This window comes from Ahaetulla prasina, chromosome 3 (genome assembly GCF_028640845.1).
Source record: "Ahaetulla prasina isolate Xishuangbanna chromosome 3, ASM2864084v1, whole genome shotgun sequence".
In the NCBI taxonomy this organism is placed as follows: Eukaryota; Metazoa; Chordata; class Lepidosauria; order Squamata; family Colubridae; genus Ahaetulla; species Ahaetulla prasina.
Genome location: NC_080541.1, coordinates 114826731 through 115095342, shown reverse-complemented (window position 1 = coordinate 115095342; position 268612 = coordinate 114826731). Strand labels below are relative to the sequence as shown.

At 41.5% G+C, this 268612-nt stretch overlaps 4 protein-coding genes and 1 long non-coding RNA gene across 9 annotated transcripts; 3 read left to right on the top strand and 2 right to left on the bottom strand.

Annotated features, from left to right (window-relative positions):
• Window positions 1-25732: 25732 nt before the first annotated feature.
• LOC131196386 (4-trimethylaminobutyraldehyde dehydrogenase-like) lies at window positions 25733-38260 on the bottom strand. Its single transcript, XM_058179162.1, has 4 exons — window positions 37672-38260; window positions 36024-36164; window positions 34535-34723; window positions 25733-25915 (listed from the first exon to the last, which is right to left on the bottom strand). The coding sequence occupies exons 1-4, from the start codon at window positions 37906-37908 to the stop codon at window positions 25748-25750; spliced, it is 735 nt and encodes a 244-aa protein (XP_058035145.1). The 5' UTR covers window positions 37909-38260; the 3' UTR covers window positions 25733-25747.
• Window positions 38261-44870: 6610 nt separating this feature from the next.
• On the bottom strand, window positions 44871-48579 carry LOC131196388 (uncharacterized). The gene is made up of 2 exons (XR_009154708.1): window positions 48369-48579; window positions 44871-45211 (listed from the first exon to the last, which is right to left on the bottom strand). It is a non-coding gene; the product is annotated as an uncharacterized LOC131196388 (long non-coding RNA).
• Window positions 48580-71799: 23220 nt separating this feature from the next.
• PLPP6 (phospholipid phosphatase 6) lies at window positions 71800-79606 on the top strand. Of its 3 annotated transcripts, none has more exons than XM_058179155.1 (3): window positions 71800-71900; window positions 75284-75722; window positions 79078-79606. In XM_058179155.1, the coding sequence occupies exons 2-3, from the start codon at window positions 75305-75307 to the stop codon at window positions 79443-79445; spliced, it is 786 nt and encodes a 261-aa protein (XP_058035138.1). In that variant the 5' UTR covers window positions 71800-71900; window positions 75284-75304; the 3' UTR covers window positions 79446-79606. The 3 variants fall into 3 exon arrangements, with proteins under 3 accessions (XP_058035138.1, XP_058035139.1, XP_058035137.1); XM_058179156.1 differs by having other exon boundaries at window positions 71899-71989; XM_058179154.1 differs by lacking the exon at window positions 71800-71900 and adding an exon at window positions 71909-72458.
• Window positions 79607-123017: 43411 nt separating this feature from the next.
• LOC131196387 (flavin-containing monooxygenase 5-like) lies at window positions 123018-182097 on the top strand. Its single transcript, XM_058179163.1, has 5 exons — window positions 123018-124391; window positions 129537-129671; window positions 130640-130828; window positions 146743-146905; window positions 181075-182097. Exons 1-5 carry the CDS (start codon window positions 124293-124295, stop codon window positions 181080-181082), a joined length of 594 nt encoding a protein of 197 aa, XP_058035146.1. The 5' UTR covers window positions 123018-124292; the 3' UTR covers window positions 181083-182097.
• Window positions 182098-186927: 4830 nt separating this feature from the next.
• Window positions 186928-256178, top strand: LOC131196385 (5'-AMP-activated protein kinase subunit beta-2). 3 transcript variants are annotated; one of them, XM_058179158.1, is made up of 9 exons: window positions 186967-187076; window positions 189291-189395; window positions 200885-201039; window positions 201312-201478; window positions 206156-206249; window positions 220684-220804; window positions 220885-221018; window positions 254894-254962; window positions 255403-256174. In XM_058179158.1, the coding sequence occupies exons 3-9, from the start codon at window positions 200887-200889 to the stop codon at window positions 255484-255486; spliced, it is 822 nt and encodes a 273-aa protein (XP_058035141.1). In that variant the 5' UTR covers window positions 186967-187076; window positions 189291-189395; window positions 200885-200886; the 3' UTR covers window positions 255487-256174. The 3 variants fall into 3 exon arrangements, with proteins under 3 accessions (XP_058035144.1, XP_058035140.1, XP_058035141.1); XM_058179157.1 differs by lacking the exon at window positions 189291-189395 and having other exon boundaries at window positions 186929-187076; window positions 255403-256169; XM_058179161.1 differs by lacking the exons at window positions 189291-189395; window positions 254894-254962 and having other exon boundaries at window positions 186928-187076; window positions 255403-256178.
• Window positions 256179-268612: the final 12434 nt, after the last annotated feature.

The window sequence follows — 268612 nt, the reverse complement described above, 5'->3', positions numbered from 1 at the left end:
TGGGAATGTTTGGTGAGCAATTCACAAGATTTATAAATGGCATTAACTGATTATGTTGGGAAAATAACCTATCATGTTCCTCCAGATCCAAGGTTAACTCTGCTAAATCAGCAGCATATTTCAATGCACTCTATTATTTCTGCCTCACCTCTCGTGTCTGCTTTAACAGTCTTTACAGACGGAGGGAAAAAGTGGGGTGCAGTTGCATTGGAAGAAAAAGGACTATGGAACACAAAAATTACCCCTCCTCAAACATCAGCTCAAAGGGCAGAACTAGCTGCAGTGATTTTGGCTCTTCAGTTATTTTCCACACAACCTCTTAACATTATATCAGATAGTTTATATGTGACAAATGTAGTAAAAAATATTCCTGGAACATATCTTTCACCAGGGATAGAAGAAAACTTATTATCTTTATTTCTTATTCTTAAAATAGCACTTGAGAATCGTAAAGATGAAATTTACATAGGGCACATCCATAGTCATCAGCCATTTCCTGGTGTTCTTTCAGAAGGAAATGCTGTAGCGGATGCAGTTGCATCTGATATGCATCTATTCTTTACTTCTCCATGGGAAAGTCATTCATATCATCATCAAAATGCAAAAGCTCTTGTTAAACAATTTAAAATAACAATGCAGGAAGCTAAAGCTATCATTCAGCAATGTATGGATTGTGCACAACAAACTGCTAATCCATCAATGGGGGTTAACCCCTGAGGTCTTCATGCCAATGAAATCTGGCAAATGGATGTCACACAATATTCGGCCTTTTCCCCTTGGAAATATTTGCATGTTACTGTAGATACTTTTTCTGCATACATTTTTGTTACACCACAAAGAGTGGAGCAGACAAAACATGTCATTAATTATTGTATTCGAACTTTTGCAATAATGGGTAAACCTCAAGTTATAAAAACTGACAATGGGCCTGCTTATTGCAGTAAGGAGTTTAATGTTTTTTGTACCAAATGGGACATCACTCATAAATTTGGTATTCCTTATAATACCAAAGGACAAGCAATTGTTGAACGAGCTAATCGAACATTTAAAACTGTCCTTGCTAAACAAAAAAATAAAAAAGGAGGACATAGTAGCCCTCCTAATCTGGCATTGATACAGGAACAAGTTAATTTGACCTTATTCACATTAAATCATTTAAATCTATCTTCAAATTTGACTTCTGCTCTTGAAAGACATTTTGGTACATCAGTAGATGTAGAAAAACCAATGGTAATTTATAAACAATTGCCTGACCTTAATTGGAAAGGTCCCGTTCCTTTAATAACATGGGGACGAGGATATGCTGCTGTGCTTACACCTACAGGTCCTTTGTGGGTCCCTGGACGGCTGGTAAAACCCTATCATGGAAAAATGGCATCGAGGTCTGAGGGATCCAATTCCAAATTTCAATCAACATTTTCATCTGCAGCCCGATCCAATGAAGGACAGGAGGAAGGTTCCTCAGCAACATCATCGAGTAACTTGGGGTCAAATTAAAGCTTTATCCTCCAAGCTCAGCAGTTGATTGAGAAACAAGACCAAGAACCGACAGCAGAAAATGTATGTGTTGCAATTGTTGCTGTTTTAACAGCTAATTCCATGATGGTTATTTGTTGATGTTTGTTGTTTATTTCTCCTGGACTTGGCAACCCGATTGGAGGACATAACCATGTTTGGGAACAAAGACTAAAAGAAAACATTTGGATTCGTTTAGCAAATATAACTGAGACAAGTTCCTTTTGTTTATCTGAAGAATATGATACGTCTGGAGTACTATCATCATGCCTTGTTCCAGTTTGTACTCCTGTAAAGATTATACAAAATTTAACTGGACTGAAAGATATTGAGTTTGGAAAAAACTTTTCTTTGGGGTCTTACTTCTAAAATCCTTCCTGTTGATGCTATGGAATTACATATACCAGTAGTAGCAGTTCCAGAAAATGTCTCATGCGTAACAATCATGAACTGCTCTCAGACACCAACTAATCATTGTAAGCAAATATTCAAAGGACAATTAAATTGTTCTACAATGGAAGAACAAAGCTATGCATGGAGTCATACCCAATTACCTAAAGAATGGTTTTTTACTTGTGAGAGTGAAACATTTAATTATATTCCAGCTAATATGAGTAAAGCCACTTGTTGTCTAAGTAGATTAGTTCCAGTATTACCTAGTAAACAATTGTTTAATATAACTCATCAGAATAAGCGTGCTATGGTATTAGATGAAACATGTGAGTCAGATCGAACACTTGTAAATTCTGCAGAATATCATTCTCTTGCTGTTTCCTTGGTTGGAGTTCCTGCTTTAGCTCTTAGAGCACATATAAATATTAATTCCGTAGCTTGTAATTTAGCAAAAACTATCAATGCTACATCTGCTGCCCTTAATGCTCTTAATCATGAAGTTTCCACTTTACGCACTGCTATTTTACAAAACTGAGCTGCCATTGATTATTTACTGTTACATCAATACTTAGGTTGTGAGTCTTTTGAAGGTTTATGTTGTTTTAATATATCTGATGACTCAAAAACAGTTCAACAACAAATTGATCGTCTGCACCAATTAGCTTCTCAATTAAAAATAGATTCTGTGAACTTTTGGTAGGATTGGCTGTGGTCCTGGTTACCTGATTTAAGCTGGGTTCATCAATTGATTGTAACAGGATTATTATCCTGTTAATTGGGCTTTACTGCTGTATACAGTGCCTGCCTGGACTTCTTTCCTTGTGTAGACAAGTATCACTGCCAAAACGACAGGACGTTATGTAAAATTAATAAAAAAGGAGGAGATGTAGAGATTATACGTGCAGGTTGTTTAGTTGGCAGACCAATAGTTGGAGACCACTAGCAGCTGAACCATGTGAACTTTAGTCTCCTGCCTCTGACTCATTCTCAGGGAATCTCTGCTCTTGGGAGGAACCTGACACACACTGTTACAAGTAGCAGATGAAAACAGAGAAATCATTTTAGGTATCTACCGCAGCTTAGCACTCACTGAATAGGCAGCACCTCAGCCAATCGTATATGTTTTATTGTATAAGCATGCATCTTCACTGACCTATTGTGATGTTACAAGTATGTATCCCCTTGCATGAATTATAATAAAAGGGAGCTTTGGATTTGACTCTGGGCTCTCATCCCGAGGAAGAACACGTGTTTGACTCTTACATCATGAGAGACCACCACATTCTGGTGACTCAAGTACATTTTGGGACCTTACATTTCTGGCACCCCAGATGAGACTTGAAGGCACAGTTTTCCTTCAAGGTGGCTGCTTTCAGCTTCCCACAAGCTGAGCCACTTTGAGGCTCAGTGGCCTTCACTAAAGGCAGATGGAAGAAACCAGCTGAGACCAGTAGCGAAGTCAAGAGCGCTCCTGGAAAAATTTATCCAGTGACCTGGACCTGGTCATTTGCTGGCAGGCTCCGATTCTGCCTGCCCTGAATGCCTAACCAAAGAGGCTTGCACTGTGCGGGGTAATGGAACTGAGCTCTTCTGGATGAGTAGAATTTTTTTTCTTGGGAAGGGGAGTGTTGCCTTGTGTGTGAGTGACTGAGATGTGGGAAATACCTAATAGACTGTTGGAATAAGAATTTGAAGTTCAGGGGCGGGTTCTGACCAAACTTCGGACCAGCAGGGGAGGTCTGGGAAATCCATTAGGGAAAAGGGAGGGTTTGGTTAGACTTTGAACCGAAAGGGCTGGGAAATCCCCTCAGGTGAAAGAGAAAGTCTAGTCAGGCTTCGAGCTGATGGAAAGAAATCCCCTGGGGAAAAAATGGGCAACATACTGGTAGCCTGTTTGGAACAAATAACCTAGTAAAAAGAATAGGGCTGTGCTCTCCATTCAGCTGTGTGTTAGCCCATTGGAACACGTTAAAAACATCTTGGGGGGAAAAGGGGGGAAGTGTAAATAAAAATAAAAATAAATAAATGTTGTGGGAGTAAAAGTTGCTTTAAAAAATGTCCTTTAAAAAAGAAAAATGAATAAAAATTTGAAGGGACAAAACCTCCACAGGTCTGGAAATGTTTGATGGTATGAGTGTGTATGAGTATGTATGTGTGTAATCATTCCAAACCTGCAGGAAGGATAAGACCCTCTAATAATAATACACAAAAAGTTATTTAGAAAATGGACCTCATTGGCTTGTGAAAAAGCTCCCTGAAATAACTATAATGGTTGGTTTGCATGGTGAAAGCATTACATGAAATTTTTGTATGTGAAATTGGTTTATACAAAAAGTCTGATTGCAGTACAAATGTGAATGTATGTGTGAGATGCCCTGAGGCTCATAAGGAGTGATAAGGCAAAGTGATCCTGAGACCTGTGAATGCCTGTGTGTTGAACCCCACCCCCCAGAGAGATTCCCTTTCGTATAAAGAAACAATACATTGCAAAGTTTTGTTGTTGTTGTTGTGAAATAAGTAAAGATCCCAGGGAGGATGTGGGAGAGAAATTTGTGGAAAATGTCTGTGAGTTGTTGAGGCTAGAGAGAAATGCAGAGAGGGTTGTTTTGTTGAAAGGACGCTGAAAGGAGGTGAGAATTCTGTGTAGTTTAAACATTTTTCCTCCCTGTATTCCCCCCCCCTCCACTTTCTGGGTCATTCTTTTACACAAGGATTTTTATTTTTATTTTGCTTTGGAGGAGCAAGGGGGCGGGATGAGAGTTTTTGTTCTTTTCACCATTTTTTCTCTCTCTGCTGAGCCAGCCTGAGAAAGGTGGGGTAAAGGGTGACATCTGATACCTGCCTTTGCAGTTGCACTGTTTCTGGCTCTCTTTTTTTATAAAAAGTTTTTTATTTTATAAACAATCAAACATTTAGTACATCAGTCATTTCTTCCGTGTGACATCTCAGTGTTTTCTTTATAGCTCCATCTTTTTGTTGTTCTTCTTTCTTCACTTCAATTTAAATGATTACCATTTTTTTTACAAATATAATATTTTAATTATACCATTTTCTTAATCCGCATTCTTGTTGATTTAGTTCTGGTGTTGTGCCACAATAAAGAAAAATTTCAAAATAGCAAAAAGAAAAAAAAAGAAAAAAAGCAACAAGAGGGGGGAAAAGAGGAAAAAGAACACCAAATATAAACTCAAATATTTTTGTTTATCCTCCAGTTACGTTCAAAAAATCAAAGCCAAGTTCTTCAAAGTGTTCACAAATAGCTTACTAAAAAGCCAATCACAAAAACAAGATAGTGAGAGAGTGTGAACCAGAAACAAAATTCAACTTTCAGTCTTCTCTTTTGCACATATATTGTTTTTATCACTTAGCCAAATGTCAAGGTCGAATTGTAGTTAAAGTCTTTTCAATGTTAAAAACACTTTTTCTTCTGCCACTAGATGGCACTATTAGCTAACTTTCAGCAATACACAGTGCTTTCAGTTTCTCTTGCTATAATTAGTTTACAAAGTATCCTTTATCAATTACCACTATTCCATCTCATTTATATAGAATAGGGCTCAGTCTTCTCCAGTTTATAGTCAATAAGTCCAAATTACTTTTATTTTATAAGGGATTTTCCAATTTTCCCTTTGTATTTCAGAAAGAATAAAGGAGTGGCTTTTTTTTCAGGCTTTCTTTGCCGCCAAGTTACTGGGTGTGAGAGCGAATACACACCTGCTCTCACCTCTCACTCTCAGCCTTTCTTTTCCACTTTATTTAATTTGCAGCTGGGTTTGAAGCAGAAAGTTTCTTCTTTTTTTAAAAAAAGTCAAAATCTCTCACCTCGATGTTACACGCTGTCTCTCTTCTTCCTCTTCTGTTGAGGCTGCCCCAGCTTTTTAGCGACTCCTATGGTCGCTTTCTTCACTGCCCAGTTTGAGGAGCTTCTGTTCTGACTAGGGATTTTGCGGTCTCCCTAAGCCGGACAGTCCGTGCTCCTCGTTTGTCATTCCTACAGGATGACTTAGGTCACTTGGGACCCCCGGGCAGCGGAGATATTGACGGGTCTTTGGAAGACCTTGTCTTGTTGCCATGGCGCTGGTTACGCTTCCTCTCACTGTTTTTGGCTCTGAATAAAATTTTGATTTTCTTCCTGGAAATTTTTGAGGTTTCAAATGCTTAATTACCCAAATATATTTCAGAGTATTGACTCAAAATACCACATTTAAATTGTTTGTTTTATTTTCGAAGCTGTTTTTCTTACTCTTTTAATATTTAGCAGACAATGTGCTCCATTCTATGGCATGGTTGTTTGTTTGTTTTGTTTGTTTATTTGTTTGCAGCACGAGTTGTTGCCCTTTTAGGGATTGTTACAGAGATGAGTTAGAAATTACAATATGCAGAAAGAGAGATAAAATACTTAGGACATTTGATTAATGGAAGAAGTAGAAAAATAGCACCTGAAGGAATTGAGGAAATTTCTAGGATTGACTGGATATTGTAGGCTGTGAATAGATAATGGTGTTATTTTGAATAAAGACTGGTATGCAAAGACCCTAGAGTTACATGGATAAGGGAATGGCTTTGAGGGTTTTAACCCAGAAATGGGGAGGAAAGAGAAAGTCAGCGGTATTTTTGTCTAAAATGTTAGATCCTGTCTGTTAAGGATTGCCAGATTGTGTTCAAGCAGTGGCAGCTATGGTAGTGTTAGTGAGGGAAAGCAAAAAGTTGACTTTTGGAGGAGCCCTAGTGCCCCTCATCAAGTGACGGTGATCTTGATGAGAGTACACTTATGTTCATTTGAATCCAGCTCAGTTTTAAGAGCAGATTTAGAACGATGATCGGATATTGGTGCTGAGAAGGGGTTAATTTGTTTATAGATGGGAAGAGAAAGTGGTAGAAGGTAAGAGAAGAAATTTTGGTACAAAGTAGAAAGTTAAGTTGGTCTGCACAGACTTGTGAATTGTATGCCTTAAATCAAGCTTTTATTTTTTTTTTAATTTTTTTTTATTACAATTTTTTTTCATAGCAATTGTACATATTCAACAGAGCTGTGACATTATTGTATATTTCAGATCTACCTTCCATATAATTTCTATATACATTACATACATCTAATCATCAATATATTTTGTTTTCTATTTCTATTGTTTGTCCATGTGTACCAGTTTTCCCAGACCGCATAGTATTCTGAATCTTCTTTTTCTTGTAGTTCTATGGTAAGCCTGTCCATTTCTGCACAGTCATATACTTTTTGGATAATCAGACTCTCTAGTGGTATGTTACTAAGTTTCCAATATTGCACAAACGCAATCCTTGCCGCTGTTAGAATGTGCAAAATCAAGTATCTTGGTTTGTTATCTAATTTTGTCTTAAACATTCCCAAAAGAAATGTTTCTGGATTCAGTTCAATTTGGCATTTTGTTATATCCTGTAACCATCCCTGAATCCAGTACTTTTTCACTTCGGGGCACGTCCACCAGGCATGAAAGAAGATACCTTGATGTTGATTACATTTCCAGCACTTTGGACTTAGGTTCGGGTACATTTTAGCCAACCTATCTGGCACTAGGTGCCAGCAGTAAAGCATTTTATATTGATTTTCTTTATAAGTAGATTTGATTAATTTTAAATTTTTATTCCAGATTAATTTCCAATTATCTAAATCTATATTGTGCCCTATATTCTTTGCCCATGCAATCATCGGTTCTTTCACCACCCCTTCCATTCTATCAAATTCTAGTAAGTATTTGTATAATTTAGATATTAATTTTCCTTCTGGGCCTATCAATAATTTGTCTAGTTGATTTGGTTCCAAATCAATTCCAAATTCTTCCATGTCTTTCTTATATCTGGATTGCAATTGTAAATATGGCCACCAATCTATCGATATTCCCTATTCCTTTAATGTCTGAATGTTCTGCAACCCAACAAGAAAAACACAGACTTCAGAGGATAATTAGAACTGCAGAAAAAATAATTGCTACCAACTTGCCTTCCATTGAGGACCTGTATACTGCACGAATCAAGAAGAGGGCCGTGAAAATATTTGCAGATCCCTCGCATCCTGGACATAAACTGTTTCAACTCCTACCCTCAAAACGACGCTATAGAGCACTGCACACCAGAACAACTAGACACAAGAACAGTTTTTTCCCGAAGGCCATCACTCTGCTAAACAAATAATTCCCTCAACACTGTCAGACTATTTACTGAATCTGCACTACTATTAATCGTTTCATAGTTCCCATCACCAATCTCTTTCCACTTATGACTGTATGACTATAACTTGTTGCTGGCAATCCTTATGATTTATATTGATATATTGATCATCAATTGTGTTGTAAATGTTATACCTTGATGAACGTATCTTTTCTTTTATGTACACTGAGAGCATATGCACCAAGACAAATTCCTTGTGTGTCCAATCACACTTGGCCAATAAAATTCTATTCTATTCTATGTTTTTAAGTTTTCCCTGTTTGTCTAATATTTCCGAATATCTTGACATCTTACTTATGTCTAGTGTATTGGGATGGATCATCACCTCCATAGTGGATAACCAGCCAGGAATTTTCATATAGTGTTTTTTCCTTATGTCTTGCCAATTCTGTACCAATGCGTCTCTTATTCTATGTCTGTAAAAATATGGATGTGTCTTACTTCCTTTATCCCACAATGAAGGCGTGCCACCCCTTTTGTAAATCATGGCCTTCCAATGCTATGATTCTTCTGTTATTTAAATTGACCCATTCCCTTATCCAAACCAAAGATGCCACCTTGTGGTAAAGTTCCCCATGCTGGAAGTCCAAAGCCACCCCTATCTCTACTATCTTGAAGAGTGGATGTCAGGAAATTGTTATTTGCCTAACTAGTTGGCCAGGCAATATATAAACTAACTATGTATGTTTGTAGAAAGGCGTGATATTGCTTTAAGGCTGTGCTGCATCATGCAAGCATCCTGATTGATTGAGCTCTGTAGCCAATGTATAAAAGGACTACTAAATTATAGCTTGTTTGGGAATCTACAGATACGCTACAGCATTGTAAGCTGATGACATGCTGCAACTGTACATTTGAACTTTATGATCGTTGCTTGATCATGGCTAGTTATTGATTCCTCAATATACTGACTGTTGTAAATTGAACTGTGTTTTGCTGGAAGAAGACATTGTTTGTTTTACAAGTCTACATTGGTAAGAAGACTGACTGGCTTTATATGTGTATGACCTGGAATTGTTTTTGGACTATGACTTTGCCTTTTTCCCTAAAAGTAAAGGAATATCAAACCCCAGTTTGTCTGCAAGTGACTGTTATTGTATACAACCAGTCTCAGTCGTTTTCATGCATAGGGTACTCTGCTCAACAGTCCACAACCTTGGTTGTGAACCCAGATCACCCTTAACAATGGATAATTGAATTCTTACCTTCTTTCCTGCCCAGACAAATTTCGTGGTAATTTTATTAAGTTCTCCAAAGAATTTTCTGTCTAATAATAAGGGGACTGTCTGGAATAAGTATAGCAATTTAGAGGGGCTTCCGGTGGTTTCGTTTTCCCCGGAGGACGTCTGGAATGGCGTCCCGAACTGAGATTCTGTAAAAGCTGGTGAAACAGTGGAGAACAACTGTTAGCCAGCTTCAAAGCTTTTCTCTGGGTGAAAGAGATTAGCAAGAGCGGCTGGATAGCAGAAGATTGCCCCAGGGGCTCTGCTTTCTTATGCAGAGTCTCGGAGGGGTGCCTGCCTAACCCAACTCTACTCCAGACTCGGCTCGATCCTGCTAATTAGGCAGGACAAGAGGAAGACGCCCACTTCTGCTCAATTGATTCCGTTTTGAATAACTAAAAGCAGACGGGACAAATACAAGTGATCGATTACTGGGGAAGCAAGAAGAGAGCTGACTTCTACTTCTTTTTAAAAAAGGGGAAAACTTTTTCTCACTTGAACTTAGTGAAGGAAGAAATGGCGTCTGAGAGGAAGTGGATTGGAGGCTGATTGTGAGAGAAAGGAAGTTTGTTTTTGTGGATTTTGGCTGAATAGAAGCTCTCCATAGGAGGCAAGGTGAAAGTTTTTATTTTACAATTTTAATTTGAGACTTTTTGAGACGTTGAGATTTACAATTCTAATTAGAGACTTTACTTAAAATAAAATGGCTTCTAAGCCACCAAAAGCTCCCATGACGAGAAGGGGGTCTGAAACTAACTTAGAAGATATGTTAAAGGAACAGAACAGAGTTTCTGAAGAGCGATTTAAAGAAATTATGAATAATATTCATGGTGTGAAGGATCAACTTAGGGAAGAAATTAAAGAGACTAATAAAAAATTAGAAGATTTATTGATGGTTTTTCAAGGTTTGGCAAAAAATTTGGAAGTAATGGAGGATAAAGTGGAAGTAATTAGTCAAGCAAATCAGTATTTGGATAATAAAGTTGGAGAGCTCCAAAATAAAGTGGATAAAAATGAGGATCATGTGGTGGTATTGCAATATAGAGCGTTGGAGAAGGCTTTGAGAATTAGGGGTCTTCAAGACCGGAAGGAAGAAGATCTTTAAAAAGTTATATCAGAAGCCTTAGCTGAAATGCTAGGAATGGACCCTCGAAGTTGATTTTCAAATTGATAAGGCATATAGGGTTAATTCTTGGGTAGCGAGGCAGAAAAAGCTCCCAAGAGATATTGTAATTTATTTTTTAACTTCTACAATAAGAAATCAGATTTTGCAAGCTACATACCAAAAGAAATTGCAAATAGCAGAACAGGAGGTGTTGGTTTTGAAAGAGATCCCTGCTAAAATGTTAAAGGATAGAAGGATTTTAGGTTTTTACACAAGAGCTTAAGAAGCATCAGATTCAATATAGATGGGAGGTTCCAATTGGCTTAACAGTATTTTTTCAAGGCAGGAGATATCGAATTGATACTGAATTGAAAGCAAAAGATTTTCTTTTTAATGTATTGAAAGTGGATGTAGAAACAGTGGATAAAAGTCTTCAAGAGAAACAGAGTGGGGAAGCTGAAACTGCACCTGTGATATCAGTACCTCAAGAACAATCTCAAGAACAAAGAGTGACAAGGGGAGCTATTAGGCGTAAGGAGATGGAGGAACGACTTCAAAGACAGGAACGGGATTCTACTACTGAAGCTGTGGGAGGAGCCAAGCCGAAGAGTGAGGGTCTTCAGCTAATTGCTCAGAAGCTTCAAGAGGCCAGTGATGGCAAATAAATTTTTGACATGGAATGTTAATGGTTTAAATTCAGCACAGAAAAGAAGAAAAATATTCCATTATTTGAAACAATTTAAAAATGATGTGATATGTTTGCAAGAGACACATATAAAATTATCAGATCAGAAATATTTGATTAATTCGAAATTAGGTAAACATTTTGTTTCTTCTGCTCCGAATAAGAAAAATGGTATAGTTATATATTTGAAGAAAAATATATCAGCTAAATTAATTGAAACGGACATTCAAGGAAGATATATTGCTATTGAATTGATTTTAGAAGGAAAAAAGACACTTGTGATTGGCATATATGCACCTAATCAACAACAAGAAAAATTTTATAAACTGTTACATGAAAAATTGACTCTTTGGGACTATAAAACATTTATTATATTAGGGGATTGGAATGGTGTAATGGATATTAGAAAAGATAAAAGAACTCTTTCTAAGAAAATTCCTATGCATGCAAAATTGCCTAAATCTTTTTTTGATTTGATGGAAGATTTTGAGTTGAAAGATATATGGAGAAGGCAGAATTTTGATGATAGAGATTATACTTATTTTTTGGATAGGCATCAATCTTTTTCACGTATTGATTTTATATTAATTACCAATGACTTGCTTTCTAGGGTTAGGAAAACAAAGATATTTCCAAGGTGTTTAACTGATCATAGTCCGGTATGGATGGAGTTGCAAGATGAAGGTGGAAGAAGATCATGGAGAATAAATGAAAATTTGTTTAGATATGAGGATAATGTAAATCAATGTAAAAAACAAATGAAAGAATTTTTTGATTATAATTTGGAAAGGGAACTTCGATAGAAATGGTGTGGGACGCTAGCAAGGCCTTTATGAGAGGAAATTTGATATATATTAATAGTAGACAGAGGAGAAAATTACAAAAACAGCGTAGGGATTTAGAAGAGGAAATTCAGAGGAAACAACAATTATTGGTATATAATCCACATGATTTAAAAACTACTGAGGCGATAAAGATATTACAGAGTCAATTTAATATGTTAATGGCAGATCAGGTGGCAACCAATATACAATATGCTAAACATAATACTTTTTGTAATGCCAATAAATCAGGGAGGTGGTTGGCTTATATGTTAAGGAAAAGACAGAAAGCACGTACTATTGAAAGAATTGAATACAAGGGTAAAGTGCGATTTCAACAGGATAAAATTAAAAAAGCTTTCTTGGAATATTATACAAATTTATATGCCAGAGATACAATATTGAATATGGATATTGATAAATATTTGAAAGAATATAAGGTTAAAGGTTTAACTAATGAACAAAGGGAAGAGTTGAATCGGCCTATAACTTCTGAGGAAATTATTTGGGTAATAAAGCAATTAAAAATAGGGAAATCCCTGGGCACAGATGGACTTACAGCAATATATTATAAAAAGTTACAGGATGAGATAGTTGGTCCACTTATGGAGTTATTTAATCAGATACTGATGGGAGGAGGAGTGCCACCATCATGGAGGACTACTTTTATTTCATTGATACCAAAAGAGGATCAGGATTGTACTAAGCCTGGGAATTATAGACCGATTTCACTCTTGAATAATGATTATAAGATTTTGCAAAATAATGGCAAATAGGTTAATGGAAATTGTACAACAAAGGATTCACACTGACCAGTCTGGTTTTATAAAAGGGAGACAAATGAGGAATAACGTTAGGCAGATAGTGAATTTATTGGAATATTTGGAAAAGAAAAATCAGATTCCGGCAGCGTTTATATTCTTGGATGCAGAGAAAGCTTTTGATCGTTTGCATTGGGAATTTTTATTTAAATTAACAGACAAAATGCAATTTGGAAATGGTTTTATATGAATACTTAGGGCAATTTATGGAGAGCAAACAGCTCAGATAATAATTAATGGTAGTTTGACAGATAGTTTTAAAATTGCGAAAGGAACAAGGCAGGGGTGTCCTTTATCACCTTTATTGTTTATTTTATCTTTGGAACCTTTATTGGATAAGATAAGAGAGTTAAGGAGATAGAGGTATTAGAATTAGAAGACATGAATATAAAGTCAGAGCATTTGCAGATGATTTGGTTGTTATGTTGACTCAGCCTATAAATTCAAGTGTATATTTGTTGGAAGTAATTAATCAATATGGAAGGGTCTCAGGGTTTAAAGTGAATCAAAATAAAACAAAAGTGTTAACCAAAAATATGATTAAGAACCAGAAAGAAAAACTAGAGGAAATAACAGGATTTGAAATTGTAAAAAAGGTTAAATATTTAGGAGTCTTTCTTACTTCATCAAATGTAAAATTGTATAAGAATAATTATGATGTGTTATGGAAAAAAATTCAGAAGGAAATGAATACTTGGAAAAAATTACAATTATCTTTGTTGGGGAGAATAGCAGCTATAAAAATGAATGTTTTGCCTAAATTCTTGTTCTTGTTTCAGATGATACCAATAATTAAGAAAGATAAAAATTTGGATGAATGGCAGATTGGAATTAATAAATTTATATGGGAAGGGAAAAAAGTGAGAGTCAAAATGAAAATAATGCAAGATACACGGGAAAGAGGAGGATTAAAAATGCCTAATTTAAAACTGTATTATGAAGCAGTTGTTCTTTCGGTAATAAGTGATTGGTTTAATTTGACAGAGGAAAGGATTTTGAATATAGAAGGTTATGATTTATTATATGGTTGGCATGCATATTTATTGTATGATAAGAAAGTAGATAAAGCTTTTAAGAATCATGTGTTGAGAATTTCTCTTCATGTGTCTGGAAAAAATATTATTATAAGTTAAATTATAAAATTCCTATATGGGCAAGTCCTCGGCACGCAGTAGAGAATATAAATATAGAACAGGAACAAGAAATGATTACTTATAAAGATCTTTTATACAATGAGAGGGGAAATTTACAACTAAAATCTTTGGATATATTAAAAGAAGAAGGGAGGAATTATACTTGGTTTCAATATGGACAGTTAAAGGCTAGATGGAAAGAAGATCAGAAAATTGGTATCATTCAAAATGAAGAAAATCTGGTTAAACAAATTAGAAATCAAACTCAGGGGCATATAAAGAGATTGTATACTGTGTTGATAGAAATAGATTCTGAAAGAGATTTAATAAAGGATTGTATGATAAAATGGGCACAGAATATTCAAGAACCAATAATGTTGGAAACATGGGAAAAAATTTGGGTTAGAAATGTTAAATTTCATAGCGCAGAATTTAAGGGAAAATTTTTATAAGATGTTTTATAGATGGCATTTAGATCCTAAGAAATTATCATGTATGTATCCAGATATGCAAGCGAAATGTTGGAGATGTAATTGTGATGATGCTACATATTTTCATGTATGGTAGACTTGTAAGAAAATTAAGTCTTTCTGGATAAGAATCTGGTGGATTATGCAGAATGTTCTGAAGAAGATAAAGTTCCTACCACAATTTTTTCTTTTGGGAATAACAACGGACTGTACAGTGATTGAGACTAAGTTGATTTTGAACTTAATAACAGCAGCAAGACTGTTGATTGGACAATATTGGAAGAAAAAAGAATTACCCACAATAGAAGAATGGATATTGAAAGTTTCCAATTTGGCTGAGATGGCTAAAATCTCAGCCTTCTTGAAAGACAGTACTCAAGAAAAATATTTAAATGAATGGAAGAACTGGATTGACTATATTCAAAATAGATATCAGATTAAGAAATTTCGGATTGCCTTTGAATGAAGGATGTTGTTTTTGATTTTAATGGAAGAAGTCAGGTTATGTGAGAGAGAAGGATTATAATTGTGTTAGATTTTAAAAATTTAATGTATGACTGTTTTGTTTAATGAACTATACCTTGTGTTTGCTCCGGGAAGTCCGGGGGGGAGGGGGGTTTTGGAGGGAGGGGGGAGGGGGGGAAAATTTAATTGTTGTTGTAAAACTTTTTCAATTAAAAAAAAAAAGTATAGCAATTTAGATAGGACATTCATCTTAATAACTGCTATCCTACCTAAAAGTGATAGTTGTAACCTCCCCCATCTTTCCAAATCGATCTTTAATTTTTGAGCTAATGCCATATAGTTGTCCTCCTTAAGTGATGAACATTTTGCTGTTAGCCATATCCCTAAATATTTGATTTTTTTTACAATTTGTAAACCCATTTCCTTTTCCAATTCTTCCTTCTGTTTGGTTATTAAACTTTTAACTATCATTTTAGTTTTCCCTTTATTGATTTTAAGTCCAGACACTTCCCCATATCTTTCTATTTCTTGTATTTGGGTGGGACTGGATTCCAAAGGCTCTTCAATGATGAATACCATATCATCCGCAAAGGCCTGTACTATAAACTCTTCTCCTTTAACTTTTGTTCCTTTAATTCCTCGATTTGCTCTTATGCTATTTAGAAACACTTCTAATGTTAGGATAAAAAGAAGTGGCGACAGTGGACATCCTTGGCGTACACCTTTGGTTATTTGGAAGGTGTTGGTGATACCTCCATTTACTATTACTTTTGCCTTTTGTGTTGAATAAATTGCCCTTATCATATTTTTGAATTTAGTTCCCATTTTCATATTTCTAATTTGCCTTATCATAAATTGCCAATTGAGGTTATCAAAGGCCTTTTGGGCATCCAGAAAAACAAGGGCCATTTGTTTCCCTGGATGCGCTTCGTAATATTCCAGTATGTCTATTATTATTCTTATATTATCCTTTATTTGTCTATCTGGTAAGAAGCCATTTTGGTCGGAGTGTATAATCTCGTTCAACACTCTCTTCATCCTTTCTGCAATTATATTCATAAATATTTTGTAATCAGCGTTTAGTAAGGATATAGGTCTATAATTATTAATTTGATTTTTATCTGTACCTTCTTTTTCAATTAAGGTGATGTGTGCCTCCCTCCATGATTCTGGTAGTTTTGCTTCTTGCAGAGCTTCATTACACATTTCTAATAGGACTGGTTCTATAATCTCATTCAATTTTTTATAGACCTCCCCTGGGAGACCATCCGGTCCTGGTGTCTTATTGTTTTTAGGTGGTAAAATTGCCCCCCTCAATTCTTCTAGTGTTATTTCTTTATTTAACATTGCCCTTTTTTCCTTCTTCTAGTGGCATAAGCCCTTCTTCCAATAGGTAATTATCAAAGCAAGAAAATTAAAATTCTCTAAACAGAATTTCTTTGAACACACTAATAAAACTGGACAGTGGTTGACTTACAAGTTGAAGAAGGAGAAAGAGGAAAGAATTATCCAACAACTATACGATAGGAGGGGGACTCCACAAAATAATGAAGAAGAGAAAAAGAGAATAGTACAAGACTATTATATGAACCTTTACAAACAAAAGGAAACAGCAAACTTAAATCAAGCTTTTAATTCCTTTGAAGCTTGAGGCACTACTTGGAAGCAGACAGAAGGAACTGAATGTTTAATTGTAGGTGAAAAGAATGAATTAAAGAAAATGTGAGCAGTAGAAAGTGGGGAGGTAAGTGGATAGTACCTGATGGTATGCAAATGTTGATTTTGGACATCAGGATAGTCATGGGGGGTAGGGTAAGGTATGATGTGATTTGGTGTTGTTGTTTTTTTGGAAGTTTCTGGATGCTGTGGATTGTGACAAATATGTAAAAATAGTATGTAAAACAGTTAGTAAACAAGTTCTACACATAAAGAAAAGGGAGAGCAACTTTCGCATGAGACCATTTCAATGCATTCAAGTTGCTTTTATTAAACTACCTTTAGTGGGGAGACTTAGATATTTATTAGTGATAGTGGGTCACTTGACTGGATGGGTTGAGGCTTATCCAGTCATGAGAGCCACTTAGCAGTAATCACCAAATATATATTGGAATAGATAATACCTAAATGTGGGATAGTAGAAGCTATAGACAGCAACCAAGAGACTCATTTTACTGCAAAAGTACTTCAATTAATCATGGAGGCAGTGGGAATATCATGTTCCGTGGAATGCAAAATCGTCTATACCATAAACCAAATCTTTACCCTTGGCCTTGCCTTCTGAAATGATGTTTGGATTACCACACTTGGATAGAATGGGGGAAATGCCACAATATGAAACTAAAGATATGTCTGTAAAAAACTGTATACTTGGCCTCTCCTCTTCTTTATCTTACCTCAGAAACAAAGGACTACTAGCTCAAACCATCACCCATCACCCAAAACATCCAATCCCCCATCACCTAAAGTGTCCAACCATCCAACGTACAGAACTTTCAACCAACCATCATCCAAAACTAGGTACGCACGCCCCTAATTTCCTCTACACCAACCACTGCAGAACTTAAATGCAAACTAATAAATGCAAGAAGCATTGTAAACAAAATACCTGAATTTCTCCTCTTGTTAAATACTGGTACATTCAACATTATATTTGTATGTGAAACATGGCTGAACTCATTCCTCTCTGACTCCATTATTTCAGACAGAGAATATCATGTTTTCAGGTCCGATTACGAAATCCACAGAGGAGGTGGAGTGGCTATCTTTTACAAAAAATCACTGAATCTAAAAAAATATTCAAGTTGTACATAAACTTGCTCTTCCTGAAACTATTCTATGTGAACTGTCCTTTAACATCACACTTTGCTTCTTGCTATGTTACAGAGCCCCCGACTACGACATCGCACATGCGAACATATTAACCGCACTACTAACATGGGCTGCCTCTTGCCCTTATCCTCTCATCTTCCTGGTGACCTAAACCTATCTCTTATTAACTGGATAACAAATGAATGTACAACCGAACCTGTTAAGTTCGGGCAATGATGAGGCAGGAGACGATACAAGTGACAACAGCTCTTTGGTTTATTGTGATCCCAGCAAAAACCAACAGGCAAAACCCCTCTTTAAATAGTATTTTGGCTGACGCATCAGCCAATCAGCAACGTGCAATTTCCCGCCCAAATTTCCCTCCTGAAATTCAAATACATTACACTCTTCCCCTCCCAGAACACATTGTACCATATTTACATAGTTTTTTGCATAACATTTGCATGTTATTTTTCCAAGTAGTCACGCAGGTAGACAGGGCGTCTCCTAACTCTTTCTGACCTGCGCAATTCATTCCCTGGGAGTGAGTCGAGCTGGTCAGAGGGACTGTTTGTTTCTCCCAGCTCCTCCTCTGGGCCATCTGGCCCTGGATTATTGGCAGAGTCGTCCCTGCTGTCCTCTGAAGGAGCCGGTTGGCATCGCTGGACTTCTTCAGACTCAGCTAAGTCCTCCGATCGCCTTGGGGTTGAGTTAGCTGTTGGTTCAAATATTGGGTAGTCAGGGTCTGGCTGTTTGTTTCTGGATTGTTTTGTATTCTTTTTCGTAATTGATCTATGTGGCGTCTCCACACTCGGCCATCCCCCATGTCCACTATGTATGACTTTGGGCCCGTCACTCCTACAATTGTTCCCTTTAGCCACGCTGGGCCCTCACTATAGTTATGTGCCCATACCGGGTCACCTGTTGTCATTGTTCTGGTTTTTCCCTTTGTGTTTTGGTACCCATCAGGGGAGTATGTTGGGTTTAACCGATCTAGGGGGCACCGGAGTCTTCTACCCATTAGTAACTCCGATGGGCTGCAGCCGGTGGTCACACAGGGAGTTCTATGTTGGACTGCCAGGAAGGTATCAATTTTGGATTGCCAATCTCCTGGGCTAATTCTAGATAGCACTTCCTTGGCACTGCCTACGGAACGTTCTGCAAGTCCGTTCGTCGCCGGGTGGAAAGGCGCCGAGAGGACATGTTGGATGCCCTCTTCTGCCAAGTACCCCTCAAACTGGGTGGCCGTGAATTGTGGGCCATTATCGGACACTAGAGTGTCGGGCAACCCGTGTGTCACAAATAGATGCCTCAATACTGTGATTACAGCTTCCGCTGTTGTGGTTTTCATGAGTAAAATTTCTAACCACTTCGAGTAAGCATCTACCACAATTAAAAAGGTCTGCCCATGGAACGGCCCGGCAAAATCTATATGGATCCTGGACCAAGGACCCTGGGTTTCTCCCAATCCCTTATGGGGGCTGTTGGGGGTAGTGGCTTTGATTCTTGACATGCTTGGCATTTCCCTACCCGGTCGCTAATGTCTTTATCCATTTGTGGCCACCACATGTAACTTCTCGCTAGGCTCTTCATCCTCACAATCCCCAGGTGGCCCACATGCAATAGCTCCAACACATGCCCTCGTAATTTCTCCGGGATAACCACCCTATCCCCCCATAACAGACAACCCCCTTGTACCGACAGTTCCGAACGCTTTTTTGTAAATTCTTTGAAACGATCCCCCGGTGCAGTGGGCCATCCCCTCTGCACCCAACCAATCACAGTTCTTATGACAATGTCTTTGTAAGATGCCCTAGTCACTTCCATAGATGTGACCGGGCCAGAGTCCAAAGAGTCAATTAATAAGACGGGTGTCCCTGGGGTCGAGTCTTCGATAGGCTCTGGCAACAGGCATCTACTTAAAGCGTCCGCATGTCCCAAATCTTTGCCCGGTCGGTGAGACAGTTTGTACGAATATGCTGCCAGGAAAATAGTCCAACGGGTCAGTCTGGGTGATAATGCAACCGGTGTTGGACGGTCCCCCGCCAAGAGTCCCAGCAAAGGTCTGTGGTCTGTGACTATTTCAAATTGCCGCCCAAACAGGTACTCGTGGAATTTTTTAACCCCAGAAACTATAGCCAGGGCTTCCCGGTCTAGTTGGCTATAGTTCCTTTCCGCTGGGGACATCGTGCGGGAAAAATATGCGATAGGGGCTTCTGACCCGTTCAGTAACCTGTGGCTGAGGACAGCCCCTACCTCGTAGGGTGATGCATCACAAACTAGTACTAATGGCAACGTCCCATTGTACTGAATTAGAAGACTATCGCTAGATAAGAGATTCTTAACGCCTTCAAATGCCTTAGCCTCAACCCTGCCCCAAGTCCAAACAGATTTTTTCGCTAGCAGTTTATGTAGCGGTTTGGCTACCGTTGCCTTATTTTTTAAAAATACCGCATAGAAGTTTACAAGCCCCAAAAATGCTTGTAATTCAGTTTTGTTTTTTGGGGTTGGGGCCTTTCTAATGGCTTGCACTTTGCTCTCAGTTGGGTGGATGCCTTCCTTATCTATCCGGTAACCCAAGAATTCTACAGATTCAACTCCTATCTGGCATTTGTTGAGTTTAACCTTAAGCCCCGCAGACCTGAAAATGCCCAAAACCTTCCGTAATTTGACCCCTAATTCTTCCAAGTTTTCTGCTGATACCAGTACATTGTCGAAATATGGAACTACTCCCGGTAGATCTTGTAGGAGTCATTCCATTAGGTTTTGGAATAACCCGGGGGCTACACTAACTCCGAACTGAAGTCAAGTGCATTTAAAAGCGCCCCGATTTATGACAATCGTCTGCGCTTCGGCCGTTTCGCCCTCAACTAGTAATTGTTGGTAGGCTTGGGCCAGATCGAGTTTGGCAAAAACCTGTCCCTGTCCTAACGAGTGCAACAGATGTTGCACTACGGAAACGGGGCAAGCACTCTTTTGCAATGCTTTGTTAAGCGTTGCCTTATAGTCAGCGCAAATCTGGACTGATCCATCCTGTTTGACTGGGGTCACTATTGGTGTCTCCCATTTTGCATGGTCGACGGGGACTAGTATTCCCTGGCTTACTAATTTGTCTAGTTCCCCACAGTCTTGGGTTTAAGGGCGAATGGGACCCTCCTAGCTTTTAATCTAATGGGAGCCACCTGGGGGTCCAAATTGAATGAAATGGGAGTCCCCACGTACTTGCCCAGGCAGCCTTGGAAAACGTCCTCAAACTCTCTCAACAATTCGTCCTTTAGGTTGACTCCGCTTCTGTGAACCCCGGTTACTTCCATGCCCAAGGCTCTGAACCAGTCCAGACCTAGCAAACTGGGCAGGTTCCCATCTACAATGGTGATCGGCAGGGTTTTCTTGAATTGTCCATATTTCACTCTGACGGACGTGACCCCTCGAACAGGGATTTGGTTCCCCTGGTAGTCTTGCACTCTCAGCTTTTGGGGTTGCAGCTGGCGTTTCGCGACGTCTGGTAGGTCCCTTGCGATTGTGTCCCAAGACATAATCGTGATTGATGAGCCGGTATCCACCTCCATTTTACACTGCACTCCTTCAATGTGTGTCTTGGTGAATATTTTCTTCTCTAGCTGTGTCGATGCGTGGCCCACTCTCACAGTGGTCTGATTCAACTTCGCGCCCTTTTTGAACTGACCAATCCTTGGCTGCTTCATGGATCCGGCGCCCTGTTGATTGGGCGGTTTGAATTTTGGGCGGGAAGGTTGAGAGGCTCGGCAGGCCTGAGCTATGTGTCCTTTCTTTTCACATCGCCAACAAATTGCGTCTTTGAACCTGAAATTCTGTCATTGGTGTTGGCCTCCGCAACTCATGCACTCGTCCCGGTCGCCTCTTTCCATCCTCCCGGTGTGGAAGACCTCTTCCTCTTCTTCACCGTCCGATTCAGCCTGGATTTCTTCACTGTGGACTGGCGTTGCTTTTGCCGCGGCATTTGGCTTGTTCGGCTTTTGTAAGGTTTCCGCCGCTTTGGTGGACATCTCGTGTGCCCTGGCCTCATCCAGGGCTATCGCCAGGGTTAGGCTGCTTTTCGACAGAAGCCGCCTCTGTAGTCGGATGTCCCTGACCCCACAAATGAGTTGTTCTAATAAAGAGTCCTCCAAGTCTCTATACTCACAGTGGTTTGTGGCTTTCCTTAATGCAGCCATGTACACGCTTATCGATTCGCCCTCTCGCTGAACTCTTTGCCTCAACTCGAACCGTTGTACAAACTTCGATGGCACTGGCGCATAGTGTGCTCGTAGCGTCGTCTGTAGCGTTTGCCATGGCACCGACTGTACCGGCGTTGGTTCCAACAGCGATTCAGCGGTATCAAAGACTTCTGGCCCACAGTGGCTCAGGAAGTAGGCTCGCTTCCGATTATCCGATACTCCTTGCAGTTCGTTAGCTTCGAGGAAACACTCGAAACGAGCCATGTACGACCCCTATTTCTCCTTGGCTGGGTCGAATGGCGCTGGCGGCGTATAGCTAGACATCGCTATGTATCTGCCCTTGATACTGGCTGGGTTTGAAGTTACGTTGCTCCTTCAGCTCTTTTCCTAGTCTCACTGCCTTCAAAATCCCATCCTCATCGCCAATGTTAAGTTCGGGCAATGATGAGGCAGGAGACAATACAAGTGACAACAGCTCTTTGGTTTATTGTGATCCCAGCAAAAACCAACAGGCAAAACCCCTCTTTAAATAGTATTTTGGCTGAGGCATCAGCCAATCAGCAACGTGCAATTTTCCGCCCAAATTTCCCTCCTGAAATTCAAATACATTACAGAACCGATCCATACTACCCTGTACAATGCTGTTACAAATCTAGGTCTTGATCAACTAATAACTAACAATACAAGACTCAACAGCTGCCTTGACCTCATCTTCTGCAACAACTCAAACTCAATTTATGGACTACAAATAAAAGAACCCTTTTCCAACAGTGACCACAGCATGATTGTTCTGTTTCCCTCCCCCAATACTCCCAACAAAGAGTCAGTCAAAGGCCTTCTTTTCTACTTTATTTACATAGATAAATGTCCTGGCCACGTCTACCCACGGGCCTGCCAAGTTTCTGGAGATAACGAGGAAATTATAGATAAGGCCAGAATTACTCACAAATATATTCTTCCCTCCATTGATACAGTTTGCCCGCGCAAATTCATTGCTTTGTCCAAGACAAAAAACCAGGAAGTCCCACCTCCTATTTATAGTCTCTGCAGATGTCACTGCATGACCATCATTCCTTGGCTTTATCCTAACGCTTCCTCTGCTGCGTGCGCCGGTCACATCTGCGCAGTCTTGCATCACTCCAAAACTGTTCTTGGGGCGTTGCCAAATCAGAAGAAGGCTCGAGAGAATCAGGCCTTGCCGGCCCCTCCTCCTCCCTTTGAGTGGGTGCCAGGGAGGGAGAGGGCCCAAGAGAAGCAGGGCTTGCCAGGTCTTCTCCCTCACTTTCTGAATCATCCGAGTCCAGGAGTCCGGGTCCAGGAACCTGGGTCACAACAATGATAGACTTTTGTCTCAATATAAGCCCTTACATATATACGCCCTTATCTCTACAATAATGGCATTCCAAAATATAATTTCAAAAAAGCCAGCTATGATCTTATAAATACCGACCTCTCATCTCTTGACTGGCAACATCTATTCTCTAACTGCACCACTGCTGAAGACCACTATAGAGTTTTCCTACTTGAAATCAATAGAGTTATTAAACTATACATACCACAAACCACCACCAAAATCAGAAAAAATCCCTCTGGTGAAAAAACAAAACTGGCCATTCAGCCAACTTCAGAAACTGCTAAAAAAATATATGCAGCCAAATAAAGATTAAATGCACCAATTACCACATCTAACAAGAAGACCTTCTGCACACAAAATCCAATCGAGCTTTCTATAATATTGTGAACAATAAACTTAAAGACTCGAGATCCATCCCACCCCTAAAAGAATCAAACGGTAAAGAATGTAACGATGAAACAGTTAAAGCAAACCTCTTTAACACATTCTTCGGCTCAGTCTTTGTTAACAGTAATGGCTCATACCCAAAATTAGAAGTGCAAAACAGAATTATTTTGAAGATGCCAATAAAAAAATTATCTGATTATACATGTAATTACAGCAGCAAGAATAGTTTTTGTGCAAAACTGGAAAGCAGAGAAAACACCCCTGGAAGGAGAAATTATTAGAAAAATTTTAGATTGTGCAGAAATGAATAGATTAACTTTGATGATTAAAGAAAGAGAGGATGCAGAATATTTTAAGATATGGGATAAATTTTACTATTGGTTAAAAGAAAGGTACAGATAAGTAATGAATAATTATGTAAGAAAATGATAATAATGTATTTGTGGAAAAATGATAGTAATTCAAATTGAAGTGAAGAAAGAAGAAATAAGGGAGCCAGGAAGAAAACACAGACGTCACACGGAAGGAATTGTTGATGTTTTAAATGTATGTTTGTCTATAAAATAAAAAACTTTATTAAAAAAAATTAACTGACACTGAAAGAAGATGGGCAATTTTGCTGTCCAATGGGCCCTATTAACCTGGAAACATTTCCTCGAAGGGGCAAAGCCCCTTTTGAGGTGTGGACAGACCATAAGAACCTAGAGGCCCTAAAAACACTCCGGAAGTTGTCTTGGAAAACTTGGAAAACTTAAAAGGTGCAAATTAGAAAATTTTAAGGACTATAAATTTAGGGGATTTTGAGCAACAGTTCCAGGATTGTGTAAATTTTATTAATACTGGTGGGTTTGGTGTTTCTGAACAATTGGTATATTGAAATTTTAGTGGAATATTGAGCAATGATTAATGTAGCATCTCAGCACAAAATGTCTCAGCAGGAGAAAACAAATGCAGTCTATAAAGAAATAATGTTGATGTTTCAATGCATTAAGGAAGACATAACAAGGAATCATAAGAAGACAATGGAATTGATGCAAGATATGTTGAGATTAGGAAAATCCCAGTAAATGACAATAAAAAATGAACAAAAAAATCAGAAAATAGAACAGAAACCAGAAACAGCTGAGGAGATAATAGAGATAATTCCAAAAATGATACAAGCAGACAAAAAGATAGCAATAATCTCTAAGACGGAACAAATAGAATATTTTTTAAAAATTCAAAAGAGAAAAGAGAATTAAGAGAAAGATCTCCTAAAAATGTGGGAACTGCGGATGGGTGCTCTAGAGATTCAACAGCAAGAGAGAAATGTTGTGGCAGAGGAAATATTTAGATTAAATAAACATGATAAAAGGAGTTACACGATACCAGAGAAGCAGGAAAGATGCGCCAAAAAGTTAATAAGAGTTGAAATTCTAAAAAGGGCAAGAGATGATGGATAGATATAGAATATTTTTTAACATGGTGGTTATTTTATTAAGTGTTAGAAAAAAGAAGTAGAAAATAGAAATTGGGAAAATAGTATTATGTATACAAATATAATAGAACATATTATAATTACTATATATACACAAATGTTAGAAGTTGAAAAATTACACTTATGTATACTTAAATGGTAATATTATTATCAGAATTGTATGTAAAGTATATTGACCCAGATAATACACTCTTTTCCAAGCACTTATGGATGTTCCAATTTTATGCGGGAGAAAACCCGAATAACCAAAGACAGACAGACAGACAGAAAGACAGACAGATACATACATACATACATACATACATACATACATACATACATACATATATATATATATATATATATATATGTTTTCTGAGGTTTTCGCGGGTATGTATGTAGGTCTTTGGTTATTCGAGTTTTCTCCCGCGTAAAATTGGAAGTGTCTTGGCGACGTTTCGACGAAGTCTCTTTCGCTTCTGGGAGCAGAATGAGCAGAATGAGCAGAAGCACGAAGCTGAAGCCTGAAGATGACGAATGAGACTTTGTCGAAACGTCGCCAAGACACTTCCAATTTTACGCGGGAGAAAACCCGAATAACCAAAGACCTACATACAAACACCCGCGAAAACCTCAGAAAACAAATATATATATATATATATATGAATAAAACTTTTTAACACCATGTTATTATCTTGTCTTCACCCTACCCCTTTAGTCTAGTCTAGTAAAATCAAAGTTTTGCCTATGGTTAAAAAGTAGTGCCAATGGCATTAATAATATAATATCCATACCTAAGACACAAGGAGACATATAAAAGCCATTTTTCAGACCGGGATCATCTGGCACAAATGCATCCCCTCCACACAGGACTTCTGCACCCTAAAAAGTAAAACAGAAGATAATGGCAGAAAACCACAATGCATTTTACATATAATTAGCAAAACTTTGCCAACCTATGCAGGAAGGTACCAAAGCTTGAGTGTATATAATAAAACACTAGACTGGACAGAAGGTTCTTTCTCTTGGTGCAATATCACTCTTGGCAATAGAAATGAATCTTCTCCTATCACATAATGTCCTATAAGTGTTTGAAACCCAAATAGATTGGATTGACATTTCACCAATGGAAGAAACATGTGACTGACATGTTTCATTTTCTCATGTTTACTAAAATAGAATAAGCTACTTCAAAATATTTATGATCAGGATACTCAGCAGATTGCCTTCTATATTAATCTAAGTCAGTGCTTTTCAACCTTAACAAACAGTGGGCTTCAACTCCCAGAATTCCCTAGCCAGCATGCTGTTTTGTACAGTGCCCAGAGCATGCTGGTTGGGGAGTTCTGGGAGTTCACCCGTCTTAAACTTACTAAAGTTTAGAGTTAAACTTGCATCCTCTTGCCAGCTGGGACCTATATAATTCCAATTGTTGCTTGCTCTTGTTTTCCTTATTGGCTATTGATAAGAGTCAACACTCTGAAGGGAAGCAATGGCTGATAGGTACCGTATATACTCGAGTATAAGCCGATCCGAATATAAGCCGAGGCACCTAATTTTACCACAAAAACTGGGAAAAACTATTGACTCGAGTATAAGCCGAGGGTGGGAAATGAGGCAGCTACTGGTCAATGTAAAAAATAAAGATAGAGCCAAGTAAAATAACATGAATATTTATTTGAACGAAAAACAATAAAAGTGCAAAAGGGGGAAGGAGGATTCCCAGCTTTAGAAAATTTAGAACTACGCCGCCTTTGGTATGACCTGAGCATAGCTCATAAAATTATCTGCTACAATGTACTTCCTATCAATGACTACTTCAGCTTCAACCACAACAATACACGAGAACACAATAGATTCAAACTTAAAAGTGAACCTCTCCAATCTAGATTGCAGAAAATGTGACTTCAGTAACAGAGTTGTTAATGCCTGAATGTGCTACCTGACTCTGTGGTCTCTTCCCAAAATCCCCAAAGCCTTAACCAAAGACTATCTAGTATTGACCTCACCCCATTCCTAAGAGGTCTGTAAGGGCGTGCATAAGAGCACCAGCGTGCCTACCGTCCCTGTCCTAATGTTCCCTTTAGTTGTATTCCTTTATGTATTCAATTCATGCTTATATTTATATAATTATTTAATATGTATTTGACAAAATAAAATGAATGAATGAATGAATGAATAGAATAGAATAGAATAGAATTTTTATTGGCTAAGTGTGATTGGACACACAAGGAATGAATGAATGAATGAATGAGTGAGTGAGTTACTTCAACAACATTGTCTCACAGAAATTGACAATACAACTGCAAGCATGAAAATGAGTCCTCCTTTAGCTTCCAAGGGACCAGGGTGCCTCTGAAGGTCAGTGCTCTAAGCACTAAGAACCCAGCACAAATCTAAGCCTGTATGCACACCAATAGTGAAAATACCCTGCACAGTGTCTCTTGGCAGAGAAGGTTAATTTTCATAGGCGTTGGGGTGGCTCTTTTTTTTTTTTGGCAGGGCAATAAGGGTCTCTAATATCATTAAACCCAAGTGTGAGGAAAAGACAGCAGCTAAAATGTTAAGGCCAGTTGTGTGACCTTCTCCAATACAGTTGGCCTGGCTGTTTGCCAAAACTTAAAACACCCTCCCATCCCCTCCTGCTAAAGCTTCTTTCTTAAAACAATTGTGGTCTTTGCCTTTCATTGTGCCAATCGACTTTAGAAGTCTGTGTGTGTGTGTGTGTGTGTGTGTGTGTGTGAGAGAGAGAGAGAGAGAGAGAGGGAGGAGGAGGAGGAGTGCAAAGGGGAAGGAGGATTCCCAGCTCTAAACAAAGGGGAAATCCCGGAATGCCAGCGAAAGGTGGTGCTCACGTTCCTCCTCCCTTGCTCAAAAGCCCCAACATGATATTGGAATTGGATGCCATTATATACCTGCTGAGGGGATAATTTGAATAACTTGAAAGATATAAAAGCTCTAAACATATTTGTTTAAAAATCTAAAATCTATACTTAAAATAAATGAATATAAAGTAATAAAGTTCTTTAAAGTTGTAATTCACTTTGCTGCTGAAAAGAAAAGAAGCTTAACACCTTAAATGGTATTTATTAACTGAAATATCATCAAATCAAATATATAATGAGGTATATTATAATGACCTTTGTTTTCAGAAAGAAGCATGATGGAAGTTTTTCAATAAAGGGGAAATATAGAAAAACTTAGTGTCATGCTCATATATCATCTTTACAGATGTTGTTAACACTATACTATGGCAGCATATGATGGTACAATGTTTCAATCAATTTCAGGATGAAAACTCATCAATGAGGAGGAGGAGTATAATTTATTAACCTTGTATGATATCAGTTTCTCAAGGACTCTAGAAGGACCCGAGGAAGAAATCTCTGCCCCTCCCACTTTCCCTTTCCAACCCAGCCTTCCAAGGGGACCTTGAGGAGAAATCTCTGCCCCTCCCACTTTCCCTTTCCAAGGCAGCCTTCCAAGAGGACCTCTCGAAAAGAGCGAAAGCTTTCTCCTGGCCGTTTACCACCACCACACCCTCCACGCCGCCATCCTAGGAGGGGAAGTTCAAGGACCACATCGATGGCACGAGCTCAGATTGCCGGCTGGGGATGATGGGCGCTGCAGTGCGATCTCGGAGAGACTAGGGGAAGAAAGAATGACTGTTTCCCACACCCTAGGATTGGGGAAAACATTGACCCCCTTAGTTGCGGGAGAAGGTTGCGCTTCAAAGCGGTCGCCTCCATCCATCAATCCATCCTTCCTTCCTTACTTCCATCCATCCATCCATCCTTTTTTTCCCAGCGAGCGGTGCGTGTGTGTGACATGCAAGCAAGACGCCTCACGGGCGTGTGTGTGTGTGTTTGTGGTGGGGTCTCGTCCCAGCCACCCACCCACTCGCTCCCTTTCCCTCTTGGGCGTGGGCTGTTCCCGTTCGCCTGGCCTCCGTCCTCCGATCTCCTGCGCTGGGAGCGGCGAGCCAGCGAACGGCCGGGCACCGCGGACTTTGGCAAGGAGGAAGGTGGGAGGGCGGAGCTGCCGGCTGTGGGGGTTGAGGCGTGCAAGAGGAGCGTGCGTGGAAAGGCCTTTTTGTGTGTGTGTGTGTGCGTGTGTGTGCGCGCCTGTGTGCCCTAGGGAGGGAAGCGGAGCTGCCGGCTGTGTGGGGGTTGAGGCGTGCAAGAGCGCCTCCCCCTCTTCCTCCCCCCCCGCTCCTCTTCCCCGCCCCTCAACCCCACCATCCCCCACCCTCTCCGCGCGTGAAGGTCACCTCCTCCCTCTTCCAGGTGGCGGCGGCGGCGGTGGCTCCGGCTCCGGCTCCGAGCGGAGCGCCACAGCCGGCAGCTCCGCTTCCCTCCCCCCGGTCCCAGTCCAGCGAGCGGTGGCGACATGCGGCGCGCTCGCTTTCACCGTTCGGCTGGATTGGGCTGCTTCAGGTCAGCGGCGGGCGGGAGCCGCCAGCCTTCTCGGCCGACGCCACCGTTGGAAACCCTCCTCCTCAGCCGAGAAGGCTGGCGGCTCCCGCCCGCGCGCGGACAGCCAAGCCGGTCCCAATCCAGCCGAACGGTGAAAGCGGAGCGGCGCCGGCATGTCGCCACCGCTCGCTGACTGGGACCGTGGGAGAAGCGAGCTGCCGGCTGTGGCGCCCGCCGAGCCGAGCCGCCGCCGCCTGGAAGAGGAGGAGGTGACCTTCACGCTGAGAGGGTGGGGATGGTGGGGTTGAGGCGTGCAAGAGGAGCGTGGAGGAAGAGGAGGAGGCGCGCCTCTGCACGCCTCAACCCCCACACAGCCGCAGCTCCGCCTCCCTAGGGCACACAGGCGCACACACACGCACACACACAAAAAGGCCTTTCCACGCCACTCCTCTTGCACGCCTCAACCCCCACAGCCGGCAGCTCCGCTTCCTCCCACCTTCCTCCTGCCAAAGTCCGCGGTGCCCGGTTGCTCGCTGGCTCGCCGCCGCCTCCCAGCGCAGGAGATCGGAGGACGGAGGCCAGGCGAACGGGAACACTGCACCACCAGGGCTTCCCGCCAATGCACAGCCCGCCAAGTTTGCGCCGTCCGCCCACCAGACACGGGAATGGGGCCGGCCTGGGGCGACAAATCCCGCGAGACCTCGGCGGGCCCGCTCCCGTCCCTCCCATGGAGCCCGTTCGGTACCCCCTCCTGTGCGGGGTTCCCGAAGACGTAGACTCGAGTATAAGCCGAGGGGACGTTTTTCAGCACAAAAAACGTGCTGAAAAACTCGGCTTATACTCGAGTATATACGGTAAGTTGTATTGCTTACACACTTAGAAAGGGAGATAGCAATAGAAATAGATAGTTATATACAGAGGTGGCCTTCAGCCAGTTCGGACTGGTTCGAGTGAATCTGTTGTTAAATTTTTACACAGTTCAGAGAACTGGCTAATCACACCACTGGCTGCCCCCCTCCCCTCCCCTTCCCATTACTCCTTATCTCACTTCATCTGCCTTGGCCACGGCATAGCAGCTGCTGTTCTGTGGCTCCCTTACTTGCTAGCTCGCTTGCCACGATCATGTGGCCCCCGTAGCCCAGCCCACTTGCCTGCCTTTGCCCTGGCCTCCCCCACGGCCCAGCTACCTACTGAGCCTTCACCATTCTCCATTGCCTCCCATGTGGCCCAGCTACCTGCCTGCCAGGTGAGCCTTCCTTTGCTTCTTTGCCAGCATGAACGGCCTGTTACAGGCCAAAATGGAGGGTCCCTGGGCCCGATCTGCCCTCCCGCGCCTCTTCCAGGCCTTCCTAGGGCTCTCCTGGCCTCTTACAGGCTGAAATAGAGGGTCACTGGGCCCAATCCACCCTCCCCAACCCCATTTCCCATGGCTTTACTGTACTTACTTTTCAAAGAGCTACAAAAGAGGGTGAGCCACCTGGCAGAGAAGCCAAAGTCTTTTATTCAGAAACCGGTGAAGCTGTAAGAATGTGAGATGTAAGGAAAACAGCTTTCCCCATCTGAATAAAAGACTTCAGCTTCTCTGCCATGAGGGCCTGCAGATTTAGTTTTTATCCAGTCTGTGTTCTGACCTAGGCTCCCTTAACAAGCAGGAGGCAGGAATTACTGGCAAAACCTCATTCACAGTCAGCAAGGTTTTTTCAAACAATTTTTCAAAGGACTATTTCTCAACACACTTTTTCTCGTTTGGCAAGCTGCCATGTAAATTTGCAGTACAAGGCAAAACTTGGAACAGAGTCTCTCAGAGTCATGGAATGAACAAATTGTTTCCTGCAAAAGCCCACTCCCTGTTTTTTCCTCTTTTATTTCCTATGGGGGGGGCAATTATTTCCAAGATGTGGCCTTACTCCCAAGTCGACCATGTTTTCTTAATTGTTCTTGTCTTGTCTGGCAGCTCTGTGCATGCACATAGTAGGAATGGGCTCCAGCTGCTCCACTGCCTCGCTGCTGTCTATCTCCCTCTCTGCCTCCGATGCAGAGCCCTTGTCCAAGCTTTCCCCAGCCCCCAGGATTGTCCCAAGTTCCTCCCCAACCTCCTCACTTTCAGACTCTGCTGCCAGCTCTGCTGGCAGGCCACAATAGTCTGGACAAGCTTAGCTTGGGCCCAGTCTGCTGGCTGCTGACTGGCTAGTTCAAATGAGCAGCTTCAGGGATTGAGGTGTGGCAGTCAATCAGCAAGGGCCTTGCCAGTTCAGCCCGATGAGACAAAGGAAGCAACCTCCCCTTTGATTGGCTGCTGTTGCTGCTGCCTCAAGCAGGAGGCTGCTATGGCCCAGTCCAGGCCTAGGCCTGCTGGCCAAATGCCCCAGCCGAAGTCTTTTGCTCAGAAGCTGGTGAAAATGTTTTTGTTAGCTTTCACGTTCTTACAGCTTCACCATCATCTGAATAGAACACTTTGACTTCTCTGAAAGTGGGTCAGCCTCTTTTGGACCTCTGGAAAAGTAAGATCTTCAAAAAGTAAGTAATAAAATAAATGGCATGATTAACATTTCCATTATTTTCAGTGGGAAGTAAAGGTAATTTAAGTTAGCATGAATGTAACCTATTAAGATTATGTTTAAAAATATAAAAGAACTATATGTTAAAAATTTCTCTGATCTGCAACTAAATGTATCATTTTAGCAATTTTTGACATAAGATTGCCAGATTTAAAAATTCTGAGTATTTAAACATTTCACGGAAAAGTCTTTTTATAATGCTACTATCAAGCATTGTACATTAGGCTTGTCAATTTTTTTGTTTCTGATCAGATTGCATTTCACAATGCTTCAAGTGTATAAAGGCTTATTTAGTTATATTAACAGAATAGATACCAGTAAAAATTATACATTTACAGCAAAAAAAAAAGTAAGTAATCCATGGGAAATGGCGTGGGGAGGAGTAAGTGGAATCTGAGATGCTAGCAAAGCAGGGCCAGTCTGTGGAGACCCAGGGGAGCAGGATGGGGTGGGTGAAACAATTGTGGGGACTCCAGGGGAGCATGAGGTATCTCAGTGGATTGGGAGAGGCCTTGGATGGTCTGCTCCAGCACTAGCTGGAGCACATGCTGTTCCCCAGCCTGAGATACCTTGTGTGAATTTAAAGACCTGCACATTTGATTAACATTGGTGAAAGCAGGGAGTGATTACGTTCATTTAACGTGATTCAATCAAATGAATCCCCAGGTTACAAATCTAATTGGCAGGCTCTATTACATTTGTAACTGGAGGATTACTTGTATAATGAGAGTGAGGGAGGTCTCAGGGAAGTCCTGCCTTAGCACCACATGAGTCCTGTGTCATGCCCACCCAGTTACATGCCCACCCAGCCACACCTACCCAGCCGGTCATTAGGGCAGAGAACTGGTTGTTAAATTATTTGAATCCAACCACTGGTTATATACAAGCCATTGTGGCACAGTGGTTAGGGTGCAGTACTGCAGGCTACTTCTGCTGACCTGGCTGCCTGCAATTTGGCAGTTCAAATCTCACCAGGCTCAAGGTTGACTCAGCCCTCCATCCTTCCGAGATGGGTAAACTGAGGACCCAAATTGTTGGGGGCAACATGCTGCCTCTAAACTGCTTAGAGAGAGCTGTAAAGCACTGTGAAGCAGTATATAAGTCCAAGTGCTATTGCTATATATGAATATGGAATGGGAATGAACATTAAAATGAAAACAGGTCTAATAAATGTTCTTTTATATATTTATTAGAACAGAAGTAAAATCCCTGGCTAGTTTTGATTATGAGGGCCCAATAAATGAGGACATAGGGTTTTTTATTATTGTAAGCTCCTAGAGTTACCCAGATAAGATAGGCAGACAATAAATTTTATAAATAAATATATTTATAAAACTAATAGACCAGACCCCTTCCCTATTGAGTTTAAGTACACACACATTCACATATTATACCTATTTATTCCTTATCTATTTATTTATACTATAGGGGATTAGGCATTTTGTCAAGCTGCCTCTGATTATATCTAGGAAAGAATACACCTTGACTTCATTTGCAAACAAAGAAAAGTACTTTTACTAGATACATCTTGATTGCAGCAGTATAAAGTTGAATCTGAGACAAAATATGGCTAACATTCCAAACCCCCGCTGTTACTCCCTCCTCTTCCCAAGAGGTCATCAGGTCTGGTCCAATGCCAGCTCCTTCTCGGGGCCCCGTGGTAATCTTCTTCCGCAGGTCTCTTGCTGTCAATCAAATCAGGAATGCAATGTCCGTTGAGAGTTCGCTCAAACATTCCTGTTGAATTCAAAGCATTAATCTCCCCTCCCCCCTTAATTATGTCAGACCGACACTCTTAAAGGGCCCTCTCTCCTTACCCTGAATCCAAGAGCTATTTACATTACAAATAAAACCCCATGCTATCTAACAACTGAATATAAAGAGTACAAAAGATGTGAAGATTGGAGTGGAGGCTGACACATTTATTTATTTATTTATTTAGCAGTATTGAATGAGAATAAAAAGAGTTGAGACATATTTTGCCCCTTAAAATCATCTAAAGCCAAAAAAGGTTCCACTGCTCATTCAGGTAATAGCACGACTCTACCAGCCACATGAGTTGAGTCCTACAGTCAAAACAGCTTAAGTAAACGTGCATGTTTATTTAACATTACTGACTTAAATTTGGTGAATATAGGTTGATGAGAGGTACACCACCTGACTATAAAAAAAATTCTCTATGGTAAATGCTGCTCAAATCTGACTTCTTCCACAATAAGAGATAAAAACACTAAGATCTACCATTAAGCATGACAAATTTTATTCCAGATGTGGTTTGTGCTCATTGTTTTTAGTAACCCAATTATAGTTGGTTAAACAGATGTGCCCAGATCAGATAGCTTTTCACTGGATAGTCATAAACTTTTCAGACACAGAAAAGCACCTTTGTTCTATCTTGAATACTTAGTTTTGCATATAATACATAATATGATGCCTGTATGATGTTCTAGCACCTCATGTGGCAGATGAGTGAAGTGTTTTCAGTAGCCCAATCCCTCAGGATAAAGCTCAGTAAAGATAATGCTCACCTGCTCCTTTGCTTGTTTAACAAAACTCAAGACTTTCTCCAGGTGTGCTTTGTTGATAAGTGCTCCCATCCTTGTATCTTGCAACAGGGGGTCACCAATTTTGATGTTCTGAGTCTGTTTCACAACTTCTTTGATGAAGGCTTCCAGGACTGCTCGTTGTACAAATACCCGGGTACCATTGCAGCAAACCTGAGGCACAGAGACAGGCTTAAGAAAGGGCCCATTTTCAGAATTGACAGGCTCAGAACTAACCTATAACTACCAACTTACAGATAGTTCTCCACTTATGACCACCATTGGATCCAGAATCTCAGTCACTGAGTAAAGTTTTTAAGTGACCCACACAGATTGTTAAACAGAATGCCAGGGAGAAGGCCTGGGCCATACAGGTGTGGTGGGGCAGGGAGAGGGCACAGGTCTTCCACCACACTCAGGCCCTACCCCTGCCCCTGCCCCACCAGGGAGAATACCCACAAAAACAATGGCGTTTGCTATAGTTTTCACTAGATCTGAGGCCTGTTTCTCCAGTGGGCTGAGACTTTTCACTTCTTAGAGGGGGAATCCTTTAGCATTCTGGAAGAACAGATCTCAAATCTAGTGAAAATGCTAGCAAATACCACTGTAAGGCTCAGAATGCTGGTGTTCACTAATGTTTTTGCCTCTGAAGATGTGGGGTGGGGTGGGGTGGGAATGCTGGCATTTGAAATCTGGTAAAATTCTCACTGTACAGAGGAGAAATCCCTCAGCATGCTGGAGGAACAGGCCTCAAATCCAACATTCCCTCCACTTGCAATCTTCCCTGACGGCTTCTCCAATGTTTTTCTGGGGAAGCTGCCAAAGAAGATTTCAAATAGTGATCATAGGATACTTCACAACTGGTCATAAATGTGAACAAATTGCCAAGCACTTGAAATACGGTCATATGATGCCAGCAGTTGTGATGCAACATTTTACAATGGTCAAGTGCATACAATGGTCAGAAGTACAAAGCACCCATTCAAAATTTGTCATGCTTGCAAACAATCATTAAATAACCGATTATAAATTGAGGATTATCTGTACTGACGTTTCTGCATTGATTTAATATCTCTTTGGAACAGCAATCAGTAATAAATATCAGTAAGTCAAATCAAATCAAATAATTATACATAAAGTCTGTGAGGAGTGAATAGAGAAGCAGAGCCTCTTCTTGAACAACAAACATTACAAGATAATACCAGTCCTGAAAAGCAATGAACACTGAAAAATTTGGATCTTAGAACACAGCACAAGTTTAGGCATTTCTCCTCACCCAGAATGAAATAAGGAAAAGGTTTGTGGAATGGTAAGGCGCCAATTTTTTTCTTAGAGATTCTGATAAACATTTCTGCATTACAATATTTTACAAGATATAGCAGATTTCTTCTCCAGGTATGGAACTTAACTGGACTTCTTAAAATGATGTAGTCAGATCCACAGCTTCTTCCCTGTTAGATAAAAAAATGCATACCTCACCCTGGGTAAGGAAATTAGCCATGAGGGCTCCTTTCACAGCATTATCCAATACACAGTCAGAGAAGATAATGAGGGGAGACTTTCCTCCTAACTCTAAAGTAACAGGTTTGATCCCTTTGGCTGCAATTTCCATAATCTATTGGGGAAAAAAAACAGAACAAGATGTAGCAGCTAACACAGGCAATTATATTATCTTTCTTGGTAAGTGCAGAGCCTCAACTAGAATTTATTGAATAAAGATTCACCTCAAATACAAAATTACTGCTCTTTTTCAGTGAATTAATCAGGACATAGGTAGTGCCTGGTGAACATTTCCAAGCAGTTATCTCACATAAACAGTGGTGGGATTCAGCCAGTTCGCATCACTTCGGGAGAACCGGTTGTTAATTTTCTGAGCAGTTTGGCGAACTGGTTGTTGGAAGAAACCATTAGGGCAGAGAACCGGTTGTTAAATTATTTGAATCCCACCACTGCACATAAATATGCTATTTTTGCTATAAACACCCAAAGCTATGCTATTAAAGTAGAAATGGGCCTTTATTCAAGCTTTTTTGATATGAATATTAAGAATGTTTTTTCTTCTAATTATAATGAATATGTTTTATTTGAACTGTATTTTTATTGCTATTTTGACTATAAAATGCTGCCAGATGCTTCAGCACAGAAAAAATAACTTATAAATACATTGAGTAAGAATTACTGGATAATTTTTTACAGGGATGAAATGTAAAATTTGTTACTACTGCTTCTGTGGGCATGGCTTGGGGGGTGGGTGGGTAATGTGACTGGGTGGGCGTGGCCAACTTTTTTTTTAACTTTTAAAAGCATTTTTAAAAAATGCTTTTAAAAGCCTCTGATGATCAGGCAACTCAGCTGGGATCGCCAGAGGAGCCTTTTAAAAGCATTTTTTCTACAACCTCTTCAGCTGAAGAAGTTGTAGAAAAAATGCTTTTAAAGGGTTCTGACGATCCAGCTGACTTGCCAGATCACCAGAACCCTTTAAAAGCATTTTTTCTAAAACATCTTCGGCCAAACAGGTTGAGAAAAAATACTTTTAAAAGGTTCAGATGATCCCAGCTTCATCAGAAGCTTTTTTTTTTACTTTTAAAAGCATTTTTTCACCGAAGAAAAAATGCTTTTAAAAGTAAAAAAAAAACAACCTCTGATGATCACGCGGCTCAGCTGGGCATGTGGGGGAGGGCAGGGATTTTTGCTACCGGTTCTCCGAACTCCCCACCGCCATTGCTACCGGATCTGGCAATCCAGGAGCATTTCACCACTGATTTTTTTACCAACATGCAATTCAAAAGTAGAATCTGGAATAAGAAGTGATCTTCACATTTCCAAAGAAGACCTTGTAATTTCAATGGAATACATGTAGACCTGGCAACTGGCAAATATGTAAACTGCAGAATGAACAGGTCTACCAGCCTTTCAAACGGGCAAAGCAACTCTTCTAACTGAACTTTGCATAGTTGCATGTGTGTCAATAAATTGCCAAGTCATGGGAGAAGGGACAAATTGCATCAGGACTGCTTCAGAAATCAAACATTTTTAAAAACTTTATTATTCAATAGTGACAGCACTTTATATGTATGTATGTATGTATGTATGTATGTATGTATGTATGTATGTATACATACCTTAATACCTGTGGGCACACTCCCCGTGAATGAGACTTTGGCCACATCTGGGTGCTGGCACAGGAATTGGCCTGTGGCAGCTCCACCCTGCACCACATTGAAAAGTCCCTTAGGGACACCAGCCTTATTGTAGATCTCTGCCAGTAGCACAATAGAGATGGGGGTGAAGGGAGAAGGCTTGAAGACCATGGCATTACCTGGGTAGTCCAATTCACAAAAATAAGAATGGAGACACATTTTCTGTCTAAAAAAGATCTACATCTACAATAAAATGAAAGAGCAATACTGAAGAAAAAATGTTTCAGTCCAGCTAAGACAAAGTCATACAGACTTTCATTATATCCATCCCACATATGTTTTGAAGCTAAATCAATGCCCTATCACCCAAAACCATTGGTCATACAGAACTTTCAACCAGCCATTATCCAAAATTAGGTACGCACGCCCCTTATTTCCTCTATACCAACCACTACAGAACTTAAATGCAAACTGATAAATGCAAGAAGCATTGTAAACAAAATGCCTGAATTTCTCCTCTTGTTAAATACTGGTACATGCGACATTATATTTGTATGCGAAACATAGCTGAACTCATCCCTCCCAGACTTCATCATTTCAGACAGAGAATATCATGTTTTCCGGTCCGATCGCGAAACCCACAGAGGAGGTGGAGTGGCTATCTTTTACAAAAAGTCACTGAATTTAAAAAATATTCAAGTTGCACATAAACTTGCTCTTCCAGAAACTATTGTCTGTGAACTGTCCCTTAACATCACACTTTGCTTCTTGCTATGCTACAGAGCCCCCGACTACGACATCGCACATGCGAACATGTTAACCACACTACTAACATGGGCTGTCTCTTGCCATTATCCTCTCATCTTCTTGGGAGACCTCAACCTACCTCTTATTAATTGGATAACAAACGAATGTACAACTGAACCCATCCATACTACCCTTTACAATGCTGTTACAAATCTAGGACTTGATCAACTAGTAACTAACAATACAAGACTCAACAACTGCCTTGACCTCATCTTCTGCAACAACTCAAACTCAATTTATGGACTACAAATAAAAGAACCCTTTTCCAACAGTGACCACAGCATGATAGACTTTTGTCTCAATACACACCCTTACAATAATCTCCATAATAATGGTATACCAAATTACAATTTCAAAAAAGCCAACTATGATCTTATAGACACCTATTTCTCATCTCTTGACTGGCAAACTCTATTCTCTAACTGTACCACTGCTGAAGACCACTATAGCGTTTTCCTACTTGAAGTCAACCACACCACAAACCACCACCAAAATCAGGAAAAACAAATTACCCATTTCAATAAAAAAGCTCCAATCCAAAAAAAATTCCCCTCTGGCAAAAAAACAAAACTGGCTATGTAGCCAACTTTAAAAACCGCTACAAAAATATATGCCACCAAAGAAAGACTGAATGCACCAATTACTACATCAAACAAGAAGAAGACCTTCTGCACACAAAATCCAATTGCACTTTCTATAATTTTGTAAACAACAAACTTAAAGACTCGAGATCCATCCCACCCCTAAAAAGACCGAACGGTAAAGAATGTAATGATGAAACAGTTAAAGCAAACCTCTTTAACACATTCTTCGGCTCAGTCTTTGTTAACAGTAATGGCTCATACCCAAAATTCCCCAGTCGTACCAACAATGATTACAGTGATCTAACACAAATAGATTTCACAGAAGATAATGTTGAAAAAGCCCTTCGCAGACTGAAACCATCTCTATCTATTGGACCTGATGGTCTATGTGCATTCTTCATAAAAAAGCTTTTCACTATTATAGCAAAACCCCTAAGCATAATCTTTGAAAACTCTTTAAGGACCAGCTCCCTTCCCAAACTATGGTCACTAGCCACGGTCATCCCTATCTTCAAAAAAGGAGACCCCAGCCTAGTTGAAAATTACAATTTCTTTATGCTACATCACCTGCAAAGTAATGGAATCAATCATCAACAAATCCATCACCCTCCAAACAACCTACTCTCTAATAAACAATTTGGTTTTCAGAAAAAAATTATCCTGTCATTTACAACTTCTTCACTGCAAAAATATATGGACTACAAATCTTGACCAGGGCAATGAAATAGATGCAATTTACATAGACTTCTGTAAAGCTTTTGACTCAGTGGTACATGACAAACTTCTTTTAAAACTTAAATCCTACGGCATCTCCGGATCCTCCATAATTGGATAACAGCATTCCTGTCAAACAGACAACAAGTGGACAAAATAGGCAGTGCCCTATCAAATCCCGCTCCTGTCAATAGCGCAGTGTCCCCCAAGGCAGCGTTCTAGGACCAACACTCTTCATATTATACATTAACGACCTCTGTGACCATATTATAAGTAATTGTGTTCTCTTCGCCGATGATGTTAAACTATTTAACACTACCAACAATACGGCTACCCTTCAAAAAGACCTTGACTTTGTGTCGGAATGGTCAAAAATATGGCAACTCCAAATCTCAACCAACAAATGCTCTGTCTTACACATTGGAAAAAAGAATCAGAACACTAAATACAAGCTTGATGGACATTACCTTGTAGATGACCCTCACCCCGTTAAAGACCTTGGAGTTTTCATATCAAATGATCTAAGTGCCAAAGCCCACTGCAACTACATCGCCAAAAAGGTTCTAAGAGTTTTAAACTTAATCTTGCGTAGCTTCTTCTCCAGAAATATTACACTACTAACCAGAGCATACAAAACATTTGCAAGACCAATTCTTGAATACAGCTCGCCTGTCTGGAACCCACACCTCATTTCGGACATTAATACAATTGAGCGTGTCCAGAAATATTTTACAAGAAGAATTCTCCACTCCTCTGAATACAACAAAATACCTTATGCCACCAGACTTGAAATTCTGGGCTTAGAAAATTTAGAACTCCGCCTCCTTCAGCATGACCTGAGCTTAACTCATAGAATCATCTGTTACAATGTCCTTCCTGTTGAAGACTATTTCAGCTTCAGCCACAACAATACCCGAACACACAATAGATTTAAGCTTAATGTGAACCGCTCCAATCTTGATTGCAGAAAATATGACTTCAGTAACAGAGTTGTTAATGCCTGGAATGCACTGCCTGACTCTGTGGTCTCTTCCCAAAATCCCCAAAGCTTTAACCAAAGACTATCTACTATTGACCTCACCCCATTCCTAAGAGGTCTGTAAGGGGCGTGCATAAGAGCACCAACATGCCTACTCTTCCTGTCCTAATGTTCCCCTTGATTGTATCCAACTCGTATAATTATTTCATGCTTATACTTATATATATGCTTATATGTCGTATAGTTATTTCATGCTTATTTTGTTGTGACAAAATAAATAAATAAATAAATAAAATAAATAAAAACCGTACCTCTTGATTTTGCTGTTCATAAGTTCCAGCCTGGTGATTGGGTCCTGATAAAACCTGACGTGAGGAAAAACTTAGCTAAGCCTGGGACAAGTCCTACCAAGTTCTGCTGATCACTGAAACAGCAGTCCATACTAAAGGCCACTACACCCGTGTAAAAGGACCAGTAGAAGAACTTAGAGTGGCAAGTGATTCCTGGAGAAGACCCACTGAGAATAAACATTTCCAAAAACTGATGTGGTCATTGTGGTATGAATGGGTTTTGTTTGTGATTTTTCTCATTGCAGGAGTAGCAACTTTGTGGTCTTTTGGGCCTGAGTGGTGGCCTATGTTATTCAATCTGAAGATCCCAAAAGAAGCTGTGCAACTTCACACTCTCCAGATTGTGTTGGTTCTATGATTGTAACTGTATCACTGTATTATTGTTGTGATTGTGAACTAATATACTCCTGTGTCATTGATGGGTTTCAAATTCTTTTACTACTGGTGGGAATAGCTTGGTGGGTGTGGCATGGCTTGGTAGGCGTGGCAGGGGAAGGATACTGTAAAATTTCCATTCCCACCCCACTCTAGGGGTGGGAATAATGGGTCCTTGAGTGGCTCAGACAGCTAAGACAGTCTGTTATTAACAGCAGCTGCTTGCAATTACTGCAGGTTCAAGTCCCACCAGGCCCAAGGTTGACTCAGCCTTCCATCCTTTATAAGGTAGGTAAAATGAGGACTCAGATTGTTGGGGGCAATAAATTGACTTTGTATATAATATACAAATGGATGAAGACTATTGCTTGACATAGTGTAAGCCACCCTGAGTCTTCGGAGAAGGGCGGGATATAAATGCAAAAAAAAAAAAAACCTCCAGGGGAAGGATATTGTAAAATCTCCATTCCCTCCCCAATCCAGGGGAACGTTACTGCAAAATCCCCATTTGCTCCCAGTCAGCTGGGACTTGGGAGGCAAAGAATAGATGGGGGTGGGGCCAGTCAGAATTTTTATTATCAATTCTCTGAACTACTCAAAATTTCCGCTACCAGAACTGGTCAGAACCTGCTGAAACCCACTTCTGGCCTGTGGGGAATAATGGGACATTTGATTGTGGAAATGTGCAAGGGATTGCTCCCCATATTCACATTTATATATATATATATATATATATACTATACCAGAGAATTGGGGCATTGAATCAGATCAACTTTTTTAAAAAAATTTGTATTTATATCCCGCCCTTCTCCGAAAACTCAGGGCGGCTTACACTATGTTAAGCAATAGTCTTCATCCATTTGTATATTATATACAAAGTCAACTTATTGCCCCCAACAATCTGGGTCCTCATTTTACCTACCTTATAAAGGATGGAAGGCTGAGTCAACCTTGGGCCTGGTGGGACTTGGCAGTAATTGCAAGCAGCTGTGTTAATAACAGATTGTCTTAGCAGTCTGAGCCACCAGAGGCCCTGAACACAGTAGTCCTAGGACATATTTATAGAAATATGAAAATATTTACAGATCCCTCACATCCTGAACATAAACTGTTTCAACTCCTACCCTCAAAACGACACTATAGACACTGCACACCAGAACAACTAGACACAAGAACAGTTTTTTCCCGAAGGCCATCACTCTGCTAAACAAATAATTCCCTCAACACTGTCAAACTATTTACTAAATCTGCATTACTATTAATCTTCTCATCGTTCCCATCACCAATCTTTTTCCACTTATGATTGTATGACTATAACTTGTTGCTGGCAATCCTTATGATTTATATTGATATATTGACCATCAATTGTGTTGTAAATGTTGTACCTTGATGAAGGTATCTTTTCTTTTATGTACACTGAGAGCATATGCACCAAGACAAATTCCTTGTGTGTCCAATCACACTTGGCCAATAAAAAATTGTATTCTATTCTAGTGATATCATAATCCCTGAAGATATAGAATGGATTGATTTAATGCAATGGTTCAATATTTGGGATTAATTTTCTTATGCATAGGACTAATACGATGAGATTATGATAAGTGTGAAAAATCATATTACACGCAAGGATGTTTTCTTCACTTACTGTCACTTTTCAGTCTGGAATTAATCTGACACAACTAGTAACCTTATTTGAAAATATAACTAGACTGAGTGGGTTATGGATGGATGTGGTAACTCTTAATTGGCATGCTCCAGATGGCTTATATTGGATAAATGGAAAATTTGCCTATGTGTAATTGCCTATGGTACCAATGGTACGAAGCATGTATATTAGGAGCTGTGAAACCTATTTTTCTTCCTTTTTCTACTGCCCATACAACAAGGTGACCAACTGGGTGTACCTGTTTATGAGGAAGTAGGCCACAGAAAGATGACTGGCCTCCAGAAAGAATAATTCACGTATATGAACCAGCCACCTGGGCAGAAGATGGTATAGAACTGCTGAATAGAATTATAAGGTTACAGCCAATGATTGCAATAATAACTAATGCAACTGTTAGTGCTCTAAATTTCTTGGTTAAACAGCATACTCTGTTTAAAACAGCAATATCTCAGAATAGATTTGCTTTACACTATTTGTTAGCAAAGATAATAGGTGTGTGTGTGTAAAATTTAATCTCACAAACTGTTGTTTGCAAATAGATGACCAAGGACAAGCTTTAGAATAGAATAGAATAGAATAGAATAGAAAAGAAAAGAATAGAATAGAATAGAATAGAATAGAATTTTATTGGCCAAGTGTGATTGGACACACAAGGAATTTGTCTTGGTGCATATGCTCTCAGTGTACATAAAAGAAAAGATACGTTCATCAAGGTACAACATTTACAACACAATTGATGATCAATATATCAATATAAATCATAAGGATTGCCAGCAACAAGTTATAGTCATACAGTCATAAGTGGAAAGAGATTGGTGATGGGAACTATGAAACGATTAATAGTAGTGCAGATTCAGTAAATAGTCTGACAGTGTTGAGGGAATTATTTGTTTAGCAGAGTGATGGCCTTCGGGAAAAAACTGTTCTTGTGTCTAGTTGTTCTGGTGTGCAGTGCTCTATAGCGTCGTTTTGAGGGTAGGAGTTGAAACAGTTTATGTCCAGGATGTGAGGGATCTGCAAATATTTTCACGGCCCTCTTCTTGATTCGTGCAGTATACAGGTCCTCAGTGGAAGGCAAGTTGGTAGCAATTATTTTTTCTGCAGTTCTAATTATCCTCTGAAGTCTGTGTTTTTCTTTTTTTTTTTTTTATAAAAAAGTTTTATTTTTACAATCTTATCAAATAATTCATCCAATGTACAGTTATATACAATTAGTCGGGCCTGCCCAGTCACCACCCCCCTTTTTAACCTTCTTCCCTCTTCTACCTTCTTTTACTTTCCAAACCTTCCTCTCCTTCTCTTATCTACCTCCTCTCCTCCCTCCACCCTACACTCTTCTCCCTCTTCTACCCCTCTTCCTTCCTCTTCTCCTCTTTCCTACCTCCTACTCTCTCTTTTTTCCCTCCCCACCGTTCTAAAATGGCAACTGGTCAGACCCGACCCTACATTAATTATATTTATACATCTTCAATAATCCCTGTACATTAACCATCACTCCATCACTAACCTCAACCCCCAATTCCTTCCCTTTACCCCCACCCCACCCCGACTTCCCAGAACAAAATGCAGGGTATCAAAACTAACAATCATAATCTAAGATAATTCCTAAATTATAATCTCTAGTCTCTCCACGCTTATTCACACTCAATTCCCCTCTCCTTCAAAAATATATCTAATACAAATTATTTCCTAAATTTACTCATATGCTATTTGATATTTTTTTATCTGATACTTATTTTGAATATAATCAATCCACATTTTCCATTCTAAAATATATTTTTCTTGTGTATAGTCTTTCAAGTAAGCAGAAATTTTTGCCATTTCTGCCAGATTTGATACTTTAAGAGTCCATTCTTCAATTGTAGGTAATTCTTCTTTCTTCCAATATTGAGCAATCAAAAGTCTTGCGGCTGTTATTAAGTTCAGAATCAATTTAGTCTCTATAGCTGTACAATCCATAATTATTCCTAGTAAAAAGAACTGCGGGGTAAACTTAATCTTCTTTTCAAAATATTCTGCATGATCCACCATACTTTAATCCAAAATGCTTTAACTTTTTTGCAAGTCCACCATATATGATAATAAGTAGCATCTTCACAATCACATCTCCAGCATTTAGCCTGTACATTAGGATACATACATGACAATTTTGGGGGGTCTAAATGCCATCTATAAAACATCTTATAAAATTTTCTCTCATATTTTGCGCTTGTGTAAATTTAACATTCCTCACCCAAATTCTTTCCCAAGTTTCCAACATTATTGGTTGCTGAAAATTTTGTGCCCACTTAATCATACAATCCTTAACCAAATCAGTCTCTGAATCTATTTCTACTAATACATTATACAACCTCTTAATATGCTGTTGACCTTGATCTCTCAATTGTTTTAACAAATTATCCTCAATTTGCTTAACACCTATTTTTGATCTAATTTCCATCTAGCTTGTAGTTGTCCATATTGGAACCATGTATAATTTTTCCTTCTTCCCCATCTTTTCTCTAGATTTTAATTGTAACTCCCCTTTTCCATACAAAGAAGTTCTTTATAAGTAACTACCTCCATCTTTTGATATATATTTATATTTTCTATCATGTGTCTCGGTTTGCCCATATTGGAATCTTTCCTCTAATTTGTATTGATATTGCCTCCTAACCCTCAATAATGCATTTCTAATTATATTATTTTTAAATATTTTATCAACTTTCTTATCATATAATAAATAGGCATGCCACCCATATAACAAACCATAACCTTCTATATTCAGAACTCTTTCCTCAGTTAAATTAATCCAATCAGTAATTAATGATAAAACAACTGCTTCATAATACAATTTTAAATTAGGCATTTTAAGACCCCCTTTCCTTATATCCTGCATTACTTTTAATTTTATTCTTGGTTTTTGCCCATCCATACAAATTTACTAATCCTTTTGCCATTCCTGTAATTTAATATTCTTAAACACCGGTATCATTTGAAACAAAACAAAAACCTGGGCAAAACATTCATTTTATAGCCGCTATTCTTCCCAGCAAAGATAGTTGTAACTTCTTCCAACTCTCCATTTCTTTCCATACCTTCTGCCACAATACCTCATAATTATTTTTGTATAATTTAACATTTGAAGCTGTAATATATATTCCTAAATATTTAACCTTTTAACGATTTCAAAACCTGAAGTTCTTTCTAACTCTTCTTTTGTTGTATATTCATATTTTTAGTTATCATCTTTGTCTTTTGCTGATTCACCTTAAATCCAGATACTTTACCATACTGACCAATTATATCTTTTAAACCAGTTACTGAGTATATTGGTTGAGATACAGTAACAACCAGGTCATCTGCAAAAGCTCTTAATCTATAATCTTGATGTTTAACTCTAATTCCCTTTATTCGATCGGAACCACGTATGTTATTCAGAAGAATTTCTAAAGTTAAAATAAAAAGTAATGGGGACAAGGGACATCCCTGTCTCATCCCTTTCTCAATTTTAAAAGTTTCTGTTAACCCACCATTTACTATTATTTGTGCTGTTTGCTTCTGATATATTGCTTTAATTGCACGAATAAAATAATCCCCAAATTGCATTTTTCTATTACTTTAAACAAAACTGCCAATCCAATCTATCAAAAGCTTTTCAGCATCCAAAAAGGAATGCCGCTGATACTTGGTTGTTTCGTTCCAAATATTCAAGTAAATTTACGATTTGCCTCACATTATATCTCATCTGCCTACCCTTAATAAATCCTGACTGATCATTATGAATTATTTGATTCATCACTGGCATTAATCTATTAGCCAATATCTTGGTAAATATCTTGTAATCAGTATTTAAAAGTGATATAGGCCTATAATTCTCTGCTTTAATACCATCTCGATCTTCCTTCGGTATTAACGAAATAAAGGCTGTCCTCCATGAAGGGGGAACATCTCCTCCCATTTGAATTTTATTAAATAACTCTTTAAGTGGTTCAACCATCTCATTTTGTAAATTTTTATAATAAACAGCTGTTAAACCATCTGTTCCTGGTGCTTTACCGATTTTAAGTTGTTTGATTGCTAAGAAAATTTCCTCTGAAGTAATTAATTGATTCAATTCTTCTCTTTGATTTTCTGTAAGCTCACAAATATTTTGTTGTTGTAAATATCTTTCTATCTCTGTATCATCAACCATATCCCTAGAATATAACTTACTATAATACTCTAAAATGCTTTTTAATCAAGTTCTTTTGATAAACTTCCTTACCCTATATTCTATTTTATCAATCGTTCGTGATTTCTGTTTTTTGCTTATTAAATAGGCAAGCCATCTTCCTGGCTTATTGGCATTATTAAACGTATTATGTTTTACATATTATAAATTAATTGCTACTTGATCTGCCATCAACATATTAAACTGAGCTCTCAATATATTTATTGATTCTTTTATTTTACTATTTCCTGGGCTATTTATCAATAATTGTACTTTCTTTCTAATTTCCTCTTCCAGTTCCTTTTCTTTTCTGCAATTTATTTTTGTATTTAATATTCATTTGTATAAGATTTCCTCTCATATAAGCCTTACTGGAGTCCCAAATCATCTCTATAGATGTCTCTTTTTTCATATTCATAATAAAAAATTCTTTCATTTGTTTTTACATTCATTTACATTTTGTTCATATTTAAACAAATTCTCATTCAACCTCCATGATCTCCTAGCCTCCTTTTCCCGATCAAATTCAATCCAAACTGGACTATGATCAGATAAAGTTCTTGAACAAATCTTCGTCTTCTTCACTCTAGAATACAAGTCATTAGTAATCAAAATAAAATCAATCCTCGAAAATGATTGGTGCCTATCAGAAAAGAAGGTAAAATCCCTCTCTTCTGTATTATGTTCTCTCCAAATATCTCTTAATTCCAAGTCCTCCAGCATATCAAAAAGCCTTTGGTAATTTCGCCGCTTGATATCTTCCTTAAGCTTTTTGTCTTTTGAGTATCCAACACACCATTCCAATCACCCATTAATATATATGATTTATAATCCCAAAATACTATTCTTTTATGTAAAACTTGAAAAATTTTCTTGTTGTTGATTTGGAGCATAAACTCCTATTAATAATGTCTTCTTTCCTCCAACAAGAGTTCAATAGCAATGTATCTTCCTTGCTTATCCACCTCAATTAATTTTGCTGATATATCCTTCTTTATATATATAACTAAACCATTTTTTCTCCAAAGAGGAGGCAACAAAATGTACTCCCAGTTTTGAATTTATCAAATATTTCTGGTCTAAAGATCTAATATGTGTTTCTTGTAAACAAGTAATGTCATTTTTAAATTGTTTCAAATAATGAAATACTTTCCTTCTCTTCTGCGGTGAATTCAAACCATTAACATTCCAAGATAATAGTTTAATTGCCATTATCGGCCAAAGGAAACTTTTGGAACACCAGCCGAGATCACATTTACTTTAGGCCTTGCCCCTCCCACTGTTTCCGTTGTAGTAGTTGCCAGTTGTTGTTGTGCCTTCATCTCTTGTTCCTTGCGTTTAGCAGCAGCTCTTGTCAGCCTTTGTTCTTTTGAATCTGGACCCGTCATAGGTATTTCCAACACTTGTAATAAATCTTCTTCCATCGCAATCTGTTCTTGAACCTGCTTCACTTCTCTTTCCTTCACTTCAGTCTCCTTTCTTCTAGCATCCAGTGGAGAAAGACTTCCAACTTTAATGCCTCAACATAAAATTCTCTTGCTTTTCCAACTGTATTGAGACGATGTACTTTCCTGCATAATATACTATTATACCAGTTGGAATATCCCATCTATATTCAATCTGACGTTTTTAAGTTCATTCACCAGGAAGGCAAATTCCTTTCTAGCTCTTAACATTTTGGTGGAATTTCCTTTAATATTAAAATATCCTGACCAGCAATCTGAATCTTCTCCCCCTTATATGAGGCTTGCAAAATCTGATTTCTCACTGTTCTATTTGTAAAATAAATAACAACATCCCTTGGCAACTTTTTTTGCCTTGCTATCCAAGAATTCACACGATATATTTTATCAATTTGATAAGCCACATCTGCTGGACAAGCTGCTAATATCTCAGCAAATACTTCAGAAAAAATTTCCCTTAAATCCTCTTCTTTATTCTCTTTCAGACCACGAATTCTTAGAGCAAATTCCATATTTCTGTATTGTATCAAAACTATTTCATCCTCTGTCTTTTCCATTTTACTTTGAAATTCAGCCATTTTATTTTCTAATTTTAAATTACATTGCTTAATTACTTCAACCTCCTCTTCTAATAAAATCACATTCGTTGCCAAACTTTGTACTGCCATTACAAATCCTTCTTTAACTTCTTTATTTCCCACTTGAATTTCTGATATCTGCTCTTTCATTTCAGACATCTCATCAGTTATAACTTTAAATTTTCTTCTATAAAGCCTTTTAAGTTCTCTTGTAACGCCTCTAAATTCAATGTTCTAGTCTCTGCTGTATGAGCTGGAGAGGCACCAGCTGATAAAGTTCCAAAGCTCTTTGTTACAGTAGACTTTAATTGTTTGGCTGCCATCTTCTATAAAATTATTTATTTATTTATTTCCAACTTAATATTCACTTTAAATCTTCTTAACTTCTGAAAAACACAGTCTTTTAAAGCAGTATTTTAAAATCTCCTAGATTCTATCAGCAGGCAGCAAAGAGTTAAAGCAGCAAGTAACATGCAAATTACCAACTGCAGAGGCACACGCTGAAAGTATCACTTTCGCTTTCCACTCGTTAACTTGTTAACAATTCGCCTCCATTTTCTTGCTGTTTTCAAGCTTTTTACAAAGTATCGGGGAATCGGCTTGGCTACTTGCTTAAAGTTCTCCCACTTTCGTTCTGTCCGGTATAATCCTTTATTGTCCAAAATAAATCTCGGCGTTTGGTCGTGGTGATTGGTTCCGCCAAAGCAGAAGAATCCTCGGATCTGGAGCACTTCGGGTTACTGGAGGGAACTTAACCCTTCAAACCCCTTTTTTCTCAGGGGCTTTAGGGAAATTCAACCTCTGCCCTCAGCTCACCCCTTCTCCTTCTCCCGAAGAGGGGGTTTTCCGAACCGCTGGACAGCAGATTTAAGCTGTCCTAGCGATTCCACATAATCCAGAGGTTGGTGATCGTAAAGATCACCGCCATCACCTACGGTGCCAAACCGGTTTGAAGTCTGTGTTTTTCTTGTTGGGTTGCAGAATCGAACCAGACAGTTATAGAGGTGCAAATGACAGACTCAATAATTCCTCTGTAGAATTGGATCAGCAGCTCCTTTAGAGTAGAAAGCTGCCAAAGTAAAGGTTGCACATGTTCCAGTGCACACTTGGACTGGGCAGTTGACTTCACCTGGTTTGGCAGTCCCTTCTCTTACTGGAAAAGGATTGGATTTCTAGTGTTGTTAACCTTTGGAGGTCTTCTCCTCCTCCTCTGTTTCATCCCTTTAATCCAGCGTGTAATGTATCTTTAAGAGTTGTGGAGGGAAAACTGAGCGGGAAAAAGCACGTTGCTGATTGGATGAAGCCTCTGGCTAAACTGTATATAAAGAGAGGGTTTTCCCAGCCCGGGTTGCTGCGTTCACCATATAGTAAAGAGCTGTTGTCATGATCCTGGTCTCCTGCCTCGTTATTGCCCGAATCTAACACTGGCGACGAGGATGGGATCTTGAGGCTAAGAGCGCCAGGAAAAAGCTGAAGTCACCAGGAAGACGCGAACCCAGCAAACAAGGGGCGGAAAGCAGCGATGTCCAGCTACACACCGCCAGCGCCATTCGACCCAGCTAAGGAAAAATGGGGGTCATACATGGCTCGTTTCGAGTGTTTCCTCGAAGCAAACGAACTCCAAGGAGTCTCAGACAACAGGAAGCGAGCGTATTTCCTGAGCCACTGCGGTCCAGAGGTTTTCGACACCGCAGAATCGTTGGCGGAGCCAACGCCGGTACAATCGGTGCCGTGGCAGACTCTACAAACCGTATTGAAAGCCCATTATGCACCAACGCCGTCCAAGTACGTGCAACGGTACGAATTCAGGGAGCGTAGGCAGCAAGAGGGCGAGTCTATCAGCGTATACATGGCAGCCCTGAGGAAAGCCACGAACCATTGCGAGTTCCGAGACTTGGAAGAGGCATTGCTGGAGCAACTCATTCGTGGGGTCAGGGACATCCGTTTGCGACGGCGGCTGCTGGCCAAAAGCAATTTGACGCTGGCAAACGCCTTGGATGAAGCCAGGGCTAATGAGATGTCTACCCAAGCGGCGGAAACCCTACAAAAGCAGGTCGCACCAATGGCTGGTGCGAAATCAACCCCGGTCCACAATGAAGAGGTCCAGGCCGAGTCGGACGGTGAGGAGGAGGAAGGAGTCTTCCACACCGGGAGGCCGGAGAAAGAAGACCGGGGTGACTGCGCGAGTTGTGGAGGGCGACACCAACGACAACAATGCAAATTTAAGGATGCGACTTGTCGGCGGTGCGAAAGGAAGGGGCACCTAGCACAGGTCTGTCGAGCACCCCAACCTTCCCGCCAAAAATTCAAACTGACCAATCAGAGCGCGGGAACGGCGAAGCAGCCCGTGATTGGTCAATTCAAAAAAGGCGCGAAGTTGAATCAGACTGTCGTGAGAGTGGGTCACGCAACAACACGCCTAGAGAAAAAAATCTTTACGAAAGCAAAGATTGAGGGGGTGCCGTGCCGATTGGAGGTGGACACCGGCTCAGCGATCATGATCATGTCCTGGGACACTCTCGTGAAAGCCGTACCCGCCATCGCAAAGCGCAAGCTGAAACCACAGAAATTAAAGGTACAAGACTACCAAGGGAATCGCATCCCTGTTTGAGGGGTAACGTCCGTCCACGTCGAGTATGGACAATACAAGAAAACTCTGCCCATCACCATAGTCGATGGGACCCTGCCAAGCTTGTTGGGACTGGACTGGTTCCGAGCATTGGGCATGGGAGTGACTGGAATCTTCAGAAACGAAGTCAACCTCAAAGACGCACTCATGGAAGAATTTGGGGACGTTTTCAGAGACTGCCTGGGCAAGTACACGGGGACCCCTATTTCTTTTAACTTAGATCCACAAGTTGCCCCTATCCGTCTAAAGGCTAGGAGGGTCCCGTTCGCCCTAAAGCCCAGGATTGACCGGGAACTGGACAAGCTAGTAAACCAGGGAATTCTAGTGCCAGTTGACCATGCCAAGTGGGAGAACCCTATAGTCACCCCAGTCAAACCGGACGGGTCGGTCTGGATTTGCACTGACTATAAGGCAACGCTTAACAAAGCGTTGCAAAAGAGTGCTTACCCCGTCCCGGTGGTACAACACCTACTGCACTCAATGGGGCAAGGGCAAGTTTTTGCCAAGCTAGACTTGGCCCAAACCTATCAACAGCTGCCCGTAGATAGCAGCACAGCCGAAGCGCAGACAATTGTGACTCACAGAGGGGCTTTTAAGTGTACCCGGTTACAGTTTGGGGTTAGTGTGGCTCCAGGGTTATTTCAGAACCTAATGGAGCGGCTATTGCAGGGACTACCAGGGGTGGTACCATACTTTGACGATGTACTGGTATCCGCTGAGAATCTAGAGGAATTAGGGGTAAGGCTGCGAAAAGTTTTGGGCATTTTCCGGTCTGCCGGTCTCACAGTTAAACTGAACAAATGCCAGATCGGGGTTGAATCAGTGGAATTCCTAGGCTACCGGATAGACAGAAAAGGGATTCACCCCACTGAAAGCAAGGTACGGGCCATCAGGAAGGCCCCGGTTCCAAAGAACAAAACGGAGTTGCAGGCATTCTTAGGTCTGGTCAATTTCTACGCGGTATTCTTAAGGAATAAGGCAACAGTAGCCGAGCCGCTTCATAAACTACTAGCAAAGACGGCTGCATGGTCTTGGGGAAAGGCGGAAGCTAGGGCATTCGAAGGGGTAAAGAATCTCCTATCGAGTGATAGCCTCCTTATCCAATACAATGGCACGCTGCCATTAGTGTTAAGCTGCGATGCATCTCCCTATGGGGTGGGGGCTGTGCTCAGCCACAGGTTGCCAAATGGCACAGAAGCCCCTATTGCATACTACTCCCGAACCATGTCATCAACTGAAAGGAATTATAGCCAGCTTGATAAGGAAGCCTTGGCTATAGTCTCAGGAGTCAAGAAATTCCATGAATATGTATTTGGTCGTGATTTCGAAATCATCACGGACCATAGACCTTTGCTAGGCCTGTTGGCAGGCGATCACCAACGCCTGTGGCACTTTCGCCCAGACTGACCAGATGGACTATCTTTCTAGCGCGATTCTTACAAACTACTACACCGGCCAGGAAGGAATTAGGGCATGCAGACGCCTGAGCAGATGCCCGTTACCAGAGACTATCAAGACCCCACTCCGGGGACACCAGTTCTGCTAATTGACTCTTTGGACTCTGGCCCAGTCACATCCAAAGAGGTGGCTCGGCTTCGTACAAGGACATTACAATAAGGACTGTAATTGGTTGGGTACAAGAGTTTTGCCGCGGCGAGCGTTTTAAAGAATTTGTGAAAAAACGTGGGGAACTCTCAGCTCAAGGGGGGTGCCTGCTATGGGGGGATCGAGTGGTGATCCCGGAAAAATTGAGGAAAAAGGTATTGGAGCTCCTTCACGAAGGCCACCCAGGGATCGTGAGAATGAAGGGTCTAGCGAGAAGCTATGTGTGGTGGCCCTTAATGGACACGGAAATTGCTGAAAGGGTAGGGAAATGCCAGGCCTGCCAGGAGGCCAGACCGCTACCCCCAACGGCCCCGATTCGGGAATGGGAAAGACCCCAGGGCCCTTGGTCTAGGATCCATATCGATTTTGCCGGCCCCTTCCACGGCCAAACCTTTCTGGTAGTAGTCGATGCCTACTCCAAATGGCTGGAAATCATTCTCATGAGATCCATGACAGCCGAGGCCGTGATTTCAGTCCTACGGCACCTATTTGTAACCCACGGGTTGCCCGACACTTTAATCTCCGATAATGGCCCGCAATTCACAGCAACCCAGTTTGAGGGGTACTTGGCAGAGGAGGGCATCCGACATGTCCTCTCGGCGCCTTTCCACCCTGCGACGAACGGCCTTGCAGAACGTTTCGTTCGGAGCGCAAAGGAAGCATTGTCCAGAATCAGACCAGGCGATTGGCAAACAAAAATCGATACATTCCTAGCAGTCCAACACAGAACCCCCTGTGTAACAACTGGCCGCAGCCCGGCAGAGCTATTAATGGGTCGGAAGCTTAGGTGCCCACTAGACCGTTTAAACCCAAACTACACACCAGACGGTTACAAAGGGGCACACGGTAAAACAAGAGGGATGGCAATAGGCGACCTAGTGTGGGCACACAACTACAGCGAGGGCCCGACCTGGTTAGCAGGAAAAATCCTAGAGACAACAGGACCAAAATCATATCTGGTAGAGATAAAGGATGGCCGGGTATGGAAGCGCCACATAGACCAAATAAGGAAACGCATAACCGGGAAATCAGAATCAGATGAAACAGGCCTTGACTATCAAACGTTTGAATCCACAGCTGACTCAAACCCGGGGCAAACGCGGGACTTATCTGAGTTCCAGGAGGTCCAGCGACGCCAACCGGTTCCTCCTGAAAACAGCAGGGACGACTCTGCAAATAATCCAGGGCCGGATGGCCTAGAGGAGGAGCTGAGAGGAACAAACAGTCCCTCCGGTCAGCTCGACTCACTCCCAGAAAATGAATTGCGCAGGTCCGAAAGAGTCAGGAGACGCCCAGTCTACTTGCGTGATTACGTTGAAAAATAAGATGTTAATTCTATGTAAATATTGGTAAAGTGCTTTCTGGGAGGGAAGGAGTGTAATGTATCTTTAAGAGTTGTGGAGGGAAAACTGAGCGGGAAAAAGCACGTTGCTGATTGGATGAAGCCTCTGGCTAAACTGTATATAAAGAGAGGGTTTTCCCAGCCCGGGTTGCTGGGTTCACCATAAAGTAAAGAGCTGTTGTCACGATCCTGGTCTCCTGCCTCGTTATTGCCCGAATCTAACACAGCGCATAATATCTTCTACCCTTCCTGATAAACAGGCAAATATCATGGTCCTGAAGACCATCCAAATTATACTCCCCTAATCTAACACCGACAAGATGCATCCTGTCCTAACAGAAAAGGGAAGAATGAAGGGACATAATAATAATGGAACAGGTAGAATTAGTGGGACATAATAGTAGAGTCAGTAGAATTGGTTTGACTTGCTCTATTGCTTCTGTAAGAATTGCTTTGCTAATAATTAGAATTGCCTCTGCCATGTGTTTCTATCAGTGATCTCACCTCTGTGTTATCTTGTTTTTCTGTACCACTCCATGCCTGGTGGATATCTCAAGAAGCAGGGTTGCTAAACACTCAGCCCCTCTATTGCTAGGCTCTCAGCCTCCCCTGCCCCTGCTCCTTGCTGCACAGACAATTCAGGGCTCCAAGGAAGGCATGGGCCAGGAGGCCAGAATTGGGTATTAAACTAATGCCTCTGAAGGTGTAAAAGGACGCCATACCTTCCCCAAGGTATGGCCTTTCACTGCATGCTCTTTGTCTGTATGTAGTGGTATGGTCTACCCAGCTCTTCTTTGTACAAATTAAAGCTGACATTTTTCCAAGCCTCTTTGGCATTCTGGTGACTCAAGTACATTTTGGGACCTTACAGCTGGTAGCCTAATTTTTGGTAAATTGCTCTGACCTCATAATCTTATTTCTTGTGTTATGTCATTCTTTCTACTTATATTTTGTTATATCAATGAAATAAATTATCTAAACTGTTTGAAAGTGATTTGTTTCTTGGAGCAAACTATAATCTTGTGGTTCTATAAAATTAGAGAACATGGATTAAATTCCTGTGCCTTAATCTGGATTCAGATTGATTGCATTTAAACCTTAATTCCTTGTGAGTATGGTTAAAATATCAATTTAAAGAATGTTAAACATCTGGGTGAAATATTAGAAACAAAGCTGGGGTTTATTTGTATCAGTGCTAGTGTAGAAATAAAATGAGAGGCTTCTTGAAATTCAAATAGAAAATGGCATCCATATCTTATTCATCTACTATTAATTCTTAATAGAATAAAATAGAGATGGAACAGAAATGGAAATAGAAATATTTCCTAATGTCAAATTTGCTGGAACACCTACAGACTAATTCACATTATAATTGCAAAGGAAAATATGAAACTGTTTTTCATTCCTGAATGTAATTAAGTTAATGGCATTTTAATTATTTTGCAGAAAAATCAATATCAGAATATGGCAGATAATACAATAGTCTCAAACATTTTATTATTCAAGTTTTTCAAAATCTAAATATGATTTTGGTGAATAGTTAAAACATATAGAGACATAGAAAATATGGAAATCATGTACCTATAAAGTATCTCTATATAAACATTGAAGGTGCATTAAGAATATGGCAGCATTGATGGAGAACTCTGGAGATTTAATCTGACAGGTGAGGTGCAGACATTTCATTTCAGATTTTGGAGGTGGGTTGCATGAAGGGTAGGGTATCTTAGAAATATCTAAAGGCAATCCCTGGTATAGATAGCATTTACACGCATCTTTTAAAATATTTTTTAAAAATATTAGGGCAAAGAAGCACTCTCGAGTTGGCAACGCCCACCCAGTCACATGCCCACCTAGCCACGCTCACCCAGTCACGACCGCCTAGCCCTGCCCACCCAGTCACATGACTGCCTAGCCCTGCCCACCCAGTCACATGACCACTTAGCCATGCCCACCTAGCCGTACCCACAGAACCAATAGTAAAAAAATTTGAATTCCAGCACTGGTTGCCACCCTATCTGTGTGCTCCAATAGGACAAGAGTAGGGACTAGTCTTTTTTCCCTGTCACTGCAAGCAGGTATAGTGTTTCATATCTGAACTAGAGAGGACTCAGCTTATCCAGCTCTTTCTGATTTCAAGAAACTTGAAATTTTTGGGAAGGGGAATGGCCAGCATCGCAGTGGGACAGCGGATCCCGGTGCTCTGGAGAAAATGCCAATATCCCAGCTGTTTGGGGTCCTCTATGGATCATAGCTTTCTTGTACAGGTGAATCTCAAAAAATTAGAATATCGTGCAAAAGTTCATTTATTTCAATAATGCAACTTAAAAGGTGAAATTAATATATGAGATAGACTCATTACATGCAAAGCGAGATAGTTCACACCTTGATTTGTCATAATTTTGATGATTATGGCTGACAGCTCATGAAAACCCCAAATTTACAATCTCAGAAAATTAGAATATTACATGAAATCAATAAAACAAGGATTGTACATAGAACAGTATCGGACCTCTGAAAAGTATTAGCATGCATATGTACTCAGTATTTGGTTTGGGCCTCTTTTGCATCAATTACTGCCTCAATGTGGCGTGGCATGGATGTTATCAGCCTGTGGCACTGCAGAGGTGTTATGGAAGACCATGATGCTTCAATAGCGGCCTTCAGCTCTTCTGTATTGTTCGGTCTCGTGTCTCTCATCTTTCTCTTGGCAATGCCCCATAGATTCTTTATGGGGTTCAGGTCAGGCAAGTTTGCTGGCCAATCAAGCACAGTAATCCCATGGGCACTGAACCAGGTTTTGGTACTTTTGGCAGTGTGGGCAGGTGCCAAGTCCTGCTGGTAAATGAAGTCAGCATCCCCATAAAGCTCATCTGCAGAAGGAAACATGAAGTGCTCCAAAATCTCCTGGTAGATGGCTGTGTTGATCCTGGACTTAATGAAGCACAGTGGACCAGCACCAGCAGATGACATGGCTCCCCAAATCAACACAGACTGTGGGAACTTCATACTGGACTTCAAGCATCTTGCAGTGTGTTCCTCTCCATTCTTCCTCCAGACTCTGGGTCTTTGGGTTCCAAATGAGATGCAAAAGTTGCTTTCATCAGAAAAGAGGACTTTGGACCACTGAGCAACAGACCAGTTCTTTTTTTGTTTAGCCCAGGTAAGAGGCTTCTGACGTTGTTTGTTGTTCAGGAGTGGCTTGACAACAGGAATACGACTTTTGAAGCCCATGTCCAAGATCTGTCTGTGTGTGGTGGCTCTTGATGCACTGACTCCAGTCTCAGTCCACTCATTGTGAAAGTCCCCAACACTTTTGAATGGCCTTTTCCTGACGATCCTCTCCAGGCTGCGGTCATCCCTGCTGCTTGTGCACCTTTTTCTTCCACACTTTTCCCTTCCACATGACTTTCTATTAATGTGTTTTAGAATAGAATAGAATAGAATTTTTATTGGCCAAGTGTGATTGGACACACAAGGAATTTGTCTTGGTGCATATGCTCTCAGTGTACATAAAAGAAAAGATACGTTCATCAAGGTACAACATTTACAACACAATTGATGGTCAATATATCAATATAAATCATAAGGATTGCCAGCAACAAGTTATAGTCATACAGTCATAAATGGAAAGAGATTGGTGATGGGAACTATGAGAAAATTAATAGTAGTGCAGATTCAGTAAATAGTTTGACAGTGTTGATGGAATTATTTGTTTAGCAGAGTGATGGCCTTCGGGAAAAAACTGTTCTTGTGTCTAGTTGTTCTGGTGTGCAGTGCTCTATAGCGTCGTTTTGAGGGTAGTAGTTGAAACAGTTTATGTCCAGGATGCGAGGGGTCTGTAAATATTTTCACGGCCCTCTTCTTGATTCGTGCAATATACAGGTCCTCAATGGAAGGCAGGTTGGTAGCAATTATTTTTTCTGCAGTTCTAATTATCCTCTGAAGTCTGTGTTTTTCTTGTTGGGTTGCAGAACCGAACCAGACAGTTATAGAGGTGCAAATGACAGACTCAATAATTCCTCTATAGAACTGAATCAACAGCTCCTTGGGCAGTTTGAGCTTACTGAGTTGGCGCAGAAAGAACATTCTTTGTTGTCCTTTTTTAATGATGTTTTTGATGTTAGCTGTCCATTTGAGATCTTGCGATATGATAGAACCTAGAAATTTGAAGGTTTCTACTGTTGATACTGTGTTGTCTAGTATTGTGAGAGGTGGAAGTATGGAACGGTTTCTCCTAAAGTCTACCACCATTTCTACAGTTTTGAGTGTGTTCAGTTCCAGATTGTTTTGGTTGCACCACAAGGCTAGTCGTTCGACCTCTTGTCTATATGCGGATTCATTGTCTCGAATGAGACCAATCACTGTTGTGTCATCTGCGAACTTCAGTAGCTTAACAGATGGATCATTGGAGATGCAGTCATTGGTATACAGAGAGAAGAGAAGTGGGGAGAGCACACAGCCTTGGGGGGCCCCTGTGCTAATTGAACAGGTATTTGATGTGATGTTGCTTAGCTTCACCTGCTGCTTCCTGTTTGTTAGGAAGCTTGTGATCCACTTACAAGTCTGTTCCGGTACCTGTAGCTGGTTTAGCTTAGTTAGAAGAATGTCTGGAATGATGGTATTGAATGCTGAACTAAAGTCTACAAAAAGGACCCTTGCATAGGTCTTTGGAGACTCAAGATGCTGTAGGATGTAGTGCAGAGCCATATTAACAGCATCATCTGTTGATCTGTTTGCTCGGTATGTAAATTGCAAGGGGTCTAACAGCGGATCCGTGATGGTTTTCAAGTAGGAAAGCACTAGCCTTTCAAAGGTTTTCATGACTACAGATGTTAGAGCAACTGGTCTGTAGTCATTCAGTTCCTTGATGGTGGGCTTCTTCGGCACTGGGATGATGGTAGAGTGTTTGAAGCAAGAAGGAACATAACACATCTCTAGTGATTTATTGAAAATATGGGTGAAGATGGGGGCCAATTGGTTAGCACAGACTTTTAAGCAAGAAGGAGTTATCTTGTCTGGGCCTGGAGCTTTTCCTGGCTTTTGTCTGTGAAATAGGTCCTGCACTTCTTTTTCTGTGATCACTAGGGGTTGTGAACCCAATGAAATGGGGTCAGTTGTAGGAGGCTTGGCTGTTGTTGGTGTGTCTGAGATGGGGGTTGTGGAGATAGGTGGCTGTAGTTTCCTTTCAAACCTGCAGTAAAACTCATTCAGGTCATCTGCCAGTTGTTGATTACCTTCAGCCTGGGAAGGAGGTTTTCCATAGCCGGTGATATTTTTAAGAGTTTTCCACATGTTTGCTGGTTCATTTGCTGAAAACTGATTCTTTAGCTTTTCAGAGTAGCTTCTTTTTGCTGCTCTGATCTCCCTTGTTAGTGCATTTCTGGCCTGATTGTACAGCATTTTATCACCTTTTCTGTAGGCCTCCTCTTTGGAATGTCGTAGCTGCTTAAGTTTAGGTGTGAACCAAGGTTTGTTGTTACTGTATATTCGCAAGCTCCTTGTAGGTACATATAGGTCTTCACAGAAGCTGACATATGATGTTACAGTATCTGTGAGTTCATCCAGGTCTGCAGAGGTATCTTTAAAAATATTCCAATCAGTGCAGTCAAAGCATGCCTGCAGCTTTAATTTTGCCTCCTCCATCCAGGTCTTCACTGATTTCATTATTGGTTTTGTGGCTTTAAGTCTTTGCCTGTAAGCAGGTACAAGGTAAATCATGCAATGATCAGAGTGTCCTACAGCTGCACGTGGTAAAGACCGATAAGCATCTTTTAGTGTTGTGTAGCAATGGTCTAGAGTATTCTTGCCTCTGGTGGGACAATTGACATGCTGAAAGTATTTTGGTAGCTCTTTCCTTAAGTTTGCCTTGTTTAGATCTCCCAAAACAATGGCCAGTGAATCAAGATGTTTGGCTTCAGCCTCCATGATTTGGTCAGCTAGAGCTCGTAATGCCTTGTTTACACTGGCTTGTGGTGGGACATAAACAGCAATTAGAAGAAATGAGGAAAATTCACGAGGCGAATAGTAAGGTTTGCAGTTAATAATTACAGTCTCTAAATTGTTGTCACAGAATTTGTAAATTATATTAAAATCTTGACACCAGTTTCTATTAATATATAGACATAAGCCTCCTCCTTTCTTTTTACCAGATGTTTCTGGAATCCTGTCTGATCGTTCAATCTGAAACTCTGGAATGTTCAGGCTGCTATTTTCAATTGATTCATTTAACCAGGTTTCAGAGAAGCATAGGACTGCTGAATTGCAAAAATCAGAATAGTATTTGTTTAAGAGGAGTATTTCATCCATCTTATTTGCAAGTGAGCGTATATTTGTTAGGAAAATTGAAGGCAGAGGAGTTTTAATGCGACTTCTTAATCTTAATCTTAATCTTAATTTTGATACAGCACTTTGGGAACATCCAACTTCTTTTGCAATTACCTTTTGAGGCTTTCCCTCCTTATGGAGGGTGTCAGTGATGGTTTTCTGCACAACTGTCAGGTCAGCAGTCTTTTCCATGATTGTGATTCCTACTGAACCAGACTGGGAGACCATTTAAAGGCTCAGGAACCCTTTGCAGGTGTTATGGCTTAATTAGCTGATTAGAGTGGGACTGTCAGCCTCCACTTACAACAACAACAACAACAACAACAACAACAACAACAACAACAACAACAATAATATATTTGCCCAGAAAGGTAGGTGGCAGAGGACTTTTGCAAGTGAAGCAGATAGTCGAAGAAGAGAAAAATGCTCTGGCAGATTATGTGAAAGACAGTGTTGAACCAGCTTTGATGGAGGTCAACAAGAGGAAGCTGCTAAAAGTATAGCAAACCAAGTATCAATATAGGAAAACAGCGATGCAAGCTCGAGCTGACAGCTGGTATAACAAAGCATGGACAGTTCCTTGAAAAGATCCAAGTAAAAGCAGATAAGGAGAAGACCTGGTTATGGCTGACCAATGGAACATTGAAGAAAGAAACAGAAGGCCTAATTCTTGCAGCCCAAGAACAAGCCATTAGAACAAATGTAATCAAAGCCAGAATAGAAAAATCTGCTGATGATCCTCTGGTGGCTCAACGGACTAAGTCTGTCTGTTATTAACACAGCTGCTTGCAATTACTGCAAGTTCAAGTCCCACCAGGCCCAAGGTTGACTCAGCCTTCCATCCTTTATAAGGTAGGTAAAATGAGGACCCAGATTGTTGGGGGCAATTAAGTTTGACTTTGTATATAATATACAAATGGATGAAGACTATTGCTTAACACATTGTAAGCCGCCCTGAGTCTTCGGAGAAGGGCAGGATATAAATTCAAATTAAAAAAAAGTTTCCGTAATGGCAACAATATCATATCTGACCTCATTTACTTGAATTTCTAATTCACCCTGCTTTGGTGTATAGACATTTGAGTCCATTTGGATTGACCTTGTGTTTACTGTCTACATAACCTGTGTTGTACCTGACTGCCCCTACTTTCTTGCCACCTGTTTGATTAGTGCACATGGTATGGCACTCACTATTAAATGCTCGGTTTTGCTTGATAGCAGGGTTGATAATCTTCTCTACACAGACATCTGTGTTACATGCACTGATAACCCTATTAATTTTGGATTGCTGGGGACAGAAATTTTCTGTATCAATTAATTCTCTGTCCCCACTGTTCAGTTTAACTGTTTCTCCAGAAAATCTGTGAATTTATTGCTAAGTAACTCAGACCCTTTCTTTGATGGATGCAATCCATCTCTTTTGTATAGTTTTTCTTTTACTTTATTTTTTCTATTACTTTAAGTGTTTATTTACTTAGTAGAGTGTTTAACTGTTTTATCACTTTGTTAAATGTTTTATTGCTGTTTGTTTTTATTTTATGTTATGTTGTTGTTTCTCCACTGCAAAAACATATGGACTTCAAATCTCGATCAAGGCAAATCAATAGATGCAATCTACATAGACTTCTGCAAAGCTTTTAACTCAGTAGTACACGATAAACTTCTCCTAAAACTAACATCCTATGGCATCTCAGGACCCCTCCACAAATGGATATCTGCTTTTCTGTCTAACAGACAGCAAGTGGTCAAAGTTGGCAATGCTTTATCAAATCCTGTTCCTGTCAAGAGTGGCGTTCCTCAAGGCAGCGTCCTTTGACCAACACTCTTTATACTATACATTAATGATTTCTGTGACCACATCTCAAGTAATTGTGTTCTCTTTGCTGATGATGTCAAACTATTTAACACCACAGACAATACTTCTATCATTCAAAACGACCTTGATCATCTATCCGCTTGGTCTAAAAATTGGCAGCTCCAAATTTCAACCAGCAAATGCTCAGTCTTACATATTGGAAAAAAGAACCCAAAAACTAAATACATACTAGATGGACATTACCTTACAGACGACCCCCATCCCATTAAAGACCTTGGAGTTTTCATGTCAAATAATCTAAGTGCCAAAGCCCACTGCAACTACATAGCAAAAAAAGCTCTAAGAGTTGTAAACCTAATTTTGCGTAGCTTCTTTTCCAAAAACACCACACTACTAACCAGAGCATATAAAACATTTGCTAGACCAATTCTAGAATACAGCTCGCCTGTTTGGAACCCTCACCACATCTCTGACATCAATACAATTGAACGTGTCCAGAAATATTTTACAAGAAGAGTTCTCCATTCCTCTGAAAACAATAAAATACCCTATCCCACCAGACTTGAAATCCTAGGCTTAGAAAACTTGGAACTCCATCGCCTTCGACAAGACCTAAGCTTAACTCACAGAATCATCTATTGTAATGTCCTTCCTGTTAAAGACTACTTCAGCTTTAATTGCAATAATACTAGAGCAACTAATAGATTTAAACTTAATGTCAACCGCTTTAATCTAGATTGCAGAAAATATGACTTCTGTAACAGAATCATCAATGCTGGAATATTTTACCTGACTCTGTGGTCTCTTCCCATAATCCTAAAAGTTTTATCCAAAAACTTTCTACTATTGACCTCACCACATTCCTAAGAGGACCATAAGGGGGGTGCCTAAGTGCACAAACGTGCCTACCGTTCCTGTCCTATTGTTTTTTTTCTTTTCTTCTTCCTATATATTGCTTATACCGCCTTATATTTACTCATATATGTGTTTATATACTATATAATCTTTTTGTATGATACCCACATATATTGTTGTGACAAAATAAAATAAATAAAATAAAATAAATGTGTGATTAATGCGGTGATGGCCCCTTTAAGCGTTCCGGTTGCCATATCAGATAAGGAGGGAAGAAGGATTCAAACAGACAGACGTGCGCAGCTTTAACGAGCACTGCATACCAGGCATACCAACCAGATGATAGACAGAGGAATAACATTGGAAGTGAAGTACCACGTGGCCGAAGAGGAGAAGGACAATGGACTAGAACTCTTTGACCTTTGGAGGGAGGAGGGCTGAATAAGGGGAAATGTATCTGTAAGTCATATCTATTTCCAGTTTTAGCTTTGCTTATCTTGCAATCTGATATGCTCAGTAAAAGTTACCTTTCTCTTTAATCAAATGGAGTCAGGGTCATCCTTTCTTGAGTATTGATCGGAGGCAAGCTGACATTGACACCTTGAGCCTAGAATGTTAAACCTTGTCACAATATTCTAATTTTCTGAGATTGTGAATTTGGGGTTTTCATGAGCTGTCAGCCATAATCATCAAAATTATGACAAATCAAGGCGTGAACTATCTCGCTTTGCATGTAATGAGTCTATCTCATATATTAGTTTCACCTTTTAAATTGTATTACTGAAATGAATGAACTTTTGGACGATACTCTAATTTTTTGAGTTTCACCTGTAGAGATAGTGAAGAAAAGAGGCACAGACTGATGCAAACAGGGAAGTTACAAATTCCCTGGAGCGCCGGCATTAGCCTCTGACCCAATGGCACGCGAAGACAGCCATTAGGAGCTGTCAAAAGCTGGGGTGGCCACACAAAAAAACTTAAGCAGGAGCAGTGATTGAATGGAGTATTGTTACCAAATGAGTGATTGGCCAACTCACAGGTAAGAAGAAAATTTTTCAAAGCTTAAAAGGAGTTTCAACTTGCAATTAGCAGCTAATTGGCACACGGAAATATAAAGCAAAGGAAACAAAAAGCAAAGCAGAATTCTGAGATTAAAGCCCTAAAAGGAAAATGTTTCATCTGGATTGAAAATTGGGCTTGGAAGAAATTAAAAATAATAAAAGGAAAAGAAAACTGAAGGAAAAATCTTTTGCTAACAAAAGGATTGAGGAACAGGAAGTAATTATCTTTGTGGATTTACAAGTGACATTTTGTTGCCGGGGAACTTCTGAATTGGAGAGAGACATCTGCTGGAGGAAAGAAAGTATCGCATCATTTAAACTAACGTGGGAAAATCAGAAGGAGGATTTCTTTAAACAGCTGCAGTGTGATTTTTTAAAAAAGGGAGTGGAAACAACAAAGACTTCAATTGGAACAGTTTAAAGGAACATCTGAATTGAATATTTTCTGGAAATAAAAAAGAAAAGAAAAAAGGGATACTACAAAGACTTGAATTTGAACTACATATAAGTTAAAATAATAAATTTGAAACTCTTTTCTCCTTAAATTGAGAACATGGAGAGCTGGGAGGATGAGTATGAGGAACTAAGGGAAATGCTGCAAATGGTACGAGAATCTTTTAAGGGAAACAAGAAAGCAGAAGAGTGGTTAAAATGTAAAAAATTAACTATTAGGGAGAAGCAAGAGGAACAAGAATACAATGCTGAAAGAAAATAATTGAAGACAATTATATAGATGAAGACAGAAACAGACGATTACATACTACAATTATATAGATGAAGACAGAAACAGATGAATTGACAGTGAAAAAAATGGATATGGGAAAGTATATTTTAAAAAAGAAAATGCAATGGGCAAAGATTGAGGGGGGAAATTAAGAGAGTGGAAAAAATAAATGATTACACTGGGATTAACAGTGACAGAGTTAAATTAGATAGGGGAGAATATCTCTCAAGGCAGAAGAGAAGAGGAGGAAATGGGGAAAGATTGAGAGGAAAATCAAAAGATTAAAAAGTAGAGAAAGGGTGTGGAAAAGAAGATATAAGAAAGAGAAGAAAAAGAAGATAAGAGAATGGGAGAAAGGAAAGAAAATATTAAAAAATGGAAGTTTGGAGAGTCTGAAGGAAAATGGTTAAAGGGGGAAGAAAAATGAATAGTAATAAAGAAATTAAAATAGATGTAGAAAGTGTATGTAAGAAGTAAATTAGAAGAAATATATAGATTATTGTAAAGGAAGTAGATGAAATGTGAAAGATACAAAGGAATATATGTTTTATTGTTTGAGGATGCATGGAATTGGAGAGAATTATAGTGGATGATAAAGAAATATATTTTAAATATAGAAAAAAACAAAGAAATTAATTGAAATCAAGATATAAAATTGAAAAGAAATAAAAAAGGAAGAAATATACTGTTTAAGAAAAATAGTCCAGCAGATGAAATGTGAAAGATAGAATGGTTTATAGGTGAAAATAATTGAAAATGAGATGTAAAATGGAATAAAATTGAAATATTAGTAAATGATGTATCTTAATGAAAGAGAAAAATAATTATTGTTGAACTGGAAATAAGAATTTAAAGAAAATAAGAGATGGAAGGTTGTACTTATTAAAGGGTTGTAAAGCAAAAATAGAATAAAATGAAAATGTTAATAACTAAAATATATGAGGGGAATTGTGAGAAATATACACAATAATCAATACAATCAGCTGTACGCTGATGATACTCAGCTGTACTTTTCCACACCGGGCCACCCCAACGAAGCTATCGAGGTGCTGTCCCGGTGTCTGGAAGCCGTACGGGTCTGGATGGGGAGAAACAGGCTCAAGCTCAATCCCTCCAAGACAGAGTGGCTGTGGATGCCGGCATCCTGGTACAGTCAGCTGCGACCGCGGCTGACTGTTGGGGGCGAGTCATTGGCCCCGATGGAGAGGATGCGCAACTTGGGCGTCCTCCTGGATGAACGGCTGTCTTTTGAAGACCATTTGACGGCCGTCTCCAGGAGAGCTTTCTACCAGGTTTGCCTGATTCGCCAGTTGCGCCCCTTTCTAGACCGGGATGCCCTATGCACGGTCACTCACGCTCTCGTGACGTCCCGTCTGGACTACTGCAATGCTCTCTATATGGGGCTCCCCTTGAGGAGCACCCGGAGGCTCCAGTTAGTTCAGAATGTGGCTGCGCGGGTGATAGAGGGAGCCCCTCGTGGCTCCCATGTGACACCCCTCCTGCGCAGACTGCACTGGCTACCTGTGGCCTTCCGGGTGCGCTTCAAGGTTTTGGTAACTATCTTCAAAGCGCTCCATGGCATAGGGCCGGGTTATTTACGGGACCGCCTGCTGCTACCAAATACCTCTCACCGACCTGTGCGCCCTCATAGAGAGGGACTCCTCAGGGTGCCGTTGGCTAGGCAGTGCCGGCTGGCGATGCCCAGGGGAAAGGCCTTCTCTGTGGGGACTTCCACGCTCTGGAACGAACTTCCCCCAGGACTTCGTCAGCTTCCTGACCTCCGAACCTTCCGCCGCGAGCTTAAAACACATCTATTTATCTGCGCAGGACTGGATTAGATTTTAAAATTTAAGTGGTTTTAAATGGGTTTTATTATGTATATTGTGATTTTAATTATTCGGCCATTTCTAATAAGTTTTTTAACTGATGTTTTATTTTGTATTTATATGTATATTTTTATTTTGGCTGTGAACCGCCCTGAGTCCCTAGGGAGATAGGGCGGTATAAAAATACGAAAAATAAATAAATAAATAAATAAATAAATAAATAAATAAATAAATAAATAAATAAATAAATAAATAAATAAATAAATGGGAAAACCAGGGTTGTCTGAACACCATATCGGAAAATATTGAAATCAAAATGAATATAGCAATAGAGAGAGATAAGAAGGAGAGAGGTGGAAGAAAGGGAGAAGGAGAGAGAGAGAGAGAAAGAAGAAAGGGAGAGGAGAGGAGAGGAAGAAAGGGAGGGGAAATAAGAGTAGGAGAGAATGTTAGAGTGGTAGGAAGAATGGAGGAGGGGGAAAGGAAGGGGATGTAGAGAAGGAGTAGGAGAGGAGAGAAGAAAGTAGGAAGGTAAAAAGAAGGAAGAGAGAGGATAAGAAAGGGAAGGAAGATTGCTGTAAAATAGAAAAGATGAAATGGAAGAAAGACAAACCCGAAAACATTTGAATACGTCAGGATAAAAATTGAATTAGCTAAAAAACAATAAATATATGAGAATATATGTTAGTAAAAATGCAGAAATTTGAACTTGAAGGCGAAAGAAGATGTAGTTTATATAAATGAGCATAGAAGCATTAAGACTTTGATTAAAATATGGTAAAAGAATATTTTTGCAGAAATTGTAACTGAGTAAAATGTATTTGGATATGTTGTTAAGATGTGTAAGATATGGTATGGCCAATACACTGTTCATAAACAATGTGTGTGTTTGGGGGGGATCAAAAACAAATGATTTTAAAAAAAGTTTTTGAACAAATTATACTACATTTGCAGTTAGACACAGATCGGATTTGGCAAGACAGACCAAATTCTTGAGACAACATGCAGTGGAAGGCATAGAGTATCACAGACCAAAGAGGAAAAAAGCGTATCTGTGATTTACAGTAGCCCCAAAGCCACACATTACTCTTACTAACTGCTCTACCATAGTAATCAACATGCATGACCCATATGTTGGAAGAAATATCCATCTGGTTCAGTTCCAAGCCAGGAGAAAGTCACTGGAGACAGAATGGAGGCTGGGGGCTGATTGGTGAGGGGATCCATTTATTTGATGAAGCAGAATCACCAAGCACGTGTGATTCTGAGCAGCTGACCACATGGAATTGAGAGTGAGGAGTTTTTATACCTTCTCTTGGGCTTTGCACTTGAGCTTCCTGTTCCTGTGCAAGAACATGTATTCTATTGGCTGTTGTCAGACTCCCATGGGGCCATGTAGGGGTTATGTAGAGGTCATAGCTGGCTCTGTAGGTTGTCTGAGCTAAGTTTGGTTGAAGTTTCCTGAGGGTGATGCAATGTCCTTAGGAGATTGTGCAATTTAGTGAGCTCTGTGTCTTAGTGCGTTAAATCCTATTATGTTCTGAAGGGACATATCTCAATCCCTTCACCCTGGAGCTGAAGGTCTTTTGTTTTGTAGATAGGCTGGCCCAATCTTTCTCAATGGGCACAAAATATCTGCTGGGGACAGGGAGCTGGCGCTCTGAGTTTCTGTCTCCCTTAAGATTTTTATTTCTCTTTTAGCGGCAATATTTTATCCTGCCTTTTTAAATATTTCTCAAAATATTTCATTCTACTGTTATAGAAAACTTACGTCTTAAAGTGAGGAGACAAGACCACGAAGGATTTGAGAAACAAGAATTAATTTATTATTTGCGCAAATAGGACACAGACCCCCGCTCGGGTGGAAAACAAAGGTCTGAGCATCGAGCATGGCTTAAACATAATCTTTTATACTTTTTGGTTACAGACATTGCCATAAGAAAAAAGAAGTTGTTATCCTAATTGGTTGAAATAAACAAAAGTCCATATATGGTCTACTCTTATCATACATCTCCTGGATACACGTGTTACTCTCGATGCCTCCTCCTCTTTGTCACATAGTTACTGGAACAGGTTACAAGAACAGTTTGTAGAAATATTTCTGCATTTTCCCGAAAGCTTGCAACACCATATACCTGCCCAATGGTATACTTCTGCTTTCATGTGACACATTGACTTTTATACAAGTTGGTAATATCTGATCTTGTTATAATCCTAACAAATAAACATAAAGCACTTGTATTATAAAGCATTGGGGTCTTGCTTCACCACGAGGGGGATGGGTGCTAACTTTCTACACATAATTATTCTGAGACAGGCTGTTTTCATTCTCCTAACCTCCTAAGTTATGTGCAGACTGTCTCCTTAAATCTCTCCCTTCTGTAGCAGCAACGAGAGAACTTCATCCTGGTCCAGCCCTTTCAGCTATCTTGTTAAATTATAATATGGGGCCTCTGAGAGTCACCTGATCTTTTAGTATTGCAGATATTGAAAATCATGAGGTTTTTAAAAGAACCATTTTCACAGTTCTCAAACTAAGGAAAGATTATTAACAAGTGCCTTAAGTCCATAAATAACCAGTTTCTCCTTTCAAACTCTTTCCCTCAAAGTCCAAATGCAATTGTGGGACAGAACTAATCCCATAATAGTTTAGTTAATAATTAGAAACAGCTATACATGGGAAAAAGGTAAATGCAGCAGTCTTTAAATTATGTATACCAAAATATCCTTGAGGATTAGAGGTAGCAAAAAACTACCAATAGAAACAATCTCCATCTTAACAGGCAACAACAATTAGAAATGGATTTTGGATTTGACTCAAAGATCATCAATACTTGGTTCTGCACCAGTTCAGAACCAGTCAAGCTATGCACGATCACAGAATTGCAGGACTGTAAGAAAGCTTGGAGGTCTTCTAATCCAACCCCCTACCTTTGAAAACCAATTTTATTTTTTTTAAATGTTTTCTTTAATTCTATCTGTTTATCAGCTGCATCTCAAAGTCCATAAGATAGGTTAAACTTACAAGTTATTACCAGGTATTTTCTGATTTTGGGCTACCACAAAAACATGGCTGCCCTATCCTGTGATGGGTTTTTTGGGGGGAGGGGGAAGGTGAAGTGATGTATAATCGAATTCAGACATTATAATTTCAAAGTATTTCTTTCAAACCTCTGCAAAGTCCATTTATTAATATGTCTAAGCTCATAACTGCCAATCAAGAGACTTAAACAGAGGCTTGAGTAAAATAGCATTTAATCTTGATCAAGCTTAAATGGTTAGCTGTTCCAAACACATAATGGTGCATACATACATGCAAGGAAGAACTACGAACTAATGACAGAAAGCAATGTCTCTTATACCCAAAAAGTCATAAATCCTCAACTCTGGCATCTGCGTATTCTGGCATCTGGTTTGCATGTTCCCATAGTATAAGTCAGTGAATGTAAACTAACTTCTGGATTTACATCGGGTCACATAATAGTAAGGGTCAGTGTATGTAATCTGACTTCTTTCTGTGGTGTTATCTTTTCCATTTGTCTTCTTAATTACCACTTGATTTCCTGGAGGATGACATACACGTTCTCAGCCAGAGTGGGGTGGGGAGAGATCAAATGATGGACTATCCTGACAATTGCCAGAGATGAGGTCTTAATAACAATTCAGGAATTTACTCTGGGACTTTAGGACGCCAGCATGTTTGTCTTACAGCTTCAAAGGCACAATATATATATCAGTGTGGCATGTTTGTTCTATGTCAGTGCCATAGGAAACATATATTTACATCATGCAGGTATATCTCTTCCCTTACATTCCTAATTCTAGTATTTCAGTATATATGCTCCCTTCACCTCTTATAGAAAATATTTTGTCAGCTCAGGACAACGCAGGTACCAGTGTCAACACAGTGATTATACGTGTTCAACCATAGTTCAACCCTGAGCTATCAATATTCTCTTCTATCGGTATGATGCGCGCGCTGTCGGGCTGTAGGTGGCGATGGTTATTTTCGTTTCTTAACCGAGGGAGTCAGTGTTGATTTTGAAACATACAGCACATTTTTACTGTAATTACAGTGCCCATAAATTCTGTTTTTGAAATCTTCAGGTATGCGTCACTTTCGAAGAAAGGCAAATTCAATTGATCAAACGCTTAAAAACATCCATACCCACACAGCACAAGGAAGTAGTTGGATGTGCACGCCTTCTCACGTCTCCTACGCGTCCCATCCCGCCATCCCACTTCCCCGTCCGGGCGTGGCTTCTTCTGGTGCACAAGTGGAAGAGGAGGGCGACCGCGCCGAGTTAAAGGCCGCTCGGTATCGTGGGGCAAAAACGGTTGGAGGGGGCCGATAGTGGGCGGCCGTTGGCAGCAGTCTCATGGCGGCGGCCGCGCGTTAGCTGGGCGGTGGGTTTGGAAGGTATCGCGTGGCGAATTCCTACAGAGCGACAATTGAGACACGAGAGAAATGCGGACCCTGCAGTCCTTGGTCTGGCGAAGAAAGGAGCGGCTGGGAAATGCGACCCGGTGCTTTCTTCCCCTTTGTTATCCCTGGGATGTGCATGGTGCTAACCCTAAATCGACCATACTCAAAGGCTCCCTAGACGCCGAGCTATGTCTATAAAATGCATTAATCGTAATTAAGTTAAATAAACATCTTTACGTTAGTAATTGGCATTTAACATTGTTGAAATTAATAATGAGCAAAAATGTTTTCATAGTATCAAGTAATGAATTTAGGGACCAATTCAAACATACAAAAAACAGGTGTACATGTGATTGTGCAGTGATGCATATTTATTACTGTTGGAAGAAATGTCCATCTGGGTTCAGTTCCAAGTGGGAAGAAAAACACTGGAAACATGGAGGCTGCTTGGTAAGATGGTTTAATGGTGGACAGGACCACATGGTTTGAGGTCCTAGGCAAAAAGAGCACATGGGTGAGAGGGAGAGAGATTTATAGGTGTGTTGGGCTTTGAACTTGCTTCCTGTGGCAAGAAATATATCCTGATTGGTTGTCAGATTCCCATGGGGCCATGCAGGGGTAACTTCATAGGTTGTCTTGAGTCTCATGCTTGGTTGAATTTTGTTGGGTGATGTAATCTTCCCAGGTGCCATGTGGTGAGATAGCCTGACTAGGTGGCTCAAGTGGCTAAGACACAGCTTGTAGATAAGAAAGGTTGGCAGTTCAGCAGTTTGAATCCCTAGTACAGGTCTGTTGCGTGAGCAGCGGGTTGGACTAGATGACCTCCATGACCATTTCCAACTCTGTTGCTGTTGTTGAGGTGGATAGAGAACTATTATGTCCTGAGGGTGAAGGTCTTTTGTGTTGTAGATAAGCTGGCCTAGCCTTTTGTCTTGTAGATAGGTTGGCACCAGTCTTCCTGGGGCTATTAGCAAAGGATGGGGGCTGCTTTCCAAGAGCATGTTTCTCCTTTTCTCATCCAGGGTGGTATAATATTCTACCTTTTTAATATTTCCTGGAATAAGTCATTCTCCTAGGAGAGGGGTGGGTGCTAACTTCCTACATTACCAATAAACATTAATCTGAACCATGTGGTAATTTAAATACATGCACACAGTCAGTGAGAGCCTAAATATATCATCCCTAAAATATGAATCAACATCTTCCCCCATTCCCTTGCCTGTCATCTCTTTCTGAGATTTCACCAGGCACTACACATAGTTTGAAACGATATGCTGCTTTAGGATTGTGCACTGGCTTGGATGAGATAGAATGACTGGCCCAAAGTCACTCAGCTGGCTTTCATGCAGTCTCCACTATACCAAACTAGCTCTTAATTACCCCAACTTCTGTTGGATGACAAATTCTGTCAAACAAGATGTTACAAAAAATCCTAATTGGTCTTGCTGATAACTTTCCTTCAAATGTGAAGAAGAGGATCAGTTATCTTTGACTCAATCGTAATCTGGGAACAACTTTGCAAAGAAAGTGGAAATAGCAGAAACATTGGGCCAATATAATGTTAACATTTTTAATTTTAAGGGAAAATAAAAATTATAAAACACATTTTAGGGACTTGTTAAAATAGCAGATTTTAATATATTTAGAGCAATGACAAGTAGGATTCTATGGCACAAAAAACTAATGGGCAAACAAGTCCGAATTTTCTGAGAATTTTGAATATTGAAGCATAATTGTGAACTACTCCATTGGGGAAAAATAATGGAGGACAGCAGAAATAGACCATGTTAAAAGCTTAGTAAACATCCAAGAACAAAAAAGGACAAATAAAGAGAAAAGTCACAAATAGGAATACAAATAGGTAACCTGTAAATATTGGAGTGATGTCAAGAAAGTAATGCCCAGAATCATATGATATTAGCAAAGAATGCATGCAATGACAAAATAGAATATTTAGATAAATTCTGAATAAAATGGGGAGGAAATCAATATGCTCTTCGGTGTCTTTTTTTAATGGCTTGTATAAATAGAATAGAAGAATAGAATTTTATTGGCCAAGTGTGATTGGACACACAAGGAATTTGTCTTGGTGCATATGCTCTCAGTGTTACATAAAAGAAAAGATACGTTCATCAAGGTACAACATTTACAACACAATTGATGATGTAAATGTCTGTCAAATGTGTGGTTGACATTTGGGTGAAATAAATAGAGTAATACTGAAGAAGGCAGAAATAAAACAGTAATGAAATGAATATAAGGCAGCAGTGTAATGTGGCTTCAAAACAGTCAAATACAATTTTGAGCTGCATCAACTGAAATAAAATTATCAAAACGGGAAGCAGTTCTTTTGCCTTTGTAGAATTTTATCTCAAGTGTTGTGTCCAGTTTTGGGCAACGTACTTTAAGAAAGATTCAAAAGCAGGTTCAGGAAAAGGCAGTGAGAATGATCTAGGGACTGGAAACTATATCCTATGTAGATAAATTAAAGGAGCTTGATATTTGATCCTGAGAAAAAGTGACAAAACTGTGGGTACAGGTAGTCCTTGCTAAATAATTGTAATTCGGACCTGAATTCAATCACAATCACATCATAAAGTGTGAGGTCATTTGACCATGCTGCGCAGCAATGACTTTTCCAGCAGTCCCCAATTGCAAGGACCATGAAAGTCTCAAACAAAGACCTCATATGACTGCAGCTTCTGACTTCCTACTGGTTTCTCCATTGACTTTGCTTGTCCGAAGCTGAAAGAGAAGGTTGCAAATTGTGATCATGTGACTAGAATAGTCAGAAATTTAGGCTGGCTACTGAACACCCATATCATGATTACATGATTATGAAGGTGCTGAAATGGCCAGAACATTGAGGACCATTCATAGATACTATTTGTTCTAATTTGCTCCTTCACAAATTTGAATGGTTGCTGAATGAGTGATCGTTAATTGAAGATCACCTGTAATGGAAAGGTCCATATACTTGAAAGGATATCATTTTCATTTCTATAGGTCATAGAATAATGAATTTAAGTTATAAGAAGGAAGATACCAATTGCACCGAATGTTAGGGAAAAAAACCTTTCTTAATAGTAAGAACAGTTCAACAATTGCTTAGTGTGTGGGCTTCCCTTTGGATGAATTCAAGAGGAAGCATGGTTTGGATTCCTATATAGAGCACATGGCTGGACTTGATGGCCTACATAGTCTCTTCCATCTGTACGATTCTAGGTATAGAAACGTGGATTGATGCAACAAACTTTCTTCTTCTTCTTCCACAGATAAGCTATATCAGCATCATCATGCCAAGTCCTAGGAACAGTCCAAAGAGCATACGTGAGAGACGGGCTTATGGCAGTAGGCTAGAGTTCTTGTCATTGACAAATCAGAGAGGCCCAATATCCCCAGAAAATATGTCTCATCATAAAGACTCTGCTACTAGTACTGGCCCTCAACAGGCTTTACCCGAAGAGGACTGTATGAAGCTCAATCCTTCTTTCTGGGGTATTGCCCTGCATTCTCTTTTGGCTGTTGATTTGTGGGCCTCTAAACTACTGGGTGTATGTGCTGGAGAGAATTCCTCATGGGGCAGTGTCCGTCCTCTCATGATGGTCATAGAGGTGTCAGGACATGGAATTCCTTGGCTAACTGGTACATTGTACGGACTTTACAGAAGTGGCAGCTCAGCAGGTCGTGAGGTGCTGCTCAATCTACTCTTCGGTAAGAGCCTTGTTTGCCTTACCCAGTGGAGGTTTTGTTTCTTATATTTGTTATTTCTTTCTCTTGTGATGATAGGCCCAAGACCTGAATAATATCACAGAGAACTGATAGAGATAAGAAGAATACTTTCATCTTTCTATCCTTTGATGTTCTTTGTAGATAGTTTCCATAATAGTGGAAATTCTTTTATATGGACATGATGTAGTACTGTTCTCCCAGATTCAAATTGATTTAAAAACAGCATTGTGTTCTTTGGTCGAACCCTGTAATGCAGAAGCCCTAGGAATTAATTAAAATAAAACTAAAGTACTGCTGTTTACAAAATGCCCTAAAACACATATCTGGAAATGAAATAATCATTCAATCGAGCAGGTCAAGTAATTTAAGTATCTTAAAATCATATTTTGTGTCATAATATGCAAGCTGTGCATGGAATATGTAATAAAAAATGTTCAAAGAGCTACCACAGCCCTCCAAATATTCTTCTTTGCCAAAGGGCCATTGTATGCTCCTGCTGCACTGTGAGTACATTCAGCCCATGTTGACACAGTTATTATTTGGTGCATATATAGGGCCTAACAGGTACTTTACAAGGATACATATTAAGTTCCTCAGATCCTATTCCAAATCCTGTGTTGTGTTTCAGTTGTGATCTTCCATCATAGCACCAACAGTAAAGTTGAATGTAGTGCCTGGATATATATTTTCAGATATTGAACCAAACTGCTTTTCCTCCTCTAAATCCTCAGGTCCTTAGTGATAAGTTTGTTTACTTCTGGACCATGGTATAAGAAACCTGGAACTTTGAGGTTTTTCCTTAACCTGTGTGCACATGCTAGGGCAGTGATGGCTAACCTTTTTGCCATCACATGCCAGGAGGGGAGGGGCGTGGAGTTGCGCGCGTACGTGCCCATACCCATAATTCTATGCCCCCCCGCACATGCGCATGCAACACCCCCTCCCCCTGCTCCTGGCACGCAATGGCCCGGTAGGTCAGTTTTTCTCATCTGGTTCTAGAGCCTTTCTAGGAACCTGGACTCCCCCCCCCCCCCACCGAGGCCCTCTCGATGCCAGAAATGACTCATTTGCCAACTTCCGGTAGGACTGGAAGGCCGGTTTTTTGCTCTCCCCAGCCTCCAGAGCCTCTCTAGGAGCCTGGGGAGGGTAAAATGGCCTTCCCCACCCCCCTGGAGGCACTTCAAAGGCCAAAAACAGCCCGTTTGCCAAGTGGCAAATGAGCCGTTTTTGGCCTCCGGAGGGACTTCGAGGGGGGGGAGACCGTTTTAGCCTCCCCAGGCTCCTAAAGAGGCTCTGAAGGCTGGGGACAGCAAAAAAATGGGCCTTCCCCAACCCACCCCCAGGCCCTCTGGAGGCAGGAAACAGCCTGTTTCCCTACTTCTGGTGGGACTAGAAGGCCCAAAAATCAGCTGGCTGGTGCGCACATCCGCACCAGAGCCATAGGTTCGCCATCAGGTTCTAGGGCAAGAATGTACAGTAAAGATAGTAATAGCACCTCTTCACACTTGAAGACATCCTTAACTACTGTGGAAATGTATGCCGTTAATAAATCTTTGCTATTTAGTACTGACCTTTTTAACTTTTGGAAGGCCATTAAAAGATTGGAATGTGTTTCAAATACATATTAATATATTCATTACAAAAAGATTGAAAAATCATCTTTATTGTGCTAAAGAACTTCAGGCTTCCATCTTGCTGTAAAATGAATTTGATGCAGAACAGTAGAAAAAGGTTCTTGGATCTGCTACTTTTCTTAAAATTTGTTTGCTTATTTCAATTTCTCCAAAAGATGCTATAGTGTTTGACTTGATTAATGTTCTTGGCTAATTCCTTGGTACATATTATACACAACCTACTTCATTCACTTTGGTTTTTTCCTCAGAATGGTGCAATTACATACAGTGTTGAAAGAGTGTTGTGTACTGTCAATCACTCATTGGCTTTGGAATGCACAACAGGACAATGATAATCAAGACTCTAAGGATAATTACAGATTTAGAAAAATATTGGAGCTGAGCTAGGAGTCTCCCTGAACTATGGATTGTAGGACATTTTTTACTCCAAATTCAACCGGCACCAAAATTATGGCACTATTGGTATTTTGTAGGACATTCATAATCTTTTTGCACATTTTTAGACATGGGCTACATCAAGTTTTTGAACTTTGTAATGTACAGTTTCAAATCTAAAAGTCCTCTAAAACTGAGTAGAAGGCAGGGTGATTACCTAAATTAGGTAACAGTCTACATTGCCTCCTGATCTGCTACCCTTAAAATGGATGAGCTGAATGAGAAGAAGCATGATGTCCCAAGATATTTCCATTTAACTAGCAGCAACAGCAACAGCAACAGTCTGTGCTTTCCAAGACTGCCATGACATGAGGATCTGGTGGTGGTAGCAGTTGATTGCAGCATTAGAAAAAGGCTATGGGAGACAGATCGGAAGAAGCAGCTTATGAATTCAGGTAGTCCTCACTTACAACAGTTCATTTAGTGACTTTAAAGTTACAACGGCACTGAAAAAGTGATTTATGACCATTTTTCACACAACCATTGCAGCATTCCCATGTCACCTGATCAAAATTCTGATGCTTGGCAACTAGTTCATATTTATGACTATTGCAGTGTCCTGGGATCATGTGATCACTTTTTGTAGCCCTCTGACAAGCAAAGTCAATGGGAAAGTCAGATTCATTTAGTAACTGTGTTAATAAACAACTTCAGTGATTCACTTAACAATTATGGCAAGAAAGGTGGTAAAATGGGGCAAAATTCACTTAGCAAATGTCTCACTTAGCAGCAGATATTATGGAGACAATTGTGATTGTAAGTCGAGGATTACCTGAAGGAATTTAAAAGAAATTCCTGTATTGTATTTCAGTTATAGCTAGAGTGGGAAAAGGTGCCTGACTGGCCTGGCGACAAAGTCAGTAGGGACTATGTAGGCATCTGGAATTTGATAAGACCCATCACTTTCTCTGTGTAGACATAATGACAGTCCAGAGGTACCTGGACAAATGAGCATTGTGGTGAAGTGGACCTGGATGTGGAAATATGCATAAAGTTCCTGGGTCAGAATATTCAGAAGTGTAATTTCTCAGGTATGGAAATCCATAGTTATTATATGCTTGTAAGCCTACAATGCTGTTGCAAAAGCCACACTGAATCCTGTTATTTGAATAGACTTCACTAAAATCTAAAATAAGGTGATTTGAACATTTCTACATCTGAAAAGTGAATTCACAGGTAATATTGTTATTTTTGGGGTTTGAGGCTTTGTAATTTATAGTGTTTTTTTTAAAAATATCTGAAAGTTGTTTCTCTGCCTTACCTCACAGCTCTGATTCTTGATCTAGTTTTGGTGGCAGCGGTAAAAGGACTGGTGAAACGAAGACGCCCAGTCCACAACAAGATGGATATGTTTGCCACTGTCTCTGTGGACAAGTATTCCTTTCCTTCAGGCCATGCTACCAGAGCCGCCATGGTGTGCCGATTTATACTACATCATCTTGTACTTGCAATCCCTCTGAGAGTGCTGGTTGTACTTTGGACCTTCGTAGTGGGAATCTCTAGGGTCATGCTTGGTAGACATAATGTAACAGATGTGGTCTTTGGGCTAAGCATGGGCTACATGCAATATAATTTGGTGGAATATTTCTGGTTGTCACCTGTAAATGCTCCTGTCCTTTTTGCCTTGTGGAACTGATGGTTCTTGAGGGAAGAGGAATATTTGTTTAGTGTAAACATTTGTGATACTTCATCTGATCATCAAATTAAATGAGTAGAGCCAAGATTTTCACAATATATGTGATCTAACAAGTTTGCTCTGGAAGGCTTAATTCACAAAAATAAAGGCTTACCAGGCAGCAGACTCTCTCGCATGATTTTATGCAATATTGAGGACATTGATACATAAAATATATTTAAAAATGGGTCTATAAATGTAGGTTGGAGCATGCTATTTAGGCAGATTATTATATTGTTGAATCTTCTTACCTATGCTACACCTTGTTTAACCGTGATTTGTGAGTTTATTCCTTGGCTGGACTATGAATCAACACATAAAACATTACAAACCTATACTTTGGGATGACAGATCATTGGAACTGCTTTTGATCAGATCAGCCATTGTGCTGTTCCCTTATTTTTCTAGGATTTGTGTCTAGGCTAGAAATAATTGCATGAATTAGTAAAATAAGTCTGCTTGTAGCTCAATAAGACACAAAAATAATGATATAAAATTATAAACTCTATTGTCAAACTGATGATATGTATTCCAATTAGCGCTAATAGCTTTTGATATTCAAATAATAGCATTTATTGTAGTTTTAGCTATTCTGACATAAGCTGATCATTTCTTTTCTGCAGAGTTTAAAATTTTGCTTTATAAATCATATCAATTTCTTAATATATAGTCATGTGAAAAAGAAAGTGCACTATTTTTGAGTTTTACCTATCAGGACACAGTAAAAATCATGTAAAACACAGTAAACATCACAGTAAAACACCATGTCATCATTTTTTTACAAAGAGAAAGCCAACATGGAGAAGCCATGTGTGAAAAACTAAGTACACCTTATAGTACACCAATAAGTATACCAATAGCGTGTAGAACCACCTTTAGCACCAATAACTTGAAGTAATTGTTTTCTGCATGCCTTTATCAGTCTCTCACATTTTGGAGGAATTTTGGCCCATTCTTCTTTACAACATTGCTTCAGTTCATTGAGATTTTTGGTATTTGTTTTTGCACAGATCTCTTGAGATCCTGCCACAGCATTTCAATTGGGTTGAGGTCTGGACTTTGGCTGGGCCATTGCTACAGCTTGATTCTTTTCTTTTTTTAGCCATTGTAGATTTGCTCATGTATTTGGGATCATTATCCTGTTGCATGACCCAATATCAGCGAAACTTTAGCTATTTGACATTTGGCCTCACATTTGACTTTAGAACATTGGTCCAACCTTTGTTGTTTGGCGGCTGGCTGAGGGGGAAGAGTGGAATGGGGCTGTGCAAGTGGTGAGCTGGCACGTGTACTTGCATCTCTACTCACATGAGAAAGAAGCCTTTGGAGTGTGGTTTCACACTCCTTCAAGCTTCTCCATGCCAAAAACTTTTGCAAAAGAATGGAAGGCCTGAAGCAACATGAGATCATTGCCCGGAAGCCTTCCGTCCGTTTGTAAAAGCTTTTGGCACAGAGAAGAGCTTTTGGGACTGTGGTCCCGTGCTCCTTCAGTCTCACCGAGGTTGTCAGATGTTCCAAAAGTGGATTGGGTATCCTGCACAGGCAGCCTTGGTGAGTCCCACTCAGTCTCTGCTCTTATCACTCTGCTTTTGGAGCATCGGATGCAGGTGGCTTGGCAGCCTGGCTGGGGTGGTGGTGGTGGAGAGGGGAACCAGGCCACGTGAGCAGCAGGCCGATGTGTGCACAGCTCCATTCACGCAAGACAGGCATCACACGCCCAAGTGGAGCTGCATGCATGCACTAGCCTGGCTTTCACACAGCCCAGTTCTGAATAGGCCTGGTAGTGTGCTGCAGCTGGGGGTTAGGGATCCCTGGTTTGGAATACTATAGTGTACAGAGGTGTTCAGGGTAGACTCAATGACTGCAAAGTGGCTGGGTCTTGTGGTTGCAAAACAAGCCCTATAATCGCACACCCCCAACCATGCTTGACAGTTGATATGAGATATTTGTGCTGATTTGTATGTTTGGTTTTTGCCAAATGTGGAACTATGCATTATGGCCAATTTTCTCCACTTAGGTCTCATCTGTCCAAGCAATGTTCCGGAAGTCTTTTTTTTTTAAAAAAGTGTTTATTAAATATTTTAAAAAATCAATATCTACATAAACAATGTGTTGTCTGAGTACAGTTACTTTTGAGTAGTAATAATCATAATAACAATAATATCACATTAATATTAGTCACATAATAATAGTGTTTGCTTATCCATTTCATTGGACCTTCCTTATATAATTAATCATCCTCTGACGCTTCCACATTTCTAACGTCTGTTTCTGCTAGTTAACCATTGATAAAACAAATCCCATGTTAAAAAGTACTCAGTTTCTTCCTTTTCCTTAATTTTAAGTTTTAATCTATCCATTTCTGCACATTCTAGTATTTTTTAAATTACATTTTCCTCTGCAGGGATCTCTTTGTTTTTCTACTGTAGTGCAAACACAATTCTAGCTACTGTTAACCCATGTAATGTATTCCCTTTATTATATTTTTCTGGTAAAATATCCAACAAAAATATTTCTGGTTTTAGATCTATGTGTTACTTTACTATTTTTCTAACCATATATGTATTTTTGTCCAATACTTTTTTCCCTTTGGACATGTCCATCACATATGATAATATGAACCTGGTGTCTGATTACATTTCCAACATTTAGCAAACATGTCATTAAACATCTTTGCCAATCTTGCCAGAGAAAAGTGCCATCTATAAAACATTTTATATAAATTTTCTTTATATACAGTTGACTTTGTTAGTTTCTACCAATTTCTGCCAAAATTTTAGCCCATACTATCATTATTTCCTTCACTTCAAAAATTTTTATTATGGGTTCTGTGGGCGTGGCTTGGTGGTCGTGGGTGTGGATACTGCAAAATCCCGGTCCCCTCCCCACTCCTGGGGGAAGGATACTGCAAAATCCCCATTCCCTCCCCACTCGGGAAGATTACTGCAAAATCCCCATTCCCACCTCACTTCTGGGGAAGGTTACTGCAAAATCCCCATTCCCTCCTCATCCCACTAACCTGCTTTCCAGCTCCGTTCTGCTGTGCAGGGCAACAAAGAAGACCCAGCCGATCACCTGGGAGGCAGCAATAGACTGACCACGTCGACCACCTGGGAGGCAGCAATAGATCAATTGAGGCTGGGAGGCAGCAAATAGATCAGCCTTACAGACTAGGCCTCCCTACAGCCCCCTGGGAGCAAAAACGGGCCACGGAGGGGCTGTGCTGTACCCCCCTGTACCCTGTTTTGGGCCTAGGAGTGTCCCTGAAGCCTCCTGGGAGTGAAAACAGGCAGTGGGGGGACGCGCCCCACCCCCACCCTTTTGTTTGGGCCTATAAGGCCTCACTGCACTTACCTAGGAGCACCTCACTGCACTTACCTATTTGGGGACTCCTAGAAGGGGCGGGGAGGGTCAGGGCCAGCCAGCAATTTAACTACCGGTTCTCTCGAACTGGCCCAAACAGGCTGAATCTCACCACTGCTTCACTTGCTCTTCTTCCATTTTAATCCTCAATAAATACTGGTAGCTATAAATTATAAAGTCTTGGATTTGTTCAGATGCAACTTTGCAAATCTAAGCTGTATTGCCATGTTCTTTCTGGCAATCCTTCCAAAGAAACTATATTTGTTCAGTGTTTTTCTAATTGTATTATTAATGAACTTTAAGATTTAACACACTAAGGCCTATAGTCTGAGATGTAACACTTGGATTTTTTTATAATTTCTCTGAGCGGTGTAGGATCTGACCTTGGGATGAATTTGCTGGGATGTCCACTCCTGGGAAAATTAACAACTGACTTGAATATTTTCCACTTGTGAATAATCTTCCTCACTTTAGAATGATGGACTTTAAGTTGTTTAGAAATGACCTTATATTCTTTCCCAGATTGAGGAGCAGCAACAAATGCTTTTCTAAGATCATTGCTGATGTCTTTCCTCTTTGGCACTGTGTTAACACACACCTCAATGCTGGAGATCAGCAAACACCTAAAAGCATCAGCTTTTATAGAGAGTAGTCACAAGTGCTCAATTGATTAAGAGCAACCGATTAGCAGCATCTGGCTGCTACTTAGCCTCTTCATACCTATGGAAGCAGTAAGGATACTTAGTTTTTCACACATAAGTTCTCCATTTTGGCTTTCTTTTTGTAAAATAGATGATGATATGGTATAATATGTCATGTGTGTTGTTCATCTGAGATTGTATTTTCCTATTTTTAAGAACTGCTAAGAATCAGATAATTTTTACTATGTCCTGATATGTAAAACCATAGAACTGAAAGAGGATGAACTTTCTTTTTCACATGACTTTAGCTTTTGTCACAGCCACTTTCCTATGATTTCACTTTTTTCCAGACATATTGTAGTTGTATTAGGAAAAGGAAGTGAGCTATTTAATCACTCCATCAAAGATTAGAAGGAAGACAAATCTAGAGTACCTCTGAAAGGATTCTATATGACAGAAAAATTTATACCAGTGCTAGGATATATAGACATTAAAAACCAGTTAAAATATTCTCAGTTGTAGACCTTTAATGTGTTTTATTAAGTATTTTTAAGTACCGTATTTTTCAGACTATAAGATGCTCCAGACTATAAGACCCAGCTAGCTTTTGGGGAGGAAAACAAAAAAAAATCTGCCTCTGCCTCCCAGCAATTTGCCTCCTTGCAGCAAACAGCAAACAGCCTAGTCAGTTTCAGCACAGCCTGATTTAGCACGAGCAGCTGATTGGCAGTTGGATCTGCTTCCCGGAATACCTCTGATCTGGGGATTGCCGCTGCCCATTTGTGCCATCGCCACCCATCACTGCCTCTGCGCACCCCATTTCCTGCCTCCGTGCGTCCCTTTTTCAGCCTCTGCACACTCCATTTTTGGCCTCTGTGCATCCCGTTTTCTGCCCGTTCTGGATGGTGGGGATAGGCAGTGGCAAGGATTGCAAAAAATGGGGAGCGCGGAGGCTGAAAATGGGGCACACGGAGGCCAGAAACAGGAAGCTGACCAGGCTGTTTGCTGCAAGGGGGCAAATTGCTGGGGGGCAGAGGCCAAAGGGTGGGCAGGACTTCAGCAACATTCACTCTATGAATGCACAGACATTTCTACCCACTTTGGGGGGGAGTGCATCTTGTAGTCCGAAAAATACAGTAATTTTAAGTGACCAACCTGAATTTTCAACCATTTTTGCAGTAGTCATTAAGTGAATCACTGTGGTGGTTAAGTAAACCCATGATTGTTAAGCAGATGCCACAGTCATTAAGCAAACCAGTGGTTTGGTAGCAGTGTGGTTTTGCCACTTTTCAGCAAAACCATCATAAAACACAACTATGTGACTGTGAGATCCTGCAAGTGGCCATAGAGGCAGCTGCTTCAATCAAAAAGTCAAAATCCAATCCAAAATTCAAACAACCAAGACACATTTGTCAGCCAGTCCAAGATCAAGGTTTCTTGTTTAAACAAAATATGATAGAACACAGTGATGGCTTGCTACCGGTTCATCCCGGATCAGGCAAAGTGGTAGCAGTAGCGGTGGGAGGCTCTGCCCACCCGCCCAGACGCTTTTGCGCATGCACAAGTGAACCGATAGCAATGGATTTTGAAACCCGTCCCTGCTAGAACAGTTTATATTTCCCTTGCATCATAATAAATTGTATACATGGTTATCTTAGTGGACAATCAGCTAAATATGAGCCAGCAGTGTGCAGTGGCCACTAAAAAAGCCAACGCAATCCTAAATTGCATTAACAGAGGGATACAATCAAGATCAAGTGAGGTACAAATACCACTCTATAAAGTCCTAGTAACACCACATCTAGAGTACTGCATCCAGTTTTGGTTACCACACTATAAAAAAAGATGTTAAGATTCTAGAAAAAGTGCAGAGGAGAGCAACCAGGATGATTAGGGGACTGGAGAATAAAACATGAAAAACGGTTACATGAACTGGGCATGGCTAGTCTAGTGAAGAGAAGGACAAGGAGACATGATAGCCGTCTTCCAATATTTGAGGGGCTGCCACCAAGAGGAGAGGGTCAAGCTGGTGTTTTCCAAAACACCTGAAGGCCAGACAAGGAATAATGGATGGAAACTAACCAAGGAGAGATTCAACCTAGAAATGAGGAACTTTCTTTTTTTTTTTAAGAGCAATTTTTTTTTATTTTCCATAATAATTCCCACAATTTGACCAGTGTACAATACAATCACTTATCCAACAATCAGTCCTATACTCAAATTATACTCAATCAGGGCTGCTCGACTGCCACTCCCCCCTTTAATCCTTTCTTCCCTTCTCATCCTTCTTAAACTTCCCCCACCACCTTCTCCTCGCTTTCCTACTTCCCCTCCTCTTTCCCACTTCTCACTACCATCCTTTCTAACCCTCTATCTTCTCCTTCTTCTCCTCCTCCTATCCTTTCTTCTCCCTCCCTTCTTTCCTCCCTACCCACCTGCCTACCTACTTTCTTCCTTCTTTACTCCTCTTTCCTTACCCTTTCCCTTCGGGAGTGTTTGCCGAGCAGTCCCGACATTACACCATTCCAACTTGTTTAATTCTACCATTATTCCTGTACAATGGCAACCAATCAATTTATAGTCTTCCCTTCCCCTCATTCCCCGAGACTTCCCAGAACAGAATACAGGGTATTGTAACTAACAAACATAATCTAAAATATAACATAAAACATATTCCATTTCACACCATCACACTATCAATTCCTTCTTTCTTAAACTAATACATACCAATTCCTAACTTCACTCAAAAACTAATTGATATTTTTTAATCTGATACTTATTTTGAATATAATCAATCCACTTCCTCCATTCCAAAATATATTTTTCTTGTGTACAGTCTTTCAAGTAGGCAGAAATTTTTGCCATTTCTGCTAAATTTGATACTTTACTAATCCATTCTCCAATTGTAGGTAAGTCTTCTTTCTTCCAATATTGTGCAATCAATAATCTTGCAGCAGTTATTAAATTCAGAATAAGTTTTGTCTCTATAACAGTGCAATCTGAGATTATTCCTAATAAAAGAACTGTGGAACAAACTTGATCTTCTTTTTCAAAATGTTCTGCATAATCCACCATATTTTTAATCCAAAAAGCTTTAACTTTTTTGCAAGTCCACCATATATGATAATAGGTAGCATCCTCACAATCACATCTCCAACATTTTGCTTTCACATTTGGATACATACATGACAGTTTTTTAGGCTCTAAATGCCATCTATAAAACATTTTATAAAATTTTCTCTTAAATTTTGTGCTTGTGAATTTAACATTCCTCACCCAAATTTTTTCCCATGTTTCTAACATTATAGGTTGTTGAAAATTTTGTGCCCATTTTACCATACAATCTTTAACCAACTCCATTTCTGAATCAATTTCAACCAATACATTATATAATCTCTTTATATGCTGTTGACCTTGATCTTTTATTTGTTTTACCAAATTATCATCACTTTGCCTTATACCAATTTTCTGATCTATTTTCCATCTAGATTGCAATTGTCCATACTGGAACCATGTATAATTTCTTCCTTCATCCTCAATTTCTCCCTAGATTTTAACTGTAATTCCCCTTTTTCCATAGTCAAAAGCTCTTTGTAAGTGATAACTTCCATTTTTTGTAATATATTTATATTCTCTATCATATGTCTGGGGATGGTCCATATTGGTATCTTTCCATCTAACTTATATTGATATTTTTTCCAAATCCTCAACAACGCACTTCTGACCATATTATTCTTAAATGTCTTATCAATTTTCTTGTCATATATTACATATGCATGCCATCCATATAACAAACCATAACCTTCTATATTCAAAATCCTTTCCTCTGTTAAATTAATCCAATCAGAAATTAAAGTTAAAACAACTGCATCATAGTACAATTTCAAATTAGGCATTTTAAACCCCTCTTTCCTAACGTCTTGCATTATTTTTAACTTTATCCTCGGTTTTTACCCTTCCATACAAAATTATTAATCCTTTTGCCATTCTTGTAAATTTGCATCTTTCTTCAATATTGGAATCATTTGAAACAAAATAAAAATCTAGGCAAAACATTCATTTTTATAGCTGCCACTCTTCCCAACAATGATAATTGTAACTTCTTCCATTTCTCCATTTCTTTAATTACTTTTCCCCACAATACCTCATAATTATTTTTATATAATTTTACATTCGATGCTGTAATGTATACTCCTAAGTATTTAACCTTTTTAACTACTTCATATTCAGTTATTCTTTCTAATTCTTCCATCTGATGTGTATTCATATTTTTAATTATCATTTTGTCTTCTGTTGATTCACTTTAAACCCAGATACCTTACTATACTGATCAATTGTCTCCATCAAATATACAGCTGAATGTATTGGTTGAGATAAAGAAACAACCAAATCATCTGCAAACGCTCTTAATTTATAATCTTGATTTTTAATTCTAATTCCTTTTATTCGATCTAAACCACGTATCTTACTCAATAATATTTCCAAAGTTAGAATGAATAATAATGGTGACAAGGGACATCCTTGTCTAGTCCCTTTCTCAATCTTGAAAGATTCTGTTAATCCACCATTTACTATTATTTGAGCTGTTTGCTTTTGATATATAGCCTTAATTGCTTGAATAAAATAATCCCCAAATTGCATTTTTTCTATTACTTTAAACAAAAACTGCCAATCCAATCTATCAAAAGCTTTTTCGGCATCCAAAAAGAGGAATGCTAATGAAACCTGGCTGTTTCCTTCCAAATATTCAAGTAAATTTACAATTTGTCTCATATTATATCTCATCTGTCTCCCCTTAATAAATCCTAATTGGTCATTATGAATTAATTGATTCATCAGTGGCATCAATCTATTCGCTAGTATCTTAGCAAATATCTTATAATCAGTATTTAAAAGCGATATTGGCCTATAATTCTCTGGTTTAACACCATCTCGATCTTCTTTAGGTATTAATGAGATAAAAGCTGTCCTCCATGAAGGAGGAGCTTCTCCTCCCCTTTGTATTCTGTTAAATAACTCCTTAAGTGGTACAATCATCTCATTTTGTAAATTTTTATAATAATTAGTTGTCAAGCCATCTGTACCTGGTGCTTTATTCGCTTTAAGCTGCTTAATTGCAAACACTATTTCCTCTGAAGAAATTAATTGAGTCAACTCTTCCCTTTGATCTACTGTAATTTCTAAGATACAGTGGTCCTGTAAATATCTATCTATATCTTTATCATTAATCACATCTCTAGAATATAACTTAGTATAATATTCTAAAAAAGCTTTTTTAATCAAATTTTGCTGATATACTTCCTTACCTCTATATTCTATTTTATCAATTATACGTCTTTTCTGTTTCTTTCTTAATAAATATGCTAACCACCTTCCAGGTTTATTAGAATTATTAAACAAATTATGTTTTGCATATTGTAAATTAGCTGCCACCTGATCTGCCATTAACATATTAAATTGACCTCTTAATATATTTATTGACTCTTTTATTTTACTATCTCCTGGATTACATACCAATAACTGCTCCTTCCTTTTAATTTCCTCTTCTAGTTCTTTTCGCCTTTTGTGCAGTCTATTTCTATATTTATTATTCATCTCTAATAAAATTCCCCTCATATAAACTTTGCTGGTGTCCCAAACTATCTCTATAGGTGTCCCTTTATCCATGTTCAAAGAAAAAAATTCCTTCATTAGAGTTTTACATTCATTTACATTTTGTTCATATTTAAACAAGTTCTCATTCATCCTCCACGACCTCCTGGCCTCTTTTTCCCGATCTAACTCAATCCATACCGGCTATGATCAGACAAGTTCTAGAACAAATTTTGTCTTCTTCACTCTGAAAACAAATCATTAGTAATTAAAATGAAATCAATCCTAGAAAAGATTGATGTCTGTCAGAAAAAATGTAAAATCTCTCTCTTTTCATTGCGTTCTCGCCATACATCTCTCAATTCTAAATCTTCCATCAAATCAAAGAATGCCTTTGGCAGTTTTACGATTGGAAATATTTCTAAGACTTCTTTTATCTTTCTGGGTATCCATCACTCCATTCCAATCACCCATTAATATATAAGTTTTATAATCCCAAGATGTTATTCTTTTATGTAAAACTTATAAAATTTTTCTTGTTGTTGATTTGGTGCATAAACTCCTATTAAAAGTATTTTCTCCTCCAGTAAAAGTTCAATAGCAATATATCTTCCTTGATTATCCGCCTCAATTAATGTTGCAGATAAATTACTCTTTATATAAACAACTAGTCCACTCTTCTTTTCTGTAGCAGATGCAACAAAATGTATTCCCAATTTTGAATTTATCAAATATTTCTGGTCTAATGTTGTAATAAGTGTTTCTTGTAAACATACAATGTCATTTTTAAATTGCTTCAAATAATGAAATATCTTTCTTCTCTTTTGTGGTGAGTTTAATCCATTGACATTCCAAGATAAAAGTCTAATTGCCATTATCAGCAATCGGAAACTTTTGAAGCACCAGCCGCAAATCATATCTTTCTTTGGGCCTTGCTCCTCCCACTGTTTCCGTCTTGGTAATAGCAGATTGAGCCTGTTGAGCCTTTTCTTCTTGTTCCTTACGTTTGACAGCCGCTCTTGTCATCCTTGGCTCTTTTGAAATCTCTGATCCCATCTTAGACACATCCAACACTTGTAAAAGATCTTCTTCCATTACTATCACTTCTTTTTCTTTAATTTCGCCTTCCTTTCTCCTACCATCCGGAGATGGTGGACTTTCAGCTTTAAGCACATAAGCATAAAACTCTCGTGCTTTACTGACTATATTAAGACGATGTGCTTTCCCTTCATAGTAAACTATTATACCAGTTGGGATGTCCCATCTATACTCAATCTGACGTTTTTTAAGCTCGTTCACCAAAAAAGCAAACTCCTTCCTACCTCTCAACATTTTGGGGGGAATTTCCTTTAGTATTAAAATATCTTGGCCGGCCGCTTGAATCTTGTCTCCTTTAAAAGAAGCTTGTAAAATCTCATTTCTCACTGTTCTAGTAGTAAAATAAATAACAATGTCTCTGGGAAGATTTCTTTGTCTTGCTATCCAGGAATTCACACGATAAATTTTATCAATATAAAAAGCCACATCTACTGGCCGAACTGCCAAAATCTCTGCAAAGGCCTCCGAAAAAATTTGCTTCAAATTCTCATTTTTACATTCTTTCAGTCCACGGATTCGTAAAGTAAGTTCCATAGCTCTATATTGTACCAAAACAATTTCATCATCAACTTTATCCATTTTACATTGAACTGCCTCAATCTTATTTTCCAATTTTAAATTAACTTTCTTTATTTCTTCTACTTCCTGCTCCAATAAAATCACATTTGATGCCAGACCCTGTACTGCTGACACCAAACCTTCTTCTTTATTTCCAGTTTGAATTTCTAACATCTGTTTTTTCATCTCTGACATTTCTTCTGTAATTAATTTAAACTTATCCTCTATCTGGGAAGTTTGCCAATTCATAGCATCGTTAAGAGATTCTTTCATAAATTCTTTCAGATTATCCTGAAGTGCTTCCAAATTTAGTGATTTTTGTATCTGCTGTATGTGCTGGAGAGACTCCCGGTGTTAATGTTCCTGGGGTTTTTGTAACAGTTGACTTTAATTGTTTTGCTGCCATCTCTTAAAATTTCTCTTTAACTTAATATTACGTATAAACCTTTTAAGTCTTTTTTTTTTTTAAATCAGTCTCAGTATCTCTTCTCCCTTCTCATTACAATGTTTAAAAAAAATTTCCAGCTGGCCTTCAGCAATAAACAGCAGACAGTGAGAATTGTAACACTTTCGTTTTCAACTGCGTAGCTCATTAAAGAACAATCGCCATTTTCACTTTGAAGTCAAATCCAAAACTTAAAAAAAAAAGTAACAGGGAATACTTGCTTTTATAATTAGAGCTCTCCTGTTTCTGTTCAGTCCGGTATTATCTTCTTTAAGTTAAAATTGGTCCCGGCAGTTGGTCGCGGCAATTAGGTCTGCCGGAGCAGGAAAAAAGCCTCAGATCTGGAGCACTTTGAAGTTCTGAGGGGGCTTAACCCTTCGAGCCCCCTGGTATCTTCCAGGAGCTCTAGGGAAGCTCTACCTCTGCTTCTTTTTGCTCACCTCTGCTTCTTCTCCCGAAGAGGGGGATTTCCGAACTGCTGGACAGCTGATTGTTGCTGTCTTAGCAGTCCAACACGATCCAGAGGTTGGTGACCAGAAAGATCACCTCCATTGCCAACGGAGCCAACCAGGAAGTCGAAATGAGGAACTTTCTGACAATGAGAACAATCAACCAATAGAACAGCTTGCTTTCGGAAGTTGTGGGAGCTTCATCACTTGAGACTTTCAAGAAAAGATTGGACTGCCATTTGTCAGAAATGGTATAGGGTCTCCTGCTTGAGCAGGGGATTGGACTAGATGACCTATTAGGTCCCTTCCAGCTCTGATAATCTGTTTAAATCTGTTTGAATCATTCTTTCTTGAATTTGATAAAATTTCTATTGTGAATATATCGGGGTGAAATGCTCCCGATTCGGACCGGATTAACCAATCTGGTAGCTATGGTGACAGGTGGTTCAGAGAACCGGTAGCAAAAATCCCTGCCCCCCCGCCCGCCCATACCCAGTTGAGCCGCGCAATCGTCAGAGCCCTTTTTTTTTACTTTTAAAAGCATTTTTTACAACCTCTTCTGCCGAATAGGTTGTAAAAAATTGCTTTTAAAAGGTTAAAAAAAAAGGCTCTGATGATCCCAGCTGAGCCGCACAATAATCAGAGGCTTTTTTTTTTACGTTTAAAAGCATTTTTTCACAACCTCTTCTGCTGAATAGGTTGTAAAAAATGCTTTTAAAAGTAAAAAAAAAAGATTGTGCGCCACAACTGATCACACACACCCCCATGCTCACTGTTCTACTTACCCTATGCCTCCTTTTGGCGTGCACTGCACGCGCGCACACCTCACATTTGGTGCTTCCGGTTTGCAGCTAGTGAATTGGTAGTAAACCAGTTCAGATTTTACCACTGGAATATATGCTATTGATTTTGCCATTTCTGCATTATTTCCAGGTTTAAGCTCCCTGTCAGATATTGTCAAAATTGTGTGTTTTATCCAAGATTGGGATAAATGTATTCTCAATACAGCGAGGATGTATGAGTAAACGATGCTGCTTTTTGTTAATATATTCTGGAATTATAGTAAAAATAATTTCCACACTTTCTTGATAATATGTATATCTTTTTAAGTACTATGGAGCTTTTTATATCTTTACCATGTTGTACTAAACCTTTTCTTCTTTGTCATGGCATTTCCAATGTATATTGCTATATGATTTATCTATCTTGGAAATTATAGATGTTGTGTATCATTTTATACATTTTATACCAATTTTCTCTTTATTATGTAGCTTTTTTATGTTTTTTCTCTGTCTCTCTGTCCTATCTACATAGGGTTTCTATATCCACTGTAGCTGATGGTATTGGTTTTGTATGAGCACTTCAAATTTTTGGGTTTGTATGAGCATTTGAAACAAAAGTTATTTTTGTTATTGTTCCTCCCTCTTTAACATGAAATATTATCCTTCCAACAATGTGTAAAGCATCATCTGTGGTATATTGTGGCCTTCACTGAATATATTTCTTACTGTGTCTTTAATCTATTCAATGAATCTGCATGGACCACGTCTGCATATATGATTATATTTTCTTACTGTAATTATGTCCAGCGTGAAAAGCATTTGAAGGAAAGACTAATGGTGTAATTGTTGAGCTTATTGTTTTCCTTAAGAAATCCCATGATTTTATCAAACTTTTATCTGATTACAGGTAGTTGCAACTTACAGTCCATTCAAAGTTACAACGGCACTGAAAATAATGACTTACGACTATTTTTCATACTTATAACAATTGCAGCATTCCCATAGTCACATGCTCAGAATTTGGATGCTTGGCAACTGGTATGACGGTTGTAGAATCTGGGGTCATGTGATCACCTTTTGTGACTGACAAGCAAAGTCAATTAGGAAGTCAGAATTGCTTAACCACCATGTTACTAACTTAACATCTGCAGTGATTTATTTAACAACTCTGGCAAGAAAGGTCATAAAATGGGACAAAAATCACTTAACTATGTTGCTTAATAGTGGAAATTTTGGGCTCAATTACAGTGATAAGTTGAGGACTACTTGCATACTTTATGTTCTTTTATATTTTTATCCATTGCGTCTTGGTACTGTAGTATATGAAGTCCATTGGGTAGGCCAGCTCCTTCCAAATTATATTGAATAATTTAAAATTTTGAAGAGCAAGTCTTCCTCTGTCTTTTGAATCTTGTAAGAATTTTTAACTCTTTTTCCACTGTTGCCATAATTTTTTGCCATAATTTAGCATAGTTATTTTGATATAAATTTTGATAAGCATTAATAATTGCCTAATAATTTCAAATCAGCCATTCATTTCAATTTTAGGAACAGCAAGGTTGCATTAGGTATAATATTTATTCTGAGTCTTTGATTTAACATTTATTATAAAACATATAATATCCATTCTTTTCTCTAGAGGATGGGTCCTCAACATTAATGTGATAGAATATTGTAACAGGATCAAAAATGAAGATTCCTCTGAGAACAATTAATCAATGGAACAATTTGCCTCCTGGAATTGTGGATGCTCCATCACTGGAGGTCTTCAAGAAAAGATTGGACAGCCATTTCTCTGGAATACAATAAGGTCTCTTGCCTTGGGCAGGGAATTGGACTAGAAGACCTCCATGGTCTCTTTCAGTCTTATGGTTCTATGATTCTAGATTTAACTGCTTTCATATTATTTCCCTGAAAGGAAAGAAATGGTTTATAGAATCATTGCTTCTATTGCTTTAATAAAATCTATTCTGAAGTAAATGTTGAACTGAAGGACCTTATTGCCAGAAGAACTAAATCTAGAATTATTGAAATAGTTGTAACAAATGTCTCATAGTTAAAGTCAAAAGATTTTAATCCTTTTTTACCCTACTTCCTATTGCTTCCTGTTTCAAATGTTCGATTATCATCATAAAACATTTGTAAAAATATTTTACATACATACATTTTATATATATGTGTGTGTGTGTGTGTTTTCTGAAACAGCTGCGATCACACATTGCTCCTAGAAGCATGAAGCTGAAGCCTGAAGATGACGAATGAGACTTCGTCGAAATGTCGCCAAGACACTTCTAATTTTACGCGGGAGAAAACCCAAATAACCAAAGACCATCCATATATATATATATATATATATATATAGGTCTTTGGTTGTTCGGAGTATATGAAATCCCATGCACCGCCTGCCCCACCACATACATTGGACAAACCAACAGAAGAATAAGTGCACGCATTGAAGAACACAAGAACTCATTCAAAAAAGAGGAAACAACTTCTTCCCTGGTCCAACACTTTAAAGTCACAGGACATGATATTGACTTTAAAAAGACCAGAACTATCGCCAAAACTGAACACTTTAACAACAGAATAATCAGAGAAGCCATTGAGATAGAAAAACGCCCACACAGCATGAACAAACGAGATGACACCTTCCGCCTACCAGCCATTTGGAAACCCGCCCTTATTGACAAACGAGTCCCTAACACGAGGAATGACACCAGACCCACACTCACAAGGTCCACACAGGATGTCACCACCGCACATCCACCCAGAAAGCAGACCCAAACCCACACTGATCATAAAGCACGACCAAGGACCAGAAGCCAGACCGCAGCTGCAACATTAGCCATTTCAAACCCCTCCAATCCATTCATGCAGCAGACTGACACCCACTATGAAGATGTAGCACGACCACAAAGCCAAACAACAGCTATGCAGCTCACCAGCTCAAATCCCCCTGCAGCACAGACTAGACTGAGCACAACCAAGCCCCCACCAACACAGGACACACCCCCAGCCAATCAGAGCACAGAAAAACCCCCATCCAATCAGAGCACAGCCAAGCTCCCACCCAATCAGTTCAAACCCCCACTAGCAGTTAAAAGGAAGAAACAGCTGCGATCACACATTGCTCCCAGAAGCACGAAGCTGAAGCCTGAAGATGACGAATGAGACTTCGTCGAAATGTCGCCAAGACACTTCCAATTTTACACGGGAGAAAACCCGAACAACCAAAGACCTATATACAAACACCCGTGAAAACCTCAGAAAACATATATATATATATATATATATATATATATACTGAGGTTTTCGCGGGTGTTTGTATGTAGATCTTTGGTTATTCGGGTTTTCTCCCGTGTAAAATTGGAAGTGTCTTGGCGACGTTTCTCTGGCTCAGATACGTAGACGACACCTTCATAATCTGGCCACACGGGAAAGAAAAATTTGACAACTTCCTCACACACCTCAATAGCCTACACCCCAAAATACAGTTCACCATGGAAACAGAAGTTAACAACCAACTTCCCTTCCTAGATGTCTTAGTCTACAAGAAACCCAATGGCTCCCTAGGACACACCATCTACCAGAAGAAAACACACACAAACCGCTATCTGCATGCACTCTCACACCACCACCCAGCACAGATCAACTCCGTAGCCAAGACACTCATCTCTAGAACAAAACGCTTAGCTGACGAACAACACCTAAAAACCGAACTACACACTCTCACAAACGTACTAACATCCAATGGATTCCAGAGAAATAAGATTACCAAACTAATCCAAAAAGAACCCCCCACTAAAATCCAAGACGAACAAGAAAATGGCACAGCCCTCCTCCCATATATAAAAGGCACCACAGACAGAATCAGCAAGATCCTCCACAAACATAACATCAAGACAGCATTCTGCACAAATCAAAAAATATCCACCATCCTAAGAAACCCCAAAGACAAAATTGAATTAGAAAATCAAGGAGTATATGAAATCCCATGCACTGCCTGCCCCACCACATACATCGGACAAACCAACAGAAGAATAAGTGCACGCATTGAAGAACACAAGAACTCAGTCAAAAAAGAGGAACCAACTTCTTCCCTGGTCCAACACCTTAAAGCCACAGGACACGATATTAACTTTAAAAAGACCAGAACTATTGCCAAAACTGAACACTTTAACAACAGAATAATCAGAGAAGCCATTGAGATAGAAAAACGCCCACACAGCATGAACAAACGAGATGATACCTCCCGCCTACCAGCCATTTGGAAACCTGCCCTTATTGACAAACGAGTCCCTAACACGAGGAATGACACCAGACCCACACTCACGAGGTCCACACAGGATGTCACCACCACACATCCACCCAGAAAGCAGACCCAAACCCACACTGATCAGGAAGCACGACCAAGGACCAGAAGCCAGACCGCAGCTGCAACATTAGCCATTTCAAACCCCTCCAATCCATACATACAGCAGACAGACACCCACTATGAAGATGTAGCACGACCACAAACACGAAGCCAAACAACAGCAATGCAGCTCATCAGCTCAAATCCCCCTGCAAATCAGACTAATCTGAGCACAACCAAGCCCCCACCAATACAGGACACACCCCCAGCCAATCAGAGCACAAAAAAACCCCCATCCAATCAGAGCACAGCCAAGCTCCCACCCAATCAGTTCAAACCCCCACTAGCAGTTAAAAAGGAAGAAACAGCGAAGCTGAAGCCTGAATATAACGAATGAGACTTCGTCGAAACGTCGCCAAGACACTTCCAATTTTACGCGGGAGAAAACCCGAATAACCAAAGATCTACACACACACACACACACACACACACACACACACACACACACACACACACATATATATATATATATAAACACATTTTAATATTAAATAATTGATCAAGCATATTAAACTTTCAGCTTGTTCAAACATAACATATTGTGTAGTCACTTCAAGAAAAAAATTATAGTTGGCAAATAACTGTCGTGCTAAACCAAAACCAAATCACATTATCATTCAATGAGTAAAACATTAAAAAAATTATAAAATACCAAAAAGAAATTAAACAAGAAAAATATTAAATAAATGCATAAGTGAAATAATAGCTCTTTACAAACTTTAATTTGCCAAGAAGGATTAAGACGAGAAGCAGGGGTGAAATGCTGACCAGATCAGGTGATCCGGTAGCGATGGGGGCAGCTAGTTCGGAGAACCGGTAGCAAAAATCCCTCCCCCCCACCTATTTCCACCCAATCGCCCCAATTCTTTCGGGCTCGCTCACTTTTCCTGCCTTTTTTCGGCTGCTGCAATCAATTGCATCAGCCAGCAACTCAATCTGCCTGCCTGCAATCCATCTCATCGGTGAGCAACTCATTCTGCTTGCCTTGTCCCTTCAATTGGGTAAATAACGAGGGGAGCTTTAAAAAATATAAAATTGGGGTTTTTTTAGGAGTTTTATTATTATTTTTAGACATAGGAATTTAAAGTTAAGGAAGTTTTAAATTTAGCTGCTTTTATCTAAAAATATAAATAAAATTAAATAATAAAATATTTGTGCAGCTTTCTGAGATTTGGTGTGTTTCTGTAGTGCTTCACTCTAACTACACAAACACACAAAATCTCACAAAGCTGTATGTGGCATTTTGTGTGTGTGTGAGAGAGAGAGAGTTGTGGTGTGTGTGTGTAAAGTGTGAAAGTTGGTTTTTGAGCTTTTTGTCATTGTGTGAGGTTCCTGCTTGTTGCAGGGGCCATTTTGGGTGAAGTGCAGCTGCTTTTACATTGTGTGTGAGTCAGTTGTATTGTGTTGTGTGTGTGTGTAAAGTGTGAAAGTTGGTTTTTGGTACCTCTTATTGTTTTGTGTACTTTGTTTATTATTTTTATTATTTATTGTTATTGGCCACGTCCACCCGGTCACCTGACCACGAAGCCATGCCCACCAATTAAGCCATGCCCACAGAACCAGTAGGGAAAATTTTTAGAGTTCACCCCAACGAGAAGGATTCTTTTTTGGATAGGAAAGACTAAGATCCTTAAGTTATACAAGTTGTAATGTGAATTGGAATATTACTGTGCTAACCTCATTCTGAAGTTCAGTACCTAGGGCTCTTTCTATAATGATTCTCTTACCTGAGTGTAAAGGAGTCGTTGTTCAGGTGACAAACCAGAGCTGGCTGCTCTGTTTCTTCTCCCCATTAAAGAGGATCCTGGGTACTGCGCTCAAAAGGGAAATGAGAAAGGGGGCTGCTGGCAAGAGGAAAAGACAAATGGCAGGCAAAGAAAAAAAGTGGCTTCCTTCCCTCACGCTGGCTGCTCTGTTGCCATTTTCTCACTTTTTTTCACTGCCATTGTAACTTTGAATAGTCACTAAACAAATAGTTGTGAGGACTATCTGTATTGCTTTTTTCTGTAGCCAATCTTGTAATTTGTTATTCAAGTGGTAGGCATAAGTTTGCTAATCATATTCAGCAAATTTATGGGGCGGAAAGGGTAATTCCCCTCCCCCCCTTTTTTTAAATTTTGGCACAATACAGTAACAGTAATAACCTCTGTGATCTATATAAGAAAAAAATATGCCACCAGTTAGCATTTCCTTCAACATGCCACTTTAACCCTAATCACATTATTGATGAACCACTTGAAGAAGGCTGGGGTGGGGAATCCTCATCACATCAAACGGACAAACTGAGCGGGATTTTGTGCTAAGTGCTATTTTCTCTGATGCTCCATTTTTAGATAATAACAGTACATTGCATTATATTTGAGTTGTTTTAAATTGAATTTATATTGGTCTTGGATTGTAATAATGATGATGAAGAAACTGCATTACAATATTATATTATATATTAAAGTACCATATTTCTTTTAATCAGACAATGAATGTTTAAGACTAGATTAGAGCATTCCTTCCTATTTGTTTCTAGAAGTGCCTAGAAATTGAGATACCTAGAAGTTTAAATACTTAAAATATAGAAAGAAAAGCCAAAATTTGCATATATTTGTTAAAAAGTAAAAACGTAATTATTCTTTCTGCAGAATATCAGTAATAAGCCATGTATTAAAGGTCGTTAAAGTATTCGTGTTTTTTATTTGTTTGTTTCATCTTTTCATTGGGATTTATATTGTATGAATTAGAGTTTTATGACAGATTTTTAAAATTGCAGTTATATTTTATAGCCTAAAATAAATGTTTGATTGTGATGGGATACAATTCAGATCAAAGCAATCAAATCTTGAATTGGTCCATTCAGAATCATTGCTGTGGGAGAAACTTTGGATAGAAGGCTTTTCCTATTAGAAGTGTACAGGATACTCTTCTTGCATACTTATTTAGTTCTGTATGGGCATATCCTAGGGCAGTCATGGCAACCCTTTTTGCCATTGCATGTCAAAAGCGGGGGGAGCGCAGGGTGTCGCATGCGCGCATGCCCATAATTCATTGCCCCCGTGTGTGGCTCACCCCCTGCGCATGCGTCCCCCCTGACCAAAATTCCTGTTTCTAACAATTATACCAAAAGAGGTTAAGGGACTAGTTATTTGTAACACACCTACATTTTGCACTGCTAACTGTTCATTCTTATTCTGTCTAAACATTATATCAGACTGCATTCTAGTAATACAGGAGTCCTTGATTTACAACCATTCATTTAACAACTGTTCGAACACCATGTACAGCAGTCAAACCAATTTACAACTGGTCCTCACACTTATGACCATACCAGTATTCCCACAGTCACATGGTCAAAATTTGGGCACTAATTTCTATAAGTTCTAATATATCATTAGAATTTGGACAATACAACCTTGGACTATGCAAGGTTGGTATTTTGAAATATATCTATAAAAGCAAATCCTATAGGCCAGGAGTGTCAAACTTGCATCGTCACAGCGGCATCATGACTTTTTTGCCCTTTGCTAAACTGGGCATGGACGTGGCCAGCATATGACACATCCGGCCTGTGGGCCGCAAGTTTCACACCCTTGCTATAGGGTTACAGATAGTAAGTTCCTTCTAGAAAAATATCTTATTTCCATTCTGTCAGATATTTTGTAATTACATTTGCTTATTTATTTAAATAATAAAGTTTACAACAATGTCTTTTGAGTCATTTTTGTTTGTCTATTTTTGTAGCTGCCATTGTATTATTAAAAGATCTATTTCATCAACTATTCTAGTACATATGTATGAATATATATGGGTGGTGGGAATGATGTCCGAAGGCCAGCAAGCCCAGGAGCAGTGCACCCATGCTCAGCTGGCTGCCGGGGAGGCTGGCATCCCAACACAGGCAGCTCTGCAGGAAAAGCAACTGCTTTTTTTTGCTGAGCTGAGATGACACAGGGTTGCATTGTGGGTCTGTGTCGTAATGGGCTTCAGGAGGAGGGGACCCGTCTCTCCCCTTGTGAAGTATGTGAGTGAAAAAGTTCACTCAGACAATTCCAACTTTGCGAGATCTTTTTCTTTCGTGAGAAGTTGGAATTGATTGAATGAAATAGAATGGAGAAACGTGATTGAAGCTGGGCTGGGGCGACTGTATGCAAACCCACAGAGAGGGCTCTGCGTGTCACGTCTGGCACACATGCTATAGATTCACCATCACAGGTATAGAGGCTGGGGAATGGCCATAAAATAAATACTCTGGTGTGTGTGGTGGTAAAGCATCTGCATGGTTATAAGTAAGATATTTGAAAGTTCACAGCATGAAATCAGAGCCACAACTGTTGAGGAATTTTAGGGGCATTGCAAGGTCTTTCCTCTCCAATCTTCCCAAGAAAGCAGGACTCTTGAAAACTGAAGTTGTTCCAAAAGGAGCTTTACTGAAAGGCTTGTGATAGCAAGAGGTCTAGGCAGGAACTATATTTTCCCACTTCAAAACAGCAACTTAAAGCAGTGCAAACAAAACCCCTCCCACAGGACAGAAATGCAGGAAACAGAAACAGAAACTTCATATAGAGATCCCTCCAATCCTCCCCCCTCCCACCAGAATGCCTAAGTCCCAATAGAAATATAGGACCTGACATGCAGCCCCCCCTAGAAAAATGGGAAGTCCACCTGAAAGAAAACAAAAAGAGGGAAGGGGAGACAAAGAAAACATAAAATCAGCAAGGTTTGTCAGGGTACAATGGATGAACTATACGTATTAATTTAGGGGCATGCACATGTTTTTTGTGAACCCATTCATTGTGTGAGAAGGGAAGGTGTTTCCAAGCCAACAGGTAATGAGTGGCTCTGTGGAATTTCCTAGAGTCAAGAATTTCTTGAACTTCAAAATGTTGTTCGCCCTCTACCATAATAGGGGGCGGAACAGGGAAAGTAGCCTGATGAAGGTCAGAGGTAATTTCAGGCTTCAGCAAGCTACAATGGAAAACGGGGTGGATTTTCCGTAATGACTTAGAGATTTGCAATTCCACCGTGACGGGGGTAATAATATGAACAATGGGGAAAGGGCCAATGTTTTTAGGGCCTAGCTTTTTACACTGCTGCAAAGATTTTTTTTGTAAAAGTTTTTTTATTTTATAGACAAACATATAATACATAATTCACCATTCAGTGTATCATCTGAGTACATCTTTTGTATCTTCTTCCTACTCCTCCACTATTTATCATATCTTAATATTGTAATTTCATTTATTATAACATTTATCCCACATTTCTTACTTTTCTGTTAATACGTTTATCTTCTTTCTTCTTCACTCATATCATTACAACATTATCCTATATATATATATCTACTCTAACCACTGATAAAGTTGCCCCCATATCTTAAAATATTCAGACCCCTCTCTTTCTTTAATTGTCAAAGTCAATCTATTCATTTCTGCACAGTCTAATTTTTTTTAAATACTTTGCCCTCTGTAGGGATTTTCTCTGCTTTCCCTGTGCGCAAATAGTATCCTCGCTACAGTTATAACATGTATAATCGAATATGTATTTTTTTAATTATAATTTCTCTGGTAAAATACCCAATAGGAACAGTTCAGGTTTTAAATCCATTCATTGTTGCATCATTTCTTCTAACCATGTTTTAATTTTAATCCAATAATTTCTCGCTTCTGTACACGTCCACCACACATGGTAATACGATCCTGGTGTCTGATGGCATTTGTAAGATTTAACTGATTTATCTGTAAACATTTTTGCCAATTTTTTTGGGTGGCATGTGCCATCTATAAAACATTTTATATTGATTCTCCTCATATGCTGTGGACATCGTTAATTTGTAATTCCTTTCCCATAGCTGCTGCCATCTAATTCAACTGAATATCCAAAAATGTTTGGCCAAGCTATCATTGTTTCTTTTACCTGTTCTTCTAATTTAATACTAAGTAAATGATTATATTTTTTAAATTATTTTTTCATCTGTTCCTGTGAGTATCTTATCCAGTTCTGTCATTTCTAAATAAAAACCATATAGTTTAACATCTTTTTCATATCTTGCTTGTATTTGCATAGGAGTGTTTCAAGTAGTTTTAATCATAGAAAGACTCCCAACAAGCCATCATTACAGGTATATATCTACATATGACAGGAACCGCAAATACCTCACAGGAGCAGCTGAAGGCAGCTCCTCGAGAGTCAGGGAATATATCTCAAACTAATCCTGCCAAGGCTGCAGACATAACCACTGTAAACATATTTCCTTTTTTATTAATACAACTATCACATTTTAAAACATTATAAAACCTAATTAACCTTATAAGCATTATATATATGCGTTAAAATGATATAAAACACTGTATTATTAAAACATTATAAACATTATAAAACATTGTGAAACATGCAAAGTGTATCATCAACTGTATCATCTTCCCTTTTCATATTAACACACTATCACAATAATAAAACATTGTAAAAGAATTCAAACTGTAAAAGGAAACAATATCAACACTTTCTACAAATTGAGTCTGTCAGGTGGTTGTGAACATCAGCCGCTGCAAGTGACAACTGGCCATCTTATGCCGCCTGGCTGTCTTTGCACAATGGGCTTCTCCGACCTCACTGGAACTGCTGGGCTCTTCTTGCCGCTTACTGGAGTATCCGGTGCTCGATAGCTATTGGATATACCCACTTGCTCCGAGTTCTCATCAACATTAATCTGAGGCCCCATCCTTGTGCATTCCTGGGTAAAGGTGGTGTAGTAATACCGGATACAACTGGCCTGTCCACAGGCTATGTAAAATCTGGCTGTTCAACTATACACAAATCTACCCGATTGCGACGAAACAAAGTTCCTTCAACGTCCACTAAATAGGAACGTGGAGTCACTTGTTGTAAGCAGCTACCCATTTTCCAGTGACCTGATTCATCTCCAGGCAGCAGTCTTATCCAAATCCGTTCCCCAATCTTCAGTTCTGGCAAATCTCTAGCTGAATTGTCTTGACCGCTTGTCTCTTCATCCCTTGTATCACCGAGGGCTCAAGCATTGATGTCTTTAGTCTCCTTGCCCTGAGTCTCTGTGCTGGACTACTGTCCATACCCTCAAATGGGGTATTTCTCCAATGTAGAATGGTTTTCCATGGATCTTTACCTTCACTGTGAGCTTTCCTACATAGATTCTTAGAGATCTTCACAGCTGATTCAGCTTTGCCAGTAGATTGTGGATTACGCGGTGAAGAGGTCACATGCTAAAATTCCCACTCAGCGGCAAGTTTCCTAACTTGTAAACTCATAAACTGAGGACCATTATCTGAGATCACTTTATCTGGTTGGTCATAATGTGCAAACTGAGTCTTGCATCTCTTAATGGTAGTCTCAGCCAAACAGTCCATAAGGGGTTCAATTTCCCAAAAGTAGGAATAATGATCAACTAATATTAGATACTCTCTTCCTGCATAGTTGAACAAATCCATACTAACAATCTGCCAAGGACATGATGGTATCTCGTGTGACATCATGGTTTCTCTTTGTTGCGAATATGCATATTCATTGCAGATGGAACAATTGCTAACAAAGTCCTTCATTTCACTCTGCATTTTGGACCAGTAAAGCATGTCACAGGCTTGTCTATAGCATGCCTCTCCACCAATATGGCTCGAGTTTATGCGCAATAGCATCTCTGCTCTCATAGACCTAGGCACTATGATTCTTGGGCCCTTGTACAAGATCCCGCTTTGTACAGCGATCTCATCTCTAAAAGACCAATATTTCCTCACTATTGCCGGAACTGCCTCCTTCTCATCCGGCCACCCACTCATAATGATAGCCTTCAGTACCTGTAAAGCTACATCAATACCTGTGTGCTGCCTAAGCTAACATAGCCACTGATTTGTGACATTAAGATAGTCTGCTTGATTAACTTTGGTGAAAAAAGTTTGTTCCTGTTGCAGCCAGCAAACTGTCTGATGTTCATGTTCTCCCCCAAGTGTCACCTGATTTAACGTAGCTCTACTCAGCATATCACTAATATACATTTCACGTCCTGGCTTGTAGACAACATTAAAGTTGTAATTCTGCAAACCATTAGCACAGGGCCCCCCCAAGGCTGTGTGCTCTCCGCACTTCTCTTCTTTCTGTATACCAATGACTACATCTCCAGTGATCCATCTGTTAAACTACTGAAGTTCATAGATGACACAACAGTGATCGGTCTCATTCGAGACAATGATGAATCCGCATACAGACGAGAGGTCGAACAACTAGCCTCGTGGTGCGACCGAAATAATCTGGAACTGAACACACTCAAAACCGTAGAAATGGTGGTAGACTTTAGGAGAAACCCTTCCATAATTTCACCTCTCACAATACTAGACAACACAGTATCAACAGTGGAAACCTTCAAATTTCTAGGCTCTACCATTTATTTATTTATTTATTTATTTATTTATTTATTTATTTATTTATTTATTTATTTATTTATTTAATTTTTATACCGCCCTTCTCCCAAAGGACTCAGGGCGGTGTACAGCCAAAAGATAAAAAACACAAAAATATACAATTAAAACAACAATTTAAAACCGAGCATATTAGAAAAAATGGCCAACATTTAAAAATTTAAAATTTAAAATTATGAACCCTAAAATAATAAAACCCCAGTTAAAAATTTAAAAATATTAAAAATATTAAGCCAGTCCCGCTTGAATAAATAAGTGCGTTTTCAGCTCACGGCGAAAGGTCCGAAGATCAGGCACTTGACGTAGTCCAGGAGGAAGTTCGTTCCAGAGCATAGGAGCTCCCACAGAGAAGGCCCTGCCCCTGGGGGCCGCCAGCCGAAATTGTTTGGCGGACGGCACCCTGAGAAGACCCTCTCTGTGAGAGCGTACGGGTCGGTGGGAGGCATGAGGTAACAGCAGCATGAGGTAAGACCATATTGCAAGATCTAAAATGGACAGCTAACATCAAAAACATCATCAAAAAAGGACAGCAAAGAATGTTCTTTCTGCACCAACTCGAAAGCTCAAACTGCCCAAAGAACTGCTGATCCAGTTCTACAGAGAAATTATTGAGTCTGTCATTTGCACCTCTATAACTGTCTGGTTTGGTTCTGCAACCCAACAAGATAGACACAGACTTCAGAGGATAATTAGAACTGCAGAAAAAATAATTGCTACCAATCTGCCTTCCATTGAGGACCTGTATACTGCACGAATCAAGAAGAGGGCCCTGAAAATATTTACAGATCCCTCACATCCTGGACATAAACGGTTTCAACTCCTACCCTCAAAACGATGCTATAAAGCACTGCACAGCAGAACAACTAGACACAAGAACAGTTTTTTCCCGAAGGCCATCACTCTGCTAAACAAATAATTCCCTCAACACTGTCAAACTATTTACTAAATCTGCACTGTTAATCTTCTCATTGTTCCCATCACCCATCTCCTTCCTCTTATGACTGTATGACTGTAACTTTTTGCTGGTAATCCTTATGATTTATATTTATATTGATTGTTTCCTGATTGCTTATTTGTACCCTATGATTATCATTAAGTGTTGTATCATTAAATGTTAAATTTGTAGCCTATGACCATCATTAAGTGTTGTAAGTGTTGTACCTTGATGAAGGTATCTTTTCTTTTATGTACACTGAGAGCATGTGCACTAAGACAAATTCCTTGTGTGTCCAATCACAGTTGGCCAATAAAAATTCTATTCTATTCTATTCTATTCTATTCTATTCTATTCTATTCTGGACTTTCTTTCTACAACGCACAGAAGAGATTTATTCAAAAAAGCTTCGTTTCTGCGCTGATCAGCTGAGCCTCAGGGCTCCGTGGCAGCATTTTTTCTTGCAGAGAGGCCTGTGTGGTGCTTGGAGTCTCCAACTTCTTCCTCGATCACTCCGGAGCTGGTATTGTGAGTTTTGGTGGCGGATTGGTGTTGGGAGAGCCATGGTGTCAGCTCTGTGCCTTTGTTTAACTGGGCAAGGATCCGTGGTATCGGATTTCAGCTCCCTGGGGGAGGCTGAGTTACAATTTGTGCTTAAAGCCTTGGTGTAGGCTCAGCACTATTTTGGATTTCCCCCTCAGTGCAGCCTTTATTCTACTACACTTGCAAGCTATGGTGTCGGCTTGGCGAGACTGAAGCCCTTAACTGCCATACTGGGGTTTGTGTACACCAGGAAGGTGATTGCAAAGAAATTGTCAACAATTAATTGAAATTTTACAGAGAGGAAGTTTATTTGGCTGATTCACAGCCATGTCTTTCAAACTGGTATCTTGCAGTAGATCTCCTCATGCCTCTCCCTCTCCCTCTATTGGGCATCAAGCCTTGGAGGCTCCTTCTTAAAAAAGTAGAAATCTAGATCCAAAGTACCAGTTACTAGATCCCAGTCCTCTGTTCAAGCCTCTACTTCATCAGCATCTGAGAAGGATGCCATGAGGCGACAACGTGCCTTAGATAAACAGTTCGATAAGGCCCAGAAAAGAGCAGAGGCTAGCAAGCAACTTTCTACTTCTACTTGCAGCAGGGAAACAACTGAGGCATTAAACAAGGAACCTCTGACTCTGGAATCCCAACCAGGTCAGTTTGGTTGGTCTCCCACTGCTTCCACTAGTGCACAGCCACTGCAGGCAGCAGATATGGAGGCTCCCTGGGCATAGCCATTTCTGACCCTGGTTCCTCTCAGCAGCAGAGGGGTTCCTGTGCCTCTGCCACCCTTATGCCCACCGCGGCAGGGCTCTGCCCGGAGGAAGGCCAGGGCACTGCACTGTCACAAGACTTGTGTGACATGATTGCCCAAACTATTACCAGGGGCACTGACTCTGCTCTTATGCAACAGGGTTTTTCAGCCCCTCTGCCAGCGACAGACCCGCCTCCAAGAGCCATTCCAACAGTGGGTCATTTGGATAGAGAGTACATTCTAGACTCTTGTTCTCCTTCATCTTCGCAACAAAGTGACATGTCCTTTTATGGTGAAGAAGAGGAGATGCTGGATTATAATTTTTCTGAGGATGAAAGTGTCATTCCTGATAAGCCCCCTGTCACGGGTCTGTTTTGTCATGACCAATTTAAAACACTATTGTACAAGGCAAAGACAACAGCCAATATGGGGGTACTTATTGGGAAACCTGAGGGATCCTCAGACCCTCAAGATTCCATGGCTGTTCTTTTTACCAAGCCTGTGACTGAGCAAGAGTCAGTTCCATCCCTTAAGATCTTTGTCGATGCCATACAACGACAGTGAAATCAGCCAGGATCCATCTCTGCCCCTAGTGGCATGGATCAGAAAATGTACACAGTGGAACAAGAACTTGAGGATCTCCTCAAACTTCCAACTGTTGATGTTCCGATGGCCAGTCTGGCATCTCTTAACATCGTTCCTTACGATTCAGCTGAGGGCCTGAAAACAGAAGATCGAAGGGCTGCTCATAAGACCCACCAAGCAGCCGCCTCAGCCATTCGTTGTGCCACAGCGGCATCCTTCCTTTCTCAGACTTTCTAATTTGGCTACATCAAATGCAATCCCAGGCATCACCTGAGGTCACCCGTTTGCATCTGGACTTAAATAAGCTAATCACTGCCGCAGAATATTCAATAGATGCTACCCTGCTAAGTTTGCTTCTCGATTCTTAGCATCTAATGTCACCTCCAGGCACCTCTTACGGCTAAGGCACTGGCAGGAAGACATGAAAACAAAATGGGATCTAGCAGCGACCCCTTTCAAGAGCAGCTCCCTCTTCGGGGATGCCTTAGATCCCATCTTGGTGGAGGGTAAAGATAAAAGGAAGGTCCTCCCTCATGTCTCACATTGAGCAGACAGACAATTTAGGTATCCTTATCACAGGCAGCCCTTTCATGCAGCTGACACAGGCTTTCAAAGCCCGGGCTACCAAAGGACCTTCCTACCAATCTCAGACAGGCCACAGGACAGACCTTCCTTTTGGGATTGTTCCAGACAGCCACAGAATAGATGCCCCTTTTGAGGAGCTGGCTACCAACTGTACCGTTGGTCCAAATGATTGTGCTGACGAAGGCCCTATAGGCGGTTGCCTAGGCAGATTTGCAACCTGTTGGCAACACACAACCACCGACACCTGGGCATTACAGATCATAACACTAGGTCCAACCCTAGAGTTCAGTTCCAAACCCCCTCGACAGTTCATCCAATGCTATGTCTTATGGGTCCCACCAAGAGGTCTCTGATGGAAGCCGAAATCCAGCATTGCTGGCCATTCAGGCCATAGAACCTGTACCTCTTCAACACCAGGGGTCCGGCTTCTGTACTTTTTCTGGTACAAAAGAAATCGGGTGGCTGCAGAGCCATCCTAGACCTAAAAGAGCTGAATCTTCACATCAAATACAAATGCTTCAAAATGCAATCCCTGCACACCATTCTGAGTTGTATAAGACAGGGAGATCTTTTGACATCAATAGATCTATGAGAGGCTTATCTGCACGTGCCCATCAGACTGTCCCACAGGAGATTCCTCAGGTTCTCCTATGCGGGACTGCATTACCAATACAAAGCTCTGCCCTTTGGACTTTCGTCCACCCCCAGGGTATTTACAAAACTTCTGGACGTGGTGGCTGCTCACTTGTGGATGAAGCCCATATGTTTGCTATGTTATCTGGATGACATTTTAGTTCTGTCTTCGTCCCCTCAAGAGGCAAGTCTAGATCTCCAGACCACACTTCAAACCCTCCAAGACCATGGGCTTATGGTGAATTGGGAGAAAAGTCACATAGTTCCCTCCACCAACCTGGTCCATCTGGGAGCACAGATCGACACTCAGGTCAGCCTTGTTTTCCTCTCCCAGGAACGTCGCTCCAGCATCTGCACCACCATAAGGCAAATCAGAACTCTCAGAAGAGTTCCTTTGATGATTCTTTCCCAATTGTTAGGCAAAATGATATCCTGCCTACAGATTGTTCCTTGGGTGAGGTTGCATTCCCGACCTCTTCAATGGTTCTATTACCAAGTCAATGGGCAAGCTTCAGCAACTCCCCGAAATGGATCAGAGTTCCTTTCAAGGTACTCAGATCTTTGGAGTGGTGGACGTTGACAGCCCTGGAACAGGGCTGTTCCTTCAAGGAGCAAACCCGCCTGATCCTTACCACAGATGCCAGTCTTTTCTGATGGGGTACTCACCTGTAATCCCGAGTGACCCAGGGTCAGTGGTCTCCACATGACCTCCTCATGGACATCAACTGGCTGGAACTGAGAGCTGCTCATCTGGTGCTTCGTCATTTCCATTTGTCAGGGCAACACATGATGTTATTGATAGACAATGTCACAGTCAAAGCACATGTGAACCGTCAGGGGGTATCCGATCCAGGGCGCTGATGCGCGAGGCTGCAGTGATAGGTCTCTGGGCAGAGAGACACTTGTCTTCTTTGATGCTCAGCGATAGGTCTCTGGGCGGAGTACATCTCCGGAACCTCCAACATCCAAGCAGATTGGTTGAACAGAAAGACCACCAATCAGGCAGAATGGAAACTTCATCCAGATCTGTTCTGTCAGCTGTCAACCAAATTTGGCCCACCTCAAGTAGACCTTTTTGCCAGCCCAGCGAATGCACAACTTCTTCATTTCTACACCAGATTCTGATCACCAGGAGCCGAAGGGATGGATGCCCTCCATTGCCCATGGCCCCAGGGCCTGTTGTATGCATTTCTCCCAATATCTCTAATACGAAGGGTCATCAGGAAGATCCTTGAGGAAGGTGCAAATGTTCTTCTCGTAGCTCCTCACTGGCCCAGATGGAATTGGTTTGCAGACCTATTGACCCTATCAATATCACTTCCCTGGAGGATTCCTCCAGACAGGATCTCCCTCAGCCAAGGGGCCATGCTCCATCCAGACCCTCAATGGTTGCAGCTAGCCATCTGGCCCTTGAGAGGGAGATCCTGAAAAGGGACCATTTTTCTAGGATGGTAATCTCTACCATCCTTGCTTCTTGATGTCAATCCACAACCCACATATACAACACTACGTGGACCTCCTTTTGCTGCTGGTGCACTAGACACGAACTGGTTCCAATCTCGGCATCTGTACCACAGGTAATGGAGTTCCTGCCAGAAGGGTTAGAGGCAGGACTAGTGGTTAATACCCCCTATAGACAAGTAGCCGCCTTAGCAACTATTCTGTCCTGTGAGGTAGCTTCCACCCTCTCTCATCATCCCAGGATCCGTAGCTTTCTAAAAGAGGCTTCCAATCTATGACCTCCACTTGTTCACAGATACCCTTCTTGGGATCTGTCCTTAGTTTTACAGGCACTCTCCGTTCAAGCTGTTGAGTTCCGCCAGTCTCAGGCTTTTGACCTTTAAAGTTGCCTTTCTCATCGCCATCACTTCTGCTCGAAGAATCTCAGAACTGGCGGCTCTCTCAGTACAGAAGGACATTATTATGTGTATTATACATCCTGACAGAGTCATCCTCCAACTGGATCCGTCATTTGTGCCAAAAGTCAACTCCTGGTTCCACCAGGCCCAGGAGGTCATCTTACCAGATTTTTGCCCAAATCCCAAATATCCTAGGGAATGCCGATGGCACACGCTAGATGTACACAGGGCCCTGCGCACATGCATCGCCAGGATGGCACTGTTCTGAAAAACAGAGGCATTGTTTATCTCTTTTCAGCCCAGGTCTCTGGGCATGAAGGTATCTCCATCCATCATAGGTTGCTGGCTCAAGGCAACTGCCCAAGGAGCTGCTGATTCAGTTCTACAGAGGAATTATTGAGTCTGTCATTTGCACCTCTATAACTGTCTGGTTTGGTTCTGCAACCCAACAAGAAAGACACAGACTTCAGAGGATAATTAGAACTGCAGAAGAAATAATTGCTACCAACCTGCCTTCCATTGAGGACCTGTATACTGCACGAATCAAGAAGAGGGCTGTGAAAATATTTACAGATCCCTCACATCCAGGACATAAACTGTTTCAACTCCTACCCTCAAAACGACGCTATAGAGCACTGCACACCAGAACAACTAGACACAAGAACAGTTTTTTCCCGAAGGCCATCACTCTGCTAAACAAATAATTCCCTCAACACTCAAACTATTTACTAAATCTGCACTACTATTAATCTTCTCATCGTTCCCATCACCAATCTCTTTCCACTTATGACTGTATGACTGTAACTTTGTTGCTGGCAATCCTTATGATTTATATTGATATATTGACCATCAATTGTGTTGTAAATGTTGTACCTTGATGAACATATCTTTTCTTTTATATACACTGAGAGCATATGCACCAAAACAAATTCCTTGTGTGTCCAATCACACTTGGCCAAAAAAAATTCTATTCTATTCTATTCTATTCTATTCTATTCTATTCTATTCTATTCTATTCTATTCTATTCTATTCTATTTCTTCCAAATCCGCTTTTCCTCTACTTTTTGAATTCTTTCATTTTTCCCAATCATCTCCTTGACTTATTTTAAGTCCTCTTTCAAATCATCATGAAGTGTCTGTATGAGTTTTTTTTAAATCCATCGTTTCTGATGTTTTTTGTGTTTCTGTCGTAGAGGGACTTGCTGCCGAAAATGTGGCCAGCATTGTGGTAATACAATGTGTTCTTCAGGGGCATCTCAGTTTATGGGTCTTAATTGACCGAAGCTGTCTCATAGGGATGGCGAACAAGAGGAGCACAAACTGATTAATACAGGGAAACTGCAAAATTCTTGGTTGGTCAGAAGTAGTTCCTTGAATTGGATGTCTGCGTGGCTTCCAGTGACGTCACCACTCCTGCAGGGTGCTCTAACAGGGTGCTCTGTGTTAGAAGATCGTAAAAGTCAGTGAAACAGTATAAATCACTGTTCACTGACCTTAGCATACCCCTTGGGCAAAAGGGGGTGTGCAGAGCTGCGGGGGAGTGGTAGATCTCTCCAGGGGGTTTGCTCTTAAAAGCAAATTTTTCTGGATTTGAGATCCCATCGAACCTCACCGTACTCCGACTTCAAACACGCTCCTGTTTTTTCAGGAAAGGGAGTAGGAGTCACTTCTGCTCAAAAGGACTTGTCAAATTGATTGATTTTCTAAGCAGACGGGGATTTCACAAGTGTTCGATCTTTGAAGTAGAAACAGCACGCAAGTATCCTGACTTCCCCTTTTGAAATTTGAAACTTTTCTTTGTCTCTGCTTAATTGACTTTTAAAATGCCGTCTGAAAGCAAAAGTGAATTCTTTAGTACAATAAATACCGCTATTTGTGGATTGTTATAAACGGAGCTCTCCTATACTGAAAGGAGTAAAGGAAAGTTTTTAAGTTTAAATTCTTGATTCTTTTGAAGACAGAATGATGGCTAAACCTTTAAAGCCCTCTGGAAGAAGGGGATCTGAAGCAAATCTTGAGGATATATTTAAAGAACAATTAAAACTTTCTGAAGAGAGGCAAAAAGAAATGATGAAAAAATTTAATGCAAAAATAAGAGAAGATATTATGCTGGCTTTTCAAGGTTTGTGTAAAAAAGTTGAAGGATTGGAAGAAGAGATGCAACAGATCTCTCAGTCAAATAAGCACTTAGAGGACAAAATAGTCCTTCGGGAGAAGGGCGGTATAAAAATCGAATAAAATAAATAAATAAAATAAATAAAATACAAGGTGTTCAGACAAAAGTGGATGAAAATAAAGATCAGGTTGTGATATTGCAGTACAAACTTATGGAAGGAGCTCTTAGAATCCGCGGTCTGCAGGAACAAAAAGGAGAGGACCTAAGAAAACTTATATCGGAAGCATTGGCTGAATTTATTGAAGTGGAATCCCAAGAGGTAGCTTATCAAATTGATAAAATATATAGAGTTAATTCTTGGATCGCAAGACAGAGAAAGCTTCCTCGGGACATTGTGGTTTATTTTGTGAAAAGAACTATGAGAAATCAGATTTTGCAAGCTGCATATCAGACAACTTTGAAAATTGGAGAACAGGAGTTGAAGGTCCTGAAAGAGATTCCTTCCAAGATGTTAAGAGATAGAAAGGAATTTGTTTTTTTCACACAAGAACTTAAAAAACACCAGATTCAATTTAGATGGGAGGTGCCAGTTGGTCTGACAGTATTTTATCAAAGAAGGAGATATAGAATTGACACTGTTTTAAAGGCAAAGGATTTTCTTTCTACAGTTTTGAAAGTTGAAATAGAAGTTATAGAAAAACTTCAAGAGATCCAAGAAGGCGTGGTGATCCAAGAGGCTTCATTGCTGCCAGCATCAGAGGAGCCACAAGAGCAAAGGGTGACAAGAGGAGCTCTTAAGCGTAAAGTTGTTTGGAGGTCTTAATTGACCGAAGCTATCTCATAGGGACGGCAAACAAGAGGAGCACAAACTGATTAATACAGGGAAACTGCAAAATTCTTGGTTGGTAGTTCCTTGAACTGGATGTCTGTGTGGCCATACAGAGCCGCTAAGAAGCTGGGGCGGTCACAACGAAGGGGAGAAAGCAAAGACAGAGTACATCAGCTGGGTGAGAACCTGGCTTTATTGATAAAAGTTTCTTTTCAAACCCATTTGGAATCAATCTATAGAGTGAAAAAGTGGCTTAAAGTGAGGAGGGAGAGTGGGTGTGTATCGGCTCTCTACTTCTGGTATTGGAGCGGCGAGGAAAGCGAAAGTCCAAAGGGAAAAAAAGGGGGGGGGTTTGAATGAACTAAAAAAAAGTTATTGGGAATTGATTTAAAAGAGCTGATTTGAAATTAAGAAGAGATAGAAAAGTGATTGAGTATTTTGAGAAAGATAGAACGATTATAAATGAATTTGAAGTGAATAGAACTGGCTTAAAAGAAGTTTGAAACTGTTTAGTTTGGTGGAATGAACTATACTGCAGTGCCATCTAGTGGCAGAAAAGAAAAGACTTTGAATTGGACATAAGATTTAAAGTTGACCTTGACAAAGCTGGCTGGACTTATAAGAAACATGTTTAAGAGAGAAGACATACTAGAAAGGAAAGAAGAAATTGGAGCAGGGGTGAAATGTTCCCGGTTTGAACCGGATCACCCGATCCAGTAGTGATGGCGGCGGGTGGTTTGGAGAACTGGTAGCAAAAATCCCTGCCTCCCCACCCCCACCCCAGCTGAGCCGCACGATCATCAGAGGTTTTTTAAAAAAATGTAAAGCATTTTTTCTTCAGCCAAAAAAATGCTTTTAATAGTAAAAAAAAAAGCCTCTGATGATCATGCGGCTCAGCTGGGATCATCAGAACCCATTAAAAGCATTTTTTCTAAACCTCTTCAGCTGAAGAGGTTGTTAAAAAAAAGCTTTTAAAAGGTTCCTCTGGCGATCCCAGCTGAGTTGCCTGATCTCCAGAACCTTTAAAAGCAATGTTTTCTACAAGCTTTTCGGCTGAAGAGGTTGTAGAAAAAATGTTTTTAAAAGGTTCTGGCAATCAGGCAACTCAGCTGGGATCGTCAGAACCCTTTAAAAGCTTTTTTCCTCTGGCAATCTCAGCTGAGTTGCCTGATCATCGCAGGCTTTTAAAAACATTTTTTTACAACCTCTTCGGCTGAAGAGGTTGTAGAAGAAATGTTTTTAAAAGTGTAAAAAAAAAAAGTTGGCCATACCCACCCAGTCACATTAACCCCCCCAAGCCACGCCCACAGAACAACAAATTTTACATTTCACCCCTGGATTGGAGTGTTGACTTTGTCTCTACCTTTTTAACTTTTATTTTTAATCTCTTTTTACTTTTTATTTCTTTGTTTGAGTCTTTGGAAGTTTTTTGTTTTGGAATTGGTGTTTTTAAACTTTTTTCTCTTTTTGCCTCTCTTTTGTCTACTATTTATCAATGGGCATAAAGTGTGGCTAAGATCCTTAAAATATAAGAGAATTTTAATTAAGGCAAGAAGAGCCTGAAGAAGGATAACTGCATTAATTCTTTTTTTGTGTGCATTTAGTTTTTGTTTTTTTGGCTTTTCTTCAGGATCTTTTCTATTTTTGTTTTTGTTTTTGATTGATAGTATTTTTGGGCATTTATTATTTGGGGGGGCTGATTGGATGTTCCTTTCTCTTCTTTTTATTTTTTTCCTTTTCCTTTTTTTTTCCTTTTGTATTTTTTCTAGTCCATCCAGTGGGGTGGATTAGATATTTGGATGCTGCAAAGATTTTAGAAACTTGTTGGAAAGGTAAACTTTGTCTCCCACTTTGTAAGGTCTAGGTTCTATTTGTTTCATGTCTGATTATGCTTTAAAGGCAGCCTTGGCTTCATCCAAGGCTTTGCGGACCATTGGTCAAATGGTTTGCAAATGACTGATCTACTGTTTCAAGGAGGGGATTTCCGGTTCATGTGAGGGTAACTCAGGCATAGCATTAAATTCAGGCAATTCTACAATGAAATCCATGGAGATTTGTCTCCATGGTGCTGAGGGGTTGGCCACTGGCTGCAGTAGACTAGGGGTTTTCCCCTGCCTGCATTTAGCAGCAGTGCAAATGGCACAGCTTGCTACATAGCTTTCTATACCGTTTTTTAATGAGGGCCACCAGAATTGCTGTTTCAGTAAATGTAACATTTTTACAAAACCAAAGTGACCAGCTAATTTGGAGTCATGACAAGCTTCTTAGTTTTCAGCCTTTCCCTAGCCAGGACATACAGCTTATTTCCCACCCAAGCTAACCTCTCTTTTATTATGCAACAATGTCTGTGGGCACTCATCTGTTTTCAAGGCCTTTTTGAATTCTGTGGTGGTGGCATTGTCTAAGGTGGAGGGTCATTCTTTGTATGAGAGTGTGTGACAACCTTAGCTGCTAATTGGGTGGCTGGGAGCATGGGCTTAATTACTTCTGCCTTCACACTGTTGTATTGCAGTCGTCTGGACAAGGCATCTGCCAAAAAGATGTATTCACCACCTGGTAAATACTTCAAAGTGAAATTAAAGCATTGGTGGTACTGTTTGGAGGACATTTTCCATGAGGTTTTGAGAGCTTCCAAGTTCTTATGGTCAGTCCATACTTGGAAAGATGTTTTGCTTCCTTCTAAGAAATGTCTCCAAGTTAGGAGTGCCCACCTGACTGCAAAAGCCTTTTTTTCCCATGTTGCCAATCTCTGTTTAGTTTCAGTTAATTTCCTAGAGATGTTTGCACATGGTTATAATTTGCCTACTTCATTTTTTTGGAATAAAACTGCACCAACTGCCACATCACTGGCATTGGCCTGAATTATAAATGGTTTCTCTGGGTCTGGCTATTTTAACACAGGTTCGGCCAAAAAGAGTCTTTTCAGTTTCTCAAATGCCACTTGGCAGTCCATAGTCCACTTTAGTGGTTGGCTAGGTTTCAATTTATTTACCCTGTTGGTTTTAACAGATTTGTAATCAGCAACACTATTTGGGCAAGAGAGAGAGCATAAACTGCTGATAAAAGTTAGTGAACCCCAGGAAGCTCTGCAATTGTTTGCGAGTGTGGGGGGTGGTTTCCACTCGAGGACTTCTCTTACTTTTGCAGGATCCATTTTCACCCCCTGGTGAGAGATTCAGCACCCTGGGTATTCTTGGTGAAATTCACATTTGGAGAGTTTGACAAACAACTTAGCTGCCCTTAGTTTCTTCAAGATCTCCTGCACCAATTTAACATGTTGAGTCTTAGTTTCAGTATAAATCAATATATCATCTATATAAACCAAATCTCTCTTATACAAGTGCTTGTGCAGCACCTCATTAATCAGCTGCATGAAAACAGTGGGAGCCTCTTAGAGCCCAAATGGCAAAACCTTGAACTGAAAACATCCCAACCGACAATTAAATGCTGTTTTCCATTCATCCTCCTTCTGGATCCAGATCTGGTAATAAGTCTCCCTTAAGTCTAGTTTGGAAAAAATTCTCCCCTTCGCCAGATGGGCCAGTATGTCCTTCATTAGGAATAGGGGATAGAGAATTTCCTTGCAAATATCATTTAAATTTCTGTAATCCACACATAAGTGTAACAAGCCATCCTTCTTCTCCCGGAATAGGACTGTGGTGGCCATCTTGGGTCTCGTTGGTTTGATGAAACCACGCTCAACGTTTTTGTCTATAAATTGCCGCAGTTCATCCAGTTCCCAGGAGTCATAGTGTAAAGTTTTGGCTTAGGTAGTTTGGCCCCTTCTTAAATCTTGATGGCACAGTCTGAAGACCTATGGAGAGGGGGAAGTTCATCTGAGGCTGCTTTGCTGGAAACATCCATCAAATCTTGGTATTCCCTGGGTACACCTGCTAGGGGTCCATTCCCCACAGTCACAGCTATCTCATCAGTCTGCGGTATTCCAGTCTGGTGGGGTTCCTCATTCTTGTGGTCTGCCAGCAGCCTGTGGAGCTGGCAGAGGAGTTGGACAGTGAGGAGGCTGGGGAGAACAATGGGTCAGTCCTGGAGTCAGGGAAGGGCCCAGACAAGGGCTCTGCATCGGAGGCAGAGATGGGGCCAGGGCCATCTGGGAGTGATATGCAAACTCAAGCCTCCAGAGGTGGACAGCAGAGAGGCAGAGAAACAGAAGGAGTCTGTTCCTAGTGCACGCATGCAAAGAACTGCCAGAAGGCAAGAGCAGCTAAAGCAAAAAAGGATGACTCAGGAGTAAGGCCAGGAGATGATTGGCCCCTCCCATAAGACTTAAAAGAGCAGCAACAGCTCTTGGGTTTTTTGTAGGAAAGTAACGTTGCTACAATTATTTCTTGTTGGCGTCTCCTATTTCTGAACTTTGTGGGGTTCTTGCCAAGAAAAGCCTTTGGGAGGGTGCCAAAGAAGACAAAGGTTTGTGATAAGGCTGAAGGACTTTTTCTGAAGGACTTTGTTTTTGGACTAAGCTGAGAATGAAGTAATTCTCAGCTGTTCTAATAAAATATGTTTGTTTAGGACTGATTGTGTTTGGTAATAACTACTTGGGCCTAGGTCACAACAACTCTGGATTAATTCATTATTAGGGAATTGGAGGGTCCCCTCTGTCCAGTCCACCCTTGGGTTCCACTTCTTTAACCAGGTTAGTCCCAAGTCTAGGGGCCAGTCCATCCCTGGTGTCACAATGAAAGCAATGGTTTCAGAGCAATTTGCTATCATTAGATCAAGTGGTTCTGTGGCAAACATGGCCGGAGTGCCCCCTGCAATGGACCCATCAAGTTGGCAGAATGAGACTGAGGTTTTTAGTGGCCTTAGTTGAATGCCCAGTTCCCCGACCCGAGTTGGTCTTATTAGGCTTCTCAGGCACCCCTAATCCAGCAATGCTTTAATTCTCACTCTTCTCCCCGTTAATGGAATTAACAGTTCTATAGAGGTTTTAAGAGGTTTGACAACCCCACTTACCAAAGGGTCTTTGTAATCGCTCTCTGACTGACAGGTTCCTCCACCAGAGGGGTCGGAGTTCCTTGCACCGTAATTAATTCTAACGGGAAGTCAACGACTGCATGGGTCTTTAGGAGGTGTCTCTAGAAGTCGCTGGTGGCTTTGAGGGTTTCCCTCTGACCTGCTTCTCTCCCTTCTGGATAGGCATCCTAACACAACATTCAGCTGTGTGATGGCCTTCCTTCCCGCAATTGAAGCAGGTGGCTGAGTGTGGCAGGGTAGAGCGAGGTTTGGGTCCCTCCGTTCTCCCTTCTGATGGGGATCTCTTCCAGGAGTGGCTTGCGCAGTACTGGTTTTGAGTTTGGTCGATTTCAGCTTCCTCAGCCAAGACACACCAGCTGTGCAGGCGGATTGGGGCTCCACGGGCAACGCAGGCATTGTACAGATAATTGTTTAAGCCATCTTTGAACAAACTAACGAGTATTTCCTCTGACCAATCTACGTGGCAAGTTAGGTCACGAAACTCTTCGATGTACTCAGAAGATGGGTCCCCTGTCTGACTTGCCTTATGTGGTCTCTAGCCTTGCGGTTGAGTAGGATGTCCTCAAATCTCTGTCTCACGCCTGTCATGAAGCATTTGAAATTGCAGAGCTCCGGTGCATCTGCTATGGAGGCTCCCCATACAACGTGCAGCTGATCCTTCTAGAGCCGGTGTGACAACCCTAACTTATAGAACTTGGAGGGGATGCCATTGGGTCCTGGTGCTTTATTGTTTTTTTGTTTCTGAATAGCTGCCTTCAGTTCTGACATAGTAATTCTATTGTTCAACATTTCCTTCATTTCCTCTGATACTGTTGGGAAATTTCTGTCTTTCACGTATTTCTTTATATCTTCCTCCTCTACCTTCTCCTCGGTATATAGTATTTCAAAATAATTGTGGGCTATTCTCTTTATTTTCTTTAACTTATGGTGGATATTCCCCTCCTCATCCTGGAGTTGTACTATTTCTCTTTTTTCCTTATCCTTTTTTAATTTGTATGCCAGCCATCTTCCCAGCTTATTAGCATATTCAAAATGTATCTGTTTCATTGCCTTAAGCTTTTGGGCCATTTCCTTCTAGGAAAACAAATTTATTTTATGTTTAATCAGATCCCTTTCTTCTCTAATTCTCTTATCTGGTGAGGTCTGCATTTTACATTCTAATTCTTCCAATTTTTCTTCTAAATCCAATAATTGCCTTCTTTTTTTTCTATTTCTCCTTACCCCATATGCAATTGTCAGGACTCTGACATAAGCCTTAGTTGCATCCCAAAGGTTCTGTAAAATCGTGTCCTCATTTAAATTTTCCTTCAGGAAGAAATCCAGTTCTTTTCCCATCCATTCAATATACTTTTTTTCTTTTATCATTTCTTTTTCTTTTGTCAGCGGGTTAGGGTCTGCCCATATATTAGTTGCTATTTCTACTTCCTCTGTATTTTTACTTAAGTCCAAATCTGTCCAAATCGTGTCTATTCTGGACCATGAATCATGTGGGTTTGAGTATATTGAGTATATTAAGTATATTGGGGTGTTTTTTTTTTTTGTGGATTTCGTTCCCTCCAGATATGTTTTAAATTCAACTCTTGCACCATATCAAAAAAAGGTGACAGTAATGTCTTCCTGTTTTTTATTTTTCTTCCTTGATCGATAATCTTACTTTGGATCTATGACCAAATTAAAATCTCCCAATAAACAAATATTTTCACTTTCCAATTCCGCTAATTTTTTATGTAGTTTATAATAAAATTTCTCCTGTCCAATATTTGGCACATAAATAGCTGCCAATGTCATCTTTTTTTGTCTTATCATTATCTCAGTTACTAAAATTCTTCCCTCCTCATCTGCATAAATTTGCTTCGATTGTAGCCAATCCTTGATGTATATAACTACTCCTCTCTTTTTTTGTGGTGCAAGAGCTGAATAAAGTTTTCCTAATTTAGGAGCTTCCAATAAATTCCAAGAAACCCATATCAAATGTCTTTTGATATGGGTTTCTTGTAGGCATATGATATCTGTATTATATTTTTGTAATTTAGCTAGAATTTGTCTTCTTTTAGCTGGAAAGTTTAAGCCATTGATGTTGATCGAGATTAATTTAATTTTTTCGTCCATTTACTTTCTACTAATGGCCCTAGTTTCTTTTCTTTAAATTCAGTTCTGCTGTGTCCTTGACCTTGTTCCTATTCTTTCCTGATCCTCTTTTTCTGCCTTCTCCTGTACTTCTATTTCTGACTCTTTTCCTTCTTCCTGGCTCTACCTCTGGCTCCTCCCCACTCTCCCTCTCTTCATCTATTGCTAAGCACTGATCATAAAACTCCTGTGCCTTGTCTATTGTATCTAATCTAATTTTTTAATCTTGCCAGGTCACTAGCAAGCCCTCTGGAATCAGCCACCTAAACATAAATTTATATCTAATAAGCTGGGAGGCAAGAAAGTCGTAACTCCTTCTTTGTTCCCTTACCCTTCTGGGTATTTGTTTAAGAGTCAGAATCTCTTTTTCTTTGTATGTCATTGTTGTGTCTCGGGTTTTCCTATAGATTTTATTTCTAATTGTCCTCTTAGTAAACCGTATATGTACCTCCCTTGGCAATTTGTTCCGTCGTGCATAGTTAGTATGCACCAGGGGCGAAATGCTCCTGGTTTGGACTGGATCGCCTGATCCGGTAGCGATAGCAGCAGGTGGTCTGGAGAACCTGTAGCAAAAATCCTCCCCCACCCACCCAGCTGAGCTGCGCGATCATCAGAGGTTTTTTTTTTTTACTTTTAAAAGCATTTTTTCTTCGGCCAGAAGAAGGCTTTTAAAAGTAAAAAAAAAAAGCCTCTGATGATCGCACGGCTCAGCTGGGATCGTCAGAACCCTTTAAAAGCCTTTTTTCCTCTGGTGATCCCAGCTGAATTGCCTGATCATCACAGGCTTTTAAAAGCATTTTTTTACAACCTCTTCGGCCGAAGAGGTTGTAGAAAAAACGCTTTTAAAAGTAAAAAAAAAAGTTGGCCACACCCACCCAGTCACATTACCTACTACCACCAAGCCACGCCCACAGAACCAGTAGTAACAAATTTTACATTTAACCCCTGGTATGCACCCTATACAGTTCATCAATCCCGTGTTGCAATTCGCTCTTACTCATCTTCAGACTACCCGCCAGCAACTCTACCATAAGATTCAGGAGGTCTTCTTCCTTATTTTCTTGGGTATTCTGAAATTGCAAATAAAAGTTGGAATTGTCCATTTCCAGAAATGTTATTGCCTCTTCAAGTTCTCGATTTTTTGTCATCAGTTTCTTTTCTTTCTCTTCCAATTTTTTTCCATCTGCTCTGTTCTTTCTTCCACTGCTTTTATCCTCTGTTCATTCTTAACCATTCACTCCTGTATTTCTTCCATTCTCTCGTCTAATTTTCTTATGTCATCTTTCATCTCATCCACTTAGTTTTTTAACTCTTCATGGTTTTTCCCAATCGATTCTTGCATTTAGAAGTACCTCCTGAATCATGGTAACTTTCGTTAAAATGTTTTCTCTATCCTAAATCATAACAGAGATTTGAGGCATTATGATTTCAGAAATTGGACACTTAAGGAGTGTAAAGATTCAATCCAGAAAAGGAAAAGGGAAAAAAAAGATAGTTTGTTCTTAGTTACTACCATAATTTATAAGATGACATAAAATGTTATAACATTTTAAATACGCCAGATTTCTGAAGAATGCGGTCAGAAATTAGCACACTGTTGACAGTTAGGTTTGTTTCTATGGATAGACTGCGTCCAAAAGATGTAACTATAATAAAGAAATGACAGTTTGTGTGTCATTGTATCTATTGTGTGTCATAGATATAAATAGATATATCTATATCTATTTATCTATCTCTATCTATCTATCTATCTATCTATCTATCTATCTATCTATCTATCTATCTATCTATCTATCTACTAGCAGAATTCCACTTACTGCTAATTCAATTCTTGTATGATAAATCAGTAGTATGATATGACAACTAACAACTTTAATGAATGGATTGAGTTTATAGCCATGCATTCATAGTATTATTATAAAACAGAAAAATTAGAAAAACTCCTCATGATTCCCAGTGTCAAACTCTACACTCACTATTCTCTATAATGGGATTTGAATGTAGAAGTCAGCTATCAATAGACTCAACTATGACCAGAGAGAAAACAGGTAGATCATATGTGCATGCAATATATAATTCAAGGAAGTTGCCTATAGTGTGGTCAAAATCTGTCTCTGTCAGCCTCCGCTTATTACTTTCAGTGTTGAGTTACTTAGTGTTTAACTGTTTTATTACTTTGTTAAGTGTTTATTGCCTACTTCAATGTTTTATTGCTACTTTGTTGTCATGCATGATTAATGAGGTTGTGGCTCTTTAAGAGCACTTCGGCTGTCATTTGAAAAGAGGAGGGAGGAGGAATTCAAACAGTCAGACGCGCGCTGGCATCAACAAACTTTGCATATCAGACAGAAGAATAACATCGGAAGAACACCACGTGGCCCATGAGGAGAAAGGTATTGGACTAGACGTGTTTGACCTTTGGAGGGAGGAGGGATGAATGAGGGGATATGCATCTGTAAGCCACACCTATTCTCAGATCTTGCTTTTCTTTTGCTGCCATCATAACATAACATAACATAACAACAGAGTTGGAAGGGACCTTGGAGGCCTTCTAGTCCAACCCCCTGCCCAGGCAGGAAACCCTACACCATCTCAGTCAGATGATTATCCAACATTTTCTTAAAAATTTCCAGTGTTGGAGCATTCACAACTTCTGTAGGCAAGTCGTTCCACTTATTAATTGTTCTAACTGTCAGGAAATTTCTCCTTAGTTCTAAGTTGCTTCTTTCTTTGATCAGTTTCCACCCATTGCTTCTTGTTCTACCCTCAGGTGCTTTGGAGAACAGCCCGACTCCCTCTTCTTTGTGGCAACCCCTGAGATATTGGAACACAGCTATCATGTCTCCCCTAGTCCTTCTTTTTATTAAACTAGACATACCCAGTTCCTGCAACCGTTCTTCATATGTTTGTTGCTCTTCTCTGCACTCTTCCCTGCACTCTTCCCTGCACTCTTTCTAGAGTCTCAACATCTTTTTTACATCGTGGCGACCAAAACTGGATGCAATATTCCAAGTGTGGCCTTACCAAGGCATTATAAAGTGGTACTAACACTTCACGTGATCTTGATTCTATCCCTCTGTTTATGCAGCCCAGAACTGTGTTGGCTTTTTTAGCAGCTGCTGCACACTGCTGGCTCATATCTAAATGGTTATCCACTAGGACTCCAAGATTCCTCTCACAGGTACTACTATTGAGCAAGGTACCACATATACGGTACCGGTGCATTTTGTTTTTTTGGCCTAAATGTAGAACCTTACTTTTTTCACTGTTGAATTTCATTTTGTTAGATAGCGCCCAATGTTCAAGTCTGTCAAGATCTTTCTGTAACTTGAGCCTATCTTCTGGAGTGTTCGCTATTCCTGCCAGCTTGGTGTCATCTGCAAATTTGATGAGTTCCCCATCTATCCCCTCGTCCAAGTCATTGTTGAAGATGTTGAAGAGTACTGGGCCTAAAACAGATCCTTGGGGTACTCCACTGCATACTTCCCTCCATGTGGATGTAGTTCTGTTGAGGACTACACGTTGAGTGCGGTTGGTCAGCCAGTTACGAATCCATCTGGTGGTGGTGCTGTCTAACCCACATTTTTCTACTTTATCTAATAGTAGGTTATGGTCTACTTTATCAAATGCTTTACTGAAGTCCAAGTAAATTATATCGACAGCATTCCTCTGGTCTACTAATTTTGTCATTTTGTCAAAGAATGCGATAAGATTAGTCTAGCATGATCTGTTTTTGACAAAACCATGTTGGCTTTTGGTTATTACTTTGTTTGCTTCTAGGTGTTCGGTGATTCGTTGCTTGATTATCTTTTCCAGAATCTTCCCCAGTATTGAGGTCAGACTGATAGGTCTGTAGTTTCCTGGATCTGTTTTTTTCCTTTTTTGAAGATGGGAACTACATCAGCTCTTTTCCAGTCCTCTGGCAGCTCCCTGTGCTCCAGGATCTTTGAAAGATATAGTTCAGTGGTTCTGAGATCACGTCTGCCAGTTCCTTCAGAACCTTGGGGTGTAATCCATCCGGTCCTGGTGATTTGAACTCGTCTAGGGTAGACAGGTGTTCACTTACCATTTTCTTCCCTATTTTAACTTGTGTTTCTAATCTGTTTTTGTAGTGCTGTTTTGATAGGTTGGATTGTTTTTCCTTTTGTGTAAAGACAGATGCAAAATATGAGTTAAGTAGATCTGCTTTCTCCTGTTGCTTGTCATCTTCTTGCCACTTTCTCCCAGCAATGGGCCAATTGTTTCCTTGACTTTTTCTTGTTTTTAACATGTTGGAAGAAGCTTTTTGTTATTTTTACTTTTGTCGCTAGCCTTTGTTCATTGTGAGCCTTAGCTTTCCTCACTTCATCTTTACAGGCTCGGGCTGTTGCTGATATTCTGCCTTAGTTATTTGCCCCTCTTTCCACTTTTTATATTTGTCCTTTTTGTCTTTCAATTTGTCAGATAGTTCTTTATGCATCCATGCTGGTTTCTTTTGAGATCTATTATTTTTCTTCTTCATTGGTATTGTGTTAGACTGCGCTTTTATAATCTCACTTTTCAAAATTTCCCAAGCTTCTTGAGTCGTTTTCCCCCTGAGGATTCTCATCCATTGAATCCTTCTCAAGCTCTCTCTAAGTTTATTGAAATTAGCTCTCTTAAAGTCCAAGACTCTAGTTTGACTTTGTTCTACTACTTGTATTTGCTTAATGTCAAATTCCAATATTGCGTGGTCACTTGCCCCCAAGGTTCCTGTAGCTTCAATACCTTCTATCATTTCATCTCTGTTAGTGAGAATTAAGTCCACTATTGCTGACCCCCTTGTCGCTTTCTCTATTTTTTGGGAAACAAAGTTGTCTGCTAAGTTTGTTAGGAACCTGTTGGATCTTCCACTTGGTGCACAGTTTGTTTCCCAGTTGATGTCAGGGTAGTTAAAATCCCCCATTACTACTGTGATGTGCTTCCTACATACCTTAGTTAGCTGACTAGCAAAAAATTCATCTACTTCCTCTGTTTGGTTGGGTGGCCTATAGTATAGACCTATGGCAATATCATTTTTCACCCCTTTTATATTGACCCAAATACATTCAAGATGATTTTCATCATTGTTGTGCTCTATTTCTGTAGAGATGTAGTTATTTCTTATATATAGTGCAACTCCACCTCCTCTTTTATTTGGTCTATTTCTTTTAAATAATTTATATCCCTGTAGCTGTATGTTCCATTTGTCAGTTTCATCCCACCAAGTTTCCGTAATGGCAACAATATCATATCTGTCCTCATTTACTTGTATTTCTAATTCACCCTGTTTATTCCTCATACTCTGTGCATTGGTGTATAGACATTTGAGTCCATTTGGATTGATCTTGTGTTTACTATCTACATAACCTGTGTTGACTGCCCCTACTTTCTTGCCACCTGTTGGTTTAGTGCACGTGGTATGGCACTCACTGTTAAATGCTTGGTTTTGCTTGATAGCAGGGCTGATAGTCTTACCCATACAGACATCTATGTTACATGCACTGATAACTCTTTTAGTTTTCGATTGCTGGGGACAGGAATTTTCTGTATCAGTTAATTCTCTGTCCCCACTGTTCAGTTTAAATGTTTATCCAGAAAATCTGTGAATGTATTGCTAAGTAACTCAGTCCCTTTCTTTGATGGATGCAATCCATCTCTTTTGTACAGTTTTTCATTGGACCAGTTGCAGACATCATGACTAATAAAACCAAAGCCTTCCTTTTACACCACTCCTTTAGCCACACATTAAACTCCACTACACGCTGGCCTTTACCTTTTTGTTCCTTATGTACTGGTAAAACCTCTGAAAAGTTAAGCCTACAACCTATGCTATTAAGTTCATACCCCAAGCTCTGGAAATCATTCTGCACAGAAAGCACATCCTTTTGGGACAGATCATTTTTGCCAAGATGTATAATAGCATCAACATCAGAATCCTTACTGGCATTCTTGACTATCTTAAGAATACGCCTCTTGTCTCTGCTGGCAGTAGCACCAGGTAGACACCTGACGTCTTTCAAAACCTCCATATCCTTTCCTAAATTTACATCCCTTACAATTGAATCACCAATCAGAAGGTGGCTTCTCTTTTTGGATACCATGCTCTTCTTAGTATTACAGATACTTGATACTTATCAAGTATCTGTAATACTTGATACACACTTTTCCAAAGTAGGTTCACACTTTTCCAAAGTAAGTTCTTCATCTCGGACCATAATCCCTTGATTGTTTGAGTTATCAGTATCACAACTACCTTGATCTGTCACTTTAGTGTTCCTATTTAGGTCAGCAAGGGCACTATATCTGTTATACTGGGACACTGTAAAAGCTTTGTGTTTATGGTTCACAGCTCTCACCCTGCCAGATCCCACGGTTGTCCATACTGCCCTTTTCCTGCAGGATCTTTGTGGTAGAGGGGGCTGATGGCACAGCAGCTGGAATGGCTGAATTGGGTACCTAATTTCTGCTTGGAGAGCATAGATTAGAGATTCTAGATATGTAATCTGTCCACGTAGACTGCTAATTTGTTTACAAAGAGGACAGTACCCAAATTTGAAAAGAGTACTGCGAAAGACAGCTGCAAAACAAGTATTGCACTGAACTAAGCCAGTCATTTTGAATAGAATAAAATCACAATCTCAAGTGGACCAACCCTGAATATATTATTGCTATTTTTGATTTATAGTGATTAGATTAGATTCGCGCGAATGAAAATGAGAAAGAAAGAAATGGAGGCAGTTTCCCACCCCCAATTCCTCCTTAAAGCAGCAACTCTACTCACGTGCTTCTCTGAAGCAAATCAGGAAGAAATGCAGGCAGTTTCCCACCCCCAATTCCTCCTTAAAGCAGCAACTCTACTCACGTGCTTCTCTGAAGCAAATCAGGAAGAAATGCAGGCAGTTTCCCACCCCCAATTCCTCCTTAAAACAGCAACTCTACTCACGTGCTTCTCTGAAGCAAATCAGGAAGAAATGCAGCAAGTACCATCAGACGTACTCAGTAAAAGTACCTTTCTCCATTACCATATGGAGTCGGGGGTTTCCTTTCTTGGGTATTGATCGGAGGCAAGCTGACAGTCTCATTTAAAACAATCAAATCATATTGAAGATATAACAAATTTATTAAGCATGGAAATATCTACAATGTATATCAAACACCCCAAAAAGTACTGTATCAGCAGCTATCTGAGCAGCCTTGAGCCGAGACTCACTTCACATACCTTTGGTCTACAACGATATAAAGACAAGGCAAAGAAAAAGGCAGATACAATATAAATTACAGACTGACATTGACATGTTTTCAAGGAACCCTTCTGGGTGACATTTTTATTATTTCTCTATTCCTACTAGATCAGCATGCTAGGTATATTGTATCTGACATAAGGCAAATGAATATGAATTATATGGTGAGCCACTGGTTCCTATCCAATTCCTCCCCAGCACCTCTCAAGGTCAATTCAGCTTGCTGTTTATGTTTTATTACAAGGGCACTTTAAGCAATTGGGGGGGCTGTCAGCTCTGCCTGGCCCACCTTGGGGCCTCACAGGTATCCTGCCATCAAAGGAAGAAGCAGGAGGGGAGAAGGATGAAAGGGGGGAGAAGGATGAAAGGGCAATAAAGCTTTGTGTGTATATGATAGGAAATTGGGAGAGGGGGAATGACAGGTGATAAGGACCAGGGTGGCCAGATCCTGTTTGTACCATCATCACACAGCCAGGCACCCTGAAAAATATATGGATTACCCCCTCCCCAAACATCTCAAAGTTCTCAAAACATTTTGGTAAGCTCCAGTTGGCTGGAAATGGACTGGTCATGGGGAAGGGGATGGGCTAGAGGCAAACCTACACTTTATTTTTGTATCCAGTGAATGTGGTAATTTCAGAGCTGGCTTGACTTTACTGCAACCAATATCCTTAGTAAAAGAATTTTGCTTTAACCAAATGGAGTTGAAGGCTTTTCTTTCCTAAGGGATCCAATTGGGGCAGATCTGACAGGGGCATCTTAAAGGTTGAATGCAGCTCTTATGCTCACTGTTACCACCATAAATGCTAGAATTTATTCAAGCATTTAACTCTATTTTCTAACCTCAATGATTAAATACTGATGTGCTGATTTGCAAGCTAAGCTGTCTTTTCCTGGCCAGGCAAATGCTGGAGAAAAACTCTTTCTCCCCCTGCCTCCCAGTACAACACTATAATAATGATTTGAAAAATGGGGAGGCTTAAGACTTACCAGTATGAAGTATTTTTGAAAACTGAAGATACAGTATTTTCAGGTGTTGATACTTAAAACACTTTGGTGCTAACACACCTGCTTTTGGAAAATAGATGGAAAAGAAAAGAGTGGCAATTATTGGAGCTGGTTCCAGTGGACTCTGTAACATCAAATGCTGCTTGGAAGAAGGTCTGGAGTCTGTATGCTTTGAAAGTAGTGATGATATTGGGGGACTCTGGAGGTTCAAGGTAAGTGCAAATGCTCCATAACCTTGAAGCTTTACTTCCAAGGGATTGCTGTCAATTCTCTCAGCACCGTTTCACATAGCCACTTGGTCTACATTTATCATAGTTAGAAATATGAAGAATATATTTTACCTCAAAAAGCATCCTGAAGATCATAGAAATATGCATAAATCAGAATAAAGGGAAGGAAAAGATGAAGGATAGATTCTCCATTGTACTGGTCAGATAATCCAAGGCATAGGTTCTCTGCTCTTCTGATCATGCAGGCTGAGTCAATTAGTTCCCTTAGGACTGCCAGCTTTGGTATGTCCCATGCCTTGGATTATCTGACCAGCACAATGGAGAAGGGGTGTTGGTCTTACCTGATACGCTTCCTCTCGTTGTGCTGGGAAGATAATCCAACCCCATCCGGTCTTGAGTCTAGGAGTGAACAGAATCAGCACCGAAGAAAAATGTCAAGTCAATCATTATGCCTTCATCAAAACTGTGCAGGTACAGCCTAAGGAGGCGGGCCAAAGAACTGATTGACTCAGTCTACATGATCAGAAGAGCAACACAACAAGAAGGAGCATATCAGATAAAACCAATGCCTCTTTCATGCAGCTAATTTTGTCAAAATTTACAGCTTTCCATTAAACCATTATGGAATCAAGTTTACAACTATTATGGAGTACATTATGGAGTACAGAATAGGCAGACGATTTTCTGACTATAAGAGGGCTGGATACATAGGGGATTGTGAATTTAGGTGTAGAGCTGCATATGTGCCTCTTTCTGTGCTCATATATTTATACTGAAACTTGGTATATTTATTTGTGGATCTTCAACCCTTAGAATCATCTCAGACACAGGAAATGAGCAATAAAGTCTGAACTGAATTTCCAGCAACCAGAGAAACAGGAATACATTTCAAATAATATATATAAAACAAAAACCGTATGCAACAAAAACTACATTTTTATTTGTTGCAGGAGAATCTTGAGGAGGACAGGGCTAATATTTACAAATCTGTAATCATCAACACCTCCAAAGAGATGATGCGCTTCAGTGACTTTCCCATCCTAGATGATTTTCCCAACTACATGCACAACTCAAAGATAATGGACTATTTCCGGATGTATGCCAAACACTTTGACCTTCTGAAATATATTCATTTCAAGGTAAGATGAATATGAACCTTTTTTCTGGAGCTAAAACCCTTTCTATCTTCAAACTGGGGGGAAAACAGGACCTAGGTAAGTACTAGTCAATTTGGTGTTGACACTGGGCAAAACTCTGGAAGAGATTATTTATGAGCATTTTTTAGAAATGCATTGCTGGGCAGGAGAGTAAATCATGCCAAACATTTTCTACTTTTTTTTAAATTTGAATTTATATCCCACCCTTTTCCGAAGACTCAGGGCGGCTTACAATGTGTTAAGCAATAGTCTTCGTCCATTTGTATATTATATACAAAGTCAACTTTTATTGCCCCCAACAATCTGGGTTCTCATTTTACCTACCTTATAAAGGATGGAAAGCTGAGTCGACCTTGGGCCTGGTGGGACTTGAACTTGCAGTAATTGCAAGCAGCTGTGTTAATAACAGACAGACTTAGTCTGCTGAGCCACCAGAGGGTCATCTAACCGCACTTCCAGTTGAAGTTGTGGTGCTATCAGATGCGAAAATCAGGACTCCGCAAACTCGCACCAAATCCCTTCATTGGAGGGCCCCATAAGGGGCTAAAGTCACCCCTGAGGTGAAAAAGGAGTAATGGAGAATAGGAGGATTTAGAGTTAGGGTCAAATATTAGAAAAAAGATTGATTTGAACCTAAAGGGTTTAATTTAGAGGAAGTAATGAGAGAAGGGGGGGAAGGATCTGATTAATGATTAGAGTATACAATATAAATGAAGGAAAGAAAATAAAAAGTAGAGAGAAAAAATACTAACAAAAAGTGAAATATATAAAATGTGTTGGAAAATAATTAAAACTTGTATAAATGTTGAACCTGGCCAATACTCTGTTCAGGAAAAATGCATTGAATGTTTTTTTGTGTGTATTTGTCAATGTGTGTGTGTGTGTGTGTGTGTGTCTGTGTGTGTGTGTGTGTGTGTGTATGACTGGAACTGAGTGAGGTGATTCATTCATAGCTCCAAATTCAATTTAATTCATCATAGCTCCAAAAATGACTGAATCGATCATACTAGGACTCGTATGGCTAGACAAGTGGGGACCAACCATCATGTGGGAAGACAGCTATAGAAAACTAAATATAGGCATCGAACCATTACCTCCCGTAAAGCCAGACCAAGGCCAAGATGCCATAAGCCACAACAGCGCCAGTGAGCCACAAGCCACAGCCCCTGCGACAGACAGACTGCCTGGCAGCCCGCAAGTGCCAAGGGAATACCGGGACCTATCGGGAATCTGTAGTGAAGAAGACTGCAACTTTCTCCCCATTCACTGCATGACAGATTGCGTGATCAAATTCATGCCGAGAGCCAAGCTGCCCAAGCCAAAGATGTACTCCATGACCCCCAAGGAAATGGAGGATCTGAGAAAGTACATCGATGCCAACTTAGTGTGGGGCTTCATCCAATCCGCAAAATCCAGCCTCAGTACTGTTTAAAGAAAAAAAATTGGGGGATGAAGCTTTGCGTTGATTTTCATGGAATTAATGCCGTGTGCGTGGAGAACACCGACCACCACCACCCCACTTATGAAGGACATGCTAAACCACTTAGCCAAGGGCAAGGTGTTCACCAAACTAGACTTGAGGGAAGCCTACTATCTCATCAGAATCAAAGAAGGAGATGAATGGAAAAGAGCCTTTAACTGTCTGCTTGGCAGCTTCCAATTCAGAGTCATGCTGTTCGGTCTGCAAGGGACCCCAGCAGTCTTCATGCAATTAATCAATGAAGTGCTGCATGAACATTATATAAAGGGGTCCTAGCTCCAAGGGGAGCATGTAAAGTTATTGCGGCAAGTGCTGAAAACACTCCTTGCTGCTAAACCAAAGCTGTCAAAATGCGAATTCCATCAAACCTCCCCAGATTATCTAGGCTACCAAATATCCAGCGGAGGGGTGGAAATGGACCCAGGAAAAGTGAAAGCGGTGCTAGATGGGCAGCCCCCATGCACCCACAAACAGCTTCAAAGCTTCCTGCAATTCACAAATTTCTATGGACAATTCATCCCAGCCTTCGCAGAAGTCACCCTGCTTCTAACAGAACTGTTAAAAACGGGACCTCCCCCTGAAGCACCTCAACTGAACCAACCATTCACCTGGTGAAAGGACTGTCGGAGAGCCTTTGAAAAATTAAAACGGCTTTTTGCTGAGGATCCAATCCTCCAGCACCCGGACCCAAAATGACAGTTCATCATCCAAGCTGGCACCAGTGACATGGCCATGGCAGCCATCCTCCTATAGAAGGACCCACAAGGACAGCTCCTGCCCTATGCCTATGAGTTCTCTGAGTGCTATGAAAAAGCTCATCGAGACCAAAAGGAGGTGGGCCATTTGGGAGAAAGAAGCCTATGGAGTCCGCTGGGCTCTCCTCTCCTAGAGGCATTTCCTAGAAGGGAATAAAGTGCCTGTCAGACATGGAAGACATCTTTTACCTTTGAGCCTTCAGGCCCACCACAAATTCTACTGTGGAAAAATGGGTGGGGGGATTGTATGGAGTGAAGATGATATGTAGTCAGAATAACATTTTTTGTTGGAAAAGTCAAGGCTGCTTTATCCTGCAGCTGTGCTGAGAAGACTGGGGAGGTATCTTCTGTTCCGGAGGGTACCTGATTGGTTTGTGTGATGGACATGTGGGTGATGGGCAAGGACTTGAACTTTCTTTTGGGTGACGAAAACCCAGAAGCTCTCAGATTCAGGTTTTCCCAGTGGGCCAATATGACATCTCTAATAAAAATTAGCTTTGAGGAAATTCAAGCCTCAGAGTTTGATTTTGTTGGGGGTGTTACTTGGAACCCTGACAGTGCCCTTCGAGGTCTGGACTGATCATAAAAACCTCAAAGCTCTAAAAAAAACCAGGAAACTGTCTCCCAAACAAATCTACTGGGCACAGTACTTCAGGCAGTTTAAAGTCGAGCTGAAGTACATCCAAACAGGAAAGAATCTACTAGCTGATGCCCTATAGAGAAAACCCAGGGGTGAAATGCTCCCGGTTTGGACCAGCTCGCCCAATCCGGTAGTGATGGTGGCAGGTGGTTCGGAGAACGGGTAGCAAAAATCCCTGGCCCCGACCCCTGCCTCTGCTGAACTGCACCATCATCAGAGGTTTTTTTTTTACTTTTAAAAGCAGTTTTTCTTCAGCCGAAAACATGCCCTTAAAAGTAAAAAAAGACTTTGAGGATCCAGCGGCTCAGCTGAGATCGTCAGAACCCTTTAAAAGTTTTTTTTTAATAACCTCTTCGGCCAAAGAGGTTGTAAAAAAAAGGTTTTAAAAGGCTCCTCTGGCAATCCCAGCTGAGTTCCTCATCACCAGAACCTCCTTTTAAGAGATTCTGGGCTGCGATGAAGCACTTACCTTATACTGCTCCTTTCTGGCTGGGAAAGCCATGTTTTACATCAGTTGCATCAGCTAGCAACTGAAGCTGCCTACCTGAAATCCATCTCAGTCAGCAACTCAATTTGCCCACTTTGCTGGCTGAGGAACTCTGGGAATTGAAGTCCACAAAGTTACTAAGGTTGGAGACCCCTGATCTAAAAAATATAAATAAAATAAAAAAATAAAATATTTGTGCAGCTTTCTGAGATTTGGTGTGTTCCTGTGGTGTTTCACTCTAACTACACAAACACACAAAATCTCACAAAGCTGTATGTGGCATTTTGTGTGAGTCAGTTGTGTTGTGTTGTGTTGTGTTGTGTGTGTAAAGTGTGAACGTTGGTTTTTGAGCTTTTTGTGGCTGTGTGAAGTTCCTGCTTGTTGCAGGGGCCATTTTGGGTGAAGTGCAGCTGCTTTTACATTGTGTGTGAGTCAGTTGTGTTGTGTTGTGTTGTGTTTGTGTAAAGTGTGAAAATTGGTTTTTGAGCTTTTTGTGGTTGTGTGAGGTTCCTGTTTGTTGCAGGGGCCATTTTGGGTGAAGTGCAGCTGCTTTTATATTGTGCGTGAGTCAGTTGTGTTGTAAAGTGTGAAAGTTGGTTTTTGGTACCTCTTATTGTTTTGTATACTTTGTTTATTATTTTTATTATTTATTTTTATTGGCCACGCCCACCCAGTCATCTGACCACCAGGCCACGCCCACCAATTAAGCCATGCCCACAGAACTGGTAGGGAAAATTTTTAGATTTCACCCCTGAGAAAACCCCAATTCAATAGCCACAGAGAAGTTGTCCATGCCATCATTCCCCCCTTGCAATCAGCAGTACAAATCACCACCAGGGTCCAAGCCAGACAACAACCTGATCCCAGCTGGGACAAGTTGATGGTGGTACTGAAAGCAGTGCTCCCAGCTGACCCATGGTTCGTAGATAGAGATATCCTGACCATAAGAGACGGACTGCCTTGGGAGGGTTTGAATCTATATTTCCACCAGCTTGAGGCTGGAAGTACCACAGCGCAGCCATGATTCCAGTCTGGCCAGCTAATTTGGATTCTTTAAAACCCTGCATTTGGCTAGGAGGCAGTTTTGGTAGCCAAAAATGAAAGCTGATCTAGAGGACTACATGAAAAGCTGTGCCACCTATGCTGCCATGAAAATGAGACCAGGGAAACCTCCTGGGCTCCTCTAGCAAGTGGCCAGCCCCAGCCGGCCCTGGGAGGAGATTGCGATGAACTTTATAGTTGAACTCCCATAGAGTGGGGAAATACAGTCACTTGGACAGTAATCAACTTATTTTCAAACCTGTGAAAAAACTGCCCAAAATTTAATCAAACAGATCTACTGACTACACGGATAACATGTCGAGTCATCTCGGATCAAGGAGTCCAATTTACAGCAAAATTTTGGAGAGAGTTCCTAAAATCGGCCAGATCTACACAAGGACTTAGCTCGGCTTTTCATCCGAATACGAACAGAGCAGTGGAACAAGCGAACCCAATGGTAGAACAATAAATGCTATGTGGATTAACAGTAGGAAAACTGGGTGGACTTACTGCCTTTTTGCAGAAGTGGCTTACAACAACACTGTGCACAGTAGCACTGGATTGACCCCCTTCCAGGTCACCATCAGCATGGACCTTGTACCCATGCCTGAACTGCTCAGAGAGCCTCCCTCCTCTATGACCCTGACCGAGTGGATGGAGTCGGTGAGTAAAGGCTGGGAGAATACCAAGGCACTAGCGGAAGCTGCTGAAGCATACAAAAAGCAAGCAGATAAACACCGATCTCTTCAACCGCCTTTTTGTGTGGGAGATCAGGTTTATCTGTCAACAAAATACATAAGACTAAGGCTGCCTAGCAAAAAGTTAGGACCTAAATTTTTAGGTCCATTTCCTATAGTGAAAGTAATTAACCTGGTGACAGTTCAGCTCAACCTCCCCCACGTTCTAGGGAAAGTACATCCTGTTTTCCACTATAATTTTGAAACCCCTAGACTGTTGGTCATGAGGAATTTCAAACTGCCATCAACTGGCGCGGCATCCTCGATGGCCCGGGAGTTCATGGCTTCCATGATGGCCATGGACCTGACTCAATTAGTTGACGGCCCTACCCACATCGGGGGAGGCACCCTAGATTTGATTTTTATCTCTGGCCAGTGGTTGAATGATCTGATTTTAAATGATTTAGTTGTCGAGCCCTTGTCATGGTCAGATCATTTCCTCCTTCATCTGGACTTTTGGACCGCTACTCACCACCGCAGGGAGACGGAACCAATGCATTGGTTCCGTCCCAGGCGCCTGGAGCTTTGGACCGTATCGTGCCTTTGCGGCCCCTGACCCGGTGCAGGTCTCAACCAGCTCCTTGGTTCTCCGAGGAGCTGAGGGAGATGAAACGCCGGAGAAGACGCCTAGAGAGTGCCTGGAGATCCAGCCATTCTGAGGCTGACCGGACACTAGTTAGGTCCTATAGTAGGACCTACCTAGTGGCATTGAGGGATGCGAAGCGTTCTTACGTTTCCTCCCTCATTGCGTTGGCAGATAACCGCCCGGCCACCCTGTTTCGGGTGACCCGCTCTCTCCTTCAACAGGAGGGGTGGGAGGACCCATTACAAGGGCGTGCTGAGGAGTTTAACGGTTATCTATACGATAAAATTGTTCAGCTTCGGGATGGATTGGATCAAAATTGGGTAGATCCAGGCGAGAGTTTCGAGACTCGTCTTGTTGAGACTGTTTGGGATAGTTTTGATCCTGTGACTCCCGAGGACATGGACAGGTTGCTGGGAAGGTTGAATGCCACCACATGTTTACTGGACCCGTGCCCCTCCTGGTTGGTGCTGGCCATGCAGGAGGTGACACGAGGCTGGCTCCGGGGGATTACAAATGCTTCTTTGCGGAAGGGGGTCTTTCCCGCTGCCTTGAAAGAGGCGGTATTGAGACCTCTCCTCAAGAAGCCTTCCCTGGACCCAGCTGTTTTAGGAAATTACCGTCCAGTCTCCAACCTTCGCTTTACGGCGAAGGTTGTACAGAGTGCGGTGGCACGTCAATTACCCCAGTACCTGGATGAAACCGTCTATCTAGACCCATTCCAGTCCAGCTTTCACCCGGATACAGTATGGAGACGACTTTGGTCGTGTTAGTGGATGATCTCTGGAGGGCCAGGGATAAGGGTTACTCCTCTGCCCTCGTCCTATTAGACCTCTCAGTGGCTTTCGATACCATCGACCTCCTGCTGCGCCGGTTGGAGGGTTTGGGAGTGGGAGGCACCGTTTATCGGTGGTTCTCCTCCTACCTCTCTGACCGGACGCAGACGGTGTTGACAGGGGGGCAGAGATCGACCGCGAGGCGTCTAACTTGTGGGGTGCCTCAGGGGTCGATTCTCTCGCTGCTCCTGTTCAACATCTATATGAAGCCGCTGGGTGAGATCATCAGTGGCTTTGGGGTGAGGTACCAACTGTACGCTGACGATACGCAGCTGTACTTTTCCACCCCAGGCCACCCCAACGAAGCTATCGAAGTACTGTCCCGGTGTCTGGAAGCCTTACGGGTCTGGATGGGGAGGAACAGGCTCAAGCTTAATCCCTCCAAGACGGAGTGCCTGTGGATGCCGGCACCCTGGTACAGTCAGCTGCAGCTGCGGCTGACTGTTGGGGGCGAGTCATTGGTGCGCAACTTGGGCGTTCTCCTGAATGGGCGGTTGTCTTTCGAAGACCATTTGACGACCATCTCCAGGAGAGCTTTTTATCAGGTTTGCTTGATCCGCCAGTTGCATCCCTTCCTGGACCGGGATGCCCTATGCACGGTCACTCATGCTCTCGTGACCTCTCGCTTGGACTATTGCAATGCTCTCTACATGGGGCTCCCCTTGAAGAGCACCCGGAGACTCCAGTTAGTCCAGAATGCGGCTGCGCGGGTGATTGAGAGAGCAGTTCGGAGCTCCCATGTAACACCCATCCTGCGCAGACTGCACTGGCTGCCTGTTGTATTCCGGGTGCGCTTCAAGGTATTGTTGACTACCTTCAAAGCGCTCCATGGCTTAGGACCGGGATATTTACGGGACCGTCTACTGCCATCTTCTATCTCCCAGCAACCAGTGCGTTCTCACAGAGAGGGACTCCTTAGGGTGCCGTCAGCCAAGCAATGTCGACTGGCGGCCCCCAGGGAAAGGGCCTTCTCTGTGGGGGTCCTACCCTGTGGAATGAACTTCCCCCTGGACTTCGACAATTACCTGACCTCCGGTAATTACCTGACCTCCGGCTTTCGCTGAGAACTTAAAACTTATTTATTTCGTCTTGCTGGACTGGCTTGAATTTTTAAAATTTTTAATTGATTTTATGGGTTTTAAATTTTATTAGTTTTACAAGGTTGATATTGTCATTTTAAATGGGGCCAATTGAATAAGTTTTTTAATGTTTGTTTTTAGCATTGTATGTGTTGTTTTTGTATTTTACTGTGGCTGTAAACCGCCCTGAGTCCTTCGGGAGAATGAAAATAATACAAATGAAAATAATATTATTATTATTATTATTATTATTATTATTATTATTATTATTATTATTATTATTATTATTATTATTATTATTATTATTATTATTATTATTATTATTATAGTTTGCTGAAGCCAGTCATAAATTCTAGGTTAAGACCACAGGCTCAAGCACCTCCCAAACCTATTATAGTGCAATGAGAAACCCATTACAAGGGTTGTATAATGGTATACAGATTCTAGGTTGTATAAATGGTAGATTGCAATATTTAGTGCATTAGAAAGGGTATCCTTTGTCTGAAGCTACTTGGGTTAAATGTCAAAGCTGATAGGCTAGTAAAACAATTCCATGATAAATCTCCCCATAAGCCAAAGGGTCCCCCTGGGGGAGGGAGAAGTGGTTAGTATGCTAAATTAACCACTATGCTATTCTCGTTTCAGGGCATGCTATTCTGATCAGGGAGGGTGGCTTGTCATGTGTGGAAGCCATCTTTTTTGTTGGGAACTGGGAAAACCATAGCCTTGACTATACACACTTTTGTTGGCAGGGTGATGTCTCTGCTTTTTATGCTGTCTAAATTTGCCATAGCTTTCCTCCCCAGGAGCAAGTGTCTTTTAATTTCTTGTCTGTAGTCCCCATCTGCGGTGATCTTGGAGCCCAGGAAAATAAAATCTGTCACTACCTCGCTTCTTCCCCATCTATTTGCCAGGAATTGAGAGGCTGGATGCCATGACCTTAGTTTTCTTAACATTAAGTTTCAAGCCAACTTCCGGTGGGACCAGAAGGCCCATTTTTTGCTCTCCCCAGGCTCCAGAGCCTCTCTAGGAGCCTGGGAAGGGCAAAAACAGCCTTCTCCACACGCACACTGCCAGAGCCCTCCAGACACCAGAAATGGCCCTTTTGCCAACTTCCAGTGGGACTGTTTTCGCCGTCCCCAGGTTCCTACAAAGGCTCGAGCCTGGAGAGAATGAAAAACAGACCTTCCTCCCACCCAGGCCCTCCGGAGGCAGGAAACAACCTGTTTCCCTACTTCTGGTGGGCTCAGAAGGCCCGAAAATCAGCTGGCCAGCGTGCACATGTGCACTGGAGCTGAGCTCGCATGCCGACTGATATGGTTCCGCGTGCCACCTGTGGTAGCATGCCATAGGTTCGCCATCACAGCCCTATACCATTTCAGACAAGCGGATCGTCCAGTCTCTTAAAAACCTCCTTTTTGAGCCAGGTTTTGCCTAATTTGTACTTGTACCTTTGGTTTTTCCTGTCTAAGTTTGTCAGCCAGTTACAAATCCATCTGGTGCTGATACTGTCTATCCCACATTTTTCTAGCTTACCAAGAAGTAGGTTGTGGTCTACTTTGTCAAATGCCTTGCTGAAGTCTAAGTATACTATATACACAGCATTTTGCTGGTCTACTAATTTAGTCGCTTTGTGAAAGAATAAAATAAGATTGGTTTGGAATGATCTGTTTTTAACAAACCCATGCTGGCTTTTAGTTATAACTTAATTTGAGTCCTTCAGGAGAAGGGCGGTATAAAAATTAAATAATAATTATTATTATTATTATTATTATTATTATTATTATTATTATTATTATTATTATTATTATTATTATTATTATTATTATTATTATTATTATTATTATTATTATTACTTCCTTGCCATCTTTTCCCTTAAGTGGACCTACTCTTTCTTTGACTTTTTTTTTGGTTATTTATATGTTGAAAGAAACTTTTTAAAAATTATCTTTGACTTTTGTTGCAAGTCTTTGTTTGTTCTGAGCCTTAGCTTTCCTGACTTCGTCTTTTTGCAAATTCGGACTATATACTGGTATTCTGCCTTAGTTATGTGTCCCTCTTTCCGTTTTTTGTACTTGTCCTTTTTTGTCTTTCAGTTTATCATGAAGATCTTTGTGCAACCATGCTGATTTCTTCTTGGATTCTTGTTTTTCTTTTTCAGTGGTATTGTGGTGGAGCAGGGTTTTTTTATCATATTCTATAGAGTTTGCCATGCTTCTTGAGTTGTTTTCCCCTTTAGGATTTTCATCCATGAATTTTTTCTTAGGTTCTCTCTGAGCTTATTAAAATCAGTCTTTTAAAGATTAAGACACTGGCTATATTATGTTCTTTAGTTTGTTGTTTGCATTACATTGAATTTCAATATGATGTAGTCACTCTCACCCAAAGTTCCAGCAATTTTAACTCCCTCTGTTACTTCTTCTCCATAGGTAAGAATTATGTGTAGTATAGCTTTTCATCTATCTTTTTGGATTGTCAGCTAAGTTGGTTAGAAATCTGTTTGATCTTCCACTTGTTGCACAGCTTGTCTCCCAGTTGATATCAGGGTAGTTAAAGTCTCCCATTACTAGTGTGATATATTTCCTACATACATTTGTTAGTTGTTTAGCAAAAGGTTTGTCTGTTTCTGTGTTTTTCCTTTTTCTCTTCTTCTGCTTACTCGTTACTCCCTACATATGATTGGTTATCTAGTGATTTTTTCTTGGAATCAGCTTTTAAAGATCTTGAAGATTGCTGCCCCTCTCAAGTTTAGTTTAAAACCCTTCTAATAAGATGAGCCAGTTGTTTTCCAAAAATATTCTTTCCAGTTCTTGTGAGGTTCACTCCATCCCTTTCCAATAGCCCTTCATGCAGGGGTGAAATCTAAAAATTTCCCCTACCGGTTCTGTGGGCGTGGCTTAATTGGTGGGCGTGGCTTGGTGGTCAGATGACTGGGTGGGCATGGCCAATAACAATAAATAATAAAAATAATAAATAAGGTATACAAAACAATAAGAGGTACCAAAAACCAACTTTCACACTTTACACACACACAATAAAACACAACTGACTCACATACAATGTAAAAGCAGCTGCCCTTCACCCAAAATGGCCCCTGCAACAAGCAGGAACCTCACACTTTCACACTTTACACACACACAACACAACTGACACACACACACACACACACACACACTGCCACATACAGCTTTGTGAGATTTTGTGTGTTTGTGTAGTTAGAGTGAAACACTACAGAAACACACCAAATCTCAGAAAGCTGCACAAATATTTTATTTTATTATTATTTTATTTTATTTTATTATTATTTTATTTTATTTTATTTTATTTTATTTTTTATTTTATTATTTTATTTTATTTTATTTTATTTATTTTATTTTATTTTGGACTTCAACTCCCAGAGTTCCTCAGCCAGAAAAGCAGGAAGTCAAACCAAGCTTTTTTTTTCCTTCAGTAGCTGAAGAAAGCATGGCATTGCCAGCCCGAAAGAGCAGTAATTTTAGCAGGGGTGAAATGCTCCCAGATCGGAGGGGATTGCACGATCTGGTAGCGATGGCGGCTGCTGGTTCGGAGGACCGGTAGCAAAAATCCCTGCCCCCCCGCCTCTGCTGAGCCTCACCATCTGCAGAGGTTGTTTTTTTTTTTACTTTTAAAAGCCGGTTTTGCTTCAGCCGAAACAGGCCTTTAAAAGTAAAAAACAGCAGAACCTTACTTGTACTCGTACTTGTAGAAAACATGTTTTCTACAAGTAAGAGTAGAGATTCTAAGGCACTTACCTGATTACTGATGAATGCATGGCTCTCTTTCCAGCCCGAAAGCAGTTTCAGTTTCAGCCAGACAGAATCAATCGCTCAGCTAATCTAGATCAACTGGCTGGCTGAGAAACTCTGGGATTTGAAGTCCACAATAAAATAAAATAAAATAATAAAATAAAATATTTGTGCAGCTTTCTGAGATTTGGTGTGTTTCTGTAGTGTTTCGCTCTAACTACACAAACACACAAAATCTCACAAAGCTGTATGTGGCATATTGTGTGTGTGTGTGTGTGTGTGTGTTAGTTGTGTGTGTGTAAAGTGTGAAAGTTGGTTTTTGAGCTTTTTGTGGCTATGTGAAGTGTGAAGTGCAGCTGCTTTTACACTGTGTGTGAGTCAGTTGTGTTGTGTGTGTGTAAAGTGTGAAAGTTGGTTTTTGGTACCCTTATTGTTTTTTTATACTTTGTTTATTATTTTTATTATTTATTGTTATTGGCCACGCCCACCAAACCATCAGACCACCAAGCCATGCCCACCAATTAAGCCACGCCCACAGAACCGGTAGGGAAAATTTTTAGATTTCATCCCTGAATTATAGGTAAGTGAGGAGGGAGAATTGGCTGGGCATGGGTGGGGGCTCTTGTAAGTGGAGGCTGTTAAAAAGTGAGTTTAAAAGCCTGTGAGGATCAGGAAACTCCTCTGGGATCGCCAGAGGAGGCTTTTAAAATCTCTGTGGTTTTTTTTTCCCCTTCGGCTGAAGAGGGTTTTTAAAAAAAATTTTTTAAAGGGTTTTAATGATCTCTGCTCAGCCCCGCGATCATCAGAGGGTTTTTTTTTACTTTTCAAGGCATGTTTCGGCTGAAGAAAAACTTTTAAAAGTAAAAAAAAACCTCTGCTGATGGTGCGGCTCAGCAGAGGCAGGGAGGGCAGGGCCAGGGATTTTTGCTACCGGTCCTCCAAATCAGCAGCTGCCATCGCTACCTAATCGGGCGAGCCGGTGCAAACCGGGACATTTCACCCCTGCCTTCATGTAGGTAATGCAGACCATGGGGTAGGAAACCAAAGTTCTCTTGACAACACCTGTTTTCAAGCCAGTGGTTTGTTTCTAAAATCCTTTGCTCCCTCATTGGATGTTGGCCTTTTGTTGGAAACATCACTTGAAAACACCACTTAAGCTAATAATTCTTTAACTTTCTTCCCTATCTGTTCGTAATCTCTGTTGTTTTTAGATTCATTGTTGTGTGTCTCAACATGTAGGAAAAGAAAGAGGTAGTAATCCGTGGAGTTGATTATTTTAGTAAGTTTCTCAGTTACATTTTTGATTTTTGCTCCAGGGAGACAACATACCTCCCTAGATTGTTTGGTCTGCAGATTATAGTTTCTGTTCCTCAAAGAATTGAATCTCCTATCCCCAATATGTGCCTCTTTTTCCCCCTAGGGAAGTCTGGGATACTATTCTTCCTATCACAGGAATGCTGGATTGTGCCTCCTTTTTAGAAACTATTGATGAACTGCTCTTTTATAGGTGTCTTCATATTTTCTTCCGGGGGCAGGCTATGAAAGCAATTGTTTGGTTCCAGAGGGTCTTCACTGGATACTAGAGGTTTTGCTCTTAGTTACTGTTTTCTTCTAAAAGTAACATATTTCCATCAGCCTTCCTCTTTAGGTTCATATATAGCGCCATTTTTTCAAAAGCTGTTTGTTCCCTATTGTGTTCAATTTGGGTGTAGCCTTCTTGTTTATGTCGGGGATTCTCACTTTGTTCATTGAGTTTCAAAGTGGCTAGAGTTGCTTCTATACCCTTTACTTTTTCTCTAGTAATTCATATGATTTATATTTGATACATATGTAGTTTGTGTCTTCTGTGGGCATATGCTCAAACATATGACATATTTTGCAAGTCACTATAATGTCAGTCTCTATGTCCATGATTTGTTTTTATCTTTTTTGTTAAAAGTTGAAAATTTCTAAAAATTAATTTCCCTGTTGCAAAGTGTCAGTTTATAATAACAATAGTTTACAAAAGTTCTTGACCCTTTGTTCTCTATCTTGAAAAATTCATCACTATCTTCCTTGTTTTAAGTGTCTGTCTTAAAGAAGACACCAGGAGCCAATAATTTAATAACTGGTGTGACTGGGTGGACATGGCCAACTCAACGTCACTCACTCCTATACAGTCACATGACAACCCAGCCACGCCTACCCAGCTGGTCATTAGGGCAGAGAACCGGTTGTTAAATTATTTGCCCAGCCCGGCCCCATCTCACCCCTCCCCTCCCCTCCCAGCCACCTCTTGCCACACCCAGTCTCAGATGTATTGCTCATCTTTCTCTCTCTCCCTCTCCCTCCCTCCCTCTCCCTCTCTCTTCCCCCCTCCCTCCTTCTCTCTCTTTCTCTCTTCCTGTCTCTCTCTGTGTCTGTCTCTCTCTGTCTCTCTCTGTCTCTCTCTTTCTTTCTTTTTTTTCTCTCTTTCCCTCTCTTTTTCTTTCTCTCTTTTTTCTTTCTCTCTCTTTTTCTTTTTCTTTCTCTCTCTCTATGTCTCTCTCTCTCTCTGTCACTGTCTCTTTCTCTCTATCTCTCTCTGTCTTCTTGCCCTTCAGTTGCCTGGCCACTGCTGGAGTTTATAGATATGATGTGCTGATCTGGGTGCCTAGCCACTGCTCAGCTGTTTTGCACTGCTTTCAGCCGCTGCTGGTCCATCACACTGGTCTCAGCCACTGCTGTTGGCACTCCAGCCTGCTATCAGCTCTGCCCTGCCGCTGTTCAATTGGTATGCCATACTGCTCTCAGTCACTGTTCTGGGCACTCCGCTCCTCTGCCACTTAGCTCTGCACAGCTGCTGCTCAGAGGCCACCGTTGCTCTCATCCGATGGGCTGCTGTCACATAGCTCCGTTTTACTTCTACTCACTGGCCTCTGTTTGCACCTCACTGCCTCTACTCAGTTGCCTTCTCTCAAACTCTCAGTTGGGCTGCCAGGCTGTCTCTCAGCTGGGACAGTGAGCTGGCTCACAGCTGGGTCACCTCTCAGCTATGCTGTCTCTCAGTTGGAACATCAGGCCACCTCGTTAAAGGATTTTTTCCCCAAAAATTTTAAAAATTCTAGAAGTTTATTTTCCTAAATCCCAAAATTTAGCCGATTTTTTTAAAAAAAAATTTAAACTGAAATTGCTATTCTTAGATGTTAGTCTTCTAGAATAATAGAGTATCAGAGTCGAAGGGACCCATACTATTTTGGATAAATGGCTGTCCAATATCCTCAAAAACCTCCAATGATAGGGCACCAACACCTCTGAAGTCAAGCCATTCCACTGGTTAATTGTTTACATTGTCAGAAGTTTTGGGAGTTCTGAGTTCTTTTTTTGGTCCCTTCTGTGGCAAGAATTTTCACTGAAACTGGCTACACTGCTGATTCACATTTAATTTGCATTCAGCAGGGACACCCAGACTCCTTTCACATGTATTACTGCCAAGCTCAATCACCCCCAGCCTATACCTATGAAGGTTTTCCTGTTCAGATGCAGAACGTGTACAGTCCTCATCATATCTCCACTGGAAACCTCATTACCCAGTGGCAAAGACGAATGGTTTCAGGGACAAATGTGGAAATCAAGCATAGTTTTGATTCTAAATATCTTTAGATTTCTCTCCCAGCCACGGTAGGAATGTACTACGGTACACTGTACACTGTAGAAATGTTCTACAGTTTGTACTCTGGTCAAACATTGCTACTGGTCACAAGCAAAATACATGGCCCCCTTCCTTTTCTAACTTGCTTGCATAGTCAAGATTAGTGGAAAATTCCAGTTAAATCTGCATCTAAAGCACATCCACACTTCATGTAAATCCCATGCAGGAGATCCAGGCATATATCAAATACTATTTTTCTTATGAACTTATTCATTTATTAAGGTCTGCAGAAGGAAACCGATAAATACAGAGAGACCTGCTTTTCGAGTGTGGTGAAAGAGTCTGCTGCTGTGTCATTTGAAAACTGCAGGACATATTTGCATCAAAAATATACTACTCTTCTTGGATTTAGCGGGGGAAATGTTAGGATCCATCTTTTAACCTATTTATTTAGCAGAGTAAAAAACAGAGTATTTAAATTTGGGTTAAATTTAAGCTTACCGTTTATGAGCCGCGGTGGCGCAGTGGTTAGAATGAAGTACTGCAAGCTACTCCTGCTGACTGCCAGCTGACTGCAATATGACAAATTGAATCTCACCAGGCTCAAGGCTGACTCAGCCTTCCATCCTTCTGAGGTGGATAAAATGAGGTCCCAGATTGTTGGGGACAATATGGTGTCTCTGTAAAACACTTAGAGAGGGCTATAAAAGCACTATGAAGCTGTATATAAGTCTAAATGCTATTGCTACTGCTATTTACTGTGAAGTAATCCCATCCAAAATAAATTTATTATGTCTACAGCTTTCTGGAGGGAAAAATACTTTCTGAGAAAAGAAATGCTCTTGTGTTTATTTACTTTTTTCCTGACTTTTTGCTTTTAGACTAAAGTCTCCAGTGTAACAAAATGCTCAGACTTCTCTACCAGCGGCCAATGGGATGTTACCATAGAGTCAGATGGGAAGCAGGAATCATCAGTTTTTGATGCAGTTTTGGTCTGCACTGGCCATCACACCAGTGCATATCTGCCCCTGGACTCCTTCCCAGGTATCTGAAACTGCTGAGACTGACATATCTTTTTCAACTGCAGAGTTGTACCAAATGGAACAATAGACCAAGATGCCCTCTGATAGATTCTTCGTAGTATTGCTAATTGAAAGCTGTAACTTGCATACCTTTCTCTATGAAATATTTTTTGTCATATAAGAGACAAAAAAAAACCACCAATGGCAACATATTGGAAAAATTAAACTGAAAGATGACATGGTCTGAGTTGCTCTAATCAATCCATGAGGCAGTAGATTGCAAAACATAAGCCTTGTTGTTCATTTTGAACTTGACTGTCACTCCTTACCATTCCTGCAACTGCAGTTTTAATGCTGTATTTAAAAAAGCATCCGGGGATATTTGAATCCTATAAGAATTAAGGACATAGCAATATTGCTGTTCCACTCCCTAACCTCTTACACCCTAGAAGATAGGCTCAAGATCCAGATGGATCTCGACCAGTGAAATGCTCCTGGTTCGGACCGGATCAAGCGATCCGGTAGCGATGGGAGTGGGTAGTTCAGAGAACTGGTAGCAAAAATCCCTCCCCCACCCACCCATGCCCACCCAATCGCTCGGTCCGCACTTGCCTACTTGGCAGCTTGCTGCTTATTTTGGGCTCGCTCGCTTTTCCTGCCTTGCTTCGGCTGCTGCAATCCATTGCATCAGCTAGCAACTCAATCTGCCTGCCTGCAATCCATCTCATTGGTAAGCAACTCAATCTGCCTGCCTTGTCCCTTCAATTAGATAAGTAACTGGGGGGGTGAGCTTTAATTTTTTTTTTTTAGACATAGCAATTTAAAGTTAAGGAAGTTTTAAATTTAGCTGCTTTTATCTAAAAATATAAATAAAATAAAATAATAAAATAAAATATTTTTGCAGCTTTCTGAATTTGGTGTGTTTCTGTAGTGTTTCACTCTAACTACACAAACAGACAAAATCTCACAAAGCTGTAATGTGGCATTTTGTGTGTGTCTGTATGAGTCAGTTGTGTTGTGTTGTGTTGTGTTGTGTGTGTATAAAGTGTGAAGGTTGGTTTTTGAGCTTTTTGTGGCTGTGTGGGGTTCCTGCTTATTGCAGGGGCCATTTTGGGTGAAGTGCAGCTGTTTTTATATTGTGTGTGAGTCAGTTGTGTTGTGTTTTGTTGTGTATGTAAAGTGTGAAAGTTGGTTTTTGAGCTTTTTGTGGCTGTGTGAGGTTCCTGCATGTTGGGTGAAGTGCAGCTGCTTTTACATTGTGTGTGAGTCTGTTGTGTTGTGTTGTGTTGTGTTGTGTTGTGTGTGTAAAGTGTGAAAGTTGGTTTTTGGTACCGCTTATTATTTTGTGTATTTTGTTTATTATTTTTATTATTTATTGATATTGGCCATACCCATCCGATCACCTGACCACCAAGCCACGCCCACCAATTAAGCCACACCCACAGAACCAGTAGGGAAAATTTTTAGATTTCACCCCTGATCTTGACAGACTTGAACACTGGGCCCTATCTAACAAAATGAAATTCAATAGAGAAAAGTAAAGTCTTACACTTAGGCAAGAAAAACCAAAAGTATACATATAGACTGGGTGAAACTAGGCTTAATAGCAGTAATGGTGCAAGGAATCTTGGAATCTTAGTGGACAACTGGTTAAATATGAGCCAGCACTGTGCAGCGGCAGCCAAAAAAGCTAACATAATCCTAAATTGCATTAACAGAGGGATACAATCAAGATCAAGTGAGGTAATAATATGACTCTATAAAGCCTTAGTAAGAACACACCTAGAGTACTGCATCCAATTTTGGTCACCACACTATAAAAAAAATTGTTGAGACGCTAGAAAAAGTGCAGAGAAGAGCAACCAGGATGATTAGGGGACTGGAGACTAAAATATATGAAGAATGGTTACAGGAACTGAGCATGGCTAGTCTAGTCAAGAGAAGGACCAGGGGAGACATGATAGCAGTGTTCCAATATTTGAGGGACTGCCACAAAGAGGAGGGGCTCAAGCTATTTTCCAAGGCACCTGAAGGCCAGACAAGGAATAATGGATGGAAATCAATCAAGGAGAGATTCAACCAAGAAATAAGGAGAAATTTTCTGACCGTGAGAACAATCAACCAAATTTGCCTTCGGAAGTTGTGGGAGCTTCATCACTGGAAGCTTTGACGAAGAGATTGGACTGTCATTTGTCAGAAATGGTGTAGGGCCTCCTGCTTGGGCAGGGGGTTGGACTAGATGACTTACAAGATCCTTTCCAACTCTGTTAATCTAACTAACTCTTCTACTCCTTTTGTCACTCTACCTAGTTTAAAAAAAGATTTTAATGAACATTTGATGCGTTGCTGACAATATCTCCGATCCTCGATAATGTCTCCATTATTCTCCTACAAACTTGAGCTTAAAGTGACCATTGGTTCATCATTCCAATAAGTGAGCTACAGGGCTAAGCAAATTAACACATTCCATGTGCGAAACGGACATACTGTAGATTAAAATTATGTAGGTAATGTATGCTTGTGTAGTATTCACATCTGTGCTCTTTTCCACTTCACGGCTGATGCATAAAATCATCTTCTATTAGAGAATTTCATATTCTTTAGTTGTTGTTCACCACGCAGAGTAATGGAAATGGATCTAAAGATTGACTAAGAGTGGGTTAGGTACAAGCTAAAATAAAAAAATACTCACAGTAATTTTCCAGAATTTTAGACAGTTTTAGATCCATGTGGCCAAATGAAATTATAATGGTCAGCAGAATGAATTAAATCTCAAATTTGATTTAATGTATTTCATATAAAATAGTGGATTGATTTATAATGTGCCACCAAATCAGTAATGACTTTTAGCAAGAATTTTCCAGGGGTCCAAGAGGAGTGCCTTCTTTGCTATTGCTCCTACCCTCTGGAACATCTTTCCTCCCGATATGAGGTTGGCCCCAACCATCTTAGCTTTTCATAAGGGTCTAAACAAGCAAATCATTTTATTATCATATATGAAATTGTTAACCCTTTCTGAGGGCATCCTTTTTTGTTTTTCCCTTTAGAGAAGAAAAAGTCACAATATAGATTTCTATTCTCATCTGAAAGCTACTTCAATTAGAATTGAAAGAATTACCTCTTGCTCATTCCCAGTAAAACAACCAAAACATCAGTGCCACCAAATCTCTAGCACAGGATGGATTGAAAGACATGAGAATGCACAAAAATGCTCGGAGGTTGTGTTTTTCCTTAGAAAGGCATGCACCTTCATAGATATGGGGAAACAGGAATGTAGCAAGCTTTTCACTGATCGCTTAGTGTCCCTAACCAAGGATACAAATTGTGTTGAACTTACCATCTTCACTCTAACCGAAAATTGCCATATAAGACCAGTATGAAAACAGGCACACAACAGCAAATTGAACAATTTTACTCTTTGCTTACAGGGATTACCACTTTCAAGGGTCACTACTTACATAGTCGTGATTACAAGTGTCCTGATGCATTTATAGGAAAAAGAGTCATTGTGATTGGTATTGGGAACTCAGGAGTGGACCTTGCAGTGGAGATAAGCTGCACAGCACAAGTTTGGAATTACTTGTCTTGTTTTATATTAATGAAGGGCAAGGAATTAGGAAAGTGTTCTGAAAATTGTGAATGTCTACTGACTCTGTGAAATCTCATATGCCAAATGTCTGATGATATCAAACCTTTTACATCCAGGGAGCCATTTTGAAAATATCTATAGGATATAGAGTAGAATGTGATAAAAGTGATGGAACAGCTGTTTTGAAACAAAGGAAAACCTGGCTAAAGTATTGTCTGCGGTACAACTGGCAAGCTCCCTCTTGCCCATCTCCAGAGATTTTTTTTCCCAAAGCTTTTTCTCCAACTTTTTATTGTGTACAATATGCGTATACTACACTTAGAAAAGAAAGTGAAGTGGAAGCAATCTGCTTCCTCCCAGGTTTCTTGACAATTACTGTTCATGAGAAAAGCTGATTTTGTCAGTGTATAAGAAATTATGAGCTGGAATAGCCATAATAACAAGTCAGCCAATGGGAACTGTTTGGTGAATGAGAGCCATGTCAGACATCTGGGCGTGGCTTAGCTTGACTGATCTGTATATATATATATATAAGATTGCTTCTGTGATTAGATTAATTCTGTGCATATGTGATTATTCTGTACTTCTGGATTCTGAGCTCTGGTTCTAGCTTCTGCTGCATGGGTATTGTATACATGCATCATGGTTTATATGACTGTATATAAAGAAATTTCTTTTTACATGAATCCTGCTGAATTATTTACTTGTGTGCTGGTTGGATTGCTGCAAACTCTAACAGGTTATGGCCCCAGAGCACACCAAGCACACAGTAAGACTAAACTATAATTAAGCTGAGGGACAGCCTGTGTTATAAGGAAAAGAGAATAAGGCTGAGAAGGCTTGCAGGATGGCTGTTGATTTAATGATGGAATTGATGGAGAGAATTAAAAAAACAGAAGAATGGAAAAACCTTGGGACCAGATGGATTACCAGCAGAGTTATATAAAAAATTGCAAGATGTATTAAGCGATACAATGTTACAAGTATTTAACGATTTATTAATAGAAGCCAAGGTTTCAAACTCACGGATGGAGGCATATATACCGTATATACTCGAGTATAAGCTGACCCGAATATAAGCCGAGGTACCTAATTTTACCACAAAAAACTGGGAAAAACTATTGACTCGAGTATAAGCCTAGGGTGGGAAATGAGGCAGCTACTGGTCAATGTAAAAAATAAAGATAGAGCCAAGTAAAATAACATGAATATTTATTTGAATATTTATTTTTATACTTGATACTTAAATCTTGTTTGTTTGGATAATGCTTGCAGCTGCCTTCCAAAAGTAGGAAGAGGCTTCTATTAATTAAATACAGTTAATATACTCACCTGCTGTATTATAAATAGATTTCACCTTTTGTCATAGTAAAATAGAGTTTGGTGGCAACTTCTTCAGTAGTTTTTGAAAGCTTTCAGATACAAACAAATGTCTCCCAATGCAATGTACTTTATGTCTTGTAAGTAATTTAGACTTTGTACCTACCTACCAGGCATAATTCCTCGAGATATAATAAAAATAGTCGGTTTGGTCTAAAGGGTACCATGCTAGAAAGCCAGAGACCATGAGTTCTGACCTTGGACTAATCATACTCCTTCAGCCATATTCGCCTCAGAGTGTGGTGGTTGTAGGGAGGAAAATGTCTGCTGGATGTTTGCATCATGAGTTATTTGTATAAGTAATTCAGATGGCAAAGCACAGGCATATTTTTTAACTTCTATTATTTGAGCAAATCAATTAGATGGCTCTATAAGTTGAATGTTATCTAATGTAAATTCAGAAGAAAACTGATATTAGGCTATTCCAGTAGGGAATAGTAATATTCAGATCTTCAACCATTCACTTGTATCTTTTTTTCTAATTGGATGGCTCCTACTATCATCAATCTTGGTATCTTTCTGGCTTGCCCTCAAGGGTTGGGAGTGGGGAGCATTATATATTGTAGAGTTCTCCTTCTGCATCATGGCCTTGCTCCCCTCGGAAGCCGCCTTCTTGAAAGCCTCCTGACGTGGTGGTTGCCTCCGCCGCCGCTGCTACCGAGCATCTTCTTCCCGCCTGCCGCGAGGAAACCATTTAAAAGCCCAGCTTCTGAAGCACGGAGGGAGAAGAAAGAAAGCCCTGGCGGTGCAGTGAGAGGGCGGGGCGGGGGAGCCGCCAGCCTTCTCGGCCGACGCTTTCACCGTTCGGCTGGACTGGGACCGGCTTGGCTCGGGTCCGCAGTAACTCCCGCCAGGCTGTGCCGCGAGGAAACCATTTAAAAGCCCAGCTTCTGAAGCACGGAGGGAGAAGAAAGAAAGCCCTGGCGGTGCAGTGAGAGGGCGGGGCGGGGGAGCCGCCAGCCTTCTCGGCCGACGCTCGGCATGTCGGGGAAACCCTCCCTCCCTCAGCCGAGAAGGCTGGCGGCTCCCCCGCCCCGCCACGGGCCAGGTTCTCGGGAAACGGCCCAAGCTCCGTCAGGAACCTCTCTGGGTCTATCAGGCGCCTAGGATGGAACCAGTGCATTGGTTCCGTCTCCCTGCGGTAGTGGGTAGCGGTCAGAAAGTCCAGACGAAGGAGAAAATGATCTGACCATGACAAAGGTTCGACAACTAAATCATTTAAAATCAGATCATTCAACCACTGGCCAGAGATAAAAATCAAATCTAGGGTGCCTCCCCTGACGTGGGTAGGGCCGTCAACTAATTGAGTCAGGTCCATGGCCGTCATGGAAGCCATGAACTCCCGAGCCGCCAAGGATGCCATTCCAGTTGATGGCAGATTGAAATCCCCCATGACCAACAGTCTAGGGGTTTCAACTGCCAGCCCAGCCAGCAACTCCAACAGCTCGGGCAGGGCTGTTGTCATGCAGCAAGGAGCCAGGTACGTGATCAACAAGCCCACCTGAGTCCTATGACCCCACTTCACGTAGAGGGATTCACACCCAGCTATCTGAGGCACAGTGGTCTCCCTCGGTTCCAGACTCTCCTTAATAATAACCGCCACCCCGCCACCCCTGCCCTGGGCCCTCGGCTGATGGAATGCTCGGAAACCTAGTGGGCACATCTCCACTAGGGGAACCCCCCCTTCGGTGCCCAACCAGGTTTCCGTAATGCCCATAACATCCGTGGTCCCCTCCTGAATTAGATCTGAAATCAAGGGGGCTTTGTTAACCACGGACCTTGCATTACATAACATCAGCCGAAGGCCCAAGTCCCGAGTACTCTGGCCACTCGGGGAACGGGAAAATTCTGGGGGGCCGGAGTGCACGATCTCTCTTAAATAGCGAGGGCGTACCCCCAAAACCTGATGTGGCCCCCACCTTCCACCATATCTGCCTCTCCCACTTACCGTATTGATAACGCGGCCCTGATAAACTGGAACGAAACCCTCTCCCGCCACCTTTGGACCTCTTAGATTACCGCCGCGAACACATGTTGGACTTGGCACCCTCCCCAACGGGTTTCCCCCCCACCCATCCTCCCCCCCAACCCAGACCCATCAATTCCCCTCCCCCCCTTAAAATTCCCATTAAAACTCCCCTTAAAAAGACGATTAAAACAATTTGTTAAAAATTCCCTAAGCCTCCTAGATTTAGCATGCCAACTCTCAGGGTTCCAAAACCCGTCCTCAAGATGGGCCCTCGATAGTGTGGAGGGCCAAACCTGCGAGAGAGGGGAGTCTCGCAGGGCAAGAAGGTCCGCAGTTGAAAATCTCCGCATGACAAAAAGTATGGTTAGCAGCCCATCCTAGCCGGTCAAGATGTCACTACAGCAGAACAAGGCTCCCCGGCTGGCAGGATGGACTGTGGACTTCCAGGACTCCGTGGGGCCGTTACTCTACCACCAAACCCAAATCGGCCACCACTTGCCCCAGGTCCAGATAAAACCAGCCACTCTCCTCCGAGCCAATCCAGTCGGCCATGACGTTAAAAGCCGATATGGGCCAGGGACCCCACACCAGGCACTAAAGAAACCAGAGGTCGGAGGTCCTGGCCTAAGTCCAGCCATGGAAAGGCCAACGTCGCTGCCCTCGCTGCCAGCAAAGTCCATCGCTGACGCCGCCGACACCAACACCAATACCCCCCCGAAGGCGGGGGCCAGGAAGAGGGCCCGAACCTGCCTCGAGCCCACTCTTCGGCAGGTTCCACCCTCAAGTTGCCTCCTCCAACCTTATCCGGCTCTTCAGGCCTAGCCTTGGTGAGGGCCTCGACCATCCAGGATAAACCCATGAGGAACTCCATGCCGTCACCACCGCTGCCGCCACCGCCATCCTAGGCCGAACTGCAGAGGGTCCGAAAGAGGGCCAGCCTCCAACTCCCTCCTCAACGGGCTGGACCCTCCAGATACCTTGTCCGACCCTCTGCCTCTCCAGCGTTGATGAAAGAAAGCCCTCAGCCCCTGGGGGAGGCCGCCACCGCTGCCGGAAACCGGAAGTCATGCCGCGATCACCGCGGCCGCCCCCCCAGCAGAAGACCGAGGGCAACGCCGGGTCTGCGACTCGTCCCGGACCACCAGCTCGGCCAGCCCCACCACGAACGCCACTCAAGATGTTCCCCCGGCAGGGTTTGGGACCAGAAGGTCAGAAAGCAAACCCCTCCTGGTCCCAGCCCCTAGGAAAGGCCGCCATTCCGTTCAGTCGGAATTTTTTCACTGCGCCATCTTGGAGCATGCACAATGTTCACTGCGCCATCTTGGAGCATGCGCAATGTGTAAGGAATTGTCGTGTCCCACTCCTCCGCTGACGGCCGGGTCAGGGAAATCCGAATCAGGCGTGCCTCTGCAGCTCTGCCAAAGTCCTAGCAAAGTTCTCAAGGTGGGCAGGAGACCACAAAGTGACTTCAGCAAGATAAGGTAGACTTTGCCTGACTCAGAGAATGCCAGAAAGCAGATCCTTTATATAGGCCATAGAGTGTGGCTCTATGACTCAGCACTTATCCAGACCTGCCCTTCCCTTCCTTCTGTTGACGCCGCCTATCAATTCTCCTGAAGCGAGGGTCACTCCAGTCTGCAGCTGTTGGTAATTGACCTTCCTCAGGCTCACATGCTGTGGGGGAGGGGGAGGGGTCTAGTTGCTCCGTTTGCCTGGGCATGGAGCCAGGGCTGGGGGCTGGAGGCACTTCTTCTTCGGCCTGTCTGGGCATGGAGCCAGGGCTGAGGCCGGGAGGCATGCTAGGACATTCCTCAGCGTTCGGAAGCAGATAAGACGGGCCCGGCTGCGGGGAAAGCGGACGAGGCACAACACTATCCCTCACCGCAGGGCCCTTCCCCGGGGCTGACGATCGGGATGCGGTCGGGCCGGGTTCTGCTCGTGGAAGGCCCGCACCAGGTCCGGGGTGTGGACGTCGGAGGCGTCGACCCAGGTGAACTCGGTCCCGTACCCCTGCCACGCAACCAGGTATTGGAAGCGCCCCTTCAGCCAGCGGGAGTCGCGTATGCTGTGCACCTCGTACTCCGCCACCTCGGCCTCGTCGACAGCGCCGGGCGGCACCGGGTGCCGGCGGGGACACGGCGGGGCCTCAGGGACCAGCAAGGACCGGTGGAAGATGGGATGGATCCGCATGGAACGCGGCACGGTCAGCTGGTAGGCCACCGGATTGATGACCGCCTTGACGGGGAACGGACCGATGAACCGGTGGTCCAGTTTCCTCACCGGCCAGTCGGACGGGAGATGCTTTGTGGAGAGCCACACGCGGTCTCTGACCGCCAGCGGGGGTGTTGCCCATCGAGAACGATCGGTGACCCGCTTGTAGTCCTCCTTCGCCCGATTCAGTGCCGAGGCACCATCTGCTGGACCGTGTGCAACTCGGAGAGAAAGGACTGCGTCTCGGGAACCAGGGAGTCCGGGGGCGCCAGAGGGAAGAGCTGCGGATGGTACCCCAAGTTGGCCAGGAACGGGGTGATCTGGGTGGAGGTGTGTTGGGAGTTGTTGAAGGCGAACTCCACCAGGGACAGGTACTTGGACCAGTTGTCCTGCTGCTGGTTCGCGAAGCACCGGAGGTACCGCTTTAGGACGCCGATGACCTTCTCTGTCCCGCCGTCAGTCTCCGGATGGTGCGCCGATGACAGGCACACCTGCACCTCCAATGCGGCCATCAGGCTCTTCCAAAAGCGAGCCGTGAACTGCGCCCCACGGTCTGACACCACCCTGTCCGGCAGATCGTGGAGGCAGAAGACGTGCTGCAAGAAGAGACGGGCCGTCTTGGTGGCGGTGGGCAGCCCGCGGCACGGGGTGAAGTGTGCCATCTTGGTGAGCATGTCCACCACCACCAGCACCATGGTGAACCCCGAGGACGGCGGCAGGTCCGTCAGGAAGTCCATGGAAATCGCCCCCCAGGGTCTGTCAGGAGTCGGCAAGGGCTGGAGGAGACCGGGAGGGGCCCCCGTGGCTGCCTTGGCTGCCTTGGCTTGCCGGCACAGCACACAGGACATCACGTAGGCATGGACATCATGCCGCACCCAGGGCCACCAGAAGGTCCGCGTCACCAGGTTGAGAGTCTTGAAAAACCCGAAATGGCCCGCGGCAGGGTTGTCGTGGCACTGGGCCAGGACAAGGGACCGGAGCGGTCCCGTGGGCACATACAACCGCCCCCCGGAACTTGAGCACGTCATCTTCCAATGTCCACCGAGATGTGGGGCCCGCCTCCACTCACCGCTGCTGAGACCAGGCGTCTTGGCGCCGCGCCTCTCGCACCCGGGCCCGTAAGTCCACCGGTTCCCGGGTGGCGGCCAAGGCTTCCGCCGGCAGCACTGTCCGTGGAGGAAGAGGGTCTTGGGCGCTCAGGTACTCTGGCTTACGGGACAGGGCATCCGCCCTCCGGTTGTGGCCACTGGGGATATAGGTTACGTGGAAGTTGAACCGGGCAAAGAACAGTGACCACCGGATCTGCCGCTGGTTCAACTTCTGAGCCGTGGTGAGGTGCTCGACGTTCCGATGGTCCGTTTGGACCTCCACCTGATGCCAGGCCCCTTCCAGGTGGTGCCGCCACGCTTTGAACGCAGCCTTGATAGTCAGCAACTCCTTTTCCCAGATGGTATAGTTGCGCTCGGAAGGGTTGAGCTTCCGCGAGTAGTATACGCAGGGAAAAAGAGTGCCGCCATCCGCTGGGGCCTGTAGCAGCACCGCTCTGAGCCAGGGCTGGGGCCGGGACGCATGCTAGGACATTCCTCAGCGTTCGGAAGCAGATAAGACGGGCCCGGCTGCGGGGAAAGCGGACGAGGCACAACAGGAATGGTTTGTTAACAGTATGGGAGAGAGTGAAAGAAAAACATTATATGGAAACACCAATGTGGCTTTCTATAATGGAAGTGCTAACACATCCAAATATGATCAACATGGAAAATATTGTGAGATATAAAAACATTTTAACAGAGAAGGGAGAATTAAAACAAAAACAAGAACTAGAAAAACAAGGGTTTAAGACTGGTATACACAATTGCAAATACAATCAAGATATGATAAAGACTTGAAACAATAAGGTTTTAATTTGGGAAAATCAGAGTTGGGTCAGATAATGACGAACAGATGAAAAAATGATTTAAAAACTGTATAATTACTTATTGCAAATTAGATTAGAAGATGAAGAAGTAAAAGAGACAATGATAACACGGGCGAAAGGTTTTGGTTATACAATAGAATTAGAGAGATGGCAACAACTATGGGAAAGGAATTATAAATTAACAACAGCAACTGCATATAAAGAAAATAGAAATGTGAATAAAAGATGACAGATTAATAAACCAGACAAGGTAAAGTTAAATGAGAGAGAAGACAAAAGGAAATAGAAACCCAGATGAAACCATTTTAAATAGAAAGGGGGAGGGGGAGGGGAAAGAAGGATTGTTATTAAATAAATGTACAATTATGATGATATGTGTGTAATGATTAAAATTGAAAAGAAATAGAAAATAAAGTATATATTAATTGAAACTTGAGGCTTCTTGGATACCAAGAGGGGAAATATTGGACAACAAAGGAGAAAGAAAGGAGAGAGGAGTAGCGGGTAAGATAGGAGAGGAGAAGGAGAGATAGGAATGAAAGAAAGGGAAAAGGAGAGGAAGAAAGGATAGGGGAAAAGAGTAGGAGAGAAGGTTAGATAGGGGGAGAAAAAGGGAGGAGTGGGGGAAAGGAAGGGGAAGTAGGGAAGAGAAAGTAGGAGAGGAGAGAAGGGAGGGAAGGGAAAGAAAGGCGAAGGAGAAGAAGGTTTGTTGTAAAATGAGAGAAAAGAAAGGGTAGAAGAGCAACCCCAAATGTAATTAAAAATTAGGTTTTTGTTTTCTTTTTTTAAACATATATGAATATGTGTGATTAACCATGAATAAGACAATGTACGGGGGCTTCCGGTTGGCTCCGTTGGCAATGGAGGTGATCTTTTTGATCACCAACCTCTGGATTGTGTTGGACTGCTAGGACAACGACAATCAGCTGCCCAGCGGTTCGAAATTCCCCCTCTTCGGGCGAAGAAGAGGAGGTGAGCGAAAGAGGCAGAGGTAGAGCTTCCCTAGAACTCCTGGAAGACACCAGGGGGCTCGAAGGGTTAAGCCCCCTCAGAACTTCAAAGTGCTCCAGATCTGAGGCTTTTTTCCTGCTTCAGCAGACCTAATTGCCACGACCAACTGCCAGGACCGATTTTAGCTTAAAGAAGAAAATACCGGACTGAACAGAAACGGGAGAGTTCTAACTACAAAAGCAAGTAATTAAATCAATTTTTTTTTTTTAAGGTTTTGGAGCTGACTTCAAAGCGAAAATGGCGGCTGTTCTTTAATGAGCTAATCAGTTGAAAACAAAAGTGTTACAATTCTCACTGCTTGCTGTGTATTGCTGAAGAATTGCTGGAGACTTTTTAAAACATTGTAACGAGAAGGGGGAAGAGACATTGAGACTGTTTCTTTAAAAGACTTAGAAGCTTTATAAGTAACATTAAGTTAAAGAGAAATTTTAAGAGATGGCAGCAAAACAATTAAAGACAACTGTAACAAAAACCCCAGGAACATCTACACCGGGAGTTTCTCCAGCACATACAGCAGATACAAAATCACTAAATTTGGAAGCACTTCAGGATAATTTGAAAGATTATATGAGAGAATCCCTTAATCATGCTATGAATTTGCAAACCTCTCAGATAGAAGATAAGTTTAAATTAATTACAGAAGAAATGTCAGAGATGAAAAAACAGATGTTAGAAATTCAAATTGGAAATAAAGAAGTCAAGGAAGGTTTGGTCTCAGCTGTACAGGGTTTGGCATCAAATGTGATTTTATTGGAGCAGGAAGTAGAAGAAATAAAGAAAGTTAATTTAAAATTGGAAAATAAGGTTGAGGTAGCTTAAAGTAAAATGAATAAAGCTGCTGATGAAATTGTTTTGGTACAATATAGAGCTATGGAATTTACTTTAAGAATACGGGGTCTAAAAGAGAATAGATAAGAGAATTTGAAGCAAATTTTTTCTGAGGCCTTTGTGGAGATTTTGGCAGTTTGTCCAGCAGATGTAGCTTTTTATATTGACAAAATTTATCGTGTGAATTCCTGGATAGCAAGACAAAGAAATATTCCGAGAGACATTGTCATTTATTTTACTACTAGAACAGTGAAAAATGAGATTTTACAAGCTTCTTTTAAAGGAGACAAGATTCAAGCGGCTGGTCAAGATATTTTAATACTAAAGGAAATTCCCCCCAAAATGTTGAGAGGTAGGAAGGAATTTGCCTTTTTGGTGAACTAACTTAAAAAATGTCAGATTGAGTACAGATGGGACATCCCAACTGGTATAATAGTTTACTATGAAGGGAAAGCACATCGTCTTAATACAGTCAGTAAAGAACGAGAGTTTTATGCTTATGTGCTCAAAGCTGGAAGTCCACCATCTCCAGATGGTAGGAGAAAGGAAGGCGAAATTAAAGAAAAAAAATGATAGTAATGGAAGAAGACCTCTTACAAGTGTTGGATGTGTCTAAGACAGGATCAGAGATTTTAAAAGATCCAAGGATGACAAGAGCGGCTGTCAAATGCAAGGAACAAGAAGAAAAGGCTCAACAGGCTCAATCTGCTACTACCAAGACGGAAACAGTGGGAGGAGCAAGGCCCAAAGAAAGATATGATTTGCGGTTGGTGCTTCAAAAGTTTCCGATCGCCGATAATGGCAGTTAGACTTTTATCATGGAATGTTCATGGATTAAACTCACCACAAAAGAGAAGAAAGATATTTCATTATTTGAAGCAATTTAAAAATGACATTGTATGTTTACAAGAAACACATATTAGAACATTAGACCAGAAATATTTGATAAATTCAAAACTGGGAATACATTTTGTTGCATCTGCTACAGAAAAGAAGAATGGACTAGTTGTTTATATAAAGAGTAATTTATCTGCAACATTAATTGGGGCAGCTATATATATAAAACCTCAGAAAACATATATATATATATATATATATATATATATATGTGTGTGTGTGTGTGTGTGTGTGTGTGTGTGTGTGTGTGTGTGTTTTCTGAGGTTTTCGCGGGTGTTTGTATGTGTCAGCCTCCACTCCAATCCTCACATCCTTTTGTACTCTTTATATTCAGTAGTTAGACTGCATGGGGTTTTTAGGTGTAATGTAAATAGCTCATGAATTCAGTTTAAGTAGAGAGGGCCCTTTAAGAGTGTCGTCTGACATAGTTTAAATTCAACAGGAATGTTAGAGCGCGCGCTTTCAACGGACATTGCATTCCTGAGATGATTTACAGCCAGAGACCTGCGGAAGAAGATTACCACGGGGGGCCGAGAAGGAGCTGGCATTGGACCAAACCTGCTGACCTCTTGGGGGGAGGAGGGACTAACAATGGGATATGGAATGTTAGCCATATTTTGTCTCAGATTCAACTTTATACTGCTGCAGTCATGATGTATTTAGTAAAAGTACTTTTCTTTTCAGACCGCTACCCACCGCCGCAGGGAGACGGAACCAATGCGTTTGTTCCGTCCCAGGCGCCTGATGGACCCTGAGAGGTTCCTGACGGAGCTTGGGCCGTTTCCCGAGAACCTAGCCCACGGCACGACTGAAGAGCTAGTCGCGGCCTGGGAACAGGCCGCGGCTGGAGCTTTGGACCGTGTCGTGCCTTTGCGGCCTCTGACCCGGCGTCGGTCTCAACCAGCTCCTTGGTTCTCCGAGGAGCTGAGGGAGATGAAACGCTGGAGAAGACGCCTAGAGAGTGTCTGGAGATCCAGCCGTTCTGAGGCTGACCAGACACTAGTTAGGTCCTATAGCAGGACCTACCTAGTGGCACTGAGGGATGCGAAACGTTCTTACGTTTCCTCCCTCATTGCGTCTGCAGATAACCGCCCGGCCGCCCTGTTTCGGGTGACCCGTTCTCTCCTTCAACAGGAGGGGCGGGAGGACCCCCTACAAGGGCGTGCCGAGGAGTTTAACGGTTATCTATACGATAAAATCGTTCAGCTTCGGGACGGATTGGATCAAAATTGGGTAGATCCAGACAAGAGTTCCAAGACCCGTCTTGTTGAGATGATTTTGACCCTGTGACTCCCGAGGACATGGACAGGTTGCTGGGTAGGCTGAATGCCACCACATGTTTACTGGATCCGTGCCCCTTCTGGTTAGTACTGGCTACACAGGAGGTGACACGAGGCTCGCTCCGGGGGATTACAAATGCTTCTTTGCGGGAGGGGGTCTTTCCCGCTGCCTTGAAAGAGGCGGTGGTGAGACCTCTCCTCAAGAAGCCTTCCCTGGACCCAGCTGTTTTAGGGAATTACCGGCTAGTCTCCAATCTTCGCTTTACGGTAGAGAGTGTGGTGGCATGTCAGCTACCCCAGTACCTGGATGAAACTGTCTATCTAGACCCGTTCCAGTCCGGCTGTCGGCCCGGATACAGTACGGAGACAGCTTTGGTCGCGTTGGTGGATGATCTCTGGAGGGCCAGGGATAGGGGTTATTCCTCTGCCCTGTTCCTATTAGACCTCTCAGCGGCTTTTGATACCATCGACCATGGTATCCTGCTGCGCTGGTTGGAGGGTTTGGGAGTGGGAGGCACCGTTTATCGGTGGTTCTCCTCCTACCTCTCTGACCGGATGCAGACGGTGTTGACAGGGGGGCAGAGATCGACTCCGAGGTGCCTCATGTGTGGGGTGCTGCAGGGATCGATTCTCTCACCCCTCCTGTTCAACATCTATATGAAGCCGCTGGGTGAGATCATCAGTGGCTTTGGGGTGAGATACCAACTGTACGCTGATGATACTCAGCTGTACTTTTCCACCCCGGGCCACCCCAGCGAAGCTGTCGAAGTGCTGTCCCGGTGTTTGGAAGCCGTACGGGTCTGGATGGGGAGGAACAGGCTCAAACTTAATCCCTCCAAGACGGAGTGACTGTGGATGCCGGCACCTCGGTACAGTCAGCTGCAGATGCGGCTGTCTATCGGGGGCAAGTCGTTGGCCCCGATGGAGAAGGCAACTTGGGCGTGCTCCTGGATGGTTGGTTGTCCTTTGAAGATCATTTGACGACCGTCTCCAGGAGAGCTTTTTATCAGGTTCGCCTGATCCGCCAGTTGCGTCCCTTCCTGGACCTGGATGCCCTATGCACGGTCACTCATGCTCTCGTTACCTCTCGTCTGGACTACTGCAATGCTCTCTACATGGGGCTCCCCTTGAAGAGCACCCGGAGAGTTCAGCTAGTCCAGAATGCGGCTGCGCAGGTTATTGAGGGAGCGGTTCAAAGCTCCCATGTAACACCTATCCTGCGCAGACTGCACTGGCTACCTGTTGTTTTCCGGGTGCGCTTCAAGGTATTGGTTACCTCCTTTAAAGCGCTCCATGGCTTAGGACCGGGCTACTTACGGGACTGTCTACTGCCAGCCTCTATCTCCCAGCGTCCGGTGCGTTCCCACAGAGAGGGATTCCTCAGGGTGCCGTCAGCCAAACAATGTCGACTGGCAGCCCCCAGGGGGAGGGCCTTCTCTGTGGGGGTCCTACCCTGTGGAACGAGCTTCCCCTCGGGCTTCGACAACTACCTGACCTTGGGACCTTTCGCTGTCAACTTAAAACCTATTTATTTCGTATGGCTGGACTGGGCTGATTTTAAAGTCTAAATTTTAAATTTTAATTGTGGGTTATAAATTTCTGTAATTTTTTATGGGGTGTAATGTTATTTTAAATTTCTGGCGAATTTGAATCAGTTTTTTAAGGGTTGTTTTAATTATGGTGTATGTTTCTGCTTGTATTTTATCTGCCTGTTCACCGCCCTGAGTCCTTTGGGAGAAGGGCGGTATACAAATTAAAACATCATTATTATTATTATTATTATTATTATTATTATTATTATTATTATTATTATTATTATTATTATTATTATTTTTTTTTTATTCAAAAAGTTTTTATTGGTCAAAAAAGGTTTATACAAATACATATCAGGTATGGTAAATTTTCATTTTTCTTATGCAAGATAAGAATTTTACTCAAATTTTTTAACACATACAACAGCCATATGGCAAACAGGTGACACGAAGTAGCTAAGTTTACAAATCTTAGATACGCAATAAAGAAGGGTCAAAAATAAACAGAATATCGTACAAAAGAGAATAAGGAAAACCAACACAATACCAAATATCTTTATCACTTCCTAGTTTTGGATCTCAGAACTCTGGGTTCAGCCTGGCCCAACTCAGGGCACAACATAACAGCCTCCGCATGGTCTATTATAATAATTATTATTATTATTATTATTATTATTATTATTATTATTATTATTATTATTATTTGCAAATGAAGTCAAGGTGTATTCTTTCCTAAATATAATCAGAGGCAGCCTGACATTATGTAGGTCTTTGGTTACGCGGGAGAAAACCCGAATAACCAAAGACCTACATATATATATATCTATATATATTTGTTTTCTGAGGTTTTCGCGGGTGTTTGTATATATACCTTAAAGCCACAGGACACGATATTGACTTTAAAAAGACCAGAACTATCACCAAAACTGAACACTTTAACAACAGAATAATCAGAGAAGCCATCGAGATAGAAAAACGCCCACACAGCATGAACAAACGAGATGATACCTCCCGCCTACCAGCCATTTGGAAACCCGCCCTTATTGACAAACGAGTCCTTAACACGAGGAATGACACCAGACCCACACTCACGAGGTCCACACAGAATGTCACCACTACACATCCACCCAGAAAGCAGACCCAAACCCACATTGATCAGGAAGCACGACCAAGGACCAGAAGCCAGACCGCAGCTGCAACATTAGCCATTTCAAACCCCTCCAATCCATACATGCAGCAGACTGACACCCACTATGAAGATGTAGCACGACCACGAACACGAAGCCAAACAGCAGCAGTGCAGCTCACCAGCTCAGATCCCCCTGCAACTCAGACTAAACTGAGCACAACCAAGCCCCCACCCAAACAGGACACACCCCCAGCCAATCAGAGCACACAAAAAAACAACCCAGCCAATCAGAGCACAGCCAAGCTCCCACCCAATCAGTTCAAACCCCCACTAGCAGTTAAAAAGGAAGAAACAGCTGCAATCACACATTGCTCCCAGAAGCACAAAGCTGAAGCCTGAAGATGACGAATGAGACTTCGTTGAAACGTCGCCAAGACACTTCCAATTTTACGCGGGAGAAAACCTGACTAACCAAAGACCTATCTATATATATCTATATATATATCACCATTGAACTTTTATTGGAGGGGAGAAAGATACTTTTAATAGTTTATGCACCAAATCAACAACAAGAAAAATTTTATAAGTTTTTACATAGGAGAATAACATCTTGGGACTATAAAACTCACATATTAATGGGTGATTGGAATGGAGTGATGGATATCCAGAAAGATAAAAGAAGTCTTAGAAATATTTCCAATAGTGTTAAACTGCCAAAGGCTTTCTTTGATTTGATGGAAGATTTAGAACTGAGAGATGTATGGCGAGAATGCAATGAAACAGAGAGAGATTTTACATTTTTTTCTGATAGACATCAATCATTTTCTAGGATCAATTTTATTTTAATTACTAATGATTTGTTTTTCAGAGTGAAGAAGACAAAAATTTGTTCTAGAACTTTGTCTGATCACAGCCCAGTTTGGATTGAGCTAGATCAGGAAAAGGAGGCCAGGAGGTCGTGGAGGATGAATGAGAATTTGTTTAAATATGAACAAAATGTAAATGAATGTAATACGCAAATGAAGGAATTTTTTTCTTTGAATATGGATAAGGGGACACCTATAGAGATAGTTTGGGACGCCAGCAAGGCTTATATGAGGGGAATTTTATTGGATATGAATAATACATATAGAAATAGATTGCAGAAAAAGCAAAATGAATTAGAAGAGGAAATAATAATAATAATAATAATAATAATAATAATAATAATAATAATAATAATAATAATAATAATTAATAATTAATAATAATAATAATAATAATAATAATAATAATATTTTAATTTGTATACCGCCCTTCTCCCGAAGGACTCAGGGCGGTTTACAGCCACAATAAAATACAAAAACAACACATACAATGCTAAAAACAAACATTAAAAAGCTTATTCAATTTGGCCCCATTTTTAAAATACAATATCAACCCTATAAAATTACTAAAAGTTTAAACCCATAAAATCAGTTAAAAATTTTAAAAAATTCAAGCCAGTCCAGCGAGACAGAATAAATAAGTTTTATGTTCATGGCGAAAGGTCCGGAGGTTGGGTAGTTGTCGAAGTCAAGGGGGAAGTTCGTTCCACAAGGTAGGAGCCCCCACAGAGAAGGCCCTTCCCCTGGGAGCCGCCAGCTGACATTGCTTGGCTGACGGCACCCTAAGGAGCCTCTCTATGAGAACGCACCGGTCACTGAGAGATAGAAGATGGCAGTAGACAGTCCCGTAAATATCCCGGTCCTAAGCCATGGAGCACTTTAAAGGTGGTCACCAATACCTTGAAGCGCACCCGGAAGACAACAGGCAGCCAGTGCAGTCTGTGCAGGATGGGTGTTACATGGGAGCTCCGAACTGCTCCCTCAATCACCCGCGCAGCCGTATTCTGGACTAACTGGAGCCTCCGGGTGCTCTTCAAGGGGAGCCCCATGTAGAGACCATTGCAGTAGTCCAAGCGAGAGGTAACAAGAGCATGAGTGACCGTGCATAGGGCATCCCGGTCCAGGAAGGAGCGCAACTGGCGAATCAGGTGAACCTGATAAAAAGCTCTCCTGGAGACGGTCGGCAAGTGGTCTTCAAAGGACAACCGCCCAATTAATTAAAAGGAAGGAGCAATTATTGGTATGTAACCCAGGAGATAGTAAAATAAAAGAGTTAATAAATATATTAAGAGGTCAATTTAATATGTTAATGGCAGATCAGGTGGCAACTAATTTACAATATGCAAAGCATAATTTGTTTATTAATGCTAATATACCTGGAAGGTGGTTAGCATATTAATTAAGAAAGAAACAGAAACAACGTATAATTGATAAAATAGAATATAGAGGTAAGGAAGTATATCAGCAAAACTTGATTAAAAAGCCTTTTTAGAATATTATACTAAGTTATATGCTAGAGATGTGATTAATGATAAAGATATAGATAGAAATTTACAGGACCATGGTATCTTAGAAATTACAGTAGATCAAAGTGAAGAGTTGAATCAATTAATTTCTTCAGAGGAAATAGTGTTTAGCAGCTTAAAGCGAATAAAGCACCAGGTACAGATGGTTTGACAACTACTTATTATAAAAATTTACAAAATGAGATGATTGTACCACTTAAGGGGTTATTTAATAGAATACAAAGGGGAGGAGAAGCTCCTCCCTCATGGAGGACAGCTTTTATTTCATTAATACCTAAAGAAGATTGAGATGGTGTTAAACCAGAGAATTATAGGCCAATATCACTTTTAAATACTGATTATAAGGTATTTGCTAAGATATTATAAGCAAATAGCTAAGATATTGATGAGTCACTGATGACTCAATTAATACACAATGATCAAATAGGATTTATTAAGGGGAGACAGATGAGATATAATATGAGACAAATTGTAAATGAGACAAATTGTAAATTTACTTGAATATTTGGAAAGAAACAGCCAGGTCTCAGCAGCGCTCTTCTTTTTGGATGCGGAAAAAGCTTTTGATAGATTGGATTGGCAGTTTTTGTTTAAAGTAATAGAAAAAATGCAATTTGGGGATTATTTTATTATTTTATTCAAGCAATTAAGGCTATATATCGAAAGCAAACAGCTCAAATAATAGTAAATGATGGATTAACAGAATCCTTCAAGATTGAGAAAGGGACTAGACAAGGATGTCCCTTGTCACCGTTATTATTCATTTTAACTTTGGAAATATTACTGAGTAATATATGTGGTTTAGATCGAATAAAAGGAATTAGAATTAAAAATCAAGATTATAAATTAAGAGCGTTTGCAGATGATCTGGTTGTTACTTTATCTCAACTAATACGTTCAGCCGTATATCTAAAGGAGAAATTGATCAGTATAGTAAGGTATCTGGGTTTAAAGTGAATCAACAGAAGACAAAAATGATAATTAAAAATATGAATACACATCAGAGAGAAGAACTAGAAAGAATAACTGGATATGAAGTAGTTAAAAAGGTCAAATACCTAGGAGTATATATTACAGCATCGAATGTAAAGTTATATAAAAACAACTATGAGGTATTGTGGGGAAAAGTAATTAAAGAAATGGAGAATTGGAAGAAGTTACAATTATCATTGTTGGGAAGAGTGGCAGCTATAAAAATGAATGTTTTGCCTAGATTTTTATTTTTGTTTCAAATGATTCCAATATTGAAGAAAGATGCAAATTTACAAGAATGGCAAAAAGGGATTAGTAATTTTGTATGGAAGGGTAAAAAACCGAAAATAAAGTTAAAAATAATGTAAGACGTTAGGGAAAGAGGGGGTTTAAAAATGCTTAATTTGAAATTGTATTATGATGCAGTTGCTTTATCTTTAATTTCTGATTGGATTAATTTAACAGAGGAAAGGGTTTTGAATATAGAAGGTTATGGTTTGTTATAAGGTTGGCATGCATATGTATTATAGGACAAGAAAATTGATAAGATATTTAAGAATAATACGGTCAGAAGTGCTTTGTTGAGGGTTTGGAAAAAATATCAATATAAGTTAGAGGGTATGGGCTATCCCCAGACATATGATAGAGAATATAAATATATTACAAAAAATGGAGGTTATTACTTACAAAGAGCTTTTGATTATGGAAAAGGGGGAATTACAATTAAAATCTAGGGAGAAATTGAGGGATGAAGGGAGAAACTATATGTGGTTCCAGTATGGACAATTGCAATCTACATGGAAAATAGATCAGAAAATTGGTATTAGGCAAAGTGATGATAACTTGGTAAAACAAATAAAAGATCAAGGTCAACAGCATATAAAGAGATTATATAACGTATTGGTAGAAATTGATTCAGAAATGGGGTTGATTAAAGATTGTATGGTAAGATGGGCACAAAATTTTCAACAACCTATAATGTTAGAAACATGGGGAAAAATTTGGGTGAGGAATGTTAAATGTACGCAAGCACAAAATTTAAGAGAAAATTTTTACAAAATGTTTTATAGATGGCATTTAGATCTGAAAAAACTGTAGGTGTATGTATCCAAATGTGAAAGCAAAATGTTGGAGATGTGATTGTGAGGATGCTACTTATTATCATATATGGTGGACTTGCAAAAAAGTTAAAGCTTTTTGGATTAAAATATGGTGGAAGATGCAGAACATTTTGAAGAAGAAGATCAAGTTTGTTCCACAGTTCTTTTTATTAGGAATAATTCCAGATTGCACTGTTATAGAGACAAAATTGATTTTGAATTTAATAACTGCTGTGAGATTATTGATTGCACAATATTGGAAGAAAGAAGACTTACCTACAATTGGAGAATGGATTAGTAAAGTATCAAATTTAGCAGAAATGGCAAAAATATCTTCTATACACAAGAAAAATGTATTTTGGAATGGAGAAAGTGGATTTATTATATTCAAAATAAGTATCAGATTAAAAAATACCAATTAGTTTTTGAGTGAAATTAGGATTTGCTATGTATTAGAGTTTAAGAAAGAAGGGAATTGATAGCATGATGGTGTGAAATAGATTATGTTTTATGTTATATTTTAGATTATGTTTGTTAATTATTATACCCTGTATTCTGTTCTGGCAAGTCTCAGGGGGGAGGGGAAATGGGGGAGGAAGGGAGAAGATTATAAATTGATTGATTGTCATTGTACAGGAATAATGGTAGAATTAAATAAATTGGAATGGTGTAAAGTCGGGGCTGTTCGGTAACCACTCCGGAAGGGAAAGGGTAAGGAAAGAGGAGTAAAAAAGGAAGAAAGTAGGTAGGCAGGTAGGTAGGAGAGAAGGGAGGGGGAAGAAAGGATAGGAGGAGGAGAAGGAGGGGAAGATAGAGGGTTAGAAAGGATGGAAGTGAGAAGTGGGAAGGAGGAGGGGAAGTAGGAAAGTGAGGAGGAGGATGGTGGGGAAAGTAGAAGAAGGATGAGAAGGGTAGAAAGGATTAAGGAAGGGAGTGGCAACCGAGCAGGCCCGATTGAGTATAATTTGAGTATAGGATCGATTGTTGGATAAGTGATTGTACTATACACTGGTCAAATTGTGGGAATTATTACGGAAAATAAAAAACTTTTTTTAAAAAAAAATATTTAGGAAAGAAACACCTTGACTTCATTTGAAAATAAAGAAAAGTACTTTTACTAAATACATCTGAATGCAATTATAGAAAAGCTGAAATTGAAGCAAAATATGGTGGACAGCACATATCCCTTCATTAGTCCCTCCTCCCCCCAAAGGTCAGGCAGTTCTGGGCCAATGCCAATTCCCTCATGGCCACATGGTAAACTCCTTCCGATGATCTCCTCCTGCTTGGAATGCCTAGAATGCAGGGTACGTTGATAATCCCACGCTTCTGGTCATCATGCTGATTTTGAATCCCTTCCTTCTCCTTTTCAGTAATTGTCAGCCGACGATCTTAATGGGCCCTCACCCCATTATCATGTAAGGCAATGTTACAGCATAAAACATTGAATTATTTAACACTAGACAAGGTAACAATCTAAACAATCTACTAAAATATAAAATACACAATTAGCAGTAAATTAATAATAATAATAATAATAATAATAATAATAATAATAATAATAATAATAATAATAATAATAATAATAATAATAATAATAATAATAATAATAATAATAATATTTTAATTTATGGCTTCCAGTGACGTCACCCTCCTGCTGGGTGCTCTAACAGAGCACTCCGTGTTAGAAGATTGTAAAAGTCAGTGAAACAGAAAATAAATCACTGTTCACTGAGCTTAGCATAATCTCTGGGTGAAAGAGGTTATCAGAATTGTGGAAGAGTGGCAGGTCTGACAGGGGGTTTGCTCTCAAGAGCGAATTTTCCTGGATTTATGACCCCACCGAATTCCACTCCTTCCAACTTCAGCACGCCCCTGTTTTTATCAGGGAAAAGGAGAGGAATGTCGCTTCTGCTCTAGAGGACTTATTAAATTGATTGATATTCCAAGCAGACGGGAATTTCACAAGCGTTCGAACTTTGATGCAGAATCAGCACGGCAAGTACCGACTCCCTTTTTGAAACTTGAAACCTTTCTTTGTCTTTGATTAATTGACTTTTAAAATGGCGTCTAAAAGTGAAAGTAAAAATTTTTTAGTACGATGAAGCAGCGTTACTTGTGGATTGTTACAAGCGGAGTTTTTATACTGAAAGGAGCGAAGGAGAGTTATTAAGTTTGAATTCCTGATTCTTTTGAAGACAGAATGGCAGCTAAACCTTTAAAGCCTTCTGGAAGAAGGGGATCTGAACCAAGTCTTGAGGAAATATTGAAAGAACAATTAAAACTTTCTGAAGATAGGCAGAAAGAGATGATGGAGAATTTTAATGCAAAAATAAGAGAAGATATTCTTATGGCAGTTCAAGGACTGAGTAAAAAAATTGAAGGATTGGAAGTGGAAATGCAACAGATCTCTCAGTCAAATAAGCACTTAGAAGACGAAATGAAAGGTGTTCAGAAAAAAGTGGATCAAAATGAAGATCAGGTTGTGATATTACAATATAAACTTATGGAAGGAGCTCTTAGAATTCGTGGTATGCGAGAAGAGCGTGGAGAAGACTTAAGAAAAATTATATCAGAAGCATTGGCTGAATTTATTGAAGCGGACCCCCAAGAGGTAGCTTACCAAATTGATAAAATATATAGAGTTAATTCTTGGATTGCAAGACAGAGAAAGCTTCCTCGGGACATTGTGGTTTATTTTGTGAAAAGGACTATGAGAAATCAAATTCTGCAAGTTTCATATCAGACAACTTTAAAAATTGGAGAACAGGAGTTGAAGGTGTTGAAAGAGATTCCTTCAAAGATGTTAAGAGACAGGAAGGAATTTGCTTTTTTTACACAAGAACTTAAAAAACATCAGATTCAATTCAGATGGGAGGTGCCAGTTGGACTGACACTATTCTATCAAGGAAGGAGACATAGAATTGACACTGTTTTAAAGGCAAAGGATTTTCTTTCTACAGTTTTGAAAGTCGAAATAGAAGTGATAGAAAAACTCCAAGAGACCCAAGAAGGCGTGGTGACCCAAGAGCCTTTATTGCTGCCAGTATTAGAGGAACCACAAGAGCAAAGGGTGACAAGAGGAGCCCTTAAGCGTAAAGAAGAGCAACAGTCTCAAAGTAAAAGTCAGGATCCCATTATGGAAGCTGTGGGAGGAGCTAGACGGAAGATACGGAGGAGGAGCTTCCGTTGTCTGCTTCAAAGCTTCAGGAGGCCAATAATGGCAAATAGAATCTTGTCATGGAATGTTAATGGCTTGAATTCAGCTCAGAAAAGAAGGAAAATATTTCACTACTTGAAACAATTAAAATGATGTGATTTGTTTGCAAGAGACACATATAAAATTATCAGACCAAAAATATTTAATTAATTCAAAATTGGGTAACCATTTTGTTGCATCAGCTTTGGAAAAGAAGCATGGAATTGTTGTATATATCAGGAAGGATTTACCAGCTAAGCTAATTGAGGCAGATATTCAAGGAAGATTTATTGCTATTGAACTGGTGATAGATGCAAAAAAGACTTTGTTGATAGGTATTTATGCACCTAATCAGCAACAAGAAAAGTTTTACAAAATGTTACATGAGAGGTTGACCCTCTGGGATTATAGTTCGTTTATTTTATTAGGAGACTGGAATGGAGTAATTGATACAAGAAGGGATAAGAGAACCTCCTCCAAGAAGATACCTATACATGCAAAATTACCAAAATCCTTTTTTGAAATGATGGAAGACTTTGAGTTTAGAGATATATGGAGGTTACGGAATCCAGATGAGAGAGATTTTACTTTTTTTTCTGATAGGCATCAATCTTTTTCACGCATTGATTTTATTTTAATTTCTAATGACTTGCTTTCTAGGGTGAAGAAAACAAAGATATTTCCGAGGTGTTTAACTGACCATAGCCCAGTATGGATGGAATTATTACAAGGGAAAAAAGGTGGTAGAACATGGAGGTTGAATGAAAATCTGTTTAGATATGAGGATAATGTAACTTATTGTAAGAAACAGTTAAAAGAATTTTTTGATTTTAATATGTACAAAGGGACACCTATAGGAACTGTGTGGGAAGCGAGCAAAGCGTTTATTAGAGGGATATTGATTTACTTGGACAACAGGCAAAGGAATAATAAACCAAGGCAGCGTAGATATTTGGAAGAAGAAATTCAAAGGAAGCAACAGTTATTAATTCAAAACCCACAAGATCATAAACTTAAGGAGGCTATAAAAATATTACAGAGTCAATTTAATATGTTAATGGCAGACCAGGTGTATGAATATACAATATGCTAAACATAATACCTTTTGTAATGCAAATAAACCTGGGAGATGGTTGGCATATAATTTAAGGAAGAAACAGAAAGCACGTGTCATACAAAAAATAGAATATAAAGGTAAAGAGATATACCAACAGGATAAAATTAAAAAGGCCTTCTCAGAATTTTATACTGCACTATATGCAAAAGACAAAATATTGGATAGGGACATTTATGATTATTTGAAAGATTATAAGGTGAATATTCTAACATTAGAACAGAGGGAGGAGCTGAACCGGCCGATAGCTACTGGAGAAATAGTGGAGGCAATTAAACAATTAAAATGGGAAAACCCTGGTACAGATGGTCTTACAGCAACTTATTATAAAAACACAGGATGAAATATTAGGCCCACTTAAAGAATTATTTAATCAGATACAATTAGGGTGGGAATACCCCGTCATGGAAAACATCTTTTATTTCACTGATACCGAAGAGAAGCAAGACTGCTCTAAACCTGGTAACTATAGGCCGATTTCACTTTTAAATAATGATTATAAGATTTTTGTAAAAATAATAGCAAATAGATTAATGTTAGTTTTACAACAAAGAATTCATACTGATCAATCTGGTTTTATAAAAGGGAGGCAGATGAGGAATAATGTTAGACAGATTATTAATATATTGGAATATTTGGAAAAGAAGAATACTTCAGCGGCACTTATATTATTGGATGCAGAGAAAGCCTTTGATCGATTGCATTGGGATTTTTTATTTAAATTAATAGAGAAAATGCAATTTGGAGACTGTTTTATTAGAATAATTAAAGCGATTTATGGAGAGCAAACAGCACAGATTATAGTAAATGGTAGTTTGACAGAAGTTATTAAGATTGCGAAAGGAACAAGACAGGGATGTCCCTTATCACCATTATTGTTTGTTTTGACTCTGGAACCATTATTAGATAAAATACGAGAATTAATGAAAATAGAGGGAATTAAGATTAGACAATATGAGTACAAAGTTAGAGCTTTTGCAGATGATGTAGTGGTTACGTTAACGAATCCTATAAATTCAAGTAGATTTTTGTTGGAAGTAATTGATAAATATGGAAAGGTATCAGGATTTAAAATAAATCAGAATAAAACAAAAGTGATAATTAAAAATATGTCTATACAACAGAAACAAAAACTAGAGGAAATGACAGGATTTGAGGTAGTAAAAAAGGTTAAATATTTAGGGGTCTATATTAGCTCATCGAACAAGAAACTTTATAAGAATAATTATGACTTGCTATGGCAAAAAGTTCAGAATGATATGAGTGGCTGGAAGAAATTGCAGTTATCCCTATTGGGAAGGATTGCGGCTATTAAAATGAATGTGTTACCTAGATTTTTTTTTTTTGTTTACATTTATATCCTGCCCTTCTCCGAAGACTCAGGGCGGCTTACAGTGTATAAGGCAATAGTCTCATTCTATTTGTATATTTACAAAGTCAACTTATTGCCCCCCCCAACAATCTGGGTCCTCATTTTACCTACCTTATAAAGGATGGAAGGCTGAGTCAACCTTGGGCCGGGCTTGAACCTGCAGTAATTGCAGGCTACTGTGTTCTAATAACAGGCTCTTAACAGCCTGAGCTATTCCGGCCCCTTTGTTTCTGTTCCAGATGATACCTATAATTAAAAAGGATAAAAATTTGGAAGATTGGCAGAGTGGGATTAATAAATTTATATGGCAGGGTAAAAAGGCGAGGGTTAAAATGAAAATAATACAGGATTCACGGGAAAGAGGTGGTTTAAGAATGCCTAACTTTAAACTATATTATGAAGCAGTAACCCTTTCAGTAATAAGTGACTGGTTTAACTTAACAGAGGAAAGAATTTTGAATATAGAAGGTTATGACTTGTTATATGGATGGCATGCGTACTTATTTTATGGAAAAAAAGTGGATAGGGCTTTTAAGAACCATGTGTTGAGAAGTGCTCTTTTATGGTCTGAAATAAATATTCCTATAAATTAGATTACAAGATTCCTATATGGGCGAGCCCTAGACATGCAATAGAGAATATAAATATAGAACAGAAACAGGAAATGATTACATATAAAGAACTTTTGTATGCTGAAGGAGGTAGATTGCAATTAAAATCATTACAGGTATTAAATGAAGAAGGAGGAATTATACTTGGTTTCAATATGGGCAAATAAGTGCTAGATGGAAAGAAGATCAAAAATTGGTATAATGCAAAGGAGGAAAATTTAATAAAGCAAATTAGAAATCAGACCCAGGAGCATATAAAGAGATTGTATAATGTGTTGCTTGAAATAGATTCGGAAAAGGATTTGGTAAAGGATTGTATGATAAAATGGGCACAGAATATTCAGGAACCAATAATGTTGGAAACATGGGAGAAAATCTGGGTTAGAAATGTTAAGTTTACACAAGCACAGAATTTAAGGAAAATTTTATAAGATGTTTTATAGATGGCATTTAGATCCCAAAAAATTATCATGTATGTATCCTAATATCCAAGCGAAATGTTGGAGGTGTGATTGTGATGATGCTACATATTTTCATATTTGGTGGACTTGCAAGAAAATTAAGGTCTTTTGGATAAGAATTTGGTGGATTATTCAAAATGTACTGAAGAAGAAGATAAAGTTCCTGCCACAATTTTTCCTTTTGGGAATTATAACGGATTGTACAGGGATTGAGACTAAATTGATTTTGAACTTAATAACAGCAGCAAGACTGTTGATTGGACAATACTGGAAGAAAGAAGAGATACCTACAATAGAAGAATGGATATTGAAAGTTATTAATTTGGCTGAGATGGCTAAAATCTCACCGTTTTTAAAGACAATACGCAGGAAAGATATTTAATTGAATGGAAAAATGGATTGATTATCTACAAAACAGATATCAGATTAAGAAATATCAGATTGCCTTTGAATAATTAGAAAGTTATTTTATGTAATGGGGAGGGGGTTGGGAGACGAAAAGCTTTGGATGTGGTTATTTGGATTGGAAGGGAAAATTTTATTCTATGTTTGGTTTATGTATAACTTTACCTTGTGATTGACCCGGGAAGCCGGGGGGTGGGGGAGGGAGGGGGGTGGTTTTTTTTGTTTTTTTTGGGAGGGAGGGGGAAAAAAGGGGGAAAAATGTTTTTGTTTTTTTTAAAACTCTTTCAATAAAAATAAAAAAAAAATTTTAATTTATAGACCGCCCTTCTCCAGAAGGACTCAGGGCGGTGAACAGCCAGTTAAAATACAAAACAAACCCATACAATAATTAAAAACTACCCCTAAAAAACTTATTCAGTTGGCCAAGCTAAAATACAATTACACCCTATAAAGTCACTAAAATTTAAAAACCCCAATACATCCATTTAAAAGTTTTTTAAAAATTAAGCCAGTCCAGCAAGATGAAACAAATAGGTTTTAAGTTCGCGGCGAAAGGTCCTAAGGTCGGGCAGTTGTCGGAGTCCAGGGGGAAGCTCGTTCCACAGGGTAGGAGCCCCCACAGAGAAGGCCCTCCCCCTGGGGACCGCCAGCCGACATCCTAAGGAGACCCTCTCTGTGAGAACGCACCGGTCATTGGGAGATTGAAGCCGGCAGAAGACGGTCCCGTAAGTATCCCGGTCCTAAGCCATGAAGCGCTTTAAAGGTCGTCACCAATACCTTGAAGCGCACCCGGAAGACCACAGGTAGCCAGTGCAGTCTGCGCAGGATAGGTGTTACGTGGGAGCTCCGTGATGCTCCCTCAATAACCCGCGCAGCCGCATTCTGGACTAACTGGAGTCTCCAAGTGCTCTTTAAGGGGAGCCCCATGTAGAGAGCATTGCAGTAGTCCAGACGAGAAGTAACGAGAGCATGAGTGACCGTGCATAGGGCATCCAGGTCCAGGAAGGGACGCAACTGGCGGATCAGGCGAACCTGATAAAAAGCTCTCCTGGAGACGGTCGTCAAATGATCTTCAAAAGACAACCGCCCATCCAGGAGCATGCCCAAGTTGCGCACCTTCTCCATCGGGGCCAATGACTCGCCCCCGACAGACAGCCACAACTGCAGCTGACTGTACCGGGGTGCCGGCATCCACAGCCACTCCGTCTTGGAGGGATTAAGCTTGAGCCTGTTCCTCCCCATCCAGACCCGTACGGCTTCCAGACACCGGGACAGTACTTCGATAGCTTTATTGGGGTGGCCTGGGGTGGAAAAGTACAGCTGAGTGTCATCAGCGTACAGCTGGTATCTCACCCCAAAACCACTGATGTTCTCACTCAGCGGCTTCATATAGATGTTGAACAGGAGGGGTGAGAGAATCGACCCCTGCGGCACCCCACACAGGAGGCACTTCGGAGTCGATCTCTGCCCCCCCCGTCAACACCGTCTGCGTCTGGTCAGAGAGGTAGGAGGAGAACTACCGATAAACGGTGCCTCCCACTCCCTACCCCTCTAACCGGCGCAGCAGGATACCATGGTCGATGGTATCAAAAGCTGCTGAGAGGTCTAATAGGACCAGGGCAGAGGAGTAACCCTTATCCCTGGCCCTCCAGAGATCATCCACCAACGCGACCAAAGCCGTCTCAGTACTGTATCCAGGTCGGAAGCCGGACTGGAACGGGTGAAGATTGGTGAGCGGAGGCTGACAGGTATAATCGGCCACTGGTCTCCTCCCGTCTGATAGATCTCATCCGAATCTTGGCCTTCTGCTCTGCCAAAAGGTCTTCAAATCTCATTCTTAAGGCGGCCATGAAATGGTTGTAGTTTCTCAGGAAGGGAGAGTTCTCATTATGCAGGGACACAAACCAGGCGGCGGCCCTTCCACCCAAGACCTGGGTCATGCTTCTCACTTGAGCTGCCTCGGACTAGTAATCACCGCCCTAGTCATCCATGCGATTGCTCATCAACACCAGCAATAAACCCAGTTCTTTGGGTCACCTTCAAACTTCCTGGGGATGGGTGGGATTTTTGGTTTTTTCTTCCTGCGTTGCAGCATCTGACCAGCAGGCCCCCCCCCCCGGCCTCCATCAGAATCTGCGGGCCCAGGAGAATGTGTTTTTAGCTCTCGTTCCTCCATAGCCTCGCCGCTGTAGGCTGCCCCTCTGGTGGCTCCAATGTGGTTCCTTCATCTTCTTCCCCCTCCCCACAGGGGTTCAGAGTGGGGAGTTCATACCTGTCATGAGCCTCTTGTCTCTCTATTACATCCCGGTACAATCTTACTGCTTCGGAAATTTGCAGCTTGTCTCTGATTTTTTGTTCCTGCTGCCAATTAGATAGCCTTTCTTTTTTCTTCCATCTTGTAACTCCTCGTGGAAGCTCTCCTGGCTCTGGAAGTCTGCCAACACTGACCGACCATTTGGCTCTGTCTTGCTTCTCCTCTATTTGGAGTTTCCCCAACCATTCTGAAGAGCTTTCATCAAGTTTAGAAGGGAGTGATGCTGCTACTGTCTGTTCTTCCTCCTCCAACTCCCATTCAAGGGTTGGCTTCTTGCCCAGTACATACTTGTTATCAGCCCCCTCGGTGTTTTCCTGGTTGGCTGACATAGTTGAGTTTAAGCTTAATGTCAGATTGCCTCTGATCAATGCCTAAGAAAGAATGACCCTGACTCCATTTAATTATAGAGATCAGTAACTTTTACTAAGCACGTGAGATTGCAATAGAAGCAAAGCTTAAACTGAAAATAGATGTGGCTTACAGATTCATTTCCCCTTATTCAGCCCTCCTCCCTCCAAAGGTCAAACAGTTCTAGTCCATTGTCCTTCTCCTCTTTGGCCACATGATACTTTACTTCCGATGTTATTCCTCTGTCAATCTTTTGGCTGGAATGTTTGGTATGCAGAGCTCGTTAAAACTGTGCACGTCTGTTTGTTTGAATCTTTCTTCCCTTCTTCTCTGATTATGTCAGCCAGAGCGCTTAAAGGGGCCATCAACCCATTAATCACACATAACAACAAGCAGCAATAAAACATTTAATGAAGAGATAAAAAAGTTAAACACTCTAATAAGTAAATAAACACTTAAAGTAATAAGCGGAGGCTGACAGTTATCTTTTCCTCCTTTTGTTTTCTTAATTACCCACTTGGTCCCCTATTAACAGTACAAAAGGCATGTAGATTGCTCTGATAGTCTGAGATACGTTGAAGCTCAACGGATCAATGGAGGTGATCTTTTTGATCACCAACCTCTGGATTGTATTGGACCGCTCATGTGACATATTGGGACTTTTCCCCCCTTCGCTAAACCAGGTGTGCCCAGTGCATGATACATCCGGCCCACGAGTTTCACAGCCCTGCTCTAGATCATTCAGACTGTCTGCAATCAGCATCTTCAATTTTATCTGGACTGTAAGGTTCACTATTAATGTGTTTAAGCTCATAAATGCCAAACAAGAGATTTAAACAGAGGCTTGAGTAAAATAGCATTTAATCTTCATCAAGCTTAAATGGTTAGTTGTTCCAAACACATAGAGGATACATGCACGGAAGGACTACAAAATCATGAGACAAAGCAATGTCCTCTTATACCAAAAAAGGTCTTTGTAGTATTTTAATTACTACATTGTAAAAGTCAGTAAATGTAATCTAACTCCAGATTTACATCTAGTCATAATCTAACTACATTGTAAAAATCAGTGAATGTAATCTAACTCCAGATTTACATTGTTATCTTTTCCTTCTTTTGTCTTCTTAATTACCCACTTGGTCCTCTTTTAACAGTACAAAAGGCGTGTAGATTGCTCTGATAGTCTGAGATACGTTCCAGATACTTGCAGGGTGAGATACTTGCCAGATACTTTCAGGAGGATAACAATCCAGGAATTTAGTCAGTGTGACCCCAATTTATTTCTTTTTATTTGCATTTATATCCCGCCCTTCTCCGAAGACTCAGGGAGGCTTACACTATGTTAGCAATAGTCTTCATCCTATTTGTATATTTATATACAAAGTCAACTTATTGCCCCCAACAATCTGAGTCCCCATTTTACCTACCTTATAAAGGATGGAAGGCTAAGTCAACCTTGGGCCTGGTGGGACTAGAACCTGCAGTAATTGCAAGCAGCTGCTGTTAACAACAGATTGCATTAGCAGTCTGAGCCACAGAGGCCCCAATCCAGGATATAAAAATCCCCAATAACAATCCAGGATGTTAGTCAACATGACATGTTTGTCTTATAACTTCAAAGGCACAATATATATGTCAGTGCCACAGGAAACAGATATTTACAGCATGCAGGTATACAAAGACATCATATATCATATATGTTGCAAGAAATCATTAGCAAGATTCCACCAATTCCAGTACCTCAATATATCTCTTCCCTTACATTATCTAAATTATGCTTAAAAATGCAGCTCTGTTAAAACTAATATAATTGGAGAAAACCCTTTTGGACTCTCTTCTCCTTCATTTGCCTCACTCTCAGAACAGCTCTTAATGTTAGGTCCAGGCATCTTCTAAGTATCTTCTTCCTTGCAGTCCCTGTCCTCTGGAACATCTGCCCTAAGATACACCTGGCCCCACTCCCATATTTAAAAGAGCTTTGAAAACCTGCTTTTTTCAGACCTTGGATTTTCTGTGCTGTACTGTTCTTCATTGGTTGTTCTTTCTTCTGCTGTTTGGTTTTTTTAGATTGTATTTTGTGATTTTTTTTACTGTAAACCATCCAGGCATTGTAGAGTTGGACTGCTTTGTTAACGATTCCTCCTCCTCCTTGTCTTTTTCAGGTATGTGAAAAGTCAACGCCACACCATCCAAGTGGACTACATAGAATATATGGATGAACTGGCTTCTCTGATTGGGGTCAAGCCCAACATATGGTCCTGGTTTATCAAAAATCCTAAGCTGGCCCAGGAACTTTTCTTTGGGCCGTGTACTCCATATCAATATCATTTGCAAGGACCAGGAAAATGGGAGGGAGCCAGGAAAGCTATCCTGACCCAGCATGAACGGATCTTGAAACCCTTGAGAACCAGGCCAGTTACCCAATCAGACAACAATGCCTCAGTGTCCCTTTGGTTTAAGTTGGTTGGCCTTCTTGTTCTGTTCGCTGCAATTTGGGCTTATTTTTAAGTCCACAAAAGTTCTATCCTCCTAGTGCCAATCACAACCTACATAGATATTGGCATTATAATTTCATATTTGTACCTTTAATATCATACTTATTAAGTCTGCACATATATTCCCATTATCCTTCTATTCACATGAGCCAGTTTTGCTAGATGGGAATGCATTTTCTTTAAACAGAAAGCAGAATAATCTCCAAATATAATCTATAGAAAATATATTGCTTGGAGCTTCTCTGGGAATTTAATGTCGTCCTGCAATGCAATAATTGTAAACAGATAGATGCTATAACTCTGATTATTGGTTGAATGGAAAAAACCACTGAGCAAGGACTATTTATATGAAAAAATAATTTTTAATACAATGTATCTTTTTGCTTTCTTGCCAAGATGCTAGTAGATTTCACATTTACCCTGGTGGAGGTGGGAGTCACATTTCAGATGACAGAAAAGCTACTATCAGATGCCAGTTCAATACTTTGTTACTATACTTTGAGAGGCTCTTTTGGTGCCAATCTGCTATAAACTCTAGGAACCTGATGGAAGGGGGACATATTTCAGGGGAATGAAAATTCACTCCAAGCACTGTCAATGGCTTGGGAATGGAGCACAGCTGTATTCCTCAGCAGACTGTTCTTTTGAAATTGATTGGGCCTGAGGGGACCAACTATGGGTGGAACATTAGGGAGGGGAAAGGTACACTGGGATTTTGGGTATGCAGATTTCAGTCTTTGTTTTGCTTTACTGCAGTTCACTTCAATTCTAATAAAACTTTCCTTTTATCAACAAACGGAGCAAAGGATTATTTTTTTACTTAGGAGTCCAAGGTAAGGCAGGGCTGATATTAAGCCAGAACTGCATTTTTTGATTCACCCAGTAAGTTAACCTATCATGGGGATTGTGTAACCATGTCCATCTCCAGTGAGGGCCACGAGGAGGTGGAAAGCAGAGAGGCAACCATGGCAAGACCGGAAGGCATCCTAGGAAGGCGATAAGGGACTTGTCGTGTCCCACTCCTCCGCTGACGGCCGGGTCAGGGAAATCCGAATCAGGCTTGCCTCTGCAGCTCTGCCCAAAGTCCTAGCAAAGTCCTCAGAGCAGGCAGGAGACCAGTAAGTGACTTCAGCAAGATAAGTTCGACTTTTGCCTGACTCAGAGACTGCCAGAAAGCAGATCCTTTATATAGGCCATGGGGTGTGGCTCCATGACTCAGCACTCATTAAGGCCTGCCCCTCCCTTCCTTCTGTTGCCTCCGCCTATCCAGCCTTCTGATGCGAGGGTCACACCAATCAGCAGCTGTTGGGAATAAACCCTCCTCAGGCTCACACGCTGTGGAGGAGGGGGAGGGGTCTAGCTGCTCCGTTTGCCTGGGCATGGAGTCAGGGCTGGGGCCGGGAGGTGCTCCTTCTTCTTCAGTTTGTCTGGGCATGGAGCCAGGACTGGGGCCGGGAGGCATACATTCCTCCGTGTTCGGGAGCAGATAAGAAGGCCCCGGCTGCTCTGAGGGCGGGCAAGACACAACACGACTGTTCCCAGGCACTTTTCTCCAGAGGCTTCAGAATGGAGAAAAAAACAGATGGCTCTTTACACATTCTCAAAAGGTAAATCAAAGCACAGGGCAGATAGATGTCAGAGCTAGATTTATAAACTAAGGGGTTGCAGGATATGTAAGAAAACAGGAAGAGGGTAATAAGTGAATAAATTATCCAGGCCCCCCTCCCCACAGGAATAGCAGGATCACAATAGGGATCTGACAGGTTGCTACAAAGAGGAGGGGGTCAACTTAGTTTTCAAAGCACCAGAAGGCAAGACAAGAAACAATGGATAGAAACTAATTAAGGAGAAAAACAGAATTAAGAAGAAACCTCCTAACAGTGAGGACAATTAACCAGTGGAATAGCTTGCCTTCAGAAGTTGTGGGTGCTTCATCACTGGAGGTTTTTAGGAAGAGACTGGACAGTCACTTGTCTAAAATAGTATAGGGTGTCCTGCTTGAGCAGAGGGTTGGACTAGAATACAGGAGTCCCTTCAGCTCTGTTCTGATAGATTGAATGAAAATTCACTTCACTCTTAGTGCTCTCTTAAGGTCAATGACTTGGGAACAGAGCATAACTGCATTCCTCAGCAGACCATTCTAAAATAATTTCTTTTGAATTTGATTGGATTTGAGGGGACCAACTATGGGAAGTACCTTAAGGAGGGGGAAATTACACTGAAATTTTGAGTGCGCAAATTTCAGTTCTGGCTTTGCTTTACTGCAGTTCACTTCACCTCTAATAAAACTACCTTTTGCAACAAGTGGAACCAAGGATTTGTAAGGAACTGCCTCAGCTAGTCCTCAGGAAAGCAAGACTCTTATTCCATTCAGTTGAAACAAAAGAACTTTTATTGAAAGAGAAGTGATTGCAGGAGAACAAGGCAAAATCTGAAAAATCCCATGCAATGCAAATGGCAATCTTTTGTTTTCCCAAGCCCAACTCCCTAATCAGTCCATCCGCAGCCAATGTGATGCTGCAAGGTTGTTTTGAGAATCCCTGATGTGCAAAGAGATATTGCCAGGAATGATCTAAGAAGATTATGCAGGTATTCCTTTCAGCACATATTCTATTGTCTTTATTTTGCTTTCATTGTGTCACAATCTCTTTAACTCTGAATAACTCAGTGAGATAAATGTTTAGAAAAATTAAGAGACTGTTGCCTAGAACTAATGATAACAGTTCTAGTTTGACTTACAAGTTCATCTTTATTACAGCCAGCACCAACCAACTTAACAATAAAATCCTTACTACTAATAAATATTCTCCTACTGAAAAATTAAGATGTACACTAAAATATACTATAAGATGGCAGTGAGTAACTGTTATCTCCTCTTTGACTTTAGAAGATATTACAGATAGTCTTTGGGTTGCAATGCTGTCATAACCACAGGACCACATGGGTCATTGAAAGGTAGGAGTCCCAAGCAAGCGGGGGAGGGGGGGCTGCTATGGATAGGTGCTATTGGTCATTTTTAGTGCCCCTGAAGCGCCACAGGTGGGCAGTAATAAACATGGATGGGTGCCGATGGGCAGTGGGGTGCTATGAGTCAGCACTGAGCGTGGTTGGATGCTACAGGCAACTTGTACTGAGAGCATGGGGGTACTGTGAAGGGCATTAGAGATAGACATGTGGGAGCAGGGGACTGCAAGCAGCCAGTAGTGAGTATAGGTGGACAGAAAAGCAATGCAAGCAGGACCAAAGTCTGACTTTTTTTCCCAAATTTTTTATTTGTTTTGTTTATGTAACATATAAAAATTCAATTTCAATCAAACAGTGTACTGTCTGGGTACAATTATTTTTGGGAAATCATAACCAAAGTATTCACAATAGTATTCATCACAATGATTGTTGTTGTTAGTTGCAAATTTTGTATTCTGTATATATCCCTCCCTCCCTTCTTGTTTCTTCTGTAGGACTAATGTCTCTGTCAAGGAGGCAGTATGTCAGGTCTTCCATCTTCTGCCATCCTGCCATCAAAGGCTGGGAGGAAGAGGCGACATGGTGGGGGGAAGAAATGGACAATTAATCTGTATGAGTATGTGATGGGAAATGGGGGGGGGGATGACAGCTTGATAGAGAATAGAGCTCAGAACCAGTTTGTGCCAACACTCAAGGCCATGCACCCTGAGAAAGAATGTGGGTTACTTCAAACATCTCAGTGTTCTCAAAACACCTGGGCGAATCTTCATTGGTTGAAGATGAACTGGTCATAGGGGGAGGACTGGGATGAGGGAACACAGTTTGATTCCTTTTACATTCCTTTTAGTGCTGGAAAATTAGTTCTAGCCTGACTTTACTGCAGCCAGCATCTTTTAATAAAAGAACCTATCACTTCATCCAAATGGAGTTGAGGGTCTTTCTTTCCTAAGGGATCGGACTGGGGCAAGTCTGACTTGCTTTCAAAGTCAGCATCTTGGCATTTACTCAACAAGGTGGTTACTTTGGCAGAGTGCAAAATTCTCTGAAGTGGGGAGGAGATCTTCCCTGCACCTGAGCACTCAAAAACAGAATGGTGACACTGGGAAGAGCCTAAGATGCCATTAATTTGTTTCTTCACAGGTTTACTGACCTGGGACTATCTAACATTTTTAAAAATATTTTTATTAGTGATGTTTATATAAATAAAAGATTGACATGAAAATGTATAAAGGATAACAAAAAGTGCAAGAATTAGTACAGATACAAAAGATTTCTTCCACAAATAGATTTAGGACAAAAAAAGATAAAAAATATCTAAAGAAACTACTTCTAATCAGCTTTAAACAGTTAATGTCATCATGACTCCTCTTTTAAAGATTAGATTACATGGTTCCCTTTTTCCTTGTATTTATTTATTATTTATTAAATAGGTTTATATAGTTGCCCAACTCATACACTGTGACTCTAGCTGGCATACATATCAACAATATAAAAACCCCTTAAAGACAAACACATATCTGTGAACACAAGCCACATGACTGGCTCCAAATCAACCTGGAGTTGTTGTTGTTATTAGTTGCAAAGTCGTGTCCAACCCATTGCGACCCCATGGACAACACTCCTCCAGGCCTTCCTGTCCCCTACCATCATCTGGAATCCATTTAAACTCATGTCTACTGCTTCAGTGACTCCATCCAGCCACCTCGTTCTCTGTCGTCCCCTTCTTCTTTTGCTCTCAATCTTTCCCAGCATTAGGCTCTTCTCCAGTGAGTCCTTCTTTTTCATTAGGTGGCCAAAGTATTTCAGTTTCATCTTCAGGATCTGGCCTTCTAAAGAGCAGTCAGGGTTGATCTCCTCTAGAACTGACTTGTTTGTTCGCCTTGCAGTCCAAGGGACTCGCAGGAGTCTTCTCCAGCACCAGAGTTCAAAGGCCTGGAGTACCCAGGCCCAATGATAGAATTATGTTTTCATGGCCTTCTAGCAACAAGGGGCCACCTTTATTTCTGCAGGAAGAATGTTCCAAAGGAAGGAAGGCATACAGAGAAGGACCTCCTTTTAGGTATATTTAGGTTTGCACTTCACATTCTATCTTTAAAGGGCCACACTGAGATTCCTATATTCAGCGGCAGCCACTTTTTCTCCTCACGCTCTCGCATCTGAATGTTTTTTCCCCCTGACGTTAGAGTTTTTGCCTGCTAGGAGGGATTTAGACTCGGCTGGTTGCTCATTAGTTTCGTTCAGCTGCGCCTCTTTACAAAGAATATCCATGCCAGAATTCGCTACCGAAAGATGCTTCTTACCCTAAGTTTTGTATTCCCAATCTTTAACCTTACACCATACTTACCTTTTGCCCAGGTCTACCCGATTTTTATTGAAAAAATCAGGACGACATCAAATGGCAACCTTCCTTCTTCCTGAGCTACTTTTCTAGGAGAGATTTCTGTTAGTAAGAGGAAAAGCGACGGTTCCCAACACTCTTACTATTGTCCGCATCGCCCTTTGGGCGTGCTTTGTCCGGCGCATAGTGGAGAAAAAAGACTAGCGCTTTGCGCACGCGCCGCCCTACGATTTCTATTTCTGGCCATTTTGATATCGGGCGGCTCTAAATAAGCAGGAGTCGGTTGGGAGTAATTCTCCAGGTGAGGTCTTTGCCTTGGATAGCGCCCTCCTGGGGAAGGGACCAGCGAGCACAAGGAACAAACAAGGTAAAAATTCTGCAAATTCTCGGTTTCATGGGTGAAAATCAAGTCTGAGACGGCGCCTGTTTTAGTGTAGGGAAAGGCAGTTCTCCTCGACAAGCTCGAAAAAGTGGCTGCTGCCTGTCCTCCTGGCGTCGCATCTCAAGAGAATCTAGCGCCGATTGCTCGTCGCTCACTTGAATGAGCGGGGGTGCCGGTGTGTATGATAAGACACGGAGAGCACGTGTGAGCGATATATTGAATCCTTTAGAGATAAAAGAGGCGTGCCTTAAATCTCATGAATTTCAGTGGGAATTGAGGCTAGCAGCCGTAGTCGGTTTATGCATCTTCTTCCCGAAATGGTCATGGTGGGATCCTTCTTGCCTACCCTCTTGCTTTCTTCGGAAGGTCGCAGGAGTTGATACACTTTGGTCTCATTCTTTAAAAATCGTTTTAGAGAAATATTCTGCAGTTAAAGAAAGATGCATCCTGGCTTTCTTCCACAAATAGAGTTAGGACAAGAAAAGCCCAGCTTTGCCTGATCAAGGACAGATTCCCAGGAATTTTGTCCGAGGTAATAAATAGAATTTGAGATCACATGACTCAGCGGTCTCAGATAGCAATATAGAAATCTTTATTCCATTCATTTCTTAGCATTTCCATATCACATTTATTGATAAGTATCTACAGAAAATAATAGGGTTTTTTAGTGTCAAAGGATTTAAGAAATTGTTCTAGTATCTTGGCTGTCTCAGAATCTAAGAATAATACTAGTCCAAGCAATATTAACAAATATTATAACTATATATGTTGTCATATAGACAATAATTTTGTCTTAACATAGAAATTCATCTTCATTATTTATCAATTGATCCAAAGTTAGTATCTCCACTTCCGACCAATGTTTCCATATCATATTTTCCCCAATTTTTAAAATTTAGTTTTCCCATAAATTAATCAGCATAGAAAAAGGGTCAAACGGCTTGAAAATGGGAAGGGGGGATTTTCCTGCCTCTCATCCTATTTTGAAGAAAAAGAGGTGTGTGTGTGTGTGTGTGAGAGAGAGAGAGATCCCTACCCCCCCCACCCCTCCTAAGGCAACCACATCGCTCCACTAACCTGCTTTCCTGGTCCATTCTCCACTGCCACAGTCAGGGCAAGAAAAGTAGTCTGTGGGACTAGTTCCAACTAAGTGAGATTTTTTTTAATTATTTTTTTTTGCGGGAAGTTGGAAGGTCTGAATTTCTAGTTCCTGCAGAGAATTTGGGTCATTGCCTCCACACGCAAGCAGATGGTGGGACAAAGAGGGCGGGGCTGGTGGGCTTGCTGCCTCCTGCACCTCAAAAATAATAACACCGCCCCAAAAATAAGGCCAAGCCCTTATTTGGGGGGGTCAAAAGAAAATAAGACCCTGACAAGGTCTTATTTTTGGGAAAACACAGTAGAAGCCAACATGGGTTTGTTTAAAAAACTGTTCCAAACAATCTTATTGCCTTCTTTGATAAAAATGACTAAGTTAATGGATCAAGGAAATGTTGCTGACATACAGTAGTTTACTTAAACTTCATTAAGGCATTTGACAAAGTAGATCACAGCCCACTTCTAGATAAAATAGAACCATATGGGATAGACAGATGGATTCATAGTTGGCTGACCAACTGCATTCAGTGTGTTGTCTTTGATGGAACTATCTATATGGGGGGAACATGAAATGCACCTGAAAGTTTTATCTTGAGCCCAATATCCTTCAACATCTTCATAATTAATCTAGATGAGGGGATAGAGACTCAATAATCAGAAGGATCTTGACAGACTTGAGCATTGGTCCCTAACTAACAAGATGAAACTTGGTGGTGAGAAAAGTAAGATCCTGCACTTAGGTAGGAAAAACCAAATGCAAAAGTACAGAATAGTCAGTACCTAGCTCAACTGTACTAACTCTGAGAGGCATTGGGGTAAGCCAGCAGTGTGCTGTAGCTGCCAAAAATGTTGATGAAAAATGTTGATTAACAGAGGGATAGCATCAAGATCAGGAGAAGTGATAGTACCTCTTTATACTGCACTAGTGAGGCTATTATATCCACTTCTGGTCAATAAAAAAAATGCTGAGATCCTAGAAAGTGCAGAAAAGATCAACAAAGATGAGAAGGAGTCTGGAGGCTAAATGAATGGTTAAGGAAACTAGCTATGTCTAGCCTAATGAAGAGGATGATTAGAGGTTACATGATAGCTCTCTTCCAGTACTTGAGATGCTGACACACAGAACCTGAGGGTAGGACAAGAAGCAATGGGTGGAAGTTCATTGAAGAGAAATCCAAACTGGAACTAAGGAGAAATTTCCTGACGGTAAGAACAATCAGTGGAACAGCTTGCCTCCCAGAGTTGTAGATGCCCCATCACTGGAGGTTTTCAAGAAAATATTAGAAAACCATATGTCTGGAATGGTATATGGTCTTCTGCTTTGGCAGTGGATTAGACTGGAAGACTTCCAAGGTCTCTTCCAGACTTATGATTTCTTTCTGTTCTGTTCTAATAATAGTGGAACTGAATGTCTGGTTACACAAGTAAGTCTCAGAAAGAGAGATCTGGTTTCAAGGAACATAGTCCAAGTTATTGGTGAAGTGCTGTCATTGGTTTGAGCAACACCCTTTAAGGATTCAGAGATTATGAAACAGTTGTCAATGCCAAACTGAACCTTGCAGAAGTCATTTTCCTGATTCAATGTTGCCATACTGCATGGGAGGGGGGAAATAGGCTGGAATGCAGTGCTAGACACAACATAGATCTTTGTTATGAGAATCAAGGTCATCTCTTGGGCGATGAAGGAAGAAGGAGATGAATACATGAGATGTCCACCACTCTTCCTTGAGATATTCGCCTATCGAGCTCTTACGGCTGCGAGGTTCCCCCGCCTCGCAGGAATGGCCCTCTGTTTTATCGAGGGCCTGCCTTAATGAAGGGTCTTGGGATCCAGAGAGGTGGCATGCGTCTAAGAAGAACCTTTGGGGGTTTTTAAATAGGTTTTTAAAGAAGGGTTTTTTAAGGGGGGGAGGGAACAGACGGGTGGGGGGAGAAACCCGTTGGGGAGGGAATGTCCAGTCCCTGCGCTTGTTCGCGGCGCCATTCCACCTGGTCCGAAGGCGGGGGGAGGGGTGTGTTCCTGGTTTAGAGGGTCGTTCCATCTGTACGGTAAGTGGGAGAGGCAGATATGGCGGAAGCAAGGGGCCGTATCAATTGCTGGGAGCACGTGTTCGCTGTTTAAAAGTGATCACGTGCTCCGGTCCCTCTGTCTTTACCTGTTCCCCAGATGGCCAAGATCCTCAGAGCTTGGGCCTTCGGTTGATGTTGTACAATGCGCGGTCCGTGGTCAATAACGGCTGGCGGCCCCCAGAGGAAGATCCTTCTCTGTGGGGGCCCCCACTCTTTGGAACGAACTCCCCCCTGGTTTACGTCAAATTTCTGACCTTCGGACTTTTCGCCGCGAACTGAAAACATATTTGTTTGTTCGTGCGGGGCTTTCTTAAATTGTTGAATTTTAAATTTTAAATTTTCTCTCTAGTTTTAATTGGGGTTTTTAGATTCATAATTCTTAATTATTTCGGCCATACTGTATAATAAGTTTTTTAATTGTATTTTAACTGTATATTGTTCTTTTTTATCCTGGCTGTACACCGCCCTGAGTCCTTCGGGAGAAGGGCGGTTTATAAATCCAATAAATAATAATAATAATAATAATAATAAGGCCCCCCTGATTTGTGACCTCATTCAGGGGGAGTCTGCAGACTTTATGGGCATTACGGAGACATGGTTGGGCACGGAAGGGGGTGTTCCCCTGGTCGAACTGTGCCCTTCGGGTTTCCATGCATTCCATCAAACGAGAGCCCAAGGTAGGGGTGGGGGGGTGGCGGTTGTTATTAGGGAAAGTCTAGAGCCGAGGGAGTCCACTGTGCCTCAGATAGCCGGTTGTAAATCCCTCTTTGTGAGGTGGGGCCATAGGAATCAGACGGGCTTGTTGATCACGTACCTGGGTCCTTGCTGCGTGACTACAGCCCTACCCGAGTTGTTGGAGGTGCTTGCTGGAGTGGCGGTTGAGACCCCCAGACTTATGGTCATGGGGGATTTCAACTTGCCATCGACCGGCTTGTCATCGACGGCGGCTCGGGAGTTCCAGGCTTCCATGACGGCCTTGGACCTGATTCAAGTAACTGATGGCCTTACGCACAGTGGGGGAGGCACACTGGACCTGATTTATATCTCTGGACAGTGGTTAAATGATCTGGAATTAGGAGATTTAGTAATAGAACCTGTGTCATGGTCAGATCATTTTCTCCTTCGCCTGGACTTTCGGACCGCCACCCACCACCGCAGGGAGACGGAACCAATGCGTTGGTTCCGTCCCAGGCGCCTGATGGACCCTGAGAAGTTCCTGACGGAGCTTGGGCCGTTCCCTGAGGATCTGGCCCACGGCACGGCTGAAGAACTAGTTGTGGCCTGAGAACAGGCCGCGGCTGGGGCTTTGGACCATGTCGTGCCTTTGCGGCTTCTGACCCGGCATAGAACTCAACCGTCCCCTTGGTTCTCTGAGGGGCTGAGAGAGATGAATCGCCGGAGAAGACGCCTAGAGAGTACCTGGAGGTCCAGCCGTTCCAAAGCTGACCGGACACTAGTTAGGTCTTTTTCTAAGACCTACCTAGTGACACTGAGGGAGGCGAAGCGTTCTTACGTTTCCTCCCTCATTGCGTCGGCAGATAACTGCCCGGCCGCCCTGTTTCAGGTGACCCGCTCTCTCCTTCATCAGGAGAGGTGGGATGACCCCTTGCAGGGACGGGCCGAGGAGTTTAGTGGTTATCTATACGATAAAATCGTTCAGCTTCGGGATAGTTTGGACCAAAATTGTGATGATCCAAGTGAGAGGACGGAGACACGTCTTGTTGAGATTGTTTGGGATGAGTTTGACCTTGTGGCTCTCGAGGACGTGGACAGGTTATTGGGGAGGTTACATGCCACCACATGTTTACTGGACCCGTGTCCCTCCTGGTTGGTGCTGGCCACACAGGAGGTGACACGAGGCTGGTTCCGGGGAATCATTAACACTTCTTTGATGGAAGGGGTTTTCCCCGCCGCTTGAAAGAGGCAGTGGTGAGACCCCTCCTCAAGAAGCCTTCCCTGGACCCAGCTATTTTGGGAAATTATCGTCCAGTCTTCAACCTTCGCTTTGTTGCGAAGGTTGTAGAGAGTGTGGTGGCATGGCAGCTTCCCCAGTACCTGGATGAAGCTGTCTATCTAGACCCGTTCCAGTCCGGCTTCCGGTCCGGATATAGCACGGAGACAGCTTTGGTCGCGTTGGTGGATGACCTCTGGAGGGCCAGAGACAGGGGTTGTTCCTCTGCCCTGGTCCTATTAGATCTCTCAGCGGCTTTTGATACCATCGACCATGGTATCTTGCTGCACCGGTTGGAGAGTTTGGGAGTGGGAGGCACCGTTTATCGGTGGTTCTCCTCCTCTCTCTCTGACCGGTCGCAGACGGTGTTGACAGGGGGGCAGAGATCGACTGCGAGGCGCCTTACTTGTGGGGTGCCACAGGAGTCGATTCTCTCGCCTCTCTGTTCAACATCTATATGAAGCCGCTGGGCGAGGTCATCAGTGGCTTTGGGGTGAGATACCAACTGTACACTGACAACACGCAGCTGTACTTTTCCACCGCGGGCCACTCCAACGAAGCTGTCGAAGAAACAGTTGAAAGAATTTTTTGATTTTATTATGCACAAGGGGACACCTATAGGAACTGTGTGGGAGGTGAGTAAAGCTTTTATTAGAGGTATATTGATATATTTGGACAATACGCAGAGGAATAATAAACAAAGGCAGCGTAGGTACTTGGAAGAAGAAATTCAAAAGAAGCAACAGTTATTAATTCAAAACCCACAAGATCACAAACTTAAAGAGGCTATAAGAATATTACAGAGTCAATTTAATATGTTAATGGCAGACCAGGTGGCAACGAATATACAATATGCTAAACATAATACCTTCTGTAACGCAAATAAACCTGGGAGATGGCTGGCATATAACTTAAGGAAAAAACAGAAAGCACGTGTCATACAAAAAATAGAATATAAAGGTAAAGAGATATATCAACAGGATAAAATTAAAAAGGCCTTCTCAGAATATTACACTGCTCTATATGCAAAAGACAAAATATCGAATAGGGACATTTATGATTATTTGAAAGATTATAAGGTTAGTACTCTAACATTAGAACAGAGGGAGGAGTTGAATCAGCCGATAGCTACTGGAGAAATAGTGGAGGCAATTAAACAATTAAAAATGGGGAAAACCCCTGGTACAGATGGTCTTACAGCAAGTTATTATAAAAAAACACAGGATGAAATATTAGGCCCACTTAAAGAATTATTTAATCAGATACAATTAGGAGTGGGAATACCCCCGTCATGGAAAACATCTTTTATTTCACTGATACCGAAAGAGGAGCAAGACTGCTCTAAACCTGGTAACTATAGGCCGATTTCACTTTTAAATAATGATTATAAGATTTTTGTTAAAATAATAGCAAATAGATTAATGTTAGTTTTACAACAAAGAATTCATTCTGATCAATGTGGTTTTATAAAAGGGAGGCAGATGAGGAATAATGTTAGACAGATTATTAATATATTGGAATATTTGGAAAAGAAGAATACTTCAGCAGCACTTATTTTTTTGGATGCGGAGAAGGCCTTTGATCGATTGCATTGGGATTTTTTATTTAAATTAATAGAGAAAATGCAATTTGGAGATTGCTTTGTTAGAATAATTAAAGCGATTTATGGAGAGCAAACAGCTCAGATTATAATAAATGGTAATTTGACAGAAGTTATTAAGATTGCGAAAGGAACGAGACAGGGATGTCCTTTATCACCACTATTGTTTGTTTTGACTCTGGAACCTTTATTAGATAAAATACGAGAATTAACGAAAATAGAGGGAATTAAAATTAGACAATATGAGTACAAAGTTAGAGCTTTTGCAGACGATGTAGTGGTTACTTTAACAAATCCTATAAATTCAAGTAGATCTTTGTTGGAAGCAATTGATAAATATGGAAAGGTATCAGGATTTAAAATAAATCAGAATAAAACAAAAGTGATAATCAAAAATATGTCTATACAACAGAAACAAAAACTAGAGGAAATAACAGGATTTGAGGTGGTAAAAAAGGTTAAATACTTAGGGGTTTATATTAGCTCATCGAACAAGAAACTTTATAAGAATAATTATGACTTGTTATGGCAAAAAGTTCAGAATGATATGAGTGTCTGGAAAAAATTGCAGTTGTCGCTACTGGGGAGGATTGCGGCTATTAAAATGAATGTGCTACCTAGATTTTTTTTTTTTTGTTTACATTTATATCCCGCCCTTCTCCGAAGACTCAGGGCGGCTTACAGTGTATAAGGCAATAGTCTCATTCTATTTGTATATTTACAAAGTCAACTTATTGCTCCCCCCAACAATCTGGGTCCTCATTTTACCTACCTTATAAAGGATGGAAGGCTGAGTCAACCTTGGGCCGGGCTTGAACCTGCAGTAATTGCAGGCTACTGTGTTCTAATAACAGGCTCTTAACAGCCTGAGCTATTCCGGCCCCTTTGTTTCTGTTCCAGATGATACCAATAATTAAGAAAGATAAAAATTTGGAGGATTGGCAGATTGGGATTAATAAATTTATATGGCAGGGTAAAAAGGCGAGGGTTAAAATGAAAATAATACAGGACTCACGGGAAAGAGGTGGCTTAAAAATGCCTAATTTTAAACTATATTATGAAGCAGTAGCCCTTTCAGTAATAAGTGACTGGTTTAATTTAACGGAGGAAAGAATTTTGAATATAGAAGGTTATGACTTGTTATATGGATGGCATGCGTATTTATTTTATGAAAAAAAAGTGGATAGGGCTTTTAAGAATCATGTGTTGAGAAGTGCTCTTTTGCAGGTCTGGAAAAAATATTCTTATAAATTAGACTACAAGATTCCTATATGGGCGAGCCCCAGACATGCAATAGAGAATATAAATATAGAACAGAGACAGGAAATGATTACTTATAAAGAACTTTTGTATGCTGAAGGAGGTAGATTTCAATTAAAATCATTACAGGTATTAAATGAAGAAGGGAGGAATTATACTTGGTTTCAATATGGGCAAATAAGTGCTAGATGGAAAGAGGATCAAAAAATTGGTATAATGCAAAGGGAGGAAAATTTAATAAAGCAAATTAGAAATCAGACCCAGGAGCATATTTATTTATTTAATCATATTTATATACCGCCCTATCTCCCAAGGGACTCAGGGCGGTTTACAGGCACTAAAAACAGATAAATAGAATATAAATACAATATAAAACATTTAAAAAACTTATTCTAAAGCCCGTCCAATTAAAAATAGAAATAAAACCCAATTTAAAACCCAAAATTTAAAATCTAGCTCAGTCCTGCACAATTAAATAAGTATGTTTTAAGCCCGCGGCGGAAGGTCCGAAGGTCCGAAAGCTGACGAAGTCCGGGGGGGGTAGATCGTTCCAGAGGGTGGGAGCCCCCACAGAGAAGGCCCTTCCCCTGGGCGTCGCCATATAAAGAGATTGTATAATGTGTTGCTTGAAATAGATTCGGAAAAGGATTTGGTAAAGGATTGTATGATAAAATGGGTACAGAATATTCAGGAACCAATAATGTTGGAAACATGGGAGAAAATCTGGATTAGAAATGTTAAATTTACACAAGCACAGAATTTAAGGGAAAATTTTTATAAGATGTTTTATAGATGGCACTTAGATCCCAAAAAATTATCATGTATGTATCCTGATATCCAAGCGAAATGTTGGAGGTGTGATTGTGATGACGCTACATATTTTCATATTTGGTGGACTTGCAAGAAAATTAAGGCCTTTTGGATAAGAATTTGGTGGATTATTCAAAATGTCCTGAAGAAGAAGATAAAGTTCCTGCCGCAATTTTTTCTTTTGGGAATTATAACGGATTGTACCAGGGATTGAGACTAAATTGATTCTGAATTTAATAACAGCAGCAAGACTGTTGATTGGACAATACTGGAAGAAAGAAGAGGTACCTACAATAGAAGAATGGATATTGAAAGTCATTAATTTGGCTGAGATGTCTAAAATCTCAGCTTTTTTAAAAGACAATACGCAGGAAAGATATTTAATTGAATGGAAAAAATGGATTGATTATCTACAAAATAGATATCAGATTAAGAAATATTAGATTGCCTTTGAATAATTAGGAAGTATTATTTTATGTAATGGGGAGGGGGTTGGGAGATGAAAAGATTTGGATGAGGTTAATTGGATTAGAAGGGAAAAATTTTACTCTATGTTTGGTTTATGTATAACAATACCTTGTGATTGACCAGGGAAGCCGGGGAAGGAGGGGAAGGGGTTTTCTGGGAGGGAGGGGGGAAAAGGGGGGGGGAATGTTTTTGTTTTTTTTTAAACTTTTTCAATAAAAAAAAAAAAAGAAGAAGCTGTTGAAGTGCTGTCCCGGTGCTTGGAAGCCGTACGGGTCTGGATGGGGAGAAACAGGCTCAAGCTCAATCCCTCCAAGACGGAGTGGCTGTGAATGCCGGCACCCCGGTACAGCCAGCTGCAACCACAGCTGACTGTTGGGGGCGAGTCATTGGCCCCAATGGAAAGGGTGCGCAACTTGGGTGTTCTTCTGGATGGTCGGCTGTCGTTTGAAGATCATTTGACTGCCGTCTCCAGGAGAGCTTTTTACCAGGTTCACTTGGTTCGCCAGTTGCGCCCCTTCCTTGACCGGGATGCCTTATGCACGGTCACTCATGCTCTTGTCACCTCTCGCTTGGATTATTGCAATGCTCTCTATATGGGGCTCCCCTTGAAGTGCACTCGGAGGCTTCAGTTAGTTCAGAATGCAGCTGCGCGGGTGATAGAGGGAGCCACGTGTGTGTAACATTGCTCCTGCGCACACTGCACTGGCTGCCTGTGGTCTTTCGGGTGCACTTTAAGGTTCTGGTTACTACCTTTAAAGCGCTCCATGGCTTAGGGCCTGGGTACTTACGGGACCGCCTGCTGTTACCTTATGCCTCCCACCGACGCTCGCACAGAGAGGGACGTCTCAGGGTGCCGTCCGCCAAGCAATGTCGGCTGGCGGCCCCCAGGGGAAGATCCTTCTCTGTGGGGGCTCCTACCCTTTGGAACGAACTCCCCCCTAGTTTGCGTTAATTGCCTGACCTTCGGACCTTCCGCCGCGAACTGAAAACGTATTTATTTATTCGAGCGGGACTGGCTTAAACTTTTAAATTCTTAATTCTTAATTTTAAATATTAATTTTAACTGGGGTTGTAATTTATATGAAATTTAAGGGTTTTAAGTTTAAGTATTTTAATTTTTTTGGCCAATTATTGAATAAGTTTTTTAATTCTCTGTTTTAACTGTACATTGTTTTTGTTTTATACTGGCTGTACACTGCTCTGAGTCCTTCGGGTGAAGGGCGGTATAAAAATCTAATTAATTATTATTATTATTATTATTATTATTATTATTATTATTATTATTATTATTAAACTTAATTGGCCAACGTGGTTAATGACACTGGGGGGAAGGGGTTATTACTGGTTTTAACTATACTGTAACCTCACGGAAAGTCAGAGTTGGCTTTCCTTTGAAGTGTGCCAATATGATTTACCCAATAAGGAAGTTCTTTGAGGAAGTGCTTGACCTCAGAGTTCTGATTTGCTTGGGTTCATTAGTTGGAACCTTTACAACAGGTTGAATGGCAGGACAACCAATATAATCAAGAAATTATGATGTCAAGGTTCCAGAAAAATCTCTTCTGCATAAAAAAAACTCAGAAGCCATTGTCTTTCAGAGTTCTTTACTAGCATGAGGAAACTGGCACACGATGAGTGAAATTCCAAAACTGAACTTCTGGATTCTTTTCCCAGTTATACAAACCCCAAGAGTCCCACCCCCCTGACCCCTTTGCTGGTCACATGGTCCCACGTTCTCCCAGTTCATTCGAATATCTTCTCGCCACTCTTCCTGCAGATGTGAACACCACCTTGACCGCTTGAAGAATGTTACCATACCCCTCAACCCCCCTTCTTCCCCTCAGGGGAAAAACGTGGCAGCGTCTGGAACCCTAAAGTCTAGTATGGTTTCCAGGCCTGACATATGTCTTATGAAGAGAGAAGGATGAAATGTTTACTTTTGAGAAGAGATAAATGATGATGGATATGATGGGATTCTTCAAATTAGAAGAATGGCTTTCCAACCAATGTTAGGAAAAGATTCCCAATGGTAAAACTAGTTTGGCAGCAAAACCAGTTATCCTGGGAGATAGTGGACTTCTCTTCATATAGTGTCTTAAAGTACAGTCTAGACATCTATCTGGAATATTTATATATTCACATTCTGTCTCTTTGTTGTACTAAAGAATTCACTTTCGCTTTCAGACGCCATTTTAAAAGTCAATTAAGCAGAGACAAAGAAAAGTTTCAAATTTCAAAAGGGGAAGTCAGGTTACTTGCGTGCTGTTTCTACTTCAAAGATCGAACGCTTGTGAAATCCCCCGTCTGCTTAGAAAATCAATCCATTTGACAAGTCCTTTTGAGCAGAAGTGACTCCTACTCCCTTTTCCTGAAAAAACAGGAGCGCATTTGAAGCTGGAGTACAGTGAGGTTGGGTGGGATCTCAAATCCAGAAAAATTCGCTCTTAAGAGCAAACCCCCTGGAGAGATCTACCACTCCCCCACAGCTCTGCACACCCCCTTTTGCCCAAGGGGTATGCTAAGGTCAGTGAACAGTGATTTATACTGTTTCACTGACTTTTACGATCTTCTAACACAGAGCGCCCTGTTAGAGCACCCAGCAGGAGCGGTGACGTCACTGGAAGCATTCACATTCTGTCCCATGGTTGAAGAAACGTATTGTCTGCCCCACCACCTGTAAGAAAATGTAGTACTTCTTTCTGACTTCTTTGGAAATACAGGACTACATTATGTCTATGACAATTGTAATTGGCCCTGTTAAGTGGACAGGTTGTTGGGGAGGTTGCATGCCACCACATGTTTACTGGACCCGTGCCCCTCCTGGTTGGTGCTGGCCACACAGGAGGTGACACGAGGCTGGCTCCGGGGGATCATTAGTGCTTCCTTGTTGGAAGGGGTTTTCCCTGCCGCCTTGAAAGAGGCGGTGGTGAGACCCCTCCTCAAGAAGCCTTTCCTGGACCCAGCTGTTTTGGGAAATTATCGTCCGGTCTCCAACCTTCGCTTTGTTGCGAAGGTTGTAGAGAGTGTGGTGGCATGTCAGCTACCCCAATACCTGGATGAAGCTGTCTATCTAAACCCATTCCAGTCCGGCTTCCGGCCCAGATATAGTACAGAGACGGCTTTGGTCGCGTTGGTGGATGATCTCTGGAGGGACAGGGACAAGGATTGTTCCTCTGCCCTGGTCCTATTAGATCTCTCAGCGGCTTTTGATACCATCGACCATGGTATCTTGCTGCACCGGTTGGGGAGTTTGGGAGTGGGAGGCACCGTTTATTGGTGGTTCTCCTCCTATCTCTCTGACCGGTCGCAGACGGTGTTGACAGGGGAGCAGAGATCGACCGCGAGACGCCTCACTTGTGGGGTGCCGCAGGGGTCGATTCTCTCGCCTCTCCTGTTCAACATCTATATGAAGCCGCTGGGTGAGATCATCAGTGGTTTTGGGGTGAGGTACCAACTGTACGCTGATGATACACAGCTGTACTTTTCCACTCCAGGCCACCCCAACGAAGCTATCGAAGTACTGTCCCGGTGCCTGGAAGCCGTACGGGTCTGGATGGGGAGAAACAGGCTCAAGCTCAATCCCTCCAAGATGGAGTGGCTGTGGATGCCGGCACCCCGGTACAGTCAGCTGCATCCGCAGCTGACTGTTGGGGGCGAGTCATTGGCCCCGATGGAGAGGGTGCGCAATCTGGGTGTTCTCCTGGATGGACGGTTGTCTTTTGAAGAACACTTGGCGACCGTCTCCAGGAGAGCTTTTTACCAGGTTCGCCTGGTTCGCCAGTTGACCGGGATGCCCTATACACAGTCACTCACGCTTGGATTATTGCAATGCTCTCTACATGGGGCTCCCCTTGAAGTGCACTCGAAGGCTCCAGTTAGTTCAGAATGCGGCTGCGCAGGTGATAGAGGGAGCCGCACGCGGCTCCCATGTAACACCTCTCCTGCACTGGCTGCCTGTGGTCTTCTGGGTGCACTTTAAGGTTTTGGTTACTACCTTTAAAGCGCTCCATGGCTTAGGGCCAGGTTACTTACGGGACCGCCTACTGCTACCAAACGTCTACCACCGACCCGTACACTCACACAGAGAAGGACTTCTCAGGGTGCCGTCCGCCAAGCAATGTCGGCTGGCGGCCCCCAGGGGAAGGTCCTTCTCTGTGGGGGCTCCTACCCTCTGGAACAAACTTCTCCCTGGCTTGCGTCAACTGCCTGACCTTCGGACCTTTCGCCGCGAGCTGAAGACGTATTTGTTTATTCGCGCGGGACTGGGTTAGGAATTTTAAACTTCAATATTTTAAAGGGTTTGAATTTTAATTTAGATTCGATACAAATTTTAAGGGGTTTTTAATGGTATAAATGTTTTAATTTTTAGCCAACATATAATAAGTTTTTTAATTTCTGTTTTTATCTGTAAATTGTCATTGTTTTATAGTGGCTGTGAACCGCCCTGAGTCCTTCAGGAGAAGGGCGGTATAAAAATCTAATAAAGACTAATACTAAATACTAATTCTTTTCTGTTGCTACCTTCTTGCAATGGAGCCATGGGGAACACCACAAGTGAAAGGATGTCAGGTGAGCGTCACAGTTCCAAGATTCACCGCTCAGAGGGAGCCGTCCATGCCAAAGATCATTCACACAAGATCATGGTTGGCAGCACTGATGACCCCAACATCTTCAGCACCCATGAATCTAAGGTATACTTTTTATGGATGAAGCTTTTTATGGTTTTCTAACATTAGCACTTGTTCTGATATACAGAGTTACAGATTTGATTATAATAATTATTTATGACATAATTGACCATTTTATGGTCCTTAGATAATTCTCTAGATTACTCTCCTTTATAATGCTTAAAATAACTTCAAAAAGTGCTCACTCATCACTTGAATATTCCTAAATCTAGTAAATAAGGTTTCAATTTTCAAGAAGACTTGGACAAGATATAAATTTTGCTCTCTTTCTGCAGCTTCCTGGAGAAAAAGAGTTTGTATCATGGCACTATGACTTGGATGAGTCAGTTAAACCATCCCAGCAGGCTCGTCCCACAGTCATCCGCTGGACTGATGGAGGCAAAGAAGTTTTCATCTCAGGCTCTTTCAACAATTGGAGTGCTAAGATTCCTCTCATTAAGAGGTGAAACAGGGTGATATGTGATTCTTTTAAAAAACTTAACTCAATATTATTTATGAAAGGGGAGCATTGTTTAACTCTATTCTACATAGGGCAAGAAGCATTGGCTTTAAATACCTTCAGCCCAACTAAAATGTGCTGTTTTCATGTAGAAATTCTGAAATGAATCAGATATCAGAAATGGAGGATTCCTAACAGTATAAAAGAACATTTTTTAATGAGAGCAGATCCATGCTTTCTGGATCTGGATGAAAAACATGTCTATATGAAAAAATATGCTTGAATCACCTTCTATACTGTTAAGTCATTGTGGGTTCCAAGGATCAGCAAATAATGAACATTAATTATATGTCAATCTCTTTTCCCAAAAATGCTGAAATGAGGTTTTAATCCATTTCATCTTAACTTCAGGTCACGTCAAGGTAAGAGTAATTTTGTTGAAGGGGGAAATACTATAGTTCTCTATTGGTTTACAGGACAGTATTAGGTTCCATGAAGTCAAATACAACTTATATTATCCACCACAAAGGTCCACCTCTGACCCGGCGTAGATCTCAGTTGGCTCCCTGGTTTTCCGAGGAGCTGAGAGAGATGAAACGCCGGAGAAGACGCCTAGAGAGTACTTGGAGGTCTAGCCGTTCCGAGGCTGATCGGACACTAGTGAGGTCTTTTACTAAGACCTACCTAGTGGCAATGAGGGAGGCGAAATGTTCCTACGTTTCCACCCTCATTGCATTGGCAGATAACCGCCCGGCCGCCTTGTTTCGGGTGACCCGTTCCCTTCTTCATCAAGGGGGACGGGATGACCCCTTACAGGGACGAGCTGAGGAGTTTAACGGTTATCTATACGATAAAATCGTTCAACTTCGGGATAGTTTGGACCAAGATTGCGATGATCCGACCGAGATGACAGAGTCGCGTCTTGTTGAGGTTATTTGGGATGAGTTTGATTCTGTGGCTCTCGAGGACGTGGACAGGTTGCTGGGGAGGTTACATGCAACTACATGTTTACTGGACCCGTATCCTTCCTGGTTAGTGCTGGCTGCTCAGGAAGTGACACGAGGCTGGCTCCAGGGGTTTATAATGCTTCTTTGGTGGAGGGGGTTTTCCCCGCCGCCTTGAAAGAGGCGGTGGTGAGACCTCTCCTCAAGAAGCCTTCCCTGGACCCAGCTATTTTGGGAAACTATCGTCCAGTCTCCAACCTTCGCTTTGTGGCGAAGGTTGTAGAGAGTGTGGTTGCATGGCAGCTCCCCCGGCACCTGGCTTCCGACCCAGTTATAGCACGGAGACGGCTTTGGTCGCGTTGGTGGATGACCTCTGGAGGGCCAGGGACAGGGGTTGTTCCTCTGCCTTGGTCCTATTAGATCTCTCAGCGGCTTTTGATACCATCGACCATGGTATCCTGCTGCGCCGGTTGGAGGGATTGGGAGTGGGGGGCACCGTTTATCGGTGGTTCTCCTCCTATCTCTCTGACCGGTCGCAGACAGTGTTGACAGGGGGGCAGAGGTCGTCCTCGAGGCGCCTCACTTGTGGGGTGCCCCAGGGGTCGATTCTCTCGCCTACCCTGTTCAACATCTATATGAAGCCACTGGGCGAGGTCATCAGTGGTTTCGGGGTGAGTTATCATCTGTACGCTGATGATACTCAGCTGTACTTTTCCACCCCGGACCACCCCAACGAAGCGGTCGAAGTGCTGTCCCGGTGTTTGGAGGCTGTACGGGTCTGGATCGGGAGAAACAGACTCAAGCTCAGTCCCTCCAAGACGGAGTGGCTGTGGATGCCGGCATCCCGGTACAGTCAGCTGCATCCGCAGCTGACTGTTGGGGGCGAGTTAGTGGCCCCAAAGGAGGTGGTTCGCAACTTGGGCGTCCTCCTGGATGGACGGCTGTCCTTTGATGAACATCTGGCGGCCGTCTCCAGGAGGGCTTTTTACCAAGTTCGCTTGGTCCGCCAGCTGCGTCCCTTCCTTGACCGGGATGCCTTATGCACGGTCACTCACACTCTGGTTACGTCTAGGTTGGATTACTGCAACGCTCTCTACATGGGGCTGCCCTTGAGGTGCACCCGGAGGCTACAGTTAGTCCAGAATGCGGCTGCGCGAGTAGTAACGGGAGCCGCTCGTGGCTCCCACGTAACATCAGTACTCCGTAGTCTGTACTGGCTTCCTGTGGTTTTTCGGGTGCGCTTCAAGATTTTGGTTACCACCTTTAAAGCGCTCCATGGCTTAGGACCCGGGTACTTACGGGACCGCCTGCTGTTATCCTTTGCCTCCCAGCGACCCGTACGCTCTCACAGAGAGGGTCTCCTCAGGGTGCCGTCCGCCAAACAGTGTCGGCTGGCGGCCCCCAGAAGTAGGGCCTTCTCTGTGGAGGCAGCGACGCTCTGGAATGAACTTCCCCCTGGCCTACGTCAAGTGCCTGATCTTCGGACCTTCCGTTGTGAGCTTAAAACACACCTATTTATTCAAGCGGGACTGGCATAATAGTGTTGAATTTTAAATTTGGGGTTTATTAATATTTTAAAATTTTAAAATCTAAATTTTAATTTACCAGCCTTTATAATTTGCTATGTTTTAAATGTTGTTTTAATTGTATATATTTTGTTTTATCGTTGGCTGTACACCGCCCTGAGTCCTTCGGGAGAAGGGCGGTATAAAAATTTAATAAATAAATAAATAAATAAAAAGGAACTCAGTATCCTCACTCCGGCTTGTCTCTTCCATTCCATTCCATTCCATTCCATTTCATTTATTAATTTTTTATGTTGTCTATAAGGCTGACTTTGGGCTTCTTACAATGTAGCAGTACATAGATAGTGTACATGTAAGTTCCAGCTTAACTTTTAGGCTCTAAAACTAATGCTATGTGAAAAGTATTGAACGTTTTGTCAGATTTTATCCCCATAGACTAACTAGTTTTTTCATTTTTCCCCCTTTCAAACATTTTAGTGTCCCCAAGAGCAAATCTTTACAGCCAGAAATTGAGAGTCTTCCCAGACTCTTACTGGGTTAAGGTTGACTCAGCCTTCCATCCTTCCGAGGTCAGTAAAATGAGGACCCAGATTGTTGGGGGCAATATGCTGAGTCTGTTTATCGCTTAGAGAGTACTATAAAGCACTGTGAAGTAGTATATAAGTCTAAGTGCTATTGCTATTCCAGAAGCAAAGGGAATATTCACCAGATTCCTTCTAAAAAATGGAATGCCTCTGTATACATTGGTAGTTTGACAGCATTCTAGATTCAGAATTAAATAGAGAATCCAGCGTAACAGTGATAGATGTTGCAGTGATTTGACTGCTCTTTCAAGCTTCACTAAATGAGTGGGAAATTGCTTTCATTAACTAGCTTGAATAATATCCATGAACAATTAGCAAATGAAATGTCTCTCTGAATATTTCAACATCCAAATCAGTACTTGTTACCTTATTGCACTTGTGCCATTCTTGTGTGCTTCAGTTTCAAGTTGACACGGGGAGTACCCAATTAAGGAAACATGGACACCAAGTTTCAAATTATTTATCATTTTTATTAAGCAATAACATTTGAAACTTACCATAAAACTTACGATCTTTCTTATGTGACTATTTTTCTTTTTAAAAAGATGCTGCTTTATGAAGAAATAAAAAATATGGCATGACTCCTAAAAGGAGAAACCGATGAACATCATCTTTGGCTTAGTATTTCTTTTGGGGCGCCAGAACTTACATTGCCATTTGTGTTGCAAGATGATACTAGGCTATTGCCCTGAAGAATCCTATTTTTGAAATGTTGACAAAGTGAGAGTCTAGTTTAAAAAAGCAAGTCTGAAGTGTAAAGGTTTAGCAATTAAGAATGAATGCTGGTCTTCTGAAAATCTCTGTCCCCCTGCTCCCAAATCTATTGAATTCTCCATTTAATACTAGTAGAGAAAGTGGTACAAGTATGAGAAGTCATTGGAAATGAGGCAGAAAGTTCTGTGATGGATATGTTAGTCCTCCCATTTAGATTAGGAGTGTGTAGACATGCTTCATTCTGGTTGAAGATGAGTTCAGATGGTTAAGACGAACTTCTTGCAGTTGGCCATCTGAGAGATTTCTAGGTCAGTGCAGTGCCATTGGCTAAACAGGTTATTAGAGCATCCCTAGGTGAGGGGGCAGCTTTGAGTCTCATCTACACCTCCCTTCCAATCCTTATCCAGGATGGCCAGACTCTCTCTGACCTGCTCACAACTCATTCTAAAGGAATTATTTGATTACAGATTATTTTTTGAGCAGCCCTGTTAAATCACTTCCATAGGATTAGAGGGAATCTTTGAGATCATCTAATCCAACTGCCTGCCCATTGCAGGAATCCTCATTCATCTTGGAAAAAGGCCACCCAAACTTTTCTTGAAAGTACCTATAACTTCAGGAGGTAGATGCTCCATTGCATAATTGCCTCACAGTTTAGAAAGTGGATATTTCCATTTTCACCAATTCGGTAGGTCTCCTCATGAAAACTTTCATGAAGTAGCTGTGCATATTATTTTTGAAACAGTTGAAGCTGCTTAAACCGATCTTCATCTTTTCCTTTGGCTGAGTTTGTCTATGGCTGAATCTGTCTTGCTGATTTTATACAAGCCAGATAAAAGAGTCAAGACAGGCCACTTTCTTACATGTATATATGTGCTGCATTTCTCACTGTGGATTACTCTCTTTTTTCAGCCATAATGACTTTGTTGCTATTCTGGATCTTCCTGAAGGTGAACATCAGTACAAGTTCTTTGTGGATGGCCAGTGGGTTCATGATCCCTCTGAGGTAATCCTATTTTCTTCTATCTGTCTTCACTCTGTTGGCTGAGAGGCCCTGCAAAGTATGAGTATGGGTGAGGTAAGGCTTGACACCTCACAGGCATCCTGCCATCAAAGGCTGAAATGGGGTGGTGGTGTAGGATGGAAGGGCAATAAAGCTGTGTGTGTACATGATGGATAGAGAGGAGGGAATGACAGGTGATAAATACCGGAGCAGCGCAGATCCAGGCACCCTGAGAAAACATGTAGATTACTCCAAACATCTCAGCATTCTCAAAACATATTGGCTGGAAACAGACTGGTCATGGGGGGAGGGATGGGCTGTGGGCAAACCTTTCTTTATCTTGTGAGCATAGGAAAATTCAGAGTTAGCCTCACTTTACTGCAGCTGACACCTAAAGTAAAAGAACGCTTTGCTTTAACCAAATGGAGTTATGGGTCTTTTTTTCCTAAGGGATCAAATTGCAGCAGACTGACATTAGGCTAGCTCTGCAGTTGTGGTCAACCCTTTACCATAGGGACCATGCAAACGATGTCAGCTCAAAGGAGTGACCAGGAAGAAACTGAAGCCTAGAGAGAAGCATCCTCAAAAACCCCTCCTGGAGGGCTGGATCTATCCAGCTGGATCTGTCCAGTGGCTGGGAGAGGATGACCCATCAAGACCCCTTCCTTAGTGGGTCAGAAAAAAGGAAGAGTGGACAGAGAAACCCATGGGAGTGACATTCACCTGTGGGGGTTATGGCAGCTGCCGGCAAGTGGAGCTGGAGGAACTAGAGGAAGAATCGAGCACAGGCGAGTTGGAGCAAGAGGGCTAATCCTGGAGCAAGCCATAAAGTTCCTGAGGGGGACTTTCAGTAACCTCTAAAGCGTGGGAAGCCCTAACCCAGATGGCACATCCCGCTAACCAGCCACGGCAAGCGATGGGGCAACCATGGACTGCAAGGGGCCCCTGCTGTGTTATGCAGCTAATAAACCAAGTGTTGCATGAACACCTGTACAAGGGAGTGTTAGTTTATGTGGTGACATTTTAATCTGTACTGAGATCATGGCAGAACATGTAAAACTAGGCAGAGGTATCCTCAAGAAACTTTGAGTGGCCAAACTGTATACCAAGCTGTACAAATGTGAATTCTACCAGAGTAAAATTGACTATCTGGGCTACTGCATTTTCCACGTGGGGAGAGATGGACCCTGAAAAGGTGCAGGCAGTGCTAGACTAGACTGTGCTCCTCCCGGCACCCAGAAGCAACTACAAAGTTTCCTGGGATTTGCAAACTTTTACCCCCAATTCATTCCCTTGTTTGCCCAGATAGCTAATCTTCTAAAGACAAAAGGGGAGGGAAATCCCAAACCCAGCCAGCCACTTAAATGGACTATGGAGTGCGAGGCTGCATTCAAAAAGCTTAAGCACCTATTTGCAGAGAAGCTAGTGCTGAAACACCCAGACACCCAGACTTTGTCATTCAGCCTGATGCCCGTGATTTCACAGTGGGTACAGTGTTTCTGCAGGAAAATGAGCAAGGGGTCCTACAGCCATGCACCTACATTTCTAAAAAGCTAAATGAGATGTAGCGGAGATGGGCAGCTTGGGAGAAGGAAGCCTATGCAGTATGCTGGGTGCTCCTAACTTGGAGGTATTTTCTAGAAGTGGAAAATCCCATAGATTGGCCATAAAAGCTTAGAAGCCTTAAACACCGCCATCACCCCAGAGACTATCGCCCAAACAGGCCCAGTGAGCCTGGTACTTTAATCGATTCAACTCAACATTACAATATCTTGCAAATGCTTTATCCAAGCTGCCACAATAGAATAGTTTCTAACAGATGCTTTATCCAAGCTGCCACAATACAATAGTTCAAAGCTGGAGGTAATTAAGCCAGTTATGCCCTCCAGGCAACTGGTGGCCCCAGTCACCATCTGGCACATGCCAAAATGAATATCCAACTAGCCAATGATTTGAAGGGCGCCCTAAAGGCAGCTTTGGAGGAGAATAAGTGGTTCCAAATACATAAGGGGGAATGTACAGTGCAAGATGGTCTAGCTTGGGTGGGAACTAAATTATAAGTCCCACAAAGCCAACAATTAATGGTTCTACAAAAAAGCCATGATTCAAAAATGGCAGGGCATTTTGGCTTCATAAAAATCCTGCACCTAAATTCACCGGTTGGTGTTGCAGCAAGACGGATATGGCAAGACTAGCAGAACCAAGACAAGAAGATTATGAGCTGGAGCAGATTGTGGACAGAGGATTGAAATTGGGCGAGATGACTCAACTTCTATACTAGAGATCTAAACCCAAAGAAGTTTTTTTTTAAAAAAAAGACACTCCAAAACGCTAAGAAAGCAGCAAATTAACACAGGGAGAAAGATTATAGACCCAAAAGTGAAACAAACATAATGGAAGACTATGAAATTTTAAAATATAGAAAACCCAGACTGGAACTTATAGTAGTGTGAAAGTGACTTAATTTGCGGATAACATTGTTTGATTATTGGAAGAAATTGCACAAAGAAAAAGGAATTTTGTTTTTGTTTTTACTTTTTCCTTGAATTTTTTTGGGGCAGTCAGCTATTCTAACTTTGCTTTGTTTATGAGGTGAAAAGGACAGAAGAGAGAAGAAAAATTAAACAAGACTTAAAAATTTGTAAAATTTAGAGGGTGCAAATTGTAAAATTTTAAGAATTGTAAATTTAGCGGATTTTGAGAAACAATTGCGGGACAGTGTAAATTTTATTAATGTTGGTGTTTTTGATGTTTTTGGGCAACTGGGATATTGGAATCTTGGTGGAATATTGAGCAACTATTAGCCCATTAAATTATTACAAAATGTTCCAGCAGGGAAAACAAATATGGTTTATAAAGAAATATTATTGATGTTTCAATGTATTCAGGAAGATATGAAAAGGAAACATAGGGAGATGATGGAATTGATGCAGGATACAGATGAGAGACTAGAAAACCCCCAGAAAATGATAATAAAAGATGAATAAAAAATTCAGAAAATAGAGGAGAAACCAGAAGGAGGTGAGGAACGAATAGAGGAGATAAATTCAAAGATCATAGATATGGAAGAAATAGTAATAATTTTCAAAACGGAACAGATACATTATCCTCTAAGACCGTGATGGCAAACCTATGGCACACGTGCCCAAAGTAGCATGTGGAGTCATGTTACCTAGCATACGCGGTGTTGCCCGTTCCTCTTCCGGGTTTCTGGCATACATGCACACATGATGATCAGCTGGCCTTTGTACATGCAGCAGTCCCGGAAACCGGAAGAGCTGGTCTGTGAGCCGGGAATGGGGCTTCCTCAAACTTTGGAATTGGGAGTGTCCAGAAAGAAGGAGAACCAATGGGAGTTCTCCATTCTGTGGTATCATCAGTCTCCGGGCAGAGTCTCCCTTGACTTCCCCTAGTGGAGGAAAGAGTTCCGCACAGAGAAGCCCAAGTTGGTTATTCAGGCCAAGATCCCCCCTCCCACTTTTGCCACTTCTCTCTCTCTGCAGAACTTGTCTCTCCTCCTTCAGGTGAAGTCCCAAAGCACTCTGCCTGGAGACCGATGATGTTCATGGTGAATTCTCATTGGTGCTGCCCCTTGTTCTGGGCCCTCCCATCTCAAAAGTCCGAGATAAACACTTCCAGCCTCCAATGCAGAACTGCGGATTCCTCCTTGGGCAGGGAGCATCTGGCCGGACACACGTGTGTAAGCATGTACGCCGTAAGCATGTGGGCGGCCAGCTGATCAGTATGTGCGCATGCGTGGCAATAACTGGAAGACTTGCTTACCGGAACTACCTTATCTGGTGTATGCATGCCCCCTGGGCAACTCCTCTTCCTGGTTGTGGCCATGATGAGCATGCGTGCAAAGTGCTCCCTTTTTAGCACTTGGTACCATGCATACGTGCATGCATGTGCACTCCCTTTTTGGCACTCAGTGCCAAAAAGATTCGCCATCACTGCTGTAAGAATTCAAAACATAGAAGAGAATAAAAAGAAAGTTCTCTTTAAAATGATGAAAGAACTATGGATGGGTACTCTAGAGATCCAGCAGAGATAGGTGTTGTGGCAGATTAAATAAATGTGATGTAAGAATTACAAGTTCCCAAGGGAAAAGCATGAAAGATTTACCAAAAAGTCAATAAGAATTGAAATTCTAAAAAGGGCAAGAGATGATGGATAGAGATAATAGTGTGGCTATCTTATTAAGAGGTAGAAAAAAGAGGTAGAAAGTAGAAACTGGGAAAATAGTATTATGTATACTGATATATAGGGATGCGATGGCTTAGTGGTTAAGATGCTGAGCTTGTTGATCAAAAGGTCGGCAATTCAGCGGTTCGAATCCCTAGTGCTGCGTAACGGGGTGAGCTCCCGTTACTTGTCCCAGCTTCTGCTAACCTAGCAGTTTGAAAGCATGTAAAAAATGCAAGTAGAAAAATAGGGACCACCTTAGGTGGGAAGGTAACAGTGTTCCGTGTGCCTTTGGCGTTAAGTCATGCCGGCCACATGACCATGGAAACATCTTTGGACAGCGCTGGCTCTTTGGCTTTGAAACGGAGATGAGCACCGCCCCCTAGAGTTGGGAACAACTAGCACGTATGTGCGAGGGGAACCTTTACCTTTACACTGTTACATAACAGAACACATAATTATCATGTATACACAAATGTTAGAAGTTGAAAGGTTATGATTATGCATATCTCAATAATATTATTGTACTGTGTTTAAAATGTATTGACCCAGACAATACACTGTTCACCAAGCATTTATGGATGTTTAAAAAAACTATAAATAAAACTATTAAAAAAAATCCTGCACCTAATCAAGTGACAATTTTGGTTGCCATCACTGAAGAAGGACATAGAGAGCTATGTGGCTAGCTGCCACATCTGTGCCTCTGCCAAAAGGCGATAAGGGAAAACACCCAGTCTTCTCCAGCTAGTAGCAGAAGCTAAACCCCATGGAAAGAGCTATCAATGGACTTTATAGTAGAACTGTCCAAAAAATCAGATAATACATTGATTTGGGTGATAACCAATTTATTTTCCAAGCAAGTGCATTTTATACCCTATCAAAAAATCCCCTTCATGCACACTTTAGCTAAACTATTCATGTAGCACATCTACTGGCTGCATGGTGCTTCAGAAAGAATAATCTCAGATCATAGAGCCCAATTCACTTTGCAGTTTTGGCAGGAATTTCTGGGGATCGCTTGGCCTCAGTTCCTTGCATCATCCAGCCACTAATGGTTCCAGTGAATGTGCAAATGGTGTCATGGAGGAGTACTTCAAATGTTATTAATTATCAACAAGACAATTGGATGGATCTCCTCCCTTTTGTGGAGGTTGTAGACAACCAGTACACAGTAGAACCAGGTTCACTCCAAGTGGCCATAGGACAAGACTTTGTATCTATCACTGAATTACCTCAGGTCATTCTGTTGACTGCATTACTGAAGGATTTAATTGCCAATTACAGAACACCTGGCCAGTGGTGAGAAAAGTTTTTAATGAAGCTAGGGAAGCATACAAAAACAGACTGCTAAAAAGCGCATTAAGCCAGAAGACTTTAAGATGGGAGACAAGGTCTATCTAACAAATTCCTACGATCTAGACAACCATCCAAAAGTTGGGGCAAAAATATGTTGGACTTTTCCCGATTAAAAGGATTATTAACTGTAGAACTTGAGCTGCCAAAAACGCTCAAACAGGTACACCTGATTTTCATTGAAGTCTATTGGAACCAGAAATCGCATCTTCCCTTTGTCTCGAATTGCAACCACCTCCCAACTCCATTATGATCAAGGAAGAACAGCACTTTGAAGTCAATGACATTTTGGATTGTCCTATGCATTGGGGAAAAAACCCAGTACTTGATAGCTTGGGAAGACTCCCTCCTCAGAAATGGAATGGGCCAATTCCAGTGGTGGGATTCAGTCAGTTCACACCAGTACAGCAGAACCGGTAGCTACTTTTTTATTGAGTTTGACAAACCAATTATGATGAATCTGTGTTTTCTGGAACACGTCTGGTTTTCATTCAACTTCCAGTGTAGGAGAGATGGGGAAGTGAAAAACGGGTTGGAGGAGAAGCGAAAGGCAGCCACCTTCCTTGAACTTGGAGAGGGGACGACTGAAGAGTGAATCTGTGCAGCTGATTCAGAGGACCCAGGCAAAAGGAAAAGAGAACCTTTTCCCACTGGGAAAATAGAGGGAGCCAGATGAGTGGTGGGTAGGCAAAAGAGTGGGATTAAAAGGCGGACCCAAGCTGAGACAGATTTGGGAGGGAAGTCATGTGGAGAAGGTGCAGAGACACACACACACACACACACACACACGGAAAGAGCGAGAAGAGAGCAATAGATTACACAGGATTGAGGATTTGAGCAGAAGCTTCTGGAGAACAAGAGGAAGCTCCTGGGCAAAAGTCAGTGAGGCGGTTGTGTGAATTTCGAGGCTCCCCCCCTCACTCTCTTGGTCCTGCTCACTCTCAGCCTCAAATTCAGCAAGGCTCAAATCCACCAGCACACTTAGAAGTACAAATCTCCTTTGAGAGGAACTTAATGGTCATTGCAACAGAAGTGGGCTTGAGATGCATAGGGAAAAACGCTTCGTTATTGCAACTTGAACTTAGAGGAGAAATGCATCAGACAAAAGTTTCTGGAAAGTGATTTGTTAGAAACCTGAGCCGCGCATGCATGTATAATAGATATGCCACCATGTTAAAATACTGGTAGATGCCAGCCTTCCCTCTGCCGGGCGTGGGCGGCTGTTGGAGAGACACGGGCCTTTTTCAGGACCTGGTGCCCAGATGCCCTCACTTCCCCCAAGCATTGTTTTGCTAACATGATTTCCAGCTCTTACATTTCTCCATCGCATTTCTCGGCATTGTGTGCAAAAGTTTGTGGGACTAAAAAAAAAAAGTTCAATCAATCAATTCCAACTTCTAGCAGAAAAAAAAAGCTCTCACAAAGTTGAAAGTGATTGAACTTTTTTTTTAGTCCTACAAACTTGTTTTCCTGCACACAACATCGAGAAATGCTGCGGAGAAACACAATGGAGCTGAAAATCAGGTAGGCAAAGAAATGCTTGGAGAAAGCGAGGGCATCTGGGTGGTGATGGGTGGTGCAAGCTCCATGGCATTGTGCTACAATGGAGAAACGGGAAATGGACCAGCTGGTGCAAGAGAAGGAGGAGGCCACTTTCCCACTTCTCCATGTTCCTCCTTCCTGTGTGCCAGCCACTCCATTTCCCGTTTCTTTATTGCAGCACAGCGCCCAGGATCCTCTGATAGCAGGGGAGTAATTTAACAACCGGTTTGCCCAGGGTCAAGTTGGCCGTCTTGGGAGGCTCGTCCCACATGGGCAGCAGGCCCCTCCTCCCACAATGTCCAACCTGACCCTGGGTGAACCGGTTGTTAAATTATTTCAGTTCTACCACTGGCCAATTCCCAACATATTAAGGCTTCCAAACTGCTTTTAAAAATATCCAGATAAACCCCATTAAGCTGTTAAGAAACTCTGTGTGTCTCTCCCGCCCTTCTTTTTTTCTTTTGCAGAACTAACATCTCTGTTAAGAGGGGCAGAATGTCAGCTCTGCCTGGTTCAGCTTGGCACCTCTCAGGCATCCTGCCATCAAAGGCTTGGGGGGGCAGGATGGAAGGGCAATAAAGCTCTATATGTAGATGATGGGAAATAGGGGAGAATAAGTGATAAAGACCGAGCAGCCTGGGTCTAGTTTGTGCTAGCATCCCAAGGCCAACTATCCTGAGAAAATATATGGATTACCCCCAAACAGCATTCTCAAAGCATTTTGGCAAACTCCAATTAGCTTGAAACATACTGGTCATGGAGGGAGGGATGGGTTGTAGCCAAACCTTTCTGTATCTTGTAAGTGCAAGAAAATTCAGAGCTAGACTTTACTGCAGCCTACACCAAAAAGAACCCTCTGCTTTAACTAGTGTAGTCGAGGGTCTTTCCTAAGGGAACAGATTGGAGCAGATCTGACAGTATGAAAAGTTGCTTTCTTGATGCTGTGTATGCAGATTTAAATAAGTCAGCATTCCAAGCTGCAAATGGCCTTCTGTGATAAGGGCATTCTTGTGAATATAGATAATTGCAAAGATACCATAGGAACTGAAGAGCAATCATCAATCACTTCCTTTGCAATCATTAGTACTGAGTTTTAGTGATCATCCAGTTAGTTTTCATTTCTTTGTCGAGTTAGGCAGGATTCCACTGGAAATTCTAGTAGTTTTTGATATGGAAGAGAGAGAATTTTCTGAATTGGGTAATTTGACCCATATACCAGATACTATTTTTCAGCAGCTGAATATAAATATGGTATGGTTAAGATCAAGATCTGTACGTGTGCTTCATTGACTATACAAAGCCTTCAACTGTGTTGACCATGATAAACTCTGGAATTGCCTCAAAGAACTGGGAATATTACCACCCCACATCCAGCTCATTCAATCATTGTACTCTGATCAGGCAGCCACTGTAAGGATGGAATCTGGAGAAACAAAATGGTACAGAATTAAAAAGGCACTCAGCAGGGTTGCATCTTATCATTTATACTATTCGACATGTACCCAGGAATAGTTAAGAGAAATGGATATTTGCAGCAATCTACCATAGGGGCTAAAATTAGCAGTAGGAATATCAAACCATCTCTGATATGCAGATGATACAACATTGCTTGCAGAAAGCAAGGAAGATCTGGAGTGGTTAATCCTGAGAGTCAACAATGAAAGAGAAAAATTTGGACTACACCTTAACATCAAGAAATGAAAGATAATGATAACTGCAGAGAACACTCCGATTAGAATGCAAATCAAATGTCAACTGTCCAGTTAGTAAACCCAAAAAAAGGAAACACTTTCGGGAGAATTGAATTCTCCAAAGTAAAATTTTATTGGATACACCATGTTGGTACTGAAGAAATGAAACCAGCTGTTTTCCCAGGCAAATGCTTGCCCAGTTAAACAAACGTTCTCCTTCTCCCCACCCCTAGTTGATCACATTGCCCAATTATGAGACAGTCTTTTGTTAGGAGAATGGTCCCACCCCCTAGTTCATTGGCAAGTTGAAAAGCATTAGGTTTGAAAGAAGCAAAGTGCTTCAATCTTGACATGCGGATCCCTTGAAGGAAAAGGGCACCTGGAAAATATTAAACACAGATTAATTATTGTTGCTTAGGTGGTCTTAATGATAAAGGTTCCCCTCACACATATGTGCTAGTCGTTCCGGACTCTAGGTCTTAGCCTTCACTAATTCCTTTGGGGTATTTTGCATGGAACTTTTCCACTAACTTGTCTGCGCTAACATTTTGGGCACCTACCCACTTTGCATCATTTTAGGGGTATCCTTTCCACTGCACTAAATACTGTAATTTCCCCTTAAACTATCTTGAGTCCAGTATCCTTTTTATCTCATAGTGTTCCCCCACCACCATCACAGGAGGTAGAGGCTTGTCCTTGATTTGCCTCAATTTGGATCCCTGGAAGGGTTACAATAAGCTGCAGTGAAACACTGGGTGGGCTTATCTGAGTACTTTAGGCAACTGTAACTCCACTGTAATGGGTTTATGATCCGAACAATTGGGAACAGACCTATGTACCGTATTTTTCGGTGTATAAGACACACCGGCGTATAAGACGCACCTTAATTTGGGGGGGGAACAAGCAAAAAAGAATTCTGTCTCTGCCTACCATGATCTTGATGCTGGTAGACCGAGGCAGAATTCTTTTTTTCTTGTTTTTTAAAATGTGTGTAAAATTTTGTGCCAAACTGATTTAATTAATATGATTGCTATTCACAATTAAGATCAATTAATATTTAACTGGTTAATATTAATTATGTAAAAAGGCAGTTCCTAGTTTGCTTATCTCTATCAATGCTGATTGGATTTGATGGGGAGTGGAGTTCAGAAATATTTGGAGAACCTGCAGGTTATTTAAAAACAATAAAACACAAGGGCTGCACTAGCTGTGCTTTCAAAGTCTAGTGATTCCCAGAAGGGAGTACATAAAGATTTCAGCAGTTCAAATTTTTGCAACCCAGATTGGGTAGCCTGAAATACATATGTATCAAATACATATGTATTTGGGTCCTGCTCACGAGCCAAGCTGGTAGCCGGCGCTGTTACATCAACATCTGCAGCAACTGGCTAATTGGGAGACTGGAGCTTCGGCCAGATCCTGAAGGTTCCCGCTGGTTACTGCCATACTCCTTAGCACCGTGCTGCGAGGAACTGAGCCCCAAACAGTCATGTGGACCACGCCACCTGATCTACGATGTCATCTTCCACCCACGCACCCTGAGCTTGGCTGGCTGCATGATCCAATTCTGCCACCTGGTGAAATTTCTCCCCACAACTGGACCACACCAGCGCCATCCCCCTCAATCGCATCAAGTATAAGGGCGTCCTGCAGGCCATGCTGCTCTGGACACCGCTGGACGCAGGAGTTCAACCGCCCCCAGAACAGGCTGGAGAGCCAGACAATATCCCTTGCCGCCTTTCCCTTTGCCCTACATCTATCCACCACCCAGCCCGCAGTACAAAACTCCAAGACCCCTCCACCCAAGCCAGCCCTGCCTGCCACCACTCTGCAGTGGAGTCTCCATCACCGCTCCTACGTGGACCTTCAGGGATATCGCAACAACCGGGACTCGGCACCTAGCCTGATCCCCTGCAAGTGGGGAGAATGATCATTGAATTGCCATTGCTCAGCTCTGCCGCCCAGGCCCAGTTGGAGATCCATGGCCAGGAACTCCAGCTGGACTCGCAGCGCCCTGCTTCCTACCATCTGTACGTCCCATTGCCCTACGCAGTGGATGAGAGCCGTGGGTGGGCCACGTTCAATAAAGCCACGTGCCCCCCTTCAACTTTTCTGCAAATTGCTTCAGAGAATTGAGAAAAAAATGGTAGAAAATGCCATGCAGGGAAGCAATGCTTCGGGAAATGAGGGAAAAAAACATGAATACTCTTTTCCTCCCCCATTGCCCAAAGCGTTGCTTCCCTGCATGGCGTTTTCTGGCGTTTTTTTCTCTCAGTTCTCTGAAGCAATTTGCAGAAAAGGAGGAGGGCGCGTGGCTTTGCAAATTGCTTCAGTGAATTGAGGAAAAAAATGCCGGAAAACGCCATGAAGGGAGGGGACGCTCTTTTTCCTCCCCCATTGCCCGAAGCATTGCCTTTGAGTAGCGTCGTAGGCTGTCAACGGCAGCTGAGGCAGACTGGCTCGAAGCGAGCGCTCCTGCTGCGGCTGTAACTGTGCTAGGCACTCCCATGCTCAACGAGCTGGAGGGGAGGCCTGGCAGCTGTCCTAGAGCCGAGTGTTGTCGCTGCTTCTTCAAAAGGATTCGGGCAGCCTGGCTCGCAAAGAGCTCGCAAAGAGCGCTCTTACCATGGCTATGTTGATGCCGAAACAGCAGCCTCTTTCCACACATAGGATTTTCAGCCAACAACCTCCGAAGGGTGGGAGGCGGCAGGTGGGCGGGGCTACATTCGGCATATAAGACACACCCAGATTTTCACTGTCTTTTGGGGAGTAAAAAGATGCATTTTATATGCCAAAAAATACGGTACTTAGGATCCAATTTCTTACAAGGTTGATTCAGCTTTATGTATTTTGTAGACAGGTAAACTCTCTCCCCGATTCTCAACTTCTGAGGGGCTCTCTTCTCATACGCCTGTCTTTTGTGACTCCCTGACCTTATTCAAGGCTTTCTTCATGCTTCCCAAGCAGCTTTCAAGGTATCCATCCATTCAGCTATTGTTATCTAGGGAGGAGGTTCCCTCGGAAACTCTGCCATTGGTCCAAATTCAACCCTTGTGGTTACATTAAAAAGGGTGAATCCAGTACAGTTGGTTTGCTGATAGATTACATAGAAACATAGCTATTGAGCCACCTATTGCATTAGTTTTTTCTTCCACCCCATTGTTGCACAGATGGAACCCCAAACTGGGATGACCCTATTTGCTTTAGTAACCCCCACCAAAACTTTGCTGTAAGCTGCACCTCCTCCCCAATCTGAAATGATGTGCCTTGGGACCCCATGCAGCCAGTAAATGTGCTGCATGAACACCTTGGCCAACTTCTGAGCTGAGGGAAGCTTTGGGAATGCAATGAAGTCCGCTTGTTTTGAAAACAGATGAACCACAGATTACGTTGCTCCCATTACTCTCCAGCAGTTCCACTATGAAATCCATGGCGATTTCCTCCCATGGTCTGCTAGAGATAGCCACTAGCTGTAGCTGTTGTGACCCAGGCCCAAGTAGGTAGTAAGAAACTCAGTCCATGAAAAAATAAACAAATTTTATTCGAACAGCTGAGAATTATTTCATTCCCAGCGTCATTTAACTCAAATTAAAACAAATGCCTCCCTACACAAATTCCTCAATTCTCTCGCAAACCTTGGTCCAATTAGACAAACTGCCAAAGGCCTTTCTTGGCAAACATTCACAAGTCACGAAAATAAAGGCAAGACATAGACGAAGCAGAAGACAAAGCTACCAATGTTGTTTTCTGGCTACAATATAACGTTTATTCTTGGCCTTATTTGAGATTCCTAGCTGCAATGGAGAGCAAAGCTAGGGTTGACCCCGGCCACTTCTCTCTGCCACAGTGCTTCCTGGACGTGGCTTACAGCTCTGAGCCCAAAGTGGTGGGAGGTGAGAGCTGCCTTGGCGACCAGCCTCGGGCTCTTCGTAATCCACATAGAACGTGCTCGAATCTGTGCCGAGACCAGGGCCCCGGGAGGGCATGGGCAAAGACTTTTATGGTTTGTTTTGTGCCTCGCAGAAGCAGAGACAAGCGGGAGACCCAAGAGCACACAGCGTCCCAGCACAGTGCTCTCTCCTGAGGGCTGCCTACCCACCAGCTGGACTAGCCCAGAAGCGGCGTGTGCCCTGGCCATGGGCTGGATGTGGGACTTGAGATGGAGGGGAGGCCGAGCAGGCAGCCCTCAGGGGAGAGTACCATGCTGGGGCACTGTCTGCTCTCAGGCTTCCTGCCTGTCTCTGCTTCTGTGAGGCAGAAAGAAAGCCCTTGCCTCTCACCACTTCAGGCTCAGAGCTGTAAGCCACATCCAGGAGGCACTACAGCAGAGAGAAGCGGCTGGGATCAACTTTAGCTTTGCTGTACATTGCAGCTAGGAATCTCAAATAAAGTCGATAATGAACATTGTGTTATAGCCACCCCTGGCGCTAGATCGGCCCCTCCATTGCAGCCGTAAGCAAGCAGAACATCAGCAGCCCCATGGGTTCCTTCTGGATGGGGCTTTTGTGATCCACTAGCAGCTTGCGAAGCTGGCAGTGGAGTCGGACAGTGAGGAGGCTGAGGAGGACAATGGATCAGTCCTGGAGTCAGGGGAAGGCCCGGACAAGGGCTGTGCTTTGGAGGCAGAGATGAGGCCAGGGCCATCTGGGAGCAATGCGTGGACTCCAGAGACGAACAGCAGAGAGGCAGAGGAACAGGAGGAGCCTGTTCCTAGTGCACGTATGCAAAGAGCTGCCAGAAGGCAAGAGCAGCTAAAGCAAAAAGGATGACTCGGGAGTAAAGCAAGGGGATGATTGCCCCGCTCCCATAAGGCTTAAAAGAGCAGCCATGGCTCTTGGGTTTTTTGTAGGAAAGCAATGTTGCTACAATTGTTTCTTGTCTTCTGTTTCTGAACTTCATGGGGTTCTTGGCAAAAAAAAGCGTTTGGCAGGGTGCCAAAGAAAACAAAGGCTTGTGATAAAGCAGAAGGATTTTTTCTGAAGGACTTTGTTTTGGACTTAATTTGGACTATGGTGAGAATGAAGTAATTCTCAGCTGCTCTAATAAAATATGTTTGTTTAGGACTGATTGTGTCTGGTAATAACTACTTGGGCCTGGGTCACAACAGGGACTGTTGGAGCAGCTGCCACATTGCAAGGCAGGAGTCAGAGCATGGGTGACCTGGCTGCAAGGGACCTGAGGTAAGCTGGCGCGTGGCATGTGGGACAGGTCCAACCCTCTGCCTCGTATCGGCACTGGCACACTGCAGTCTCCTGTCCCACTGTGAGCAAGGAGAAGTAGGCCTCCCATACATGGGGAAAAAAAATAAGACACCTCAAAAAATAAGCCCTAGTGCTTATTTTGGGGCCTGAAAGAAAATAAGACCTGACCTTATTTCGGGAAAACATGGGTATCCATCATCTCCTGGTTAATCTTATTGAAGAAGATGAGAAAGAAAGTCCCCATAGTGAGTTCACAGCTAAAACAGAGTTTGAACTAAATTAAAACTGGTACGCTTCCTTCTTCTCCAGTCTGAAATGTAAAGATTGGGCATTATGGAGTTGGATCTACAATGTGAACATGATCAGGACAGCCTTTATACAGTTCTTGTTTTGTGAGCAAAATCTCTCAATTGTGAGCATTTGAGTTTATATAAATTCTTAATTCTGTCTTCTTTTTTTTAGCCTGTAGTGACCAGTCAGATGGGAACAATAAACAATCTGATTCATGTCAAAAAATCAGATTTTGAAGTGTTTGATGCTTTAAAAGTTGACTCCCTTGAAAGTTCAGAGACTTCCTATCGAGGTGACTTTTCTTCCACTTTTAGCATGAACATTAAAAATGATGAGCTGGTTTCTTTACTCACACTGTTTAATTTTCAATAGAACTTTCTGGCTCCCCTCCTGGAATTTATGGCCAAGATATGTATGTATATCGGCCTGAAGAGCGATTCAAATCTCCGCCAATTCTTCCTCCCCATCTTCTACAAGTCATCCTTAACAAGGATACTAACATTTCCGTGAGTACCAGTTCCTAAATGCATATCTGTAGTACCATCTCTACAAATCAATCTGGCAGGATTGGGGTACTCCGGGTTACTTCAATTAAACATTGCCATCTATCAAGACCCCGGAAATATACCACCTCTATTGTAATGCCTGCCATTTGGAATCTTCCGCTTGTGACCTGGATGGCCTCCACCCTACTGGTCTTTCAAAGGGCCAGAAGATTTGGCTCTTCTCCCAGGCCTATGGCAAGGATCAGTTAAGCCACCTTGTATTCTTTTATTTTTTCCATTCAAGTCTGGCTCTATTACCTTGCTTTTATTTCCTACTTTTGATTTTAATTGTATTTTAAAAAAAAATTACTTGTGAGCAGGCTGATGTCATTGGGAGTCAAGAGGAATACCAAAATAAAACTATTGGTTTTTTCAGCACTTGGCGTTCTAACTTGATGTGCTCCTCCACCATCTTGCTGAATATGAAAATGTCAGTTAGATAGACTAAAGCCTTCTTGTTCATGCAGCACCTCATTGATCAGCTGCATGAAGACCAGCGTTCCCTGTAATCCAAACAGCATGACTTTAAACCTGAAGCTGCCTAATGGGCAGTTGAAGGCAGTCTTCCATTCCCCCTCCTCTTTAATGCGCACACAGTAGTATGCCTCTCAGGTCTAGCTTAGTGAACACCTTGCCCTTTGCCAGGGGACTTAGCATGTCTTTCATTAGGAGTAGAGGATAGGTGTTTTCCACACATGGCATTAATTCCACAGAAATCCACAGAGCACAGAGCCTCCCCCTCCCCCCCACCCTAGATTTGGTGGGCTTGATAAAACCCCTTGCTACGTTGGCATCGATGTACTTTCTCAACTCATCCATTTCTCTGAGGGTCATGGAGTACATCTTTGGCTTAGGCAGCTTAGCCCCTGACCCAAATTCTATCGCACAGTCAGTGGGGCAGTGGGGGGGGGGAATAAGGCATTGCATTCTTGTTCACTGAATGTGTCTGCCAGGTCTCTATGCACCTTAGGCACCTGGGGACAGCCCGGTCGCACGTCCACCGTGGCTGCTACCATCTCCCGCGGGTTGGGGTCATTTGGGGGCTTTGATGGCTCAGCCTTGCCCTGGGGGGGCAATGACAGTGGGCTCGCTCCTATTCTTTGCTTTCGATAGCCATTTTTCCACATAATGGTAGGGCCCCACTCGTCCAGCCAGGCGAGGTCTAGAATGAGTGATTCTGTCATCTTTGGAGGTACAACGAAGCATATGAGTGAGGCGACCCATTTCCAGCCTCATGAGTTCAGTGACTATATTGGCCGAGGCTCCGCCTATTAATGTCCCATCGACTTGCTCAAAGCGTATGGGGGAGCGCCAAGGGCGTTGTGCCTATCCCTAGCTTCTGGACAGTGGGCAGGCCGATTAGGCTCCTGGTGTATCCAGTGTCTATGATGGCCTCTATGTCCCCATGAGCTCCTGTTCGGGGCATAACTATTTGGGACTTTATGGCAAAGGGGCAGATGGCCTCACTTATCATTGGGTCATCTTCACTGGCCTTGCTGTCTTCACTGGCAGTATCTGGTGGGTCTTCCGGAGCCGAAGCTTCTCCCCCTTGTGAAGGGAGGTGGGGAACCTCAGTGCTTTGCCATGCAAGTTTCCCTTTCTCCAGTGGTTTACGTAGAGTTCTCTTTCCCTTGGGACCAGCCGGGGTCTCCGCCTGGGGAGCAGGTGCCAGTTCCAGGCACTCTGATGTTCGGTGACCCTGCTGACCACACCTGAAGCACTTGATGGTGGCTTTGGAGGTCAGTCTCAGCTTGTCAGCCTGCTTCACACTGGTTAGGTACCCCAGGGCCTGCTTTGGCTTTTTCTCTGGTGTGGGTTTCTGGTGCGGGTGGATCTCATGGTCCATGGCCACTGCCATTTGATACCACTCCTGGATGTGATCAGGGACTCCTTGGAAGGTGCAGGCTTGCTGGAGATCTTGCTACAGAGCATTTTTGAAATGGTGGATGAAAAGGCATTCCAGCCAGTTTCTTAGTTTTCCCGCCACTCTCTGGAATTTCCAGACCAGCTCCTTTGCACGCCTGCCTCTCTGCTTTAGCTCCTTGATTTTGGCCTCAGCCACTTGCCCTTGGGCAGTGTCTTCAAATTAGGTCTTCAGCAGCTGTAGAAATTCATCAGCGTCGTCCAGTTCTGGGGCTCCATCGTGTAATTGGGCTCTGCATTCTGCTGCTTCCCCACCCATGTTATCCGCAATAGCTGAGATCATCTCCTGGTCGGATTGGTACTGAGACCCATAGTGGTCAAGGTGGGACCAGATCCAGTTCAAAATATAGGCCAGCTTTGCAGGAGTCCCATCAAAGGTGGCTCTGAAGCGCAGGGGAGTGGCTGGAGGCACTGGCAGTGGCATTGGGGCTGGCTGGGGAGCTGGGGATGGCATCCATTGGCATTGAACCCACCCCTGGCTGGGATAGAATGCTCATCCAGGGAGGATCTGATCCGTGGGAGGTAGTCAATGGGGTGGTTGGTGAGAAAGGCTACCTTGCCTCTGGCCTGGCCCAGAGAACCTGGCTGCTGGCTGGCAAAGGCTCCCAGCTGAGCTGTCATCCCAGTCCACCGGGCTTGGCTGTTAGGAGGGAGCTGAGCCATGCTGCCGATGCTAATTTGGCCATATCTCTTGGGGAGAATGGCTAGAGATTGACTTCTTGAAGGCGGAGGGAGGCCCCACTCCCTGGATTCACTGATCTCAAGGGGCCTGTGGCTCTCCACTCGAAGACTGGTGTGCTCTGCCTAGGCTGATGCAATCTGGGGCTCTTGGAACAACTGACCACTTGCCACGTCTGTATCGGCTCGATATGTGTCTTGGTGCAACAGGCTCTCCACCAACTCTTGGGGTGCCAGTAGCCCCGTGCCATTGTCCCACTGGGAGGGATCCACTTGAGCAAACAGCCCAGATAATAATTAATGGTACTTTAACAGAAGTTTTTAAGATTGCGAAAGGAACAAGACAGGGATGTCTTTTATCACCATTATTGTTTATTTTAAACAATATCCAGCCATTATTGGATGAAATAAGAGAATCAAAAGAGACAGAGGGAATTAAAGTTAGACAATATGAATATAAACTCAGAGCTTTTGCAGATGACTTGGTGATTACTTTAACAAATCCTATAAATTCAAGTGTTTCTCTGTTGGAAATAATTGATTGATATGGAAAGGTTTCAGGGTTTAAGGTAAATCAGCATAAAACAAAAGTGATAATAAAAAATATGACCACACAACAAAAAGAAAAATTAGAGGAAATAACAGGATTTGAAATTGTAAAAAAGGTTAAATATCTAGGGGTTTATATTACATCATCAAATGTGAAATTGTACAAGAATAATTTTGAGATGTTATGGCAAAAAGTTCAGAAGGAGTTGATTGTTTTGAAAAAAATGCAATTATCGCTGCTGGGGAGAATAGCTGCTATCAAAATGAATGTTTTACCTAGATTTTTATTCCTCTTTCAGATGATACCAATAATTAAGAAAAATAAAAATTTGGAGGAATGGCAGACTGGAATTAATAAATTTATATGGGAAGGTAAAAAAGCGAGGGTTAAAATGAAAATAATTCAAGATTCACGGGAAAGGGGAGGCTTAAAAATGCCCAATTTTAAATTATACTAGGAAGCAGCTGCTCTCTCTGCAATAAGTGATTGGTTTAATCTAACGGAGGAAAGAATTCTGAATATAGAAGGTTATGACTTGCTATATGGATGGCATACATATTTAATTTATGACAAAAAAGTGGATAAGGCTTTTAAAAATCATGTGTTAAGAATTGCTCTCTTGTGTGTTTGGAAAAAATACTCTTATAAACTAAATTATAAGGTTCCTATGTGGGCGAGTCCCAGGCATACAATAGAGAATATATATATAGAACAGAGTCAGGAAATGATTACATATAAAGATCTTTTGTATATTGAAAGAAGTAATTTGCAATTAAAATCTCTGCACGTATTAAAAGAAGAAGGGAAAAATTATACTTGGTTTCAATATGGGCAATTACGTGCTAGATGGAAGGAAGATTAGAAAATTGGTATAGTGCAGAATGAGGAAAATTTGGTAAAGCAAATTAGAAATCAGTCTCAGGAGCATATAAAGAGATTGTATAATGTGTTATTTGAAATAGATTCTGAAAGGATTTGGTAAAGGATTTTATGATAAAGTGGGCACAAAATTTCAGGAGCCAATATTATTGGAAACTTGGGAAAAAATTTGGGTTAGAAATGTTAAATTTACGCAGGCACAGAATTTAAGGGAAAATTTTTATAAAATGTTTTATAGATGGCATTTAGATCCTAAGAAATTATCGTGTATGTATCCAGATATGCAAGCAAAATGTTGGAGATGTAATTGTGATGACGCTACATATTTTCATATTTGGTGGACTTGCAAGAATATTAAGGCTTTTTGGATAAGAATTTGGTGGATTTTACAAAATGTTTTGAAAAAGAAGATAAAGTTCCTGCCACAATTTTTTTTACTGGGAATTATCACGGACTGTACAGTAATTGAGACTAAATTGATTTTAAATCTAATAACAGTGGCAAGATTACTGATAGGACAGTATTGGAAGAAAAAAGAATTACCTACAATAGAAGAATGGATATTGAAAGTTGCCAATTTGGCTGAGATGGCAAAAATCTCAGCCTTTTTGAAAGAAAATATGCAAGAAAAATACTTAAATGAATGGAAAAAATGGATTGACTATATTCAAAACAGATATCAGATGAAGAGATATCAGACTGCCTTTGAATGATTAGGATGTATTATTTCTGATTGCGTTGGGGGAGGTTAGGATTTGATGAGAAATGCAGGAGTATAATTGACTTAGGAGGGAAAATTTTTAGCATATGTTTGTTTTATTTTTAACTATACCTTGTGTTTGTTCCGGGAAGTCGGAGGGGGAGTGGGGAGGGGGGAAAGGGGGGGCAAAGCTTTTTTTTGTAAAAACTTTTTCAATTTAAAAAAAAAAAAAGCTAAACTAAGTCCCTGGGATGACCCAATGGACCGTAGGAAGTCCTTCCAGAACTTAGCAGTAAACTGGACTCAGCGGTCTGATACTATCCTCTTTGGAACGCCATGTAGTCTGTAAATGTGCTTCACATAGAGTTTCACCAATTTCCTCACCGACAGTAATCCGCTGCAGGCGGTGAAGTGGGCTTGTTTGGAAAACAAATCAAGGACTGTCCATATCACTGTATTGCCTCCGCTGGCAGGGAGCTCAACGATGAAGTCCATAGCAATTTCTTCCCACGGCCTTGTGGGTTCGTCCGTGGTCTGGAGAAGACCAGGGGGTTTCCCTGGTCTTGATTTCATGGTGGCGCAGGTGGCGCAGCTCCTCACATAGTCCTCTACATCAGTTTTCATTTTTGGCCACCAGAATTGCCTCCTAGTCAAATGGAGGGTTTTTAAAAACCCGAAATGGCTTCCCAGTCGAGAGTCATGGCTTTTGTGGAGTACCGTAAGCCGCATACTGGATGTTACATAAATCTTGCTCCCTTTCCAAGCTAGTCCTTTTCTTAGGGTCAAGTTCGTTAGGTTGTCTTTGAGCCAGGCATCTGTCTTAAGGGCTGATTTTAGCTCCGTCAACAATCTGCCCTCTGGGATGTTGGTACCATGGCGTGGTTGTGCCCTGACACGAGCTTGGCCCGCTGGTTGGGTTTCCAGAATCATAGCGTGGACTATCTCCTCTCGTTGACTGTCAAATTGGGGCTTTCTTGAGAGGGCATCAGCTAGTAGGTTCTGCCCCCCTGGGATGTATTTGAGGTTGAAGTGAAACCACTTGAAGTATTGAGCCCATTGAACCTGTTTAGGGGAGAGTTTTCAAGGGGTTCTTAAGGCCTCGAGGTTCTTGTGGTCTGTCCACACTTCAAATGGTTCTTTTACCCCTTCCAGGAAGTGCCTCCAGGAGAGGAGGGCCCACCGTACAGCAAAAGCTTCTTTTTCCCAAACCGCCAACCTGCGTTCTGTGTCTGTCAACTTTTTAGAAACGTAAGCACAGGGCATTCGGTCATTTTGGGCATTTCTTTGCATTAAGACAGCTGCTACGGCCACATCACTTGCATCTGCTTGGACCATGAATGGTTTACTTGGGTCGGGGTGCTGGAGAATGGGTTCCATTGCGAACAGGCGTTTCAGCTGCTCAAAGGATTTTTGACAGCTCATTGTCCAAGCCAGGGATTGGCTAGGTTTTGGCTTGCCAGGAGACGGACCAGTCTTTAGCAATTCTGTCAAAGGGAGAGCAACCTCCGCAAAAGAAGGGATGAATTGATGGTAAAAGTTTGCAAATCCCAGGAAACGTTGAAGCTGTTTACGCATGCGTGGGGGTTGCCAGTCCTTTTACTTTTACTTTTCCTGGGTCCATTTCAATCCCTTGGTTTGATACCCGACAGCCCAGGTAGTCCAAAGATTCCTTATGGAATTCGCATTTTGACAGCTTTACGTATAGTTTGGCAGCTAGGAGCTTTTCAGGACCGGTCTAACTAATTTTATATGGTCTTCCATATTCTCACTGTGTATAAGGATGTTGTTGTGTCTTGCCCGCCCTCAGAGCAGCCGGGGCCTTCTTACCTGCTCCCGAACACGGAGGGAAAATTTTTAGCATATGTTTGTTTTATTTTTAACTATACCTTGTGTTTGTTCCGGGAAGTCGGAGGGGGAGTGGGGAGGGGGGAAAGGGGGGGCAAAGCTTTTTTTTGTAAAAACTTTTTCAATTTAAAAAAAAAAAAAAGCTAAACTAAGTCCCTGGGATGACCCAATGGACCGTAGGAAGTCCTTCCAGAACTTAGCAGTAAACTGGACTCAGCGGTCTGATACTATCCTCTTTGGAACGCCATGTAGTCTGTAAATGTGCTTCACATAGAGTTTCACCAATTTCCTCACCGACAGTAATCCGCTGCAGGCGGTGAAGTGGGCTTGTTTGGAAAACAAATCAAGGACTGTCCATATCACTGTATTGCCTCCGCTGGCAGGGAGCTCAACGATGAAGTCCATAGCAATTTCTTCCCACGGCCTTGTGGGTTCGTCCGTGGTCTGGAGAAGACCAGGGGGTTTCCCTGGTCTTGATTTCATGGTGGCGCAGGTGGCGCAGCTCCTCACATAGTCCTCTACATCAGTTTTCATTTTTGGCCACCAGAAATGCCTCCTAGTCAAATGGAGGGTTTTTAAACCCAAAAGGGCTTCCCAGACGAGAGTCATGGCTTTTGTGGAGTACCGTAAGCCGCATACTGGATGTTACATAAATCTTGCTCCCTTTCCAAGCTAGTCCTTTTCTTAGGGTCAAGTTCGTTAGGTTGTCTTTGAGCCAGGCATCTGTCTTAAGGGCTGATTTTAGCTCCGTCAACAATCTGCCCTCTGGGATGTTGGTACCATGGCGTGGTTGTGCCCTGACACGAGCTTGGCCCGCTGGTTGGGTTTCCAGAATCATAGCGTGGACTATCTCCTCGTTGACTGTCAAATTGGGGCTTTCTTGAGAGGGCATCAGCTAGTAGGTTCTGCCCCCCTGGGATGTATTTGAGGTTGAAGTGAAACCACTTGAAGTATTGAGCCCATTGAACCTGTTTAGGGGAGAGTTTTCAAGGGGTTCTTAAGGCCTCGAGGTTCTTGTGGTCTGTCCACACTTCAAATGGTTCTTTTACCCCTTCCAGGAAGTGCCTCCAGGAGAGGAGGGCCCACCGTACAGCAAAAGCTTCTTTTTCCCAAACCGCCAACCTGCGTTCTGTGTCTGTCAACTTTTTAGAAACGTAAGCACAGGGCATTCGGTCATTTTGGGCATTTCTTTGCATTAAGACAGCTGCTACGGCCACATCACTTGCATCTGCTTGGACCATGAATGGTTTACTTGGGTCGGGGTGCTGGAGAATGGGTTCCATTGCGAACAGGCGTTTCAGCTGCTCAAAGGATTTTTGACAGCTCATTGTCCAAGCCAGGGATTGGCTAGGTTTTGGCTTGCCAGGAGACGGACCAGTCTTTAGCAATTCTGTCAACGGGAGAGCAACCTCCGCAAAAGAAGGGATGAATTGATGGTAAAAGTTTGCAAATCCCAGGAAACGTTGAAACTGTTTACGCGTGCGCGGGGGTTGCCAGTCCTTTTACTTTTACTTTTCCTGGGTCCATTTCAATCCCTTGGTTTGATACCCGACAGCCCAGGTAGTCCAAAGATTCCTTATGGAATTCGCATTTTGACAGCTTTACGTATAGTTTGGCAGCTAGGAGCTTTTTCAGGACCGGTCTAACTAATTTTATATGGTCTTCCATATTCTCACTGGGTATAAGGATGGTGTTGTGTCTTGCCCGCCTCAGAGCAGCCGGGCCTTCTTACCTGCTCGAACACGGAGGAATGTATGCCTCCCGGCCCAAGTCCTGGCTCCATGCCCACACAAACTGCAGAAGAAGGAGCATCTCCTCCCCAGCCCTGACTCCATGCCCAGGCAAACGGAGCAGCTAGACCCCTCCCCTCCTCCACAGCATGTGAGCCTGAGGAGGGTTTATTCCCAACAGCTGCTGATTGGTGTGACCCTCCCATCAGAAGGCTGGATAGGCGGAGGCAACAGAAGGAAGGGAGGGGCAGGCCTTAAGGAGTGCTGAGTCATGGAGCCACATCCCATGGCCTATATAAAGGATCTGCTTTCTGGCAGTCTCTGAGTCAGGCAAAGTCGAACTTATCTTGCAGAAGTCACTTACTGGTCTCCTGCCTGCTCTGAGGACTTTGCTAGGACTTTGGGCAGAGCTGCAGAGGCAAGCCTGATTCGATTTCCTGACCCGGCCGTCAGCGGAGGAGTGGGACACGACAGATGTCGTCTAAGTAGACAAGAACCCCATTATATAAGTGGCTATGCAAGGTTTTGTTGATGAGTTGCGTGAAGAGTGCTGGCATCCCTTGGAGCCCGAAAGGCATGACCCAGAACTGGAAACTGCCCAGGGGGCAGTTGAAAGCAGTTTTCCATTCGTCGCCTTCCCGAATGCGTACGCGGTAATAAGCCTCTCGTAAATCCAATTCGGTGAAAACCTTGCCTTTTGCTAGGTGGTTTAATAAGTCCTTCATTAGTGGTAATGGGTAGGTGTTTTGTATGCAAAGGCAGTTCAAATTTCTGAAGTCAATGCATAGCCTTAGAGAGCCATCTTTCTTCTCTTTAAACAACACAGGTGTGGCCAGTGGTGATTTTGCAGATTCGATAAACCCTCTGGCTAGGTTGGTGTCGACGTACCTCCTTAATTAGTAATTTCTGTGGGTGTCATTGAGTACATTCTGGGCTTTGGTAGTTGTACGTCAAGTTGTAACTCAGTTGTACAGTCAGTAGGCCGATGGGGAGGAAGGAGATTACATTCCTCTTCGCTGAAGGCCTTTGCCAAATCTACATATGCTTTAGGAATGCATGGTTCATCTGGAGGTGAGTCAGATACAGTGGCTGCTGGCTCCCCCTGGTGGGTTTCATGCCTCAGTTGTTTATTGGGGGGGGGTAGGTTTTAAGGGAGCGACATCCCATATGATTTTTCTGAACCCATCCTCCCACCTGATTTTTGGGGCCCATTTGTCCAGCCAGGCTAGGCCTAGTATAATATATTCTGATATTTTTGGAATTACTATGAACCTTATAAGTTCGTGATGTTTTCCAATGTCTAAGCCAATCAGTTCTGTAATTTGGGTGGCTGGAACTCCGCCAATTAATGTTCCATTGACTTGATGGAATTTTATTGGGTGTTTTAAGGTTAGTGTTTTGATGCCTTGTTGGTTCACAACTTCCATCCCTATTAGATATCTGGTACAGCCGGTGTCTATAATGGCTTGCACCTCTTTCCTTTCCCCCGTGCCTGGAATTATTAAGTTAACTGTAATAACGAAGGGGGGAATGGGTGCACTTACCATAGGGTCATCCTCTTCGGATGGGTTGTTGGGAGGTGTTTCAGCCGATGGAGGTGCCTTTGTTTCTTCAGTGGGGAGGGGAACGTCCACCGCTTGTCTTCCGAATCGAGTGGTGTTTGTGTTTCCTCTTGGAGGTTTTTTCCCTCGGGCCGCAGTTGTTGGGCGCTGTTGTGGGATGGGTGCTGGAGCCAGGCAGGCCGAAGCTCGGTGTCCTAATTTGCCACAGCGGTAGCATTTTATAACCGTCGGTGATTGATGGATTGAGGGTGTTGCAGATTTAGAGAGTGGAGGTCTGGCTAACAGTCTTTGGGGAGGTTTTTTGGTAGAAGTGGGGGGGGGGGCGGGGGTTGATTTCTCTGTCCAGAGGTACCAGTTGTACCAGTCGTTCAATTGATTAGGTACTCCCCGTATGCTACAGGCTTTTCTGACTTCTTGATTGATTGCCTCTTTGAAATAGTGGAGGAGAATGCGGTTTGGCCAATGGCTGAGGTTTCCGGCTACTCGTCTAAGGTCCCATACAAATTCTTTTAAGGGTCTGTTGCCTTGTTTCATTGTTTTTAAGGTGGCTTCGCTTTCTGCAATACAGTCCTCATCTTCGAATCTGGCTCTGAGCAGTGCCACAAATCCTGCAATATCATTTAATTCTGGAACATGTTCATTGTGGAACTGGGCAATCCATTCAGAGGCCTCTCCCTCATTCATGCCGTCGAAAATGGCATTTATCAAGTCTCTTTCCGATCGGTATTGATGTCCAAATTGATTTACGTGAGCCCAGATTCTGCTGATGAAGTAAGCTAGTTTGTGTGGTGTGCCGTCAAAAGTTGCTTTGAAGAGAGGTGGGGCTGGTGGTGGTGATGGTGGTGGCTGGGCTGCTGGTAGTTGGGGAAGAATTTGTGGGACAGCTGTTGCGGGTTGCTGAATTGGCCCCTTTGGGGGGGTGGGACAGCTGCCGAGACAGACATTGGTTGCTGAGTTGCAGAGGGGGGTGGAATTTCCCCTGGTTGCTGGATCAAAGTTCCTTGTAATGTATTGGCTGAAGGGCCATATGAAAACCAGGGAGGTCCATGGAAGTTCGGAGTGGGAACAGCTGGCTGCCACTGGCATTGGACCCATCCTTGTCCTGGATAGAACGCCCAGCCTGGGGGGATGGAAGCAGGGGGAGGGAGTGCTGGGCCTGGCAGGCGGAAGGTGTCTGTCGGGGGGTTGCACCCCCCAAGCCATTTTTGTTGGGTGCATTCCAGACATGTAAATTCCTTGCTGCACGTGGGAGATGATCGGATGCCCTCTGGAGTCATCGGATTGGGCTTGAGCCTCCCCAATTTTCCCCTCTTTGTAAGGGGGAAAGATGAGCCTAGGATGGGTTAAGTTCCATTTTTCGGGGGGGGCGGGCGGGATGGGCTCATGTGGCTCCCAACTCCCAAACATTCAAACCTTTCTGGGAGATCTGCAAGAGACTGGGATTTTATGGGGGTAGGCAGACTCCATTCCATTGAATCTCCCTGTCAGCCTCCGCTTTAATTTAGTGTATTTCTCCTACTAGATTATCTGACTATTTTATTACCTTGTTAAAAGTTTGCTCTACTGATTGTCTTACATGCTTTATGGAGAAGGGGGGGGGGAGGTTTTCACTGTTCCCAGCGTCGGCTGACATTATATGTGGGGGAGAGGGGAAATGCCATTTTCAAAACCAGAGGTTTGAATTGTGTTGGCGTGTGAATGTAACGGCAGCTGCTGATTCCACATTCCATTCAGAAGATTGACAGAGGGAGAATATCGGAAGTGAAACTACACGTGGCTGAGGAGAAAGAAGACATTGGACTATTACTGTATGACCTCTAGTAGGGGGAGGGTTCAGGAGAGAATATGACTCTGGGGTTTTGATTTACTTCCAGTTCCAGCTTTGCTTCCACCGCATCCAGACTTGTATGATATAAATTACCAAATTCTTCAACATGATGAAGTTGGGTTTTTATTTTCTCAAACACTGATCTGGGGCAGGCTGACATTAAGCTGGAACTCACCCAAAATCAGTCATCCCAGATCACAACCAAGGGGACTGAAAACTTTTTTTTTCCCTTAACGATGTCGGAGCACGAATGCGAACCTAATGAGGAGCAGCTGGCAGACATCTCATCCCAGGACTATCATAGAGGAGTTGATAACGAATCTTTTCTGGGGAGAAAGCCAACCTCAGAAGATGAGCTGGAGGAGACAGGAGCAGCCTTGGCAGCCACAACGGACCCTCCCACATACTCAGAAATTTCTACAGAGTGGCTGGGGACACTGAAAAAACTACATAAAAAACTCTCTGCTTGGCAACAGGAGGAGGAAATTAAGGATAAATTACAAATTGCAAAAGCCGTCAGACTGTATCGTGAGGCAAAAGAGCGACAGAGAGAGCGTGAAAGGTATGAAGACCCCACCCAAAACCCCTGGGGGGATAGGGAGGATGTGGAAACAGAAATTTTGATGGCCACCGGGGAAACACCATACAGCAAAAATATTCAGGAAGAACGAGAGCCTGTGCTGCGTTCTCCAGGGGCCACAGATCTGGGTAGGGGTCAGGGGACCCCCACTGCACAAACGTTACCTCACAGGAAAAAAAACCCTAAACTTCCCCAAATTCCCAGAAAGTTTGATGGAGACCCTAAAGAAGTAGGCTTATTCCAGGCTATAGTGGACAGCCACATGCAAGAATGGGGCGAGGATTATTTGTCAGAAGCCTCTAAAGTGAGAAGCGTGACTCAAGTCTTGAGTGGGAGGGCGGCTTCCTGGTACGTGACCTTGTACCAAGTGGATTCCCCTCTCCTGAGGAACTACCACCATTTTATGGCAGCCCTGAGAATGAGATTTGAGGACCCCTTGGCAGAGCAAAAGGCCAAGATTCACATGATGTCCATCAGACAAGGGAAGAGACCAGTGACTGACTACAACCAAGAGTTCAGCGATCTGGCACCTCTCATGAGAGGGTGGTCGGAAGTGGCTCTTTTGGATTTATACAAAGACGGCCTAAACGGAGATCTATATAAATTGTGTAGAGCCCGAGCATCCACAACTACCCTGCATGGCTGGTACACCCTGGCAGCAGAAATGGAGATAGACCTAGCCAAGGACCGCCTGCGAAGCTATCGTAGTTGGAGGCAAACCCCAACTCAGTTCCTGAGGGAACCGACCAGAGATTCTGTTGCAGTGGAAAGTGGGAAGAAGAAACCCACGGGCTGTTTCAGATGTGGAAAAGAAGGCCACCGAGCCGCTGATTGTCGGGCGAAGCTGCCGCCAAAGGCGACCCCTAGTGGCAAAAAACCAATGGCGCAGGTGGAACCAAAATCGCGAGAGGTCGCAAAGAGTGGAACAGATGACGCAAAGAACGCTCCTCCCATCGAGAAGGAATTGGGACTCCGACCGGGTCAGATGACACCGAGCCATCTTCGGAATTGGATGAGGACCTCTTGGTGAGTTGGAAAGGGGGGCCCCTTACCGTTCCTGTACAACTGCATATCCCATCCTCAGGAATGCAAGGGGAAATGCTAGCCCTCTTAGACTCTGGGTGTACCCGATGTATCTTAAGCCCCGAGGTGGTGGAGAGAATGGAACTAAGACTAAAAACATTGAGCAGGCCCATAGCTTTCTGCCAACTAGATGGATCGATAGCGGGGGGAGGCCCAGCCCACTTTGTGACAGAGCCCATAGAGATGACCATAGATGACCATAAAGAAATCATAAACTTCATAGTTGCTCCAGGGATGGACCAACCTCTCGTGCTGGGTCTCTCGTGGCTCCGAAAATGGAACCCTAAAATAAACTGGAGAACAGGGGTGGTGCGACTCCGCACAAAGGCACAAAAGAAGAAGAACATAATTTCAAAAACCCCTGATCCTGATTGCCCTGAGAAACTAGGGGCAATGGTTGAGCGCCTAGAGGGGGAGGAAAAAATTCCTAAAGAGTACTGGGACCTACGAGAGGTTTTTAGTGAAAAGGCCTCTGACGTACTGCCTCCCCATAGGCCCACAGACTGTGCAATAGACATTCTACCAGGAGTGAAACTCCCGAAACCGAAATCTTACCCCATGACCCAAAAAGAATTAGGGGAATTACGGAACTTCATAGATAAAAATTTAGAACGAGGATTCATTCAACCGGCTAGGCCTCGGGTTGCAGCCCCAGTCATGTTCCGGGAAAGATGGCACCTTTCGCTTGATAGTTGACTATAGAAATCTGAACTGTGTGTGCGTGGAAAATGTATACCCCATGCCTCTTATGAAAGACATGCTCGCCCACTTAGCCAACGGAAAGTTCTTTACTAAACTGGACTTACGAGAAGCGTATTACAGAGTACGCATAAAGGAAGGGGATGAATGGAAAACAGCGTTCAATTGTCCCCTTGGTTGCTTTCAATTCCGAGTCTTACCATTTGGGTTGCAAGGGGCCCCAGCAGTTTTCATGCAACTAATAAATGAGGTTCTCCATGAACACTTGTTTAAAGGGGTTCTTGTTTATCTTGATGACATACTTATCTACACTGAAACCATGGAGGAGCATGTGAAGCTAGTAAGAGCAGTAGTTAAAAAATTGCTAGCTGCTGAACTTTATGCAAAATTGTCGAAATGTGAATTCCACCAATCAAAAATCGACTATCTGGGATACCGTATTTCCTCTGATGGCTTGGAGATGGACCCTGCCAAAGTCCGAGCAGTACTAGAGTGGGCACCTCCTCACACCCGCAAACAATTACAGAGCTTTCTGGGATTTGCTAATTTTTATCGTCAATTCATTCCCTCTTTTGCTGACATTGCCCTGCCAATCACCAATCTCCTCAAAACAAGAGGAAATACTAAACCCAAACCATCCTTACCACTGAAGTGGTCAATGGAGTGTCAGGCCGCTTTTGAGAAGTTGAAGCGATTGTTCGCCGCCGAGCCTGTCCTCAAGCACCCTGACATGGAATCCCCATTCGTGGTTCAAGCTGATGCTAGCGACGTAGCAGTTGGAGCAGTTTTACTCCAAACCAATGCTAAAGGTGAGCTACAACCATGTGCTTACACATCTCGTAAACTCACTGAAACAGAACAGAGATGGGCCATCTGGGAAAAGGAGGCTTTTGCAGTGCACTGGGCTCTCCAAACATGGAGACAATTCTTAGAGGGGGCCAAACACCCTTTTGAAGTATGGACTGATCATAAAAACTTAGAAGCCCTGAAAACTCCCAGAAAGCTATCACCAAAACAAGCTCGATGGACCCAATACTTTAACCGCTTTAATTTTGCCTTGCGCTACATTCCTGGGGGAAAGAACTTCCTCGCGGACGCCCTTTCCCGTTTACCTCAGTACAACAGTACTCGCAAGGAAGTAGCACGACCTATACTCCCAGTGCAACAGTTAGCAGCCCCGGCGATTACTCGTACCCAAGCTCATACCGATCCAATGTTACCAGACGACCTCACCAACTCGCTCAAGGAAGCCTTAAACAAAGATGACTGGTTCTTAGCCCATTCGCACGAGTGCACTCTTCGCGACGGACTAGCTTGGGTGGGAGCAAAGTTGTACGTGCCTGCATCTCTGAGAGAGGTCATACTTCTACGTTGTCATGATGCTAAAATGGCTGGCCATTTTGGATTCGTCAAAACCTTACACCTCCTGAAAAGACAGTTTTGGTGGCCAGGTCTTAAAAAAGACATTGAATCCTATATAGCAAGCTGTCCTGTTTGTGCATCAGCTAAAAGACCACCAGGGAAACCTCCTGGGTTGCTGCAAACAATAGCCCGTCCAGAAGCCCCATGGAAAGAAATTTCCATGGATTTCATAGTGGAATTACCTGAAAGTGGAGGAAATACAGTAATCTGGGTGGTTACTGACCTGTTCTCCAAACAAGTGCACTTTATCCCATGTTCCAAAATTCCTTCTTCAAAAACATTGGCAAAACTGTTTGTCCAACACATCTACAGACTCCATGGAGTTCCTAAACGAATAATCTCAGACAGAGGGGTGCAATTCACTTCTAAGTTTTGGAGAGAATTCTTGCGGTTGATAGGCCCCACCCAAGGTTTAAGCTCCTCCCATCATCCTCAGACTAATGGCGGCTGTGAACGCTCGAACTCAGTACTGGAACAATACTTACGATGTTACATTAACTATCAACAAGATAATTGGGCAGACTTATTACCATTTGCGGAAGTAGCTTACAATAATTCTGTTCATAGCAGCACTGGATTCACCCCATTTAAAATTGTCTCTGGTCAAGAATTTGTCCCCATTCCGAACTCCTGAACAAAACCATTGATTCCGTCCCTGGCTGAATGGATAGAACAATTGCAAAGTACATGGAAGATTACACGAAAAGCAATTGATGATGCTCATCACTCACACAAAAAACAAGCAGATAAAAAGAGAGCTCCTGAGAAAAAGTTCCAAGTAGGAGATAAAGTTTTCTTATCTACTAAATATTTACAAACAACTCAAAAATCTAAAAAACTTGGACCAAAATATGTGAAAATCATAAATCCGGTAACGGTCCAACTGGAACTACCTAAATCTCTCAAAAGAATTCACCCAGTTTTCCACGTTAGTTTGCTCAAACCTGAGCACACATCCCCCTTTAGACCAAATCCTACTAAGGCCCCTGTACCTATCCTCATCAACGGGGAAGAACATTTTGAAATTAAAGAAATTCTAGACTCTAGAAAACATAGAAATAAAATCCAATATCTAGTAGCATGGAAACACTTCCCTCTATCACAAGCTGAATGGGTTAACAAAGAAGATATGCAGGCCCCCAAAAAACTGGCACTATTTTATAACAAATATCCTGATAAACCCTAACTTTTCTTTTCTTTTCCAGCACTACCGTCCTTCTTTCGGAGGAGGGCCGAATGTCAGCCTCCACTTTAATTTAGTGTATTTCTCCTACTAGATTATCTGACTATTTTATTACCTTGTTAAAAGTTTGCTCTACTGATTGTCTTACATGCTTTATGGAGAAGGGGGGGGAGGTTTTCACTGTTCCCAGCGTCGGCTGACATTGTATGTGGGGGAGAGGGGAAATGCCATTTTCAAAACCAGAGGTTTGAATTGTGTTGGCGTGTGAATGTAACGGCAGCTGCTGATTCCACATTCCATTCAGAAGATTGACAGAGGGAGAATATCGGAAGTGAAACTACACGTGGCTGAGGAGAAAGAAGACATTAGACTATTACTGTATGACCTCTAGTAGGGGGAGGGTTCAGGAGAGAATATGACTCTGGGGTTTTGAATTACTTCCAGTTCCAGCTTTGCTTCCACCGCATCCAGACTTGTATGATATAAATTACCAAATTCTTCAACATGATGAAGTTGGGTTTTTATTTTCTCAAACACTGATCTGGGGCAGGCTGACACTCCCAATCCCCCGGGTCTTCTAGTTCTCCATTGTGTTTGGAAAGTAGGTTGGGGGAATTCCGCTCGCCTGGGAAAGCCACGCTCCTCCGGAGACCTCACCTCTGGCCCTCTTTCAGGCATTGGGTCGGAATGGCAACTTCTACAGGAATCAGATTCCTTGGGCCACGCTCCTAGTTCTCAAGCAGTTTCTGCAGCTTTGAGGCTCCGTACCATGTCTACCGATGGGGAGAATCTGATATCAATGAGTTCCTGAGCCTCTGGCCCTATTGCCCCCTCTAGGACTTCTTCTTCTTTCCTCTCCATTTTTTCACTGGGGTCTCACACCACCCCTCAGGGTTTTGGCAGATGCTGGGGTCCAGTTGCTAACTGCCCCCCAGGGAGGGGGGTGCCGCCATGATCAAAAGGCAGTTTCGGTTTAACGTCAATGTTCCAGAAAACCCCTCCTGCAGAAAAGACTCCAAAACCAACATCTTTCAAAGTTCTTTTACTAGCATAGGTAAACTGGCACAGTTGGAGGAAAACCAAAACTGGGGGTTCCGGTTCCTCCCTCAGTAACACAAACCCCAAAATCTCCACCCTCATGACCCCTCTGCCAGTCACATGCTCCAATCCTCAACTGTCCCATGTCGAAGCATCACTCCAGCCACTCCTCCAGATGCGAACCCAGCCTGACCTTGACCGGCAGAAAATGTTATTATGTCTAATCATCCCTTGCACTACCACTCTCCTCCCCTCCTTTCCCACAGAGGAGAATTGTGGCAGCGCACGGAAGCCTTCGGCCTAGTATGGCTTCCAAAGCTGACAATAGTTCCCATGTTATGAAATAGTCCGAAACTTCTTTTCCTTTAATTTTTAGGGTTAACCTATCCATTTCTGCACATTCCAGAATTTTTTTTATTATAATATCTTCTGCAGGGGTTTCTGGGTTTTTCCAACATTGCGCATATGCAATCCTAGCTGCTGTTAAGATGTGTAGAACCAAATATGTGCTACCCTTATTATAATTTCCTGGAAGCATGCCAAACAAAAATGTTTCAGGTTCCAGATTTATTTGTTGTCCTATCATATTTTCCAGCCATATATGTATGTTCTTCCAGTATTTTTTGGCTTTGGGGCATGTGATGTATGATAGTATGAACCTGGTGATAGTATGAGCCTGGTGTCTGATTGAATTTCCAACATTTAACCGATTTGTTTTTATAAATGTTCACTAATCTTGCAGGTGAGTAATGCCATCTGTAAAACATTTTATAGAGGTTTTCTTTGTATGCTGTTGACATTGTAAGTTTATGATTTCTATTCCATAATTTCTCCCACCTGTCCAAATCTATTGTATAGTCAAAATTCTTAGCCCAAATTATAATTCTTTACTTGTTCTTCTTCCAGTTTGTGAGTTAATAAGTAATTTTATATCCTCTTAATTAATTTTTCATCTGTTCCCATTAGAATCTGGTCTAGCTCATTTGGTTCGTTATAAAACCCATCTACCTGTCTTTTTTGTACCTGGATTGTATTTGCAACTGTGGCCACCATGATAAATCAATCTCTAATCTTTTTAATTCTTGTTTTGTTTTTAGTTCTCCCCTTTCGTTTAAAAGTCCTTGTATCTTAGAATTTTATCCATATTTATGACATTGGGATATATCCATGCCTCCATTATAGATAACTATACTGGCGCTTATAAATAGTGTTGTTGTTTAATTTTGGTCCATGCTAGCAGTAATGAATTTCTAATGAGATGCCTTTGAAGTAGCTGTGTATCTTGCCCTTCTCATACCATAAGAAGGCATGCAATCCCAGTTGCAGATCATGACCTTCCAATGTTAATAGCCTTATATTCCTCAAATTGACCCACTCTTTCACCCACGAAAGTGCCGATGCTTGGTAATATAACTCCCAATCCGGAAGACCAAAACCTCCTCTGCTTTTAAGATCTTGTAACAGTTTTAATTTTATTCTAGCCTTTTCCCCTTGCCATACAAATTTTAATACCAACTTATTTAAGTCTTCAAAATATTTCCCCCAATTTTATTGGAATCATCTGAAACAGGTATAATAATCTTGGCAGGATGTTCATCTTAATCATAGCTATTCTCCCCAATAGGGACAGTTGCAGGTTTTGCCAGTTTTCCAAATCTGTTTTAATTTGTGCTTTCAATTTGTTGTAATTGCCTTCTTTGAGAGTTACACATCTTGTCGTCAATTGGATCCCTAAGTATTTAACTTTTTTACAATTTGCGTATTCATTATTCTTGTAAATTCTCTTTTGCTTATCTGTAAAAACTTTAACCAATATTTTTGTTTTGTTTATTTTCAAATCTGCAACTGCCCCATATTCTTCTACCTTTGTAATTAATTTAGGTCCTGTTTCCTGTGGTGCATAAGAGCACCAGCGTGCCTAATGTTCCCTTTAAATTGTATTCATTTTAAGTATTCAATTCATGCTTATATTTATATATATTATATAATACGTACTCGACAAATAAAGAAATTAATTAATTAATAAACAAACAAACACCAAGTCATCGGCAAAAGCCTGTAACTTATACTTCTCCTTCTTAATTTTCATCTGTTCCCATTAGAATCTGGTCTAGCTCATTTGGTTCGTTATAAAACCCATCTACCTGTCTTTTTGTACCTGGATTGTATTTGCAACTGTGGCCACCATGATAAATCAATCTCTAATCTTTTTAATTCTTGTTTTGTTTTTAGTTCTCCCCTTTCGTTTAAAAGTCCTTGTATCTTAGAATTTTATCCATATTTATGACATTGGGATATATCCATGCCTCCATTATAGATAACTATACTGGCGCTTATAAATAGTGTTGTTGTTTAATTTTGGTCCATGCTAGCAGTAATGAATTTCTAATGAGATGCCTTTGAAGTAGCTGTGTATCTTGCCCTTCTCATACCATAAGAAGGCATGCAATCCCAGTTGCAGATCATGACCTTCCAATGTTAATAGCCTTATATTCCTCAAATTGACCCACTCTTTCACCCACGAAAGTGCCGATGCTTGGTAATATAACTCCCAATCCGAAGACCAAAACCTCCTCTGCTTTTAAGATCTTGTAACAGTTTTAATTTTATTCTAGCCTTTTCCCCTTGCCATACAAATTTTAATACCAACTTATTTAAGTCTTCAAAATATTTCCCCCAATTTTATTGGAATCATCTGAAACAGGTATAATAATCTTGGCAGGATGTTCATCTTAATCATAGCTATTCTCCCCAATAGGGACAGTTGCAGGTTTTGCCAGTTTTCCAAATCTGTTTTAATTTGTGCTTTCAATTTGTTGTAATTGCCTTCTTTGAGAGTTACACATCTTGTCGTCAATTGGATCCCTAAGTATTTAACTTTTTTACAATTTGCATATTCATTATTCTTGTAAATTCTCTTTTGCTTATCTGTAAAAACTTTAACCAATATTTTTGTTTTGTTTATTTTCAAATCTGCAACTGCCCCATATTCTTCTACCTTTGTAATTAATTTAGGTCCTGTTTCCTGTGGTGCATAAGAGCACCAGCGTGCCTAATGTTCCCTTTAAATTGTATTCATTTTAAGTATTCAATTCATGCTTATATTTATATATATTATATAATACGTACTCGACAAATAAAGAAATTAATTAATTAATAAACAAACAAACACCAAGTCATCGGCAAAAGCCTGTAACTTATACTTCTCCTTCTTAATTTTCATACCCTTTATTTCATTATCTTGTCGGATATTTCTGGCTAATACCTCTAAAGTCAATATGAATAGCAGTGGGGATAAGGGACAACCTTACCTTGTGCCTTTTGTTATGTTAAAATTCTCAGTGATGTCACCATTCATAATCACCTTTGCTGTTTGTCTATGATATAGTGTTTTGATCATATTGGTAAATTTCTCTCCAAAGTCCATATATTCTAATTGTGTAAACATGAACTGCCAATTCAAATTATCAAACGTTTTTTGTGCATCAAGAAAAATCATAGCCATCTGCTTTCCCGAGTGTGTCTCATAATATTCCAGTGTATTCAGGATCGTCCGCATATTATTTTTGATTTGCCTCTGAAGTAGGAAACTATTCTGATCCATGTGAATGAAGTCCTTTAAAAATCTTTTCAATCTTTCTACGATTATTGAGGTATAGATTTTGTAATCCGCATTTAACAATGATATCGGTCTGTAATTTTTTATTTGTAATAAATCGGAATCTTCTTTAGGTATCAATGTTATTATTACCTTTGTCCATGTTTTAGGGATATTTGCTTCCAACAATACTTCATTGTAGATTTCCAGCATGGATGGGCCTAAGATCTCTTGTAAGTGTTTATAAAATTCTATCAGTAGCCTATCTGGTCCTGGTTGTCTTGTTATTTTTTTTGCCTCTTGATTGCTTCTGTTAACTCTATCATTGTAATCCATCATTGTAATTCGCTATAGAACACTGCACACCAGAACAACTAGACACAAGAACAGTTTTTTCCCGAATGCCATCACTCTGCTAAACAAATAATTCCCTCAACACTGTCAAACTACTTACTAAATTTGCACTATTATTAATCTTCTCATCATTCCCATTATCCATCTCCTTCCACTTATGACTGTAACTTTGTTGCTTGTATCCTTACGATTTATACTGATATTGTTTCCTGATTGCTTATTTGTAGCCTATGACTATCATTAAGTGTTGTAAGTGTTGTACCTTGATGAAGGTATCTTTTCTTTTATGTACACTGAGAGCATATGCACCAAGACAAAGTCCTTGTGTGTCCAATCACACTTGGCCAATAAAATTCTATTCTATTCTATTTAACATTGTTTTCAGTTCATCCAGTACTTTTGGTAGGTTGACTTCTTCCATATATTGTTTAATTCTGTCTTCTGATATGTTTTCTTTACTATATAATTTTTCATAAAATTCTTTTATTATTTTTTTCTTGTCTTCATTTTTATGTCGAATTGTCTCGTCTTGAAACTTTTGTATCAGTTTCTTTCTCTTTTTTGAGTCTAAATGCCAACCATCTCCTGGCTTGTTTGCATTTTCAAAGAAATTTTGTTTAGCTGCCTTAATTTTTTGTGCCAGTTCCTCTTTCTGTAAGATATTTAATTTATGTTTTACTAGTTCCATTTGATTTTTGCCATTTCTTTTTTGCGGGTCTTTCTGTAGTTCCGATTCTAATATTTTATATTCTTCTTCTAGTTCCTTTCCTCTCTCCTTCTTTTCCCTATTTTTCCTTCCTATATAAGAGATCAGTAACCCCCTGGAATATGCCTTGGCAGTATCTCATACATTTTGCAGGGACATTTCTCCATTTTTATTTTCTTTGAAAAAGAATTCCATTTCCTTTATGAAAGAAAATATTGACTGTTTTAGTGTCCATCTTGATTTTCTTGTTTGACCTTTCCACTTTACTTTTATTGGGTTATGGTGTGCCCAAGTATTTGACTCCACATCTACTTCTTGCAGTTCCAGTGACATCCATGTCATGTCAGTTCTCGACCATGATTTATGCATATTTGAATAGAAAGTATATTGTTTTTTCTCTGGTTGTATTTCCCTCCAAGCATCTTTAATTTCTAATTCCTCCATTATTTTAAAAAAATTCTTTAATAATGTCCTCCTTGCCTTTTGATTTGTTTTGCAACTTTTATGGCCTAATTTTGCATCAACAATTGCATTGAAGTCTCCCACAATACAAATGTTATCGTATTCTATTTCTGCAATTTTCTTGTGTGGTTGATCATAAAACACTTCTTGATTAGTATTTGGTGCATATATATTACTATTAATAATGTCTGTTTATAATAGATCATTACTTCCACTATCAAAATTCTTCCTTCTTTATCTTTATAAATTTGTTTTGATTCTTTGGATTCTTTGATATAGAGGGGCACCCCTCTTTTTTTCTGCTCTACCAGTGAGACATATAGCTTCCCCATTTTAGGGTTTTCCAATTGTTTATAGTGGTCCTTTTTAATATGTACTTCCTGGAAACAGATCAGATCTAAGTTCAATTTTTTTAGTTTATTGAAAAAGATTTTCCTTTTCATTGCCGAATTCAATCCATTAACATTGACTGACATTAAAGTAGTTTCTTCTCCCATCTTTTTACTTGTAGATTGTTCTTGTGGTTCTTATTTCTCTCTTTTCTTTAACTCTAGCTTCTTCCCATTCTGCTCTTTCTCTTTGCTCCTTTTATTCCTTTTAGCTATAATGGTTCCTCTTCAACCAATACTTCTTGGCTCTTATCACCTATTTTCTCCTTTCTCCTTCTCTTCCTCCATTCCAAAGTATTGTTCATCAAATTCAATCACCTTATCTATTGAGTCTAACCTATATCTTTCTTCATGCCAAGTCACCAATAGACCTTCAGGTATCAGCCACCTAAAATGTATCTCATATTTGATCAATTTTCTTGCCAGAAATTGGTATTCTCTTCTTATGTCTCACTTTCTTCTCGGTATCAGTTTTAGAATCATTTCTCATTATCATTATTTCTTTGTACATCATTGGTTTTCCTCTAGCTTTCTGAAGTATTTCCATTCCATTTGTGTTTTTTTTTTCAGGAACCAAATGTGTACTTCTCTGAGGAGTCTATACCTCCTTACAGCCTGTATGGACCTGATAGGCTTCATCCATCTCTGATAATGCCTCCTCCTTACTCACTTCCAAGACTTCAGCCAACAACTCTGCCATTTTTTACTTTTATTTATTTATTTATTTTATTTTGTCACACAGTATATATAAGCATAATTATGTAATGACTATACAATATATAAGCATATATATAAGTATGAGTATGTAATAACAATATTAATTGGATATAACAAAGGAAACAGTAGGACAGGAACGGTAGGCACGCTTGTGCTCTTATGCATGCCCTCTTAGATATGGGGTGAGGTCAATAGTAAACAGTTTTTGGTTGAATCTTTGGAGATTTTGGGAAGAGACCACAGAGTCAGGTAGTTTATTCCAAGCATTAACAACTCTGTTACTGAAATCATATTTTCTGCAATCAAGATTGGAGCGGTTAACATTAAGCTTAAATCTATTGTGTGCTCCTGTATTGTTGCAATTGAAGCTGAAGTAGTCTTCGACAGGAAGGACATTGTAATAGATGATTTTATGAGTTAAACTCAGATTATGTCGAAGGTGGCGAAGTTCTAAATTTTCTAAACCCAGGATTTCAAGTCTGGTGGCATAAGGTATTTTGTTGTATTCAGAGGAGTGGAGAACTCTTCTTGTAAAATATTTCTGGACACGTTCAATTGTATTGATGTCAGAAATGCAGTATGGGTTCTAGACAGTCGAGCTGTATTCAAGAATTGGTCTAGCAAATGTTTTATATGCTCTGGTTAGTAGTGTAGTGTTTTTGGAGAAGAAGCTATGCAAGATTAGGTTTACAACTCTTAAAGTCTTTTTTGCGATGAAATTGCAGTGGGCTTTGGCACTTAGATCATTTGATATAAAAACTCCAAGGTCTTTAACAGGGTGGTGGTCATCTGTAAGGTAATGTCCATCAAGCTTGTACTTAGTGTTTAGGTTCTTTTTTCCAATATGTAAGACTGAGCATTTGCTGGTTGAGATTTGGAGTTGCCAAGTTTTAGACCATTCAGATACAAAGTCAAGGTCTTTTTGAAGGGTAGTTGTATTGTTGGTGGTGTTAAATAATTTGACGTCATCAGCAAAAAGAACACAATCACTTGCAATATGGTCACAGAGATCATTAATGTATAATATGAAGAGTGCTGGTCCAAGAACGCTGCCTTGGGGAATGCCACTTTTGACAGGAACTGTTCTGTTTCCCTCCCCCAATACTCCCAAGAAAGAGTCCGTCAAAGGCCTTTTCTTTTTCTTTATTTACATAGATAAATGTCCTGGCCACGTCTACCCACGGGCCTGCCAAGTTTCTGGAGATAACGAGGAAATTATAGATAAGGCCAGAATTACTCACAAATATATTCTTCCCTCCATTGATACAGTTTGCCCGCGCAAATTCATTGCTTTGTCCAAGACAAAAAACCAGGAAGTCCCGCCTCCTATTTATAGTCTCTGCAGATGTCACTCCATGACAATCATTACTTGGCTTTATCCCAACGCTGCTTCTGCTGCGCGCGCCGGTCACGTCTGCGCAGTCTTGCATCACTCCAAAACTGTTCTTGGGGCATTGCCAAATCAGAAGAAGGCTCCAGAGAATCAGGCCTTGCCAGCCCCTCCTCCTCCCTTTGAGTGGGTGCCAGGGAGGGAGAGGGCTCAAGAGAAGCAGGCTTGCCAGGTCTTCTCCCTCACTTTCTGAATCATCCGAGTCCAGGAGTCCGGGTCCAGGAACCTGGGTCACAACAGGAACAGGATTTGATAGAGCATTGCCAATTTTGACCATTTCTTGTCTGTTTGACAGGAAAGCTGTTATCCAATTGTGGAGGGGTCCTGAGATGCCGTAGGATTTTAGTTTTAGGAAAAGTTTATCATGTACTACTGAATCAAAAGCTTTACAGAAGTCTATGTAGATTGCATCTATTGCTTTGCCCTGATCAAGATTTGTAGTCCATATGTTTTTGCAGTGAAGAAGTTGTAAGTTACATGATAATTTTTTTCTGAAACCAAATTGTTTATTAGAGAGTAGGTTGTTTGTTTCTAGGTGGAGGGTAATGGATTGGTTGATGATAGATTCCATTACTTTGCAGGTGACGCAGCATAGAGAGATTGGTCTGTAATTTTCAACTAGGCTGGGGTCTCCTTTTTTGAAGACTGGGATGACCATGGCTAGTGACCAAAGTTTGGGAAGGGAGCTGGTCATGAAAGCTTTTTCAAAGATTATGCTTAGGGGTTCTGCTATATTAGTGGAAAGTTTTTTTTAAGAAGTATGCACGTAGTCCATCAGGTCCAATAGATAGGGATGGTTTCAGTTTGCGAAGAGCTTTTTCAACATTATCTTCTGTGAAGTCTATATGTGTTCAATCGTTATACTTATTGTTGGTACGATTGGGGAATGTTGGGTATGAGCCACTACTGTTAACAAAGACTGAGCAATAGAATGTGTTAAAGAGGTTTGCTTTAACTGTTTCATCATTATATTCTTTGCCGTTAGATTCTTTTAGTGGTGGGATGGACTCGAGTCTTTAAATTTGTTGTTCACAAAATTATAAATAGCACGATTGGAATTTGTGCGCAGAAGGTCTTCTTGCTTGGTGTGGTAATTGGTGCATTCAGTTTTTATTTGGTTGCATATATTTCTGTAGCAGTTTTTGAAATTTGCTACATAGCCCTTTTTGTTTCTTCTCCAGAGGGATTTTTTTTTGGATTGCAGCTTTTTTATTGATATGGGTAATTTGTTTTTTTTTATTTTGATGGTGGTTTGTGGTATGTAACGTTTAATGATTATATAGACTTCAAGTAGGAAAATTCTATAGTTGTCTTCAGCAGTAATACAGGTTGAGAACAGATTTTGCCAGTCAAGAGATGAGAGGTCGTTGTTTATAAGGTCATAGTTGGCTTTTTTGAAATTGTAGTTTGGAATACTATTATTATGACGATTTATGTAAGGTTGTATATTGAGACAAAAGTCTATCATGCTGTGGTCGCTGTTGGAAAAGGGTTCTCTTATTTGTAGTCCATAAATTGAGTTTGTGTTGTTACAGAAGATGAGGTTGAGGCAGTTGTTGAGTCTTGTATTATTAGTTACTAGCTGTTCAAGACCTAGGTTTCCCCTTTCTCATCTTCTATATTTTGAAATCTTAGAAAGAATTCAGCTTTTTCCGTCTCCAGGGATATTATCAAGGCATCCAGGCTCTTGTCCACCTGAGTTAATCTCTGGTCCATTTCCACCACTTTTTTTTTTGTTTGTTCTGATTTTTCCTCTACTTTTTTCATTCTTTCTTCATTCTTTATCATTATTTGTTGGATGTTTTCCACTTTTTTCCATTTTTTGTCTTCTTTCGTGTAGTTTGGTCATTGACTCCTGTATTGATTGGAACATTGCTTTTGTTTCTGTCTGCATTGCATTTTCTGCACTAGATAATTATCCAAGGATCTCTAGCTTGCCAGACTTGGGGCAAGATGGTGTTGCTGAGGGATTCAAAGTAGTTTTCTTCATCTTTCAATATTAATACATAAAATAGGCAATAGTTTCACAACACAGTCCCAATTATTCCAATATTCCCTCCCAGCTGTCACCCAACTGCAGTAAACTTTTTGTAACACTCTCACTACCAAATTCCTCTATCCATCTTAGTAACACTTCTGTCCAAATAGTCCATAATGTTCAGTTCAAGAGTACCTTTAAGTATAATTTTTCACCCTTCTTCTTTACTTTTTTCCCACAATATTGTGTAGAAATTATATAGAAATCAAATATAAATATGAATATTATGTTTCCTAAAGTCCACAGGGTCCAAAATATGTCTTTCACAAATTTTGTAAGGCAAACCAAAATGCCTCTCACAAGTCGTCTTTGATCCTTCTTCTCTTCCTCTTTGGTGAATAGGCTATCAAAGTTTATTTGTAATCCACTTAGGCCCACATATGACGCCAACAATCATTCACAGGGTGTCCCATGAGTTTTTGTATAACTATTTTAATTTCTTTTTTTCTTCTCCTTCTACAATTGTAATATCAAAAATTAATTAAATTCCATCAATATAATTTATAATCCAGTTCAATTTGGCAAGTCTTTATAGGTTCCTAACTTCTAAGTTTTAAAAGTCTTGAAGGAAAGCAGGAAAAAACAAAAGAAGGGGGGAGTCCAAAGATGTTCTAGTCAAAATGTTTCCAGTACCAGACTGTTTACATTTATTATCAGCTAAACCCTAGAGTTGGCAATGACTAGCACGTATGTGCGAGGGGAACCTTTACCTTTAAAGCCAGAGAGCTACTGATTTTTCAGTCATAGCTCTTCCACTCTCTGCTCCAGCCGTCCAGACTAAACAAATTGCAGGTGTCAGAAGATTGTTGTTTTCATTTACTGTAATAATTTTCTGTACTCCACAACTCAAGGTCATGTCTATTCAGAAGTCCTTTATCTCTTTAAACACTTTATCTGCCAGCCAGTACTAGTAGATGGCACTCTTATTCAATTTCCTCTATTTTAATTCTGTCACTTCTTGATTTAAATTTAAAGCTTAAAGCTTTTCTTTTTTACAATCAAAAGTTTTCTGATTTTAATAAAAAGGGGACTACAGAGCTAAATAAAACCTTAGTCTCTTCTTTCTATCTCTTCCACATTTTTTGTAGCAAAATAGTAAACTTTTCTATGTCTTCTTTATTAATGACTAAAAGCCTCTTCGCTGCGAAGTCTAGAGGTGGAAAGTTTAAAATACCACCTCCTATTCTTTAGTCTCACTCTCTACCATATTTTTCAGAGTATAAGACGCACCTTTTTACCCCCCAAAAGAGGGTGAAAATCTGGGTGCGATTTACAGTCCTAATGTCCACCCATCCACTGGCCGTCATCCTTTGGACATTTTCGAGCAGTTCTAGGTAGCGGGGATCTGGGTCGGGGAACACACTTCTTCAGGACAGTCTGGGAGAGGGAATCTGCCTGGTGGCTTTAGTGAATCTGCCCGGTGGCGTTAGTGAACATGGCAGGCCCCACGGTTGACAGCTGGTCACTCCTCTGGCCGCCCAGCGGGCAGCTCAGGGCAGACCAGACAATGGTTGTGAAGACTTCACTCCCCAGCAATGTGAGCCACCACCACTGCCTAAGCCCTCTCCACGCCTAGGAGCCAAGCCGAGCAGGAGCCCCTAAAGTGAAACATCCATCCTTTCCAGCCACCGCTGCCCGTTGGCCGGGTTCCCCCATGCAATTCTCAGAGCCGTGTTTCAGGTGGCAGTCAGTTCCCCTGCAATGTGCAGTGGGGAACTGGGAACCATTTTGGATTTGGGGAGGGGATCGCAGTGCTGCCGCCTGTAAATGCTTTCCTTCCCATTACACATTGCACCCTCGTCCTCCTTCTCAGCAGACTCATCTTCTCTTTCCTCCTGGCCAGATCCACTGCCTGAAACATGATGCACTTTTTTTGCCTCTGCACACCCCATTTTTGGAATTGGGAAGGCAATCACAAGTCTGCTGCCCGAAAATGCTTTCCTTTGGAATCAGGATAGATTCCAAAGACAGCTTTCCTTCCCGATTCCAAAGGAAAACATTTTTGGGTGGCAGACCCGCAATCCCCTTCCCAATTCCAAAAATGGGGTGTGCAGAGGCAAAAAAAGTGCATCGTATTTCAGGCAGTGGATCTGGCTAGGAGGAAAGAGAAGGTGAATCTGCTGAGAAGGAGGACGAGTGTGCATGGCTCTGCAATGTGCAACAGGAAGGAAATCATTTTCAGGCAGCAGCGCTGCGATCCCCTTTCCAAATCCAAAATGGATCCCGGTTCCCCACTGCACATTGCAGGGGAACTGGCTGCCAGCTGAAACACAGCTCTGAGAATTGCATGGGGGAATCGGGCCAACAGGCAGCGGTGGCTGGAAAGGAGGGATGTTTCACTTTATGGGCTCCCACTTGGCTGCTGGGCATTGAGAGGGCTTAGGCGGTGGCGGCTCCTCACATTGCTGGGGAGTGAAGTCATCACGGCCATTGTCTGCCCTGAGCTGCCCGCTGGGCGGCCAGAGGGGTGATCAGCCGAAAAATACGGTAAATCCAAATTGAGGGAGAGCCAAGTCTTTTATTTTGAAGCTGAGGTCAGAAAAATCTCACCTAGAACAAACACACCGTTAGGCAATCTTCTTTTAACTTTCCGGTCTGGCTGCTGGAGCTTCTTCTTTTTTTTATTGAAAAAGTTTTACAAAAAATTTTACCGCTTAATTCCCCCCCACCCTCCTCCCTCTCCCCTCCCCCTCCCCTCCACCCTTCCCCCCACCCCACCCCCAGGACTTCCCAGAGCAGAATACAAGCTATTGCATCTATCAGTCATAAGCTAAATTACACCAATAAACCATAATCCATAATCTCTCCTCTCCCTTTGAAGCCTTAACTCCCCTTTCCCTTATAAACAAGTACATTAATACAATACAATTCTTACAATCACTCTTAAACTATTTAACACTTCAATCTAAAATTTGATTTAAATGTAATCAGTCCAATTTTCCATTCTGGTGCATATCTTTCTTGTAGATTCTTTGAGTACATTAAAGTTTCTGTTTTCTTTCTTAAGTCCATTAAAATTAGTCCAATCAGCAGTGCTGCATCTTCCAATATATCAGTAACGAAAGTCCAACTACCAACATTAAATTGAAAGTCAATTTAGGCCTTATTATTCTTCAAAATAATGTTTTATGTAATCCACCAAATTTATAATTCTGTCACGCTTATTAACAAATAATATCATTTTTCAATCCTTAATACTCCATCTCTTATTCTATTTTTATCATTACCTTATTTAACCCCAAATCAAATTTTATCCTAAGTAATTTACAATACTACAATCACACAAATATTTAAATTATAAATTCAAACAAATACCATTTAAATTTAATCCAGATTCTTCCCCATATGTCCATCACTTTATATCAAACCTTCAAATTATTAATTCAAACAATACCATTTACATTTAATCCTAATTATTCCCCATATTTTCATCCCTATAAATTACCAGATATTTTATAACCATTTTTCATACATTCCCTAATGAAATATTTCTTTCTATTTTTATCAGGACTCTCCCAGATCAAATAATACAATTATTAACAATTCAATCATATATAAACCAATAACCTCACATTATAAATCCAAACAAATACAAATAATTTTTTTACAAATTCCCAATAACTATTCTTACAAAAACCATATATAAATTAACCTTTCTTCTTATATTATATTCAATTTCAATTATAATTTATTCTTTCCCATAAGAAAAAACTCTTTTGGCATAGCGCCGCTTTTTATTTCCTCTCTGTACCTTTTTAGTAATTACTTCGCCTATTTTTCCTACTATTTCTTCTTCAGCAATTACAGGCCCCTCTTTACCTTGTATTTGTTTTACTTCCTTCTCCCACCCTTTTGCCTTCTCACCTATTCTCATTTTAGCTTTTAACAATAAAGGATTTCCAGCCTCTAATACATTAGTATAAAAGTCTCTTGCTTTGAGAACTGTACTAAGACAAAACTTTCTCCTTTATAATTCACTGTTAATCCAGCTGGAACATCCTATCTATATTGTATCTGATGTTTCCTAAGTTCTTCCACCAAAAAGACAAACTCCTTTCTATTTCTTAACATTTTAGAAGGAATTTCTTTCATCACTAATACATCCAACAAGAAAGACACAGACTTCAGAGGATAACTAGAACTGCAGAAAAAATAATTGCTACCAACTTGCCTTCCATTGAGGACCTGTATCAAGAAGAGGGCCGTGAAAATATTTACAGATCCCTCACATCCTGGACATAAACTGTTTCAACTCCTACCCTCAAAACGACACTTATAGAGCACTGAACACCAGAACAACTAGACACAAGAACAGTTTTTTCCTGAATGCCATCACTCTGCTAAACAAATAATTCCCTCAACACTGTCAACTATTTACTAAATCTGCACTACTATTAATCTTCTCATCGTTCCCATCACCAATCTCTTATATTGATCATAATTTGTGTTGTAAATGTTGTACCTTGATGAAGGTATCTTTTCTTTTATGTACACTGAGAGCATATGCACCAAGACAAATTCCTTGTGTGTCCAATCACACTTGGCCAATAAAAAATTCTATTCTATTCTATTCTATTCTATTCTATTCTATTCTATTCTATTCTATTCTATTCTATTCTATTCTATTCTATTCTATTCTATTTTGTCCTAATATTTGAATTTTATTTTTATAAAATGCTTGTAAAATTCCATTCCTAATCTTGTTTGTGAAATAAATCACAACGTCTCTTGGTAGCTGCCTTTGTCTAGCAATCCACGAGTTAACTCGATAAATTTTTTCGATATGAACTTCAAAATCTACTGGATACTCTCCATTTATGCCTGTAAAAGCCTATACAAAAATCTCTTTTAAATTCTCCTGCTTATTTTCCTTCAATCCTCTAACACTCAAAGCATACTCCATCAATTTATATTGCAATATAACAATTTCCTCATCCGCCCTGTCCATTTTACTCTGAACTTCCTCTATTTTATTTTCCAGATTCAAGTTAAGTTGATTATTCTGGGTTTCCTCTATTTTCATTTCCGAGTTCAAATCAGCTTGATCGATTTCTTCTATTTTTTCATCCAACTGAATCATATTTTCTCCAATACATTGCAATGCTGCCAGCACACTTTCATTCATATTATTCCAAGGTTCCATCTTATTTTTAAGTTCCAAGATTGCTTTTTCCATTCTCTCTATTTTGTTTCACAGATTGAAATTAGTTTGATTATTCTGAACCTCTTCTATCTTTTTTTCCAAATTCAAATTAACTTGATCAATTTCTTCCATTCTTTCCTCCAAACAGATCATCTTTTTTGAAAAACATTGAGCTACGACCCCACTCTTTCAGTCATATCTTTATTCTGAACTTCTAATGTGTTTTTAAGTTGCAATATTTCTTTTTCAATTTTACTAAATTTTTGGTAGCAGCTGTGGATGCGGCGTTTTGCTCTGCCTTCTGCAGAGGCGTCCTGGATCTAGAGCTTCCCCGAGCTTGGGAGGGAGCCCTCGCCCTCAAGTCTCCAGTATCATTCCAGGGGCTTCCCGGGGGGCTCTACCTCAGCTCGGTTGCTCACCTCTTCACCTGGGGGAGAGGTTTCCGAGCCGTCAGACAGCTGATTTACGCTGTCTGAGTGGCTCTACAGATCACAGGGCTGGCAGTCTAAAAAAGACCGCCATCAACGACGCGGCACCACAGAAAGTCCCTCTGCTGGAGCTTCTGATAGCGCGTAATGGCTATCTATCACTCCTAGCTGGTCTGAGAGGTTTTTCTCTACTCCACAGAGATTTGCAAACTCCCTGTGGTTCGCAGAGTGTTCTCTCTTCTTCACCAATCCCTACAGGGTTGTCTAGGGTTTCTATAGACCCCTGGGCAGGGGTGTTTTGATGTTTTCCACAGAGCCTTGTGGCGTTTCGTCGTATTACCTCGGCACTAGCCATGCCTTCGCCTCTGCTTGATTGTTTTAAAGGGAGATTCAGGTTAATGTCGGGGTTCCAAGTAATACCCCCCAAAAAATCAAAATTCTGAGGCAGGCATATTCCTCAGAGTACAGATTTATTAGACATGTCATATTGGCACATCGGGGAAACCCAAATCTAAAGTCCCTCGGGTTTCCCCCTAGTAAAAAATACATTTTTTCTCCTCCTGCCCCTTCAGACCATCACATGGCCCAATCAAGTCACAGTCCAAAGTTCTTCTGGACTCGTGTCCTGCCTTTTCAAACCTGGTAGGAATGTCTTTGCTTCTCAGGGGAAATAATTTTATTTTAGTTACAAAGCCCTCGCTATCTCTACCTCCCGTTCCTGTTCCCACAGCTTGCGCAGCCACCACTGTGGCAGCCCTGAAGATGCCAAGGAAAATGGCTGACACTATGCCTACCTATGGTGATATGTGTGTAAGATATTTTTTCATAAATGTCCAGATTGAAATGGTGTTTTGACAGATAATTAATGAACAGGAAATAGTTGCATGATGAGAGTCCTGTATTTCTTTCAGTGTGATCCAGCCCTCTTGCCAGAGCCAAACCATGTGATGCTAAACCACCTCTATGCACTCTCCATTAAGGTAATCTAATGTTGTCTGTTCTTATCGTACTCTACCACATCTTGTTGTATTTGCACACGTCACTCTCTCTACATAAGAGTAGAAGAAATTGACTTTTTGTCCAATTCAACATTTCAGATTTCCAAGTAGGATGGAAATGCTTGTAGAGAAACCAAAATGTAAAATTTCAGTAATGCCTGAGGCTTTTAGCTTCTCTCCTTCTTGTGGGTTGTTTTGCATTGGTGCCATGGATACCCCATGATTGTTTCCTCTCGGTTTCCCAGAAGGAGGCATCTTGTATATATTATTCTCCACTCCCTTTATTTTAAAAATTTGGGAGAGAGGTAGAAAATGAAATCACACATATGAAATACTTTCCAGTATGCATGAGTCTGTTTCCTCCATAATAATTACTGTTGAGTGTCATTCTTCTTTAGCTACTCTTGTGTTTTCTCCCATAGGATGGCATCATGGTGCTTAGTGCCACCCATCGCTACAAGAAGAAATATGTCACCACTCTTCTTTACAAGCCTATTGGAGTCTGATTCCTGCATATTTCCATAGAGATTCAAGGACTCTTGCTTTTTCTGAATATGATAGAATACCAGTGGCATGAGGATGAGTAGTCAGCTTCCAGATTATTTTATCAGACACAAAGGTTTGGATAACTCAGCTGTTATTCTGATTTTTCAACACAATGAAGTTCTTCATTCCCATATGGCTAGAACAAACAACTTGATAAAGCTACTGAAATTAAGTTGTGGGTGTATTATTATTATTATATCTTATATATTGCAAACTGTGAGGTTGGCTTCTTCCTGAAACAAGAAGACTTGCCTTGCAATCTTCCCTTCCACATTTAAAGAGAAAGAAAGTTCAGTGCCACCCTCTTTTCAAATCATATTACCATTGTATAGTCTCCTAATACAGAGACCATGTATCTTTAAATATGGAACAGCTCTGTTACTCAAGTATCAAAAGTCTCTTCTAGCAGGAAATTTTGGCCTAGTAAAGTAGAATTGCTATTATGTTTTCAGTATCTACTGTTGTAAAGCTTTTCTAATGTTTGCCATTTGTGGGTGCTAATTAAGTGTGACAAGACCCAGTACTGAACTGCTTGGGTAGCCGTTCAGTAGCAGCTTTATACCAGTGAAAGGCACTACATTCAACTGTCTCTTCTGAATAAATAGAAAAAAAATTAAGATTTTTCATCTTTACTAAGTCACATCTCAAGGCTTATTATAGAGGAAGCAAATGGGATCAAGTCCTTAATAAACATGACTTTCACACATCCAAATAGAATTACTGTCAAAAATGTTCAAAGTTCCTCATTTAAGACAACTTAGAAATAAGATACCATCACTGATGGTTTTAAAAGTGGCTTCCCACAGGGTTTCCCTCTCCTAGAATAGGTTATCTCTCAAGGCCTTCAAGCTAATTTCAGGCTTAAAACTTACCTTAAAGGCTCTTGACTTGGTTCTCAAGAGAATGGCAATGGTTTTCGATCATACGAAAAGACTTTTTTTTTTAGGAGGCAGTAATAGGCCTGTTTATACTGAGAATAAGAAAAAGCTGATGCCATTCATGAGCCAGTTTCCTATCTGTAAATCCAAACAGGGTTCTTTTAAATGCTGGTGGAAATAATAATCAAAGAAAGAAATGAATTGGGCTAAACACCTCTTGTTATCAAGCCAAGACTACACTTGCCAAGAATATTTTGAAGTCATAGTCATAGTAATTTGAAGCAAGGTAGCTACACTAATAAAAACAATGTAATAATAATTAAAGATATTGGAATATCTACAAGAAATACCATTTGCCTGCAAGCAAGTATTGCGGGAGCCACAAAATAGACAAAATAATAGAAATTTAAGACGCTAAAGTGTTCTGGGACTTTAGAATTCAGACAAACACCTGCCATATAACAAACTAGGCTTAACAGTTGTTGATAAGAAACACAAAAAAGTCTGGATAGTAAACATTGCAATACCTGAAGACAGCAGAATAGAAGACAAAGAATTGGAGAAAATCACAAAATAGAAAGATCTGCAAACAGAAGTAGAACGACTGTGGCAGGAGAAAGCAATATTATTATCCATAGTAATAGGCACCTTGGGCACACTCTCAACACATTGGAGCACCATTTCAACACCATTGACTTTGACAGAATCACCATTAGTCAATTGTAAAAGATATCTCTACTTGGAACAGCTTACATACTGCAACAATACCTTTAACCACCATGAAACAATCAGGTCCTTGGAAAGAACTTGATAGGTGGAGAAAACTACCAAATCCAGTTGAAATGTCTGATTGACTATACAACAACCATCATCATAATAGTATAATGTATAAACAAACTTTTGCACCGTACTCCAAAGAATCAAATGGTAAGACTAGGGTACTTTTGGAGCCCAGTCTCTGAGGGTGCCATTCTTTGAGTACCCTTTTCTTTGACAACAGCATTTGTGGCTAAGATCTAGTCTCTGTGCGTATTTATATACTGCATATAAATAGCTTTAGTCTTGTTATTGCACAATAACAAGATTAAAGCTATTTATATGGATATACAAATACATATATTCCATTTATATGAAGTATAAATAGCTTTTTCTTGCCACAGTCATTTAAATGAAGAACTTGGGACATTTTTTGATAGTAACTCTATTTGTTACTGTCGAGCATTTCCAAATAAATTTCCCAATAAGTCCATCAGCAAAGCATATGAAGAAATGATTGAAAAACCTGTGTACTATGCCACTTGAGTACATAAGGAGTTTTACACTGCACTTGCCAGAGTTGGTTGCCAAAGTAGTGGTGAGGTTTGGGATGAATTCTGGAATCCATGATCTGGGCAATGATGATTTGGCAGTCTTAAGCAGCCTGATTTTGTTGCTTATCTTAGCTGGATTAGGAGTAACTATTGTGTCTATTTTTCTTTCTCCATCTTTTGTTTCTGGAGATATGAACGGATCCATTTCTTCCAGGGCTAATGGAATAAATTAATTTAGGCTATGAGACATCTCCTAGAAATAAGTAATATAAAAAAGAGATGTTAGCATTTCTATTAGGCTTTGTCTCCCACCCTCAAGCATTCACAGCAGCTGTTTTAACGTATTCTAATGCCCTTGGTTAGAGTTTAATGGTCTGATTACAGCAATGTAGACAAAAAATAGACCCTATGAGCAGAAGAGCAGGATGCCTGTTTAATGCTGTCAGGATTGGGTTATTTGTATAAAGGAGTAAACAGCTAAAGACACTCATCCTGAAGTCAATATTAGTATATTAAAGACTGGGCTTTAGGATTATAAGAGTTTATACTATCTTTTTAGATAAAAAACAAAATTATGTAAAAAGCAAGAATGAGAAGCATAAATCTTAGATAAAGATAAGCATAAATCTTAGATAAAGATAAGCTTTAATGCCTTTGTGGACCAATGAGTACTAGTAAGGAGAATGTGCTCCACAACCTGGAGGCTTCCTCTCCAGGACTAGGAGACTAACAGCTTTTCAGTCTCTGTCTCTCATCAGCCCTGGAATAGCAGCATTTTATGAAGGAGATGTTAGATTGAACATACCTCTAGGTTAATTCTTGATTTCTTAAGAACGTGTCCCTCTCACTCTAGCAAAGAAAATGCCAACCATAAATTTATTTATTTATATATAAAATATATGTTGTGCCTCACCCGCCCTCCTCTCCTCAGCCGGGCCCCTCCCATCTCTTGCTATCTGAGCCAGAGACTGATAGTGAAGAAGAATGGCCTGGCATGCCTCCAGCCCCCAGCCCTGGCACCATGCCCGGACAGACTGAGCAAACAAATCTCCCTACAGCATGTGAGCACGAAGCCAGCCACAAGCTAGAATTGCCGGCAGCTGAGTAGGAGGACGAAAAGACACAGTGGACAGATCCCCGCTTCCAGAGAATGGAGAGGTGACATCAGCAAAAGGAAGGGAGGGGCAGACCTGGATAAGTGCTGAGTCATGGAGCCACACCCCATGGCCTATATAAAGGATCTGCTTTTTGGCATTCCTTGAGTCAGGCAAAGTCTCATCTGGTTGCTGAAGTCACACCTTGGATTCCTGCCTGCCCTGAGAACTCTGACAGGAATTTGGCAAAGCTGCAAAGGCTTCGTGGCCACACTTGATACAGACTTCCCAGACCCGGCCGTCAGAGGAGGAGTAGGACACGACAATACATGGCACACAAGAAGAGCCATATTACTGATCTAGAGTTTGCTTGGCTACCAGATACGAGAAGTCAGTCCTATTCAATCCATTTCATAAAAGAGAATGACACTTGAGTGAGACCGAAATTATCCATACTTCCTTTAATAATAATAATAATAATAATAATAATAATAATAATAATAATAATAATAATAATAATAATAATAATAATAATAATAATAATAATTTAATTTGTATACTGCCCTTCTCCCGAAGGACTCAGGGTGGTGAACAGGCAAATAAAATAATACAATATATTACAATAAAACACATTTTAAAAAACTTATTCAAAATAGCCTAAATTTAAAAATACCATACAAAATATAAAAAATAAACCCCAATAAAATCCATATTTAAAACCCTATTTAAGCCAGTCCTGCTCGAAAGAATAGATATGTCTTCAGCTCATGGCGAAAGGTCCGGAGGTCAGGAAGTTGTCGAAGTCCTGGGGGAAGCTCGTTCCAGAGGGTAGGTGCGCCCACAGAGAAGGCTCTCCCCCTGGGGGTCGCCAGCCTACACTGTTTGGCTGACGGCACCCTGAGAAGACCCTCTCTATGGGAGCGTACTGGCCGGTGGGAGGCATGTGGTAACAGAAGGCGGTCCCGAAGATATCCCAGTCCTATGCCATGGAGCGCTTTAAAGGTGGTAACCAACACCTTGAAGTGCACTCGGAAAACCACAGGTAGCCAGTGCAGCCTGCGCAGGATCGGTGTTATATGGGAGCCACGAGTGGCTCCCTCTATCACCCGCGCGGCCGCATTCTGAACCAACTGTAGTCTCCGGGTGCACCTCAAGGGGAGCCCCATGTAGAGAGCATTGCAGTAGTCCAGGCGAGAAGTGACGAGGGCGTGAGTGACCGTGCATAAGGCATCCCGGTCTAGAAAGGGGCGCAACTGGCGGACCAGGCGAACCTGGTAAAAAGCTCTCCTGGAGAGGGTCGCCAAGTGTTCTTCAAAAGACAACCGTCCATCCAGGAGAACACCCAGATTGCGCACCTTCTCCATCGGGGCCAATGACTCGCCCCCAACAGTCAACCGCGGTTGCAGCTGACTGTACCGGGATGCCGGCATCCACAGCCACTCAGTCTTGGAGGGATTGAGCTTGAGCCTGTTTCTCCCCATCCAGACCCGTACGGCCTCCAAACACCGAGACAGCACTTCGACAGCTTCATTGGGGTGGTCAGGGGTGGAAATGTACAGCTGGGTATCATCCGCGTAGAGTTGGTAACTCACCCCAAAACCACTGATGACCTCACCCAGCGGCTTCATGTAGGTGGTGAGACCCCTCCTCAAGAAGCCTTCCCTGGACCCAGCTATTTTGGGTAACTACCGTCCAGTCTCCAACCTTCGCTTTGTGGCGAAGGTTGTAGAGAGTGTGGTGGCATGGCAGCTTCCCCAGTACCTGGATGAAGCCGTCTATCTAGACCCATTCCAGTCCGGCTTCCGGTCCGGGTACAGCACGGAGACAGCTTTGGTCGCGTTGGTGGATGACTTCTGGAGGGCCAGGGATAGGGGTTGTTCCTCTGCCCTGGTCCTGTTGGATCTTTCATCGGCTTTTGATACCATCGACCATGGTATCCTGCTGCGCCGGTTGGAGAGATTGGGAGTGGGAGACACCATTTATCGGTGGTTCTCCTCCTATCTCTCTGACCGGACGCAGACGGTGTTGACGGGGGCAGAGATCGACCGCGAGGCGCCTTACTTGTGGGGTGCCTCAGGGGTCGATTCTCTCGCCTCTCCTGTTCAACATCTACATGAAGCCATTGTGTGAGGTCATCAGTGGCTTCGGGGTGAGTTATCAGCTGTACGCTGATGACACTCAGCTTTACTTTTCCACCCCGGGCCACCCCAACGAAGCTGTTGAACTGCTGTCTCGTTGCCTGGAGGCCGTACGGGTCTGGATGGGGAGAAACAGACTCAGACTCAATCCATCCAAGATGGAGTGGCTGTGGATGCCGGCACCCCGGTACAGTCAGCTGCAACCACAGTTGTCTGTTGGGGGCGAGTCACTGGCCCCAACAGAGAGGGTACGCAACTTGGGCGTTCTCCTGGATGGATGGCTGTCGTTTGAAGATCATTTGGCGGCCGTCTCCAGGAGAGCCTTTTACCAGGTTCGCCTGGTCCGCCAGTTGCGTCCCTTTCTGGACCGGGATGCCTTATGCACGGTCACTCATGCTCTCGTCACTTCCTGCCTGGATTATTGCAATGCTCTCTACATAGGGCTACCCCTGAAGTGCACTCGGAGACTCCAGTTAGTCCAAAATGCAGCTGCGCAGGTGATCGAGGGAGCTCCTCGTTGCTCCCGGGTAACACCACTCCTGCGCAGTTTGCACTGGCTACCTGTGGTCTTTCGGGTGCGCTTCAAGGTTTTGGTTACCACCTTCAAAGCGCTCCATGGCTTAGGGCCCGGGTACTTACGGGACCGCCTGCTGTTACCTTATGCCTCCCATCGACCCGTAAGCTCTCACAGAGAGGGTCTCCTCAGGGTGCCGTCCGCCAAGCAATGCCGGCTGGCGGCCCCCAGGGGGAGGGCATTCTCTGTTGGAGCACCTACGCTCTGGAACGACCTTCCCCCCAGTTTGCGCCAAATATCTGACCTTCGGACCTTTCGCCGGGAATTAAAAACTCACTTATTTATTCAAGCGGGACTGGACTGATTTTTTAAATTTCAAATTTTAAAGTTTTAATCCTTTGTAATTTTATATAGGGTATTTTAGGTAGGTCAATCTGACAGTTTTAATTCGGCCATTATGGAATAGGTATTTTAAATTGATATTTTAACTTTGTATACTTGCTGTTTTTATTGTTGGCTGTACACCGCCCTGAGTCCTTCGGGAGAAGGGCGGTATAAAAATTTAAATAAATAAATAAAATAAATAAAAATAAATAAAAATAATGTTGAACAGGAGAGGCGAGAGAACAGACCCCTGTGGCACCCCACAAAGGAGGCGCCTCGAGGTCGATCTCTGCCCCCCTGCCAACACCGTCTGCGATCGGTCGGAGAGATAGGATGAGAACCACCGAAACACGGTGCCTCCCACTCCCAATCCCTCCAACCGTTGCAGCAGGATACCATGGTCGATGGTATCAAAAGCCGCTGAGAGATCTAGGAGAACCAGGGCAGAGGAATAACCCCTATCCCGGGCCCTCCAGAGGTCATCCACTAATGCGACCAAAGCTGTCTCCGTGCTGTACCCGGGTCGGAAGCCGGACTGGAACGGGTCTAGATAGACAGATTCATCCAGGTACTGGGGTAACTGATGTGCCACCACACTCTCAACAACCTTCGCCACAAAGCGAAGGTTGGAGACTGGACGGTAGTTGCCCAAAACAGCTGGGTCCAGGGAAGGCTTCTTGAGGAGAGGCCTCACCACCACCTCTTTCAAGGCGGTGGGAACAACGCCCTCCCCCAAAGAAGCGTTGACAATCCCCTGGAGCCAGCCTCGTGTAACCTCCCAGGTGGCCAGCACCAGCCAGGAGGGACACGGGTCCAATAAACATGTGGTGGCATTCAGCCGCCCCAGCAACCTGTCCATGTCCTCGGGAGCCACAGGATCAAACTGTTCCCAGATGGTCTCAACAAGACTAGCCTCCGTCTCCTCGCCCGGAACTACCCAATTTTGGTCCAAACCATCCCGAAGCTGAGCGATTTTGTCAAACAGATACCTGCTGAAATCCTCAGCACAACCCTGTAAGGGATCATCGCCACCCTCCTGATGAAGGAGGGAGCGAGTCACCCTAAACAGGGAGGCTGGGCGGTTCTCTGCTGACGCAATGAGGGTAGAGACATAGGCCCACCTGGCCTCCCTCAATGCCACCAGATAGGTCTGAGTAAAAGACCTAACTAGTGTTCGGTCAGCCTTGGAACGGCTGGACCTCCACGCGCTCTCTAGGCGTCTTCTCCAGCGCTTCATCTCCCTCAGCTCCTCGGAAAACCAAGGAGCTGGTTGAGACCTACGCCGGGTCAGAAGCCGCAAAGGCACGACTCGATCCAAAGCGCCCACCGCGGCCTGTTCCCAGGCCGCAACAAGCTCCTCGGCCGAGTCGTGGGCCAGGTCGCCAGGGAACGGCCCAAGCTCCATCAGGAACCTCTCCGGGTCCATCAGTCGCCTGGGACGGAACCAACGTATTGGTCCCGTCTCCCTGCGGTGTTGAGCGGCGGTCTGAAAGTCCAGACGAAGGAGAGAGTGGTCTGACCATGACAAAGGTTCAATGACTAATTCTCGTACTTGCAGATCACTCAACCACTGTCCAGAGACAAAAATCAGATCCATCCCTACGTGGGTGGGGCCGTCAATTAGTTGGGTCAGGTCCATGGCCGTCATGGAGGCCATGAACTCCCGAGCCGCTGTCGACGACACACCGGCTGATGGCAAGTTGAAATCCCACATGACCATAAGCCTGGGGGTATCAACTGCCATCCCGGCTATCAACTCCAGCAACTCGGGCAGGGCTGTTGCCACGCAGCAAGGAGCCAGGTACGTGATCAACAAGCCCACCTGCATCCTACGCCCCCACTTCACGTAAAGGGATTCACAACCGGCTATCTGAGGCACAGTGGTCTCCATCGGCTCCAGACTCTCTCTAATAACGACCGCCACCCCTCCACCCCTACCTTGGGCCCTCGGCTGATGAAATGCCCGGAAACCCGGTGGGCACATCTCAACCAGGGGAACCCCCCCTTCCGTGCCCAACCAAGTCTCCGAAATGCCCATAAGGTCCGCAGCCCCCCCCCCTGTATAAGATCATAAATCAGGGGGGCTTTATTCACTACGGACCTAGCATTGCATAACATCAGCCGATGGTCCAAGCCCTGGGGATACTGGCCACTCGGGGAACGGGAGAAGTCTGAGGGGCCGGAGCACGCAATCGCTCTCAAACAGCGCGTGCGCACCCCCTGAACATGATACGCCCCCCCCCTTCCGCCATATCTGCCTCTCCCACTTACCGTACTGATGGAACAACCCTCTGGACTTGGAACAAGAAGCTTCCCCTTTACCTCCGGACCTAATGAAATAGAGCCGCGAGCAATCGCAAGAACTGGCTCCCTCCCCAACGGGTTCCCCCTGATACCCGTTTTTACCCTCCCACCCCTTAAAAATTGTTTATCTAAAAAATCCCATAGGTTCTTTTTCAACGCATGCCATCTCTCTGGGTCCCAAAACCCGTCATTGAGATAGGTCCTCGATAACGTAGAGGGCCATTTCTGCGAGGCGGAGGACCCTCGCAGATGATGGAGTTCAGCCGAAGAGTAGATCATATCTCGAGTCAGGCATAAATGTCGCAATGTGTCTCTCATCCGTAGAAGATGGTAAAGCAGTCATATTTGGGTCGATGATGTGAGACCCACAGATGGTAAAATGATGGACATTCTCACATGGAATCCTCTTTCCAGATGTTAAATAGTCGGTGCCAGCATCCTCCCCCTATACACACCACACACACCCAAAAAGGGTATGTAGGAGAGAGGGGGGAGGAATCCTGGATAGGGCTGATCGTAACCTGGACTAGCCAAAAAGCTAACCTGAAGCCCACACATGATCTTATAGCGTTCCTAATAAGTAGCCCCGGTATTCCCCAACCACACTCCAGAAATCCAAAAAAAAGGGGGGGAGACTTGCTCCAGAATCTAAACTCCCCAAATCAAGGTCCTGAAGTCTGGGGAGGGGGGAAAGAAAGAAAGGAATATCCATGGAGAAATAAATAGTCCATCGCCAAATCACAGCAGGAAAGACCCGGTTCAAGGCAGTCCATCCAGTCCAGAAGAGGCCCAGGAAAGGGGGAAACGGGGAAAGAGTGTACTGCCGTTTCCACCGCCGGAAAGGCTCCAACGCCGTCCAAATCCAAACGGACGTCCTCGCCACCACCGTCGTGGCCACGGCCATGCCCCCCCCCACAACGATCCCCGCTCCATACAGGACCTCGCTGGGGCTCCTCGATGTAATTCCGCCGTTCCCAGCCGTTCCCAGCGAAAAGTAGAGGCTGGGTAAAAAAGCCCCCATCGCTACCAACGCTGCCGTCACCCACCCCCCCACCCCCCGCAGCAAAAAAGTTCGAAACCAAGCTGCCGGGGGGGGGGAGGCTGGAATAGGCCGATGTAGGCCGGAACGCCAGCTGGGAGGGTAGGCCGAGGTAGGCCGAGGTAGGCCGAAAGGCTGCCCCGCCCCACACAAAAGATGGCCACCTCCATTTCGCTGCCGTTCGGCTCCTGGCACGGTGCTCGGCAGCCACGAAACTCTCAGGGGCAAAAAAACCCTCTCGTGACTGCCGGGACGATCTCCCACCCGGCCAGGAAACCCAGGTCATCCGCAGGCTGCATCTACGGACGGAGAGAATGCAGCCTCGCTGATCCGAGAGCCGATTAGTCATCCATCTTGGACATGCGCAGAACCTTGGTGTAATATGGTTAGTACTTTGCACATGATTCTGGATTTCGTCAGCTACTGACCATTCCTGTGAAAACAAGTATGACTATAGTAATTACATATTGTTTAAAAAAGAAAGACTTCTATTTTATGAAGTAAAGTGTAGAGTTCTCTGAAAGATTAGATGGATTGTATTTCTTCATGTGTTGGCAGTTGCAGTTCTAGATTTCTCTGGCATCAGCAGCTATAGTTATTGCACATTGACTTATTTGCTACTCCAAAACAGCCATGAAGAGGAATTGGGGTCAAACAAAATGGCCCCTGCAACAAGCAGGAACCTCACAGAGTCACAGAGAGCTCAAAAACCAACTATCACACTTTACACAAAAATAACACAAAAGCTACACAACTGACTCACGCACTATGCAGAAGCAGCTGGACTTCACACAAAATGGTCCCTGCAACAAACAGGAATGATTGGATATAAAGTTTAAGAAAAAATGTTAATCTTAGAAGAAGAATAAAGGAAAATTTAAAATAAAAATGCCAAAACGCCAATTGGAGTTGAATTGGAATGTAAAATTAAGATTTGGAATATATAAAAATTAAGAGAAAGAAGAAATTAGAGAAATAGATAAGTGGATTTAATACACAAGCTGGATACTTTGTTAAGTTGTGGATTGGAAATTTGTGGATTGAAGAGAGACATCTACTGGTGAAAAAAAAGTACTACACTGATCACTTTGAAATCCGAAAAAAATATATAGTGTCCTTGAGAAATGAGCTGTGAGAACTTTTAAGGAGGATTTGTTTATGTTTCAGCTTCTCAACTTTGATAATTAAAAGAGGTAATAAACAAAAACTTTAAATTGGAACTAAAACTTAAACAGAACATCAAAATGTGGCAAAAATTAATTGACTTGGTTAAGATGGTATGTGTATCATTCGATTGGACAGAAAAAAATCAAGAATTTTCCCAGAACTTATTCAATTGGAGAAACAGCCTAACAATGAGACACAACAAAACAACACTGAAGATAAAGACTGAACAATGAAATGATCACATTGGGAGTAACAAGGGAAAAAAGAGAGACCAGGAGGGTACAATCAACAAAAAAGAAAATTAAGAGAAGGAGAGAAGAAAAGATTAGAGGAAAACATTTTTAATGATTACACTGAGATTGACAGTGGCAAAAATAGAGAGGCTAGAAAGAAAAAGAAACAAGAAAAAGGGAAGAGATTGGAGACAAAAAATTTAAATGATTACACTGGGATTAACAGTGAGAAAAAAGAGAAGGGGAAAAAGGGAAATAGATCAGATGGGACTATAGCACAAAATAAACAAGTAATGAGTTTAAAAGCTAGAGAAAAGAAACAGGAAAAGATACAATAGTTATCAAAATAAGAAGAAGAAAAAAGGAAAGGAAAAGGAGGGTAATTTTAAGAAGTGGTTTGCTAGATGGACCAGGAGAAAATGGTTAAAGAAATATGACATGTAAGATTTCTATAATGGTATTATGATTAATATGGGTGATTGTAACATTTTAATAATTTGAAATATATTTTTAAAACGAATGGTAGAATCTAGAAAAATAATAAATATTATAAAAATAATAAAATGATATACTTAAAAGAGGTTAAGAGATGGAAACTCAAATGAAACTGATATGATAACTGTATTATTATTATGTTTAGATTTGAATGAATTGCATTAAAATTAGGATGAAGGGGAAAAAATGAAAAAATTTTGAATTTAAGGTAATGAAAGATGATAATAAATTTAAATGAAATGGAAATGAAAGATAGGTTTAACTAAATGTAAAATGATAATGTATAATGATTAGTAATATTGATAATTGTAATATTTGAATGACGAAGTATATTCTTTAATATGAATGGTAGAATATAGAAAAATGATGGTTGTGAAATATAAAATGATATATTTAAAAGAGGTTAAGGAAATTTAAATGAAATGGAATTGGAAGATAGGTTTAATTAAATGTTAAATGATAATTTGATAAAATGATTTATTTACAAGGGGTTTAGTTAGAAGATGAAATGGAAACTTAATCGAAAGGGAAAGGTAATAAGATACTTTTATTTTAAAAAGATGTGGAAAATAAAAATGAAAAAATATATTGTTAAAAAGGTAAAATGATCAATAAGGAAATAGGATATATAAGATAATCTGGTCCACTTTTAGAAAACAATGGATATTTAGAAATAAGTGTGAAATATTAAAACGATTGGCTGTAATTTAAAGGGTTTCAATAAAATAAAGAATTATTGGAAAGTATAAGTGATAGGGAAAAATAAATGAATGAAATGAAAGAAGATAAGATTAGGAAGTTAGGGTGGATGGTAATTTTGATTATATTAAATATAAAATAGAGATAAAAAGGGAAAAATAGAAAAGGAATATAATGGCAGAAATTGAATTATATAAAATATGGGGAAAATAAGCTGTATGTATTTTGACTCAGTCAATACTGTATTCAGAAAAAATGTGCTGTATGTTTGTCTTTAAAAAAAATACAAAAAAACCCCAACTATCACACTTTACACAAAAATAACACAAAAGCTACACAACTCACACACAATGCAAAAGCAGCTGGACTTCACGCAAAATGGCCCCTGCAACAAGCAGGAACCTCACAGAGTCACAGAGAGCTCAAAAACCAACTATCACGCTTTACACAAAAATAACACAAAAGCTACACAACTGTCTCCCGTACTATGCAAAAGCCGGGGATGGGGGGTGGCACACTAGGGGGGTGGCACACCTCCTTTTGACTGGGTGCCAGGGAGGGAGAGGGCCCAAGAGAAGCATGCCTTGCCAGGTCTTCTCCCTCACTTTCTGAATCCTCCGAGTCCAGGAGTCCGGGTCCAGGAACCTGGGTCACAACACTATCCCTCACCGCAGGGCCCTTCCCCCGGGGCTGACGATTGGGATGCGGTCGGGCTGGGTTCTGCTCATGGAAGGCCTGCACCAGGTCAGGGGCATGAACGTCGGAGGCATCTACCCAGGAGAAATCAGTCCCGTATCCCTTCCACGCGATCAAATATTGGAAACGACCCTT

Excerpts from the sequence above, each read along its gene's own strand:
- LOC131196386 (XM_058179162.1), bottom strand. The coding sequence starts at position 37,908 with ATGTGTCTCCATTCTTATTTTTGTGAATTGGACTACCCAGGTAATGCC. Across the intron at positions 36,165-37,671 it reads GTGTGCCCACAGGTATTAAG|ATTATGGAAATTGCAGCCAA; the intron begins GTATGTATACAT and ends TTTCCCCAATAG. Across the intron at positions 34,724-36,023 it reads ATTTCCTTACCCAGGGTGAG|GTTTGCTGCAATGGTACCCG; the intron begins GTATGCATTTTT and ends TCTGTGCCTCAG.
- PLPP6 (XM_058179154.1), top strand. The coding sequence starts at position 72,282 with ATGAGCAAAAATGTTTTCATAGTATCAAGTAATGAATTTAGGGACCAA. Across the intron at positions 72,459-75,283 it reads GGAAACATGGAGGCTGCTTG|ATAAGCTATATCAGCATCAT; the intron begins GTAAGATGGTTT and ends CTTCTTCCACAG. Across the intron at positions 75,723-79,077 it reads GCTGCTCAATCTACTCTTCG|CTCTGATTCTTGATCTAGTT; the intron begins GTAAGAGCCTTG and ends CTTACCTCACAG.
- LOC131196387 (XM_058179163.1), top strand. The coding sequence starts at position 124,293 with ATGCAGCCCAGAACTGTGTTGGCTTTTTTAGCAGCTGCTGCACACTGC. Across the intron at positions 124,392-129,536 it reads CTCCAAGATTCCTCTCACAG|ATGGAAAAGAAAAGAGTGGC; the intron begins GTACTACTATTG and ends TTTGGAAAATAG. Across the intron at positions 130,829-146,742 it reads TGAAATATATTCATTTCAAG|ACTAAAGTCTCCAGTGTAAC; the intron begins GTAAGATGAATA and ends TTTTGCTTTTAG.
- LOC131196385 (XM_058179158.1), top strand. The coding sequence starts at position 200,887 with ATGGGGAACACCACAAGTGAAAGGATGTCAGGTGAGCGTCACAGTTCC. Across the intron at positions 201,479-206,155 it reads AAGATTCCTCTCATTAAGAG|CCATAATGACTTTGTTGCTA; the intron begins GTGAAACAGGGT and ends CTCTTTTTTCAG. Across the intron at positions 221,019-254,893 it reads ACAAGGATACTAACATTTCC|TGTGATCCAGCCCTCTTGCC; the intron begins GTGAGTACCAGT and ends TATTTCTTTCAG.